The sequence below is a fragment of the Oryzias latipes genome, chromosome 6 (genome assembly GCF_002234675.1).
Source record: "Oryzias latipes chromosome 6, ASM223467v1".
Lineage (NCBI taxonomy): Eukaryota > Metazoa > Chordata > Actinopteri > Beloniformes > Adrianichthyidae > Oryzias > Oryzias latipes.
The window spans coordinates 3,113,379-3,368,290 of NC_019864.2; the positions used below are offsets into that span (position 1 = coordinate 3,113,379).

At 41.7% G+C, this 254,912-nt stretch overlaps 6 protein-coding genes across 14 annotated transcripts in view; 4 read left to right on the top strand and 2 right to left on the bottom strand.

The window, feature by feature from the left end:
* met (MET proto-oncogene, receptor tyrosine kinase) overlaps window positions 1-1,692 on the top strand; it is an 85,223-nt gene extending 83,531 nt beyond the window's left edge. The window contains exon 21 of the mRNA XM_011472878.3: window positions 408-1,692. Coding sequence (XP_011471180.1) covers window positions 408-693 — 286 coding nt within the window. The 3' untranslated portion in view covers window positions 694-1,692. The remainder of the gene's footprint in view (window positions 1-407) is intronic.
* A 13,076-nt stretch (window positions 1,693-14,768) lies between these two features.
* Window positions 14,769-39,861, top strand: capza2 (capping actin protein of muscle Z-line alpha subunit 2). The gene is made up of 10 exons (XM_004086226.4): window positions 14,769-14,889; window positions 28,645-28,708; window positions 33,241-33,292; window positions 34,184-34,247; window positions 35,945-36,151; window positions 36,333-36,412; window positions 37,380-37,458; window positions 37,736-37,807; window positions 37,887-37,949; window positions 38,829-39,861. Exons 1-10 carry the CDS (start codon window positions 14,851-14,853, stop codon window positions 38,967-38,969), a joined length of 861 nt encoding a protein of 286 aa, XP_004086274.1. The 5' UTR covers window positions 14,769-14,850; the 3' UTR covers window positions 38,970-39,861.
* Window positions 39,862-41,018: 1,157 nt separating this feature from the next.
* Window positions 41,019-86,611, top strand: st7 (suppression of tumorigenicity 7). Of its 7 annotated transcripts, none has more exons than XM_023955473.1 (16): window positions 41,019-41,166; window positions 53,312-53,347; window positions 71,267-71,349; window positions 74,584-74,743; window positions 76,131-76,185; window positions 76,908-77,023; window positions 77,097-77,172; window positions 79,399-79,553; window positions 79,626-79,723; window positions 79,820-79,949; window positions 80,593-80,665; window positions 82,364-82,466; window positions 83,328-83,478; window positions 83,553-83,645; window positions 83,828-83,970; window positions 86,209-86,611. In XM_023955473.1, the coding sequence occupies exons 2-16, from the start codon at window positions 53,326-53,328 to the stop codon at window positions 86,302-86,304; spliced, it is 1,554 nt and encodes a 517-aa protein (XP_023811241.1). In that variant the 5' UTR covers window positions 41,019-41,166; window positions 53,312-53,325; the 3' UTR covers window positions 86,305-86,611. The 7 variants fall into 7 exon arrangements, with proteins under 7 accessions (XP_023811241.1, XP_011471175.1, XP_023811242.1 ...); XM_023955474.1 differs by lacking the exon at window positions 41,019-41,166 and adding an exon at window positions 52,210-52,225; XM_011472873.3 differs by lacking the exon at window positions 53,312-53,347.
* A 997-nt stretch (window positions 86,612-87,608) lies between these two features.
* LOC101162030 (protein Wnt-2) lies at window positions 87,609-109,215 on the bottom strand. The gene is made up of 5 exons (XM_004086225.4): window positions 108,145-109,215; window positions 107,401-107,621; window positions 103,707-103,984; window positions 103,364-103,628; window positions 87,609-88,194 (listed from the first exon to the last, which is right to left on the bottom strand). The coding sequence occupies exons 1-5, from the start codon at window positions 108,225-108,227 to the stop codon at window positions 87,989-87,991; spliced, it is 1,053 nt and encodes a 350-aa protein (XP_004086273.1). The 5' UTR covers window positions 108,228-109,215; the 3' UTR covers window positions 87,609-87,988.
* A 2,396-nt stretch (window positions 109,216-111,611) lies between these two features.
* asz1 (ankyrin repeat, SAM and basic leucine zipper domain containing 1) lies at window positions 111,612-187,874 on the bottom strand. Of its 3 annotated transcripts, XM_004086224.4 has the most exons (13): window positions 187,705-187,872; window positions 186,500-186,596; window positions 186,238-186,360; window positions 163,126-163,237; window positions 142,781-142,892; window positions 142,429-142,563; window positions 140,177-140,295; window positions 134,496-134,568; window positions 134,312-134,368; window positions 133,562-133,674; window positions 125,268-125,373; window positions 124,969-125,082; window positions 111,612-111,988 (listed from the first exon to the last, which is right to left on the bottom strand). In XM_004086224.4, the coding sequence occupies exons 1-13, from the start codon at window positions 187,822-187,824 to the stop codon at window positions 111,812-111,814; spliced, it is 1,458 nt and encodes a 485-aa protein (XP_004086272.1). In that variant the 5' UTR covers window positions 187,825-187,872; the 3' UTR covers window positions 111,612-111,811. The 3 variants fall into 3 exon arrangements, 2 of the variants coding, with proteins under 2 accessions (XP_004086272.1, XP_020557225.1); XM_020701566.2 differs by lacking the exon at window positions 111,612-111,988 and having other exon boundaries at window positions 124,991-125,085; XR_002289675.2 differs by lacking the exons at window positions 111,612-111,988; window positions 124,969-125,082 and adding an exon at window positions 126,112-126,228 and having other exon boundaries at window positions 187,705-187,874.
* A 6,499-nt stretch (window positions 187,875-194,373) lies between these two features.
* cftr (cystic fibrosis transmembrane conductance regulator) lies at window positions 194,374-248,909 on the top strand. The gene is made up of 27 exons (XM_004086222.4): window positions 194,374-194,642; window positions 195,301-195,411; window positions 201,857-201,965; window positions 203,520-203,735; window positions 204,930-205,019; window positions 205,742-205,905; window positions 206,090-206,215; window positions 207,939-208,185; window positions 208,276-208,368; window positions 212,180-212,356; window positions 212,469-212,660; window positions 222,796-222,890; window positions 223,519-223,605; window positions 223,863-224,628; window positions 224,728-224,856; window positions 224,940-224,977; window positions 225,240-225,526; window positions 225,640-225,719; window positions 227,455-227,605; window positions 241,035-241,262; window positions 242,525-242,625; window positions 243,889-244,119; window positions 244,828-244,983; window positions 245,203-245,292; window positions 246,108-246,280; window positions 246,669-246,774; window positions 248,400-248,909. The coding sequence occupies exons 1-27, from the start codon at window positions 194,590-194,592 to the stop codon at window positions 248,610-248,612; spliced, it is 4,509 nt and encodes a 1,502-aa protein (XP_004086270.1). The 5' UTR covers window positions 194,374-194,589; the 3' UTR covers window positions 248,613-248,909.
* The last annotated feature ends 6,003 nt before the right edge of the window (window positions 248,910-254,912 follow it).

A 254,912-nucleotide genomic window follows, 5' to 3' on the forward strand; every position in this document is an offset into this window, starting at 1 on the left:
CAATGAGGACATGCCTTAAAATGGGAAGTTTTAAAAAATGTCTTTTAGCGGTGAAGCCCCTGGGGAAGTGAGTCCATCTATCCATGTGTTACAAAAAATCATTCTTAAAAGCCCAGTACTTTTTTCGTTTTAAATTAGTTGTGAATAATTGTTAACCAGCTTATTATATCCAGATCAAAGTTGAAAATTGTATCTTTAAAAAATTTTAGTGTGGCATATTTTTTCTTTTTTATAAACTTGGTTAAAGCAATGTAAAGCATTGGTTTCTGTTGTGATTTCATACTTAATTTAAAAGACTTAATCACAGGTTAAATCTGTTGTTTAGGTTTAGATTTGTTGTGTTTTTGTGAATGTTGTTGCCTCATAAAACTGGATTGCTGTAACATCTTTCCTCTCCTCCCTCGCAGCTACACGGTCATGGTGGAGTGCTGGCATCCAAAGCCTGAGCGGCGGCCCTCCTTCTCAGAACTGGTGTCTCGCATCTCTGCCATCTTCTCCAGCTTCAGCGGAGAGCACTACGTCCTCCTGAATACCACTTACGTCAACATTGACAAAATGACCCCCTACCCCTCCCTGCTCACCTCCACAGCTTCATCCTCCTCTTCGGCTTCCTCCCCCGAGGCCTCTACCTCCACGTCCCTGCCGCCGCACTCCCCGCTCTTCTGTCACGCAGAGCGAGGATGCTGCACCTGAGACGGTTAGAAGCCGCCGGCCATTGGGAGGCAGAGAAGAAAAGCGTTGGAAGGGGAACTCCTGACGAGCTACTGGACGTACTCACCAAACACTGGACACTGCATGCTGTGGAGACACGAAGTCTTGTTTTTGGAGTTCGGACTTGCTCTTCCTTCAATGTACATCTCATGCATTAACTTACATCAGGGGTGGAGCTTCTGGACTTCCACAATTCTGAGGCGCGGAGAGACAAACATGCTGTATTTTCCTCAAAGCATCGCAAGACAGCAAAGCGGGTTTAAAACTCTGTGCTCAAGAGCTGTCACACTTCCACAAACCATAAGGGCGGGCTGTTGATGCAACATCATGGAGAGTCGTTTCTGCCTTGAGGAAACCAGCTGAGGTGGGCTGGAGGCTGACTTCAGCGGGGGAGGGGGAGGGGGGCAAAAGCAGGATGTGCAGAAAAAAAGTTTTTGTTTGCAGATCACTGGATGATTTATTTATGTTGTTATGTGTTGACAGATTTTGATGCCCGCTTATCTGATCCACCTTTTTTTTTCTTTCCTTTTAAAAACACTTCAACTCTTTCCCTATAAAGTGATTTATTGGATTTATTTTATTGGATGCTCACAGTTTTAGAAAAGTATGCCTTCCAGCAAAAAAAAAAATAACTCACATTTTAGGTTTACATAAAAAGTTTATCTCTATATCATATATTTTGATTCCACAACTTTATTCCTGTGAGTATCAGGAATCCTGTCGTCCAATTTACATCTAAAAACACATAAAAGACAAAGAATATGTCTGAATTCCCTCCCTAACAACCGTCTAGTGCCGTGGGTTTCAAAAGTAATTGGAAACCATCCTCACTACATGTTTTTAATGGCAAAGATGACATCACCGATTTTCTGAAGAAAAAACATAAAAATATTTATGAATATATTGTGTTCTGAAGATATGAACTTGGATGATTCATAAAAAGCTAAAATAAAGGTAAAATTCAGTTGAGTTCAAATAAAATAAAATTCCCAAATCGTTCAAACACAATGCATTGTGGTCCATATTTGCCTATCTAGTGAGCATTGATGCACACTGGTTTTTCGCAGAGACTTCTGGGAAATTTCTGGCTCACTGGATTTTGAAATTGTCCATTCAGACAGCACTACAAAATGGCAAACGCACTATATAGTGCACTAAGTAGTGAGTAGTGAAGGAATTCAGACACAACTCAAATGATTTAATAAACTTCAACAAAAGAATGAGCTTTCCCATTTATTGATGCAAGTAGCAGGCATTTTTCTCCCATGTTGATAGCAATGTTCCAGTCTTCCAAAATGAAAAGGCAACTTTAGGTAGGATCCCCGTGTCATGACCTTTGACTGTTTGACCTCTTAGGAATGAGTAGATACCACAAAGTTTCTCATGGTTGCTACAGTGAGTGACAGACACAAAAGCTGGGGCAATAGAAACAGTACCCTAAATAAGAGAAAGGTAGAATTGACATTTATAAGTACATTTTTTTTTTGTCAACAGGATTCCTGTCTGCTGCAGTCAATAAATTACAAATATGTGAAAAGACGTTGGGGACACTTTAATCTGCTAAATGTGGTGACCCAAAAGAAGTTCACCCTTCCACCTGACAGTCAGAAGCTTGGTGACCTGGGAAGATGGCTGCAGCTCTTCCACACAGTTTTTTAGGGCATTTATTCATCATGTATTTTAAAAGCTCAGCAGCACAAGTCTGACCTAAAAACTTCAGAATAGAGCCCCTAGCGAGATAGTATTTGTCAGCTGCCATCTTACCTTGTCGTCTATGGAAGAGTTTGCAAGTTTGTGTTGGGATCTCTGCTCTGACTGTTAACGCATGGACACACTTTTATTATTTAGGATTTCAGATTTTGCCACATATGTATATTAATCTTCCACTGCTAAAGGGTGTCCTTTTTGGTTTACCAAAAAATAAAACATTATTACCATGTTAAGAAGTAAGGAATTGTAGAACCGGTCTTTCTGCTGAGAAATCCTCAATGGTCCACATTTTTACAGACAATCTTGTCGAATCATAGCACACAAGGGCACAGACTTTAACCACAGTGTGGAGACGGTCTTTGGGAGCTCCTTCTGGGATTGTTTTACATCGTCTTTGTGTTTAATTATGTGATTGCAGGGTGTTTCGCTTTGTGCTACAGGGCAGCTACAATGAAAAACAAAAACCAGTGACTAAAGTACGCCACTGAGTAGACATCTCACAGATAGGAACCCTGAGTGGTGTGGTGTGTGTCCTACCTGCCGCTGACCTGGATCAGGTGTGCTCCATCATTAAGACGCTTCAAGGACAAAGCTGTTTGGAAAAGAAGCAGGACACGGCCCTCGAGGCCAGAATCCCCCCTAATATACAATATGGTTGGCATTACTTCCAGTGCAACAGAGAAACTCCTGTGTTGTGTAAATAAGGAGTCACGTCATCTTTATGAAGCTGTTCCTCCCTGGGATGAGGACCACTGACTGAATGTCCCAATGAAAGACTGGGTAGTATTAGGTCGAGAAGATTCAGTTAGCTCTTTTTTGTTGTTATTTTGCAATTAAAAAAAGAAAGCCTTTCATTTCAATTCTCTGTTACAGATTTAGCTCAAATCTGAATGAATTTCTTCAGGTTTTTTTGGTTCAAATTAATTCAGAATAATGTCTATCTGGATGTGAAATTGTCTGATCTTAAGAGAAATTGGCTGCACCTGTGACTGAACTTCTCATTATTGAGAAAAGAAATCGGCCCTAATGTTATATATATATGTTTGCTTTGTGTAGCAGTTTTTGTGTTGTTTTTTAAACTTCATTTTGTCTTTTTTTAATGGCAGCTGAAGCCTGGTATGAATGTTTGCTATGACAGGAAATTTGCTGTACTATATTTTTTTAACAACGACACAACGCCTCTTGTTTAGTCCAATGGGGAAGACTGGTGATGAACTGTGGCACAAAACAAAACCACTTAGTTAACCCTCTTGGTATTGGGACAAACCACTGCCATGTTGTACATAAGGAGAGGAGGCTCTGTGTGTCTTTTATGTACTGATAAACTGTTTTCAGTGTCAGATCATTGTAAAAAAATAAAAACATAACAAATGTTAAACCCTGGAGAACCACCTCATTACACTTAAAGACTGCTGTCACTTTCATCCTGAAATTTCCCATTACTTGTGTGTTCACACATTTGTGTTTGTATGTTCATCTGTAAAAAATCTTGAAGGTACATGTTCATGTGTAATGTCAAAGCAACTTTAAAGTGTAATAAAGCTATTCCTTTAGAACCTACGCCTGATTTTTGTGCAACTCTTTATTTGTATTTTGAAATTGATACGTTTTTTTTTATATGTAATCCATTTTACATGTCAACAAAACTAAAAAAAAAATCAAATTGCATTTAATAACAAAAAATCCCTCCATTTTCTTCCCCTTATCCTGGATCAAAGCAGAGATGCCTGGACTTTCCTCTCCCAGCCACGTCCTTCTTTCTTTCTGTCACATCTCCATGAACCCCTTTCTAGCTTCTTTTTCTTTTTCCATTCACCATCATGGCGAGGTGAACTTTATTTTCCTTTGCACAGAAGTAACAGAGGAAAAACCACCATGAACATATGAGCCAGAATGCCAAAACATGATGTTAAGCACGATGAGACATCTGCCTCTTACCAGAGCCTTCAATCATGGCTTCCGCTGTGATTACTCCGTTTTTTATAGCTGCGTCATAGGTTAACTGGTGCCTCTAAATTGCCCCTATAGGTGTGTATGTGAAAGTGTGGCCCTGCAATAGCCTGCTAACTTGTTTAGGGTGTACCCCACCTTCACCCAACCCGAAGGAATTCAATGGGTTCTGAAGGTTGATGAATGAAGGGATGGAAATGTGGCTGCACTTAGAACATGCCAAAAAATGTCGCTGTACGACTAAAAGTGCATGACTTTCTTGTGTATTTCAATTTACTTCTGTAGTTCAACACAAAGCTGGCGCTTCCCACTCAGTCCATTACAGTTCAGTTGAAAGTTATGTGACTCTAAAAAAGTCTTGTAGCTAAGAAAGAAAATTAATGGTTGTCTTTGTTGTTGTGTTCGGGTTAAAAGTGACCCTTTTCCACACTAGGAAACGGGTCCCTTTTGACCCAAACACAAAATAAGGGTGAAGGGGCCAAACAAACGTTAATAGTCAAATCTATCTGTCAGCTGTAGAGTGATAGTCGGAGGTGGCGGGGCGTCAGCTTTGACAGCTGGGAGGTTAAAAAGGACAAACAAGAAACCCCAATCAAGAAAAGAGCTGGATACAAATACCTGCTCAAAGGAAGAAAAAAACAAAGGTCCAAGGTTAAAACAAAGTCCTCTGGTTGGGTTTCATTTCAATACACCTGTATTAAATTATGCTGACAGGTTATTGTAGGAAAGTAGCCAAATAAAGGAAACCTGTTCTCACATGCTACTTTTGTCAGTAATTTTCCACAATGATTCAAAAATATTTATTATGAACAAATCAAAACTTTTGGGAGCCTTCAGACATAATTAGCTAGCGTTTGAATACTGACATGTTATACCATTTAAATGAGGAAGCGGGACTAAAAAGCGTCATTTCCGGAAACCCTGTTAGGTTTGCTCTCTGTGTTCATCAATTCCCTTCTTCTTTGGGTTTCTTTAACCCAAATTTCACAATTTTTCAACACAACATTAGATCTATGTAAAGCAAAGGGTTCGCTTATTTTACACAGGCTATTTCTACAGTACAGACCAAAAGTTTGGACACACCTTCCCATTCATTCAAATGGGAAGGTGTGTCCAAACTTTTGGTCTGTACTGTATGTTTGCTCGCTTATTTATTGATTTTTCATCACTAACATGTCAGAACAATGATTTGTTTGATAAATACGTCTATTTGTTCTGGGTAAAAATAATTACTGATCAAAGTCATTAAGTATCATTTTGTGTTTATTTTAAAGTGGGATGATATGAAAACACAATATTTTCCTGATCGGATCCCATTTTTTTTCTTAAAAAACAGCAAAAGCAAAAGCAATCCTACACAGCCTATTGTACATGTATATACAGTAGTTCTGTCAAACATGTATTTTAATATCCAGATACCAGTTTCTTTAATTCCAGCTCTTCTTATCTCAGGAAAAGCGAAAGGCAGAGGGTGGAATTTTCCAGTGTAGCATGGATTAGATTAACAGTAGGTCTTATAATTACCATGCTGCTCCATATATTTAAGCACACACTGAAAAAACGATTAAACTGGCAGCTAATGCAAGCACAGAGCATGTTAGACTCCGCATTTCCCTTGTATTTGCCACAACAAGCTCGTCTTGTCTTTCATCTCCCCAGAACGTTTCAGTCAGCCACCTTCAGTGCTACTGTGTTCCATGACCCAGGTTGTCCTTGGACAGAATCCAGGCTCAGGAGGAATCTGAGCATGAACAGACTCTGTTTCAATTTATAATGAGAAGAAATTTTCTCTGAGATCTTTTACTAAATTCTTAATCACATGCACACGTGTGGGGGTTGAGCCATAGGGGTGTTGTGGGTTTTTGGGTAGTCCTGGTCTGTGGAGGGTTGTAGAGAGGACCGGCAGGTGTGTGTTCATGTCTTCATGTCTAACCTCAAAACGTGTGTGAAGCCTCAGTCACAGCACTGCGTCTACAGTAAATGGGACATGGCGTGAAGGAGCATGCACCCATAGGATGCCCACACAGACTACACCGGGTGTGCGCAAGGAGCGTGCACTTGGCATGTGAACAGCAATGACTGGCTCGTTGCAAAGCATTTGGGAGGTCAAAAAAACAGAAAAATCCATACAACACGCCTGGATCTCACCTACATCACCTTCATGTACCTTAAGTGTTCGCAGCATGCCTGTAGAAAAAGTAGAATGAACATTTTCATTCCACAGGCGCACTACGACCTTAATATTTTTTGCACATTTGACCCTTTGTCCCCTGCAGACTGCCCATTTCCACCTGTAGGGGCAGCTATGTAAACAATAAAGGGGATCAAATGGGCGGTGGGGACTGGTTCCTTCAGAGTACTAATTATAAAGGTGACAAAAACACATTAACCCAAGTTAGCAAGTCAACTACTTTGCTTTCTTCTGCTAATCAAGACTGAAGTGAACAAGAGCACCCCCCTCCTCCATTTTTGCCTGGTTGTGTCAGCTTGAGTAATTCCCACAGCATTGTGTGTGTCTCCTGCTGTAACTGATACATGCTTTAATCACAACCACACTCATGTTTAAAGAGGGCACAGGTGTGCCTGCCCATGCGGTCGCAGTACAACTGGGTGCAGGTTTGTCATCTGGTGAGTCAGGAGCTCTGGAAAGCAAGACAGAGGCTCACAGAAGAAAAGCTCCTCGCCCCAAACCACGCTGCACAGAACCACACGCCAACGAACCATCAGGAGATCAGAGGATCCTGGACCTGATCTGAAAAAATGAGAGATAAGTGGTGCACCCCTCCAGGTATGCAAGTGTGTGTTTGAAACTTGAAAGCTGCAGTGATGTCCATGGACACAGTCTTATCATCAGACCAAAGTCAGTCAGAACCACCCTGACCTCCTGCTGAGTCAACTCTCAGTTCTGTTAATGAGTCCTGGTTGGAGCTGAAACCAGGAAACAACAAATGCTGGAAAACCCACACATCCCCCTGTCTGTTAATCATCTACATCAGAACCGGCTCTCAGTCTTTCCACAGGCCTAGTTCTTGGGTTTTCAGTGCCACCTGTTGGCATTGGAGAATGTTTCTTTTAGCAAGAACATAAATCCTAGATAGAACACTGTGATCACCTCGTTATAAGACATGTGTTTGACTAAACATTTCTATCTCACATACATTGGAACACAAGCCTTTGAATACAGACCTCGTTTCTTAAAACACGCATGGAGGCAGCTCATTTAAATCAAGCCAGGAGAAATGGTGAAGAAGATCTTTTTTTTTTTAAAAGACAGCAGAGGAAAGTCAGATTTTGCTGCTTATGCTGGAAACACCAGTAAAAATAACCTATTTTAAAAGGAACAAGGTCCCTTATGACTGCATGTTTTGCAAATCTGCAAACAAGCATCAGCACACACATGTTTGAGTCCACAGGTTTATACGCGCACCTCATATAACAGAGCTGCTTTCTGAAAACTGGGACAGCTTAGACCAAATAAAACGGAAAGAAACACACAAGACAACCAAACTGGCAGCAGCAGCTCAGAACTTCACCGCTGGACCGTGAAGACCTGGTTCAGCTGTTAAATGTTAAAGGGTCATCAGAAAACATGACATCAAGGCCGTTCTGAGACCCACAGTCCTAACTTCAGTGCACATGTGAGAACATTGCATCAACCTTTAGCAGTCACGCACCGAAGAGAGAAAGCAAAACCCATCAGATAAACTCAAGATCAAAACCCAAGTCAAGAGATGTGTCTGAATTAGTCAAATGAAGCCTGAGGCCACTGTGAGCCTTCAACACATGTCCCAGTCTGACTCCAGTCCTTAATATTAAAGACCAACAAGTCGTTTAGATTACATTTAAAATGGGCAGCTAATACGTTGACAAAGACTTCTTTTCTCCAGCCATTTATTAGTTGAATTCTATAAAGCATTCAACCCATTGTTTTCCTGTTTCTCTTTCTTTATTATTGTATCTTCTGCCATTTTTTGGCGCTGAACTCCTTCTAGAATTTTTCATTTATTTTAACCATTCAACTATTAAAATGTTCAGCTCTTTAAGCTTTTTCCAGTTAGGACTTTTGGTCTTTCAAATCCTTGAACTTTTCAAGAAATTCCAGGATTTCCATTGAAATCCATGGGGAATCTTTGGTGCAGACGCTCGCTGGTTCGAGACCCGGCTCTGGCATTTTTCACAAAAACATCTTTTTTGTTGTTGTGCTGTTTTCGCTTTGTTTATGGTCAACTTTGATAATTTCTTTGTTTTAATCTATTTTTTGCCAGTGTTTACCCTTTAAGTTTCATTTTCATTCAGCAAAATAGTATTTTCTAAACAGCAGCTCCTTCTAGTTCTTTTTGCAGTGTCCTTGAGTTACCTGAAGAGGCTTGTAAATGACTTGAGTTATTATTCTCATGCAAATCATAATGGTTCCCTTACAGTCTCAACCAGAGAACATTCAGGACAAAATAGCAATCCACCGCTATCTTGCAAATGTTTTGAGCTGTGAGATATCAACCAAGAACCTCCAGAGATGACAAATCAAATCAAATCAAACTTTATTTATAAAATAGCGCTTATCATGCATTTCATGCAGCTCGAAGCGCTTTAACATTAAAGACAAAAAACACACAACATTACAGTAAAAACCCAACCCACCCTACACCCTTCCCACTCCCCTCCATTAAAGCACATGACCCACGACAATGAATGTTGACTACCAATGCAAGTTAAAATAAATAAATAAATAAATAAATAAATAAATAAATAAATAAATAAATAAATGAATAAATGAATAAATAAATAAAAAAGCAAGCAAGCAAGCAAACAAGCAAGCAAACAAGCAAGCAAGCAAACAAACAAACAAACAAACAAACAAGCAAACAAACAAGGCTTGGCTCTGCTGCGAGGAAACGGCATTTGGGAATCTCTTCATACCAGGGGCCAGCCCGGCCACGGGAGCATCGCCACAGTGCCAACCCAGACCGGGACAACACCAGGGTCCACTTCACAGCCGTGAGGCTGCAAAATTAAACCCCAGCCGCCCCAGCAAGGGCAAGAACTGCAACAACAGCCACCGGGCAAGCCGGCAACCCTGGCAGAAAAGACTCCCACAAGAAGGGAAACAGAAGGGAAACATGGAGGACAGCAAGTCAGGGAGTGAAGCTGTAAATGAAACAGTCAAAGTTGAAATCCTGTGCATGAATGCATGGGTACACGCACTAAACTATGGTAAGGGTTAGGGTTAGCTCTGGTCTGTGTATTTTGACTTTGAAACACAGTTTTTACAAGGATTAAATCTGTTTTTTTTTTTTTGTATGAGTGATTTTCTTAAATACAGATGTCCTTGTAAACATAAATGTAGCAGTGCAGCAACTTTATGAATAGATTTGATGTACAACTATCTCTATTCCTGTGTGTCTGATTCTCTTTTATTTTTAACCATTAAAAAAAATAGTTAAGTGAACATTTTCGTTCATACAAAATCTTGATACCTTAAATAGGTTTGGTATTTACATATATTTTCTTTTTTCTTTTTTTTGTTTTGTCACCTGCTTCATTTGTTTTTATTGCTTGAAATAAACCAATAAACCAAAGCTTTGGATTTTGAAGATTGCATTTTATTTTTGGGTCTCTTTTTCTTTTTTGTCAGAAAACTGTACGTAAGTCACCTAAACTTTTACGTTTACCTTATATTCCCACTCCAATTACCTTTTGATCCATTTTTAATGTGTTTCCAGTGATTCAATTAATTATGATTAAGATGTTTTTAGCCAAAATCAAAAAACCTGTGTGGGTTTTGTTTTGTTTTTTTGGACATAGTTTCCGCAGAACCTCCCTTCCCCGCACGAATCTAACATTAGCGGAGCGACCAAAATGGCGACCAATATCAGAGCTATCCAGCCGTACAGTTTAGATCCAGATTCCAGCTCAGACAAGGAAAATAAACATGAACATGGATGTATTTGTCTGACAGTGGATGCATCAGAATGGAGCAAAGCGTATTTTCTATGTTACAAATATGATCTTTTTCAAACAGCCTTTTTTCATCTGCTCCTGATTCACAACTATTTGAATAAAAAATACTGAAAAGTGTAGAGTTCTTAAAATATGTTCTCCATCATGAGAAAAATGCCACAATTGAAAAACAGCAAAAACACCACTTTCATTAGAGTTGGTCTGTAAACAGACAGCAGCCAATGTGAAGAGTGTGTGGGGAAGGTCTAAATCAATAACTTTGTTTTCTGCATGGGTGTTCTTCCTAGAACACTTTCAAAAGTCTACACACACGTAACAAACTTTCCTTTAAGTTGTGAGAAACCTGCAGGTTTGTAGATTTCCATGCATGAGTGTTGTTGCAGTGGCTGGTAGATACCTGCAAACAGGCATCACACTTTCTATTTTACAGAAATGCATGATGACGCAGAAGTCTAAGGAATTTCAAGGTCACTTCATTTCTGCTGAACTCAAAGTTTCTGTTGACTCCTCTCAGGAATCACTCCACAGTACCTCAAACAAAAATGTAACTGCTCTGAAGAAAAGCAGTCATCAGGGCTGGGAGTATCCAGGTATTCAGGGGAGAGTGATCCCAGTCAGGCGGGTGATGAAAACCCGTATCACAATCCTGGTCAGGCACCCAAGTCCCAGATGTTGAGAGGATGAGAACTGGCAGCTCATCTTCAGTCAGTAACTGTTGTGGCCTAAAACCGTTGGGTTATATTATCACGGTAGTTCATGCTGCTTAACTGAACCCCTGGGACCACATGTCTAGGCTCAGCTCAAATATTAGCTCAGATCTTAACAGGTTAAATTGAAATGACCTATACTCTGCTGTCCCATGTTTGGTTTCTCTGCATCCTCCTTATCCACCAACCATCCTCATGTCCTGCCTCCCTGCATCTATGCAACTCAGCCCTGTACCTTCACACAAACTGGGATTCCAATAGTCTAAAGCTTGTGTTTTGCTTGTCTCCTTTGAATCTTGCAGGCACAAAGAGGACTGCCCCAGACACTGTCAGCAGGAGGGCAGTCTAAGACTCCCTGGACTTTGATGAACTGCCAAGAGGAAATTTGAGAGACTGAATCACTGGTGAGGGTGTAGCTGGGATGATATACAACAACAAAAAAGAATTCTGAGGCCTTTTGTAGAAGAGCTCCTCCTTCAGCAAGGACAATGTCTCACGCTTTTTGTTGCTGGTGGCGTGGTGTGAGTCAGAGTTTCTCATGCAGACAAACTGAGTTCTCAATGCCACATTGGGTTGCCAAAGGGCACCAGTAGATGTCCTGTGTCACACCGCCTGCACATGCACTGCAAGATGTTCACTTCTGGAAAACTAAAATAAAGTGTTTAACCCTTTTTCTATGTCTAGTTATTTGTTGTTGTTCACCCCTCAAGGGTCATCGCAGTGAGTCAGCTTTCACTGATTCGCACAGGTGGTTTGGCAGAGAGTTTTATGCCCTTCCGGACATAACCCTGTACTTTATCCGGGCTAGGGACCGGCACAGGGAGACCCAGACTTGGGCCCCCTTGTGGCTACATAGTTAGGCAACAGTGTGAAGGGTCTTGTCTGAGTACCCAGACTGGATGAAGCTCATTGTGTTCCCTGGGAACTTAATCCTGGTTTCCTGTGCAACAGTCCTACACTCAGCCAAGTGAGTCCTCCAGGTTTTGCTTATGTGTAGTTATTTATTTTAGCGTATTCATATATACTGTATTCTTACATGTACCACATTGTTAACATTTTCAAATGGTTGTTGCTGTTCTGTAGCAAAAAGCAGTCTATTTATGTGTACTGCAAGTATACTACATGAGGCATTTAAAGCATACATTCATATACTATCAATTTAGTGTAAACTTTAAGTGTTCAAATTTAATCTGAAGAACATTCAGTTATTTCATACACTACCTGTACATGGTCTGTAGTGTACTTAGTTTCAGCTACTTATACTCAAGCATATTTCATAAAATAAACTTCCAGTGCACCAATTTTTCCTAAGGGGAATGTAAGTAAGAAAGCGTTATGAAATAAGAATGTAAAATGATAAAACTCTAGTTTAAGTTCCAAAAAATAATATCATAAATGTTCCAGAGCGAAACTCTGGTCTTCTGTTTTTTCCAAAATAGAATTGTTAGAACTTTGAAAAAGACAAACTTTTAGATCAACCTAATCAATACATTTATTTTTAAAATAGACAACTAGAGGAAATGTCAGTAAACTATAAACTTAGGTCTTAAAAACAGAAAGAAAACACTAAACTATTGATATCTTTTTAATGCTCAGAGCAAAAATGTTTTTTCTGTATGAATATCTGTCACGTGGTCGTAATAGCTCACTGATTTTTTGTCTCGCAAAAATATGATTCGCCTTTTGAGATCAGGCTGTTTTGATCAATGAGTTATATCACTAGAGGAGACACGCCCGCTTTAGAAGCCTGGCCGACGGTGGCGGAACGCGACGCCATCTTGGTGAGGTCGACGACGCCCACATGACAATGATTTCTATTGATTTTAGTGGTGTCTAAGTAGCTTTTATAAACTGTATATATTTTTAGATTTAAATATATTTATACATATATATAAATATATTATATTTTATGTATTTAATATATATATATAAATATATATATATATATATATATATATATATATATATATATATATATATATATATATATATATATATATATACACATCATTTGTTGTTGTTAAAGAAGAGAAACAGTCAGCCTTAAAAGCTCAAACTTTAATGAAAAGGCATTGTTGCAGGACTTCTTACAAATAAAAAAATTATTAGAAAGAATTTTTAAAATTAATTTCTAAACATTTAGAAGTTTTAGACCTCTTTGACATGTAATTTAAATTATTTAGAAAAACCCAACAATAAGTCAATAATAATAATAATAATAATAATAATAATAATAATAATAATAATAAATCAATAGTAAGTCAATACAAACAATAAATAACAATAAATAAATAGTAAGTCAATAAATAATAATAAAATAATGATTTTATTATTATTGTTATTATTATTGTTATTATTATTATTATTATTATTATTATTATTAATAATAATAATAATAATAATAATAATAATAATAATAATAATAATAATAATAATAATAATAATAATAATAATAATAATAATAATAATAATAATAATATTCAAAAGAAGTCCAAAAGTGAACAACAAATTTACCCTAAAAAAACAGTCTCTCATCAAAATCTGTTTCCACAAAATGTTTTGAACAGCCAGACTGTGTTGCTAGTTGGTACCACAGTGATCCATCTGGATTAACTCTTTTGATAGATAAGGCCCACTTTTTCCCTAAGTCTGAATCCATTGGATACTTGCAAGAAAAGTTCAGTCACTGAGTCAGAAATGTATAAATCTATATTACTATAATAGCCTAGTATGCTGTATACAGGTTTAGCAAAATAAAATGTAGATTTATATTGACAGCAAAATAAATGTACATCATCATGCAGCATGTTGATAACAGCCCTGCAGCATCATGCATGTCAACATGTGTTCTATTAATGAAGCCCCTGCAGCCTTAAAAGACAAAAAAATTAAAATACTTACCTGTGAAATGATACACCTACCTCCTTATTGGACTCATTTATCTGATTTTGGCAGTTGAAACCCGCACAATGAACTGGTATTATGCAAAAAATGTGTTCAAATGCATTCACTGCAGCAGTAACTTGACCTCACCAAGATGGCGGTGCTCTCCTCCCATGAGGAACCACGTGATGTCTCCTCTAGTGATATAACTCATTGGTTTTGATGTCTAAAACTTGACTAGTGCGCCATCTAGAGGTAAACAGAGGCAATCACAATGAAGTAAACGATCAGACCCCACGACTTGTTGATCTACAATAACTTTGATTCAAATTGTATAGAAAATTAAAAGGAAAACAAAATATAAAAAAAAAATTATTCAGGAAAAGACAAACAAAAAAATATTGTTATGATAGAACATATGGTATACATTTTTTATACGTGTTTTGATATATTTTAAGTATTTTCCAATTCAACCAAAAATACATTAAAAATGGGATGTCCTTTCAGCACTCTTTGTTTATGTATAAACATGTTGCAAGTAAGAGGATTAAATTAAAACTTCACTTTTGTTTGGTAGAAGAATTCAAAATGTTTTATAATCTGTAAAAGTATAGCCTAAATATTATTTTGGTTAGACCGGCTTTGTTTTTTAAATGCTCCAAAATGTTTGTGTTTTGGTGCATTTAAAAAAGGATTATTTATCTCAGTAGAATTTTCACAGGAGCATGAATTTTTATCAAAATTAAATCGTTTTTTAATATGTAAATGGCATAATGTCTCACTAGCTTTGAGTTCCCAAAACCAAACAAGCAGAGCAGCGGCGCTCTACGTGCACGCGCCGACAACGGTGACGCTGCGCGGTAAACTCCTGGGAACCACCCATGGGGTGACGTCACTGGGCTCTGACAAGCTGGTTGTGCCGGAAGAAAAGATGGCGGATCATGAGGAGCAGCTACCCGATGAGGAAAAGGTAATAAAGCGTTTATTTGAAGCTAAACCTGAGTGGGAAGGGCCTGGACTGGGATTTTAGGTTGCTCGGGGGTCTACCTTCCAGTCTGACCCGGAGATGAGAATGAAATGGGAAGAAAAGCTTGGCGACAGGACAGACGGTGCTGCTTCTCTTATTTTTAGCTCAACTTCCGCTCATTTGAGACTCTCTAACGCCGACTCCTTCTACGGTCCTGACTCAAAATAGGATCAGTGAACGTATTACAAATTCACCTCGACGTTAGCCCTCACACCGTTTTGGTGAGGTTGACTTGTCATTTCAGCCCAGTGTCTCGGGTTACTTGTGTTGGGAAGTTTTCAGAATGCTAGCTGTGTAAGTTTAGCATGGCTGTAGCCCGCTAACCGTTAGCCGCACTAACTAACTAACACGCCCTTTTCGCAGTTTTGACGACAACGCGTCGGGAAAACATCATTAAAACTGTTCGTAAGACTGCTAGTTTTGCAGCATACCGCGGGCATTTCCGTGTAAAGCCCGCTAAATATTTATGCAATGGTCTGCAAACGCTTGCATTTTTGTGTAATCAAATATTTAACTGTAAGTTACTGAACACCCAACAACAACTAGAACTACACTGTTAAATCTTATTTCTTAATACAACAGAAAAAAGAATGTTGTCAAATGACTTCCCTTTAGTGAGAAATTTCTGTCTTAATTCGGTTCTTCATTTCCTTAAATGTGAAACTCGCGCAAACCAACCAGAGACAGACTCATCAGGTACTTCAACTCAACTGAGCCCCCAGGAAATGTTTGCTTTGGGGGGGAGGGGGGGGGGGGGTCATTGCTTCCAGGAGTCCTTTCTAAATCCTAGTCTATTGCTAGACTGTCAGAAGTCACATTTCTGTCTCAGTAATTGGTTAGAGGAGTCTTGAAAGGAACTACCGTATTTTCCGGACTATAAGTCGCACTTTTTTTCATAGTTTGGCAAGGGGTGCGACTTATACTCCACAGCGACTTATATTAGAAATAAATTGAAATAAATACATTGTTAACCCTCCTGTTATGTTCATTTGTGAGGAACAGAGATGATGTTTCTGGGTCAATTTGATGTATGAGGTATGTTAAGTGTTAAGAGGATGTTAAGTGACTCAGAGAATCAGCAAACTTTTTTTTACAGTAAGATCTTGAAGGCTAACAACATAATATTCTATTTTCCAATGATTTCATAGATTCAGAAATGCAATAAAAGTGAAAACTGTTTCTACAAATACAGGATGAAAACAGAGTATTAGTTAGCCAATGATGCTTCATGAAAGGAATAAATAAATAAGTTTGAGAAAAAATTACTGTGAAATTATTAGATAAACAGTCTGCTATGATTGTGTCATATAAGGTTGTGAAAGTTAAAATGCGACTTATAGTCCAGTGCGACTTATCTGTGTTTTTTTCTACTTTATAATGCATTTTTGGGCTGGTGCGATTTATACTCCGGAAAATACGGTAGTGGTTTTCCTTGTAGCTAACTGCTCTGGCTGCATCTTATGCTGTTGACCAGCAGGTTTCAGGTCATGTTTGTGGTTCATCCGGATCCTCTTATGGCTCCTGCATGCTAATCTGGCAGCTTGTTCTGAAATGTATAGAAACTGTTATATAAGCCATTTGTAACTTCTTTTAGCATTTAAAAGAAGTCTTCAAAAAAGGCGGGTATGTTTGTTGTTCATCTTGTATTTTGGTAATATTTTTAAACCAATTGTAGACTCTGAAAACATGTAGATGAAGGAGTTGTCATTTTCCTCCTTTTAATGCACCAAGTTGGTTATTAGTAACATTTCTTTAAATAACAGATTTTTAAATAAAAGAATAACTTCGTTCCACAATCCAAGTTTTAAAGTTCCACTCTGATCATCTTTTGGTCAATTTTTAGATCCTGGTCTTTTAATCCTGATTATGCATGATTATTTCAAAAACCTGTGTTGTCTTCTAGGACAGTTTGTTCAGAGCGGCAAGAGTTCTTTAAAAAATTGCCTCAGAGTTGTGGGCGGGACTTTTGGTGAGGAAGTAAGCCTCCGCTGATATCCCATCATCCCTTTGTCTACACACTGTGCCACTCGCTCGTAACCCCAAGCTAACATTAGTGGTACAACAGAAGAGGCGAGCGATACCGCTGTTATCAAGTCGTTCAGTTTTGAGCCACACGGCAGCTCCGACGAGGAGAACAGAGACGCACATGGATCTATTTGTCTGCAAGTGGAGGCATCAGAATGGAGCAGAGCAGGGAGCTTGTGGCCCACCCATTTCAGTTACTGCGTCACAACTGGGAGCTTTTTCAAACTGCCCTTTTTTTCGTCTGTTTCTGATTCACCAACGTTTGAATAAAGAAATACTCAGAAATGCAGATTTAAGCTTAAATTCTTTTGTATATGTCTTTAATCGTGAGAAACATGCTACAAGAACATGTTAAAAACACTCAAAACCCTATTTTTATGGAAGTGGGTCTTTAGGTTTTTTGCTTGGAGCAGTCAACCATCTGCTCAGACACGCTCAGGCAGTTTTCTGCAGGTCATGGAAAAAAATGGAATGTAGACAAGTTTGTTTCTGATCCTGTCTGATTTATCCAAATTTAGGTACTGTTTGTAACACGATGCAGAACAAATTTTAAAAGTAACAATAGTAACAAGTACAAGGTTTTGCGTCTAGCCTGTTTTTATTCTATATTTTTTACATAACCTGCATAGTATTGTTTAGAAGTAACTGGTTTCATAGGATATATGTAGCATGCAGTGCATATGGCTAAAGAAATGATTCTTTGCATCTGGTTGTGATCTGTGGAATCAAAATAAAACTCTGTTTGTCTGGGACTGGTGGAGTAAGAAAAAGATTAGTCTCCCAGTGGCCTGCTGTCACAGTGTTTTCCCACCAAGGTCTTCTTCATCTGTGAAGACAGTTCTGTTGCAATTCACACTCTTTGTTTCTTGTGAAGGAAATTATTGCAAGAATTTATTTTGGGGGGAAAAACAAACACGCTCAAATATATTTTATGCATAATAACAACAGGAAACTGTTGGCAAATGACCAAAATACTGAATCATAATTTAATTAATGTACGATTTAACACGGTTTAATCTAGTATAATATTTCTTTAACATTTCTATCATAAACAATTTGTTTGTTTCTTATGTTCATGTCTGAAAAAATATGTGAAAGAAACATTTGCATGTCACAAGAATATATTTATATATATTCTGTGACATGTAATTCTTCTGAAATGTTGTCCTGTCTTGTTTTCTTAATATACTGTAGTTACTTTAAATACATAGGAAGCTCATTGACTGAAAATGTTATAGGAGGCTAAACCCTTAGTAAATGATTAACCTGGGGGGAAGAATTTCCTCACTGGTGCAGATGTGAAAGATCAGCGCAGACATGTCTGAGTTATTCTGCTGCCAGACAATCAACTTCCTGATTTCAGCAAAGAAACCACTCTGGTTTTACAGGAAGTGGTTTTTACTCAATCTGTTAGTTAATGTTTCTCGCACTTGCTTATTTGCATAGATAAATACCAAAAAATATTTGTCATCCATTTTATTTTATTTTTTCTATGAATGGAAAAACAGCAACCCCCCCCCCCCCCCCCCGTTAAATTTGCAGGGGGGGGGGGGGTGACAGCGGCTCAGTGCTTGTAAAAAAAAAATCTGCGCCACTCATGGTTTCCTATTATCTGTTATATGACAGAGTTTGTAACAGCCTGAAACTGTGAACTGCCGTCCCTGCAGCTGCTCCTGTCTCCTGTCACACGCGTGTGTGTGTGTGAGAAGGAAAGGGGAGGGGTAGTGGGCTCAGGCTGCGAGGTGAAACGGGGCACGCGGAGCGCTGCCTGCTGCCCAACACCAGGATCATGGCGTGCCTTTAGATGACTCAGCTCATGCTAATTATGTCATGCTTTATGAACTATTGTAGACATTTTGATGACGTGTCTTTATTTTCGAAACATGTTATTTTCCCTAGGGGGGGCTTGGCAAAAAATAATTGAGAAGCACTGACTTAAACCCATCCCCCATGTTTAACCAGTTGTCTCTCAGAAGTTAGATCTTGGTTTTCCTTTGACTTTCTTGAACTTGGTGACAAAACAGATCATGTTTCTCTGTATCAGTAACTCCATATCCCCCCCCCCCCCCTTTCTTCCTTTAGAGTCAGGTATAATTGAACATCAGCTGGCCTGCCTTTTTTATCTGGGAAATATCATTCCCCTCTGTCCCTTTCTCAGCCCAGAATGTCTCCATCCTGGTCCTTAGTCTTGTCTCCAGCTGATTGACTATTTCAGTTCATTTCTCTTTGTCCTTTAGGACGTATCCCCAACCAAGCTTTAAGTGGTCCCGAATTCAGCTGGTCGGACAACAGCCCCACCCCTACACCACACTTCCCATACAACAGCTTCACTGGCTCCTGGTCAAATGTAAAATGGGCTACAAACTCTCGCTATTCACCTTATAGCAATCCACAACCTTCATACCTGTCCGGTCACCTCCACATTGCTGTACCCTCCTGCTCTCTTCCATCCTAATCTGTCCTTCACTCAGCTGACACCTCTATTCCTGAACCACATATTTGAATTAATTAGTAGTTTTAGTTACTCCCAACTCAATTCAATTCAATTTTATCTATGTAGCCCAAATTCACAACAACAGTCCTATCAATGGGCTTCGTATCGGTAATTGCAAAAGTGAAACATGAACTCAAAAGGATCATGAATACATAGAGTTCAATGGGAAAAATACTAAATTAAACTAACAAACTGACTAAGCTATACTGGCATCCCTGCCCTTAGACCCCCCTTTGCGGTAAGGAAAAACTCCTAAAAAACTGGATTCCGGAAATAACGAAGAAACCTCAGGGGTGTCCACATGAAGGAGGGAATCCTCCCCCAGGACGGACAGGCGATTTACTAGAACTCCTCGAGAAGAATTAACTTATCTAACACTACAACTACATATTTGAAGTCCAGCAGACGAGCTTCGTCCAGCAGGAGTTGGGGGACAGTCAGGGGCGCGAGTCAAGCCGGAGACAGGATCCACAGGCAGGTGTCAGAGCAAAGACTCCTATCTTTAATGGCAGCCATTATAAAGTCCCTGTGTAGGTTGTTAATGATCATCTGATGTTTGAGCAGAGTAGCATAGAAAACATACAGGACAGTGTGCCCTAAGGACCAAGGTTAGGAAACACTGATGGAATAGTAGTAATGTGATGTTTGCTTTTACATACATTAACCAAGATCACTGTGAGTGCTACTGTTGCTGTGGGTCAATTTGATTTGGTAGACAAACTATCCTAATTTGTCTTTAGTTGGCTATAAAGCAAGACCCTCTTTAGGCTGATCTTAACAGAGCTGGCATACACAATAAAACATTGAAATCAACTAAAATTCTATTTTTTTTCAATTTCTTCTAAAAAGAAAAAGCACAAGACGGTGTTTTCAAAGCAAAAATTCTAACAGAACTAAACTGAACAATGACGGAACTGTTTTTATTCACACCCAAGATGCAAAATGAATACTTATTATAGTCTTATTTTAGAAAAACAACAAATTAATTGACATTTTAGGACAGAGAACTAATGTAATGGGTTCACTGAAACCAACACATCTTCCTTTTCATATAATAGCAGAAACCAAAAAAAAATCTGTTTAAATTGAAAAACATTTTAATGAATCCTGACTTTTTAACAGTGAATAAAGGCCCCATGTCTTCAATGAGATAACACAGATATGCAATGGGAAAACGAGACATCCATGGTGAACTGTTTTTTATTGGTGTATCAGTATCCTTTTAGCTGACAGAAGCAGACTCTCCTTCAACTCCACAGTACATTCCGGCTGCAGAGCTGGAATGAGTTTATTGTGCTGCTTGCTGAAGTTTCAACAAACTACAAGCAAATGTTACTGCAGGGTTTGGCCCATGTCCTTTTTTTTTGGCCACAGCAGGCTGCCATGTTGTTGCCAAGACATTATCCTATGTGTGAACTGCATGGGTAGGGAGGTGCCACCTTAATTATGAAAGAGGTTTTTGACTGTTCAAGATGGGTTTCTAAAAAGTTGTGTAACTTTAACACAATGGGATTCAATAAACACTCAACTTTCATCTTGTCAGTTCACAGTAGGGCTGACCTGGATGCATCAGGATTGAATCCATCAGAGGAACAGATCATTGTAGACGTTGTAGAGATAAATGCATGGAAGCAGATGGAGATGGTTTGGACACATAGAGAGGACGAACAGTGATGATGCTGGTGAAAAGATGCTGAGGTTGGAGCTACCAGGAAGAGGTCTTAGAGAACATTAAAGAGGAGGTTCAAGGATGCAGAGGAGGAGGACATGAGGGAGGTTGGTGCAGGTGAGGAAAGGGTTAGATGAAGGCACATTTTCTGTCCTGAGGACAAACGGAAAAGAAGATAAATGACCATTATAAATAAAAAAACAGAAGTTGCTAATTCAGATAATTTGAAGAAATTGATTAATTTTCCATCGCCTGGTCCTAATCCTACTATTGATCTTCTGAGAGAAATACGTTCAACTGTTTCCTTTTACTGTTTTGTTTCTTAGGAAACAGTTGAACGTATTGCTGTCTTTGACTAACCAGGGTTTGCTTCCCAGGAGGCGTGGTGAGCTTCATCCATTGTGGGTCATTAGTCAAGGCCCTCCATCATGCTTTCTCCATAGCCAGATTTAACTGTCAATTAGTTAAAATATAAAAGTGTTTGTTTTGTTTTTTTTTAGAATAAAGAAGTTCTCATCAGAACAGGAATGTAGACTCCAGACCTTTTAAAAGCCAAAGATGCCAAACATTGGAGCTTTGCATCTATAAAAATAAAATGTAGTTGGTTTCTATATGGATGTGGCTTAAACAAGTAAATATGAGTTTAAAAATAATACTTCAACTTTATATTGAAATCCATAAAATATGCATTTGTTTAATTGTCTAAATAGATTATTACTTGTTTTAAGACAATACATAGAAAAAGACAACTTTTTATTTTCAAAGGAACGAGAATAACAACCCAAATAATTGTCAGTCATTTTGAACAAAAATCCTCTGTTTTTATGTACCGGTATATATTTTTGCTTCTTTTCCCATCAATATTTTTTCTTATTTTATTCATTGAACACTTATTTTTTCATTTTTCTAATCAAGCATGTTCCCAAAATGAGGGGGGAAAATAAATAAAACAAAAATTGGTGCTTCTAAACTAAGTTTCTTCATGTTTTACTTTAGTCCAGTCACTAAAGAAGAGAAAACACTAATGTTTATTGCTAGAATTCTAGTAAAATAGACTTTGACGTTGCCCAAGAATAAAAATAAAAATCAAAACTTTTACTTTGTCTAAATAAAATTACATATTTTAAGATGCAATATTTTTAATTCCTTGGAGAGGTTTTTTCTGTAAAGGCAAATGGCAAAAAAAGACAATAATTTCCCCCCCATTTCAAATAAAAATCTTAATCGATTTTTTTCTCCCACCTTTTACTTTCTTTAACAAAAAATTACTAATGAATGAATATATTGAACAAAGACTGTTTCAACATCTTCTTTTGAAATGTGCTCAAACTCAAAGTTTAACTAAGTAAAACCTATAAAAATGTTCGTAGAACAATGCAGCGGATGTTTGGTGAACCACCGCTACCATGAGCATCTCTTAAAGAGAGACGCTCCTCACACTCAACGCAGTGTCTGTTTCAGGTGTTGAAACAACTTTGTCGTACCCCCACTTTTGGCAGCTACAAAGTATTTTTGTTATTTTAGAAAGAAAAACTATAGGTGTTATTTAAAAACTGATAGTATGTTGAGTGCAGAGAGAGAGGAAGTCTCAACATAATGAACACATCAGAAAAGATCAGTGGTTTTCACTGACTCCGATTTGTAATCAGTCTGTGCTCTCTGCTTTTGGCATTTTCACACGCTCTATGAAGTGTTTAATTTTCTATCGTAAATGAGTTGTTTCTGTTCTATAGCACAACTAAAAGCCCCCTTGTACCCCCTATGAGGAGAGGGGTGTCGGTCAGTCACCTGTAGTTTGAAGAGAAGGACAATTCTTAATTCTTTTTAAGAAAATGAAATTGCATTAAAGTAATTAATAAATAGTATGAACACATCTTTAAAATAATTTAACTGTAAATTTAAATTCAAACCTGCTGAGAAAACAAGGGCAGATTTTTAAGAGGAACATATTTACTAGGGGTGTGTATTGGCAAGAGTCTGACGATACGATGCGTATCCCGATATTTTACCGAAACATATTTTCTTTCTTTTAAAAAAAAAATAGGACTTTGAAAAGACTCTACCTGAATTTTAATGTCTTCCACTGTAATAGAATGGTCAAATTCAGTTTATTTAATGATCACAATGTTAAGCACAACAACAATATCTCATATAGAAGTTGTTTCCCAAAGCAAATTCATAGTGCTTTTATTTTGGTTACTAAAAATTTAGAAAGGGAACAGTCAACATTGTGTGATTTCCACAACAAAATATTTTTTAGTATAAGAAAAAAAAAAGAATGAATGTGCCTTAACCAATGAGTTCCTATTGGGGAAATAAAATGCTGTTTATTTTAAACATTGCTTAATTGTAGCTCCTCCAGTACTTTTAAACGGTCCAGGAGCCTGAATGGTGCTTCAAAGATAAAGTGTGGGTGGGGGCACTGATTCTTTCCAGAAACAATAAAGTGTGATGAGGAGGCAGCATGACAGAATGAAGGAAAGTTGCTTTAAGGTGACAAAGGTGCTTTGTTTACGTATCAGTCTGCTCTGACTCTGCTGAACCTTTGCAGCCACGCTTCTCACACGCGGAGGTAAACCAACGTAGATCGCCACGATGTCTGCCTTTTTTTCAGAGCGTTGTACACATCCATCTGATCCATCAGGTCGCTAAACTAGAATCTATTGCTGGGAGGTGCTGCAGAACTTTAGCCCGGATTTTAGCCGATGCTAAGCCGCTGCCGTGCTTCACTCATATTTATCTGAGCCGCTAAAAAGCACAGCAATCCACGTTTTTATATGTTACTGGCAGCAACATGGCTCAGAGTTTGTTTGGTATCCATCCCAAGTAAAAACGAAGTAGTTCATGTCTCATAACAATGAAACAAGCTGCCTCTGGCTGAGGTCTTCCTGTTCTCTTGTGTAGAGTAGAGCTGCTCAAAGAGGCTCTGTGTTCTCTGCTGCCAACTAGCGGTCAGAGGGTGAAATGGACAACAAGAGTCAGACGCTGAAGGAAGCTCAGAAATAATTAAATAATCATCGTCCTAGCAGCATTTTGAATCGATACAAGTATCGTCAAATGAACTATCGCGATATTTTGCCGAATCAACTTTTTCCTACACCCCTAAATTTTACAGAAGAAGCCCCTTTTTCCTAATTCTGCTTCCAGGTGATTCATTTTTAGGTGAAATCAACAAAAAACAGCCTGAAACATTAGAATGTTTTGGATTCTTGTCATGATGTCATTGACAGTAAAGATGCAGCGCTCTCATGAGGGGGCTTTTCTCACCCCAACACTCTGTTATGTTAGAAGCTGCTAATAAAGTTTCATTCAAAGTGAATCCATGTCTGTTATTGTATTTAGAAAATAGTTTTTTCATGAATGTCCTATGAATTAAGTTTCTTTTATTTCTCTGCCACGTCTTAAAGTGTGCTCCGTGAAAATAATAAATTCAAATTGATCTATAAAATCGATTCATCGCCCAGCCCCACTGTGAACTGACAAGATGAAAGTTGAGTGTCTATTGAATCCCATTGTGTTAAAGTTACACAACTTTTTAGATATCCAACTTGAACAGTCAAAAACCTCTTTCATAATTAAGGAGCAGTATCTTTATGATTAGGACACAGCGGTGGTATTACTTGGTTCCTGTCTTCACTCATTAGTTGGTAATTTATGCAGACTGTCGAGGGGTGTAAAAACTTCACACTTGTCTCTTACTATGGTGTTACTGTATTGCGGTATGTGATCAAAACACGAGACGGATAACGATTGCTTTCTCTACTGTCAGTGATGATAACCAACAACAAGGCTGTCTGTGTAGTTATTTTTGTCAAACATTTCTCCATGTTATCACAAAGTCAAAGTTGTTGCGTGTCAGCTACTCCAATATGATCAAAGACTTAGGTGATAAAATGGAACAATAGCTTTGGCTTTTTATGGTGTGTTATGTGTAGGGATTTGATAGCGTTTTGTCAATACTTGGAAGACATCTTTGGAAATGAAGCCACAAATTCTGTGGTAAAAGTCCTAAAAGAAGAATCAGGCCACCTGTTTGTGACCTAAAGCTGAATCATGTCTGGGTTTGGTAGACAAACATTGATCCTAAACCGGGTTGGGGCCGAGGGCCACATTCCTGTTTATTTGACATCATACCTCGCTCTGGCTTGTTCTAGTTGGCTGGACACACCCCATCCAGGTCATCATCCATGAGGATGGCAATGATTTCTGCAGACAGAGTTCAACATCCTTGTCCTAATCTAATCAAACTTGATTTATAAAGCAATTTTCATATAAAAGCACAACACAAAGTGCTTAACATTAAAACAAAACAAAATAAATTATATAAATTCAAAATCAAATTGTTTTGGGGTCCCGTCTTTCACGCAGATTCAGATATGTTGCATCTCCCCACCAATGCAGAACATCTTTTTTTAAAAATGGCATTTTCCGTTTCTCTATCCATTCTTCACGTATGCTTGATGATTATGGGTGACAAACATACTTTTTTAAATGACTATACTGGCCTTTATCTTACACATCAGGGATTGGTGACCATCTTCTAGCTGCTTCAGTCACTTTTGCAACTGGGATCTTGCTTTAGTTACGTTATGCATAAAGCATTGCACCCATCCCCCCAATTTTCAGCCTTTGTCTGCTATGTGAAAGGAAGCCTTTTCCACTCAAACAAATATTTTCTGTCCCACACTTCAGGAGTACTTATGTTCCACACACACACACACAGTGTGAGTGTATTTGCCTGTTTTTTGGGTCACAAACCTTCAGAAGATGCCCCGGCTCTCTTGTTAACTTGTGGCTTCACCTTCAAGTAGGGCTGGGCTTGACTTTATCGATTAGTTCTAATTTGTGGTGTCAGAAGATTTTTTTTTTTTATCCAGATCTTTTTTTTTAACCAGCTAACTGCTTTTGTTGGGCCTCCCTGGTCTGAAAAAGGTCAACCAGCCAATCTCTCACGAACACACATGAAAACGTCAACTAGCAAAGAGGAGTTTGTTCTGCGAGGTACACAAACAAAACGAGAAGCTCCCCCACCCCATAACTTCTGTTAAATCACCAATGTGACGAGGATGTGACAATTCTTACCAGGATCCAGATAGAACTGGAGGATAAACCTGCTGGACTTACAGGAGCAAGAAAAAATGAAATAGAAAAGGTTGATTTGGAGACAGCTTTGTTGTAAGTCACTGATGCTACGATGCTATACTAATTAGTCGTCTGTTGCCAGTATGTGACCACAGACTGGTTTGTATCCTATTATTGGACAATGTATCCTGTTTTAAGGCCCGTACACACCGGAACGAATTTCGCCCGCGATATTCGCCGACGTTGAACGCCTCGTGACTAAACAAAGGGCACCAATGTGAGTGTGCACACCGACGCGAAAAAATGCCACGCGTCAAAGCGTCACTTTTTAAAAAACGCCTCGAGTTCGTTTTTTTGGTTTGACGCGCCGCGTCGAAAACTATTCGACCAATGAGAATGGCGCTTTTGCACACGTGTCTGGAGCTTCTGAAGTTACAGTAAAACACAACTTGGGGGCGCTCAAACACAAAACTGCCTTGCTGAGCACACATACCAGCGAAGAAGATAGACGGCAAGTAGCGTCTACACTGCCGCGAAGAAATAATGACGGACATTCTAAAATATCCCCGAACGATGCACCAGTTGGAGCTACTGGTGCTTGAAATATTCATGTTTTCTTTGTATTTTTCTGACAAGCGCGTAAAAACTTGCCCTCTTCTTCTGAGTGAAAAGCGACTTTAAGAAGCGTAAAGTTGTGCAGCGCCACCGTGTGTACAGGAATATTTCTGTTTTACATTAAGCGCCATCTAATGTCAGGGAATGAAATTGCATGTTCGCTCGGCTCATCGTCAGCGAAAATCGCCTGGGTGTGAACACAAAAAACGTGGCAAAAAACGCTGGCGAATAACGCCTGGCGAATATTCGTCCCGGTGTGTACGGGCCTTTAGGCCTTTTTTTGTGTTGTGACTTAATATAAGAAATAGAAAAAGAGTGCAATTTCTGTCAGTATACCCCTTCTGGCCGTCCTTGTTTTCTTACCTTGTTTTAATTTTTAAAAATGGTTAATCTTTGTTTTCATCCGTAATGTGAAGGTTTCTGTTCGTCTTGGGTTACTTTTTATCTGTATTCTCCTGGGTCTGCTGTTTATCCTGATAAACCTATAGTTTATGGTGTATCACTCAATAGAATCGCTGTTGTCACCTCTTTTTTCTTAGCAAAACCAAAGTTCTCCATTTGAATACGTTTAATGTTAGGAGCTTTAAACACGTAATTTTTGTAATCTATCTTAATAATGGGGGTCATATACAAGTCCAGCAATATAATGTTGTGCTAGGTCTTTAATATATTTTAAATGTTTTTCTTAGCATTTTTTCATTGCTGTAATAAATCTACAGCTCTTTGGGAGCAGTTGGATACACACAGACCACTAATAAAGGCCACAGAGACACTTTCTCCCTCAGAACCACACTCCCTTCCCTGAACCACGTCCTTTTTGCACTGGGCTGACACAAGCTGAGCCTCCCTGTCAGTGTCAGGAAGACTTGTAGGTAGGGCATGCAGCATGTACTGTCCTCTTCAGCACATTTTTATCTCCATATATGGTTGTAAACGGAGTGGGCCGTCTCCTTACTATCAGCGGAACATGTGATCTGAAAACAGGAAGTTGTGTGGCTTAGAGAAGTAAAGAAGTGTACAACTGACTGCTCACTTATGCTGGAGGCCAAGACACTCACTTTGAAATATTGGACACAACCAGATCACTGCCTCTGTGGGCAGCGCTGCACAAAGAAATGTATAACACCTGACTAAAAGCATCACCTCTATGATTCAGAAAACAAACCCATAAACTTTGCCTTAGATTTGCTACAAATCCAAGTGTTAATTTCTTGTGGTCTTGAAGATGAGTCATGGCTTTTGCACTTCTGAGTTAGTTTTTATAGATTCCCAAAAATCCCTTGTGGTATAATTTTTTACATTCAATAAGTTGGTTTTATGTAGGCCTGCACAATATACCGCAAATTTATCGTTATCGCAACATTAAGCTGTGCAATATGCATACCGCAAAAGACGGCGAAAATCGCAATAAATGGTTACCTTAAATGTGCAAAAACAATTTCATGGCAGCTTGAAATATTGAACAAATGAAATAAATCCCTTTATGCCTTTAACCAATCGGAAGGACCCGTTTACGTTGTTGATCAGTCAGATGAGCCCTTTTATGTTTGATGTTTGCCTCCTACGTCGACAAGGGTCATTTGGAGTATAATTTTTAAACTGTTGCAGTGAAATGGAAATTATGTTTTTGGTTGTTTTGCTGTTTGTTTATATACCGCAATTTATATCTTTATCGCAATATTAATCACCAATATCGCATATCGCGAGTTTTCCTCATATCGGGCAGCCCCAGTTTTATGTATGAAAGTATTTTATAATTTCGTGTTTATTTATTTTGCTATATTAGTGTCTGAAACAGCACTTTTTTTTGCAGGTACGCATAGCAGCTAACTTTGTCATCCATGCTCCGCCAGGCGAGTTCAACGAAGTTTTCAATGGTGAGTTCTCCAAATACTGTACTGCATCTAAACCTGATGTCTACACTTCTATGATTCAGGGAATTCTCTGCTTGTTTAATATAGTTTGTTATTATGTACCTTAAATGCTAGTAATCAGTGTTGGGAGTAACATTGTTACTAAGTCTCAGCGACAAATGCAGCATTTCCAGTCTGGAAATGTCAACACTATTTTATTTTAATGAAACCCAAACAAATGCATGTTTATTCTCACTGTGTCACCATACAAAGACATTACCAACGTCTGTCTGGAGCCATTTAATCGTAAAGGAGCTCTTCTTCTCTAGAGCCACTGAGCCGCGGTCTTCCTGTGGCAAAGCAACACCATTAAAACAAGACAAACTGGATTTTACAGCCCAGTAAATCTCATAGAAATGAGCAGAATTATTGTTAAATATGTTGTAGAAGTTATGCTTTTGGTGACTATTTTAATCTGGAGTCATTCAAAGATCCTCCCCACTCCCGTGCTGTTAAACTTTTATAAAGCACTTCAATGATGAGAGCAGAAAAATGAATATGCTACTAAAAATATAATTTCATAAGATACTTGAAATGTTTGTTGATAATAGTAGCATTTACTTTTATTTATGTGCAAAGTTTGTTTTTTCCTCCTAATGTAAGGTTTATATCATTTATGTTTATATTTTTCGTGCTGTTTGATAATTCTGAATGAAAATGTTAAAGTTCAGGTTAAGGTGCAGTTACAGAGAATGACTTAAGTGCAGCAGCGATATGTTGCTTTCTATTTAACTAACTCTTCTTGTTGATGCTTTTTGCAGTTTAATGTTCCCCTCTATTACTGTGATTGAAACTATTTTGGATATTTAAACAAAAAATTAGGACAACCAAAAGAAGTTGATACCGTAAAACCTTTGCGTTTAGTTTATTAGAAGTTATTATTATTATTATATATAGCCTGTTGCTGTGTTGTTGTGTGATAATTCTGATATTTAAATTTTTGTACTTCAATCCTGTCTCTCCATTGTAATTAAACAATCTAATTTCATTGGTAGAACTATACCGTTTGCAGGCAGCTGAGGAAAGTCATTAAATGTTTTCACATTTTAACTGACAAAGTAACTACTTTTAAGACACAGTAACTGAGTTACTAACTCAATTACTTAATGTAATTAGTAACTAACTAATTACTGTTTAAAGTGAGACAGCACATCTGACATACATAAGATGTCCACATTTGGTAGATTTAGAAAACAATAGTGCTGCTGATCACTTCAGTTTAAATTGAGATTTGATGTTAACAGCTGACTCACAAGTAATCCATTATTTTAGCTATTTATTTAGTTATGCAACTTTGATATAATGACAACACGCTGTAAAACATCTACTTGCATAATGTGACTATAATGAGTGGAATTCAAAGTGAAAGGTGAAATGGCTCAAAAGAACACAACATCCACCAGAACATTTTAAAAGTCCATAAACCTAAACGACTTCATGAACTGAACTTACATTAAAAGAAAGGAAATAAAATAGACATTTGCACCTAAAAATGAAAATTAGTGAGCACTGTCTGTCTTTAAACTCAAAAAAATTAAAAAGGCACAATCATTTTCTGTCTGCTTCGTCTCTGCACGACCTGCAGACGATACTCTAGGGGGCAGTATTGTCCTGCCTCTTCTCTGTGCCTGTTCATAATGCACCACTACACGGTTATGGAACCAAAGGGGGGTAATGCTCAAACATCAGATGCAGAAGACATAAATAGCAAAAAACAGCTAGACTGTATTATTATTACTTTGTGCTTTATATTGAACATGTTTAATGCCAAAGATCAGAGCTGATCATGGAGGCATAAACCTGAGCTTGTTTTGGAGAAAATGGAGACAAACTCAGACATTTGATTTGACTGACTTACAGTCATTCAGTCATTTTAAATTTGGGGAATATAAAGAAGAGCAAAAGAGTCTCCATTTGACTGAATTTAGGAAATAAAATCATGTTTGAAAAGGAGGCAGGCTGAAGCTGTAGCTCCAGGGGCCTCATTTATAAAACTTTGCGTAGGATTTGCGTCAGAAGTGGCGTACGGATGAAACATAGGACGTGCGAACGCACAGAAATATTCGGATTTATTAAACCGTGCGCACGCACATCCTACGCATCTTTCCCTTTATAAATCACAACCGATTCTAAATGCAGCGCAGCTTTTTGCGGCTACATGACACGCCCACAGTTGCCCATAAATAGTCCGTGAAACGCCCACAAATTAATATTCATGGCTTGCTAAATCATGGCAAACACAGAGAGGAAATCAAAAAAACGTAACTTCACTCAATGTGAAGTAGAAGTTATCGTTGGCGAGGTGGAAAAGAGGATAAAACGTTGTTTGGAGGGCACAGTGTGGGCATTACTAATGCCAAAAAGGCACGTGAGTGGCGAACGGTGGCAGACGCCGAAAATGCTGTAGCCTCACAACCTCGGACCGTGGCCGAAATAAAAAAGAAATGGTCGGACATCAAAGTCAAGGCAAAAAAACGTCTAGCGCTGCATCGCCAGAGTGTGTCCGCCACGTGGGGTGGGGGGGTGGGGACCGGAGCTGACCCCTCTTGATGAGAAACTGGCCGCTATTATTGGGGAATCCCTATTAAGTCCCCCTTATCAGCGTCCTCCTCCGCCTCAGTCACCTGACTGAGACGGAGGGGACGCCGACGCGCCAGGGTCAGGGTGACACAGGTAAGAGAAATAATTAAAATGAATGCAGTCAAGTCACATGTATGCAGGCTACACAATTACAGATTATTAATATAGAACAATTTTATTTTAGTTGCTGGGTGTTCCAGCGGGGCCAGTGGTTACGATGCTGCAGCTGAGCAGCCGTCTGGCCCCAGCGTCTCCACGGCACGCGGCTCTCAACCCTCCAGCAGTGGGCGTGTCCTCACCGATGCAGTCCTTGAAATGCAGAGGGAAGTCAGTAGTTCAATCAGAGAGGTGGCCAAGGAGTTGGGCGAAATCAAGATCGCCCTGACTGAAATAAACTGCACGATGAGGGAATTCTTAAATAAATAATATTTTCCACACCTCTTTTTCTTTACAAGCGACGCATCACTTCCAAACGCTGGCGCACAGCAGCAGCAAATGGCTCAAATGCGTGGGGATGGGGTTCAGGGTCGGGGCCAACACAGCAATCAGCGCCAGGGGGTAGAGGCACGTTTTTAAGCTGTGCCACATTGTGTAGCACAGCACATGCCAGCACGATTTGGCACACACTGTCACTTTCACGTGTTTCTTCCATCTGCCGACGGTGTCGCCGTTTCTCATTTCACCCGTTTTTGTGCGTACGCCTGGGTCAGAGCTTGCGTGGAGGACCGCACATTTTCCCGTCAAGTTTGCTTTTTATAAATCTCAACTATTGCGTAGAGAGTGGCGTACGCCTTCTTTTGTGCGTACGCAACGTTTATAAATGAGGCCCCAGGTCTAGAAGGGATTTATCAATGTTGTTAGCATGTTATTATCACATCATTCATTACAATCATCATGAGGCTCAGACATCAACAAATAATCCCATATCTATTGAGTATTAATGTAAGAATTGAAAATTATGTCTTCATATTTATTGTTAAATAAATACTTGGACATTGTTTTAGTTTATTCCAGAATTTTACTCCATTTACTGCCTGCAAAATCTTTTTAATGTTATTCTAATTTTTAATCTGTATCCTCCAAACATTTTTAGGTGCATTGGAAGCAAGTTATGTCTTATTTTATATAGACATTGAACTGTCTTGACTACAATGACATCAGATAATTTCAGTATTTTAGATTGGAAAGCAGATGGTTGGGTTTGTGCAGGATGATAAACGCAGTGAATCGTTCTGAAAGCCTTATTTGTAGTAAATACATAGGATGGACAGTAGATTTGTGTTTCCCAAACTTCAGTACAGTTTAACAAATATAGATATCTGAGAGCAGAACAACAGATATAATGATTATTTTTCTGTTTATGATTGAAGCCCTTCTGAGCTTTAAGCTCGTGTGCTGCAGAATTGGAAAACTACTTTGTGTTTGTGTATCCATGCATGTGGATGCATGAACAAACTGACAACTCCATTTTTGACTCTTTTGGTTGTATGAAGCTGTTTATGAGCTTTGTTGCATCGATATCAATTCAGAATAATGGGTATCTGCTGTTGTGTTTTCACTGCAGTTGTTTTAAACACAACATTCTCAGACTGTTTGAGTTCACATCATCTGTGAAAACATCACTAATTGTTCTCCAGCTTTAACGTCATGTAATAAATATCAGAAAGTTGTGTTTATTTCAAGAACTATTACTTGTTTAGATTAAGTTGAATGTCCATCCATTGCAACAGTCTGTGTTCTGTTATCATCAAACCAGTTGATCAATCAAAATGAAAATATTACAATATTTAGGACTAACAATGATACCAAAAAAAACCGACTCAACCTGATGATCTTGTGATCTCTGCATTAAGATTTCCTCCTAGAATAGGCCTTTGCTCATTTGGTCTTTGTAATGCTCTTATGTTCCTCCTCAGATGTGCGATTGCTGCTCAACAATGACAATCTTCTCAGGGAGGGTGCAGCTCAGTAAGTCTAACCATGTTTTGCTCCTAAATGCTTAATGTATTTTGAATCTCTATCCAAAAGCTAGTCCTCCAAACACCAGTGTCTCAGTTTAGCACAAAGCGGCGTTGGTGAATGTTTAGGTCCTGGGTCCCGAGGCTCAAGTGGAGCTGATGGGAATCAGACAGCATTTCTAACCAGGAACCTCAGTTACTGGAGGCTCACCTGCTGTAGTTATTAGCATGTCAAGCTGTAAACGTGGATGAATGTCAAAGAAAATCAAAGCAAAGAAGCTTCAGCCAAAAGGAAAGTATGGAATGTGTGTTTTAATCTGGATTTTTAATACAATTCTTGCTCATACATGGTTCTAATTTTTTTAAACATGTCTAAATGTTACATTTTATACATATTGTTGGTCATCGCTTAAATCAAATCACTATATTTTAAATAATTGATTTGATTTGAAATGGTTTATTTCAAGCAATTAATTAGATATTATTATGTATTTATTTTTATAGCTTTCTTTGGATTTTGTCATTAACAGCAGCTATCCAAAAAAATTCAAATTTGGACACGATGACCAATCACAAGACTTTCTTTTGAAAGCCATGTGGTTTTCAATCGGCATCACTTGGTGTCCACTGTGCTTTAGCAACTGCTTGGACCGGGCCGGATCCAGGCTCACGGAGGCTCTAATGACCAGAACTGCTTTGTCTTACTGCTTTTTTCATTTGGACAAAGTTAAGAGTAATTTAAAGTATTTGGTTTATATTTAGCAATTATTCAAAGTTTAGCTCAGTGGATTTGGGTAGTAGGTTTATCTAAGTGAAAAGCTCAAACTCCAGTTTAGAAAGTGCATTAAAGCCAATTGAACCAGTGAAAACATTTGTAGTAACTTTGTGTTTCTGTCTGCAGCGCGTTTGCACAATACAACTTGGACCAGTTCACTCCTGTGAAAATCGAGGGTTATGAAGAACAGGTGAGTTCTCCTACCTTTCCAGTGTTGTTGGAGGAGTTGAGATGAAATGACTGGCTTTGAGTCTGAATGTGCTCATTTCTACCCAACTTATTGAGTTTGTCTATTTCTTTATTCATGATATATTGATTAAAGAATGATTAATACAAAGAGGGACATGGCCACCATCAAAAATGGCGATCATGTCATCGGCGGCAGATTGTCTTAACATCACAAAATGCATATTTTAGTGGGGAAAGAACTCAATCATATAAACTATCCATGGGTTGTAGGTCTACCTGTTCCTGTTTGGGCTCATGGAGTAGCTGAAGCCCATCCAGTGGCTATTGGGTTAAGACAGTGAACACCCAGTAGAGTTTACATCCAATCAAAACCAGTGAAAATGATGTTTCTCTATAAGGGAATAATTAAAAAGTCAAGAGGACCAAATTTACTATTACAATTTTAGGGAAACCCATAAACTGCAGTGACCTGTAACGTTAGAAATAGTTATGGTGTGGACTGGACATTCTTTCTGATTTATCGAAACTTAGAGACTTTTCAAATTCAAACGTAACTTAATCAAATTTGATTTTATGACCGAAATCTGGATTGGTGGGTAGATTAAGCATTCTGGAGTTAGTAAACCCACAGACTTTTTGCTATTATTTAAGGAAGACAAGACAATGTTAATGTAAGATGTTACATTTACAACAACATTTTTACATTTCTGATTTGTGGCAGTGATCCCTATACCTCAGGAGTCTGAAACTCTGAGTTCTAGGGGAATGTTGTGACCAGTGTTCCCATTGGAGAACTGCCATAAATATAAATAAATAGCCATAAATCCAAAGTGCCAAACCTAATGCAACACATTTGATTGCTTCTCTTTTTTTTCAAAAGCCAACTGAAGTGTTATACTGTATGAACTTTGAAGTGGCACAAAATTGGCTTTGACATTTGATCAAATTCTGGGTTCTGAATTTCCATTTAGACATGGAAATTCCGATCAGCTAATCAGCTGTGGGTGCAAATCAGTTTCATTGAACGAAGAGAAAATTCTAACACATTTGATTTCCTCCCCTGTTTTTTTTACTACTGCAAGAAGAAAGCAAACCTAGGAGCTGCTGGTTGTCAAATGTTCTTAGGTTTGCTAGGAAATTCTCATCATATATGTGAATTATAGTATGTGTATACTGTAATTAAAGAAATGGATGCTCTGACGGGCTAAATTACAGTGTTGTTGCCAAATAAAAGCAGAGGCCAGGTAAGGGAGTGCTGAGGCTGGAAGTGGCCCTTAGGGGCCTCAGGAAGGAATGTGACATTTTATAATGTACATTTGCTTATTTCTCAGAGCATTCTTTTTAAGCAGCACGTTAAGTTGTAAAAGTTAACATTCATCAGACTCCTTTGTAATCATGACATCAAGGGATTGCATCGATGATGCTCTGTCCTGAGCAGGAAAAATGGAAAATACAAATGTTTTATCTCTGTATTCCTCTTTGTGCTTGACAGTTACTGTGAAGTAAGATACTGAGTGGATGTGTGGCAGCATTAGTCATTGTTGCAGTATCTTGTGCAAAGATTTCATCATGTCCCTCTGTTGCTGTGCCTAAAGTTCATTAGTCTGGCACCCAGCAGACTGAGCCCGGGGCGGAGCCCAGTTCTGCTTGTTCGTCTGTCCCTGCTTTCATCTCCTCATCCACCACTCTACGCATTAGGTCTTAATCACAGAGCATGGTGACCTGGGTAACGGACGGGTGTTGGACCCCAAGAACAAGATCTCTTTCAAGTTTGACCACCTAAGAAAAGAGGCCAGCGACCCGAGACCCCACGATGTGGACAGCTCCATGGAAGGCTGGAGGAGTGCTGTGGACTCGTCTGTGAGGGCCTATGTCAAGGAGCACTACCCCAGTGGAGTGTGCACTGTACGTGCAAGCCAGCGTTTCTTTGATTAGACCACACAAACATCAATGTTAGAAATAAAGCCAGAAATGACAGTAGGCAAAACCAGAATTTGAACCACAAACCTGTTAGTGCAGCAGAATTCCAAATGTAAACAAACTGGATGGAAATCTAAATGTTCCTTTCTTTTTCCTCACTCTTCAGATTTACGGGAAAACTATCGATGGACATCAAACCATCATCGTGTGCATCGAGTGCCATCAGTTTCAACCCAAAAACTTCTGGTGTGTTTCAGATCATGGAATTTGAACAAATGTTCTCCTCTCTTTGTTCTATGTTAGCATTATTTCTTGGTTTGAAGGCATTTCTTGCACTGTGTTTTGGTGCAGTGTGACCCTCTGCAGGTGTTGCTGAGCTGCTGCTGATCAGGTTAATCTAATTGGATAATAACTGCACCAAACCGCTTTACTCCCAGGTCTTAAGGTGCTCAGAAAGTTGTTGGTGTGATGATCCTGTCAAATAACATACGACTAGGGCTGCACAATGTGAGGAAAACTCGTGATATTAGTGATCAATATGATGATGATATAACATGCAATACATGAACAAATGGCAAAACTACTAAATACATCATTTCCATTTCACTGCAACAGTTTATTTTAAATAAGAGTCGCCATAACTTAAATTATACTCTAAATGACCCTCGTCTACATAGGAGGCCAACAGCCAACATGAATGAGTCCATCCGATTGGTCAAATGCATAAATGGATTTATTTGATTGGTTAAACACTTCAAGCTGCCATAAGATTGTTTTAGAACATTTAGGGTAACCATTTATTGCAAATTTTGCCGTCTTTTGCGATATGCGTATTGCACAGCTTGACATCGCGATAACGATACATTAGCGATGTTTTTTGTTTATTTTTGTGTGTGCAGGCCTCCATACGACTATTACCAAACACTGCATTTCTCACATGAACAGCATGCTGAGAGTGAACTGAGTAATAATGCATTATTTTATATGGATGTTGTCATTCATAAACACCATTTCATTTGAATGGTCACTATTCTCCACTATTTTGTCTTTCTGTCAAAACGTTACGACTATCCGATGCTCTTCACATGTGCTGAGATTGAAGTTTCATACCATCACATTTTTAACTGTATATGGGAGGCGTACATTCCAGTGGAGATACAATTTCTTGTATTTGTAATTTCTTGTTCTGGCTAATGTCTTTGAATCTGCACAGGAATGGACGCTGGAGGTCAGAATGGAAGTTCACCATCTCCCCCTCCACCACCCAAGTGGCAGGAATCATGAAAATCCAGGTATTTTTGTTTGTTTCGTTGCTCTGTGAGGAAGGAAGACTTGTTGTTATTGCAGTGACAAACACAAGAAGCATGCATCGTAAATACCTGCCAGTACGTCTCTTTTATCAACTCGGATGCAGTGTAAGCTCAGTCTGTGGTGACTTCCTTTCACTGCTGCTCCTGTGACGCGCAGAACAAACTGACCACGAGAAGCAGAATTTAGTAAATTAGAGATGCAGCTGTTTGTCGTGTTAAATAGTTGTATTGAAGGTATTTGAAAATGTCATCTTTCCAGGTTCATTACTATGAGGATGGGAATGTTCAGCTGGTGAGCCACAAAGAGGTTCAGGAATCCATGTCGATCTCTGTAAGTACAGCAGAGAAGTTCTCCAACACTCATGTCATGTGTGTTCTGAAACAAGTTAAGCATGTTTTTCATCTGACAGAATGAAGCTTCAACCGCTAAAGAGTTTGTGAAGATCATGGAAGCTGCAGAGAACGATTATCAGGTATGGAGTCTGCTGAAGGAGATGGAACATTCTCTGACAAACAACGTCTACAATAAAGTAGCTAAAAGTTCTGCTCACGTGGAAAACACAGCAGACTGAAGATGGATTTTATCTTCAGGACATGTCCCATGCTTTTGTGTGTGAGCTTTCATCTGCCAAATCATCCAGTTCTCACAAGCTGATGATCTCATGACAGTTCCTCACCGTGCCGTCAAATCGGCCAGAAAAACCCACGGATGAACAAGCACGATTGTTCTAAAGCAGCAACGTCTTTTTTTCTGATGTCTCACCCAGGGTGAAAACAGATCTCTAGTCCTAGATTTAATTGAACTCAAATGAGGCCTTATATTAAAACGTACACTTCGTCGGCCATTAACCCTTACTTGATGGCAATCTTTATGAAGCAAACTGCACAGTGTAAAAAATCACCTTCAAACTTGGCACAATGTGGTTTGAATTTCCTCAGTTGTTTTCAATATTTCTTAAAAATCCTCACATTTATTTTGTGTAAATTGGTAGATATCTTGTCACTTGACCCTCATTTAGAGTTGGATTATGTAGTCATGGCTTCAGCAGGAACAACACATGCAGAAGGTTCCACTCTTGGGGTCAGCTTACATGCTGTTGACTTCTGTTACTATGCCAACGGAGCACAGGCCACTGTATGGTGTGATGTTAAACCCAGGAGAAAGAAGTGGTCTGAAGTGGCCACATGGAGTAGAACTTCACATAAGATAAGATCTCCACAATAAAAGTTGTAGAAAAGTTTGAGTTTCCAGCCTCTGGCAGCCGCTAGCTCTCATTTCCCTGTGTTTTATATCCATTTTTTAACCGATACTGCTGTCTTCCATCCACCTCTTTCCGTTTTTCTCCTGTCAGACCGCCATCAACGAGAATTACCAGACCATGTCGGACACTACCTTCAAAGCCTTACGCCGCCAGCTTCCTGTGACTCGCACCAAGATCGACTGGAACAAGATCCTGAGCTACAAGATCGGCAAAGAGATGCAGAATGCTTAACCAGCAGAGAAGACAACAGACAAGCCCCGCCCCCCCGAGCCCCATCCCCCCCAAACAATGTTGCATGACTGGATAGTTGTTTTGTCTTTGTACAAAAATTAGACGAAATGGGAGCAAAGAAGAGTTTGGTCTCTGAACATGATGTCGCATCACAGATTGAATGGCACAGACCCCACAATGATTGGATTCATCACAGTTACGATGATACAACTAGAGGAACATTGACAGACATAGGAAAGGGAGCAGACACTTGTATGCAAAAACACCCTGAAGAAAATACAGTATCACGTGTGCAATATTTCTTGTGTCAGTGAGACCAGACCTCGACTTTGTCCTGATGAGACACGGTTTTAATTTGACATTTTTGAAAAACAGTTATTTCACCTCCTTTTCAAACAATAATGAAAAGCTCCACATCACTCCTATTGTTCCGTAGAGACACTTACAAGGAAAAGGGGTAGACAGGTTTCATCATCACTGACAGCCACAAAACCTTCTGGTTCTTTCGTTTTGGTACTTCCCCCCCTCATCTGTCCTGGATCTGGATGTGAGATCTGCAGCTCTCAGTGCTCCTGGTGATTTGCCTTTTTTTCTTTTGGTTTGACTTGTCTGAGCTCTCACTCAGTGCAGAGTCCTGTGACCACATAACAAGCTTCATTAACAAGTCAGAAGTTGCTAAATGTGCATAATGTGCGATTTACAATAAAATCGAGAAGCATCACCATTCTCCTCCAGTGCTTATTTTTATTAAAAACAAATCCTGACTGTATTATATAACAAGTCACATTGTAATATATATACATGTATGAAACATCCTGTCAGTTTGGTGATTTATTTCCATAAAAATTGTAATTCAGTCACAGTTATGTTGCATTAAATGACAAATTTTGTATTGACTGGCTCACTCCTAATTTCTGACGGCTCCTGGAATGACGTCGGGTTGGAACTAGTATGAAAGAAGTCTGAAGGAGATGCTGATGACAGCAGCCATGCGTTTCAGAGCGTCGACAGTCGATGGTTCAGGGACGGGGAGTCTTAGGAAAAGACCAGAGGCTGGAGATGCTGAGGTTCTCTCTGGGAGTGGCGAGGATGGAGGAGATCTGGACTGAATCCATCAGAGGGCGGTAGGTGTTGTGGAGATAAATCCAGGAAAGCAGATTGAAATGGTTTTGACACGAGAGGAAGAACCGTGATGTTGGTAAAAGGATGCTGAGGTCGGAGACACCGGGAAGGAGTTTGGAGGAGGACCAAAGAGGAGGAAGATGATTCATGGTGAACCTTCAAAGAAGCAGCAGAGAGGAAAAGCCCAGTCATCTGTTGATCTATTTTCAGAGTTCCCACTGGGTTTTTATCTATAGTTATGCCGTTTTTAGCCAAAATTAAATAACCTGTTCCATTTTGAACAATATCGTTTCTGCAGAGCAGCAGGAGTTGATCAGAAATTCACCTCAGAGTTGTGGGCAGGAATGTTGACGTGTGATGTGGAGTTAGCCTGCCTCCACTTCCCATCATCCCTTTGCTTAGGGCCTCTCTCACAAGTTTACAGCCCCTCACATCTCTAACCTAACATTACAGCTGAACTAGTGAGCAATGTCACAGCCGTCCATCTCCAGATTCCAGCTCAGACCAGGAAAACAAAGACGTTCTTGGATCTATCTGTCTGACATTGAATGCATCAGAATGGAGCAGAGCAGGGAGCTTAAGGCCTGCTGTTGTAGGTTCTACAAGTTTTTAATGGTTTTTTTTGTTCTGCTCCTGATTCACAACGATATGAATAAAGAAATACTCAGAAACTCAATTTTCTTTATACATGTCCCATTAGAACAATGTCTCAAGGGGCCGTTAAAACCCCCATTTTCATTGGAGTGGGTCTTTGAACCTGCTAATAAAAAGTTTGAAGTTTTATTTGTAACGGCAAATTGATGCTTTATACTTTGGAATTGAAAATTTCTCCTGAGGTAAACACATTTTATGTACATTTTTCCAGTACACCAGAGAAGTGGGTCTCCTCGTGTCAGAGTCACGCAGGCGTGCAGGTGCAGCAGCGACACCTGCAGGCGGCCGCTTGGCTCCGTCAGCGCGTGGCTAACTGTTAGCTCCACGGCAGACACGTCCACAGTCCGGACACATGCTGAAGTTCAGCTGGAAGAAATGCCAACGAGGAACTTCATCACCTTCCCCACATAACTGACCCAAAGTAAGTTCCGCCGCGTGCGCCCCTGAATGCCCCCGCGTGCGCCGTCTCCACTTTAGCCGCGCTCTCTCTCTGTCTGTTGTTAAGTTTCATCATGCTGAGCAGTCAGTGGTCACTTCTTCATGTTAGCTGTTAGCCACCTCTTAGCCAGGTAGGGGCACGCGGACTGCAGAACTAGGACTAGAGGTCGTGGAGGAAACCGGGATCCGGCGGATCCGCGTGGTTCCGCTCCATCCTGACGGTTTCTGTCACTGCTGGACTCATTGAGCTGTTCAGCTGTGATGTTTGCTTTGTTCCTCTCACTTCTATCTCTGGTTCCCACCAGGACTCAAACAAAACACCAAAACAGTTCTGATCAGAAGACACGCGAGTAACAGTTTAAAGTAGATACAACTTATTTAAAAAAAAGAAGAAGAAGAATGAAACATTTGGAAGTAAAGGTGTGATCTCGATGCTGCTTTATGGGTGACGGAGAGCCTTGTGTGTTTATGTGAAGTGCCCCGGACGGCGGCAGGAGTGTCATGATGGGGCTCCTCAGTGTGAGGATGGATGACCCACGTGCCTTCATCCTCCTGCACGTTGGAGCTGAGGACAGAGATGAGGCACAGCTGCTGCTCTTCCTGTCTCGTCTCCACCAGTGAAGTGGAAAACCTTTGAATCTGCTGATGTCCAGTCTTCAGTCAGAAATATTCAATCCTCCATGACAACTGCTTGGACTTTGGATGGGATTGGCTCTGACAGCAAGCCCCCCTCTGATGAAAATGATGTTTTTAACATGTTCTTGTGGCATTTTCCTGATGATGGAGGCCATATTTACTAAGAAAATTACAGTTAAAAGTGCATTTCGGAGTTTTTATTTGATTCAAATTGTGGTAAATCAGGAGCAGACAAAAAAAAAAAAAGCTCCTTTTGGAAAAATCTCATAGAGGGGACGCCGCTTGTAGACGACTAGATTCATGTGGGTCTTTGTTTTCCTCGTCTGAGCTGGATCAAACTCCAATATTGCTCGCCATTTTTTTGCTTCAGTAACGTCGGGGGGGGGGGGGGGGGGCAGGAGCTCCCGGGAATGGACGACAGGAAATGGGAGCCGGCCTACTCAGCGGTAAAGGTCCCGCCCACAACTCAGAGGTGAATTTCTGATGAACTCCTGCCCGCTCTGCAGAAACTATGTTGTTGTAAACGACACCGTTTTTTGGCCAAAAACAGCATCATCATAATCAAAAGTCGTTCAGCAGAAGAAACTCTCCTTTAGTGGTTGATTGCAGCTCAACAGCACGTCACTGTGGTATCATTCTAGTGCAGCTTCACTTCCTCTTCTCTGTCAACTGCTGTTTCTGCCGAGTTCCCCTTTACTGCCCCTACGGTTGTTCTGGTGGGCTTTCCCCAGGAAACCATGTCTCTGAACTTGAACCTCTTGGCTCCTCTGAGGCAGACGTTCCTTCATTAGAAGAGCATCAGACTGGATGATTTCGGCCTCGGCCTCTGCGTTTATATTCATTTTAGTTAAATGTCAGCAGAAAGTCTTGGCCTAAACTGTTCCAGTGCTAAAGTAGAGGCTTCCTCCCGTAACCTGGACACCAGAATCCTAAAATACTTGACATAAAAACAGGAAATACAAGATTCTTCTGATAGCGACCACCAACACCTTCCAAACAGGACGACAGAGAGCTGTTTTTGGTCCATATGCTGGAAATTTAGACCAATAAGATGATCTGATCTATAAAACCCTACAAACTGTGACTCAGGACTCTAGAACCGCATGTTTTTTGTTTTGTAATATACAAGTCATACCAAATGATTTTAACAATTTTAATGTTCAAAATAATTGTATATCTTTGTTTTATTGCCTGATGCTCCTTTTATTTAGCTGCAAATGAACCTGCTATACCTTCTTGTTGTCTCCATTGATCAAATAAAAAAAGCGTGACAATGAAAGAAAAGAACGTCATTGAAATTTCAGCCTAGTTCTCCTCATTGAGCTGCAATTTAATGAAAGAAAGATTTCTTGTTTTTTTGTTGAGGAAAAAAAACTTGAGGTTTCGACACATGGATTTTTTCAGGCTTCAACATATTAACAGTGTTGCTATCCTATGACCCCCCCCCCCTTCCATTGGCGTGTTCTCCCTACCATGACAAAGGTGGATAAAGGTGGAAAGATTTCATGTAATCCATGGACACCAGTGAAGATCACAAATCATTGAAGAAAAAAGGTTCAGAGCACTGTCTAGTGGGTCTAGATGACCCAACTCCCAATGTCACAGTGCCTAGGATAGCACAGGGGTTACTAATACATTTTCATGTCCAGAAGAGTTTCTTTCTTATCTCTGACCCCTAATTTGCACGTGTCTGTCTGCTGTGCGTCTCTGTTGTGTGAAGAGTTCGTCTTGTGACCGTCGCTTTGTCTACATTGACTCCGTTGCGTCTGCGGTTAGGTTTTTGTTTTTTAAAACCCGGACCTGTTTCCGGTTCCCCGGCTTTTTGTCACAAAATTGACGTGCAAACAGAGGGACGGACGTGGAACGCAGACATGACGGCGGCCATGGAAACAATCTCATTGATTAATGAACGTTTGCAATGCAGACCGACTACAAGTGTAGTCGTCCTGTTGAAAGGCGAGTGCGAGCACCGTTAACCAACCGGAGAACAACGAAGAGAGGTCAACAAAAAAAAAAGCTTCACAATGCAAAATTTCTTATAAACAAAACTCTCCAACATTCAGTAGAGCAAATACAGCGGGGGAAAATAAGTATTGAACACGTCAACATTTCTCTCAAAAAAAACATATTTCTAATCGAGCTATTGACATGAAATTTTCACCAGATGTCGGCATCAACACAAGTAATTCACACATAGAAAGAAATCCAAACATTTATGTCCATAAATGAAGTTATGTGTAATAAAGTGAAATGGCACAGGGAATAAGTATTGAACACGCTTACTGAAATTTATTTAATACTTAGTGCAAAAACCTTTGTTGGTGATTCCAGCCTCAAGACGCCTCCTGTATGGAGAAACCAGTGGAATACATTGCTCAGGTGGGATTTTGGCCCATTCATCCACACAAACTGCCTTCAAATCTTCAAGGTTCCGGGGGTCTCCTCTGTGAACCCGGATCTTCAGTTCTTTCCAAAGATTTTCAATTGGATTCAAGTCTGGTGATTGACTGGGCCATTCTAGCAGCTTTATTTTCTTTTTCTTCAACCAGTTGAGTGTCACCTTGGTGTGTGCTTGGGATGGTTGTCTTGCTGAAAGATCCACCCTCTTTTCATCTTCAGCAGCCTGGCAGATGACAGCAGATTCTGATCAAGAATGTCTCCATACTTTTCTCCAGTCATTATTCCTTCAATGATATGAAGTCTACCAGTACCACAGCTGAAAAACAGCCCCACGCCATGATGCTCCCACCTCCAAACTTGACTGTTGGTATGGTGTTTTGGGGGTGATGTGCGGTGCCATTTTTCCTCCAAACATGTTGTGTCTTATGACATCCGAAGAGTTCAATTTGGGTCTCATCTGACCAGAGTATCTTCTCCCAGAATGTCATGGGTTTATCCAAATGTTGTGTCACAAACTCCAAACGAGCTTCAACATGCTTCTTCTTCAAAAATGGAGTCTTGCGTGGTGTGCATGCATGGAGGCCATGGCGGTTGAGTGCATTACTTATTGTTTTCTTTGAAACAACGGTACCTGCTGATTCCAGGTCTTTCTGAAGCTCTCCACGAGTGGTCCTGGGCTGTTGGAGAACCCTTCTGATGATTGTTCTGACTCCTCTGTCTGAAATCTTGCGAGGAGCACCTGGCCGTGGCAGGTTTATGGTAATGCCGTGTTCTTTCCACTTCCGGATGATGGGCCCAATGGTACTCACTGGAACTTTCAGAAGTTTAGAAATGTGCCTGTAACCAATGCCTTCAGTGTGTTTTGCAACAATAAGGTTGCGTAGGTCTTTGGACAGCTCTTTGCTTTTACCCATCATGCAATGCTTCTTGTCTAAAACCTTGCTGGTGAGAGACCTTATTAAAAGGCATCAATCAGGGCTATACCAGCTGATATTACTTTGCACTGATGGGGGGCAGGTTAACCTTCTGAATACTGACAAACTCCAGCTGCTTTCTTGGCTTGCCAAACCTTTTTACCCCTCCTTTTCTTCATGTGTTCAATACTTATTCCCTGGGCCATTTCACTTTATTACACATAACTTCATTTATGGACATAAATGTTTGGATTTCACCCTGCGACAGACTGGCGACCAGTCCAGGGCATCCCTTGCCTACGCCCAAGTGGCCGGGATAGGCTCCGGCAACCCCGTGACCCCGAAAGGGAATAAACGGTCAAGAAGATGAATGTTTGGATTTCTTTCTATGTGTGCATTACTTGGGTTGATGCCGACATCTGGTGAAAATTTCATGTCAATAGCTCGATTAGAAATATGTTTTTTGAGAGAAATGTTGACGTGTTCAATACTTATTTTCCCCGCTGTATTTTCAAAGTCCATTTTTTGGGGGGAAATTGTAGAGCAGTAGAAAAGTGATGAATATCATGGGCCTGGCTGACGGCTGTGACACATGGAGCTGGTGTGGACATTTGTCACGGAGCCTCATCAGAACGCTCAGGAACCTTCATGCAGAACCTGTTCAGCGTGTTAAGAGCACGATTTCAGCTACAAATGTTTGCCCTGCCCCAGTCTGCAACAAAAGTTGGTGGACATGCTTTGTTTTCAGCGTTTGACCGCCTCCCACGTGGCCCTGTGATATTTTAATGATCTCTCATCACAGCAGAATTGAAATGCTGTCTGGTTTGATGATGGACGTCCGGGTTGCTGGGAAGGCTCCTACTGTAAGCCAGGAGGAGTGGAGCTATGAATCCAGGTTGAGTCCGAATGAGAAATCTCCTGTTTTTTCAGTAAACAGAAAGGAGGATCAATCATTTTGTTGCATGGCCTTTGCATGTTTGCACACACAAAGCCGTCTGCACGTCACTGCTGACACCCTGAGGCTGCAGCTTGATGCAGGTGCTTGTTCTCCACCCTCACTGCTCCTCACTCTGCTTTGCATACAAACACAGTTTGATGAATGTCATTTCCAGTGTCCTCTATTTAAATGACCTGAAGTTTGCACATTTAAATCTATGCAAATGAAGCTGACAAGACCAGCAACGATGGGCGCAGGCTTCCCGAGCAAGCGTCCCACCCAACGGGTTTGATCCTCTAACCTCAGCATTTTTATGCGCCTCTGGGTCAGTTCACCTTCCAAACGCCTTTACATCCCTGCAATACTAGCTCTGCAATACTACCTTAAAGCTCACGTTGGAAGACTGAGAGGAGAATCCAGATCTGAGTCTTCAGTCCGTTCCGGTTATGTGAAGAACCTGAATCAACTTCTGGATTCTGGAATGTTCTAAGTGACCCATTTCCCCCGTTTAGGTTTTTCAATTGCATATTTATACCAATCAATGTTGCACAAAGTGCTTAAAGTCCGACTCTGATGAAGACACAACTCAGAGGTGAGTTTGTAATGAACTCCTGCTGCTCTGCAGAAACTAGGTCCTGGAAAACTACACAGTTTTTTTGGATTTTGACTAAAACTTAATCATAATAAATAAAAGAACCGATGGGATTCTACAGCTGCTATATGGTTAGTTCATTAGTTAGATAGGTAGTAGTTAGGTAGTAGTTAGTTGTTACTGTTATATGATAATAAAGAATACTGCGTTTTAATTGTATTCATTTGCGACGGGCCGCCGGGGGATTTTGTGTTGGGGGGGGGTTTAACCGTGACACCGCGCCCCCTGCTGGTTCATCACCGCAGTGATCAAAAATCCCACACCGTCACCGCTCTAAGTGGAACTTTAAAAGAAGCCGTCCTAAAATCTAAATCCTGTTCACACAAAAATGACCTAAATAATAGAAAAACAAACAGATCAACTCAAGTGTCTAGAACAATAATGATAGTAACCCTGGAAGACAGTGTCGCTCCACATCAATGGGTCTGTTCAGTCTTTTTAATGTTTCAAATGTTTATGTTGACAGTTTGAGTTAAAGTAAGGGTTAATGGATGACGAAGTGTGCCTTATCAGAAATTCAGCGAAGGTCGTTAATTCTGATAATGGACACTTCTAAGGCCATTAACCCGCTTATACCAAGGTCACTTGCAGAAGAAATAAATATTCAACCAGTTTTTACTCGTTTATTCTTGTTATTTTTGGATTTTTTTTCCACAAAAAGCAGACAATTAGTTACGTGGAGCAGGGCCTGTCACGGTAATGGTAAATGGTAAATGGCGTATACTTATATAGCGCTTTCTACCTTCTTACGAAGGCCCAAAGCGCTTTACAGTCACAGTCCCATTCACCCATGCACACACACATTCACACACACATTCACACACTGATGGCGGCTCCGCTGCCGAACACTGGTGCCAACCTCCCACCAGAGGCAAGGTGGGGTTCAGTGTCTTGCCCAAGGACACTTCGACACATGGGAGTGCAAGGCGGGATTCGAACCTGCAATCTTACGATCATGGGTCGACCGCCCTACCGCTGCACCACGGCCGCCCCGACCTCCAATCGCGACTGCAGGGGAGGCAAAATAAATGCTGATGGTCACGATGTGTTTAATGAAGTGTCAGTTCAGTGAGAAAGTTAACCTCTTACCGCTTGTTTTTGTCCAGATGATGAAGCTAAAGGTTGTTTTAAAGAAGCCGGTACAGTGATACAAAACATTTAAGCTAGGTGACCGGAACTTCTTTTCAGGCGTGTCTCATCACTTTACAATCCACACCCAGTAGCCAATCAGAATCGAGTATTCACCCGGACAAGGCCTGCACAATATACCGCAAATTTATCGTTATCGCAATATCAAGCTGTGCAATATGCATATCGCAAAAGACAGCAAATTTGCAATAAATGGTTACCTTAAATGTGGCCAAACAATCTTATGGCAGCTTGAAGTGTTTAATGGATTGAAAGAATCCCTTTCTGCATTTGACCAATCAGATGGATTGGTCACGTTGGTTCACGTTGTTAACTAATCGGATGGCGCCCTATTATGTTGTATGTTCGCCTCCTATGTCAACAAGGGTCATTTGTAGTATAATTTTTAAGCTGTTGTAATGGAATGGGAATAATATTTTTGGTTGTTTTCTAATTGTTTATATACCGCAAATTATATCGTTATCGCTATATTAATCACTGATATCGCATATCGTGAGTTTTCTTCATATCGTGCAGCCCTAACCCGGACCATGGTATGATTTCTGTTGTGCACACTTCGTCGGCCATTAACCCCTTACCTAATTAAACTTCTGTCCTTAAACTCCTACATGAACCTTTCAGGTGTTAACCCTTGATGCACTTTAGTGATTTTATTATCTATGATTTACACAAGGTGGGGCTGCGCAACTTTACGCTTCTTAAAGTCGCTTTTCACTCAGAAGAAGAGAGCAAGTGTTCATGCGCTTGTCAGAATCAATCAAAGAAAACATGAATATTTCCAGCACCAGTAGCTCCAGCTCCAGTTCCAACGATGAAGAAATTATTGTTCTGTAGAATGATGAAACGCCGGAAAAGACGTCGATTTTGGCTACATCCCATAGTTACGAGAAGAGAAGAACATGGGGAGTTTTATTGACTGGTACAAGAGCTGAAAATGCATCATGAGCGTTTTCGGGGATATTTTAGAATGTCTGTCATTATTTTTTCGCGGCAGTGTAGACGCTACTTGCCGTCTATCTTCTTCGCTGGTATGTGTGCTCAGAAAGGCAGTTTTGTGTTTGAGCGTCCCCAAGTGTTGTTTTACTGTAACTTCAGAAGCTCCAGCCACGTGTGCAAAAGCGCCATTTTCATTGGTCGTATAGTTTTCGACGCGACGCGTCAAACCAAAAAAACGAACCCGAGGCGTTTTTTAAAAAGTGACGCTTTGACGCGTGGCGTTTTTTCGCGACGGTGTGCACACTCACATTGGTGCCCTTTGTTTAATCACGAGGCGTTAAACGTCGGCGAATATCGCGGGCGAAATACATCCCGGTGTGTACGGGCCTTTTGTGTGAATCTGTTTTCCTCATTCGACCCCTTCCTTGCTTCCTTCCTTGCTTCCTTCCTTGATCCTTCCTTGCTTCCTTCCTTCCTTCCTTGCTTCCTTCCTCCTTTTCTTCCTTCCTTCCTCACTTGCTTGCTTCTTTGCTTGCTCTCCTTCCTCGCTTGCTTCCTTCCTTGCTTCCTTCCTCCCTTGATTGCTTCCTTCCTCCCTTGTTTACTTTCTTGCTTGCGTCCTTCCTTCCTTGCTTCCCTCCTCGCTTGCTACCTTCCTTGCTTGCTTCCTTCCTTGCTTTCTTCGTTCCTTCCTTGCTTTCTTCCGTCCTTCCTCCCTTGCTTTCTTCCTCGTTTGCTTCCTTCCTCCCTTGTTTCCTTCCATCTTTGCTTCCTTCCTTGCTTCCTTCCTTCCTTGCTTCCTTCCTTCCTTCCTTGCTTGCTTCCTTTCTTGCTTCCTTCCTTCCTTGCTTTCTCCCTTCCTTCCTTGCTTGCTTCCTTTCTTGCTTCCTTCCTCCGTTGTTTCCTTCTTTGCTTAATTCCTTCCTTGCTTGCTTCCTTTCCTCCTCACTTGCTTCCTTCCTTGCTTTCTTCCTTTCTTGCTTCCTTCCTTGCTTTCTTCCTTTCTTGCTTCCTTCCTTTCTTGCTTGCTTGCTTCCTTCCTTCCTCCCTTGCTTTCTTCCTTCCTTCCTTGCTTCCTTTCTTCCTTGCTTGCTTCCTTCCTTGCTTCCTTCCTTCCTCCCTTCCTAGCGTGCCTCCTTGCTTCCTTCCTTCCTCCCTTCCTTGCGTGCTTCCTTGCTTTCTTCCTTGCTTCCTACCTTCCTTTCTACCTTGCTTGCTTCTTTGCTCGCTCCCTTCCCTTCTACCTTGCTTGCTTACTTGCTTCCTCCCTTCCTTGCTTCCTTGCTTCCTTGCTTCCTTCCTTCCTTCCTCCCTTGCTTTCTTCCTTCCTTGCTCCCTTCCTTCCTTCCTCCCTTGCTTCCTTCCTCGCTTCCTTCCTTCTCCCCTTGCTTGCTTCCTTGCTTGCTTCCTTGCTTGCTTCCTTCCTCGCTTGCTTGCTTCCTTGCTTGCTTCCTTGCTTGCTTCCTCCCTTCCTTCCTTACTTTCTTGCTTGCTTGGTTGCTTCCTTCCTCCTTGGCTTATTTCATTCCTTCCTTGCTTTCTTCCTTGCTTCCTTGCTTGATTCTTTCCTTTCTTGCTTCCTTCCTTGCTTTCTTCCTTGCTTCCTTCCTTCCTCCCTTCCTTGCGTGCCTCCTTGCTTCCTTCCTTCCTCCCTTCCTTGCGTGCTTCCTTGCTTCCTTCCTTGCTTCCTACCTTCCTTTCTACCTTGCTTGCTTCTTTGCTCGCTCCCTTCTCTTCTATCTTGCTTGCTTACTTGCTTCCTCCCTTTCTTGCTTCCTTGCTTCCTTCCTTCCTTCTTCCCTTGCTTTCTTCCTTCCATGCCTCTTTCCTTCCTTCCTCCCTTGCTTCCTTCCTCGCTTCCTTCCTTCTCCCCTTGCTTGCTTACTTGCTTCCTTCCTTCCTTCCTCGCTTGCTTGCTTCCTTGCTTGCTTCCTGCCTTGCTTCCCTCCTCCCTTGCTTGCTTCCTTCCTCATCTTGCTTCCTTCTTTGCTTCCCTCCTCGTTTCCTTCCTTCTTCCCTTGCTGCTTCCTCCCTTGCTTCCTTCCTTCCTTTCTTGCTTGATTCCTTCCTTGCTTCCTCCCTTCCTTTCTACCTTGCTTGCTTCCTTGCTTGCTTGATTCCTTTCTTGCTTCCTTCCTCCCTTGTTTCCTTCCTTCCTTCCTCCCTCCCTGGTGGAGCAGTTAGCTGCAGTTACTTTATAGCTGGTTTATACCCCCCACCCCACCCAATTAAACCCATTACTAATTAGAGTCAGTCATGAATGCATCAGTTCCCTTTTTTTTATCTTTGCTGTGACCCGACCTGGATTCGAACCCCCAACCTCCCCGTGTCAGTCATAGCGTGAGGACCACTGGGCTGGTAGAACGCCGTCTGCTGTTGTTCATCATTTGAAATCCGGCTCAGAGGTTCAGTCAGTAAAATGCTTTGGGTTTGATGATAAATTGGTGGAATAAAGGAGGGTTTGATGCAGACGATCAGGAATCTTTGGAAGCAGAATTCTTTTGTAATAATCTTCTTTTTTTTCACCTCCGCATTTGACCTAAAATCTCTATTAAACGATCAATGATAAACTGTCCTCCTCCTGATATTCTTACTTACCAAAAGATGGCTGCTCTGCTCTCCTGCTTATTTTCAGTTGCTTAGCAACCAGGAGGAGATGCCTTCTCAAGGTGGTACATTTTGATGGCATGGGGGTGGGGTGGGGTGAGCTTTGTTTTTAGTGAAGCAGTAACTAACTGATGGGATGGTTGGAAGGCTGGTTTAGTTTATTCATCTGATCCTCACTAACTCACCCACTGAGAGAGAACTGGAGCCTTTGAACATGATGGGACTTTGACCAAAGTCAGCTTCTTTGTAAATGATAAACACAACATTAACTTTTATAGGAACACATATTTAGACATGTATTTTTAACAGGGCTGCACGATATGAGGAAAACTCACGATATGCAATATTAGTGATCAATATTGCGATGACGATATAATTTTCGATATATGAGCAAATGGCAGAAATACCAAAAACATCATTTCACTGCAACCCGAGACTACATAGAGGCTTCTGACATAAAAGAGCTGCATCTGATTGGTCAAATGCATCAAGGGATTTATTTGATTTGTTAAATACTTCAAGTTGCCATAAGATTGTATCAGCACCTGTAAAGGAACCATTTTTAAAGCTAATTTTCGCCATATTTCGTGATATGCGTATTGCACAGCCTGCAAAATTGAAACAAGCAATTTATTGTGGAGGCCTCATTTTTAACATGAGCAAATTTGTACTTATAATTGTCTGTTTTATGCAAACGATGGAGTAAAGTACTCACTTCTCTGAGCAGAAAAACATAAAGCCTGAACAGAACTGGAGCCTTGATTACACTGATGTTTACATGCTTTTCAGACAAGAACGCGTCTGGAATCAGGTATGATGTGCTGCTTCCAACTTCCTCTTCTTCTTTTTACCTGACATTGATTTTACTAAATGAACCTTTAAAACTAAACTATGATTTTTACTAAATGAACCTTTAAAACTAAACTATGATTTTTACTAAATGAACCTTTAAAACTAAACTATGATTTTTACCAAATGAACCTTTATTACCAGATTACACGATTTAAAGTAAATGCACCTTTAAAATGAGACTTCCTGTGGGATTGAATCAGGTTTTTTAACATCAGATGTATGGCATGGGGTTAATATTTTTAGCTCGGTGTAGTCAGATATCGGTGGGGGGGGCTCAGGACTGAAGGCAGACGACGTGCAGAAATACCTCCATAACCCCCCCTCCCCCCTCTCATATTCTTTCTTTCAGAACTGATAGATTTCTCCTCTTTTTCTTGTTGTCGATTTACTTGTGTTTCCTCCTTTTATTAGTCCTCCTTTGTTGTCCCTCAGCCCCCCATCCAGCAGCAGCTGTCACTGTTTTTACCCCCCCCCCCAGCCACACACTCTCATAAAGGAATTCTGACATCACACACTGCTTGTGTCGCTATTGTCTTATAACGCTGCAGTTTTGTTTTTGGCCCTCCCACCCCTTCTACCGTGTCCTCTCTGTTGGAATAGAACCACCCCCCCCCCCCCCCCGCCCGCTCGCTCTATTCATCTGTAAATTCTACAGTGGAATGAGAAGGAAAGGGGGCGGGGGGCGGTGCGAGGAGAGCGGACTGATGCTAGCCCATGCCTCATGTTCCTGTCTGGCTGTGCTGTGAAGGATGCTCGCTCGGTTCTTTGGATCTCCGGACGTCATAAATCCAACAGTTCCTTTGAATGCCCCCCCCCACCCCCCCCATGTAACGGCTGGACCGGCTGAACGCTGGCGGGCTGAGAGGAGAGCCTTACATTAGCCACCGATAGCGGAGCCCGGGCATCTGGTGGTCTGGAGGCTGCATTGTGTTGCTTTGATGACTCCCGCTGTGTAGCTGCCTGCTCATCAACACCCCCCCCCCCCTCTCTCTCTGTCTACCCCCCCCCTCTCTTTCCTCCTTCTCCTACTCTCTCTCCATCACAGCTCCTGGCCCAGCCATGTTCGGCACAGAGTCCTCATGTAAGTATCACCTCCATCCTCCCGTCTCCTCTGAAAATGCGCATGATTCGGTCCGTCTGAACGGATGTGGATGCTTTCCCTCAGAGGCAGCAGCTGAAGGAAAGGTTTCCTCTTTCCCTCCTCCTTCATTTTTGGCCTCCATGGTTGCTGGTGGTAAAGTGGAGAAATCTGGGATCTACCATTTTAGCACAGAGAGTCAGCACTCCAAGCTAGCCGGGCTTTCTGCTCGCCTTGCATTTTCTCATTCACTGCTTCCGTGTGCTTGGCGTGTGTTCATATGTCAACCTCGTCTGCTGGTTTGTGTTTTAGAAATCTTGGTGTTTGGGTCCCGTCTGGTGTGCAAGCGTTGTGCATGTTCTTGTTTTAGGTGAGTGAGCGTGTCAGAAGATGGATGCTTTTGTCAGGATTTCAGATTCCAGGATCTCCTCTTTCTGCTCTTTCTGGCTTTGGCGGATTGCTGTGATCGCAGCTGATGTTTCTGAAGCGGCTGCAGCCTCTCAAGCTTTTCTCTACTAAAAGGGTTCCTCTAAACGTCCTGACTACAGTGTTTGCTTAAAGAAAGGATGTGCTAAGCTTATAGATTCTGTCAGTCTGCAGAAACGTTTGTTTTCTTTCATCAAATGGAAGCTCTGGTCCGAGAAAACAGCGTCGTCTTAATTTTGTTCTGTTCATCTTTCCAGCAGTTAAGAGTTTAGACTATAGAGTTGTGGAAGGAAAGTATTATTAAAGCTTTTATTGGGGATGTCCATCCTGATGCTTTGACGGTGTGTCTAAACTCCAGGACACACTTACCGGGCTCTTGGTCATTTCAAAAGTTACAACCAAAAGTTGCGGCGTGGCTTTTTTTTTTCCAGTTATGACGGTCTTCGCCTGTGGAACAGCCTCCCTGGACGTGCAAGGGCTGCAGAGACTGTTCATGGTTTTAAAGGAAGGCTCAAGAGTTTTTTTTAAACTGGCTTCCAGCTGAAATTGACAGTAATTCTATATTTGTGTTATTCTTTTTTGAACTTCTTTGTTTTACTTTATTTATCCTTTTAAACCCTGATTTATATCTGTCCATGAAGGTTTATTTATATTTATTCCTCACTTTGGTGTATTCGACTTCTTTTCCATTAGTTTTAGCTCCAGTGTTTTCCTCTGAGTGATCCTCCTCATCCTCCTCATCAGTGATGAAGCCTAATCAGTGAACGGGCTCGTTGCATTGGGTTCTGTCGGCTCTCTAAGTGGGGACGGGGTCTCTGGTGTGGACTGGCCTCCAAAATATTGTTTACCGCGTCTGCATCACGCCAGCTTTCTGCTTTGATCTTATTCCTATATGCTTCATTATGTTGGCTTCTGCAGGAAGTAGTTGTTTCTTCTGGACTTTCACATAATTCATGTTGCTGAAGCAGCAGCTGTTTCTAGAGATCGACTAATATGTTCTTTTGTTTTGTTTTGTTTTGTTTTTCAGGACCAATGACAACAATTAGTAGTCAAGATGGCCAAGAACATGTTGGCGTCAAAATTTAGAATAATTTAAACACCAAAAATTAACTTTGTCTATTTAAAAAAGCAAAGAAATAGTGCAAAGAAGTGTAGGGACTAACAGGCTCAGCAGCATTTATTTTTTAAAGTAAATAAAAAGTTTGCTCAACATAAATTAAAGGGCATATATGATGCTAAATGAATTGTTTTGAGCTTTCAAGTGCATTACAATATTCATTCCTAAAAAAAAAACTCCAAAAAGGTATTTTGACCATTTCTGAGTTTTCCTCTAAAAACCTGCTCTCTGAGCACCAGCCCCTCCCAATCCACCAAAACAAGCCGGTTCTCACATTGTGACCTAGATAAGTGAAGAACCGCCCCTTCCAGGAAGACTCTGCCCTGACAGCATCGCCCCCAGGCTAACACACACACACACATACTTTTTTCACGGAGCAAGCTAATTCGGGTAAACTAGGCATTATATGCCCAAGTTTTTTAATATGATTTCAAAATATGCTACATCGTTTGGTTTAGCAGGCAGTTAAAGGGTTAGGCAGCAGAGATCGTGGTGAAACAGAACAGTTGTTCTGCGTGTTCTTGAATAAAGCGACACCCTCTTGGGGTTGTAAATTGCAGAAACCTCTCTGCAGCTAGTTTATACAGCTGATTTGTCTAGTTGGTTTCTGCAGCCGGTTTCTGCAGCTCTGTAGCTAGTTTTCTTCAGCTGCTTTCTGTAGCCGGTTTCCGCAGCCGGTGTCTGCAGCCAGTTTCTGTGGGTGGTTTGTTGCAGGTGGTGTCTACAGGTGGTGTCTACAGGTGGTGTCTGCAGGTGGTGTCTGCAGCCGGTTTCTGCAACCGGTTTCTGCAGAGGGTGTCTGCAGGTGGTGTCTGGGTTAGGGGTGTCAATAAATAGGGTGTAAATCACCCTATTTATCTAATCTAGTTGGTGCTTCAGTTTTGACAGAACTCATTTTCTTCTGTTAGTCTTCTTCTCATTTTTTAGACTGAAAACTTAAAACTTTTTTCTGTAAAATTAGAACTTAATGTTTTGTGTCATTTTAGCAAGTCTTAATCAAACCCTATATTTGTTCTCTTCTGGTTGGGCTGGAGCTGCACTTTGTCCCCCTGTCCCTCCCTGCTCTCTGGCTCTGGGGGCCCCCGTGGCGGTCTTGCTGGCTCTGGCCAGGGTGGTGGATGCAATTACACGTCGGGCGGTTGTTCTCTATCTGCTACGGTGTGGGTGTTGGGGGGGGTCCTGGCTGCCGCTGATGCTGCGGCGGGGGTCTTGGTGTGGGGATGACTGGGTACTCTCTCTCCTGCCTTTTACATTCCATCATCAGAACAGAAACACTCACCTGAGCACAGGTGCTATCTCACCTTTGCACTAATAGTTTGCGTGACTGAATGAAATGATTCACATGTGTTGGTCTGAAGGCATAAGTATGCGTGTGTGAACATGAGTTGTTTTGTGTACATGTTGACATGTTTGTATGTGAACATTTTTGGAGCCAACAGGTATGTTTGTAACATTTGAGTGTGTGTCTGGACAGGCCCCGCCCCTTCTAGATTTGTATTGCATCTGGACTTTACCAAAATCCAGCAACTTGTTGCTTTATGCTGCCTCATGGTTTCACCCCCTCCCCCCCAACATCCCTCTCTCTTTTTCCCCTCTTTCCTTTTCCGTCCGGTCCAACACAAAAGATTTTCAAATACGATTAAAATAAATAAAGTTTGGCCTCAATTACAAAAGGGGTTTATTCAGACATACCTCTGGTTTGTCTGAAGATTAATAACCCCTCTTGTTAAAGTAAAATATGTCCAACCCAAGAGGCCTTCAGCTCTCATCTGTCTGCCCAGCTGTTGGACAGGACAAGTTAGAAACAATACTGTTATTCTTGATCTCTGTTCTTCAGTTTATTTATTTTTTTCTAACCTCTAACTTTGGATTTCTTTTGTTGCTTTTATAGGACTGCTTTTGAAAATTCCTTTTAAAAAGTATTTTTGAAAAAAGTTTATTCTTAATCACTTTGATGGAGTTTTTCTTCATAATATGAGGCTTCAAATGAAAGGTTACCATCTTTTCTAGTGATGTAATTGGTGACGCTGAGATGGAACCTACATTAGTCACACCTAAGTTATTCACATTATGTAATGTTTTGCAGATAGTCTACGTGAAATGTGCAGATTTCTTTAAATAGATACAATCTGTTCAGCCTTGACAGGCCTATGAAGAGTTATTAGTGAAACATGAATTATTGTTGAATCATGAAATCACTCATAGAAGTCATCTAATGAACTAAAGGAAGCTAAAAGATCTAATAATAGCAAAGCAAATCAACTCTGCTGTACTAGTGGGATGACTATTGGTGACTAGTGTGATGGTCCAAGACTACTTTAGAAATGTAAAGAACAAAACTTTTTAGTGTATAGGTAATTCAAACAATTGCTGCTAAATGTAACTATAAAGAGACATAGTGAAGTATTATTGTGTGCTGATCAAAGGTCCGGGTCAATGCAGAGAGTTGTGTAAGAAAGTAATTGACATAGAACTGAAGCCAAGACAATCATGATGATTAAAGATAGAACCTTCATATTGGATTGGTGCTGAGCCAGTTTAACCTCTTCACTTTTTGCATCCATCCATCCATCCATCCATCCATCCATCCATCCATCCATCCATCCATCCATCCATCCATCCATCCATCCATTCAATTTTCTAAACCGATTTTTTTTCCCTTTCGGGGTCACGGGGCTGTTGGAGACTAACCTAGCCACTCGTGGGCGATATCCTGGACAAGGGACATCCTGGACAGTCTGACACAGGGCCACAAACAACACACTCACATACACACCTGGGAACAATTTTAACCAATTAACCTATGAAGCATGTTGTTGGACGGTGGGAGGAGAAAACCCACGCGTGACATGAAAACTGAACACAGAAGGTTCCCCCATTGGTGGTTCTGTTTCAGGTACCCCTTAAACAGGGGTCTTCTTGCTGTTAGGCAAGAGGCAACCACTGTGCCACCCTGCACCCCTTCACTCCTTACGTTGCTCATTTGTAACATATCACTTAATCCAGGACCGATCTTATTGATTGATTGATTGATTGATTGATTGATTGATTGATTGATTGATTGATTGATTGATTGATTGTCTGTCCAACAGCTGAGCAAACAGATGAGAGCTGAAGGCCTCTTGTGTTGGACATATTTTACTGTTACAATAGGGGTTATGAATCTTTTGACACACTAGGTGTTTATTTGAATTAACCCCTTTTGTAATTTATACTAAACTTTATTAATCTGAATTATATTTGTAAACAGTTTTTTGTGTGTGTTTTTTGTTGGACCAGGCGTAAAAGAAAATGAGGGAAGAGGAGAGAGGCATGTTAGAGAGGGGGGGTAGTAGGAGGCTGATTATAGGGGGGAGGGGAGGGGGTAAAACTATAAAGCATCATAAAGCAACAAGTTGCTGGATTTTTATAATCTAAACTTTGGTAAAGTTCAGATGCAATACAAATCTAGAAGGGGCGGGGCCTGTCCACACACACACTCAAATGTTGTAAACATACCTGTTGGCTCCAAAAATGTTACAAACATGTCAACATGTACACAATACAACTCATGTTCACACATGCATACTTATTTTTTTTTTTTTTTTTAACTTGTCCTGTCCAACTGCTGGGCAGGCAGATGAGAGCTGAGAGCCTCTTGTGTTGGACATATTTTATTTTAACAAGAGGGGTTATTAATCTTCATACAAACCAAAGGTATGTCTGAATAAACCCCTTTTGTAATCGAGGCCAAACTTTATTAATTTCAATCATGTTTGAAAATCTTTGGTGTTGGACCGGACAGAAAATGAAAGAAGGGAAGAAGAGAGAGGGATGTTAGAGGGGGGGGGGGGTAAGAGGGTGATAATAGGAGGGGAGGGGGGATTAGACCATGAAGCAGCATAAAGCAACAAGTTTACTGGTTGTTTATCGTTACGGTAGGGTTCAAATGTAGTACAAAAAGGGCGGGGCCTTATAAACACACCTGCTAGTTGTAAAAAAGAGGGAGGAATCTGTTGAGGGAGGGGTGACAACTGAATGTGATTGTCCTATGTTTTCTGTTTTAACTCATTTTCATATTTTATGACTATTTTATTTGCCTTTATGGACAGCGCTTTGTGTTGTCAACTGGTATAAAAGGCCCTATACAAATAAATGTTTGAGATTGAGTTAGTGGGAAGTCCCCCCCCCCTACCACTTGAAAGCTGTCTACACAAAATCTGTCAGACCTTTGGAATGTTGGATATGAGACCACCTTATTTTTACTAAAAGCATCTGGTTGGTCAGTTTATAACTTGAATAACTTGTAGTAATGAAAAAATATCATGAAATAAAGAGGATTATCAAGAACGTGTTAGAAACGGTATCAGAACTAGAATGGTAATTTTGACAGATAGAATAACTGATTAGAAGCATTTTATGTCTCTATCAAACCATGTGTTTGGGAGCCACTCAGTCCAGTTCTCATATACAGGCAGTGGTTCTGCTTTGACCAAAAAGCCAAAATTACCATGAATGCATCAGTGTTTGTGTGTAAATTAAGCATTATTTAAATAATTATTTTGACAATGGCCTCCAAAAATCCTCTTTTAGAACAGAAAAATATTCGGTTTGAAGCTGTTGGCATAGAGCCTTCTATTGGAGCTGAAGAACATCATGAGTTGTTCACCGGTCATTCCATGGGTTTTGTCTGGTGGCAGCAGCCAACAGTCTCTGTTGCTGTGGTAACACCAGCAAATCTGCAGCACAGTTGGGTTTCTGTGGTAACTGCTGCTAATTTCTGCTATTTCTGTCTTTTGGAGCCAAAGGAACAAGACTTGGGGTTTTCTGGGAGCATAAAAGTGACAGGTTTATTTTTTTGAATATCTTTCTTTTCCAGAAATGTCAAAAATGAAGGTTATCTAACTTGTTGGTCACACAAATAATAGATGAACAATTGAGCTGGTAATAATGTTTGTTGTTGAGCCATTATTGTTAAAAAAAATCTAAATAATCTCTGATGATGGGATTAGGGTTGTCATTCTGAGATTAGCAGTAGTTTTATTGTTGCTGACATGTACGTCAACAAACAGCAGCAATCCAGTGAGGAAACAGAATCAGGTATTGTCCTATTGTCAATAATATTTAGACTACTGGTGCACATTGAGGAAAAATTAAGAACATTTGACAAATTTAAACGTCTGATGTAATATCCAAGGCAAAAATTGTTACATTTTTCTAATGAAATGTAAGAAATTTGACTTAGTTTCAAAAAACTCCTCTGACTCAACTCGACTGATGGTTTTCTTCTTCTTTTTTTCACAACTAAACCACCAGTGAAGCGATAATCAGACATTACATGTTAACCTTCTTCACCATGGCATCCAACCAATGCTGGTAGACTGCATTACTGAGGGTGTGTGTGTGTGTGTGTGTGTGGGGGGGGGGGGGGGTCATATTCCTTGGTTCCACTCTTAATCTGAAGGGTTCTGGGCTCTCATGAGACATAAATAGCATTAAGCATGTGTATAGAACAGCGGCTTTAAGAGCCTTTCTGCTTTCTGCTGTGATTTATTGTGTTAGCAGGGTTGAACTCTTTACTGTGGTTCATAGAAGTGGCCTCAGAGTTGCATACATGTTGTCGTTCACTGTTCAAGCTGGGAGAAAGTAAGTCAACACCAAATTTCTCTCACACAGGATGTGGTACGGCTTTGGTAGATTTTCACAGTAAGATACACAAAAGTGAGACCCAGGCCTGCAGGAATTTAGAACGGGAGAGCATTCAGGTCAGGATAGATGCTCCAAAACATGACAACAAACAGAAATCACCCATCAGGGGGGTATTCCAGAAAGCAGGTTATGCTAGTTACCACAGTAAGTTTGAGGCTGAGGAAGTTGATAACCTCAGCTTTCGGTTCCAGAAATGGAGGTATGTTTCAGGGTAGGTCAAGTTGCCATAGCAACTCATGCTCTGAACATAACCTGGTCTGGAGCAGGTTTAGTTTAAGGTTAGTTTGTTTTCAGAGAGGTGAAGCAGCATGGCATGTCCATTTGAAGATGATTTAGTGGATGAAGAAGCTCAGATAATACTTTTTCCACCATGAGAGGGTGATAAGACCACATATGGATGTTGGAAAGATACAATTTTTTACTTTGATCTAACGTAATTAATTGATTCAGTTAAGATACACAATTTTTTTGAGTTTAGTCAACCTAAAAATAACACATAGTTATCAGACAGTTATTTTCCTTTCATTCAAATTAATTCAATTAAGTAGGTGTAACTTTGGTGCTTCTGTTAGATCAGCACTGCAAGGAATTGTGGGATACCATTCCATTCCCTTCGCCTGTCTGGACGAATTTGGGTTTAAGTGTGGGTTTTTGACCAAACGTGTTTAGTTGTTTAGCTGTTTTACTGTGTTTCACTGTGTTTGTCTAGTTATTTGTCCTGTTATGTTTAATTCTTTCTGCACCATGAGTGAGAGGGAGGGAGAGGATGATGAGTTTATTTAGCGTCACTACTGCAATAGTAAGGTATAAGAACTGATGTTACAATCAGAGTCATGATAATTAAATGCAGGGTATATATTGTAAATCTAGACTGTAAAATTTTATTTTCATTTTATAAAAATGAGTATATCTGCAGCCTCTAACTTAGACATGTGGGAATTCAAGAAGTACAATAAATTAAGATGGAAAAACATTTAATGGAATTGGAGTAATATTACATTTAGTTAGATAAATATGTAAATATGAGTTGTATAAACAACTATTGAGTTGGATAGATATAGGAAATTAGGTTGTATATATTTAACTCTATTACTTGTCCCCAATTGAATCAATTCATTTAAGTTTTCTAAGTTGTGTGTGTTTATATATACATCACGATGTAATTGGAAATAAGATCAGAAACTCGTGCGTTTACTTTGTCTGTTTTTCTACTACAAGCAGAAACTCTTTCTTTTGATGATGCAGCCGTATTACTTTTTGATGGGTTAATAATCTTCATACGCCGTCATTAAAATCTCAGACTCAGTCTCACTGAAGTATAGCGCTCTCTAATGTTCTCCACGCGTTTCCATGGTGACTCCGGAAATCTGCGATCCATTGAGAATGCCTTTATGTACCTGCCGTGCACGTGCATTAACCCAGGGTTAACAAGTCTAGGGTAATTACGCCAACTCATATCCAGTCTTTTGGAACCGACATACCCAGAGTAAGCAAGTTCAGGTGGATTTCAGCCAGAGTTCAGGGTTAAAGTCAGGCTAGTTTAAACATGCTTTCTGGAATGAACCCCTGGTCTGGAGCAGAAGTTAAGTTTCTGCAAAATACTTGGACCAACAAGATCCATTATCTTCTGAACAAAATGCTCAAAAATGTGCAGAAAAACTCCAAATTCTGCAACTTCATGTGTTCTCCAGGATTTATTTATATGACATTCCTGTGACACAACAGTGCATCTTGGTGATGTAGGCCAGTTGTTTCTAAGTTTTTGCTAATTGTATTCAGCTATGAATGTAAAACTAAGTTATTGTTTGAGTCTGTTTAGTCACTGCCTTGGTTAGAAAAAAGGACTTGTGGTAGATAAGTAGAGCTGTTTGTAGTAATGACCTGAGTTAGGATAAAATCCACTTGTTTTTTTAGCAGGTTGTGTGTGAGGTAGGTGGTACTTGGAAAAAGGCAACAGAAATGTTTAATTTATGTAAGGTTTAGGCAGAGGGCTGCAACCTTTACCACTTAGGGTGTATTCAGACTGGGGAAAACCGTTTGTTCTGGTTAATTTGGTCCAGTTTGTGTCCTGAACCTTGTGTTAGGTTTGTATTCAGACTGCCATTAAGCTGCCTTTCCTGATTTAAACCAAAGCTAGTGAACAAAACTACGTAAATAAAAATCTCTCCCCTCATTGGTCAGGAATTCTGAGGGCAGTGCAAAGCAACTAGAGGCAGAAATTATAATTATTAGAAGTCCTGCGCTTTTAGTTCATTCAAACTTTACAGGCAGGATGACAGCTAAGAATTTACACCGAGAAGTGTTTATGATGTGTAGATTGTCAGGAAAGCAGTGAGAAGCAATTTGTATCACGTTGAAAATAGTTTTAATGAGACTGAATTGATCCAATCACATTTCAATGTGTTATGGCATTATTTTAAAAGAATTCTGTTAAGGAACTACAAGGTTGCTTTTAGGATGACGTCACAGCAGCACGCCGTGTAGAGAGAGACAGAAAAAGCACGTGAGAAGCCTTTTCAGCTGTCCTAATATAAACGTTCTAGAGATTATGTATTACTTTCAGAGTAGTGAGTGGCAGTTATTGACATGTTTTCATCCATCTCTGAATACTCCGTACCCCAAGATTACTTTGCTTTTGAAAAACTTTCCTGACAATTTTTCTTGAAACGTTTTACTTTCTGATGATTCCGTTTTTATAGTGTAGCAGACCAAATGTGTCCCGTCTGAACACACCCTTATGGAGTCATTCAGTCATTTTTACTGAGCACAACCTGAAGGAAGCCACAAAGTCTAATCTATCCTTTAGAAAAACAAGACACTTCTTTGTATTTAGTTATTGTAGCTATTATAACTTTCAATTTACTAAAGAAAACACATACACAAATAGAGAAAATAGTAGGGCTACACGATATGAGGAAAACTCGCGATTTGCAAAATTATTGATCAATATTGCGATGACGATATAACTTGCGATAAATGAACAAATAGCAATACAACCAAAAACATTATTTCCATTTAAATGCAACGGTTTCATTTAAATAAAAGTCAACATAACTTAACTTATACTCCAAATTTCCCTGGTCTGCATAGGAGGCCAACATCTAACAAAAAAGGGGTCCATCTAATTTGTCAACAATGTGAAAGGGTCAATCTGATTGGTCAAAAGCATAAATGGATTTATTTAAGATCGCTTTAGCACATTTAAGGTTACCATTTATTGCAAATTTCTCCGTCTTTTGCCATATGCATATTGCACAGCTTGATATCGCCATAACGGTAAATTTGTTGTGCAGGTCTAGAAAATAGCCTTGTTTTCTAAATATGAAATGGTTTATAACTTTCGTTCATATGACTTCCTTTCAAAATAAGACACCCTGTACCTTGTAGGATCATCTTAATGGAGCAAGTGTAATGTCAGCAGTGATTAAATAAACAACTCAATTTAGTTTATTTTTGTTTGTGTACCTCACCCATAAATTCATAAATCTAACAAACAAAAATGTAACTGTTTCAAAAATAGACCTTATAATCCGGCGAACCTTATGTATGAATTCTGGATGTCCTCTCTCACTTCAAACCATTTTTCTGCTGTACACAACAGTCAAAAAATCTGTCAAAAGGTCTTTCAATGACTGTGGCCAATTATGAAGCAGCAGTGCTTGATGGATTGTTGGAGCATTATGGGTACTGTAGTCGGGATCCTGCCAGGTGAATACGTATGAAGAAAGAATGACTTGAGTGTTTTGTTTTGCGTGATGCACCGTACAGTCTGAAAAAAAGGTTACTTTTTCAAACATTTTCTTTTTCTTTAACCAGAGAGCCACATGGAGCCTCAGGTTGAAAACCCTTGGTTTGAGCTAGTCTCTGTAGGATTTAGAAGTTATGGATTTGCCACCAAACCTTTTTACAACCGCTGTTGCGTTTTGACTTCCACAGCAGCTGAAGCATTGTTTCAAACATTGTTGACCTAAAGGTTTCACCTCTGCGGTTCATAATAGTTTTTCACGTCTACATTTAAAAAGTCTCTTTGTTATGCTCAGCACTGGAGCTCATGTGAGCTTTCTACAGTATCAGCACCGGACAAAGCAGCTCCTTAAGGCTGCTTTACACACACTCATCCTGGATATTGAAGTCAACAGTTGTAATTGAATTGGTCCGTTTGAGGAAATTGTTTGATTTGTCATCATGAAAGCTGCAGTTAACCTCGTCAGCCTTTTCATTTGTGGGCCTTTCTGTGCCATCACACTCGTTTGTCACGACGGAGCAAACAAAATGCATCTAATGCTGCTGTTCCCATCCCTGCAGTAAATCTATGAAAAATTCAGATCAGGATTTTATCACCTGAAAACATTTTTGCTGCACTTTTTATTGACAGTCATTCCATCTATTTTACTTAAATGTTATGTTAGATTTGTAGCTTTTTTTGTATGTGATTTTTTATTTACTTATTGTTTGTTTTTGATGAAGCCAGATTTTTGGGCCCAGATTTGCTGTGGGGACCCCTGAAAGGCGAACAGCATTTGTGTGTGTAGAAGTAGAAGGAGCTTGATCTCAGCTTCTGGAGTTTAGCGGATTGTCTGTTTGAGTTTTTGTTGTTGTTGTTTTTTTTTGTTCAAACTGAAAAAAGCTGTTGAGGCTTGACTGGAATTTGTGATGAAATGAATCAAACGTAATGTGGCTTTCTTTGATCAGAACCGGTTCTAAATGCTGCTGCTCAGCAGTTAAACAGAGTAGTGTAGAGTAATTTCATGAAAATGAGAGCTGTCAGCTGTTCAGAAGTCTTTCACAGCTCTATTGTGATCTATGAAAGACTTGGTGTCATAGAATTCGGCGGGGTAGGATTGATTTGAGACGTATTTTGCACAAATGCAATGGAAACCCTTTTTTAGACTTAAATGAGTCACATGACCAACAACCGCATGGCAAAGCGCTTCCTGGTAGGAACTGGCTGCCTTGGGCTCTGCACAGCGGGCGCCACAAGAGGCCACAGCATCACACGGCTCATCAGAAGTTGAGCGTGTCATGTGGAATTGTTGGATCCACAGCTCCCCTTAAAATCACCAACCACCATTTCCCCAAAACCCCCACGTGTGAGGGGCTCACCACTCCATGGCCTGGAGTGTCTCCTCTGATAGATGATGATGAGCTAGCGGCGTGGCAGAAATTTGAATGTATCTGCTGTCACTCAAAGGATTGTTCACATCCGTCGCCATGTTTCTGAATGACTCATCGTGTGAGTTGGTTTGTGTTTATACGCATTTATGAATAATGGAAACTGTGTAATTGCAAGATTGTGTTTTTTCAACATTTCTAGAATTTTGATCAAGTTTTGTACTCATGTGTGGTGGAAAAGCAGCTAGCGGTCCCTGAACTCACCTCAGCTTTCACTGCTGTAGCTAAGTCTTTCTAAAAAGGAATTTCATTATTTATTTAAACTAAAACTGTTGGACTGGAATGTTTTATACTAAACCAAAATTATTTGTTGCTTTAATCTGTATAACCTTTGACTAAGATAAGTGATAAGATAAGATAGGACTTTATTGATCCCCGGGGGGAAATTAGGTTGTCACAGCAGCCAAAAACAAGAAGGAAAAAAAATAGCAGTTGGAAAGTACGAAAAACAAAGTAGCAATGAGTAAGAATAAAAATAATACAAGGTGGAGGTAAAAGTACAGTATAAATAACGGATTAAATAAGGCAATAAATAGCAGCAGCGGTTTCATCAGTCCTAGACCGTGTTATTGTATAGTCTGATTGCTGTTGGGATGAAGGACCTCCGGTAACGCTCTTTTTTGCACTGTGGGTGCAGCAGTCTCTGGCTGAATGAGCTCCTCATAGTCCCCACCGTCGCATACAGGGGGTGGGAGGGGTTCTTCCGGATGCTGGACAGCTTGGTCAGCATCCTCCTCTCACCTACAGACTCTACTGAGTCCAGGGGACAGCCCAGGACAGAGCTAGCTCTCTTGACCAGCTTGTCCAGTTTCTTCTTGTCCCTTTCACTAATGCCTCCACACCAGCAGACCACAGAATAGAAAGTTGCTGATGCAACGACAGTCTCATAGAAGGTCCTGAGTAGTGGCCTGCACACACCAAAGGACCTCAGTCTCCTCAGGAGGTGGAGGCGACTTTGGCCCTTCTTGTGCAGGACCTTTGTGTTGTCTGACCAGTCCAGTTTATTGTTGATGTGAACACCAAGATATTTGTACACATCCACCCTCTTGATGTCCAGTCCCTGAATGACTACGGGGGCAGGCTGAGAAGCCTTTTTCCGGAAGTCGACCACCATCTCTTTCGTTTTGGTGGCATTGATGTGAAGGTGATTGAGTTCACACGAGTCCACAAAGTCCTTGATCACCTTCTTGTATTCCAGATCGTTTCCCTCTGACACGCGTCCAACAATGGCTGTGTCATTGGAGAACTTCTGGATATGGCAGCTGTTTGAGTCATGGTGGAAGTCAGATGTGTAGAGGGTGAAGAGAAAAGGAGAGAGCACTGTCCCTTATGGTGCCCCCGTGCTGCAGACCACCTGGGCAGACACACAGTCCTGGAGCCTCACGTACTGTGGTCTGTTGGTGAGGTAGTCAACAATCCACGAGGTCAGCTGGTTGTCAACCCCCGCACCTTCCAGCTTTCCCCTCAGCAGTGATGGTTGAATGGTATTGAAGGCGCTGGAGAAGTCGAAGAACATGATTCTGAAAGGTTCCAGGTTCCTCGAGGTGTAGCAGAGTTCTGTGCATCAAGTAGATGACAGCGTCATCCGCTCCGATGCCAGGTTGACATGCAAACAGCAGGGGGTCAAGCACTGGCCTCACTAGGGGCTGGAGGTGATTCAGGATCAGTCTCTCTAGGGTCTAGAGCAGGGGTCGGGAACCTATGGCTCTCGAGCCATATATGGCTCTTTTGATGGTCACATGTGGCTCGCAGACAAATCTTTAATTATAGTTTTTTTTATTTTATTAGTCCAGTCCTTCTCGGGCGCGATGCGATGCCAGAGGCGCGCAGTAGTAGCGGTGCTTAGATAGAGAAATCTGCGCCAGCGCTATCAGTTACTATTATCTATTATTTCACAGAGTTTGTACCAGCTGGAAACCTGTGAATTGACGTGCCTAAAACTGCGCGCTCCCGTCTCTGAGAAAGAGCGCGCAGATGCGGGGACGGGATGTGTGAGGGAGAAAGCAGAGGGTGGGGCTGAGGTGTTGTGGGGACAGGCAGCAGGTGAATCGCGCAGGGATTGTAAAAACGTAAAACCCGCTTCCCGTCACTCACTGCAGCGTGTGAGTGTGTGTTTGGCTCCCCGTCTGCATGTGAGCAGTCTTTGTCACATCTACAGAACATTCAGACCTAAGATCACGTTTAAAGTCTCAACGCCTGAACGAAGCAGAAACTCACCATGGATCAACCAACCAGACTAGACCATCAGCAAAACTACCACGAGAAATACTCATCATTTATTAGCAACAGAATAACAATGTTATTAAAAATAATCCACAGACTTATTGTACTTTAAAAATGTTGAAATTAAATCAAATGCACACATTCATTTGTATATTTAGTTTTAAACAAATTGTCGCGGACTGAGTTGGATGGCTGTTGGGCCGCGTTAAAAGTTCTGGAGTTCATTGAACGCATCTGATTGGCTCTCAGTTCTGTCGCTCAGCCTGTTGTTAGGTAGTTTGGACCAATGGGGTTCAGCTATGGGCCGAATAAGGGAAATGGGAGGGCTGGAGCGGGAGCAGGGGAATATAAAGTTGGGAGAAGCGCTCTCTCTCGTCTCGGCGGGAGAGATTCAGGAGTTGCTGAATTAATTGTACGGCGTTTGTTGCGGTCTGCAGTAATCGGAATAAAGAACTTTAAAAGAGGTTAAGTCTCCGTGCCTCAGTGTGGGGAAGGGACACTGCATTATTGTATGGCTCTTTCGAAATTACATTTCAAAATATGTGGCATTTATGGCTCTCTTGGCCAAAAAGGTTCCCGACCCCTGGTCTAGAGGGACTAGGGGCTGCACGGTGGCGCAGTGGTTTGCGCTCTTGCCTCACAGCAAGAAGGCCCCTGGTTCAGGTCATTGCTGGGGGACCTGAACCAGATGGGGGACCTTTCTGTGTGGAGTTAGCATGTTCTCTCCATGTATGCCCGGGTTTTCTATGGGGACTCCGGCTTCCTCCCACCGTCCATAAACATGCTTCATAGCTTAATTGGTCAATTGTCAATTGGTGTGAGTGTGAGTGTGCTTGGGTGTGTGAAACCTTGCGACAGACTGGCGACCTATCCAGGTTGTCCCCTGCCTTCACCCATAAGTGGCCGGGATAGGCTCCAGCAGCCCCGTGACCCCAAAAGGGACAAACAGAAGAAGATGAATGAACCTTTGACTATCATTCAATTTTTGTATGTGTGTAGGTTTTAAAAACCAACAGTGGTGACTACTGAAGCCTTCAGTCAGCCCATAGTAGTGTTCTCTCATCCTTAACGGCTAACAGCAGCTTTCAGGCCGGTTTTACTACGAGCCTTTCTGAAAGAGCCTTTCTGTTGCAACAAGAGCCTCCACTTCACTGGGTTGAATTGATGCCCAGCTGCACTTAGTTAATGTGCGAGTCAGAGTGAGTGAAGGAGGCAGGGGCTCATCTGATTGGTGTCTTTTGTTCCCCCACATTCAGCATGTTGATGGTCAGAATAAGACACAGGTCATTCACAAAGCTGTTGTGACTGGGGACTCTTTGCTTTTACTGCATTCCCTCCATGTCTGAAATCAAGCTTGATGTGGTGATTCTGTCGACTATTTCTCTTATTGCATCAGAGATTCTTTGCTTCACCTTTTCTAAGATTTCCTTAGAGCAGGCCTATCCAGTCTTTGAGGCCCGCCTAACATTGATGGAGCACACCTAGTTTGGGTAATCCGCAGAGATATCTGTAAAACAAGGATTTAGACGCCGCTTTCCTACAGGATGGGCTACTGGTTTATGTTGTTATGGGTCTTAATGCACTATATAGCGCATTCGCCATTTTGAAGGAGTGCCCAAATCTACAATTCCAAAATCCACCTCCCTGGAAAATTCCCAGAAGTCTCGCCAAAAATCTAGTGTGCTCAATAGATTTGCAAATATAGACCACAATGCATTGCATTTGAACAATTTGTTATTTGAAAAAAGTATTTAAATTAATTCCTACATTTAAATTACCCCAGTTGTTCATCATCATACCACAGTGGATTCATAGTCTTTATAAAATGTTCATATTTATCAGGTTTTCATTTGGCCAAATGGTTAATGTTAAATTTGGCGTTCAAAAAACCACTCCCACATGTAAGGAGCTCGCTGCTCCATGGCCTGAACAAGACGCAGACGTCTCCTTTGATAGATGATGATGAGCCCTCGTGGCGTGGCAGAAATGTGAATGTATCTGCTGTAAATCAAGGACTTGCTCACAACCGTCGCCATGTTTCTGAATGACTTACCGCATGAGTTGGTTTGTGTTTACTCACATAATTATGATTTAATGGCCACGGTGTACTTGAGAAATTGCGTCTTTTTGCCATATCTAGAATTTTGAGAACGTTCTGTGAATATGTCTACTGGAAACACAGCTTAGGATTTTGCTTTACTTGAATACAAATAAAGAATGATAAGTTGGAGCTAGTCAGGATGCTGTTTACAGACCCAGAGAAGCAATATGAATGAATAGTTTCACCATTACAGTTTGGCGTTTCGGTTTATACTTCATTGTCTATGTGGGACATACATTACATTTCACTTGTGTTAGTAGTGTTGATCAGCCCTATATGAAGCTTACAACAAACCAACTAAATCTGTAGTCACAACGGGTGGATGTGGGCTGTCTGCTGGGGAAAAATGGTCATGAACACTTATGCAACATGCAAAGGCAGTTAGGGTGAAATAGGTGACACAGTTATGTTGTACCCATGTTTCATTTTTTTAACCCCCCCTCCCAAACACTGGGCAAGGAGCGTTTGGTGCTGTTTACATCATAAATGTGTGCTCCTTGAGTGTATTTTGTGTGGACATCCTATGCATGTAGCATTTGTACATGGTCAGTAAGGAGCCAGTACGCCCACCGTAAAACCACCACTGTTATAGCTTTCATTATTCTTTGAAATACTTCACGATGGCCCCTTACACACATATCAATGGTACATTCTATGACCCTCTATGTACCCCGCAGAACCCCCACAGGTCAATCCCCTGTGGCAGTGCATGAGACCAAGGCTAGAAATGATGGAGAAGAACTCCAGTGATCTAAACTGGAATCTCCACCACAATCAGCCGGAATAAAAGTTGACTCACCTGCTCAAAAAGCAGCAAACCAGGACTGATATTTACACTTTATTGCAAATTCTTTAGAATAATAATACTGTTGTTGGTGTCATGTGGTCGGACTTTGTGGCACAATTTGTCTGCTAATTCACTTCCAGGCCTAAAAATGACACCTCTAGTGCGAACGAATGAAGTTAATTACGACTGTGTCCTGATGTTAGCTTAACATTCAGAGATCAGAAATGTGGATCACAAAGGATGCTGGGAAAACCTCTCATCTGCTTCACATATGGTGCTCTGGTGTAACAAATGTCTTCACTGTTTTTGTGATGTTTACACAAACTGGTTGTGAACCAACCACCTGATAAATGAATTTTATATGAAAAAATTCTGAGATTTCCTTGTTTTTTTTTTTGGTTTCTGCAGTAAGCATGTTTCTCAACACCTTGACGCCCAAGTTCTACGTGGCTCTAACAGGCACCTCGTCCCTCATATCAGGACTAATATTGGTGAGATTTCTTGTTTTATTCCTACCATGATCCATTGTGTTGCTTTCTGTTTAATTATGGGTGATATAGATCAGTGTTTTTCAACCGGTGAGTCGTGGCAGACTAGTGTGCCGTGGGAGATGGTCAGGTGTACAGTGGGAAATGACCCATTCACTGATCTAAAAACATTTTCCATCTCCAGGATATCAGCTCTGTGTTCATCAAAACACTGAGTAGTTAGGAATATGAAAGATCATAAAATATTTTTTTCTTTGTGTTTATTTGATTCTATCAAAGACATTTTGATAAGAATGACGGTACCGCGATTTAGGCAAGGCAAGGCAAGTTTATTTGTATAGCACAATTCGTACACAAAGTAATTCAAGGTGCTTCACAAAACAGAAAAATGCATTAAAATCACAATACATCATAGAAATAATCAACGTAAAATTTACTTTAAAAGAAAAGAAAAAAAAAAAATATTGAAAATTGATTTAAAAATAAAGGAAGGAAAGGAAAGAAAAGTGCAGATAGGACCTTTCAGTCATATACACAGCTAAACAGAAATATTTTAAGTCTAGATTTGAACATGAACACAGAAGAGGCCTGTCTTACGACTTCAGGGAGGCTGTTCCAGATTTTAGCTGCAGAATATTGAAACGCTGATTCCCCTTGTTTAGTTCTGACTCTGGGAATCAACAGGAGGCCGGTCCCTGAGGTCCTCAGAGTACGAGATGGTTCATATGGCACTAACATGTCAGAGATGTACTTTGGTGCCATGGAGAGACTTGTACACAAGCAGAGCTGCTTTGAAGTCTATTCTTTGAGGTACAGGGAGCCAGATTTAGCTGCAGCTTCAGCTGTTTTCTGAAAAGTCCCGCCCCTTTAACTGTCTCCACCAATCATTCTTGAAGGCTTAATCACACGTCATCAGTCTGACCAATCAGAAGTGGTTAAAGTCTTCACTTCCTTTTTCTGATTTAGCTCCTAAAGTCTCTCAGTTCCAACAAAAATACCAGCTAAAGCTCGTCTTTAGCGGTGGAGCTTTCCACAGAATCCGGTGTCAGACCGTGGAACAAGTGAACAAAACAATGAAGCTCAGAGAAGAGAGTCTGTCTGCCAACGGCTGCAGTTTTAGCACTGGATCTCCCATTTAGCATTGTGTTAAAGTGACAACGTTTCAGCGTACAATGAGTCTTCGTTGTTAAACGTCTTTCAACCACAATGAAAACCCATTAAACAGTTTTTCAATCTTCTTGATGAAGTCAGAGGTCAACAGTTTAGTTCTCCTTCAAGGTTTGTGTTCATTAACAGCCAAACATCCCAGAGTTTGGTCCAAGTCATCTTTCTAACTGAAACACTTTACTAATAACGTCTGGATTATATTATATGTTAAACATCATTTAAGAAACAGGATTAAGTTGCCAACAGACACATTTAAACTAAATTGAAACAACGTAATTATCTAAAAAGAAATAAAACATTTTTGTTAAAGTTTTCAAAGACATCTTTGATTAAGACAAAAGAAAAACTAATAAAACTTCAATATGTTCACTTTTTGTGTAGCTAGAGAAAACATCTATATAATGTTGTGTAAAATTTATCAAACATATTGTGATTATATAATTTTTCAAAAATTACAGTTGCCTTTGCACCAACATAAAAAATATATTAAAATAAATAAATCACCATTCAGAAAGAATATATATATTTTTTTGTGAGGTTACAAAAAATTGCATTTTAATAAACTGAAGGGAAAAAACAACTACCAGGGTAAAATGTCAAATAATTTAGTAGTAAATTATTACTGAAAACTGACTTAACTTTTATTACATCTTTTAAAAAAAACAGCTGCAACTTCCAGCTTTTTGTGCCACAATTATCACAAAAATGCACATGAGATTGTAGAGGTGAATCAATAAAGACAAGGATAAAGTGTACCTTGGCTCAAAAAAGGTTGAAAAACACTGAAATAGATGATTTCTGATTCCATTCAGATAATGACAGTGGAGTGGAGGCTTCCCCTCCACTCCAGGTCCTCTATAGCAGAAGAATCTGGTGCATCAGAGTTTGGCCCGTCATCTGAAATAGCCACTTTCTTAATTAACTCAATTTCTCTCCTGCAGTCTTTACGCTGCGTAGGCAGCTTGGAAGTTGTGTTTAGCTGAGCTCACATTGTCAGTAAAGTGGAAACCATGTGGTTTTAAGATGTTTTCTATAGTAACCAGGGTCACAAACGTTTGTAGTTTTTTGTTTCTATTCATGGCAAAGTGGAATGATATCAGATATTTTCCCACTGATGGGTTATGATCTATATAATCTTCTTCCCCAGCCTAAGGGGTCTGCACTCTGACCTGTCACCCAGATCACCAGTAGCTTTAGTAGTTTTTAGTTTTTAGCAGCGGCTTTCTTCTGCCACAGTGCGGGGCAGCTGCTGTTTCTGAATGATGCCATGAACCCACACATAGGCGTGCACTGCTCATCGATGCTTTTCTACAATTCTGTAAAATCAATAAACCTGATCTCTCATCATCTGCATCCTCCATGATGAGGTTGGGAAAAGCTTTTAACGGAAGCTCCTCCCACACGTATCGGGAACTTCAGGTTAACACCCTATTGGATAGACCTCAAGCAGCAACTTTGACGCTTGTTAAATCAAAGACGGTGGAGGTGAATTTGACGCTGGCACAAGTGCCAACTGTTTGAAAATTGATCATGGCGGAGAAAATAACTGGTTAGTGCTTTGAATTCTATGACACCCAGTCTTTCATATATCAGAATAGAGTTGTAAAAGAAAAATTTGATTTGCACCACTTTGACATTTAGCATCATGCCTCTTCCTACTGGCGTACAGGCACTAGTATCAGGTAGTGACAGTCCAGTGTGAACATAGCATCATACAATCAATGGTTTGAGAGGAAGTTCTGCATCCAAACCCCCATCTCATTATCTCCCTTTTAGGGTTCTAGATAGTCAATGTTCCTTCTTCTAAGCTTCATTCACACAGATCGTCTTGTGTTGCGACAAAAAAGAGTAGGTTGTGTGACATGTTTGATGAAAATGAAGCATTTTCTCTGTCAAACAGTTTCTGTTTCTCATTTGTCTTCGAGTGAAAGATGCTGGAAGAGCAGCTCATTCATGAAATCATGTTCCTTTTTCCTGACTGGACCTGCATGGACTCTGTGTCACCCTTTTTTCTAAAACTGATCTTAACCTTCCAGTGATTGATGGCGTTGTCTCCTGTGTCCTGCTCAGATCTTTGAGTGGTGGTATTTCAGGAAGTATGGGACCTCGTTCATAGAGCAGGTTTCTGTGAGCCACCTGCGCCCCCTGCTGGGGGGAGTGGACAGCAGCTCCCCCACCAACCCCAACACAAGCAACGGCGAGGCCGACTCCAACCGGCAAAGTGTGTCCGGTAAGAGCCAAAGCCTTTCCTCCAGATTCAATGTGGCTCCACGAGACTCAAACTGTGGCGGTTCATCCCAATGACACCCATCCATCGTCTGCTCTGTGCAGCTTCACGCATAGAACCTCTCCAGAGGGCCACGGGTTCTGTTGAAGCCCTGTAACCCAATTCTGTGTTTTTCACCAAATATTTGGATGAGTTACTGTCCAGATCTACTACCCGCTAGCCAGGGTAATGATGAGGACAGACACTAAAACAAGGATTTACACAGCTTATCAAGCACAGATTATGGATACTAAGAACTACAACCCTTAAGACCCTAAAAGTTCTCTAGACTCTCCAGTAATCAAGAACAGACAGAAGCTGAAAAAGTTCATGCTGTCTGATACTGAGTGACTTTGGTGAACAGAATCTGAACTTTCAGGAATAACAGAAGTCCATTTATTTTCTTCAAAAGGGATGAAGTAACGTATAATGATATCTATATATGTGGGACATTTTACTTCGGCAACAGTGGAAACTGTTGCATACAGTTGAATTATGAATGTTATGTCCTGTGAGACTCATTCATTTGTGTTTTTACTTCAATCGCATTCAGCAAATCCTCACTTTGAATTGAATTGGTTTAATTTATCCATTTCATGTTGATAAAATGAAAAGTAAACAAATATAAATACAGAAGTGACTGATAGTATTCAAAATTCAAAATAGGGTTTTGGATGAAGTTCAACCACTAATCAAATCCAAGCCCTTTTATATTTTAATGTAAACTTACATTTCTATAAACAGCATTTTTACAGAGTAAAAACAAAATACTGAAAACAATCAATTCTAATAAGAAATGTTTAGAATGAGAACATGTCAGTATGTCCCTTTTACATATTTAATATATGACCATTCAAAGTTTCTTTCAATTTTTTATAGATTGACTATTTTTACTGTCTTCCCTGCAGTTATTAAATTATCATATCTGAGGAGATACTGTGAGGTTTAGCATTTGTTCTCACAGCTGCTTTCATAAACATATTTGACTCTCAGACTAGATTGATTATCTCTTAAATGGAAGTTTTTGGATGCTCTCTGCTAATTGTTTTTTTCATTTGGAACATAATTTGAATTATTGCTCTCCCAAATTTTATAATTCGTCATTAACACTTCATCAAATTCATGAATCTAACTTGTTTTTTTCCCACTTTGTTGTACGTTTTTCACACATAAAACAGCTTTTCTGTCCGTTTTTTCTGTAAGAATTCCAATTGTATTAAAGAAGGATTCCTCTCTGTTCAGTGTGAGTCTGTGTCTTTGTGAAATGATTTCTCAGAACCAAACCAGCTCAGTGTTGACTTTGTCCTCCTCTTTACTCATCAGTGCTGTGCTTTCTGTGTCTCTGCTGCAGAATGTAAAGTTTGGAGAAATCCACTGAACCTTTTCCGTGGAGCAGAATACAATCGGTGAGTAACCACAGCAGGGACACCGGAACGGCTTGGTCTGCTTCTTCTCCTTTCAGTCAGTATTTTCCCATGCTGGGTCATCCTTCCTTATTATCTAAAGTAAATGGACGACAGCCTCAGCTTCACGTTTCTGTGAGGTCCATCCATTGACTGTACTGGACTGAGCAAGGGGGATGTCACCCACAGAAAATGGTTTACTCCAACCAAATGAAGTCAGTTCATGAGAATCCGCCATGTTGGATCCAGACATTGTCCGTAAGCAGTGATTGGTCCAAATCGGTCTGAGGGAAAGTTTTATTGCAACCACTCTCACCAATCAGGAGTCAGCTTGTTGGAAGTCCACACCCCTACCACTGGAAGTCTGTCAATCAAACGTTTGGAACTTTGAACATGAGACCATGTACTTTTATTGAGGCATCTGATTGGTCAGTTTATAACTTGAATAACTTGCAATAAAGAAAATAAAATCATGAAAAAATGAGGATTATCAAAAAGATGTAAAAAAAAAGAAAAGAGCCAGAATAATTATTCTGACCTATAGAATGACTGAGTGACAGCTTTTTATTTTATGTAGAAGTCTATGGCTCTTGGCTTTTTGGGACGAGCAGGTACTTCCTGTTTGGACCACCTGGGGAGGGGTCACTCAGTCCAGTTCTCCTATTCAGTCAACGGTTCCTGGTTCCTGGACGTGATGCTTTCTTCTGCGGCTCATTTCCATCCAGGTATACATGGGTGACTGGAAGGGAGCCGCTAACGTACTACGACATGAACTTATCAGCACAAGACCACCAGACCTTCTTCACATGCGACTCGGACCACTTGCGGCCGGCAGACGCCAGTAAGGAGCTGTTTGTAACCCGTGACATCCTGGAGTTTGTGGCTGCTGTTGAAGCTGCATTGTGTTGTTGCAGTCATGCAGAAGGCCTGGAGGGAAAGGAACCCGCAGGCTCGCATCTCTGCAGCGCACGAAGCTCTGGAGCTGGAAGAGTGAGTCTGATTTCCTTCACTTCTCGTTACTCCACTCCATAAATGTGTGGTTTTTTTTACATTTTCTTGTAGCATTTTTCTGATGAAGGAGGACATATATAAATAAAATTAAGATTACAGTTGCATTTCTGATTATTCTGTATTTAAATCAGTGTGAATCAGGAGCAGATGAAAAAATGCTGCTTGAAAAAGAGCAAATTTGTTACGCTGAGAGTGAAAGGGGAAGGGCGGGCTTGCTCCACACTAACTGTCCACCCACAGCACAGAGGTGAATTTCTAATAAACTACTGCCGCTCTGCAGAAACTATGTCCTAGAAAACAACACAATGAGTTTTGCATAATCATAAATAAAAGACCATTAGAAACACTTTGAAAGTAGATCAAGAGATGATCAGAGTAGGACTTTAATGCTGTCATGAAGACAGAAGTTCAGCAAAGCTCAAAACAGCATCAAAGGATGGTTTCAGGAGACAGTCCTATTTATTGATGTGCAGATATCTGCTTCCTCAGGAGGAAACCTTAACAGACAGACATGGTTCCATTCAGTCAGTGAAGCGTCTCGTGGTTCTAAGTTTCTGTCTCTTCTCCTGCCAGCAGGCGACAGAAGGCCGAACACTGCAAAACAACACCATCTCAATTCTAGAAAAACAGTATTTGTTTTAGTAGAAATCGACTAGAAATAAGTCAAATTATCTGCCAGTGCAGCTAGTGAACTTTACTTGACAAGATGTCTTGATTTTAGAAACAATGTCCAGGCCTTAGTAAATAGGTTCAATCTTTAAGGAAGGCAAAAACACACAAACAAACTAAAAGCTAGGCTATAGGAGCTTGATTAAAATGTGTTGTCTACTAAAATAAAGAAAAAAAAAATCTTGAAATAAGCTCGTGCTGGTTTGCACCTTCCATCCGTGAAACCAGGGTTCAAATCCGGGCTGCTCCCTATTCCCTTCTCTGCTTCTGTGCCGGTCCCAAGCCCGGAAAAATTGAGAGGGTTGCGTCAGGAAGGGCATCCGGCGTAAAACATTGCCACGCTAACCATGCGACTCATCCTCAAAAGAGAGGTTGATTCGCTGTGGCGACCCATGATGGGAAAAGCCGAAAGAGAAAGAAGAATACTAAAAAGAATAAAAACAAATTCACTTGTTGATTTTTTTATTCAACTAACAAATTTACCAAAAGGCACTTGGAATACGACTTTCTTCAACAACACAATTAGAATACTCATCTAGAGAACAGACATGCACATTAAACTGCAAAAACAGTTTCTGTTCCAACAAATTCTTTACTTTAATGCTCTTTTATGTGGTGGAATTGTGTCCTGAAGGATCTCTGTCCGGATGACAGACAGTAGGGTGGCCACGCATTTTGGATGGCTCAGATGTAGTGTGTAATAATATGCTATTATTGTGTGAGGGCGGCTTGAGCCTATAAAACAGGCAGTGGTGCAGGAAAGCTTTGCTCTGAGGCCAGCAGGATGTGGTGTGAGGGCAGATCAGATCAATGAGTGACAGCAGCAGCTTTTCTGCTCAGGTCTGGCCGTCACAACTGTCCTAACCACAGACCCTCTTCCTCTCTGAACTTCTGCGGCGTTGAACTGTGATGTTTATCACACTTCCAGCTCTCTGATAAAATCTCCTGAGAGTCTGCACATTCTGTCTGTCTGATGTGAGATGTTGTTTGTGCTACATCTGACATTTCTCAATACACAACATGATTTCACCATAACACTAACATTAAATGGTCCATTATTTAATGCTTGGAAGAGAATGAAAAGCTTCTGTTTACCTGCTTTATAAAACGATTGGATGACATCATTTCATTCTTACTTTCTGACAATGAAGTATATTAAAAAGTACTGTACAATGGTCCCCAACCCCCCGCCATGGAGTGGTACGGTCCCTGGAAGTATCAGCTGACATTAAACCGGTCTGTGGCCTGCAGAAAGGGCATTCCTCAGCTGGAAGTGGCCCCATCTGACATGTTTAAGAAATGTGAGTTTGTGACAGAATTTGTGGGGCTTTCATTCAAAATGAGGAATCCGACTCATCCAAACACTTCTGTGGCAGCTTTTCCCGCCGAGAGGATCTGCTCTGCTGTCACTTGTTGCTCTGATCTCAAACCAAAGCTGGGATTGTTGGTTTTCTGGCTGGAAGGACCCATGTTTGCCACAGAGATTTCATGCTGTTCACAGAAATGTTCATAAACGGAGAGTATTTGTTCCTGCAGCTGTGCAACCGCGTACATCCTTCTGGCAGAGGAAGAGGCCACCACCATCATGGAGGCCGAGCGGCTCTTTAAACAGGCGCTAAAAGCAGGGGAAGGCTGCTATCGGCGCAGCCAGCAGCTGCAGCACCACGGCACACAGTATGAGGCCCAGCACAGTGAGTGCAGCATCCACCCCACACACACATTCCCTCCCCACAACGGCTATTCTCACGTCATTTCTTTACCAGGAAGAGACACCAACGTGTTGGTGTATATCAAAAGAAGACTGGCCATGTGCTCCAGAAAACTTGGCCGGACACGAGAAGCAGTAAAAATGATGAGAGATGTAAGTTCAGAGCAGAGAACCTGATCTCTGATTCTAACGTTCTCCTCCAGTCATTTCTCTGTGTTTCCTCCTGCCTGGTTTTACATGTAACAACAGTTGTGTGTTTTCCAGTTAATGAAGGAGTTCCCTCTCCTTAGTATGTTCAACATCCATGAGAACCTGCTGGAGTCGCTGCTGGAGCTCCAGAACTACGCCGACGTCCAGGCTGTTCTGGCCAAGTATGACGGTGAGGGACTCGGATTCCAGAACTGGATCCATGAGACCTGCTGTTCTTGACTGTCGGCATGTCTTTGAAAAAAACAGGGGAAGAACAGCCATAACTGCTATTTCCTTTAACCCTTTAACGCCAGAAAGGTTGCAGGCGACGCCTACATAATAATGCATGCCCTTTGACCTACAGTAAATCTTTAGCTGTTTGCATGATCAACGTAAATCAACTGATTCTAACAGAAAAAAACAGCTTTGCACCGACATGAAACACATTACTTTAAAAAAAAAAAAACGTATGTAAGCTTTGCAGTTAGTTCCAGCCTGCTGTAAGTCTACACACTTATGCACAAAATATATCGTATGAGTTATAAAGCAAGAATTATGCACACACACAACTCCAGTGAGTCTATTTTCTCTCCACAGAAGCTCCACCAGAACAGCTTTTTAGCAGCTTCTGCAGGACATTTCAGTGATGTTCAGTCAGCAGCTGTCCCACCTCTAAAACCGTCATATCTCTGTATGCAGGAGGTCAAATGTTCAACAGACAAAGACAGAAAACCTCTACTTTTGTCAGAATCTGAAAGACTAAATCCCTAAAGACTGACCCCCCCCCCCTCACTAACCTGCTACTCACCTGCCTCTTCTTGTGTCCTCCACAGATATCAGCTTACCCAAATCTGCAACAATATGTTACACAGCAGCTCTGCTCAAAGCCAGGGCCGTGTCAGACAAGTGAGTATCAGCCTCCTGGAACTTTTGGGGGGAGGGGGGGGATGTTGCCCCAGGAGGCAAACATGAGCATCTTTAAGTTCTTTGGTTCCCGTTCGAATCAAAAGTTGTAAAATAAAACACTTTTCAAAAGGTCTTTCTAGAACTTTAAAAAAAGACCTCTGAATGAGTTCTGGGATAAGTCCGACTGCAGCTAGAACCCGAAAGATGCTCCAGGAACGCAGACAGAGCTGCACCTGCGTGGGGGCAGCAGCAGACGTCCAGAGAAGAGCTTCGGGGGGGGCCTTCCCGTCACTCAAACATCTGCATGCTCTGAAACAGCCTCAGCTGTGCATTTGTGCTTCATTGATAAAAATGACATCTCTGATGGTAAACATGAACAGCAATGCAGCTTCCTGTCTGCAGATGTTTGAGGAAGGCTGAGCTTTCTCTGAACGCTGCGTGTTCTCAGGAGAGTCTCTGAGAAAGTTCAGAGCTCAACATTACAGACTGGAACTAACCATCAGAGGACGTTCACAGGAAGTAGCCTGTTGGGCAGAAACACAAAATGCCCCAAACCCCAGGCTGTGGACCAGTACCGGTCCAAAGGACAGTTGGTACCGGGACACAGAGAGAAAACACACACCCTACATTTCTTCCATTTTATTCATAATCTGATCTTAAAGCAAGTTTTATTTTGAAAAATTCTCTCCAACACATCCAGCCTATTCTTGACAAATGACAAGTCGCTGGATGTCATGAAATGGGCGGCACCCACAATGAGCAAAAGGCGGAGCCTCAGATATCCAGTCGTTTTGTCCTGGGTTGGAAAATGACCAACATTTAAGAAAAATTTGTTCTTTAGTGTGCCAAAGGTTATACATTATTATATACATGGATATAGTTTACTATACAAAGCTAAAGAACAGCAGCATAGAGCTCCTTTAGGGGAATGTCTACATCACATTTGAATGGTTCCTACATGAAATCTAGTGTACAAATAAAGTTTAAAGCAGCTGCAGATATTTTACAGAGGGTGAAGATAACCTTTACCCTCAAAGTTGGAGGAAACTGGAAGCTTAAAAACAATCAGACGTCCACTTCAGGCCGGTCTGTAAAATGTTGTCTGGCGTTGAAGCGGCCTCTGGCCTGGAGAAGGCTGGACACCTCTTCAAGGACTCTCTTTGGACATGGGCTGCTTTTCCGCTGATGTAGTTGTGTTCTTGTACCTGAAGCAGCTTCAGGAATCTGAGCTGCTTTCCTCTTTAGCTGTAGATGCAGGTCAGCTTGTCCCTTGACTCACTGGTGTAACAGCGTCACACAGGCTCCTAGAGATCCAATGCAGTCAAGACAAATACATGTTCAACACAAATGAGAAGCATTGAGTGCGTGACTCCCCCACCCCCCTGCAGAAAGGTTTAATGTTGTAACCCTTGTGCTATCCTAGGCACTTTAACATTGGGTGTTGGGTCATCTAGACCCACTACACAGTGCTCTGAACCTTTTTTCTTCAATGATTTGTGATCTTCACTGGTGTCCATGGATTACATGAAATCTTTCCACCTTTATCCACCTTTGTCATGGTAGGGAGAACACATCAATGGAAGGGGGGGGGGTCATCTAAGATAGCACAAGGGTTAAAACAGAACAGTCTATGGTTCTTCTCCTGAGTCCAAACGGTTCTGATCCATGTGGGGTTTCTGCATGTCTGTGTTTGAGAAGGTTCTCACCAGAAGCGGCGTCCAGGAGGGGGCTGAGCACAGCAGAAATGAACGCAGTCGAAGCCATCCACAGGGCGGTGGAGTTCAACCCGCACGTTCCCAAAGTGAGTCTCTGCAGGACTTTGATGGACAGCGCCTCACGCCGGTCATGACCACAGACACTGCCGCTCTATTCACACTACATACCATTGACTGTATCTGAGAACTGGACCAAGTGAGTGTGAGGTCACCTTTAGGATAAGCCCCAACCAAATGAAGTCAGTTCAGATGCCATTTTTCCATAATACAGATGCCGCCATGGCGTATACTCCTGTAGCCCTTTCCTACCTTCCTGGAAGGCCCAAAGCGCTTTACAGTCACAGTCCCGTTCACACATTCACATTCATAACATCAGTAAACTGTGACTCAACGTTTCAATGACAACCACTCTCACCAATCAGGAGTGAGCTTGTTGGAAGTCCACACCCCTACCACTTGAAAGCGGGCTACACAAAATCTGTCAATCAAACATTCGGAACGTTTGACGTGAGATCGCATACTTTTATGGAGGCATCTTATTGGCTGTCTATAACTTAAAGAGCTTAAACTAAAAGAATATATAAAAATGAAGGTTATCAAGAACATGTTAGAAAAAGGAATCACATCAAGAATGGTTTTGACTGAATACCAGCTGTTTATTTCTCTATAGAAGTCTATGGGATCTTGGTTTCTTGGTGCCAGCAGGTACTTCCTGTTTGGAATGGCAGGGGGGAGGAGTCACTCAGTCCATTCTCATGTACAGTCAATGGCTGATGCATGTTGGTGTAGTGTTGAACCTCCAGCTGCAGGGAAACTAGAACAGATGTCCTGCAGGACAGTCTCACCATACTGGGATGTGGTTCAAGAGGAAGATCTATGCAGGCAGGATGATGATGACGATGATGTTTGGAGCCAGCTCTTCATCATAGCTCTCTGCTCCTCCTCAGTACCTGCTGGAGATGAAGAGCTTGATTCTTCCTCCAGAACACATCCTGAAAAGAGGCGACAGCGAAGCCATCGCCTACGCCTTCTTCCACCTGCAGCACTGGAAAAGGGTGGAGGGGGCGCTCAACTTGCTCCACTGCACCTGGGAGGGCAGTAAGTAGCCTTGGACAAACGCTCGTGCACGCACACTGGCAGCATGCAGCAACAGCTTGTTTCTGTGTGCTTAGCTTTCAGGATGATTCCATATCCTCTGGAGAAGGGTCACCTGTTCTACCCCTACCCCATCTGCACAGAGACCGCAGACAGAGAGCTGTTACCCAGTAAGAGGCACCACACTCCTGCGCAGACGCATGCAGCTGCAGCAGACAGTAAAGTCCGACGGGCCTCAGTGTTTCCACTGAGTGTCTGCAAGCACAGATTTCTAAAGACTAGATATGTTGTGCCGCACGCTGGCCGTTGTGAAGTAACATTCCACTGTTTGTATGCCTGTGCCGCGTGGAAGCAGTGTTTCATGAGGTGTCGGTGTATCCCAAGAAGGAGCTGCCCTTCTTCATCCTCTTCACCGCCGGCCTCTGCTCCTTCACCGCCATGCTGGCTCTGCTCACACACCAGTTCCCTGAGCTGATGGGGGTGTTTGCTAAAGCTGTGAGTACTGTCCTGCACACAAACACTTCTGCTCCTCCTCTTTGGCTTTCTTGGGTCTCCTGAGAATCCGTCTGTGGACGGTTTGATCAGTGATTCTTCTCTGGACCATGTTCTGCACGGATCTTCTTGGAGCTACTGTTAGAGTCCCACTCCAATCATCTTTTGATCTATTTTCAAAGTTTTCCGAGTGGTCTTTTAAATAAGATTATGCCAGTTTTAGGCAAAATTTGAAAAACCTGTTTATTAGGGCTGGGTTGATCAAATCCATTAATGGACCTGAATGGATCCAAGCTTAATAAATCAATAATTGATCCATAAAAGTAGAGATTGATCTTTTACGCCTTTCCTTTTCCGGGGATCTAATGCATAACAGCAGCAAAGCCAAAGTCTGCTAGCTTGATGTTAAATTATAATGGTATTTCCCATAGGATGGCTAACGCTAATTCTCGTTCAACCTAAACATACACTGCTGACTACCGTAAACGAACAGCTTTATATCATCACTGGCATTAGTTTTCCAAGCTCTTTTTAGGAAACATATTCTTTAAAGTAACCATTTGTGGTCTAAAGCACCATTTTTTGCTGAATCTTCTGGAATGAAGTGTAATGCTATAACACCAGCTCCACCTAGTGGCCAAACGGAAACGCCCTCCAGGAGGGGGAGAACAGAATGATCTGCACATTGTTGTTGGAGCTTCTACTTTTTACAATTTTACAGTATGTGAACTGTATCAGATAATGGAAATACCTTTAAAAAAAATATAGATTGTTGTTGTATTTATACACAAATATGTATAAATGTGTACACTGTGTAAATTTAAAATCGACCTGAATCGATTCAGGAATTATTGGTGACACCCAGCCCTAGCTTGTGTCGTTTTCTAGGACATAGTTTCTGCAGAGCAGCAGAAGTTCATTAGGAATTCTCCTCTTGAGTTGTTGGTGTGACTGTTGGCGAGCAGTAACCCCGCCCCCTTCATTTCATGTTGCTAAAAGTTTGGAGCAGGGAGCTTGTGGCCCGCCCAGCTCCAGTCCTCCCTCACTCACTCGTGAACAAGACTCCCGGTCTCTGTATTCTCTGTACCGGTCTGTTGTGGTGAAGAGAGATCTGAGCCAGAAAGAAAAGCTCTCAATTTACCGGTCGATCTTCATTCCAACACTCACCTATGGTCATGAGCTCTGGGTCATGACTGAAAGAACGAGGTCCCGGATTCAAGCGGCTGAAATGAGTTTCCTCCGTAGGGTGGCTGGGCGCTCCCTCAGAGATAGGGTGAGAAGCTCGGTCACCCGTGGGGAGCTCGGAGTAGAACCGCTTCTCCTCCGCATCCAGAGGACCCAGTTGAGGTGGCTCGGGCATCTAGTCCGGATGCCTCCTGGATGCCTCCCTGGAGGGGTGTTGCGGGCCTGTCCCACTGGGCGGAGGCCCCGGGGAAGACCCAGGACACGCTGGAGAGACTACGTCTCTCGGCTGGCCTGGGAACCCCTCGGGGTCCCCCCAGAGGAGCTGGAGGAAGTGGCCGGGGAGAGGGAAGTCTGGGCATCTCTGCTCAGTCTGCTGCCCCCGCGACCCGGCCCCAAATGAATAGAAGATGGATGGATGATGGATGGAAATTAGCTCTTTTTTCATCTGCTACTGATTCACAACGATTTGAATGAAGAAATTCTCAGAAATGCAATTTTAATCTTAATTCTCTGTATTAATGTCCTCCATCGTCAGAAAAATGTGACAAAAACATGTTAAAAACACGATTTTCATCAGCGTGGGTCTTTAATGCCAATTGCAGCTGGTAGCCACTGGAGGGCGCTGGTCCTCCCAGTTTTATTTCCAAAACTGCTGCTGTCAGGTGTTTTCATCACAATGTTGGAGGTCTTTTTGGGGCTTTAATGTGTTTTACTCATGATGCTCTAATGATTGTGCTGAACGTTTAAGAAACCAACACAACTCAATAAAAGTTTTTGGGGAAAAGTTACAAAGTAAACACATTTTCCTTCAGAGCTTTGGAGCAGCAAAGTCTGAATGTCATGAAACACAGACTTTTAGATTAAATAATCCGAATCCAGCATAAGATTTGACTTTGTTTTGCGTGAAACCAAAACACCTTGGGGGTGTCATGTGACTCTCAGACAGGCATGGAGGGGGCAGGTGGACCTCGAACACACCCCATGGCGCTGTCATCAGCTGTGGCGGTGCGGCTGGAGGTGCTTCCTCTCTGACGCCTCTCTGTGTGGTCTTTGCAGTTCCTCAGCACGCTCTTCGCTCCTCTGAACTTTATCATGGAGAAAGTGGAGAGCATCCTGCCGTCCAGCCTGTGGCACCAACTCACTCGCATCTGACCCCAAACGAGCGGATCGGACTCTGATCCTGGACCAGCACCAAAAGCAGAGCTCCATGTGGACACAGTCAGAACTGAACTGGACTGTTGCACCTTTGTGCCAAGAACACGGAGATCAGCTGACGGGAGGAGACGCTCACACACAGAACTGCTTTAGACTTTATTTGATATGTTTGCATTTTGGGGTTTTCAATCTGTTCAAGCTGTTCTTTTGTTGTACAAAACAAGTGATCAATTGCCATAAATAAAAACCAGAAAAAAGAAAAAAAAACACTAAAGCAAAAACAATAAAGAACTTTTTTTGTGAATTGCTGCAAGTCGGCTTCTTCCCGCTGCTTTCATTCACATCATGACAGCGACGGCGTGGAAGAAACCGAGTTTCCTCGCATTCTCAGAATCACTGAAACCTTTAGCTTCGGTTACAACGACTGACTGTAGATGAGAGCTGGACTGAGGGGGATGTCATCCTTTTATTTCAGCTCCAACCCAATAAAGTCAATTCATTCGCCGTTTTTTTCGCAATACAAACGCCGCCATGTTGGATCAAGCCGACAGTAAGCAGTGACGTTTCTATGGCAACCACTCTGCAATCAGGAGTAAGCTTGATGGAAGGCCACACCCCCTTCCACCTGAAAGCGTGCCAAAGAGAATCTGTCAAACGTTTGACATGCGATCCCCTGCTTTCATGGAGGTACTTGATTGGTCAGTTTATAACTTTTCACTACAGAAAAATATCGTCAAAAGATTTTAGGAAAAAAAACTAATCAGATCACAAGTGGTTATTTTGACCAATAGAATGACAGAGTAACAGCTGTTTATTTTTCTATAGAAGTCTGAGGGATTCTGGCTTGTTGGAACCAGCAGGTACTTCCTGTTTGGAACGCCAGGGGGGAGGAGTCACTCAGTCCAGGTCTTGGTGAATGGACACTGCACTAGGCGGAGGCGGAGCAGGAACAGAAGTATCAACGCACAAACCCTGATTGAAATGAAAAGCATGATGCTGAGGATTTCTGAAAGGCTTGTGAAGCTGAAGTGAGGTGCATTCTGGGAAAGGTCTTTTGAATCACCACTGGGGGAATCCCAGCTAGCGTCTCCTCTGAGAAGCTGCTGTTCCATCACAGATGGACAGGGAGACTTTTTATTCCCAGCAGCTCAGTCCTGCTGGTGTCCTGAATGTTCTGTAGAGCAGCTGGTCACATTCTAGACGCCGCCTGTAGCAGCTCACAGTCAGACTGATGAACAAACACAGGAACCAATGGAAAACAAAGGCTGAGTCAGCGTTACCTTTTGGAGCGGATTCGTCTGGAGATGTAGGCGAGCGAGAAGATCAATCGGTACCACAGATGATCAGAGGGGGGCGGCGGTAATGCGCTGCATGTGGGGAGCCTGAACACGCAGCACAGAGCAGGACGTCCTGTTCAGACTGTTGAAGTCTGACCAAAGAACATGCTGAGGCTGAAGATGCGCCTCCATGCTGCTCCCACAGTCTGGGATGGTGAAGGGGCGGGGCTTTTCTCAACTGCTGGTTGAAGGAATCTGTGGGGTTTTGTAAAGTTGACTGTCATCAATCTTCTGGGGGCATTTATGGGGTTGGTCAAGGTTTCTTGAAGGAGTCCCTCTGACTGGATGACAGCTGTCGCCCGGCGAGGAGGAGCGGTGAGGGGACTGCGGCCGCCGCGGTCAGGTCATGTCTGGCTCTTGCAGGTGTGCACATCTACCTGCTGGTGGCAGTCGCGGCAGTGGACGGCGCAGCACCAGTGAAACTTGCACTCGCACTTGGTGGTGCGGCTGACGCGCGCCGTGTCGTGGCCTCTGCCGCAGCACATGACCTCGCAGCCGTCCATGCCGCGGGACGTCCGGTCGCAGAGCCGCCCGGCCGTCCCCGCTGACCCTGCAAAGCGGCACAGTGTCAGCACCTTTCTCTACCAACCCCCCCACTGTGGTTCCCTCAACCTGTAAGGAGTTCAATCGTTCCACACATGCAAAGCAGCAACCCAATTCTGCTGCCTTCAGGAGACGGACGTCACGCCTCTGAAGCATAGACGCATCTGGGAGGCGGGGCTTCATTCTGGACTCTGACCAGTAAAATAGTTTCCCAGCAGCCAATGGGAGCTGAGAGAAGCAGTCCAGCCAGGACTAAAGATGAGCTGCTGGAGGATGAGTAAGATGATGAAGGAGAGATGACAGATGGATGAGAGGAGCCATCAGCTCCACTTCATCAGCTGCTCATTTTCTAGCAGACATCAATCGATGCGCACACACACACACACTCTGCTGAAGGTTGTCTCTAACAGCACATGAACTATGTCAGATATGAAGAGACCAGACGTCACCTTGACAGCTTCATGGATGTCTGCTGGAGATGCTGATCAAATGTGGTCACTTTTTTTATGTTTCTTTAGAAAAGTGTTCCTGTTTTTTTACTGAGAGCACTCAGAATCTGATGTTTGCATATTTTACTAAATGTACAAGAATAAAATAAATCCTCCTTGATGGTGTAAAAGTAAAGGTTGAAGTCTGTTATAATTGGAAAGCTTTTTTGCAGTGCACTATGTTACCAAAGGTGTTGGTTTACCCATCCAAATGACCTAATCAAACAGCTGACCTCACATCCTAAACCAGAACTGACACTGATGAGGGAGAAAAACCCTCTGCAGGTAATGACGCATTCAGAAGGGAGTTCTGGCAGACATCTACATCTTTAAAAAAAAACGCTCCTTTGGCTTGAAGATGATCACACAACGATTCTGCCGCTGCTTTTGTTGGAGTTCTGCCGTCTCTGCTGAACATTGCATGAGGTCTGGACGACGCATGCAAACCGCTCATGACCCTTGTGCTATCCTAGGCACTTTACCATTGGGAGTTGGGTCATCTAGACCCACTAGACAGGGCTCTGAACCTTTTTTCTTCAATGATTTGTGATCTTCACTGGTGTCCATGGATTACATGAAACCTTTTCACCTTTATCCACCTTTGTCATGGTAGGGAGAACACGACAATGTAAGGGTAGGGTCATCTAAGATGGCACAAGGGGTAAAAGGTTCCTCCTGGCTCCCTCCTCGCCCATGACAGGAGCTCACTACAAATTCAGAATGGGAAATTTATAGAGGAGGCCTGCAGATCACTGAGCTTTAGATACATTTAGATATTTTCTAACATTGAAGGTATTAACCACAAAAATGGAAGCAGAACTCACCTAGAGGTTGGAGAAGCTCACCTCCAACATCTGATGAGATGTGCGTACCGTGATGCTGTTAGCGGTCATTTTTAGACCTGCAGCTCCCATTTGTAAACCATCAACTGCATATGAGAACTGGAGTGAGTGTGACGTCATCTATACTGACTTACTTCCAACTCCAACCAAATGAAGTCAATTTAGTTGCCATTTTTATGTGACACGGATGCTTCCATATTGGAGCCAGACGACCTAATGCAAGCAGGGATTGGTCTGACTCAACGTTTCTATGGCAACCATTCTCCAATCAGGAGTGAGCTTGTTGGAATTCCACAGCCCTACCACTAGACATCGGGCTACACAAAAGCTGTCAATCAAATTTGTGGAACACACAGAAATAAGGCCACCTACTTTCATTGAGGCTCGTGATTGGTCGGTTTATGACTTGAATAACTTGAACCACAGAAAAACTATCATGAAAAAAATTAGAATATCAAGGAGATGTTAGAAAAACATATTAGATCAGGAATGGTTCTTCCGACCAATAGATTGACAGAGTAACATCTGTTTATTTCTCTATAGAAGATTTTGGCTTCTTGGAAGCAGCAGTACTTCCTGTTTGGAACGCCAGGGGGGAGGAGTCACTCAGTCCCGGTCTCATTTATAGTCAGTGGTGTGAAGGCTGTGAACAGCTGGGTGACCTGATGAACCTCATGAAACAGACCCCCCCCTCCTGTCATAAACATTCCTCCTATACATTTAAAGTGATACCATAGCAACTCTCAGCACCATGACAACAGTGAGACAGGTGAGAATCTACCTCTACCAGGAGTTTTCTTTCAGATCAGACGACAACAGCCTGAAGACATGAAGGTGTGTTGGAAGTAAATGAGGAACTAAGATCCTCATTTAAAGCTGATCCCTTCATCACTTCATAGAATATCAAGGATGAGTACAGACTGCTGCAGCTGCATTGGGAAACATCTTTACCAGCTCAAAACGCTGGTACATATACTTTTAACTGCATCTTAGCTGCTGCAAAGTAACTCTGGAGGCTTTTTTTTTTCAATATCAAATATTACTACTCTATTGTAATTACACAAGAAATCAGTAGACCAGCAGGATTCTTTGTGAAATATTCTTTTTCTGTTTAAAGCAGGGGCCTCCACCCTGAGGCTCTGCAGCAATGGGTTTTTTTTTACTCCTCGATTTTGGGTCTTTAGTTGGGAAAAAAAGTTTATCATTTTAACAAGTAACATATTTTTCGGACTCTGAGACAAATGAAGGGAAACGAAGCAGAGTCACATTTGATTTAAATTACCAGACAGTATCCAGTATACAGACTGTATGGCTCTATGAGGCTTCTATGGTAGCCGTAATGCTCCAACAAGCCATCCAGCAGTGCTGCATCGTAGTTGATCCAAGTTGTGCCGAAACAATCAGAGGCATTTTTGCTGATGCATGACTAGATTTCATATATAAGATGTGCTGGATTAAAAAGTGAACTGGCGCTTCTGGGTGAACATGGCTGGCTAGAGGTTGTGTCTGTGCTGAGCTCCCCCTACCACCAAGGTTATTAAGCAGCAAAACGGAATACTGTCAAAATTACAACGGAGAATACATGCTTATTCTTTTTTTTTTAATACTTCAAGCGCATAACTTTAAACATTGAACGACGGACAATGTCGAAACAAACTAAAATTCAACCAAAGCAAGTGACGGCCGCCATGACTGCTAGCGCTAGCCAAACAGACGAGCTAGCAGGCGACCAGGTTTCAGCAGATACTTTGGCTCTCATCCGCAAAGTGACCCGAAGCTTTACAGAAATAATGGAGCAGAAATTCTCCAAGCTCTCAGAGACGTTGGAGAAAATCTCCTCTACGCTGGAAAGTAATACTACTTGCATTGCTGCGGCAGAACAGAGGGTTCCTGATGTGGAGGACACGGCAGCCGAGTTACCCGGGAGGCTAGCCGATGCAGAAAAGAAAATCTAGGCAATGGAGATTGCTTTGGATGATGTGGAGAACAGGAGCAGACGGGAAAACCTGTACTATCAACCTGAAGGAAGGTACGGAGGGTAAAATCCCCATTCGAAAAGTGGTTAACCTCACTACTCAGCTTGGATAAGAGCCCCAATGCTGAACCCCGTATTATCCCTTGTCCTATCTTAGATGACCCCACCCTTCCATTGACGTGTTCTCCCTACCATAACAAAGGTGGATAAAGGTGGAAAGATTTCATGTAATCCATGGACACCAGTGAAGATCACAAATCATTGAAGCAAAAAGGTTCAGAGCACTGTCTAGTGGGTCTAGATGACCCAACTCCCGATGCTAAAGTGCCTAGGATAGCACAAGGGTTACCCAGACATTGGCGCCTAAATCCAACTCTCCTTAACAATCCTTTGCTTGTTAGATATTTAGAAGACCAGTGGAAGCTTTACATCTCCAAAAATGACTTACCAGAGGTCAGTGCCTCCACTCTATGGGAAGCAGGTTATCCATTTCTGAGAGGCTCTATCATTTCTTATACTACAGCAAAAAAGAAAAAAACCTTGGCCTAACAGTTAGAACTTGAACAACTCATTGCTTCTCTAGAGAGGGATTTCAAACAGGCCCATGCCATCGCGGTGCTAGAAAAACTAGATGCTGCTAGATCAGCTTTGGACCAACTACTAACTCAGAATGCACAAACGGCAATAGTTTATACAAAACCCAGACTATTTGATTCAGGTAATAAGCCAGGACGCCTTCTTGCCCGACTGGCACAAGGGAAAAACAGATCCTATGTGATATCTTCCCTCAAAGACAAAAAAAACAAAAAACAATCTGCACTTTGAAACCAAACAAATAAGTAAAATTTTATAAGAATATTTTCAAGAACTGTATTCCTCCGAATATCTGCCACCCCCCGTGAAGACTTTCTTGACCACATTAATCTTCCAACAGTATCTGAACAAAACAGATCAGACATTTGCAGACCTATAAAAAGTCAAGAGGTCATAGAAGCAATTAAATCTTTACAGGCTGGAAAGGCTCCTGGCCCAGACGGGTTTGGGCCTGATTTTTATTTAAAAAAAATGGCCAAACATATTGCACAACCATTGTTAAATATGTATTTGGAATCCTTTGGGCTGGATTCGGTTCCACAAACGGTGAATCTTGCCCACATTACCCTATTTCTGAAAGACAACAGACCTCCAGATTTATGTACCTTCTATTGACCGATTAGTCTGCTTGGTGTTGACCGTAAAATTTTATCCAAAATCTTGGCAAGGAGATCGGAAAGAGTTCTGCCATCATTGGTGAAGTCTGACCAGACAGGATTTACATTGGGCAGATACTCCCACTCAAATGTGCATTTAAATGTTTTGCAAATTTCACAAAACATTGACTACAGCGCTCTAGCAATTTCACTAGATGCTGAGAAGGCGTTCAACCGGGTGAAATGGGAGTATCTATTCAATGTTTTGGACAGGTTTGGTTTGGATTCTGAATTTTGTAGGTGGGTGAAACTACTATACAGGGCACCAGCTGCAAGGATACTGGTAAACGGTTCAGCCTCTGATATGTTTTTCCTGGCCAGAGGAACATTTCAGGGCTGTCAGCTCTCCCCTTTATTATTTGCGCTTGCTTTGGAACCATTAGCGGAAGCCATAAGAACCAATCCTAAGATTTATGGGGTCAAATTAGGAGTTACCGAGTAAAAAATCTCCCTATATGCCGATGACGTGTTATTATTTATTACTAACCCAGAGGCATCTATCCCAGTGTTAACTTCAATTATTGGTAAATTTGGTCAATTCTCCAGGTACAAAATGAATTTTGACAAATGTGAAACATTGCCCTTGGGGGATTGAAAACAGTGGGTTCCTCTTGTGGATTTTCCATTTAGGCGGTCAAGTGCTGGCTTTTCCTATTTGGGTATCAAAGTTACTGCTAATACTGCTGAGCTGAACAAGTTAAATTTTGGTCCAGTCCTGGCTTCGGTGAAAAGGGACCTTAATAGGTGGTTTGACCTCCCATTGTCATGGCTAGGTAGAATAAGTTTGTAAAAAATGAATATCCCTCCTAGGGTACTGTTTGCTATGCAAATGCTACCTCTCAAAATTAATAGGAAAACATTTTCAAAACTGGAGAATTGTTTGTCTAAGTTTATCTGGCATGGGAAGAAATCTTGACTGCAAATTAGGACTCTTCAACTGCCATATGACAGGGGGGGGTCAGGCCCTTCCTCATTTTGTATTTTATTACTGGGCTTGTCATGCGTGAATAGTGTCGGGTGGCTGCACTCCTTTTTACGTCAGAGTGAGTGACCTGTGGACAGTTGGTGTTGTGACCCGTTGTCACCTCTCAGTCTCTTATTCACGGATGTGGTTGGACTCCCAGTAGAGGTTAAAAACAATAAAATAATGCTGACTACAATTAAGGTTTGACATGACATTATGACTTTCTGTGGGCGAAGAAAGTTTTCTAGTGCAATGCAACCTCTAATTAAAAATAAAGCTTTACCACCAGGTGTAGGCTTTAGTATATATGACCAATGGTACACTAATGGCTTAAGATTTGTTAGTGACTTTTTTGAAAAAGATGATTTTATGTCTTTTGGACAAATTCAAAGTAAATATAATATCCCACAGAAACACTTTTTTGGTTTTCTCTAAGTGAGACATTTTGTAAAATCATCTCTCACCTTTCCAGCAGATCAACCTATATTGAATTCCCTTGAAAACGTTCTTCTTAACTTTAATGACGATGCCACAACCAAAAGGAAATTTATTTCACTTTTTTATGGACATCTAATGCTGCTTAAAGCCCCTCTCAACTGCAGGGACCAGGACTCTATGGAGCCGGGGTTTGGGAGTGGAGCTCAGTAGTAAAACATGGTCTAAAGCTTTTGTATTTGCCAAGACAGACTCAGAGAAAATCAATATAGAATTCTGCACAGACTTCAATCTACTCCAAAGCTCCTGCATAGACCTAATCCTCAATGTTCCCCTCTTTGTATAATATGTAAAACTGGTTTAGGAACATACTATCACTGCATCTAGCAATGTCCTTTGATCACTAGATTCTGGAAAATATTGTAATAGAACTCAGCTGTAGTTTTCACAAAACAATCCCTCTGAGCCCAGCATTATTTTTTCTTTGCTTGTCTTAGGAGAGGCTGCCTCTGTCTGGTCAGGAGATTTTTTTGTCAAGTAAGCTTTTACACCTGGCAAGACGATGCCTACTGCTGCAGTGGATTCAGGGACAACCTCCTGTCACACAGTGGTACAGAGAGGCATTCAAAGTTCTTCCTATGGAGCGCCTCAGTGCCCTTTTAAAGGGCAACTCTGATGCTTTCTATAAGCTATGAATCACCTTCCTGGTGATCTAGTCAACAGCTAGTCTTTAAAAAAGGAGGTCCAAACCTTGTCCTGTTATTGAGCAAATGATAATCTGTTTCTCCATGACATAATCTATGTAATGTACTGGATGTATGGAACTAGCTGATGTGTTTGCATCCGTGCTGTGACTTTGTTGTGCTGGAAATTTGGTGTTTGTTCTTTTTTTTGTGTGTTGCTGTTTGTTTATGTCAAAATAACAATAAAAAATGTTAAAAGAAAAAGTGAACTAACTATTTTTGAAAATAATCGAAAGATTTTAAGTGCACCGTAAACTTTCAATAAGGTATGATACAGTTAATTTTGTAATAGCTCCAATTTAGTTTTAGTTAGTTAGGTTTAACAATGAATGGCTAAGAACTGTTAAAAGTTATAAACTATTTCATATTTAGAAAAAAAATTATTTTCTTTTTATGTTTATGTTTTAGTCAAGTCAAAAACACAATGACTCATTTGATTGTATCATAATAGTAACAACATTAATACAGTACAGTGCTGCACTTTCTAAAGGATGAAGTGAGACTTTGTGGATCCAGCTGGAGTGTGCTCAGGGAGAATTTGACCTCTTTAAGTGTTGAAGGTTGCAGACTTCTGGTTTTTAGGAACAGCTAGAGACGGTTCCTAAGAGCTTTGTGGAATCACAAAAAGGAAGTTCATGCTAGAATCTGCCGATGCTACAACAAACACAAACTTAGAGGCTGTAGAAGTGATTTACAGACAGACAAGACTCAAGGATGAAGCACCAAAAACTAAAAAAAATGTTAACAGCCACATTACCCTCTTTGACAATAGATGCATCCACTGCTGCAGACATGAATACATGAATACAGACATGAATATGAACATTTCTGTCAGAATTGCTTCTTTTCTGTATAATGAAAAATGGGAACTTTTTAAAAAGTAAACCACAAAGAACAAAACCTGTCCAGATCCATTAAGTTTACTGAATAAACTAAAAAAAAAACTCTACTGTTTACAAAGAGGACTGGACAATGCTTAAAACCGCAAAGCAAAACAATTATCTGCTAAACTTCAGAGATTCCTCGCAGACAAAGCCAAGAGTATTTCTGGGCATCAGGTTTTAGGTTCAGAAAAAAACCATCTCTGATTTTGTTGAGGGGTTGGTCGGTTGAGATTCTGCACAGCTCCCGTGGTGACAGTCTCCATTCCCTCTGGACTCCACCCCCAGCCCCACCTCGCTCTGGAAGCCAGTCCGCTTCCCGGCGCAGCTCAGGTAACACGGCCAGGATTCTCCTTCTGCTTATAAAATCAGCAGAAGGGGCCGCCGGGAGATGAGTTTAGCACCTGAGCCTGGCCTGGGCTGAGGGAAATTGATTTCACGCTCACAGGAGCAGTCTTCTCGTCTCCCTTCAGGCGAGTTTGTTTCCGACAGTATGTGAGAATGGATGGAGTTCGGCTCTGCAGAATGATTGAAGGCCAGTTTGCATGTCTTTGAGGGAGCTTCCTCCCCGAGTGATGAGAGAACGACTAGAAGTATGTGTTTCAGTCTTGATTGCATGTCACGGCTGTGCTGAAATGAAGGAGAAGATGTGCAGAGCGTGTCATGACTGACGGTTTGCATGTGTGTGTCTCTGGCAACACCGCTCTTTGGTTAAAAACCTCCATGCATGAAGTTTCCAGAGCAACGCTGTGTGTGTCACAATAACCGATGGGTCTCCAGTTCAACCTGCTGCACATGGCATTCATCAAACTTTCTGAGGAAGGTTTCTTCAGACCTGAAGCACTGCTAGAATAACTCTTTAGTTAAAAGTTCAATTAAAAACTCACTTGAGGAATGCATCTCCTTTGACACTAAGAACATATCGACAAAGGCCATTCCTCAACCCAAGCATGAAGTTCAAGTGTTCCACCACACTTTTACATTGGAGTCAAGCGGACAATCAAACCTTTTTTAAGTATTTCAAGGAACAGAAACACACCGTTAAAATACACTTCTTACAGAAGTCTGAGACAAGGCGCTCCACTCTTCCACATGTGCTACATGCAGTTCTGCAGGTCACTGGGGAGTACAATCATCCAGTCTCTGTTTCAGTTGGTCCTAGAAATGCTCCATAGGGTTCAGGTCAGGGGTCATTGCCGGCCAAACCACATTCCCACTTCCTGACGTTGAGTTCAGACAATTCTGGCGTGTGGTGGAGCGTTATCATCCATGAACAGAAAGTTGGGGGCATGCTGGTGGAATTGGGGGATGATGTTGGGTATATGATGTCTCTGAAGTAAGAACGTGCCTTAATGGGACCATCTACAATAACTAAATTGTTTTTGTTGTGACTGATGATGCCAGCCCGGACTGTTGCAACTCCTCCATCAAAGGTTGACCACGTTGACCTCAGCATCTCGCCTTCAACATTGCTAACGACCATCATTTCTGTGCAAGGTGACCCGACTCATCAGTGAACTGGACAGTAGACCGTTGCTGCATTGTCTAGGTCACATGGTCTTGTGCTCCCTGCAAACGTTCACGGCGGTGTCTTGGTGTCTGGGGAGTCACCTGCAACAACTGACTGTCTATTACCAAACCGGAGGCGCTACAGCCAGGTGGCGCTGTACGGATGTAATGCGACGTCATGAGTTCCTGGCTATTTGAACTTGGAACAACTTACTGGCAAAATCAGCTTTGTCTACCCTCACAACGTTGACGTTGATGCAACATTGAAAAATAATTTTTCTTTTAGAAGTTTTTTGTTTTGGCCCCAATATTTCAGACACACTGTTCACAGTGTGACCATGAGGTATGTCTGTCACCACAATATTATTACTGAAGCAAACACTCTATACGGCATCCAATGAAATGTTCCACTATATCCCTAACTTATTGTGAGGTGTACATGAGTTTCAAAACACTTTGGCTCTACAGGGTTCAGAAACATCACAGGTCCTCCCATTTGCACTTACACCTAACTTCCTGCACCAGCAGGTTACGCAAAGATGAAACTGAGGTGGATCTCAACCTCTAAAGATGAAGAGGTTCAATAACCAGCTGGTTCCAGAGAAGGACTTCGACCCTGGAGAGGCTCCAAATATATGGAGAACATTTAGCAACACCAGGTGAATGAAAACGAGTGGAACCTCCAGGGCTCTCATGCTTCTATGCCGAGCAACCATTTTAAGCAACCCCGTTATTGCAGCTTCTCATTAGCGGAGCACACCTACTCCAGGTGATTAGAGCAGGTAAGACAGGGACTTCTGGAAAACGAGCAGGTTGGCGGTTCTCAAGGACTGGATTTGGACCATTGACTGCATTGACTGTATAAGAAAAGTGGACTTAGTGGATGTGACACCACCTGTAGAAAAAATGACGTCTTCTAGTTCCAACTAAATGAAATAAACTCAGTTGCAATATTTTTACAATCCAAAGATCCAAAGGCACGATGTTGGAACCAGAAGACGTCAATGAGTAGGCATTGGTGTGAGGTGGTGGGCTGAGTCATCATATCTATGGGAACCACTCTCACCGAACTTGTTGGAAGTCAGGCTCAAGAGAATCTTTCAATCAAACATTTTGAACTCTGACGGTGGGGGCCAGCAGGCACCACATATTAATATTGAGCCATCTGATAGGTCGGTTAATAACTTGAATAACTCGAGATACAAAACTTATCATGAACGAAAACCAAATGAAGTCAATTTAGTTGCCATTTTTATGTGATACGGATGCCTCCATGTTGGACGACCTAATGCCAGCAGTGATTGGTCTGAGTCAAGTCAACGTTTCTATGGCAACCATTCACCAATCAGGAGTGAGCTAGTTGGAATTCCACAGCCCTACCACTAGACATCAGGCTACACAAAAGCTGTCAATCAAACATATGGAACATTTGATATGAGGCCACCTACTTTCATTGAGGCTCGTGATTGGTCAGTTTATGAGTTGAATAACTTGAACTAAATGAAAAACATAATGAAAAAAATTTGAATATCAAGGAGATGTTAGAAAAACATATCAAATCAAGAATGCTTATTCTGACCAATAGATTGACTGAGTAACATCTCTTTATTTCTCTATAGAGGTCTATGGGAGTTTGGCTTCTTGGAGCCAGCAGTACTTCCTGTTTGGAATGCCAGGGGGGAGGAGTCACTCAGTCCAGATCTCATATACAGTGGAGCAAAAAAAGCATTTACCGGTAGTCAGCCTCCAATTGTTCAAGGCTTTCCAGTTAAAGCCTTGAACCAAATAATCTGAAGTTTTTCCTCATTTTGTCTGTCATAGTTGAGGTATCATGGCGAGGCTTCGTAAACGAAGATTATGAAGAGGGCTGTCCACGTCTTCTACAAGCTCGCTCGTGGCTGAGCAATCCAATATGGGAAAGGCAGATCCTGCAGCAGAGGCTGCAGGTGAAAGTCTGTTCTGGATTCGGTGCAGTCGTGAGGCCGGCTATTCTCATTTGCCGTTTGTCTTTTAGCCTAGTCCGTCGCTTGTCTTCAAAAGAGGAGACAGCGTCTTTGATGTACTGGCGCCAAGTGTCACGGTCTTTTGCCAAAGTAGACCACTGACGATGGTTGATGTTACAAGCACCAAGGGATTTCTTAAGAGAGTCTTTGTATCTCTTTTTTGGTGCCCCTCTATCTCGCTGGCCTGATGCAAGTTCGCCATACAGAGTGATCCTTGGCAGTCGGTGGTCCTCCATCCTGTGTACATGCCCAGCCCACCGCAGTTGCGACTTAAGAAGCATGGCCTCTATGCTTTGGATGTCTGCCCTCTCGAGGACTTCAACATTGGTGACAAAGTCACTCCAATGGATGCCAAGAATGGTGCGTAGACAGCGCTGGTGGAAACGTTCGAGGACTCGCAGATGGTGCTGGTAAGTGACCCAAGAATCAGAGCCGGAAAGAAGGGTGGTCACCACAACTGCCCTGTATACACTGATCTTGGTGGGTTTTTTCAGGTGCTTGTTGTTCCACACCCGACTGTGGAGTCTGCCAAAGGCACTATTCGCCTTGGCGAGCCTGTTGTCTAACTCTTTGTCGATCCTGGCATCTGAGGTAATTGTGCACCCCAAGTAGGTGAACTGCTGGACAGCTTTTAGTTCTGTCTCTCCAATATAGACATGGGGAGGCTGGTACACTTCCCGAGGTACTGGCTGGTGGAGGACCTCTGTCTTCTTTAGACTAACTTCAAGTCCGAAGAGCTTGGCAGCATCTGCAAAGCAGGAAGTTAGTCGCTGAAGTGCTCTCTGGGTGTGAGCTAGGAGAGCTGCGTCATCAGCAAAGAGGAGGTCACTGATCATTTGCTCACGGGTCTTGGTGTGAGCCTTCAGTCGTCTCAGGTTGAACAAGCTGCCATCGAGGCGGTAGCGAATGTACACGGCATCCTCGTCATCAGGGCCATCAGTGGCTTGCTTTAGCATCATGCTAAAGAAGATCGTAAAAAGAGTGGGTGCCAGGACACAGCCCTGTTTTACGCCGTTGATGATGGGGAAAGTGTCTGAAAGGTCGCTATTGAGCCTGATCTGGCCGCTCTGGTCTTCGTGCAGCTGAACAACCATGTTGAGGAATTTGGGTGGGCAGCCGAGACGTTCCATGATCTGCCACAGGCCTTTTCGGCTCACAGTGTCAAACGCGTTGGTCAGGTCGACAAAGGTTACATAGAGTGCCTTGTTCTGCTCACGACACTTTTCTTGAAGCTGTCGGAGGACAAACACCATGTCAGTTGTGCTCCTGTTGCTTCTGAAGCCACATTGGGATTCTGGAAGATGGTCTTTGGCAATGGTGGGCACAAGTCTGTTGAGTAGGATTCTTGCGAGGATTTTCCCTGCGATGGAGAGTAGGGTAATCCCTCTGTAGTTTGAGCAATCAGACTTTACTCCCTTGTTCTTGTAGAGGAGGATGATGACTGCATCACGGAGATCTTGCGGTAATTTTCCCTGCTCCCAGCAGCAGATAAACAGTTCATGGAGTTTGGAGTGTAACGCTGGGCCACCATAGTTGAGGTATACCTATAATGGAAATTACAGGGCTCTCATCTTTTTAAGTGGGAGAACTTGAACAATCGGTGGCTGACTGAACACTTTTTGCCCCACTGTACAGTCATTCTGGTTTCAAACCAACAACACGTCGTTCACCTCAACCTCAGCCTGTTCAATTCCTCTCTAATAGAGAAAGTCATTTAGCTAAAATAACTTTATTAAATTTACAGACTAAAAACTTCTTACTGAAGCATTACATGATATTAGATTTTTTTCTCTTCAATAAACATATGAAATGCTGGTCTTTATAATAGATAGCAGTGAAGGTGTGATGATTCTGTAACCAGGATAAAAAGATTAGGATACATTTAACTAGGTTTGGGATTTCTTGCTGTTTTAACCCACATTTTTAAGAATCAATAGACTTATAGACTTAATCCATCACATTGAAGTTTAACATGTATTGCGACGCTCTAATCCAAGGGTGTCAGTCAGACTCTAGGCCTCGAGGGCCAAACTCTTGCTGGATTTTCAGAAATCCTGCCTTATCTGCTGTTGATTAACTGGATCGTGTGTCTTTAAAAGACATGCAGGACACCGGCCCTTCAGACCTGGAGTTTGACACCTGTGCTCTAATCGGAGGCTTTTACTGCATTCATACCTTCCTCCTTTATGTCCTTTTTGGCCAAAACCTCCTCTAAAAAAACAGAAAAGTTATCAATGAAGTCAGAGTTTTGTTTTTTCTTCAGCCCTGCATGTCACCAACCTCTTTCCTTGAGTTACTCGATCTGGTGCAAAACAATTATTTCGACTGAAAACCAGAACATCAGAGAACCGAATCCCACACGGTCATGAACATAGAAGGGGAAAAAACTATTCAGGATCAGAAAAATCTGGCTCTTCCCAGCCAGGGGTCGTGTAAAATCCACTGATATCAGCCTCTGGTGGGCGTCTCTCGCCATCAATAATCTCCATTTGTATGATTTAAAGTCCCCACATCAGCATAATTTCCCCACAAACTCTTCAGAGTGGGTAAATCACCTTCCTCCTGAAGAATGTGCCTCTCCGCTGCACAAAGAAGCCCTCGGGCGTTTGCCGTTTCATGGTGTATTGCAAGTGCAGCTGATTTATCACAGAAAGAGGTTCTCTGAAGTTTCAGCCCACAGAAGAGTGTCCTGAACTGGCAGACCCCCTATCAGCGTGGATCCTCTGCCTCACAGGCCTTCAGTCATGTCACACACACTCATGTCTGTCCCTCCAACGCCTTTTCCAATGCAAGCATGTTTCTCCCACAGGTTCAGGGTTAGTTCCTGTTTCCTCCACTGATTCCTCTCATCATTTCCGTATGGAAAACTCACTGGCTTGTCCAAAGTGTGGTCGACTGATACATTTAGAACGGAGGACAGGTCGCCTCTGACAACGAGACAAGTGAAATGAAAGCCACTCCACGGAGCATCAGCAGTCCACAAGCCCGTTTCCTGTGGCTACGGCTGCTTCGCCCGTTGAACATTGGGAGGCGCTGTCACGACCTCCAGATTCTGCAGACAGTTGTACCTTCAGCAGACAGAAATATTGTTGAGACGAAGCTGCATGATCAGAAAAGCCAACCCATCATTTCAGCTTCACGTCTTCTCCATTGAATGTTTCATTATGCTGTGCGTGTGTGTGTGTGGGGGGGGGTGCATTCTGTGTGTTTTACACAATTTTAACGTAAAAGTCTTTGTTCTTACATTTGGTTTTTAAGTACAAATGTTTTAATTAGGTAAAGCACACTGTGGTGATGCTGTGTGTGTGAAAAGGGCTTTCTAAATCAAGTTTGATCTGATCAGCCAGTGTTCTGCTGAGCGTCTCATCGTCTCTGCAGGCTTCAAACGGAACATCCGGAGATCTGCTTGTGTCTCACTTTGAGACCTCGTGAACTCTGGTCGGAGTGTAGCAGCTCGAGAAAAGCTGCACAGACTCAGGATCCCTGTTTGCTGCAGGACTCAGGACACATTTCACTGCACGGGACAGGAAGAAAAGGACAGAGGTTGTCAGGATCCTCCAGAACCACCGCATCCAACTACCTCAGCAGAACCAGACTGAAGCAGGCCGGCTTAAAGCAAACCAGGCTAATGTAAACAAGGATAAAAAAGGAAAAGAAAAAAGGGGCTTAAATAAACCAGTTAAGAAAAACTAGGCCAAAACAACGATGCTAAAGCAAACCAGGTGTGTGGAAACCAGTTAAAGAAACCAGGCTAATGGAAACTAGGTTTGGGTAAACCATCAAAAGGAAACAGGCCAAAGCAGACCAGTTCAGGTAAAACTGGCTAAAGGAAATCAGACTGAAGCACCGCCACAGTAAGATAAGGTATGAAAGGACTTTCAAACTAAAAGCCCCATGAGAGCTCATGAAATGCTGCCATACTTTGGTCCAAAGCCAACGGAGAACCTTCAGCAGGAAAGCTACATCATCCTTCAACGCACAAACAAACTGGACTTGGGACTCAAACTGGAAAACCCTTGAGGTCATAAGCCTGTAGGGGATTTGTGGTTCTATGTGGTGACGTCTGACCCACACGCCTGCGTTTACCTGACTCCTGATCCCGTATGCAGTAGTCTGGAGAGTCCTCTAGGTAGACCAGGTCGTTCTTGCTGGCGTGCCTGAACTGCGTGTGTGCAGCGGTGAACCCACTTCCATACTGGTTCACTGTGACTTGCACGGCGCTGTTGTAGCGCCGGCGCAGGTGGTCACCAGTGAGTCTGAAGTCAGCCAAAGCCAGCCAGCAGGTGCGGACGCTGCACGACCCGCTAACACCGTGACACTTGCACTCCAGAGTCATGAACCGCTTCACTGCCTGAGACAGAAGATCAAAAACAGAGGGAGGGGTAAACTAACACAGTGATGAGCAAATGCATCCAAATCCAGCTCCCACCTTTCTGCCAGCTCTGTTGTTGTGAAGGTTCATGAGCGCTCGGGCGTCTCTCTCCTTCCTGTCTTTGGCGTCTACGAAGGTTTGGCTGAAGCGAACGGCATGCTCCACATGGTCGCTGCAGCCCCCCCAGTCGAATGAGCCCTTCTCGTCCCAGGATGAGCCCTTCTTCGTGGGATCACAGGAACAGGAGTCCAGCTCGCCTTGGCTGCAGGCGCGCGCCAGCGTGTAAACCACTCCGGCTGAGGAGATGGCATAGAGGAAGGCAACCTCCCGGCTGCCTGGATAGACAGGAGGAAGGTTATTATGGCTGAGAGTCAGAAATGATGCATAATAACAACATTTATGAATGAAGTAAAGAGTCTAACCACACTGAAAGCATACTCAGAGTTTAGGGTTAAAGACCCACTCCAATGAAAACAGTGTTTTTGCTGTTTCCAACACAATGCTGTGTCATTTTTCACATGATGGAGGACCTATATAAAATTTAAGCCTAAAATTGCATTTCTGAGTATTTCTTTATTCAAATCATTATGAATCAGAGGCAGAAATAAAGAATGGCGTTTGAAAGAACGACTGTAGATGTGACATGGAAGCTACAACAGAGGCCTTAAGCTTCCCGCTCGGCTCCATGCTGATGGTTCCACTGTCAGATTTTGGATATTGGTCGCCATTTTTGCTGCACCACTATTATCAGGTTGGGGGCGTGAGGGGCTGTAAGCTAGCAGGAGAGTGAGTAAACAGAGAGCTCTCTGCAATGGGGAGGGGAAGGGATCATGGGAAATGAGGGGAGGGTTACTTTGTGCCAGCCGTCCCACCCACAACACACATCACATCAACCAAGGCCTTCATCCCCCCAAGTGCAGATTTCTCTCCAATGATGTGGAATTTCTGGCCTGTTTAAGAGCAACAAGTGTCAGAAATTAATGTAAAGATGCAGATTAGTTTGGTTTTAGATCTAGATTAGTTTGGTGATGAACTACCGCTGCTCCACAGACATTTCTTCTCACATTTTGTTTTAGAAAACAACAGAGATGTTTGATTTTGGATAAAAACGGCATCATTGGAATTAAAAGAACAACTGGAAACCCTTAGAAAATGGATCTAAGATGATCAGAGTGTGACTTTAAGGATGTGTCCAGCATTGTAAACTGTCTCTAAACACACTTCTGTGGATAAAAAGATTTCCTTCAAAGCAGATCAAAATTTAAAACTCAGCATTAATTAACGGTATGAACACATTTCCCAGCATGCCCCATGTCACCGCGCTGTCTTTACACAAACCTGGAAGAAAGTTGATCTTTGTCAGATGTTTTTGAAAATAATCTAGCGGTTTTGGATCTTATTTTATTGCAAATTATTTGTGTACATTTGGTAAACAGCATTTCCATTTTTGTATTACAGCTTTCGTTCACTGTGACTAGATTATATTCTATTAAAGAATATATTCTTCCATTTCAACGTTTATTCAAGCAGTTTTCCTCGTCTTTCCTGCTTAGAACTTTATCATTACGCTGAAACCCCCCCTCGTAGTTTGAACCTTAACTCAGCGCCCCGAGGAGAGTTTGAGTTTAGAGCAACAGAGGAGGCTTTCTGAGATGATCCTCACCATCAGAGGATGAAATGACTTCCCATCGGTTTAAGGGATTCCCCGGACCCTTTAAAGCTCATCATCCTGGAAGAGAGCACACCTGCACACTGTCAGGTGAACAAAGCTGATATTTTATCCACACCTGACTGTCCTACAGTGAAAGACGGTCTTCTGGAGAGACAAAATGGCTCATCTCTTCATTGAGACTTTCAGGTGGACTGTAACTTCTGTTCTGTCAAAGTTTTGTAAAGAAGTGAACTGAGCTGCAGAAAAACCCGACAGCAGACAAAAGCAGCAGAACGTCGGCTCAGGAGCAGCTTCCTATTTTTACAGAAAAATGTGAGCCACAACTGGCTGCTGCTAAACGAGAAGATTTTCTTCATTCTAATGCTCAAACTACAACACTTCTGACTATTCTCATACCAATATTCCCAAGGCAGGCAACAAAATATTAAAAAAAATGAAAATGATAGAAATTACAGACCCACTCCCATCATCTTTTGATCCATTTTCATAGCGTTCTTAGTGGTCTTTTATTTAGGATGATTCTGTTTTTAGCCAAAATACAACAAACCTGTGTCGTTTTCTAGGACATAGTTCCTGCAGAGCGGCAGGCGTTAATCAGAAGTTCACCTGAGTTGTGGGCGGGACGCGGTGGAGCAAACCTGCCCATTCCTTTTATCACAGTGTAACAAAAATGGCAGCATCATAGGAGATATCCAGCCGTCCAGTTTAGATCCAGATTCCAGCTCAGACCAGGAAAACAAAGACGTTCATGGATCCGTTTGTCTGACAGAGGATGATCAGAATGGAGCACAGCAGGAAGCTTAAGGCCTGTCCAGTCTATTTTCTATGTCACAAATATGATCTTTTTACAAACTACATTTTTTGTCTGCACCTGATTAATGACTATCTGAATAAAGAAATAACCAGAAATGCAATTTTGAGCTTCAAAATGTTAAAAACACCGTTTCCTTTGGAGGGGGTCTGTAAGGATTTCTCAGGCAATAGAGCAGAAAAAATCTTGATTAGTCAAATGAACGACTCATGACGGTGTGTTTGGGTGACGGCAGATAATCTGAGAGAACATGATGCCAGGAGGGAACAACTCCTGTGTAATTGTTTGAAATTAGCCCGCCGCCACCGCCAACAAGGAGCTTGTGATGTGCCGTGATAATGGTATGTGACACGGTCAAGGCCCGGCTGGGAGGTCCGAATACCACACGGCTGATTAGAGGCCCCAACATGAAACAGACTAAGTTGAAGGATCTTCCTCACGGGTTAAATCTCAGGGCATGGGAGAGAAACCCCCAGCCTGCCAGCCCTGAAGATCCTCAGTCTCTATAAAAAAAAAAATCATTTGAAAACACTGGAAACTTAAGGAGCAGACAAGAACTTAGCAGCTGAGGTCTTCACTCGTTAAAATAATTGATGGCGATACATTTGTCACATTTACCAAAAGTGGTGACAAGCTGTTCAAGACATGAGAGCAACCGTTCCGGCTTCACAGGTCTTCTCTGCTCACCTCCATCTGCATGAAGAGGCCATCATTCTCTGATCTACGGGAGTCTTCTCCAATAAATCACCATCCAGGATAAACACTGCTGATGACCAGACATGACTCTTTAGGCTGCTGGGATTACTTTTGCTGGAAAAAAATATCTAAATGTCTGCCATCTTTCATTTCAATGAGCTGACTGGAGAGTAATGAGTCAGCTGAGCCCGCAGAAAAACTCTGTTGAGTCAAGTCAATAAATAAATGGAAGCGGGCTCCAGTCCTCCTCAGACTGCAGTCAACAGAAGGTGGACAACGAACGACCAACGAAAAGGTGAGCAACACAGCTGCCTGTGAGAAACCCTCGTCTGCAGCGGCGAGTGATGAATGCACGCTTGTAAAGTGAGAAGACGTGTGGAATGTGATCCAAGCTCAGAGCAGAAGAAAAAACATTACTGCCAGGGAAGTTACTCAACACCTGCAAAACTAACCAGCTCTACGCATTCAAATCTTGGTTCAGGTAGGAGCCATTAGTTGGCGTAAACTGAGGTTTGACCTCTGGACTGGCTCTGGATGGGACGCCTCACGTTCCTCTACCTCTCTGCACTGACCTCGCAGTGGCAGACGGCCAAACAAGCTGTAGTCTCGGGCCGTTGTGTTGCAGTTCCAGCGGTGGCTGCGGAACTGATGCTGGCACTCAAAGATCCAGTCCTTCATCCCGCCGCCGATGGCCTGCATCACCTTGGGGTGCTGGCGACAGAGTTGGCGCTGCTTGTTCACCAGTCCAGGGATGTTGTCGCACATCACCTGGGAGCCCAGAGTGCCCATGTACCTGCAGGGGGGGAGGAGGAAGGGACGCAAAGCTGAAAACTGGAAGACATTTTCACATTTGCCTAGACATGCCGGAGGAGGAGGCTCACACCTTAAAGACGCTAAACACTCCACTTAATCTACCAATAAAAGGGAGTGTGTGAGGAGGGGAAAGAAGGCAGATAACTCTGACATTTGTGAGTTTATTTGGGGGGGTAAAATAACCTTTCTGTAGGAGAGGATTGTGGGACCTTTGAGGGCCTTTAGAAAAATTAAAAACTGAAGAGAAACAAACAACGAGATATTAAAATGCATCTCATGACTGGACAACATATACCTTATATTATATTCAGGCTCCAGCAAACTGCAGTTATGAAAGTTGGGGGGGGGGCTACTTAAGGTGTAGCCAGTTACAGTTTCATGAAGACTAAATGACAGAGAAAGATGAACATCTAGAATGTTGTGAAAAAGAAAGAAATCAGAAAAAAGATTCATGGTTTGTTTTTGTTTTTTTCGATGCGTAAAACCAAAGCGGACTCACTCACCACCAGGATGCGTCGACTTTGGCCGTCAGCCAGTAGATTGCTACAGATAAATAAAAACATATTCCACTGTTCACAAAGTTCATATTAAGCGAAGTTTGGTCCTTTAGGGGTCTGGATGGAGCATTTCCGCGCGTGGAACCACACGATCAACCATGAGAAGAAGGAGAAGCTGCAGAGTCCAGCAGCGCGCGCGTCTGGTGGTAATGGTGGGGGCATGAGAGGATGTGCTCTCAGGTTCAGACCGCTCTGCTCTGCTCTGCGTGGAGGGGTGGGCAGAGCGCCGGCTCAGGAATGAGATGTCTCAGGGTATCTGTTCAGGCTGGTTTGACACCAGACAACTTTGGCCTCGATCCAGTCTGGAACTCTGAGATGAGGTCCAGGAGAACGGGCGCGCGCGCGCGGGGACAAGAGCGCAGGCCTCGTGAGGAGTCCAGTGAGGAGCCCAGGTGGGAAAAAGCATTTTCCATTCAAGCTTTTGTCCACCTTTAGCCCGCCTGAGCTCTTTGCGCTGCTCTTGGGAAGCAGACCTTCCGGTTTCTGGGGCAGTGGCTGGCTGACTCAAAGGCGCACGCGGTCCATCACAGACATGGCGCGCAGGTGTCAAATATTGCAAAAGCCTGACGCACAGGTATTTTTACAGGCTTGTACACAATGGCAGCCCCAGTCATGACTCCAGATGATGGGTCCAAACTGAAGAACTGCGCGGGCTTTCTCAAAGTTGGTCCCCTGCCGTTGGATTATCTCCGACAGTCTTTTCTTAGAGGGGGGGGACCTCTGTCACGCTGCATTTACCCCACCTTTGATCCATCCCTGGATCTGGAGGTCTGGAGACTCTGGCACTGACCAGATTAATGGTCAAATTGGATTTTTCTCGTGATCTCCGTGGAAAAATAAAACAAGAGCAGACTAAAAAAAAAAGAAAAAAACAGACTTTTCCTAAAAGTAAACCGAAAAGAACCAAGATGAGTGGCTTCAATGACACGATCAAGTTTATTCCCCGCAAAGATGCAAACAAATGAGATTAAAGTCTCTTCCCTTCCTATGCTCCCTTTGGATTCTTTGGATGTGGAAAAACAACAGTGGTGAACTTTAGGAAACTAACATTTGAATGGATTTGACATTCATTCTAGTTTACTTGTTTGTTTGGACACAGATTTCATTTATACTTGATGATCTGGAAGAAATCCAAGAATCTGGAAAACTTCCCTGTTCAGTAGCAGGAATTTCTGTCTGAGTCTCACTGCTGGAAGTTTGGGATGATGATCTGGATCCATTTTAGGTCAGAGCATGGCCGGCCCTCCCCATACGCGAATTACGCAGCCGCGTAGGGCCCCCGTCATCGCCAGGGCCCCGAAGTGGCGAAAAAAATGAAATAAAGAAAGACCCAAATCTGGCAACCCATTTCATAGAATTTCCGTACCAACGTGCGCCCTGAATCTTGTGCAAAAGAAACTTGCCTGCACTTTTGTGATCCCCCCTTCAACACACCTGAACCAATCTGGCAACCCAAATAAGGGCGTCACGCCCCTCTTAGCAACGATTGGTCAACATCATTCCATCTGAACCATACACAGCGTGCATTGACGAGCGCATTTTGTTTCAATAAAGTTGCGAAAAAGAAAAAAAACGAGCACATTTTATCACACTGATCAAAACGACAAGAGAACTTCATGCCAGAGAGACTTTATCCATCAGGAGCTGAAAAAAGATTAAGAACTTCAACATCAATCTTAAGGTAAGTTTGGAGGATGTTGGAGCCATATTATCCTGCCTTTCTGTGCAGATGCGCAATTTACGTAAATACTAATCGATCCGAGGTGAAGATTGCACATAAACGACCCCGTTTGTCGTCATTTCCAATGGAAAACTGGAAAATAATTCTGATATCCAAGTTTCCAAGATCATGAGGTCGGACATGACCTTCCAAAACGGCTAATAGCAAAGAAAAGTAAATAATGATGATGGTACGGTGGCTGAAAAATGTTTTAACTCATAATCGTATTGTTTAATTGTTTTGCTAACACATATAGTGCGTTCTGCATTTTCCGGTTTATGTCATTAAAAAACTGCTGTTTATTATAGCAGGTAAGGTAGTCTGACTTTTTCAACATTGAATGTGTCTTAAAATCTTGCATTGGCATAAAATATGGAGAATCAAAACTGCCAAATACAAATAGGAAATAAATGTTCTCATTTATAAATGATAAACAAAATAAATGTACTTATTTTAAAATCATGAACGTAAAATAATAGATAAAGACGTGTATAAATGCTTGTATTTCCATTTATACTCAAATTAGTGTTCACATTTATTATTTATAAATAGGTACATTAATTTCTCATTTGTATTTTGCAGTTTTGATTCTACATAATGATGTTTTGCACAGTTCCGTCTCAGCCGACAGTTTCTTCTGCTCTCATAACGTATTGGAGGAGGTGCAGCGTCCACATCCCAAGATGTTCTTGTCATCACTAAGGATGGACTCTCAGGTAATTTTATAGCATGTAAAGTAGCTTGAAAAACAGTGTCTGCATAACCCCTTATATTTATAAACAGCAGCTGAAGAGAATGGAGTCCCAAGTTCTTCATAATTAAATTAATAAATATCACCTCATGCAAATAATCAAACAATAAATCTCTCATAAATGTATAAAAAGATCATGAAATTGTGAAAAACTGGCTTTTTATTGGCTTTATCAGTGATTATTCTATAATAATATTTCTTGTTTTTTAGCTGCAGAAGAAACTTCTGTCACCACATCTACTGTTGAAAGGGAAACATTTGACTGTTTTACTTTTCACTGTTTTCTTTTGTTGAAGTTCTGTATCTTATGTTCCAGAGGCTCCAAGAGAGACTATGGAAGAGGAGCCTACTGGATCCAAAATTCCACCAACCTCCAGTCCAGTTGGTCCAGCTGAATGACCAACCACACTCTCTGATCCAGTAAGAATGGATTTGGTGCAGAGAGGTCCTTTTCAGACTGAGAAAGACTATGACTTTCCAAACTCCCCCTCATTGAGCTGTTGTTTTCTTTATGTTGGATTTTTTTATCGTCATTTGATTTTCTGTTAAGTTGCTGTTTTAAATAAGTTGGAGTTTTGTGAATGTCATTTGTTGAGTGCCTAATGTTACATTAAAAAATATATATCTATATGCATTTGTCATTCATATTTATTTCTTTGCATTTAAAATTTGTTGTGCACCACTAAATGTGCATCCAACATGCAGGCAATATACTGTATTCAATTCTTCGGCAGCAACAATAATTCACAAATGTATTAATGGAGATATTTCATTTATATTACAACAACAGTTGCGTTTTGTTGGTGCTGCAGATCAGTTAGAGGGCCCACAAATAAAATTTCGCTTAGGGCCCCCAGAAGACCAGGGCCGGCCCTGGGTCAGAGAATAAGATTGATCAAAATTAGCAACAAACAAGACGAGCAGAAACCACAGAAGAAGAAACTTAACCAAAAGCGTTTTATTATAAACACACAACATCAAAATCCTCTTTTAAAACCTAAAAATATCAGTTCTGCTCTGAAAACCTGGAAACAAAAATCTGCAACAAAATGAAATTTTCCTTAAAAAATAAAATGTTCAAACAGAAACAGCCTAGCTGAAGTAAAGCAAACATCTACCAACAGGAAACGTCTGCTTCGCGATCAGAGGATTTTGGAGAACAGGTGGAGCTGAACTTTGCCCCTTGCAGCTTTGTAGAACAGCAGCAGCGAGGCGGCAGCGAGCACGCTCACAACAACCCTGGTCAGTAGAGACTTCTTCCAGCCTTTGGGGGAACGAGGAGGAGGAGGAACCCAACAGCAATCCCTGGTTTCATCCATCTGTGGAGAGCAGAAGAGGGACAAGAACCTTCAGAACAGGAAAATGTGAGAAGCTATGACTGTGAGGATTAGAAAAACGTCTGACACCAACACTTTGGTTTGACCAGCAAACCTGAATCATCAGCACTTCCTGTGCCAAATCCTGAAGGCTTCACACGGAGGTCACGTCTCATAGCCAAGTGACTTCCTAAGACTCCAGTGACTATCATATTCAGCAGAGTCCAGTCTGCTTCTGGGAAATCAAAATGTCTTCCTTTTTGTTCTTAGGGCTCCTTGATTTCTACATTAAAAAGGCTTTCATCTCCGTTCCCCATGAATTCTTACGTCAATCCAATCTTCAGGTAAAATGAATGAAAAACAAAATCCCACTGTTCTATGTATCAAAACAGAGATCATGATTTTAATCACTGCACACGTTAATATTAAGTTATATAAATGCCCAGCAAAGATTTCAAATTTGAGAGATTTTCATATCTTCTATTTTGTTTCTTACTGGGTTACAAAAAACGCAAAATGAAGTGATAACAGCCTCAAGAACCGAAGCACCAACAGCTTTTTATTGGAGGTGGGAACATTTCTTTTAGTTTGCCCAAAAGCTGTGGAGCTTTATAGGGAGGAACAGCAGCTTTCGTTTGGACTCCATGACAGGGTTGGAACCACTTAGAGGTTCATTTTTGTGCAACGGGTGTGAAGGAGACCCCATTCTCCTGGACAAACCAGTTCATTTTTATGGTGAAATAGTTTAGTAGAATGGTTAACACATGTTCTCCTTTTAAGTGGATTTTGAAGACCCACTCTAATGAAAATGTGTTTTTGGTGTTTTTAAAATGTTCTTCAGACATTTTTCTGATCAAAGAAAATCATCCAATCATTGTAAATCAGCAGCAGACAAAAATGCAGTTTGGAAAAGAGCTAATTTGTGACAGAAAATAGTCTGGGTGGGCCACAAGCTTCCTGCTCTGCTCTATTCCGATGCATCCAAACAAACAGATCCATAAACGTCTTTGTTTTCCTGGTCTGAGCTGGAATCTGGATCTAAACTGGACGGATGGATGGCTGCAATACTGCTCACCGTTTTTGTTGCAATGCTAATGTTAGTTAGGGCTGTAAGCTAGTGGGAGAGAATGGGAAAAGATGGGTGACAGGAAGTGGGGATGGGGTTGGCCTACGCCAGGGTTCGGCAACCCATGGCTCCGGAGCCACATGTGGCTCTTTCATCCATCTCTTGTGGCTCCCTGTGACTTTGGAAAATAATGAGTATTTTATAATAATTAAATTGTATTTTAGTTTGTTCATTTTTCATGCCATTTCAAAGGCGCTGCTGGCTCCGCACGAAGCGAGTGCCACGTAAAAAACAGCTTCGTAATGAGCTTGTATTTATCGGGCGAGACCTGCAGAGCTGATAGCAGGAGGAGACACGCGGGGCGGCTTCAATAAACACTCCGATCTTCTGCCGGGAACTTGCCGGGGCAGAGACCAACTCGCTGATGACAGACAGAGTTCGCGCCAGTGTTGCCAGATAGAGTCACAGTTTTCCAGCCCAAAAGTCATCTGAAAACCGCCAGACCCAGCCAAAAACCGCCCAACACTGCTTTTGTTGATGTTTTTTTTCCTACTGGACTGATAAAATAAAAGATTTTTTTAAATAAAAGATATTTCTGACCAATAATAAAATGTGTACAATATTGAATATTTCTTCAGCGGAGCGCCTTCTTTCATTCATTTGCTTAACCCGCTCTATCCCTGCTATAACCTGCGTCCGGCTCTTTCATCCTTGTGCGGCGCTGGAGCGCCCCGACTATCGCGTCAACCTATGATGACCGTATTTTGCGCTCTCTGTGTAGGACACACTGAGGAGCACGGGGGAAACCAACTCTCAGCTACAGAGGATGTGAACAGGTGAACAGGTAGAGAGGAAAAGCAGGTAGAGAGGCGGAGGAGGGGCTTTGGCTTCAAACTCTGTCAGAGAGATGCAAACACGGGCGTCAGATTCAGACGCAGCTTTCCCTGCAGGAGTTGAAGCAGACACTTTCTCTGGGATGATTTTATGAACTCACACATGGAAACATGATTACCAAGTAGAACTCTTCAAAATAATAAACCTGATCTCTCCACATTCTCAGTTTCTACCATGCATTGATAAACACATCGCTCCATGCAGCGATCAGACCAGAACCAGTAACTCCTCCCAACGTGGCTGCGGTATCATCCTTTAAAGAACAAAATGTGCATTTGCAGCGACATATGCTTCAGACGATGTTCGATTGGCCAATCTACATGTCGATCAAGTCCCGTACTTCTCAGTGAGGATTTTGATTGGCTGGTGGATTTTAAATAAGTACTTTTTTTTTAAAATCTTTTCTGGACCGCGATCTACACTCATGTCATTGAAGATCGACCGGTAGATCGCGATCGACGTAATGAGCACCTTTGAATAATATATACATGCATAATATATATCTTCCACTTTCGGCTTCTCCCATCAGGGGTCGCCACAGCGAACGAGTCGCATGGTAAATTTGGCAATGTTTTACGCCGGATGCCCTTCCTGACGCAACCTTCTCAAACCGGGCTTGGAACCGGCAGAGGTAGAGAAGGGAACAGGGAGCATGCATAATATATATAATGATGTCAAAACGGGTTGTGGCTCCGGGTGCTTTCTTTTTTATTAGAGGCGGTCCCAAATGGCTCTTTGAGTAAAAAAGGTTGCCGACCCCTGGCCTACGCCAATGGTCTCACCCCCAACTCTGAGGTAAAATTATTTCTGCAGAAATCATGTCCTAGACAAGGACACAGACTATTTCTATTTGTCTAAAAACTAGGGGTGTTGGGAAAAAAATTCGCTGATGTATCGCTATAGTTCATTTGGGGATATTAGTCTCGATTCAAAATGCTTTTATGATATTTGTTTAAATATTTCTGGGCGTCCTTCAGCGTCTGACTCTTGTTTTCCACTTAAGCCCGACTAGTTAGCAGCAGAGAACACAGAGCCTCTTTGAGCAGCTCTACACCACACAAAACAACAAGATCTCAGCAAAAAGCTGCTTGATTTGCTGTCATGAGACATGAACTAGTTTTTACTTGGGACGATGAACCCAAACTCTGTGCCGTGTTGCTGCCAGCATCACATAAAAACACCTTTGTAGCTCAGATGAGAATGAATGATGCAGTGCAGCAGCTCAGCAGCTCATGCACGGAGCACCAGGACAAATGCTGTCTGCAAAGCGGGTCAAAGTTCTGCAGAACCTCCCAGCAACAGATTCTAGTTTGGTGACCTGATGGATCAGAGGGATGTGTCCACCGCTCTGAAAAAGGTCAACATGGTGGCGATGAGCGGGGAGATCCGTGTTTCCCTCCACGTCTGCAGAGCAGACTGATGTAAACAGAGCATCTTAGCCACATCAAAGCTCTTCATCCTGTCAGGCTGCCTCATCATCATCACTTTATTGTTCCTGGAGAGAATCAGTGTTTCTTTCCTTCATTATTGAAGCACCATTCAGGCTCCTGAACCCTTTAAAGTACTGGAGAAGCTACAATAAGCAATGTTGAAAATAAACCACATTCTACTTCCTCAATCATACTTTTACAACCTTAGTGGTTAAGGCACATTCTTTCTATTATTTTTTATACTGAAAAATTATTTTGTTGTGGAAATCAGACAATGTTATATAATGTTTATATATTTTTAGTTACCAAAATACTGAATTTAACTGGGCAAAAGCAACTTGTATATGAGATACAGTAGCAGAGCTTAACATGGTGATCCTCATATAAAATGAATTTTACCGCTTTATTACAATTAAAGGCGTACTAATATTTAGGTAGAGTTTTCTCTAAGTCATACACTTAAAAAAGAAAAAGTGTTTTGGAACAATATCGCGATATGTATTGTATTGTGGGGCGCGTATCGGTCTACGTATCATATCACCAGACTCTTGCCACTGGGAACACTTTAACAAGAGATGATCGGAGTGGGACTTTAAATGAATTCTGTGGATTTTATTTTAAACAAAAGTTCAAATTGCTTAAAAATATCATAGAAACATTTCAGAAATCTGAACAATAAATCTTTATATTTGTTGTTATTTTGATAACAAATTTTAAATGATTGTTTATGGTTTGTGTCCGTTTATCTATACCAGGGGTCGGCAACCCAACATGTTTAAAGAGCCAAATTGGACAAAAAAAAAATATGTCTGGAGCTGCAAAATATTAAAAGCCCTATATAAGCCTTATAATGAAGGCAACACGTGCGATATGTATCTATATTAGCTATATTAGGCTACTATCAAAATGACTACGTTGCTACAAATACATAGAGCATTATTAACGATTAAATGTTTATTTTCCCTGCAGTGCATTCTGTGGAGAACGACGGGTCACGTGACTGCTCTGTTGTGCAAATTTAACTTCATTACAATATCAATGAATTATGTTTCATTGCTTTGATAAAATTAAAGAAATGTAATAAAGAAATCCGATTTTTGATGTCATTTTTATTTTGAGGAGTCGAACACAAAACAATAAAATAAAACGTGCGTGCCCCATGACAGCTTGCGCTCGCATGACAGAACAGCTTCAAGCATTTGCGGTGCCTGGAGACTTTCATTCAGCTCCTTTAGGTGGCTTGTCACAGTCATATGCACCAAGTGCAGCTTTTCGAGCCATTCAGCATCTTCCAGTTGCGGGTAATTCAGTACTTTGCTTTTTAGGAATGTTTTCACGTGTTCGAAACAGACGACAAAGTGACGCAAAACGTCACCCCTGGACAGCCATCGGACTTTGTTGTGTAGCAGGAGATCAGAATATTCACTTTCAACTTCATCAAGCAATGCACGGAACTGACGGTGGTTCGATTTACATCAGCCACCTGCCTGGCGGTCCGCTAAAAGTAAAAATAAATAAAATGCCCTGCTGGTAGAAACGTATGTCGCAGGCTCTTCGTTGACAGAAATGTTGAAATTGTAGTGGCGCTCATGTGCATTTTAGGTCTGTTATCAGCAGGGGTTTGTGGGATGCGGTCTCCTGATCTAATTAGGGCTCAGCATGAGCGTTTCTGTTGCCCACGTTTCTTTTCATATGGCAGTTTTGTTGTTCCACCTTAGTTTATTCTTCCTGTTATGTTGTTTCTTTATGTTGCACCATGAGTGTGGGAGGGGGAGAGGTTGATGACCTCTGTGCAATGTTCAATGTGGTTTATATTCAAAATAAATGGGCTTGATATGTCGGAAAGAGGCTGCGCTCTCAGCTTCTCTTGTTGCCAACGCCTCTGTGAGAATGCTCGGTGTCGTGCGGTGTGTGGGACACGGACAGTGTTCTAGCACAGCCAGTTGATGGACAGTTCAACATTTTTGACAGCTTGGCTCCCGATTCGTCCGCTGCAAGTGACGTACTTGTAACTTGGCGTTACAAAGTATTTGCTAAACATTCTCACAGCATTGGAAAACGTTAAGAATGTTTGTGTCTTGTTTTTCCTCCTACAGAAACCATATTAAAGCAAAAAATATATTTCTCTCCCCCATCTTTTTACATTTTCAAAATTTTGTGAAAGTGCTCTAAAGAGCCACTAGGGCAGCGCTAAAGAGCCGCATGCGGCTCCTCAGCCGCGGGTTGCCGACCCCCGGTGTATACATACAAAATGTAAAAACAAAACAAAACAAAACACTATGAACAATGGTAGTCAGTCAGACAAAAAAATATCTACCAGTAGTTACATCTGCTCCATCAACAAGATGAAAACAGAATTATAGTAAATAAACACTAATTCTTTTCAAAATCTGAACTCCTTCCTGGACCGATCCAAGTAGCCAGTCTAGTTTGATTTAGCTTAGAAAATAGACAATAACTAAAATGTCAATGTTTTAGAAAAGAAACATTAGTATTTTCATGTTTTACTTGTTTTTGGGATTAATTTGGATTTTCTTTGAAGCATTTGATATGATGCTGCTGCTGCTTTTACCTCACACTGATCCTCTGTAAGAACATTTGATTTATCCAAGGGAATGTTTTTCAAACTCATTGCTCAGGTAAACCTGTGACGGCCGCCCCTGCAAAGCCAGATCTATACTAAATTAAAGGCAAGCTTGAATTTTAGTCTCCATGTGAGCCCACTTTCTGCAGAACCCTGCTCGAGTCTGCAGAGTAATGCTGAGGAACCAGGAGAAGTTCACACCTGCAGAATCTTTCCCAGCGGTCGGTAAACGCTGATGATGCACGGTGAGAACACGTGTGAATGGATGTCAAAACACGTAATTTCTACATTTGCTGTCTCCATGAGGCCCTTCTTTCTGTTTTGCCACCATCAGTTAATGAGTATAAAGTTGTTCCTTAGTGGGCCAGGAAGGGGAGACGTTCTCCTTTTGCAAAAACAAATTAACTGTAAAAAAATACACGTCCAAGATTCCATATTAAAAAAGAAGATTGAACACCTTTGACCAAAGTATGGCCAACGTTTTTCCGAGGAACCTGATGTATAGTTGAGCTTTTATATTTATGGTCATTTTAATATTTCCACTGCAGCAAATTCTAAAGAATGTGAGAACTTTCCTCCCATGGCAATACACCGACTCTGAAAAATGTCCATGCAATACCGTAAATTCCGGACTATAAGCCGCTACTTTAGTCCTGCGCTTACAGCCCTGCGGCTTATTCAGTGACGTGGCGCGGCTAATTAGTGGATTTATTTGGCGGCCGCCTTGAATGTACTTTTGATCTCGGAGCTGGGGTTGAATGCGTAATCCAACTCCAAGCAGCAAGCCAATTATTTATCTAAACACCTCCAAGCAGCCAAACAGCATGGACCTCACTTCAGGTCTTAGACACTTCAGTCATGATTCAACAAAAAGAAACTCGCATGCCCGGCCGCATCCCAGAATCCTTTGGTGCCATTAGACCCAACGTGCACGTGATCGCCACTACAACATGATGCAGCTTTTAAGTTAAAAGCAATCGTTAAAAGCAGCGTGAAAAAAATCCACCATCACCGACGGTTTTGGAAAAGCCAGTAAGCTGCGCGACGGAGAGAACAGCGCATGCTCAGGAGTGAATTTACCTCAGAGTCATAGTGACACTAGCCCATCTATTAACAGCTCCTTAATATACGAGATGATCTTCTAAACATGCTTTTATTATTGTTATGGTTATTATGAAGTGCCAGTTTGCTCATTTTATTTTTAATCTGTGTGGTCAGTGCTCTTTTGTGGCAGAACGAAGCCGCAAATACAATTAGGTGAAGACTAACATGCACTAACAACATTTTGCCTGGATAAACATGAATCGATGTGGGAAAAGCTGCAATCTGCAGCTTGGCTGCACGTAAACATGTGGGAATAACATCAGCCTTTATTTTGTCGGGACACGACTGGAAACACATATCCACGTGATTGTTTGAACAGTTTTTAAGGACTGAGTGGAATTTTGCTTTGAAAAGCTCATACCGCCCCACAGCCTCCGTGTGAGCTGGAAACATGTTCTCCTGCTGTTCGTTCACATAGAGCTGCGGGACAGATGGCAGTCTAAAGGCTCCCACACGTAAAAACACATCCTCTCTCAGCCCTCATCCACAAAACGTGCAGTATTAAGTCTGATTGCTCTGCACAGACACGATTCGCTCCGTCCACCAGCAGCCGCGCGCAGCGACCGGGCGCCGCGCAGAGGCGCGTGCTTTTCAGTCGCCGCTGCTTCATTTTACTGGTGTGTTTTTTTAACCAGCCCCGTTACCACCATAATGCTGCCGTGACACAAGCGGAAGGAGAGCTGCTCTCCCGTTCGCCCCTCCATCCACTGCTGCTCATTCTTTAAATACTGACAACAGTGTGGCGACCCGGGGGTTAGCCCCGCCTTAAGCCCCTAAGACTCATGGGAAATGGGGAATTGCGGATGTAAATTTCCTCATCATAACTGAGGGATGTAATGTTGATTATATGGTTACTGTTTGTAATTTTATGTATGATACCTAGATTGTCAATAAGTAAAAAAAAAAACTAAACACACTCAAAAAGAAAAAAAAAGCATAACTGAGGAACTTGTGAACAGGAGTGAGGTGCATGCTGTTTGTTAGATCTGGGTATCTTCAAATACATGAGCTGACGCTATGCTGACTCCTCCCACAGTGAGGTTTAAAGCGGCATTCAGTCTGGGAGTCAGGACATGCTTTGATATGCTGGCCGCGTTGCTTATTGCATGCGGCTTGTACACTGATGCGGCTTATGCATGTAGGAAGGAAGCTCAACACGTGAAAATGAGTGGGTGCGGCTTGTAATCGGGTGCGCTCTATAACCCGGAATTTACGGTAAATCTCTACAGAGTGTCTCTGGAGATCTTTAGATGGGTCTGGACAACCCTCGTTACAGTCCAAGACTACCTGAAGGACCGATCTTTCTTCAAAAAAGGATAAAAGGATCCATGAATGGTGGTCAAAATATCCTTCCAGAAGCACTTTTGCTCTGTCACTGACTCACCAGAATGAAAATGTTAAATAAATACCCCGGCTTTCTGTTACTACAGACTCGGGAATCTATTGCTACACATCTGCAAAGGTGCGAGAATGTCTTAACCTTCAAGTCTCAAGCAAGTCCCCTGTCATTGTGGAGAGAATCCAGCAAGTCAACTGATTGTTCAGGTCAGACATGAAATGACCAACCAAAGTTTCCACACTTGAATCAACGTTAGAGAGCAGGAAGTTAGATTTCAAAAGAATCAATACCTAATGAAGCACGAAGAAACGCTACTTGACTCCTGAAGTGTTCGAAAAATTTATTACATCTGTTCGCTCCTACTCTCCGCCTGTCTTGTCGGCCCCCTGTGATCTACTTGTTGAAAGTTTTAACAGTAAATTAAAATCCAGTCTCGGCTCAGTTGCTCCACTAACATCTAAAAAGATAAGAATCAAAGCCACACCCCCTTGGAGAACTGAGGAAATTAAACAATTGAAGAGACGTTGTAGATCTGCTGAAAGACTTTGGAGAAAACACAAACTTGAAATAAACTATCAACTTTACCAGAACCAACTAAAACTATATAATCAAACAGTAAAACAGACCAGAAATTCCTACTTTGCGAACATCATCTCTGTAAATAAAAATAACCCCAGAGTCCTCCTGACCACAATTGAGTCCTTGATCAACTCAAATGCGAACAAAAACACAATGCCAGCCTCCGCCTCATTGTGTGAGGACTTTGCAGACCACTTCAGGAGCAAGATTGATTCTGTCAGATCTGACATCATAAAAGGACAGAAAAGCCTTTTTATTGGGAATGATGGCTTGATCTTATCTGAGGAAGCACTGGACAGTTTTGGCCTGGTTGAAGCTGCAACACTTGGTCGAGTTTTCTCCCAAGTTAATCCAACAACCTGTTTTTTGGACCCCATCCCTACATCACTTTTTAAATCCTTTTACGGGTCTTTTGAGAGTGAGATTTTAAATATCATGAACGCCTCTCTACAGACGGGTATTTTGCCTGCTGCCTTTAAAATGGCAGGGGTGAAACAGTTACTCAAGAAAACTAATTTAGACCCTTCAGTTTTTAATAACTACAGACCTGTGTCCAATTTGCCATTTTTAAGTAAGGTTTTAGAAAAACTTGTTTTTATTCAGCTGAATGAGTTTCTCTCTCAAAACAACATTTTTGAGATAAACCAGTCTGGTTTTAGAACAAACCACAGCACAGAGACAGCCTTGTTAAAAATCGTTAATGATGTCAGATGTGCCTTGGATTCAGGTCAGATCTCAGTACTAGTTCTACTAGATCTAAGTGCAGCTTTTGATACTGTTGATCACCTGATCCTTATAAACAGACTTAAAAGTCTTGGCCTTTCAGGGACTGTTCTCAAGTGGTTCGAATCGTGTCTCATGGAGAGAGTAAGCATGGACACACACTTTTCTGGGGTCAATTAATTGTGGTGTGCCTCAAGGTTCCATCCTTGGCCCCTTGCTTTTTAACATTTACATGCTTCCTCTGGGGAATGTCATCAGAAGCCACAACATCAGTTTTCATAGCTATGCTGATGATACCCAGCTGTACATAGCTATGTCTCCTGATGACACAAGACCAATAGAATTACTTTTTAACTGTATTTTAGATGTAAAATTATGGATGGCAAATAATTTTCTGCAGCTCAACCAGGACAAAACGGAAATTTTAGTTATCGGTCCTGAAGCCAAGAGAGAGAAACCGTTTCTGAAGCTACAGGAACTTTCATTAAGTCATTTAGACACAATCAGAAACCTGGGTGTTATTTTCGACTCTAAGCTGATTTTTATCCCCCATATAAAACAGGTGGTTAAAACTGGTTTTTATCATCTCAAGAATCTGGCTAGGGTCCCCCGCTACTCTCTCTTGCGAATACGGAGATGCTAATGCATGCTTTTATCATGAGTAAAGTTGATTATTGTAACGTCGTGCTTGCTGGTCTTCCAAAAACCAATATTAAGAACCTTCAGCTTCTCCAGAACTCTGCTGCACGAGTTCTTACAAAGACCAGGAGGCGGGCTCACATCACCCCAATTTTAAAATCCCTGCATTGGCTCCCCATATGCTTCAGGATTGATTTTAAGATACTTTTAACCGTTTTTAAATGTCTTAACGGTCTTGGGCCTTGTTATTTATCAGATCTTTTAGTAAAGTATGAACCCTCGCGGACCCTGAGATCCTCTGGCACTGGTCTGTTAACCATTCTGACTGTAAAAAAAACAAAACCTATGGAGAAGCTGCATTTCAGCACTATGGTCCCCGTTTATGGAACAGTCTGCCAGAGGAACTGAGAGCCGCAGAGAGCATTAATGCTTTTAAGAAAAGGCTCAAGACCCATCTTTTTAACCTGGCTTTTAGCTAATGCTTTACTGCTTTTATGTATCTATTCAGTTATTTATTTATATGTACTTTTTATTTTATTTATTTATTCAGCCATTTTATCTTGTTTTATGAACTCAAACCTGATTTTTAACGCATTATTTTAATTAACCTTATTTTAATGTTTTATTTTTTTTTATAAATATGTTTACTTTTTTATTCTCATTTTTATTCAATTTTATTTTCAGTGCTTCATCAGTTGGAACCTCTCCCTCTGGGTCGGCTGCTGTTCAGCCACTGCGGCTCAAGATGGGGACCTGCATCACTGCTTAGCTGTGGTGGAGCGGTCCCCGCCTGTGATGCTGCATTTGGCTGTCTATGCGGCTGTTCACGGAGGGGGAGGTTCCAATTATTAGCGTTTCCAGCATCCTGTTTTTGTGCTCAGCCTACTTCTCATTGTCCATTGCCATCAGTTAGGGGGTGGGAGGTGTGAAAGGAGTGGGGGGCTAGGTACGGGGAGGGGGGCCCTATTTATTTATTTTTAAATCGTCAATGCTTGTTTTTATACTTTGTTGTGTTTTAATGTAAAGCACTTTGTGTTATATTTTTATATGAAAAGTGCTTTATAAATAAAGTTTGATTTGATTTGATTTATGCCAAATATCTAAATGCGTGTGTGTGTGTGTGAGGGGCATTCATGGGGAGGTGATCATTCCCTCAAATGTAAACTTACTGACATGACAAACATTGAGTTCTTACAGACGTCCTCCCATCCAGACGGTCTCATACGTTCGAGGTTCCATCCAAATGTCAGCAGGAAGACGTCGTCCACCTTTCCTTCAGTGTGACCTCACATGACAGGGTCAGGTGAGGTCACCGCTTTGCTTCTTTGACCTCCTGAAGGTTTTCACGCTGTAGCTTATTTACCGCAGTAGTTAAAGCTGATGTTGAGATCACTACGGTTCATCTCTCTCACTATATTTTTTATATAAAACTTATTTCATACTTTCTTTAAATATTTATCTAGCGTCTTTCATTCAGGTTTTAACAATGTGCTTTACATTAAGGCAAATAAAATAGTCATAAAATGAGTTAAAACAGAAAGCATAGGACAATCACATTCAGTTGTCACCCCTCCCTCAACAGATTCCTCCCTCCACCCACCCAGTTCCCCCAACATCACCCTGAACAGAAACATAAGTACTGCAGCTCAAAGAAACAGTCTGGCTCGGTACGGAGCAGAACCGGTATCATGGAGATCCAGTCATTCCAAGGCCCAGCCCCACCACAGGGGTCACTGCCACAGCGTCCGCCCAACACAGCAGCTCAGAGCCCACTCTACGGCTATTAGACCACAGAGCGGGACCCATGCCAGCCCCATGAGAAGGAGCACTGCAGCAACAGCACCCCCTACAGGTGAAGCCGGTAGTGCCCCAAAACAATGGATCCCCAAGAGGAAACACTGGAGTATGAAACATCAACATTTAAATAATTATATATATAAAAAATAATCAAATCAATAAAAAAGCATTAGAAATGACTAAAACATAATCTTAAATATCATGAATATAATAAAAATAAAAAGGGTATTATATTCTTCAAAAGTCCTTATATACCTGTAAGTAAAAAATGTATTAGATAGGTAAAATGAATGAATTAATAGATAAAAAATAAAACACTAAAAGAATTAAGCATTTACCAAAGTCATGTAAAAGCCAGATTAGAAAGGTGGGTCTTGAGGCTCTTCTTTAAAACCTCTACAGTCTCTGCAGCCCTGAGGTTCTCCGGCAGGCCGTTCCACAGGCGAGAACCCTAATGGTGGAACCAGGCCTCACTGTGTGTTTTGGTCCTCACCTTAGGAACGGTGAGACTTTTTTCCAATGGTCCTCACCTTAAATCGGTTAAATAAGAAGGCCCAAGACCATAAAAACATTTATAAACCATTAAGAGAACTTTAAAATCAATCCTGAAACACACAGGGACCCAATGCAGAGATTAAATGATCATGTTCTAAGCCAGGGGTCGCCCCTAATGAAAAATCCCCTCTGAGACTGCCGAAGCGCTACTGGCGGCCGTTAAATACAAGCATATATTAGCCGCATCATTGGATAAGCCGCAGGGTCGAAAGTTTGTGACAAAAGTAGCGGCTTATAGTCCAGAAAATACGGTAGGTGTGTGCACTTACTGACCTTGCACAGCAGACTATGAAGACAGGAGACTTCCTTTTCCAGGTCTTTAATCTGGAGGACCAACTGCCTGCATGTGGACTGGGCTTCCTTCCCCGAGTCCAGAGAGAAGACCAGCTACTTGGAGACCAGAGAAACAAAGACCTTTATTTACTCGTGTTCTGTCAAAATGAGAACGTCAGGTGAAGCAGAATTTAAATAGTTTTAAAAGCTTTTATGACAAAGAGTTTGTTTCTAAAAGCTGTAATCATGATGGCAAATGTAAAACTGAGCAGTGAGGGAATCATTTCAGATCCACGTGCCTGAGAGGTCTGACGAGGAAAGCGGCTGACGACATCGTGAATCACTTCTATCAGGTAACAGCACTGATGATTCACGCTAATGAGGAAGTTCTGCAGATCTTCACACCTAAAAAATTAAAACAAAACAAAACCGACAGCTCTGTGAAACAAACAAATGTGTTGTCTGTTTAGTTAGATCAGGTTCTACAACTGCTGTTCAGAGGATCACTTCAAAACAGGGACTTGTTAAACTGCTGAAATATGTTCAAAGACTAATCATATTAAAATCGTTTTCATTTCAAAGAGGCTAAAAAAATATCTGTAATTTAAAAGTAGCTTATAGAAGTGACCAAAATACATCAAGAAAAAGGTGCCAGTAGTGAGGAATGCTCCCTTCAAAGAGTAAATCCATCCTTTTTCACTGGAAAGTTAGCTTCAGCATTGACATTCTTTTTAACTACAGTAACTCTTTAAAACGCAGTTAATGTAATTCCAGCAGATTCTGCGCTTAAGCCTTGCATAACGCAGCAAAGCCGATATGAAAAGCCGCTTTTCTCTCATCTGATTAACTTTGATGGCATCTTAGGTGTTCAGAAGAAGCCTCAGCTGCTTTGAGTGCATAGGGCAGGGGTCACCAACACGGTGCCCACGGGCACCAGGTCGCCCCCAGTGGCCACATAAGTCGCCCACAGGCCTGTTCCAAAAATAGAACAACTCACCAGTGAGCTGAGTCTAAAGTTTACTTTTATTATGTTGCTATTCTTTTTATATCCCACTTGCATTTGTATAGATCTTGTGTATATGTTCATTATACAGTGTTCCCCGCTTATTATATATATAATATAATATTTGTGGTTTCACACACTGCCTGAGGTGCTGTGTTTCTAAGGGCGGGGGGGGGAGATGAGGAGCACGTCATCCTGTCAGCTTCCAACAGTTGGTTCCAATGGTTCCTGAATCGCTATGACCGCAGTTTGTGTCCCTGCACGGAGAAATGGCATCAGCTGACTCAGAAAAGAAGATATCCTGATACGATGAAGATGATAATCGCGGACAAAAACTATCATCAGGATGAATGAAATCGGCCTCTTCTGGAAAAAGTGACGTTCAAAACATGCTGCTGCTGGACTGACGCACCGTGCCGACACTTAAATCACACTGCAGGACCTCTCGGATGAAACACGGACTCCTGGTTTTAAGAATAAAACTCTTTATGTTGAGCAATAAAATGTTTTTGACATATGTTTTACAAAGCATCAGAAATGTTTCAGAATGTTTTCAGAAGGGGTTTTTTTTGTCTTCAGGCTCAGTGTAAAGCTGCAGACTTCCCAAAATGTCTGCATTACCACTGCATCATTCAACAGCAGGCCTTATGTGCAGAAGTGATCGGCTTTGGGCACGTGATGACTCCCGTTGAGAAAATCATCTGTGGATTCACAGAAAAAAAACGTTCAGCACTTTCCTTTTGTGCAGTCGGTGCTTCTGCATCTGAAATTTGACAAAGTTGTAGAAAAGTACTGTGAAGTCATAAACAGACCTTGGCTAAAACTATCAAAAAATAGATATCAGACGTCAGTGGAAACATGGCAGTGCCGTGGCAAAGTTGAATTACAATATTGAAGAAATGTTCAATATAAAGGTGTGTTCATGACATGTAGCAGTTATAATTTTGTTAAAAACCCTGCAAGTTTGGTCATTAGTTCAAAATGTGATTTAAAAATATGTAAGTTGATTTTTCTTTAACATTACATTATTGATAAACATGGTGCAACATAGTGAAAATGGACATTTTTTTCCAATGACTGAGATTACTAATGTGCTGAATTTTGACATGTTTCCCACCTTGTTGTTGTTGATAATTATTGTGAGAAATCAGTAAAGTAATGAATCTTTTCATATATACGAGTATCATTAATCATTTTTAATAAATAACTAAAGGCAAACTGAGCAAATTTGTTATTTCAGGAGAGTATCAAACTGGTAGCCCTTTGTATCACTCAGTACCCATTAAGTGGCTCTCAGTTTCAAAAGGGTTGGTGACCCCTGGCATAGGGTCTAAGAGGACAACACCAAAAATAATGGAACAGCTGTTAGATCTAAAAGGTAGGTTAGTAACTGCAGGAATGGGTGAAAAAGAAGCAGACCCAAAAATCTGTAGCATCTGAGATTGGACCAAAAATAAATAAATGACACTCTGCAGCAGTGAGAACATTGGAAGCAGATGAGCACAAAAACCCAGAACATCAGTGATAAGACAAAAGAGAAATAACTGGAACAAGAGATCAGGATGAGGGAAGAAAAAGAAGAACACCTAAAAGATCTGTACAATACAAAAGAGCCAGCAGTCAGTGACAGCAGAAATGACCTACAGTCAGGAGCATAAATATTTGGACAGAGACACATTCTTTCTAATTTAGTTTCTGTACATTACCACAGTGAATTTGACATAAAACAACTCAGATGCCATTGAAGTGCAGACTTTCAGCTTTTATTCCATGGGTTGAACAAAAATATTGCATAAAAATGTGAAAAACGAAAGAATTTTTTAAATACAATCCCTTCATGTCATGGGCTCGTAAATAATTGGACAAATGAAATAACTGAAAACAAAATGTTCATCAATAAACACTAGTGTCCCAGTGCCACTAGCAGCCATGCACGCCCAGACCATCACACTGCCTCCACCGTGTTTTACTGATGATGTAGTGTGCTTTGGATCATGAGCTTCTCCACGCCTTCTCCAGACTTTTTTCTTGCCATCATTATAGTAGAGGTTGATTTTGGTTTCATCTGTCCAAAGAATGTTTTTCCAGAACTGTGCTGGCTTTTTTAGATGCTTTTAGCAAAGTCCAATCTAGACTTCCTATTCTTGAGGCTTATGAGTGGATTGCATCTTGCAGTGTATCCTCTGCATCTACTTCCATGCAGTCTTCTTTTTATGGTAGACTTGGATATTGATACGCCTACCTCCTGGAGAGTGTTGTTCACTTGGTTGGCTGTTGTAAACGGGTTCCTCTTCACCATGGAAATGATTCTGCGATCATCCACCACTGTTGTCTTCCGTGGACGTCCAGGTCTTTTTATGTTGCTGAGTTCACCTTTCTTTCTTTCTCCTAATACTGTAGCAATTTCTGGCATGTTTTTTCTGTTTTTTCAGCTGAATGATGCCTCCTTTCACCTGCATGGAGAGCTCCTTTGACCCCATGTTGTCTTTTCACAGCAAAATCTTCAAAATGCAAGCACGAGTCCTCTAATCAACTCCAGGTCTTTTATCTGCTTCACTCATAATGACATAAGGGAATTGCCCACACCTGTCAATGCAATAGCATGGAAGTCAATTTTCCAATTACTTACGAGCCCATGAAATGAAGGGATTGTGTTTAAAAAAGGCTAGTTTTTCACATTTTTATGCAATCTTTTTGTTCAACCCATGGAATAAAAGCTGAAAGTCTGCACTTCAATGGCATCTGAGTTGTTTTATTTAAAATTCACTGTGGTAATGTACAGAAACTAAATTAGAAAGAATGTGTCTCTGTCCAAATATTTATGGTTGACTGTATACATTCATAGATACGCTTTGGTCTCATGCACCCATATGGGGGGGGGGGATTGACTCGTACGGGTGCCAAGAGTTATTGGGTTGCTCTGGCCCTTGGAGGGTCGTAGAGAGGAATGGCTGCATCTTAAAAGAAGTGCGGGTGTGTCTTGTAGTTTGCTTGAGCTTCATACAGTCGCGTGTCTCATACAGCCGGAAAACGTTAGAATGTTTTGGATTCGTGCCATGATGTCATTGACAGTAAAGATGCAGCGCTATCATGAGGGGGCTTTTCTTACCCCAACACTCTGTAATGTTAGAAGCTGCTAATAAAGTTTCATTCAAAATGAATCCATGTCTGTTATTGTATTTAGAAAATAGTTATTTAATGAATTTCCTATGAATTAAGTTTCTTTTATTTCTCTGCCACGTCTTAAAGTGTGCTCCGTGAAAATATTGTCTAACTTTAAACCAGTTTGTGGTTCGAAAACCGTTCTCACACGCAACAGCTAGTTAGCATAGCATGATAGCATCGTAGAATAATAGCATGAGTGTGTAACAACACGGCTGTGTACAGATCAACACTTTTTATTAATCTCTCTTTTGCTGCAGTAAGTCCAGCAGGTTTATCCTCCAGTTCTGTCTTGATCTTGGTAAAAAACGCCACATGTCCCGCTGCCCCATCAGCCTAAACTAGGCGCTGTAGACAAGTGAACAGAAGTTACAGGGGTGGGGGGTGCTTTACGTGTCGCGTGGGCTTGTAAATATTGCTCAATAAGCTTGTTTTTTTCTCTCCCTTAGAGAAGAAGCTCCTCTTTTTTCGCTGCTGTCTTCATGTTTTCATGCTTGTTGTGAGAGAAACCAGAATTTCCTCTGAACAACCAAAGTCCAAGAAAGCAAAGAGATGGGAAAATAAAATCTCAATTTTTCCAAAAATAATTTCTTGCCCAGCCCTAAGTATAGCCCATTTTAGCTACTACAATTGGCAGGCTGTAAGCTAGTGGGAGAGCATGCAAACAAAGTGATGATGGGACATCTGGGCAAGCTTACATAGCGCCAAAAGTCCAGCCCACAGCTTAGAAACAAATTTCTAATGTATTACTGCTGCTCTGCAGAAACTATGTTCTAGAAAATCACATGCCGTATTTTCACGGCTATAAGGTGCACTTAAAAGTCTAAAATTTTCTCCATACTTATGAAGCGGGGTTTCCTAATGTGTAGGGCGTAAAAGAAGGGTGGAAAGAAGTATAGGCCAGTTAGAGGGTCACCACAACGGTAAGAGTGAAGCTGCCATGTAGCTGGCAGAAATAGGAAACTGCTTGTGCCCCGCACATCACAATCCCTGACCACAACCCCTGAACCAGGGGTCGGCAACCCATGGCTCCGGAGCCACATGTGGCTCTTTCATCCATCTCTTGTGGCTCCCTGTGACTTTGGAAAATAATGAGTATTTTATAATAATTAAATTGTATTTTAGTTTGTTCATTTTTCATGCCATTTCAAAGGCGCTGCTGGCTCCGCACGAAGCGAGTGCCACGTAAGAAACAGCTTCGTAATGAGCTCGTATTTATCGGGCGAGACCTGCAGAGCTGATAGCAGGAGGAGACACGCGGGGCGGCTTCAATAAACACTCCGATCTTCTGCCGGGAACTTGCCGGGGCAGAGACCAACTCGCTGATGACAGACTGAGAGTTCGCGCCAGTGTTGCCAGATAGAGTCACAGTTTTCCAGCCCAAAAGTCATCTGAAAACCGCCAGACCCAGCCAAAAACCGCCCAACACTGCTTTTGTTGATGTTTTTTTTCCTACTGGACTGATAAAATAAAAGATTTTTTTAAATAAAAGATATTTCTGACCAATAATAAAATGTGTACAATATTGAATATTTCTTCAGCGGAGCGCCTTCTTTCATTCATTTGCTTAACCCGCTCTATCCCCTCTATAACCTGCGTCCGGCTCTTTCATCCTTGTGCGGCGCTGGAGCGCCCCGACTATCGTATTTTGCGCTCTCTGTGTAGGACACACTGAGGAGCACGGGGGAAACCAACTCTCAGCTACAGAGGATGTGAACAGGTGAACAGGTAGAGAGGAAAAGCAGGTAGAGAGGCGGAGGAGGGGCTTTGGCTTCAAACTCTGTCAGAGAGATGCAAACACGGGCGTCAGATTCAGACGCAGCTTTCCCTGCAGGAGTTGAAGCAGAGACTTTCTCTGGGATGATTTTATGAACTCACACATGGAAACATGATTACCAAGTAGAACTCTTCAAAATAATAAACCTGATCTCTCCACATTCTCAGTTTCTACCATGCATTGATAAACACATCGCTCCATGCAGCGATCAGACCAGAACCAGTAACTCCTCCCAACGTGGCCGCGGTATCATCCTTTAAAGAACATAATGTGCATTTGCAGCGACGTATGCTTCAGATTGGCCAATCTACATGTCAATCAAGTCCCGTCCTTCTCAGTGAGGATTTTGATTGGCTGGTGGAATTTAAAGAAGTACTTTTTTTTTAAAATCTTTTCTGGACCGCGAACTACACTCATGTCATTGAAGATCGACTTTTCGATCGATAGCGATCGACGTAATGAGCACCTTTGAATAATATATACATGCATAATATATATAATGATGTCAAAACGGGTTGTGGCTCCGGGTGCTTTCTTTTTTATTAGGGGCGGTCCCAAATGGCTCTTTGAGTAAAAAAGGTTGCCGACCCCTGCCCTAAGGGGTTCAATCCCTAACCTTATCCCTAAAAAGGGGATAAGGTGAAAAAAAGGGGGGCTAAGTCCCAGGTCCCCACAATGTTGTTCACAAAATGACTGAAGCCCTTTTTAAACTGCACCTATCAGCTATGCGGATTGATGGATTTTTAGATGCTGTTTTATGACTGAAAAAAGAAATCTAAACTAACTTAGATTTGCTCCTGGTGCATTTTTTAAACACACACTGAGTATTTGTGTGTGTGCTTAAGCAGTCTCTTCGCTAGCACGTGTGTAAGAAGGAGGAAAACAGAGCTCCGGCAACAAGCGCACCGCGTGAAGATCAAAAAGCTGAGTGCAAGTGAGTGTGAGCGCGCATTCAGTTTGTGCTACCCAGTTAGGGAGAACAGTAAAAAAAAAAAAAGAAAAAAAAGGTTTCCTCTAAAATGACAGTCTGGTTCTTTTATTAATCCACTCTGGAGGCTCTGAGGGTCCGAATGGAGCGTGAATGTGCTGCGCCTTAACACCCGTTGCGCCTTTTGTATGTGTCAAAGACTGAAAATCCCGCATAACTGAGAACCATGCCCTATAACCTGGTGCCTCCCATGGTCGTGAAAATACGGTAGGAACAAAATAAAAATAGCAAAATTGAACTTTATAGGTTATACATTAATGTAGTTCTTGAAAAAAATATTTGATTAATCCTAGTGACAGTTCACGGGCAATTTTTCCCAGGTTTGACATGACCGATCCTGACCCTATCGTAAAAAAAAAAAAAAAAAAAAAAAAAAAAATCGATTTTGTTTAATCCGTAAAAGTCATGAAATGAGCCAGAAACCCCGCTAGCATTGAGCTAGCTTGCATGGCTAGCACAGGAAAACATTGTTTACAATGAATGGCCCTGGCATAAACATCTCTTTTCACTAGCAGCTACTGGTGGAGCTCATCTGACAGTGCTGGCGTCCTCCGGTTACTACACCTCCCTTTGCCTGCTATTAGTTTATCTAGGAGCAGAGAAAGATGATGGGAAAACTGTTGAGGCACAATTGTCGCTACATTTAAGCTCTCAAAAGATTGTGTAAAATCATAGACTATTTCAATCTCCTCCACACTCCCACAGCAGCTGCAGTGAAAAACCAAAACTCTCAACAGTTCCACATGTAATTTTTGGTAAACACCCACTCTGACAAAAAAATTCTGTTTTAGGTTTTTTATTTTTATACTTTTGGGTTGGGGGTGGGTGGGGCATGACTTAAAAGTGAATTTCTGACCAACTCCTGTCACTCTGCAGAAACTACATTCTAAAAAGTGACAACTTTTTTTTTCTAACTAAAAACACCACGATCACAATTAAAAGACTGCTGGCGATGCTTTTACAATAGATTAAAAGATGATCGGACTAGGACTTTAAAACTAGTTGTAAGAATCTAGAATTTGATGTTTAGCTGGTCACATATATTGAAGTCCCACTCCATTCATCTTTTTATTTATTGTTAAAGTGTTCCCTGTGGTCTTTTAATTCTGATTTTGTTGTTCTTAGCCAAAATAATAAAAACACTTGTTTCTTTCTAGGACAAAGTTTCTGCAGAGTGGCAGAAGTTCATTAGAATTTCACCTTTGAATTGTGGGTGAGGTTGTTAGCGGATCCACCCATTCCCCACTTCAAGTCATCCATGCTCTCTCGCTAGCTCACAGCCCCTTAAAACCCCAACCTAACATAACTGGCAGAACTAAAATAGTGAGCAGTATTGGAGCTATTCATCAGTACATTTTTGATCCAGATTCCAGCTCAGACGAGTAAAAAAAAAAGACGTTCATGGATCTATTTGTCTGTAAGTGGATGCATCCGAATGTAGCAGAGCAGGGCGCTTGTGGCCTCGCCAGTGTACTTTCTAAATAGCAAATAAGCTCTTTTTCAAACAGCATTTTTTTGTCTGCTCCTGATTCACCATTTAAACAAAGAAATACTCCAAAATGCAATTTTAATTTTCTTTATATACATGTCCTCCATCACTCAAAACAAAACATGTTAAAAACAGCATTTTCATGAGAATGCGTGTTTTAATAAAGCATCTTACCCATTGTAAACCACACGCAACTGGCACAGGGTGTTGAGGTCTATTTTATCCAAGTGGATCTGCTGCACAACATTCAGCACCTTTTCCTGATCCTCTGGGTCTGTGATACCAATCTTAAAAATGGAAACAAAATAGAAATGATGCTTACTTTAACTGTTGTGAGGAACCATTTTGTGGACTGTAATAGTAAGCCTAGTAGGGGTCTAGTATAACGATGAATAACATAAATTGCTGAATCAATTTGTATTTCTATGATCCAAATCGATCTGAGGCAAGGTGTTAATCGAATCTACCTATACCATTATTAAACTATATTAAAATGAAATAAATTGATAATATCAGTATTGGAAAATACCATTTGTATTGTCCCTAATGGATATTAGGTTTATTTCACTATAATGTAAAAACGACCAACACACATGATTGCAGCAAAAACTGATCAGCCAATCATTCCAGTCCAATGTGCGGAAACACTTTGAATTTAGCAAAGACGTGATTAATTTACACTTAAATATCTTGAAAGAAATGAAAGAAATCTGGAAAACTTCACCTGCACTGTTCGTTACCAAGTATTTATCTTTAAGTCACACTGGTTGAAGTTTTGGCAAAAGATGTCCTGGATTCATTTTAAGTCAGTGAATAGGACAGTTCAAAATAAACCAATACTAACTATAAATTGAATCATCAACCACAAATTATTATTATTAAATTATTACAATGCAGGTAATAGAAATGAGGGTTGTTTTTTACCTTCTCAAGGTCTTCCCTCTTCATGGTCAACAGGCAGCTCCATGTGATATCATTTTCCTGCGCTCCAGAAAAAAAACAAGAAAACCAAAAAGAAATTAAAAATGACTCAATTGCAGCTGCAGCTGTAGAAGATGAGTCTGCAAAGGGTGAAAGTCAGTGTGTCAGTGTGAAAGCGAGTACTTACAGTCATGACTTCAGTGAGGTGGCTCAAATTAAGGCCATGTAGAAGAAGCTCTAGATCATTAAGTCTAGTTACGCTGAGCAGAACAGAAAGAACAACACGAGTTTTAGAAAAAAAAAGTAATAACTAATTTGAGATGTGTTATATTACAAAACACAAGCCATTTTAGGCTTAAACTGGGAAAAACGATGAGACATTACCTAAATAGGTCTTACCTGCATCAGGAAGCAATCTGTCTATTTGCATCAATCTAATCTGCATTAATCTAAATCATGATTTGGGATTATAAATGGGTAAAACAAGATACTTAATGGTCAGAAAAGCACCATAACAAGAACAAAACTCAAAGTGAATGAATTGTTGGATCTTCAATTGAAAACAAAGTTACTGGTTTTGGTTTAAATGTGTTTCATAGACAACTAATCCTAGGAAGGGCAATTTGTGTCAACCTACTGCTGCTTGTGATTGGTGAACTGTTGTGAGGTAACCTTCCTATCTGAATAGTTAAAGTTATTTATCTAAAGAGTAATTTATGTATAATATTAGCATCACATAAATTGACCTGATATTTCTGTAATGATGTATCTTTATACATGAAACACAGTTGAACCTGTGCAGATAGTGTGCAGCAGGATATAACAATATGACAGTTGTCATAAATCAAAGGTCTTTTTAGGATCTTCAAGTTCAATTAGTACTAAGCAGGAAAAGGAGATAACACGATTGAAATGTAATCTCAAGTGAAGAGCAGCACCAAAAACCAGAGTGGAATCCAAGAATATAGTCCGCTTGAACAAATGAGTATACCAGTACAGTTCTTATAGAAGAGTGAAGATAAAGTACAGGTAAAGCATGTGTCACGTAATGGTAGAGCTCACTAGAAAATGTAAAAAAAAAAAAATTTAAAATTATGTACAAATAGAAATTACTTTTAGAGCACAAAAGAATCATAAAAAAGTCTAGAGAAATCCCATGAAGTGTGTGATTTAAGTCTTTTTGCGACAATTTCAGGCCAAGATTAAATTAAAAATGCAGCTATAAATGGTATCAAGCAGTGATTTTCAGTGTCACTGTGACTGAATGCAATATTTCTGACTGATAATAGCCTAGCAGCGTCTGCATGGATACACTTGTGAATGAAGTATATTATCACACATCAACAACACCACAGCCTTCAAACCCAACATGGGGTAAACCTAGAACCATCAAGCATCACTGCAGTTGGTATTCAAATATTACACTGACAGCAGAGAACAATGTATGGAATCTTAGGCGAAGAATTTATTGAGGTTTACTCTGAATTAGTGATAAGTATGATATGTAGGTATAAATAAATGATGTGGACAAGCTTCATTCTATTGACAAAGCTTTTTTTGTTGGATCATAATTTTTATTTTAGAAACATGAATAACCCCAATTCAAAAACAACAAATGTCCACGAATATATTTTTGTGGCTTGTTATGGATGCTTAATTTTATTTTGGTTTTCCAAACATCATTATTACTTATTAATGAATCACATAATATTGGTGGCCTCTGACTACAATAATCCACTATTTTAATGTAAAAAAAATGTTTTAAATAATTTGCCAAAAAGGAAAACCTGTTTATCCCAAAAGTCTAGATTAATTGGTTGCTGTGATTTTTCTGGTTCTGTTCTTGTGCAAAGATCCTTGCATCCCAGCAGAGGTGTGCCACCACACAATTTACACTTTACAAAAGAGTGTTGTGATGTCAATTACTGGTTCTGTTCTGTTCAGGCTGTTCAGATTTTATACGGTTTTATTGTTTTGACATTACGACCCCTATGGTGGCTCACAATGTCCTTATTGCACCATGTGATGGCAGCATACCCTGCCACACCCACAAACAACATGGCGGTAACCTCCCTTCAGCATTGCACACTTTCTTTTTAATATTATTTCAGATTCTCTATTCTTGAATAAATGCACACATTTCTTTGAGTTAAAATATACATTCATTATCTATTTTCAATAATTTCTAGCACATGTAAACTTGTTTAGTTTACTTATTTTGGTTTGTTTAATTAATGTCACCTGTTTTTGAGTTGCCAGTACTGAGGGTGCTACTGGTCGCTACGGGTGTGGCTGAGGTTCTGCTCCTGCAGCTGTGCTGTGAGGACTGGCAAAGGAGGAGCTCAAGTCTTCACAGCCTTTAAATACTCCAGCCAGGCAATTAGGAAGGCACCATCTACTGAAGCCTCCAGGGGAGAAACTAATGGACTTATTTAATGTTTATTTGCTTTGCATCTGTTGGTCATTTATTTTGTTCCACTTTTGATGATTTTCTCTTCCACTAAGAGACCAAGTTTTGTGTTTAGTCTTGTCTTTATAGTCTTTGTTAAATGTTTGTCTATTCATGTTAGTTCCCCCCCATGTTTCTCAAGTGGTCTGATCAGCCACTATATATGTTCCCCTGTTGTGTCTTTGGTTAGGTCAGTTTGTTTCTGTTACTTGGTCTGTTCAGTTGGTTAAGTTAAAGTTATTGCCTGAGTTAATTATGTTTCTGTTGACCTCTTTTACGGGCCCAGTTTGTTCATCTTTTTACATTTTTTGAGAAAAATTAAAAATGTCATTTTTGATAAACTTCTGTTGTCCTCATTGGCCGCTCGATCCATCACACACCATCAGGGCTTACCAAGCCTTAATACTGCTGTGGTTTGGTAGATGCTTGCAGTGCATGTATATATCCCATGCTATATGTGTTGTGCCATTACACATCATCTACGGCAATTCCTAACTAGAGATGTCTTTAGCCAGATACACAAGAGCCTGATATCCCATAATATATGCATTTTACCCATTAATTGTACAAAAAAACTGTACAGAGTGAGTGTGACATCACCTATATAAAATGGCTTACTGAGGCTACGTTCACACTGCAGGCTGAAACGACCCAATTCCGAATTTTTTGCCCCTAAGTGGCCCAATTCCGATCTTTTCATGACAGTCTGAATGACACAGATCAGATCTTTTCAATTGCGACCCAGGCCCCGTGGGTTTGCCGTCCTGAATCCGAATTGTAGCCGTTCTTTTCAATTGCGACCACCGTCTGACCGGCCAGGCGACTTGATTCCGAACTGTACGTCATCTACACGCAACAAACGTCATCATTTTGCGTTGAAGTAGGCGGGAACGAGAACGTAAACATCAACCATGGTGGACGATGCTGCTGAGATCAGTTAGTGGAAGGGAAGCGAGATCCCCGATTGGATTAATATTTGGGCTGATCGCTCTTTTCAGGCCAAACTCCAGGGCTCTTATTGCAACTGGGCGGTTTTTGAAAAATTTTCCAGATAAATGGCAGAGCGTGGTGTTGAACCTTTACAGCTATAACTTTTTTTTCTTTCTCCCCTTCCGACCGTCACCGTGCTCAGAAGCGCAGGGGACCCGAGGCGATCCTCCTCCTCCTCCCTGTTCTGATCCTTAGATTCTCCGGAATGGGTTAATAAAGAGTCCATAGCATTTATTTTGGGGGAAACCTTCTTTTATTACCGTCCTCCGTAACACACAACATGAATGCGCGCCCACACTGCCCCCCCCCCCCCCCCCTATTCTCTATCGCGGCACGCGCTTGCACACACACACGGGGCGCGCGGGCCCAACACATACACATTCCTCTTCCACAACAGTGGGTACAGACGATCCCGACTCCATTGCCTTCTTAAAATGAGAAGATTGTAATTGTGCTGCTCCTTCGTGAAAATAAATTTAATATTACAAAAAGAGCTCCGCTTTTGACAACACTGTTGTTGACATCTGCTCCGCAAACAAGTGACGTCGTTCACCGTTGAGTATTCTTCTGGCTTCTGCGCATGCGGGTCTCGTTTGGGTCGTGTCACGGTCACACTGGAGATCACAAAAGTTCGGATTTACTTGGAAATGTGAACGGTCTAGCAAACAAATCCGATTTTTTCAAAAAATCCGAATTGAGCATTAAGCCCTGCAGTGTGAACGTAGCCTTAGCTTCAACATAGTTAAGTCAGTTTAAGTTGGCATTTCTCCGTTATAGAGACACTGCAATTTGAAGCCGGATGTCATTAAGGTCTTTGGCCGAGTCGGTCTGAATCAACATTTCTGTGGCAACTACTGTTGCCAAGAGGGGGCGAGCTTGTTGGAAGTCCACACCCCTCCCACTGACAGCGGGCTTGAGAGAATCTGTCAATCCAATCTTTTAAACGTTTGAGGTAGGGGCCGGAGGATACCATGTGCTTTTACTGAGGCATCTGATTGGTCAGTCTGTAACTTCAATAACTTGCACTATAGAAATAATATTATGGAAAAAATAGGGTGAGCAAGAAGAATGGTTATTCTGAGAATAGAAAGACTGAGTAACAGCTGTTTATTTCTCTATAAAAGTGTAGCGGATTTTGGTGTATGGGAGATCATGCACAGGTACTTCCTGTTTGGAACACAATGGGGTTGGGGTTATTCCGTCCAGTTCTCTTATATAGTCAATAGTTAACTTGTTTCTTTCCTTTAGGAAACACAAGTTATACCTTTTCATTTTTGTGAAGCGTTGGGTCAGTGAGCAATCAAACTCCTGATGCACTATGAGGCCACTAAGAAACCAGTGGCATGCTGTGAATAGTTTTTTTTTTTTTAAACAAGGGCTCTTATGTGCCATACTAAACTTTAAAATCCATAAGGCATTTTATTCAATATCTCCAATAGCTACACATTCTAATTAATTAAAAATATCAAATTATCTTCTAAATTAACCCATGTTTATTGACCATCTAAACAAGCAAACCTTTTAAAACATTAATTGGAAAGCTGGTGTTGCACTGAGCATCTGACTGAGTCACATGAGGTGGAACTGAGCAGCTGACCGTGCTGCGTCAGGTATTTAATGGCGGCGCATGCACTTCATTTAGGAAAAGCACCAGCGAGTGACACGCCTCGTTAGCCAGTGTGTAAAGCATGCTTGCTTACCTGTGTGCAATCGAGTAGTCCTAATTCATCTGTTGAAGAGGCAGCCGGTAAGAAGTTACTTTATCTAAGTGTTAGAATATCGCAGTCGCTTGTTTCTTTGTTTGTTCAGTGTGTTGTGGGAACGAAGTGTACGCTTCGGAAGTGTTTGTGTGTACTTCATGTACCAGTCGGAACTTTCATTCTTAAGGACTTTGATGTTTATCCTATGGGTGTGGATTGTAAATTTTGTAAATTTATAGTGGGAAGTTTAATTATAAATGTGATTATTTGCTAAATAATGTGATTTCAAAGCAATTCTTAAATGTTTCTTTGTTTCTTTGTTTCAATTCTTAAATAGGAACGTAATTAAATTAGTTAACGTAAATGAGTGAGGTTGCTAATTAAGTGAGGCACTTCTAATTACATAAATGATTTGTTGTTAATGTGTACATGGAATCTGAATTTTTAAATGTTTATATCTATTATTGTGTGTGTTTAAGGTTTTTACCTATTTACTGCTGATTGATCAAATGGAAATTAAATAAAGATTGAAAAAATGATCTCAAGTGGCAGTCTGATTAAATCAATCTTCAATATTGGATGTTCAGCCCTTTTCAAGTGTGGGAAAAGCACACCAAAAAATTAGGAAACACTTGACAGCTGGATATCCTTTCAAAACACAATCCAACTGAACCACATCAATTAACATGCTTGTGAGGAAAAGGGCTACAAACCTGAGGCTTGTCTTACCTTTCTTTGGTTGGTGGGGTTTCACAGTTGGTTTTAAAAAACCTTGACAGGCTCTCCTCTGTGGAACCAAAGGCCCCAACATTATCGATTTGAGATGATGAATTTAAGATTTTTGCTATCTGTGAAGAGACATGCCAACATATCTTTAGCATCATCTGAGCTTGTGGCTTTCTATGAATAAAGGAGGTCAGAAAATATGACAATGCTTCAAGCTAATACTAGACTGTAAGTAATTAATTTGTACAACAATTTAAAATATGGTTTTAATCCTCAAGTACTCCCAAAGAAAAGTACCACATAAAGCTACCAAATAATGTGAGACAAATTACTTTACACTTAACATTTTATACAGTGACTTCCTTTTCTGCTTCTTGTTTATGACATCAGATCATAGTATGAAGGAAGAAAGCAGCAATTGTAAAAACTGCAGGTCTAGCTTATATTCTAAAAAAGAACAGCCACTGCTTCTGTGCTGTTCTTATCAGTGTTGCCAGATAGTGTCACAGTTTTCCAGCAAAAAAAGTCTTCTGAAAACCGCCAAACCCAGCAAAAAAATACACGGGATCAAGAGAGACAAGAATATGCAGCTGTTGTTTATTTTTCCCCTACTGGACTGATTAAACACCCGATCCAGTGATTTTGATTTTTCAAAGTAAAAGATTGTTCAAAATAAAAGATTGTTCAGACTAATAATAAAATGAGTAAAGTATTGAATATTTCTTCAGCGGACCGGCCTTCCATTCGCTTCAAACTCTGTCAGAGAGATGGAAACACGGGCGTCAGATTAAGACGCAGCTTTCACTGCGGGAGTTGAAGCAGACTTTCTCTGGGATGATCTTATGAACTCAAACATGGAAACATGATTACCATACAGAACTCTTTTAAATAATAACCCTGATCTCTCCACATTCTCCATGTCTACCAAACATTGACATACAGACACCGCTCCATGTAGAGATCACATGATAACATTAGCTGGTAGCCCCTCCCACACATGGCCGCGCTGTCAAGCTTTAAAGAACAAAATTTCTAAGAGGCGAGGCGGGGCGGGGCAGCACACCTCCAACAACAGGTTAGATGACAGAGCCTAGTCCATTAAGCGTCTCTGCCTGGTGCGTTCACGGAGCTCCAGGACATAAAGCTCCAACAGCCTAACTTGGTCCGCTGTTATATATTCATGAGGGAAAAAAACAGCTGAACCGACCCTTAAAACCGCCCAAACTATTTATCCGCCCGAAGTCATTTTTACCCGCAAATTTGGAACCAAAACCGCCCAATCTGTCAACACTGGTTCTTATCTGCTGTCAATGAACCTACTAAGTAATTTCTGAGTTCACTTGCAGATTTTATCATGCAAAAAGTCAGCAGCAGTCAGAAGCTGCGTTTCCATGGACTATCATATTCCTCAAATTGTATTTTTGATACTAAATTCCCCAAATGGAAAAAAGACTATTTCAAAAAACTCGCATTTATTGAAAAAACGTTTTTGTGCTTGGAGGTGGTTTTTGAGGCAAATCAGAATTGACATATTTTGCAAAACTGAAATTGAAACTTTTTTCAATTTAAATGAGTCATATGACCACAGGTAGCCAGTTTGTAGATAGCGATGGCAAAGCACTTCTTAGTAGGAACTGACTGCCGTGGACACTGCACAGCGGGCGCCACCAGAGGTCCCACAGAATCACACAGCTCATCAAAAGTTGAACGTGTCATGGAGGATCGCTGAATCCATAGCTCCTCTGTAAAAACACCTACCATCATTTCCCAAAATGGCTTCATCCGTAGCCGCTAGTGGCGTGGCAAAAATGTGAACGTATCTGCTGTCAATCAAAGTATTGACCGTCGCCATTTTTCTGAATGACTGATTCTGGTTTCTCTTTATTTTATTTATTTATTTATTTTCCACTAGTGTTTGTCTTTGTGTATTTTATTGTGCGGGGCTAATTGAATGTATTTTATTGCATTTGTTTTTGTTTTTATGTACAGCACCTTGAGCTGTCTTCTCGTCATGAAAGGTGCAATATATATAAAATTAATTTGAATTTGATTGAGTGGGTTTGTGCTTATCCGCATAATTATGATTTAATGGAAACTGGCAACACCAGCAGTTCACTCCCCTTTATGCAAATCAAACGGTGAATAAAAAAAATAAAAAAAAGAGAAGGTAATTTTTTTTATATTCTCTTTATACCAACACTGCAATCACTTAAAATATCGTCTTAGTATGGTGAGGCTGGGAATTTTTTAGGTACCTGTGGGTGCTTGAAGAATTCAGCCAGGTCAACTGGGCTCTTGCCGCTCTTGGTTTTTATGGTTTTGTCTACCCCCAGCTGGAGAAGCTTTAGCACTGCCTTTTCTCTTCCATACTTGACTGCTACAGCCAACGCCTGACAAATGGTACCAGCATCATATAAAAAGACCAAAGAGAGACCTGTTAACGTAGATTCCAACATTACAACTAAAGAAAAAGCGGAACCTAACATGCTTAAAGATCTATCTATCTATTTATATATCGATATTTACATGTATACAATACAAAATGAAAATAAACACAAAAGTTTAAAATAGACAGATCATACACACTCTGTAAAGGAAAGAACCTACTGTATATCCACTGCTGTCCTGGACATCGAGTTTTGCACCATGGGCCACCAGCAAGTTAATGACTTTACTGTAGCCCTCCCTGGCAGCAAGCATCAAAGAGGTCATCTGAGACCTGTGAAGTACAACAAACCAGAGATAAGAGATGAGAAAAGGAGTGAAACTTAGAAAAAAAATAGAAATAAAAACTGAAGTCGACTCTTAAGGAATTGTGAAAATCTGAGTATAGAAGGTAGGGCTGTCAACGATTAGTCGATGACGACGTCGGTTTAATGAACATGCATCCAGCTGGTGTTGGACACACCGGATCAGTGTCAGACATGCAAGTAGCGACAGGGAAAAGATTATTTTTCTTTTGTATACTTATGGTTTATTAGCACTTTTTTGCCATCTACAATAGGGAAAGGCTTGGTGCGCAAAGTCAAAGTGGTGGAAATCCCGCTAATCTTGCTCCAGGCATTTTGTTTTTTCAGAGGGCTCTGTTCCTATTCATGTCCGTCTTGGAGTCATACAAATCCCAACGAACACCATCCACAACTATTAATGTCTTCTTTGTGATCAAGTTTTTTTTTTTTTTTAACTTGTCCTGTCCAACAGCTAGGCAGGCAGATGAGAGCTGAGGGCCTCTTGTGTTGGACATATTTTACTTTAACAAGAGGGGTTATTAATCTTCAGACAAACCAAAGGCATGACTGAATAAACCCCTTTTGTAATTGAGGCCAAACTTTATTAATTTCATTTTGTAAGTCTTTGGTGTTGGACCGGACGGAAAATGAAAGAAGGGAAGAAGAGAGAGGGATGTTAGAGAGGGGGGGGTGATAGTGAGAGGGGGGGGTAAGACCATGAAGCAGCATAGAGCAGACAAGTTTACTGGTTGTTTATCATTACGGTACGGTTCAAATGTAGTACAAAAAGGGCGGGGCCTGGGTGGGGCGGGCTGGGGCGCTGCGTGGTCCTCTGGGCTTGGGTGTGGGGGTGCGTGGTGGGGGGGTGGGGTGGTGGTCTGGCTTGGCTTGGGGGGGTGGTCCCTTTGCCAGTGCTGGGGGGGGTTGGCGGGGGCCCTGCTCGGGTGGGGGGGGGCCAGCGGCGCCGGATGGGCTGCCCATCTGCACCTGGGGCTGGGATCGGCCCTTCCCTGGCTCTGGGACGGGACGGGACAACCCTCTCGGGGCCCCCGGTCGCTCTGGGTGTCAACCGCTTCGGCTGCGGGGTCTGGGGTGGGGTGGGGTGGGGGGCTTGTCGGCCCTGTCCTGTGGGGGGGCGTTCTGGGGGGGAGGGGGGGCCCATTATTAGTACGGGTCGGGGGGGCTAGCGGGTCGGGGTCTCCGCTGAGGCAATCAGTGGTTGCCTCGGCCGGTTGGCCTCCTCGGTCCCGTCGAGGCCTGACCAGAGCTCTTCTAGGGCCGGCGTCTGGGGGTGGGGGCCTGGGCTTGCTCCGGGGGGGGGCGACGCTTTCTGGCTCCTCTCTCTCTGTGTGGGGTGGGTGGTGCCGGGCCTGGGGTGTCGGCGCCTCCGGGGGTGGGCCCCTGGGCTGGGTGGCCCTGGCCCCTTTGCTGGGGGTGGGCTGGGGGACGGCTGTTTGACCACCGGGGGACAGTCTACCAGCTGTCCCCAACTTACCCCCTTCCTTATATAACCTCATATTAGGGTGAGGGGGTGGGGGATCTAGCCTGCGATGCGCCTTGGGGGGGGGCTACTTGGGAGTGGCCCCCCTCCTATGGTTGCCGTATGGAGTGGGCCCCCCCTCTTTCGGTTTTATTTGCACCTTAGACATGTAGGGTCCTTGGTAGGGGGGGTGCTTGGACATCACTGCCAGCAAGCAGCAGATGTCCTCCTGGCACCCTACCCGCCAATTTTAACCGCACCTTAGACATTTAGGGCCCCTTGGTGTGGAGGGTGAGGGGACATCACTGTGAGTAATCAGGAGATGTCCCCTTAGTGCCCTACTCGCCAATTTTAACTGCACCCCCCTTAGTACACACACCCCTCCCCCTTCAATATATACATTCAAACATAAACACACACACATGCACACAAACACCCTCTCAAACACCCATACACGCACACACATTTTACAAGGAAGGTGGGACCTGGGTCCATCTGTCCCCTACCCCTTCCCTGGTGGGGGGTGCGGGCCCCTTGGCGATGGCGGCCGTGTCCCTTGGGTGCCGGCTCCCTGGGCCCGGCGGTGCTCTCTCCGCGCGGTGGGGGGGTTCATATTACACCTGAGCCGGGGGTGTTCGTGTCCCTGGGGGGTGGGTCCTGGTCCTTGCCCCTGGGCGCTGGGCCCCGCCAAACTTCCAACATGGCCGAGCCTGGTCGGGCCATATTTATAACATCCCTTGTGGGCCGCCCTTTTTTCCCCGGGGTTCCCCCCTCCTGGGCGGGGGCGGCGGGCCCCTGCCTTGCTCCTACCTGGACCAACCGTGGGCCGGGTGGGTGGCTGCCTGGAGTGCGGAGCGGGTCTCCCTTGGGGGGTCCTGGCTCGTACCTGGGGTCGGGGCGGGGGGATGCCCGGAACTCCTGGGTGGTGGTGGGGTGCTCGTCTGGGGCTGAGGGCGTCCCTCTCCGGTGGGGCCCTGCGTTGGGCTCTTCCGGCGCGGCGGGGGGCTGCTTTCCTGGCTGGGCTGGGGCGGCGCTCTCTTTCCCTCTGCGCCTCCCTGCTCTCTGGCTCTGGGGGCCTCGCGGCGGTCCTGCTGGCCCTGGCCTGGGTGGCGGTCTTGGTCGCCCGGGGGGCGGTTGTTCCCTGCCTGTTCCCGTGTGGCGTTGGGGGAATTCCGGCTGCCGCTGCTGCTGCGGCGGGGGTATGGGTGTGGGGGTGGCTGGGCGCTCCTCCTCCTTCTTTTCACATTCCACCATCCATTTTAGAAGAACATAAACACTCACCTGAGCACAGGTGTTAGCTCACCTTTGCACTAATAGTTTGCATGATTGAATGAATGAAAGATTTCACACTAGTTGGTTTAAAGGCATAGGTATGCGTTCGTGAACACTATCTGTTTTGTGTGCATGTTGACATGTGGACATTTTTGCGGCTAGCAGGTGTGTTGATAATATTTGAGTGTGTGTGAACAGGCCCCGCCCTTTTTGTACTACATTTGAACCGTACCGTAACGATAAACAACCAGTAAACCTGTCTGCTCTATGCTGCTTCATGGTCTTACCCCCCTTCCCCTCCTATTATCACCCTCCTACCCCCCCCTCTCTCTAACGTCCCTCTCTCTACTAGTGTGAAATCTTTCATTCATTCAATCATGCAAACTATTAGTGCAAAGGTGAGCTAACACCTGTGCTCAGGTGAGTGTTTATGTTCTTCTAAAATGGATGGTGGAATGTGAAAAGAAGGAGGAGGAGCGCCCAGCCACCCCCACACCCAGACCCCTGCCGCAGCAGCAGCGGCAGCCGGAATCCCCCCAACGCCACACGGGAACAGGCAGGGAACAACCGCCCCCCGGGCGACCAAGACCGCCACCCAGGCCAGGGCCAGCAGGACCGCCGCGAGGCCCCCAGAGCCAAAGAGCAGGGAGGCGTGGAGGGAAAGAGAGCGCCGCCCCAGCCCAGCCAGGAAAGCAGCCCCCCCCGCCGCGCCGGGAGAGCCCAACGCAGGGCCCCAACGGAGAAGCACGCCCACAGCCCCAGACGAACATCCCACCACCCAGGAGTTCCGGGCATCCCCCCCGCCCCAACCCCAGGTACGAGCCAGGACCCCCCAAGGGAGACCCGCTCCGCACTCCAGGCAGCCACCCACCCGGCCCGCGGTTGGTCCAGGGAGGAGCAAGGCAGGGGCCCGCCGCCCCCGCCCAGGAGGGGGGAACCCCGGGGAAAAAAGGGGGCCCACAATGGGTGTTGTAAATATGGCCCAACCAGGCTCAGCCACTGTTGGAAGTTTGGCGGGGCCCAGCGCTCAGGGGCAAGGACCAGGACCCACCCCCCAGGGACACGAACACCCCCGGCTCAGGTGTAATGTGAACCCCCCCACCATGCGGAGAGAGCACCGCCGGGCCCAGGAAGCCGGCACCCAGGGGACATGGCCGCCGTCACCAAGGGGCCCGCACCCCCCACCAGGGAAGGGGTAGGGGACAGATGGACCCAGGTCCCACCTTCCTTGCAAAATGTGTGTGCGTGTATGTGTGTTTGACAGGGTGTGTGTGTGCATGTGTGTGTGTTTATGTTGGAATGTATAAATTGAAGGGGGAGGGGCGTGTGTACTAAGGGGGGTGCAGTTAAAATTGGCGAGTAGGGTACTAAGGGGACATCTCCTGATTACTCACAGTGATGTCCCCTCACCCTCCCCACCAAGGGGCCCTAAATGTCTAAGGTGCGGTTAAAATTGGCGGGTAGGGTGCTAAGAGGACATCTGCTGCTTGCTGGCAGTGATGTCCAAGCACCCCCCCTACCAAGGACCCTACATGTCTAAAGTGCAAATAAAACCGAAAGAGGGGGGGCCCACTCCATACGGCAACCATCGGAGGGGGGCCACTGCCAAGTAGCCCCCCCCCCAAGGCGCATCGCAGGCTAGACCCCCCACCCCCTCACCCTAATATGAGGTTATATGAGGAAGAGGGTAAGGACAGCTGGTAGACTGTCCCCCCGTGGTCAAACAGCTGGCCCCCAGCCCCAGCCCCCCCCCCAGCAAAGGGGCCAGGCCCACCCAGCCCAGGGGCCCCACCCCCGAAGGCGCCGACACCCCAGGCCCGGCACCACCCACCCCACACAGAGAGAGGGGAGCCAGAAAGAGTCATTTTTTCCAACCTGATATGATCAAACAGCAGATTTCTGTGTTGATTTATGTTTATATTTTTCTTCTTTTTCAAATTTATTAAAATAGTTTTTTTGGCAATACAAAGAGTTATGAAAATGAAAGATGCTAATCCTTCTTCTATACGATGGCACTCATGTCACCAAGCACACAAAGTGACGGTGAAGCTGTGATTGAAACCTTAAGCCAGACTGATAAATCGGCACATACCTGCTGCCAGAGAGCCTGGACAGGTGTGCAGAACCACACTGCATGCATGTAACTGTCAGGTAGATTACTATCACAGTGCTCACAAATGTTTGAGTTACTGAGACCCATCTTGAACAGCCTCTGTCCAGTGTAGTAAATTCTGTGAAGAGTTTTGAGATGGATTAGCTGCAAATTTGGACTTTTTGTCAGTTTAAAGGTGTTTAGACAGAGTTCTGACCAGAAGCTTTCATCTGTGCTGATGCTCAAATCTGCATCCCATTATGTTGTTGGAAGGGCAATATTGTTATCTAAATTACATAAAAGTTTGTATATTTTGGAGAGAGTTCTATTCATTGAAAAATTAATCAGAGTGGTAACTACATCTGGTAGCTTTAAATCGTCGTCTTTATATTTATACTTTTTAGTCATACTTGATTTAAGTTGCTGATATTCCAAGAAGTTATTTATTCCATGTTTGTCTTGAAGTTCCTGGGGAGTTATGAATCTTCTATCAATAATTACGTGCTCTAGTTGTTTTATGCCCCTTGCTTGCCAAGCTGGGAAGTGAATCATTTTTTTGTTTATAAGGATGTCCGGGTTGTTCCAGATGGGTGTCATTTTGCACGGTTGAATTGATGATTTTGATATTTTGAGAAATTCCCACCAGGCTGTTAAAGTGGCGTTTATATTAATAGTTTTGAAACAATCCTGTTTTTTAACTGTTTGGCTAATAAATGGTAGCTGTGACAGGTTGATCTTTCCACATAACGCCTGTTCCAAGTCTAACCATGAGTTGGTTTCTGGATTATTTTTTAACCATTTTAAGATGTATTGTAATCTATTTGCAAGAAAGTATTTGTGGAAATTAAGTAATTCTAATCCTCCACAGCTTTTTGCAGATTTTAAAGTTTTTAGACTAATTCTTGCAGGTTTATTGTTCCATAGAAAGCTTGATATGGATGAGTCTAAAGGCCTGTTCACACCGGGACGAATTTCGCCGGCGATTTTCGCCGACGTTGAACGCCTCGTGACTAAACAAAGGGCACCAATGAGAGTGTGCACACCGACGCGAAAAAACGCCACGCGCCAAAGCGTCAAAAAAAAAACCCGCCTCGGGTTCGTTTTTTTTTATTCGACCAATGAGAATGGCGCTTTTGCACACGTGTCTGGAGCTTCTGAAGTTACAGTAAAACACAACTTGGGGGCGCTCAAACACAAAACTGCCTTGCTGAGCACACATACCAGCGAAGAAGATAGACGCCAAGTAGCGTCTACGCTGCCGCAAAGAAATAATGACGGACATTCTAAAATATCCCCTTACCAAGTACCAGTTGGAGCTACTGATGCTTGAAATATTCATGTTTTCTTTGTATTATTCTGACAAGCGCGTAAATACTTGCTCTCTTCTTCTGAGTGAAAAGCGACTTTAAGAATCGTAAAGTTGCGCAACACCACCTTGTGTACAGGAGTATTTCTGTTTACATTAAGCGCCATCTAATGTCAGGGAATGAAATTGCATGTTCGCTCGGCTCACCGTCAGCGAAAATCGCCTGGGTGTGAACACAAAAAACGTGGCGAAAAACGCTGGCAAATAACGCCTGGCGAATATTCGTCCCGGTGTGTACGGGCCTTAATGTTTTGAACCATTTTAATGGCGGTTGTGTGGGAATCATTGAGAAGAGATAATTAACCTTGGGTAAGATTTTCATTTTAACCATGGCTACCTTGCCCATAAGGGACAGAGGCAGGTTGGTCCAGCGTGTTAGATCGTCCTGTATGCTTTTCAGTAATGGGGTGTGGTTTAGCTGCACCAGTTCTGATAGTTTGGGGGAAAAGTAGATACCCAGATATTTGATATTTCCTGTTTTAACTGGAATTGTGAGTCTTTTTTCCATATTCCTGTTGAGTGGTAATAAAACAGACTTATTCCAATTAATGGAATAGTCTGATATGAAGGAGAATTCATTTATGATCATTGCTGTTTCATTTACAGAATGTAAATTCCTTAAAAACAGTAATATGTCATCCGCATAAAGACTAATTTTATGATGGCTGTGTTTGGATTTTATTCCTATAATGCTCTCATTCTGTCTTATTGCTGCAGCTAAAGGCTCAATGAATATAGCAAAAAGAGAAGGAGAGAGTGGGCAACCCTGTCTGGTTCCTCTTCCAAGAAAAAACCTGTTTGAAGACTATTTATTAGTTCTAACTGATGCATTGGGTTGTAATATAATATTTTGATCCAATTGATGAATGCTTCTCCAAAACCAAACTTATGGAGGGCAGCAATAAGGAACTTCCAATTTACTCTGTCAAAAGCTTTTTTCAGTATTTTGTTTTTTCAGAGGGCTCTGTTCCTATTCATGTCCGTCTTGGAGTCATACAAATCCCACCGAACACCATCCACAACTATTAATGTCTTCTTTGTGATGAAGTTTACAACGGTTGGTATTTCCATGTTTTGAAGCGGGCACCACCAACACGTCACCACCGAATCAGAGTCCCTGATTGGACACAGTTCTGCATTGCTGCGATTTAACGTGAAAAAGTTCAACTGGTTGAACTGTCGATCAATGAACGGCCGATTTATATGTAGAGCTTGCGACCAGACTTAAAAACTTAAATAGTGACGTACAATCATGGGTGTTCCAAATGCGGAAGCCCAAAATTCTGATCTGCGCCATTGACTGTCGACTGGGGAGAAGCCGTTGCACACAAGAAGCGGCTGCAACACTTACAAATAGCATCTTTAACGTGTTTCTGGAAGGAATGAGATCTCCGTCAGTGGTTGAAGAGGAGGGATTTTCAGACATGATTGGGATTCTGCAGCCTGGCAACCATCTTAGTCCATTATGCAAACTAATGGAATACAAAATTACTGAAGAATATTTTACTGTTCATGCAATACAGTAAAATCCGTGTTCATTAAAATATGTTTTGCCTACTATTTCAATGAGAAGTTTAGACAACGATTTAGTGCAGGGATCAGGAATCCTATAGTTTCCAAACAAATTATGTTTTATAGTTGTTGACTACGTTAATCAACTTGAAATAATTGTTAGTGACAGCCCTAATTAAAGAATGTGTTATGTGAAGAAACTTGAGCTGATATGACAACAGAAAAATAATGAAGATACAAACTGTCAAAATGAGAGAAAAAGGAAAAATTCTGGGGATTTGATATAAGAGAAGTGAGCTGAGAAACACCAGAGGGCAGCAGTCACCACACTGTGGCATGCATCATTTCATTTAAAAGATTATGTTGGAAAGTGAATATCACATACCCTCAAAACAGGTCATGCTCTCACTGAAACATGTCTCATTTAAATATTAAACAATTAAAAGAGAAGCAGAAAACTAGGATCCAATGTGACATTAGTGATTCCATATGGTGGTCATGTTAATAATAAATATGTGAAGTATCAGAACAGTGTGGTTTAACCCTTGTGCTATCCTAATAATAATAATATTATCCTGAAGATAATATTAAAACAGCCAGTATCTCACCTAAAGACTTCAAATGTACATGTCCATGAATTATCATGTGAATGTGTGCTACTTTAGCAATAAATAATGTAAAAGTTCTTTTGAGCAGGCTGTACTTTTGATGTAGCATTATATTGTATGTTTCTAGTGTTGTAACTGCCTGTATGACATTCGGTATGATGCAGTGATTATTTTAGTGAGTATCTGCAGGAAAGGATCTGTCTATACCTACTTTAGTCTTAAGACTAAATTAAAAATCTTTTCATCAGTACGTTGAGCTCAAACCAAAAATTCTGTATTTACAACATACCATGAATAAACTAAAATGAGATATGTAGTCCTAATATGCATGAATGTAGATTATTTCTTAAATAACCACCAATTTCCACCTACTACTATACTGAAATATTCCAGTATAAAAAATAAAAAGCTGTGGTCAGTTTATACATTATATTTTGTAATATTTTAGGTGAATAAAAAAGAATACATTTTTTAAATAAACCTGACAATTTGAGATTTGTGTTTGGTAGATGATGTCTTGGTTGTGACAGAGCTCATGTCCACCTGTAGTCTGCTCTGATGTGAATCCCTCAACTGAACTCTCTTTACCAATGTAGCACTGTTTATAAGCTCTGTTACACCAAAGAAAGTCTTTCAAAAAAGTCCTTTATTTTTGTATAAACATTGGTGGTAGATATGGTAGGAGTTTACATTAGGCTTTCTAAAAATGAATCTGTTCTCTTTGGTTCTAATTTTAATGGCTAGTTAAAAGACTGAACAAGAGACACTACTTACAACAAAATTGGGGACGTTGTAATTTACTTAACTGATGTTCCTATTTGGTCTGAATTTTAGAAAAATATGTAAAAATTCCCTTTCAATTCAATTGAGTTTTACTTATGTAACCCAATATTACAATAGTTGTCTGAACAGGCTTCACCAATTTTACAAAACAAAAAGATCAATTATAAAATACAATTGCTGATTACTAAACAGACTAAGCTAAACTGGGCATCTCTGCCCTTAGATAAGGGGTTCTCAATGTTTTTGTAGCGGAGGGCCAAATTACAAAAATCGACACTAGACTGGGGGCCAATTTTGGTGGAAAAAAATTGTATAAACAGAAAAAGTTGTTTTTAATAACTTCAATGATCAAATGTACAATTAATCAGGTCTTTCAGATGTTTTCCCAGTTGCAGTTGGAGGTTGCTGCCCGCAGATCTTCCACTTTTTTAGTATTTGTATCATTTGACCGACTTATTTCTTCAAACTTTCCTGTTTTGCTCCGGACAAACCATGGCAGCCACTTTAAGCATACATTGTTTTTACAAACTCCCCATCACTTAAAGGCTTGCTACGCCGGGCCATTTCCAAAGCCACAACATAGCTAGCCTCTGTCACAGCTTCACTGGATTTAACTAATATTTGTAAACAAATTCAAATTCAAATTAATTTTATTTATATAGTACCTTTCATGTAAAATAAAAAAACAGCGCAAGGTGCTGTGCATAAAAAACAAGAATGCAGAAGACACCAATCCCCATTCATGCAATAAAATAATTAAATAAGCCCCACACAATAAATTACACAAAAACAAACAAGTAAAAGCGAAATGACTAAAGAAAAAAGCTAACGAAGAGAGAACCCAGAAGGCGCCGTCTGCCCTGTCCCCCTGTTGGCCGGGGTGACGGCATAGACCCAAACACCCCAGCTAAGGGTGCGAAAACACTCGTAAACAGTCTAACTTGGCTAAAAGACATTAAACAAATAAATACATGTTAAAAAAAGATTAAAAAGTGTTGGACCCAGGATGGAGCCTAGGGGCACCCCACGTGTCAGTTTGTGCCTTCTAGATGAAAAGTCATTTAAATTAACAATAAAATCTCTGTGGGTTAAGATTTAAACCAATTAAAAGCTGTTCCACTAATTCCAACCATGTCGTGGAGTCTATTTAAAAGGATAGAGTGGTCAACTAAACGTTATCTGCTGTGCAGCATAGCCTCGTTGTTGTTGTTGGAGCTTATTGTTGCGCTCCTCGCCGGTGTCACATAATTTGTAACATAGTGACGATTTATATTAAATCCTTTGAGCATTGCACTTAACTGCTAGCAAATACGGCACATGACTTTATCCAGCCCATGAGGTACGACAAAGTAAGCATTTGTCCACTTAGCTTGAAAGCGCCTTTTCACTTTGCCAACACAACGTTTTTCCTCAAAGATACCTGCTCTGGCTCTCTTTTATTGAGGGCCACAAAAAATCTTCCCGCAGGCCGCCATTGGCCACCGGGTAACTCTTTGAGAACCTCTGCCTTAGATCCTCCTTCTCGGTAAGGAAAAACTCCTTTAAAAAAAAAAAACGGATTCCAGGGGGAAAAAAAGAAGAACCATTTGTATAAGTTTGTTATTCATTACCAGAAAAATTAAACAAAATTATAGTCCCAAATAAACATTGCTCGTCTCAATAGCTGGAATTTCCCCCATTTGCAGCAAAGACTGCCTGAAAGCAACGTCTCATCACTTGAAATGCTCCTCGCTAGCCTCATGATGTGGTTCTGAGGCATTCCACTCTTCCAGCCATGCTATTGACCATTATTTCAATGAACAGAATGGTAGACCATTGCTGCATTGTCCAGGTCACCTGGTCCTGTGCCCACTCCCAACGTTCATGGCTATGTGTTGTCACATGTAACAGTCATCTGGCGTTAAAGTCAAGAGGGGGAGTTGGTAGTAAATGGTTTGTCTGCAAACCTTAGTACCCCAACATCTCATAAATAATACGCACAATTTATTGTACAGCTGTGTGGTGTTTTCAGAACCATGTCAGAGTGCAGAGGTCCTTAGATACAGGTAATGGTTGTGGTCTGTCTCTGGTGGGATTCCACTTCTGGGTCTGTCCCAAACTTAGCCAGTAGTTCTGTGTCTTGATGCAAATCTGCTGATGACACTTTGGGACTTAATTCACCAGCAACATCTGGCTGCCTACTACCATCCCGAAGGCCAGGTGGCACTGCTCGTCTGTTAAGCAATGTCATGTGTTCATGGCTGTTGGAATGATAACTTGGAATGACTTACTGACAAAATCAGCTTCTAATTCCCTGAGAATCTTGAACGGTTTATTTTATATATTTTTGGCCTCATTAAGTCAGACACACTGTAGACAGTGAGACCATAATGTAGGCAACATAAAATAAGGCCTGTCTATCACCTTAGAACATTTGCCTTCCCATCCTGAAAATCTGTTAAGTAAAACAAACAAACTATACGGTCCCTGACAAGTCTTGTCGCTTATCCATTTTGTAGAAACAAAAGCGTATAACCTCACTTTTAATTAATCCATTGGTTTCAGAAATGTCTCATATGAAAGCTAAAACCCTCCCAAATTATGTTCAATATACTAAAATAAAATTGCTTCACTGAAGAAAGATTGATCATTTAATGAACACAGAAAGGTCACATTTTGGCAAGACAAAAGTTTTGTTGCGTCGTCATATGATGCACCCAATCCTAGATTACAGCCTCACCTGTGATCAATTACTGATCAATCAATTAGTCGGTGTGTATAAAAAGAACCCCAGCACACCAGGCCTTCACATCAACTGCAACTTGACCTCTGACAACATGCCTAAGATTCACCCTGAGACCAAAGCGTTGATTATCAAGAGGCTGCAGACCAGATCCACTGCTGAGGTGGATGACACCTTCAATGTGTCTCAGCGTCAAGTACAAAGAAGAAGAAAAAGATTTGAAGAGACTGGAGATGTTTTTGACAATCCCAGGTCCGGCAGACCCCGCAAGACAACTGCTCGGGAGGACCGTTTGTTGGTTGGAAAATCCAAGGCCAGCCCCTTTTCCACTGCAGCAGAGCTCCACCAGGCCTGGTCACCTTGAGTTCCTGTGTCAACCAGAACAGTTTGTAGAATTCTGTCTCAAAATGGCCTCCATGGTCGAATCAGTGCCCAGAAACCAGCACTAAACAAAAGGCAATTGAAAAAACGTGTGGCATTTGCCAAGGCCCACAGCCTGCTAAAAGGATGGACGCTGGAAAAGTGGCAGAAGGTGGATTTCTCAGATGAGTCTTCAGTTGAATTACATCACAGCCGCCGCAAGTATTGCAGGAGACCAACTGGAGCCCGCATGGACCCAAGATTCACCCAGAAAACAGTTAAGTTTGGTGGCGGGAAAATCATGGTCTGGGGTTACATCCAGTATGGGGGTGTGCGAAACATTTGCAGGGTGGAAGGCAATATCAATAGCCTAAAATATCAAGAAGTATTCGCTACCTCTTACATTCCCAACCATAAAAGGGGTCAAATTCTGCAGCAGGATGGTGCTCCATCGCATACTTCCATCTCTACATCAAAGTTCCTCAAGGCGAAGAAGATCACGGTGCTCCAGGACTGGCCAGCTCAGTCACCAGACATGAACATCATTGAGCATGTCTAGGGTAGAATGGAAGATGAAACCAAAGAATCTTGATGAACTCTGGGAGGCATGTAAGACTGCTTTCTTTGCTATTCCTGATGACTTCATCTATAAATTGTATGAATCATTGTCAAACCGCATGGATGCTGTCCTTCAAGCTCATGGAAGTTATACAAGATATAAATATGGATCTCACAGTAGCACTACTTAATTCACTGATGTTATGCAACATATTTTTGTTTTTGAAGTAAATTAGTTGTTAAATTTTCACATCACTCTCTGTAGGCAACAAAACTTGTCTTGCCAAAATGTGACCTGTGTTCATTAAATGATCAATCTTTCTTCAGTGAAGCAATTTTATTTTAGTATATTGAACATAATTTGGGAGGGTTTTAGCTTTCATATGAGACAATTCTAAAACCAATGGATTCATTAAAAGTGAGGTTATACACTTTTGTTTCTACAAAATGGATAAGTGACAAGACTTTTGTCAGGGACTGTACGGCATCAACAGAGTTGTTGACAATATCCCTAACTTTTTGTGAATAGTTTTAGATCCATCAGGAATATACACAGGAATTTACAACTGTTGTTGTTACCATTTTATTTTATTCTTTATGTCAGAAAAGTAAATGAATATGTCACCTTCCAAGACAAGATCGAATGTTATTCTATAAAATGGAGTAGGAGAAATGAAAGCATAAAACATGGACATAAAAGGTGGAAGGCAAACAGATTATGAAAGTATACAAAAATGATATAACTCATGTCATAAAATCTGGTTTTAGATAAAATGTTAAATGAATAAAAGAAAGGGATCAACAGAATCATTTCACCATAAAAAAGAGGGAAGTTAATGTTGTCCTCCAGGAGTGGCTGCTTTAAGAACAGATTAAAATGTCTTAACATTTCCTTATGAGCTGCTGTTGTCCCTCTTTTTTTTTTTTTTTACATATTTAGCACTATAGAAGTTCAAATTAGTAATAAATTAGGTCGCACTAAAAGCGTCCTGAGACAGGGGTCATGTTTGTAAAAGAGGTGTGAGTTTGAACTGTGCGTCAATGGTTTTTAAGCCTCTGCACTAAAAAAAGTGCACATTTCCACTTAACAAATTCCAAGAAATCACTAGTTAATGTTCAATGTACACTCAAACAACAAAACAAAGGCTCTGACATGTCTGACAACCATCTTTCCTAACATCCTTCCCTGTGGATCAGTCACTATCTGTTAAACCCCAGAGAATCAGATAAAAGGGGTCATTTTTCTTTCAACTTGTCGTGTGTTGTTGTATCTTCCCCATGCTAGATTTGTTGAGATGGCATCAAGGTCACTCACATTCTGTTTTAGCTAGTGTTGTGTGCTCCCTGTCCTTCAGACTGTGAGTTCTGTTTAGTCAAAGGATTGATGGACCAACAGCTCAATGTACAAACTGTTCTCTACCTAAAAAATGAGGCACTACAAATCCTATGAGCTACTGAGTTTTACAACACCTACATTATCACAGAAGAGTAAAAATATGAAAAACGATGAAGTTTCAATTTACAATTCAATTAAGCGTGAAATGGATGAGCTCCAGCAGCCAAACCAGCGGTGAAGTCTAAGACTTGGTAGCTTGCTTGGAAGCAATCCTTCTCTTCCTAAAATAATTTTCACATTTGAGCAGTCACTTCTTTAAGAAAGCAGACAAAGAGACGGACATCTATTAAGAACCTTCATATAAAATGTGAGAATAATTAATTAAACTGATATACACAACTCACAACGGGTTAGGGATATGGAGAAAAAAACAAGAACGTTCTTTAAACAAATCCTTTTCACTTTAGCATCAATTTCAACATTCTGAGGGTATAAAAAGTTGATTTTGCTAGCACATCATTCCAGGTTTAAACAGCCATGAACAAACACCGTCGTTTAACAGACGACCAGCACCTACTGGCCACAGGTGTTGCTGGTGAAGTTGGTGAGTCTCAAAGTGTCATCAGTTTGTGACAGACCCAGGAGTGGAGCCCCACCAGAGACAGACCACGACCAGTACCTAAGCACCTCTGGACTCTGACATGGTTTAATGTGGTCGTCAGCATTGCTGGAGAGGATGAGGTGAGGTCAGGTTTCAGCATGGTACCCAAGGTTCGCCTTGTTGGAGGAGGTCCAACTGTCTAGACAGGCATCACCAGTCAACACAAAACTGATTAGGTTATTGTAGATGTTCGGTTACTGGAGGGTCTTCTCTCAGAGACATCATTGAACCAATCATCATCCCCAATTCCACCAGCACACCACCAACTTTCTGTTCATAGATGATAACACTCCACCACCTGGTGCCAGAATTGCCGCAACTCAACCTCAGGAAGTGGGACTGCCTCATATGGTAAGGCTATCTTTATTATTGTCTCAATTTTGCTAAACGAAAATGGTGTTTCTTCTCAATCATTATTATTAATATCAGAGGGAAGTTTAACTTATTTACTTACAATTCAGACCAAAAATGAAATATGCACATGGTAAATATCAATATGCCTACCTTTTTGTGAGAAGTGTAATTGATGGTCTAATTATAAATCCGGAAAAATAATTGTAATGTATTAGTCATAAAAAATAATGTATTCTAATTATGCTTATTTTACCGTACTGTTATAAATTGTATGTAATGTTATGAAGGAAAAATTGAAATTAATGTGCAGTGGTATTTCTGGATTTCCCCTCATAAACTTAATGAGCTTTGCTGAGTGCAGAACTTGAAGTGCAGAAAGACAAGAAAAGGACACGTGGACGCAACGCATCCACATCTTGTGCCTGCATTTCTGAACTTAGAGAAATGACAGAATTTTTGTTTACAGTGAAGCAGTGGGCGTGCAGCTGGTGTTAATCAGTGGTTTGATATTCGGACGTAAGAGGGGCTGAGAGGGAAACAAGATTTTATCCGCTAAACCCACATTGACCTCACTTTCTGCTGATCCTTTGGATTTGGGGGGCAGTGCCCACTCTTTTCACTACCTTAGCCTTTCTTACATTTCTTCACATATTTTGTCTGAGAAAAAACTTTCAAGTCTGTTCATATGTTCTATAAGGGTTTTATGGGGATTTCATGAAGGTACCCAGGCACTGAAGGAGCTGCATGGGGTTCGGGGCAGACTGTGGAATCTTCCTTTGCTATCTAGTTCTCATGCTTACTTCATCCATCAATATAATTTAGAACCCAGCATAAGGAGTAAACTAATGTGTTTCCATAAAAAGCCTTTTTTGTACAATTTTAAACAATTTACAGTCTTGATAAATGTTGAAGCAACAAAATGTTCCTGAAAAACCACTAACCCTTAGCTGTGTCCATCCACAGACGACTGTGTGAACCTGAGCAATGGCCTGGCAGCAAGCCAAGCATGGTTAGCTGATCAGATTATCAGACAGGTTTATATGCTGTGGACAACTCTGAAGGGACATTCTGCTTTCATGCAAGGGTTTTAAGTGCTGCCCACAATAGTTAAAACCTGTGTTAAATAAATCACGTCTGAAAAATGTACCTTATTTAAACAGTGTTGGATGTATTTATGAAGACAACTACAATTCAACGTCAAACAAAGCCAATTTACACACAGGGTTTGTCACACCACACAACGTGAGTGACCCGCCATGTTCACACCACATTTATGTAACTACTAAGTCAATGTGATTGTTGTAAAAATCTTAACAACTGAATGCTTTTATGGACAGTAAGAGCATGTCCACTGAAGATAAGGTCAATTCATTCATAAAACTGTGACAAATGTATAACTTTTTACTGCTTTTTAAATGTTAACCAAGTTCATAGATTAAACCCTCTCCTACCATAAAACTGGTCTGGTAATTGAATCTCTTCTTCTTTGTCTCTAATTTTGCTCTTCAGATACATTAAGGAATTCTTTCCCTTGAAGGCTTTCTGTCTGCTCGATCAGTTTTATTTAAAATAATGAAGTTGTAGTGGCAGTAAATTAAACCAAGTTTCTATTGTTAATGCTTCCTACAATAGTTCTGGGTCCTAATGGCCTCTAACTGAGAGTGACCACATGAACATACCCAAGAGTCCTACACCCTGTAACTGTGCCTGGAAAGTCTCACATCCAGAACATATTCCAAACAAGGAGTAATTCTGAACAAGATAATATTCTGAAAAAAATGTTTTAATGTGTTGTTTTTAATGGAAATTCTGAATAATTTACATTAATAGAACCCATCAACCTTAAAGTGAATTATATTCATGTCCCTCAAGTCTCATCCTAACAAAGAAGATAAAGGACCATCTCAATTGGGCAATACGTTTTTACCTTGGCTTTTCATATCAAAGCGACTCATTTTGAACTAGTCTGATCCTGAATTTACACTGGTCTGTCTGTGGTATCTGTGTGTGGCGTGGGAGTCCCCATACGCTCTCCTTCCACACAAAGTTCTTGTAAAATTATTTTTTTAATCATATATAACGTTATGATTTTGGACTACCAAAATTAAACTTGCCAGTGTTAACCGCGGTGTTAACATCCATTATTGCATGGGTACATCACCTAAAAAATAAAATTTTATAACGTTTTATTTTGAAAGCACATTGAAAGTAAAAAGGAAGTGTTTACTTTTAAAACCCAGACCTGTTTCCGGTTCTCCAGGTTTTTGCCAGAACATTGATGGGTCAACAGACTAGATCACATGTCTCAAGCTCAAGGCGGGGGGGCCAAATGTGGCCCGTCATGTCATTTTATGTGGCCGGCAAGAGCATAAAAGTTTTAATTTCTTAAAATAAAAATGAGTGTGTATTTATTCATATTTAGGGGGGATTGGACTTGAACTATCGGATTGGGCAACTAAACATTAGGACTTAAACACTGTCCATATAACCTAACCTGACAGAATCAAATGTAAAAGAATTTTGCTAGAGTAACAAGCAAACATATGTTTTCTATACAGCTGTAATTGTTACTTTAAAAAGTTGTAATAAATAAATGAATGAGTAATTTAACATTAAGGAGTAGTTTTGTTTATTTTTCATTACATTTAGTTACATGTATAAGTTATATCTGGCCCTTTGAGGACAGCCGACATGTTGATGTGGCCCTCAGTGAAAATGAGTTTGACACCCCTGGACTAGATAAAGAACTCCTGCATAAAGCTGGCGTTGCAGAAAAACGGATGTCATGTCAGACGGATGTATGACTGAGGCAATGTAAACATTCTGATTTATTAATGAAGGTTCTGTTATTTTTGTGTCGATGCAACCCATCGGAGACAGAACGCAAACTACCGGTGTAAACCAGCCTCAAGTGAAAAGAGCATTTCCACGGAAGTGTCCCGTTCAGGATGCGAGCTCCTTCAAAAACAAGAGTGATGCCCCCGAGGCTTAATAAGTGAATAAGTGCAACAATGCATTATAACAACTATTCGATTCGAATTGATATTTGTGGTTTACAATTCAATTCATAGTGGATTTTAGTTCATTTTGAACAATCAGATTCAATCCGATTCACTGACCTAAAATGGATCCAGAACGTCTTTATCCCAAACTTCAACCAGTGCGACTCAGAGGGAAAAAAAACTGCTACTAAACAGTACAGCTGAAGTTTTCCAGATTCTATGGATTTCTTCAAGATAATCAAGTATAAATGAAATACTGTATCTTAGATCTGGGTGAAATTGCCAAAAAATAAAATCTCAGATTTTTTCATTCAAAATGTGATTTTCGATTTTAATTGATTTTTTTCTACCTGCTTTTACTTTCTTTAACAAACATTACAAATGATGGAATATATTGAAAAAAAACTACCGATAATTCATTTTAACGTCTCCTTTGGAAATTAGCAAAGTTCAACTAAATACAAGCTGATGTTTTGTAAGCTACCGCTAGCTTGAGCATCTCATAAAGAGAAATACTAGAACGCACTCAGCAGAGCAGTTCTGGTAGCAACAGCCTTGAAACGCATTTTGCTGCATTTGGTTTGATGCTCAAAGTTTGAAGTCACAACCCCAGAGACCAAAATCTCATTTCTGACTCACCAGCCAAGTTGGCTGGTAGATAAAAAATAACCTACCAACCAAATTATTCTATAAATCTTTTGTAATATTGGGCTACATAAATAAATTTGTAATGAAGTGGTGTTGTCACGCCATCTATGAACCGTTTTCTTTTCAATCACAAATGAGTAGTTTCTGCTTTCCTCCTGAAAAACGCCCCCATGAGAAGAGGGGGGGTTTCAGTCCTCAATCAACTGGAAAGTCAAGTTCAAATTCACCCTAAAAACTTGATCATGTTTTGGATTTTTGTAATTGACAGTAAAGATGCAGCGCTATCACGAAGGGGGGCTTTTTTCAGCTCAACGCCGGCTCTGTAATTCTACAAAGACAATGCTAATAAAGTTTCCTGTTATTATATTTATAGAACAAGGTTTTTATAAATGTTCTATGAATTCATTTTGTTGCATGTATCTGCCGTGTCTTAAAGTGCGCTCCGTGAAAATTTAGTCCGACTTTAAACAGGTCCGTGATCACATGTAGGCGACACATGGCACAGCTTGTTAGCATTTAGCATCAGTGTGTAACGACACCAAGGTCTCCAAGTCAACACTTTTTATGTAACTTGGTGTTGGTGCTGTAAGTCCAACAGGTTTATCCTCCAGTTCTTACTGGATCTGTTAAAAATCCTCACATTTTCTGCTGCTTCATCAGCTTAAACAAAAAGCTACACGGGTCAACTAGCAGAGCTTACGGGGGTGGGGGGTGCTTCTCGCAGCGGGTGCACTATTAGGTTTTTTCTTTTACTCGCGGAAGAAGCTCCTCTTATCTTGCTGCTGTTTTCACATCTGCGCTTTTCGAGAGACCGGCGGACGGACTTTACTCTGAAAAACGACAGCACAAGCGCGCAGAGAGCTGGGGAAATAAAATCTTGAGGGGTGGTTGATGTATTGTTGTTGCCACTATTACTCCCTAAATATAAATGTAAAACTGAAATGGTCTTTCTGTTCTATGAAATGTCAGTTTATACTACCAGATGTTCCCAAACACACATAGCATGCTGTTTACATTGTGCAAATTATTTTTATAATAAGCAATAAAAAATAAATAAAATATCACTTAAAACAATAATACACATTCATATCTAACAAATACCAAAGCCAAATATTTAGAAAAAAGAAAAGCTTTTAGCCAAATGTGTTAAAGAAATAGTCTTCGCCACCCTTTCAGCTTTGTTTGTCTGTCTGTCTGGTGCCCGTCTGTACATGCACATGCCATAACAGGACATTCCAAACAAAACATAACAAATATACACACATGGTGTGGAGAACTGTGCTGCATAACGCTACCACATGGCAGCTCCGCATAATGAGAACCATCAAAGGGAATTTGATCCAACACCTGCTTTTTTCTTTGCTGTATTGTGTCTGAAGTGTTTTTTTTACCTACGTCAAAACATATAAATGTATGGAGTGTGTTAAGTCCATGAATATGTTTAATCAGACACATGCATGGTTACTCACCTATCCACCACATTGGGGTCAGCGTTTCTGGACAGGAGAAGCTCCACACAACGTGTGATTTTATCTTCACTGGCAGATGCAGTACAACTAGCCATGAGGACTGACCACTGATCTGTGCATGAGAGTAGAGGTCAGTCTTACTTACACATTTATGTTGGCAGGCATTGCAGAAGAAATTTAGGAAATATACGGACAATGTAAACATGTAAACTTATTAAACCACACCTTACAGGACAAAACGTGTTGACTGTTTTTCTCTCACACACATACAAATGGACACACACAGGAGGAAGCCTCCACATCTGTATGTAAGTTTCTGTGTCTCTGTGGCTATGTATGTTTGGTTCTATACCTGTGTAAAAATGTGTGTGTTTATGTTATGCGTGTGTGGGTGTACACTAGACAGCACTGTTTATGTCTACGGGGAGCTGGAGTAAATAAATCAGGGGCCTGAAAGGACAGGACAGAAGCATGGTGACCGTTTTCGATCATTCATGCATTCCTGCCCTCAGCCTCACTGCATGGACAATTGCCATCAGGATGTGACCACACGTCATCCTCCCGTTTAATCGTTTCCTTCACCTGCCTCCAGCGTCAGATGCCACGGCCATGTGAAATCAGTCACAAACTGTTTCTCTAAGCATTCTTAACTGAGACTTAATTAACATCAGATTTCAGGACTATGAGTAGCACTTAGGATCTTTGTTTTTTGATTTGAAGTAGGCAATAAAAAAGCTTAAAGAGTCCTGATCATTTTCCATTTTATCTTCAGATCACCCGGTGCAAAAGCAGAGTGATTAATTTCATTAATACACCCTCACTGGCAATATTTGACGGCTCAATCCAGCAAGTTTTTAAAATCCAATTGGTCAAAAAACTTTGTCAGTCAGAGATTATAAAAGTTGTCCCACTTAAAAAGCTGAGTTTGGTCACCAAAGTTCAATCATATAGTTCAACTGAGAGACAGAAAAACACAATGCTTGATTTTTTGTATTTGTATAATGAAGATGAAAATAAGTATATATATTTCTTACAAACATATAAGACCTTTTTTTTCTTTAAAAAGCTCTTTTATGGTTACCTGTACTAATGTCTCCTGTTTGAACTGGTTGTGAATATACACCTGTCCACACCCTTAAACAGTCAGACTGCAACGTCTCCACCATGACCAAGGCCAAAGAGCGGTCAAAGGACACCAGGGACACGATTTTACAGTAGACCTAAAACAAGACTGGAATAAACCAATCTAAAATCAATAAACAGCTTTGAGAAAAAAGATCACATTTGGAGCAATTATTAAAGAATTGAGGAAATATAAGATCACTGATTATCTCCCTCCACCTGGGGCTCCATGACTTCCTTCATCGATGAGAACATTGAGGATTAAACGTTTGTGGAAATGTCTGCCAACTACCTTTGTCCCACTGTATATAGACCAGTGTTTCTCAACAGGTTCTAGACTAAATCTTTACACTGGTTGCACCGGTGCACCTAACTTAGTTGCACCAGAATAAAAGTTTGGTGCACCCACCTTCTTGCCCACATTGCCTTTAACTCAGCTCTTTTACTTGGTCAATTTCCTTTTTATTTGCTGTTAGTATGAGCATTCGGACTTCAAAATGATTAACTTACAAACTCGTAAACAAACAATCCTTTATTTAAAACAATAATATAAATTACATGAAAAAATTGGTGTTTAAAGACCCATTCCAATGACATTCGTGCTTTTGGTGTTTTTAACATGTTCTTGTAGCATTTTTCTTTTATGGCATATTAAAGAATTTAAGAATAAAACAGCATTTCTTAGTATTTCTTTGTTCAAATCTGAGCAGATAAAAACACGGCATCTGAAAAAGATCAAATCCTGACCTCCTGCATCACTGTGTGGCACGGCAGCTGCTCTGCGGCACAGAGAAAAGCTGACTAAAGCCGCACAGAGGACTGTGGGCTGCAGCCTGCAGACCACCACTGACATCTACGAGACCAGATGCAGGAAAACGAGCCACCCCCATCCTGAAAGACCCCACTCACCCCTCACACCCTCTGTTCTCGCTGCTCCCCTCAGGCGGGAGGCTGCGGAGCATAAAGAGCAGGACCACAGTCTGACTGCTTAACTCTGGAAGATCATTTTTTTTAGGCGCACCATTAAAAAAAATAATCAAAATTTAAATCAACAATTAATCTGATTTATTAAACTGGTTATCTGCTTATCAAAAGTTAAGCTAAAAAAATAACCTAAAATATTCTTTAAAATTCTTCTTTAAAAAATACCAAATTGGTTGCACTCTAGACCGCTGCTCAAAAGCGGTCCTAAGGACCCCTGGTACGTTGATCCACTGTCATAATTCTTTTTTTCTTTGTGAAAGTTACTGGACTGCATATGGTGTGTGATTTGAACCATGATTAACACATTCATCTTTGCTAATAATTTACTTTTTCCGTGAGTCCTATGTTCAAACTGCAAGGGCTTCCTCCTGCGCAAGGGATGGACAGTCCATTAAATCTTATGGGGGATTTTTTTTTGTGTGTGTCTGATTTTTAATTAACTGTTGCCATGTTTCACTTCTTGTAATGTTTACAGATAATGTGAATTAAATACACACAAACACGAGCATAAAAGACAACAGCGTAACCAAAACAGTCCAAAAAGAATCCGTGCAGACACTGACGTCACGAGATATTTGCAGGAGGAAGCCCTCGATCTGCACTCTGATCCGCTTGCCTGGTGGCGGGACAATCAGGCTCGATTCCCTCTTCTGTCAAAAGGGGCAAGAAAATATTTGTATGCGCTACGAGCACTCCATCGGAGCGCGTACTCAGTGTGGCTAGAAACATCGTTAAGGTCCTCGCTGAAACCTGGTTAACATGTTGGAGTTCCTGTCACGTAACATGAAGACGGACAAATTAAAGCAGCAACAGCGTGACTCATTTGAGCGGCACTTATTCACTTTTTGCTCTATTTTGCACTTTAAAAATGGTTGTTAATGTTTACCTGTATAGTTAGCTAATTACCGTAATTTCCGGACTACAAGCCGCTACTTTTTTCCTGCGCTTACAGCCCTGCGGCTTATTCAGTGACGCGGCTAATTTATGGATTTAATTAGCGGCCGCCATGTACGTACTTTCGAACTCAGTGAATAGTTTGAATTCTTTATCTAACACCAAGCACAAGGCATTTATATTCAACACACCTCTAAGCAGCCAAACAGCATGGACTTGACTTCAGGTCTTAGACACTTCAGTCATGGTTCAACAAAATGAAACACGCATGCCCGGCCACATCCCAGAATCCTTTGGTGCCATTAGACCCAACGTGCACCAGATCGCCGCTACAATACGATGAAGCTTTCAAGTTAAAAGCAATCGTTAAAAGCAGCGTAAAAAAGTCCACCGTCACCAACGGGTTTGGAAAAGCCGGTTTTCTGCGTGACGGAGAGAACAGCGCATGGAGTGAATGTACACTCCATTTACGGTTTCTAAGGAAACCGTAAAAGCGGAATTTTGCTTTGAAAAACTCACAGCCTCCGTGTGAGCTGGAGACATCTTCTCCTGCTGATTGAGCTGCGGGGCCGATGGCAGTCTGATGGCTCCCACACGTAACAACGCACCCGCCCCTCATACACAAAACGTACAGTATTAAGTCCAATTGCTTTGCACAGAAACGATTTGCTCCATCCACCGGCGCAACGGGGACGAAGTGCTCCTCCTTGAAGCCGCCCTGGCCAGAGGTGTCGGAGTAGATAGGAAGGGGAGACAAGGAGCGCGCGGGGCGGGAGCGGAGCGCAGAGGCGTCCGCGGAGTGCAGAGGCTTCTGAATTCTGACGCACGCGCCGCACTGAGGCGCGCGCTTTTCAGTCGCCGCTGCTGTATTTTACCGGTGTGTTTTTTAACCAGCCCTGTTACTCCCATAACGCTGCCGCGACACAATTGGAAGGAGAGCTGTACCCGTTCACCCCTCCATGCACTGCTGATACTTGCTCATTCTTAAACACGTACAACAGAATGGCGAGCCGGGCATTGGCCCCGCCTTTAGCCCCTAAGACTCATGGGAAATGTGGAATCGCGGATGTAAATTTCCTCATCATAACTGAGGGATGTAATGTTGATTATATGGTTACTGTTTGTAATTTTATGTATGATACCTAGATTGTCAATAAGTAAAAAAAAATGAAATAAAAACACCATAACTGAGGAACTTGTGAACAGAATAGAGGTCCATGCTGTTTGACAGATGTCGATACACTCAAATACATGAGCCAGAGGCAAAGCTGGCACCACCCACAATGTGCTAATTAATTGCACTCACTCTGGGATACTGGCCGTGATCTGTCAGGATGACAATATCGCCTAACACATGCGCGGCTTGTACTCTGACGCGGCTTGTGTATGTATAAAACTAAAAAAAAAATGTATATGTATGTATAAAACTAAAACACTTGAAAATGGGTGGGTGCGGCTTGTAATCGGGTGCGCTTTGTAGTCCGGAATTTACGGTAGTTAGTTGTTGTTACCGTTTGTTTGTTATTAAATATACTGTGTTCTAATTATTAAATTTCATTCTATTCATTTCCAATACAAGCTGCGTGCGTTCTTGAGTGTGCGACCCGGCCACTCGCCAGACGTTTTTATGTTGGGGGGGCAAGAGTCCCGACACCGCGACTCTTGCTGCTTCATCACCGCGGTGATGTAAAATCCCACAGCCTCACAGGTCTACCCCAGAGCGGGTTAATAATAATAATAAAGTAAAATAATAAAGAATCAATCACCGTTCTTCTGGGGGAAACCTTTTTTTATTACTGTTCTCCTTCACTTCGCAACACCGAGCATAAACACGCACCCCCAACACTTTTGTGCTACACGCGCTCTTCCTTCCTCCTGCACACGCAGGGCGCCGACACACTGGTTTCAGCACATGCACAGTCATTCTACAACACCTTACTGTTATTAGCTAATAAAGAATACTGTGTTGTAATTATTAATTTCCATTGTATTCGTCTGCGACGCGGCCCCCGGGGAATTTTGTGTTCAGCTGGGGGTAACCCACACCGTCACAGCTCTAGTTATAATACAACTAACTCATTTGAAATGAAGTCAATTGACTCAGCTCATCAGTTACGTAAAAACCTAATAATACTTGAAAGCTATCAACATTGAGTTGAGTTGGAACACAAACAATGACTACGTATTTTTGAACTATTGCATAATAAAGAAGAACAAAATATCATAACGGAATAGATAACAATAATAGACTGAATATGCACATTTCACTACTGTAACACATTAGTGCTTATTTAACTTCATTAAACATAAGAGGAATCTATTAATATTGACACAACATATGAACAATTAAGATAACCCTTCCATAAAGAACATACCAACAAGTCGAATATAGTCTTTATATCACTTCAAATTAGTGATGAAAGATAATGACTAAACAACCGATACTGATTCCCGATATTGCCTCTTGTAGCCGATACCATACTCTGATATTTTTTTTAAATACTTAAAAATAAAAAATATAATAAAAAAGCATTCCACCAAAATGCTTTTTCATTTCCTTCCTCAACACAGCTTATTCTGTCACTTAATTAAAATTAAAATGAAAATGAAAATGGTATTTGACATTTCATTTTCAAGACGTTCTCTGGTAAATGTGTAGCATAATTCATTTAGAAATGTCTAATTTGACATTCAAAATGGATTAATAGAAATGCTTTTTAATTTTCAAAATGAAGCTGCTTTTTTTGACTCAAAATTAAAAAGAAAAAGCAATACTTCAAAATGCTTTTTCATTTCCTTCCTCAACCCAGCTTTTTCTGTCACTTAATTAAAATGATAATGAAAATGGTATTTGACATTTCATTTTCAAAAAGGTTCCTGGTAAATGTGTAGCATAATTCATTTAGAAATGTCTAATTTGACAATTAAAATGGATTAACAGAAATGCTTCTTAATTTTCAAAATGTAGCTGCATTTTTTGACTCAAAATTAAAAAGAAAAAACAATATTTCAAAATGCTTTTTCATTTTATACCTAAAACCGCTTATTCTGTGTCATAATTCAAACGAAAATGCAAAGAGGGAATTGCATTTGCATTTTCACATCCACCCCGCGCACCTTGTCACAATATTCATTTCAAAAAAGCATTAGCAGAGGGGAGGCGGGGCGATGACGTCACTGCTTTCTCCGTGTGTCCGGCTGCTGACTGACGCACACACACGCACCAGGAGCAGACTGTGTTAGCGGCAGAGACGAGGGTTTTGTGATGGTTGTGAACTTCTGATGAGTTTCCACAGCTTCTCAGGACTACATAGCTGCATGTCCGCCTTCTGCGGTCCTCCTGACGCACCGCGGACAAGCTTTTGTTCTTCGGACCGCCAGCTGCCTTCGCATAGCGGAGCGCGAAGCTCCCGATGATCGCTGAAGGCGGAAATGCTGCTACGATCTGAGAAACCATTATATGAATTTGTGTTTCCAGTGGTGTCCAGAACAAAATAAAGACTGATATAATTCCCAGATATTTACACATTTATCTGCAGCTTTGCGGTGAATTTGCTGTTTGATTTATTAAGATCCAGGAATCCAGGTTTGAGCAGGCCAGGTCCAACGGTTTGTGAACAGGACCCGGTTTTAGGTGTTCTTAATGTGAAAAATGCAGCAGAATGTTCCTTTAGCTCCCTTGCGAATCAGAAGCTGTAAATCGTAAGCCAACTTTAGCGTCGTCTGACCGCACGGATTTAAAAACCTATGATCGAGCAGAGCAGGCCGTAAAATATTAGCATAACTGTTATAAAAGCACATTATGAAGATAGTCTCCTGCAGCTTCGCGCTGAGTGAGTGTTTTTGGTCCAACCAGCAACGTTTAGCATTGAGAAATCGGCTGTCTGTTGATGGAGCTCCAGCTGTCATCAAACAGTAAATTCACCGCGAAGCTGCAGATAAATGTGTAAATATGTGGGAATCAGTCTTTATTTTGTTCTGGACACCACTGGAAACACAAATTCATATGATGGTTTCTCAGATCGCAGCAGCATTTCCGCCTTCAGCGATCATCGGAGCTTTGCGCTGCGCTATGCGAAGGCAGCTGGCGGTCCGAAGAAAAAACCTTGTCCGCGGTGGGTCAGGAGGAGGACCGCAGAAGGCGGACATGCTGCTATGTAGTCCTGAGAAGCTGTGGAAACTCATCAGAAGTTCACAACCATCACAAAACCCTCGTCTCTGCCGCTAACACAGTCTGCTCCTGGTGCGTGTGTGTGCGTCAGTCAGCAGCCGGACACACAGAGAAAGCAGTGACGTCATCGCCCCGCCTCCCCTCTGCTAATGCTTTTTCGAAATGAATATTGTGACAAGGTGCGCAGGTTGGATGTGAAAATGCAAATGCAATCCCCTCTTTGCATTTTCGTTTGAATTATGACACAGAATAAGCGGTTTTAAGTATAAAATGATAAAGCATTTTGAAATATTGTTTTTTCTTTTTAATTTTGAGTCAAAAAATGCAGCTACATTTTGAAAATTAAAAAGCATTTCTGTTAATCCATTTTAATTGTCAAATTAGACATTTCTAAATGAATTTTGGTACACATTTACCATGGACCTTTTTGAAAATGAAATGTCAAATACCATTTTCATTATCATTTTAATTAAGTGACAGAAAAAGCTGGGTTGAGGAAGGAAATGAAAAAGCATTTTGAAGTATTGCTTTTTCTTTTTAATTTTGAGTCAAAAAAAGCAGCTTCATTTTGAAAATTAAAAAGCATTTCTATTAATCCATTTTGAATGTCAAATTAGACATTTCTAAATGAATTATGCTACACATTTACCAGAGAACGTCTTGAAAATGAAATGTCAAATACCTTTTTCATTTTAATTGTAATTTTAATTAAGTGACAGAATAAGCTGTGTTGAGGAAGGAAATGAAAAAGCATTTTGGTGGATTGCTTTTTCATTATATTTTTGAGTCAAAAAATGCAGCTTCATTTTGAAAATGAAAAAGCATTTCTGGTTTTGACTTTGCTTTTTATTTATGCTACATAATCGCTTCCATATAAAACAGGGTAAAACACAATAAAACACTGAATACAGAGAAAATTCAGAAAAAGCTATTTTAAAAAATAGGTAGAAAGTAGGGGCAGATCTGAGGCTGGGAGGAAGGGAGTTCCAGAGGGATGGAGCCACCACTGCAAAAGCTCTGTCACCATTAGTTTTTAACCGGGTTGTCTTAACAACCAGCAAACCCTGGTCACATGACCTCAGGGACCTGCTGGGTGTGTACGGCTGCAAAAGGTCTTTTAAGTAGACCGGCGCTTGGCGATTGAGAGCTGTGTATGTTAAAACCAGGATTTTAAAATGCACTCTGTAGCGGATAGGGAGCCAGTGCAGCTGGATTAACAACAGGGTGACGTGTGAAAACTTAAAAAAATTAGTTAAAAGCCTTGCAGCAGCGTTCTGGACAACTTGGAGCCGTTGTAAAGATTTTTTGCTTAAGCATATCAAGATGGAGTTGCAATAATTAAGACAAGATGAAATAAAAGCGTGGATGAGCATCTCTAACTCAGAACGTGACACAATTGGACTCAGTTTTGCAATGTTTTTAAGATGATAAAAACAAGAATGTACAAGTGACCCGACATGTGAGTCAAGGGATAAAACCGGGTCTAGAGTCACCAGGAGGTTCCTGACAGATGGCTTGATAAAGAAAGCAAGAGGACCAGGCCACTGGACTATCTGGGGCAACTGTCTGGAACACAGACTAGAACCTCAATTTTAGCTTCCTTTAGTTGGAGAAAATTATCATTCATCCAACTCTTGACTGAATCCAGACACCTGCGTAAAATCTGTATTTTAAAAACATCCTGCAGTTTAAAAGACACAAAAAGCTGAATATCATCAGCATAAAAATGATGAGAAATATTGTTAAAAAAACTTAAAATGTGCTGCAAAGGCAATAGATATAAAATGAACAATAAAGGTCCCAAAACTGAGCCTTGTGGGACACTAGAAATGAGGGATGTAGAAGAGGACTCAAACTTAAATACAACAGAGAAAGATGTAACCGTCAGATAAGAGGAGAACCAGTTTAAAGCAGAACCAGATACCCCAACCCAATTTTTTAGCCTGTTCAGGAGTACACAGTGGTCGACAGTGTCAAACACTGCAGTTAAGTCCAGTAGCAGTAGCACAGAGCATTTTCCTGCATCAGGATGTCATTATTGACTTTGAGTAGGGCTGTTTAAGTGGAGTGAGTTCTGCGAAAACTTGAAACTGATGCCATGACTGTCGAGAGCGGTTGTAAGTTGGTTAGCAGCAACTTTTTCTAAAATTTTGGACATGAATGGGAGATTAGAAATGGGTCTAAAACTGTTCAAGAGGGAGGAGTCAATGGTAGTGCAGGGCGCTGACAGCTATTTCCATGCAAGCCCCACAGTTGTTTTTTTTTCTTTTTCCAGAATGAGTGCTAATGCTAGCAATGACGGCACCTTCATATTCTTTTTACACATCGCAGTGGGGAATTTTTAAACAGCTTGTGAGATTTGTAGTGTTAAGGCTCAACCTTTTTTCCCTCTTTGTGACACTTCTGTCGAACACATTTTGCAAAGAGTGAGTGAGTCGTTGATCTCAGACACGGCAAAATAAGCGCAAATGGGTGAATTCTACGCCATGTTGCAGACAGAGCTCTCTAGCGCAGGCGCTCAGAGATGACGTCACGTGCATGCTACAGAAGCTTGCAGGATGGGCGGTGGGAGCAGACACCTTGCTGGCACAACAAAATACAGAGTTGTGAGTGAGGAAGAGACGACAGTTTAAGCTTTTAGTTATCAGTCCATTTTATCGGAAAATCTTTTTCTTATCGGAATTATCTGCATGACGTGTCACTGTCTACTATCGGCCGAAAATTATCGGTAACCGATTATATTGTAGAACCTCACTTCAAATTCCTAAATTTGCAGCTCTGGAACAATTCCGCCATGGCACGGTGTCTTCTACGTTGCTGTCAGTAGCAAACGCCAATAAACTCACATAGTGCCCTCTAACGCAGGGGTTGGGAACCCATGGCTCGCAAGCCATATCTGGCACTTTTGATGGCCACATCAGGCTCGCAGACAAATCTTTAATTATATTATCTTTAATTATATTAAAAAAATGTTTCATTTGACCAGTCCTCCTTGGGCGCGATGCGATGCCAGGGGGGCGGGCAGTAGTAGCGATGCATGGAGAAAAAATATCTGTGCCACTATTATCTGTTCTATCACAGAGTTTGAAACAGCCTTAAACTGTGAATTGCCATCCCGGCAGCTGCGCGCTCCCGTCTTTAAGCAGGAAAAGGGGAGGGGTAGTGGGTGCAGGCAGCAAGGTGAGACGCACACTGATCAGAACACGCTGCCCATCACATACCACACTGCAGCATGAGTATTGCTGTACTGACAATGTTTGGCTCCACGTCTGCATGTGAGCAATCTTTCTCACATCTGAAGAACATTCAGACCTACGATCATGTTTAACGGATGAAAGTCTCAACGGCTGCATGAAGCTTAAACTCATCACTTATCAACCAGACAAGAGCATCAGCAAAACCACCACGCAGCACCAGAAGTCACATTTTAAGAAATACTCATCATTTAATAGCAACAGCATAATGTAGCGTCCCTTTCCCACACTGAGGCACGGAGACTTAACCTCTTTTAAGGTTCTTTATTCTGGTTACTGCAGACCATAAACAACGCCGTACAACTAACTCAGCAACTCCTCAATCTCTCCCGCCGACAGCGCTCCCCCCAACTTTATATTCTCCTGTACCAGCCCACCCATTTCCTTATTTGGACCATAGCTGAACCCCATTGGTCGAAACTCCCCAACGAGAGGCTGAGCGACAGAACTGAGGGCCAACCAGCATCTCTGCTTGATGCGTTCAATGAACTCCAGAACTTAAAACGCGACCCAACAGCCACCAAGTTAAACTGAGATGTTATTAAAACGAATCCACAGACTTATTGTACTTTAAAAGTATTGAAATTACATAAAATGCTCACATTCACTTGTATTTTTGGTTTTAGTTTGAAACATATTGTATGGCTGTCACGAAATTACATTTAAAAATATGTGGTGTTTATGGTTCTCTTGGCCAAAAAGGTTCCCGACCCCTGCTCTAACGCTCGTTTCCATTTGTTTAAAAACACAACAAAATCCCATGCAGGTTAACACCTAAGTGAAATTCACATTTTCAGCCAACTTATGCAAAAAGCATAACTTATACTCTGAAAAACATTGTAACAGATACAAAAAATAATGGTACAAATTAATCTAGTCATTACATTAAAAAAAAGGATTATAAAGATTTTTCTAAAAACAAACTTAAGGAAGCCTTAACAAAAGTGCATAGGTTTTCAAGTTCAAAACATAAAATCCATACAATGATGACTGTGACCAGACAGCAGACACCAAGCAAACGGAGCAAATCTAAACAAGTTGCGGCCCATTTATGAAGCCTACGTACCCCAATGAAGCAGTCAAAGCTCAAAAGATGATTGGTGTGGGACTTTAACACATTTATGTCAATAGCATAAAATAAAAGCTGGATTTTATAACTTTTGTCTCATTAATTTTTTTTTTCTGAAATCCAAATGTCTGCAGAATACAACAAAAAAATGGACTACCCCAACAATACTTTGGGAGGATTGTATATGTGTGAGCTTTTCTGAATCTGATTCTTAAACACCTCCACTGTTTGGGGTTCCACAGTGCTCTGTGCTAGGCCCTCTACAACTTCCTCTGGTTTCCACTAATGGAAACACTGAGTTTCTTTTCACCTTTATGCTGACGATTTATGATGATCAGCTTTATTTAACAATTTTAAAAAGGTTTCCTGTCATTTCATTTTTTCCAATTTCTTAACTGCCATGTTCATCAACCTTTAGATGGCCAGGGAGTTCCTGTGACTATTCCACTGTAGATCTGGGTCCTCTAGTTCTACAGCCTAAACACTCTGGGTCATATCTGGTGATGTTAAACTCCAGCTTCTTTTATTTGAGGCAGCTGGTGAAAGAGCAGCAGTTTTTTTAATCAAAATGGCACAGTAAACCATGGTTTCCAAGATGGGTTACTGCAGGGCTCCAGACTAACTTTTTTCACTAGGAGCACAGTGGCCCCCAACTGAAAATTTTAGGGGCACAACCAGAAAATTTAGGGGCGCATACCGTAAATCAACATGCTAACCAAATCTACTAATTTCCACTGTATTACGAATAAATACTTTAATAATAGATGCCGAAATTACAATGTGCTGTTCCAAATTCAGTGTCACATTTTATTCTGCACTTTTGAAAATGCAACAAAAAGGTAAACTGACAGCACCATCGCTGTCATGACAGTACAAATAGTAAAAAAAAAATACCATACATTTATAATTAAAAAAAAGTTTTTAGTAACTAAGTGATTACCGTAGTAACCTTTCGGTCATTTCACAGTTTCAAACAATACTTAAATGTTTGTAAACATTTGGGGATGGAAATTCATGTTGGCGACACCAAATAGGTGCAGCCAAGATGCACAATAATTTGAGATCACGCAGATGGACGCAACGCTGCACAGATCACCTGGTGTGAGACATATTTTTGTTTTTGCTCTAACATCACCTTTCAATCAAAACCAAAAAACATCAACAGAAAGGGGCGGAAGCAAGACCCCAACCTGAGCGAATGCAGCTGGAAATTTAGTACTGAACTGACTGAAAGCTGCCCTACAGACTACAAAACAATGCATTATGGGACATGTGTCCTGATGGGTTTTTGTAGTTCATTGATCAATTAAAATAATTTAAAATACCAACTTATTAAAAAAAGGTTGCATACATTACAAAACATTAAAGTAATTATAAAAGATGTAATATCACAGATCATACTTAGGGGGAGAGGCATATTAAAACTAAATTGAATGTTAATGACAACTCCTAATTCCTGTTCGCCTTCATGCCCCCCCCCCAGGGCGCTGGTTCATCTTAAACACGTCTATTGTTGCATTTTCCCCGTTTTAAATCGTGTTGTCGCTCACACGTGTTTAATGTTAGAGCCCCGTTAGCTGTCACGCATGTAGGTGTGGCACATTTATGCTCCTCAGCTGACCCAACTCCCGCGGGAGCGATGTGCTGCCGTAGTAACAGCCGTGCATGATGAGAACCGTGGTTTGCTTCGCGAGTTTGAGACCTCTGCTGTACACTCTGGCACTGGTACACTAGCCGCAGGTCGGAAGAACGAATCAATAGTTCTCTTCCTCATAGCTCAGACGCACATATCAGGTTGTGCTGATAATCGTCTCCGTTTCCTTCCCACAGATGTTTACGCGCACTCGATTATCTCTGGGCTCCGCCCCTCCACATATTTTAGCCACTTACAGTGACTTTCCCTATTCTTCTCACACGCATTGGCCGCCTCAGGCATCACTCAATGACACGCGATTGTGCGCTCGCGTGTGCTCCAGTCCAGTGTCATGAGTATTTGCGCAAGTGTGTGTCTGTCTGCGTGCGTGTGCGCTCGCTTCTCATTGATGATTTCATTGCTCATTTCATAGATCATTGACGTGCCCCTTCCACGTTTAATGTATAAAAAATACGGAGGGTGGGGGAGGCAAATTTACTGGTCGCACATGTGCGACTGGATGTAAAATTCAGTCGCACACTCTCAAATTTTGGTCGCAAAATGCGACCAAATGGTCGCAGTCTGGAGCCCTGGGTTACTGTAACTATTTATTTAAGAGTCAGCAAGTTGTCCCTTTCACGTCTCTAAATAGTCCCGAATGCTGCTTCTCGTTTTCTGAGTGTGTAAGATGAGCTACATCAACCCAATCCTGGCTCCCTTTCAATGGATGCCCATTGAAACAGGTGACCAGTCTGTCATGCAGGGCCACACACTCACATGTCTACATGTACACCTAAGGGCAATTTGAATGAACTTTTTATACTTACATAAAATTTTGCTAAGAACATTTTTGAAACGGTGTTGTTTATTTTACTGATATAGTATTATTTTTATTAATCATATGCATGACTTTTATAAGTTACACAATCTGCATATATTTTGGATAAATGATCTGCATTTGTAATGTTGATTTCTAAAAGTTATTTTTTCCATAATTAAGTAATTCATCTTTGTCATGTGCTTTATTGTTACTTCAAGATTCTTAATTTTGTCTGATAAAAGTTATGAACCGGATAATGATAAATCCTGTAATAAAATGGTTACGGTATAACAGGGGTGGGATTATATGAGTTCGCTTCCTTCTACTCCCTTTGAAGCAATATTTATTAATATGTCTAATTATCCTAAGTTTGATTTGTCATTGTATGAATGGATAACTGATGATTGTATTGTTATTGTGTATTATTCTTATTTGATTGCTTGACATAAACCATTTCAAACCAAATAAAAAAATTTAGACTCCCCTATCGCCCTATGAAGCATGTTTTTGGACTGTAGAAACTGGAGTGCCCAGAGAAAGCCAACAAACCTCACCAGGGCTCCAGACTAACTTTTTTCACTACGAGCACTGTGGCCCCTAACTGAAAATTTTAGGGGCACAACCAAAAAATTTAGGGGCGCATACTGTAAATCAACATGCTAACCCAATCTACTCATTTCCACTGTATTACTAATAAATACTTTAATAATAGATGCAGAAATTACAATGTGCTGTTTCTAATTCAGTGTCACATTTTATTCTGCACTTTTGAAGATGCAACAACAAGGTAAACTGACAAAAGCATCGCTGTCATGACAGAACAAATAGTAAAGAAAACGGATGGAAATTTATCTTTGTGACACCAAATAGGTGCAGCCAAGATGCACAATAAGCGTGTTTGAGATCACCCAGGTGAACTCAACGCTGTGCAGATCACCTGGTGTGTGACATATTTTTGTTTTTGCTCCAACATCAACTGTCAATCAAAACAAAAATATTGCGAGAAAGGGGCGGAGCAAGGGGCAAACCTACCCGAAAACAGCTGGAAATTTAGTACTGAACTGACTGAAAGCTGCCCTACAGACTACAAAACAATGCATTATGGGACATGTGTCCTGATGGTTTTTGTAGTTGAGTGATTAATTACAATAATTTAAAATACCAATTCATTAAAAAAGGCTACATACATCACAAAACATTAAAATAATCATAAAATATATAATAACACAGATCACACTAAGGGGGAAAGGAATATTAAAACTAAATTGAATGTTAAGGACAACTCCAACTTCCTGTTCTCTTTTAGTCTTGCTGCCCCCCCCCCCGGTCTCCCCAACGATCCAGGCGAGGTGCTGGTTCATCTCAAACACGTCTATCGTTGCATTTTCCCCACGTATTTTAAGTGTGTCTAAAACTAATGTTTTTGCTCGAGCGTGTTTAAAGTTCAAGCCCCGTTAGCTGTCACGCATGTAGGTGTGGGACATTTATTCTCCTCAGCTGACCCGACTCCCGCGGGAGCGGTGAGCTGCCGTAAGGACATAACCGTTTGATGCGCCGCCGTAACCGTAACCAAAACCTAAACCTTCCTCCGGGTCTGTGCGGCCCAGAGAAAAGTTCAGCACGGACTGCATGTATTTAGAAAATTACGAGCGAATAAATACGTTCTAAAGGGAAAGTGAAGAACTCCTTAATGTGGTCCGGGGAGGGGGCGGTCAGGTTTCCTGCTTTAAAGCCCGGTCATTGTCACGCCCCCAAGAGTCATATACCCCACTGTGATTGGTTGGTTTGTCAGCTCCGCTCACGACAATGTAAAAGTGTCATTCATACAAACTGGCGGGCTGCAGTAACATTAAACCTTCATATTAAGGCGGGGGCCGCAAAATATCATCTTGGGGGCCACAAATAGCCTGCGGGCCGCGAGTTTGAGACCCCTGCTGTACACTCTGGCACTGGTACACTAGCCGCAGGTCGGAAGAACAAATCAATAGTTCGCTTACCCATAGCTCAGACGCACATATCAGGTTGTGATGATATTTGTCTCCGTTTCCTTCCCACAGATGTTTACGCGCGCTCGATTATCTCTAGGCCCCTCCCCCTACACGCATTTTAGCCACTCACAGTGGCTTTCTCTATTCTTCTCACACGCAGTGGCCCCCTCACAGACGGGTATCACGCGAGTGTACGTGCTTGCGTTTCATGAGTATGTGCGCGAGTGTGTGTGTCTGCCTGCGTGCGTGTGCGCTCGCGTCTCATTGATTATTTCATTGATCATTGACGTGCCCCTTCCACGTTTAATGTATAAAATACGGAGGGTGGGGGGGGCAAATTTACTGGTCGCACATGTGCGACTGGATGTAAAATTCAGTCGCACACTCTCAAATTTTGGTCGCAAAATGCGACCAATTGGTCGCAGTCTGGAGCCCTGCTCACACAGAAAGGTCCCAGCTGATATTCAAATCAGGGACTTCTTAATGTAAGGCAAAAGTGCTAACCACCCCCCTTAGTACACACACCCCTCCCCCTTCAATATATACATTCCAACATAAACACACACACACCCTGTCAAACACACATACACGCACACACATTTTGCAAGGAAGGTGGGACCTGGGTCCATCTGTCCCCTACCCCTTCCCTGGTGGGGGGTGTGGGCCCCTTGGCCCCTTCCCTTGGGTGCCGGCTTCCTGGGCCCGGCGGTGCTCTCTCCGCACGGTGGGGGGGTTCACCTTACACCCGAGCCGTGGGTGTTCGTGTCCCTGGGGGGTGGGTCCTGGTCCTTGCCCCTGAGCGCTGGGCCCCGCCAAACTTCCAACATGGCCGAGCCTGGTCGGGCCATATTTACAACACCCACTGTGGGCCCCCTTTTTTCCCCGGGGTTCCCCCCTCCTGGGCGGGGGCGGCGGGCCCCTGCCTTGCTCCTCCCTGGACCAACCGTGGGTGGCTGCCTGGAGTGCGGAGCGGGTCTCCCTTGGGGGGTCCTGGCTCGTACCTGGGGTTGGGGCGGGGGGATGCCCGGAACTCCTGGGTGGTGGGGTGCTCGTCTGGGGCTGTGGGCGTGCCTCTCCGTTGGGGCCCTGCGTTGGGCTCTCCGGGCACGGCGGGGGGGGCTGCTTTCCTGGCTGGGCTGGGGCGGCGCTCTCTTTCCCTCCACGCCTCCCTGCTCTTTGGCTCTGGGGGCCTCGCGGCGGTCCTGCTGGCCCTGGCCTGGGTGGCGGTCTTGGTCGCCCGGGGGGCGGTTGTTCCCTGCCTGTTCCCGTGTGGCGTTGGGGGGATTCCGGCTGCCGCTGCTGCTGCGGCAGGGGTCTGGGTGTGGGGGTGGCTGGGCGATCCTCCTCCTTTTCACATTCCACCATCCATTTTAGAAGAACATAAACACTCACCTGAGCACAGGTGTTAGCTCACCTTTGCACTAATAGTTTGCATGATTGAATGAATGAAAGATTTCACACTAGTTCGTTTAAAGGAATAGGTAATGCGTTTGTGAACACTTTCTATTTTGTGTACATGTTGACATGTGGACATTTTTGCAGCTAGCAGGTGTGTTGATAACATTTGAGTGTGTGTGGACAGGCCCCGCCCTTTTTGTACTACATTTGAACCGTACCGTAATGATAAACAACCAGTAAACCTGTCTGCTCTATGCTGCTTCATGGTCTTACCCCCCCCCCCCCTCACTATCACCCCCCCTCTCTAACATCCCTCTCTCTTCTTCCCTTTTTTCCTTTTCCGTCCGGTCCAACACCAAAGATTTACAAACATGGTTGAAATTAATAAAGTTTGGCCTCAATTACAAAAGGGGTTTATTCAGTCATGCCTTTGGTTTGTCTGAAGATGAATAACCCCTCTTGTTAAAGTAAAATATGTCCAACACAAGAGGCCCTCAGCTCTCATCTGCCTGCCTAGCTGTTGGACAGGACAAGTAAAAAAAAAAAATTTAAAAAAAAAGTGCTAACCACTGCCATGCAACCCTTAAGTAACATTTTGTGCTAAATTGATAAAACTGATATTTCACCTTAACTACCAAAAACAATTCAAAGGCCTTCATTGTAAAAGAAAACAGGAAGAAGCAAGTTCCTTTGCCTTTTTTTTGTCCCACTAAATTTTCTACTTATTCAGCCAAACTGAAACATCTCCAACAGATGTCTTCAATTGCTTTGCTTTTGATCAAGGTGCAATGTGCATGACTTTAAAACAATTCTAAGGATAAGCAGGTTTCTCTTTGGCGTCATAATCATTAAGTAATATCAGATGAATTAAAACGGTGCATGGGTCTGATCGGTCTCTCTGTGTCTGGCTCTGTAAAGTGAAGAAACACAAAAGATCTGACAGAAGATTCCTGTACTATTTTATCAAAGCTTTTTAAAGTTACACATATTTCATCATTCTAAAAAAAACTATTCTATGGAATAAATCCCCTTTTAAAGTTTAACACTGACAGAAAAACGTCAACTTCTTACCTAAAGTTAATATTAACTAAAGTTGGTAATGGTTTAACTTAAGTTGCAGCAAAAGCAGCAATTCTAAAATTTGGAGGATTAGTCTGGGGACTAGGGTTACTTTACTTACTTTGAGTGTTAATATTATTTACCAGCCTGTCTAAAAGTAGACAATAATAAAAAATTGAGCCATTCCATCTGCGGCTTAACTTTGTTGTGAATGACTTAACTTGGGAAGCATTCATTCCAAAAGCCACACAGCTGAAACTTGATTTGATTTTTAGCATTGTAACGTGCTGAAATCCAAGTTTTTCCAATTCTAGCTATTGTAAATAATATCAAAGACAGCATTAAGTTAATCAGTTATGTTTCAAAAAAACATTCAACTCACTCACAGACAACATTAGGATATGAAGGCCAGGGGCAGTTTTGGAAAAAAAAGACAGTTTCCTCTAGTTGCTATTTTTAATGAAACTGTCTTCTACATTCGGAGCCATGTTCCTGTAAACCTCCTGAGAAACTTTACATCCAAGAACACTAAAACCCACTTTCTTTAGGGTGTATTAAGACTGAGAAAATCCTTTCTTCCGGACCAAGTCAGCTTAATTTGTTCCAGATCGAGTCCCAAACCTTACCTTTGGTCTGCATTCAAACTAGCATCAAGCAGACCATTCTATTCCGGACCAAAGCTTGTAAACTAAGCCATATGACTGAAGATCTCACCAGCCATTGACCAGGAACTACGAGGGAGGGTCAAAACAACAAGAGAAAGACAGACGTGCTGCACTTTACAATTCTTATTGGGACTCTTAACTTATTAAAACTTTATATTTAAATTACCAGTTTTGAACGTCAAGAACAACACATTTTATTTGTTTTTTTTGGTATGGCAGAGGCATGCTGCAAGGCGGCTACTACAGGGAGACGTGCCGTGTGAGCTTCAACTAAGAGGATGCTAGCAACTGCAGTGATGAGGAGACGTCGGGCATGAAGGAACGCTAATAAGTGTTTGACATCTAGATTGTCAGGAAAACCGGGATAAGTGATTTGTATCACGTTAAAATATGTTTTATGAGTCGGAATTCATACGACCACATTTGCTGTGTCTCATCATTGTAGTGTAATGGCATTGTTTTAGCGCCAGGCACCTGCTACATAAAGACACACGGAAAAGCATGTATGAAGCATTTTAAGTGGTGTTAAAATAAACTTTCTAACAAATAAACAGTTGGCCCCTTTTTTCTGTTTGATAACAGAAACATAATTTCTTTACATTTGTCCACTGCTCATCTGTTGGTACATTCCTACTCTGTTTACATTACATGACCACCAGCTATGGTGGCCATTTTGGTCCAGTTGTTCCGCTGCAAGGATGGATTGTATTCAGACTGAGGAATCTCAGAGCGAATCGAAGCTCAGTCCGTCTGGAAACGGACCGAGACCAGCTCCAAAGATGGGTCAGACAGCGGCTCTTGGTCCCGCACCAGGGTCCGCTTAGGTGTATTCAGACTGAAAATTTGTTTCAGATTATCAGGTAAAAAAAACAAATGCGTCCAGTCTGAGAACCCCCTAGAGGTGTTCAACAAGAAAAGTGGAGCTGCTTATTTAATCACGATATCAGCCCGTGCAGTACACAATACACAACAACGGCATACATGTTAAAACAATCTCATGGCAGCTTGAAGTGTTTAAACAATCCAATACAGTCTTTTACGCATTTGACTGGATCGGATGGTGCCCTTATGTTAGATGCCTGCTTGTTTTTCCATTTCTTCAAGCATCGCAAGTGAGGTCATTGCAAATATTTTTTACTAATATCAAACATCACAAGTTTTCCTCATGGCACAGCCCTACTCATTCCTGAGCACTTTTTAAAAGTTTATTTCTGTCATTAGAATTCTTTAGTTAAATGCTCGCAGTTTTCTTAAAATTGTGATCTTTGTTGAGCACCATGTTCAAAAACTGAGATGCTAAGAGGATAAGCATATCAAATGTTCACCTGGGGCGGCAGTAGTGCAGCCGTAGGGCGGTCGACCTCTGATCGGAAGATTGCAGGTTCGATTCCCGCCTTGCCATGAGTTGAAGTGTCCTTGGGCAAGACAGTAAAACCCCATCTTGCCCACTGAACCCCACCTTGCCTCTGGTGGAAGTTTGGCACCAGTGTTCGGCAGCGCAGTGTGTGAATGTCTGTGAATGGGCCGGGGACTGTAAAGCACTTTGGACCTCTAGAGAAGGTCGAAAAGCGCTATACAAGTATAAACCATTTACCTCGTGCTGTTTGTCACTGGTGTCAGAACAATGACTGTGGGCACTTCCCATGAAACGTTTACCTTGAGTTAATATAACAAGTAGGTTATATTTGTTTTAGTTAAATATGTTGCTCTAATGTTATATATTTACAACAAACACTGTCTAAAAGAAAAACTCAAGTTCACCAAGTGTTATGCAAGAGCCCCTGACCCCCAACACACCTAAAATGATCTAGTTTAGATTTGGCACGTTTCTTCCAGTAACCATTAGGCGTCCTTGGTGTTTTGATGGGATTTGTCTGTCAGGCTGCTGGAGGTGGGTTAGCTGAACCTGTGCTGGTTGTGGCATTCACCCAGTCAAATTCATGACTGTGTGTGCTGTGCTGCATAAAAAGAGTTTTACAACACTTTCCATCAGGTAGTTCAGGAAGTGTGCTGTTGGCAGTAAACGACAGCAGAATCTATTTGAGTTTCTAAAGAACATTAGTACTTGATGCAAAGATGCTCAAAGATGCTTCCTACCCCTTTAACATCAGAGATGTCACTGGCGACACCAAAGTAACACAGGTTCTTTGATATACCGTCACTTTCATTTAGTGTGAAAACAGATTAACAGTGTTTGTGGGTTGTCACCCCCGGACCATACAAAGCAACCCAACATGTAAAAAGTTAACAGGTTCTAAGCCTCTGACCTCCAGTTCACAGGAGCCATAAGCCTGTATGTTCTTTATTTTTGCCTGATTCAGGTCATTAACAAACTCTGCAGACAAATCTTACGGTCATGAAAGGCAGGTGTGTTTATCAGGGCTGGGTTTCCCCAGCAATATCCAATATCAATTTGATTCGGCCCACTCGATTCAACTTGATTAGATTTAATTTTGAATTTACATTTAGACATTATATTGACATATATTTGTGTAGAAATTCAATAACAATCTATATGGTAAATGGCGTATACTTGTATAGCGCTTTCTACCTTCCTCGAAGGCCCAAAGCACTTTACAGTCGCAATCCCATTCACACACACACCTAACGCCTCAAACGGAGAAGCTTCAACAAAATTGTTCAGAAACCTGCATTTCAGTTTGGCCAATAGGTGAATCTCACGCTATGGAATTACACTTTTTTTCCAGAAGATTTGAGCAAAAAAACTGCGCTTTAGACCACAAATGCTTAGTTTAAAAAAAAAAACTTTTCTTTCAGAGAGTTTGGAAAATTCATGCCTGTGATTATTTAAAGCTGTTTGTTTAGTCAGCAATGTATGTTTAGGTTGAACGAGCGTTGGCCGTCCTATGGGAATTTCCATTATACGCTAGCATCTAGCTAGGAGACTTTGGCTTTACTGCTGTTATTGTTATAATTACACTGTAGATGTATCAGAGTATGTTAGTAATGTTCCATGAATCTTCCCATTATATTTTGGAAACTGTCAAGCAGTTTTTCAGTTGCTCACCATGATTTGTTTCAAACCTTGATCTAGCCAAATCTCACAAAATCTCACGAGTGTAACTTTAGGTCCCCAGAAAAGAAAGGCATAAAAGATAAATCTTTACTTTTATGGGTCAATGATTGTTCTATTAAGCTTAGATCGACTCAGATTGGTTTATTGATTTTATTAACCAAGCCTTTGTGCTTAAGCAAGAAAGGTAGAAAGCATACAGATTAGTGGGTTCTAAGAACTGGGCTTTAAAAGCCCTGATCTGGATTATGGTCAGATACAAGTAGTTGGAGCAGGAGGAGGTGGATGTATGATGCAAAACAAACTTAAAGGATCAGTAGGCTGTTCTAATGCCACACTCTACTAAGCAATAGAGACAATTTACATTTTGGACAGAATCAGACAAAGTAAGAGAATTGCAATTGTATTCTTTAGCTAAATTCACACCGAATGCGATTCATGCGGCAGACGCGTAGCTTTCAATGGTAAGTCAATGTACAGACACAAGCAAACATCCTGCGGTGCGCTTTGAGCATTGGGCAAAGCAGATTGGTCTGTCACACCGCATATAGAGTTAAAAATTCTAAACTGGCAAGGTCGACGTGTCAACCAATCAGGGACAAATACAGAAACCGTTTAGTTGCAGTGATTGCCTCAATGGGTTATGTAACAAAATATTAAGTTATGGGTACCATCATTTATGCCCAGCCCTATTTCATTAGTTTGTTTTTTTAAATAATTCGGTTAATCAACAACTCCGAAGTAATGGCTGATTTTGATTATTTTCAATAAATTTTAATTTTTTGTTACTTGTGAACTTTTTAAGTCATTTCAGTGAGCATTGTGGACTTTCTTTAACTGAGGGGTAACAACAATCTTGTCCATCACTGTAAATTTGACACATGAATCGTGTTTGGTGTGAACACAGCATAACAGTTCACTTTGCACCAACAATTCCCCCAAGGCTGAATGTTGTGCTAAATGTTTCTCAACCGTCTAAACTGCAGCTACACCCAGATTCCTGAAACCACATCCAACTGACCTTTGGTGAAATTCGCATTGGCCCCTCTGTCCAACAGCTGTTTGGCCAAGTCGTGATTTGCCATATTGACAGCAAACATAAGTGGACTCCATCCAAACTCAAGCTTGGTGTCTACATCCATACCTGCCCACCACAAAAGCAATGCAAACAAGCGGTTTAGTTATAAGGCAATGAAAAGTAAAGAAACACATGAGGATTGAAGCTGTTCTATAGAACCATTTACCTGCTGATGCAAAAAAAATAAAATGTAGTTCATACTTGCCATTGTCCAGTAACCTGATAACTTCATCCGTTTGTCCTTTACTGATAGCTCTTTTCATCATCCACACATCTTCACACTTAAATGTAGAGTCGTGGTCCTGAGGAAAAAAAAACAACAGTAGCCTTACACTTCAGGGATTTCTAAAATCAGGATTCAATAATAAGGAGAAAGATCTTCAAGAGAAAGATCCAAAAATTCAGGTGTGAGTAGCCTGCACAATATATCGCACATTTATTGTTATCGCGATATCAAGCTGTGCTGTGCGCGAATCGCAAAAAACGACGAAAATTGCAATAAATGATTACCTTAAATGTATTAAAACAATCTTATGGCAGCTTGAAGTATTTAACGAATAAAATAAATCCATGTATAAATTTGGGTATTTAGATATACGCCTTCAAGTTGTTGACTGATCGGAGAGAGCTCTTTTATGTTATGTTCACCTCCTATGTAGACTAGGGTCGACTCTTATTTAAATTAAACTGCTGCAGTGAACTGGAAATGATGTTGGTTGTTTTGCTATTTATTCATGTATCGAAAGTCATATTGTCATCGCAATATTGATCATTAATATCGCACAATGCGAGTTTTCGTCATATTGTGCAGCCCTAATGTAATTAGGGGCATGATTGGAGCTGTTCAGCTGTCCAGTTTAGATCCAGATTCCAGTTCAGACCAGGAAAACAAAGACATTCATGGATATTTGTCTGACAGAGGAAGCATCAGAATGGAGCAGAGCAGGGAGCTTGAGGCCCAAAGACTGTGGCACACGACACTGCTTCAAACTTTTTTTTCGTCTGCTCCTAATTTACAACGATTTTAACAAATAAATACTCCAAAAAAAACGCTGTTTTAAGTCTAATTTCCTTTGTATACGTCCTCCATCAACAGAAACTGCTACAAGAAGAAGAACATGATGTTAAAAACACGATTTTTTCCCAGACAATGGGTCTCTATCCGATGCTTATGACAAATATCAAGACTCAGATTAGAATATTTCCAATCTGTGGTCCAAAAAGCGCTAAGAACATGTAGCTCTAAGTTATTTGGATGTGAACCGAGTTATAAAACTACATCGACTTGATCATTTCGGCAGTCAGTGTGACTCAGCAGGCGGGAGCGCTGCTAGCTAACTCGGCTAGCTGTCGCGTGCTATCAATTACTTCGAACAACAAGTTAAAAGGAAATTCAAAAGATGGACTGACTTTTTCCCCAGACTCTTTGGGGAGATAAGTTGTCTCCACGCCGCAGCTGATGTCGCTTTCATCATTACTTCCTTCACTTTCTGCTCCTGCCGGGAAAGCGTATTCCGTGAAGTCCGCCATGACCTGAATCTGACTGCACGGTGCCGCTCAGCAGAAAGTACCCGGATGTGGCGAGGAAGTAGGCGGAGCTTCGCCTCAATCCACAAACCACGAAGTTTAAAGTTTATTTTTATTTTGACATGTTCTTGTGGCATTTTCTCATGATGGAGGACTTATATAGAGGGAAAAAGCTCGAAATTTCATTTCTAAGTATTTCAAATCGTTGAGAATCAGGAGCAGATGGAAAAATACAAAATTGATTGTTTTTGTGACTCGGAAAATATGCTGGGCGGGCTACAAGCTACCTGTTCCGCTCCATTCTGATGCATCAATTTTGTAGATGAATAGATCCATGTCTGTCTTTGTTTTCCTCGTCCAAGCTTCTGATTGGAAACTGTGTGGCTGGATAGATCAGATGTTGCTCTCCATTTTGGTTGCACTGGTAATGTTAGGTTGGGGTTGTGAGGGGCTGTAAGCTACCAAGAGACAATGAAAACAAAGGGTTGATGGGAAATGAAGAATGGGGCACTCTGTGCCAACAGTCCCTTCCACCTGTCAAAGGTGAATTTCAAATAAAATCGTGCCTCTCTGCAGAAACTGTCCTAAAAACGAAATTCATTCATTCATCTTCTTAACCGTTTATTCCCTTTCGGGGTCACGGGGTTGCCGGAGCCTATCCCGGCCACTTGGGCGTAGGCAAGGGATGTCCTGGACTGGTCGCCAGTCTGTCGCAGGGTGGAATATCCTCAATCACACATCCACTCACTCTCACACCTATGGACAATTTAGAGTTGCCAATCAACCTATGTAGCATGTTTTTGGATGGTGGGAGGAAGCCGGAGATCCTGGAAAAAACCCACGCATGCACGGGGAGAACATGCAAACTCCACACAGAAAGGTCCCCCATTGATGTTGTGTCTTTCATGTCCCCCAGCCAGGACTTGAACCGGAGGCCTTCTTGCTGTGAGGCAAGAGTGCTAACCACTGCACCACCGTGCAGCCCCTAAAAATGACATTTTTTTTAATTTTGTCTAAAAATAGCGTCATCAAAATTAAAAGACCACTGTAAACACTTATACAATATCAAAAGATGATCAAAGTGGGACTTTAATTCATTTAAGAACTTTTTTAATGATTCCTTATTTCATCTTTTTGTCTGTGATTATATTCTATAATATTTAATTAAGATTATTATCATACTATAGTTCTGCGCAAATTTCAAAACAGTCTGTTGAATGTTTATCAGGGGTGTAATGATTAATTAATTAATTAATCAATTTCTATTCCTGCAATCAAATCAGATCGATCTGAGGCAAGTTGTTAATTGAATCGAATCAAATGGGCCGAAAACAATGAAAACGCTTTAAAATGAGATAAATCGATAATCAGTTTTGGAAGATATGGTGTGTTTATTTCACTATAACGTCAAATTGATCAAGGTCATCACAGTGGACAACATACATGTGATGTCAGCAAAAGGTGATCAGTCCATCATTCCAGTCTAATGTGTGGACAGACTTTGAATAAAGTCATGTGACCATCCAGTGTCTAGAATGTCTAAGAATGTTCCCTTTGGATTCTTTGGATGTGGAAAAACAACAGTGGTGAACTTTAGGAAACTAATGTGTGAATGGATTTGACATTCATTCTAGTTTACTTGTTTGTTTGGACACAGATTTCATTTATACTTGATGATCTGGAAGAAATAAAAGGAATCTGGAAAACTTCCCTGTTCAGTAGCAGGAATTTCTCTCTGAGTCACGCTGTTTGGAGTTTTGGATAAAGATGATCTGGATCCATTCTAGGTCAAAGAATCGGATTAATCAAAATGAACCAAAATCGATTATGAGTCATATCATCAAACACAAATTATGGTATGAATAGAAACATTGTTAAAATGAATGGTTACACCCCTAATGTTCACATCAAGTAACTCTTGTTTACACGTTTGTCTGTGGCTAAAACAGAACTTTATGTCCTTCAAAGCTCTTGCAACACCCAATTCTATACAAACAAGTGTTTTTTTAGAGCAGGTATTCTTTTCATTCAATTCTTGCTCTGTTTTACCAGAAATGGACGGACCTAAAAAACACAAAGAAAGATATCCTTCCCTAAAAAATGTATTATTTTTTGTGAATTTAAGTTAAATGTATGTTTTTTTTATTACGTAAAGGATATATTATTTTGCAATATCTTCGATAACCTTTGGATAAACTCAAAACCTGCAATCTAATCTGTGAAGACTTCATGAAGGGACTCTGTGCCCTTCTTCCTGGTCCATCTGGCACGCATCGGCTCTGCTCATAGCCGACTAGAAATGTATTTTAGGAATTCAGACATTGCTCAAGTTGGCATGCAGAAATCAATTTCCGAGTCACTGCAGGAGGCTGAAGTTGAGAGAAAGCAAGGAGCAGAGAAAATGAAAAAGGTTCTGTCTGTTTGTGAAGAGACCTAAAACTTCTCTCACTTCATCTGTAGCCTTCTTGGAGTTTGAGTCATTAAGATGTACATCCTTTATTTTAATGATTATAATTACCTTTTTTGAGCATCATGTAAAAGTATTTCATGCATCAGTACGTTTGGTTGATTGACGATACAATTTTACTTGTACTTACTTAATCTGAAGAGATTCAGGTGTTAAAAATTCCTTTATCCCACAAATAGTGCGTGTGACTGAGACAGAACTCACATTTTCAGAGTTGAAAGGCTTCAGAAACCTAATGTGCTGATTTTGCAATCATATGATCAAAACTGATCCCACATTTTCAAGACAAACAGATTTTCCTAAAAAGCTTTTTTTGTGTAAGAAAAGGTGCTGAAGTTATGAGGTGACAGAAAAGATTTTGTCCTGATCTCCTCTTCCTGTAGAGATGGCTCCGCCCACTGCAGGACTGTAAAGTTTGTCTTTGACCGCGGCTTTAAATAAGGAGGAGGAGAGAAACGGCCTACAGTTGAATTCCAATCAGAAGGTTTACAATCGACACCAGGTTTTCACTGAAATTCGAATGAGCTGTTAATTTATTGGAAAATTAAAAAAAACTTTGCTATAATGTTGGATGGTCCCCAAAGATCTTAAAAAAAAACAAAAAAACGTGCTTAATATAGTTGTACAGCTGAAAGAATGCTGAAGATATGGTAGCTTAAAGCTGTAAACGAATTAAATTTCTTTCCCATTCACTAGAACAGTAAAACCTGCTGCAATTTTTTTTAAGTTGCACAAAACAAAAAGAAGTGTTGAAGGAATTGGGTCCACTATAGAGTAGTGGATCAGGTCATGGTCTTGCTCTCCTCCCCTTTGCTTCTTTTGAACAGTCACAAATCTGGGTGTTAAATTGATGCAGCAATGAAGCTCCACCTCCAAAGAAACGCCGTGACCAGGTTCTGCTTTTTTTCAGATACAACGTCTGGCTGGGATCAAGTCTTTTATATCAAAAACGACCCTTGAAATTGTCCCTCATGCCTTCGTGTTGTCCAGACTAAATTATTGCAGCTTTTTGTTCGCTGGCTTACCCAAGGCTTCAATAGCCAGCCTGCAGCTGCTCCACAACGCAGCAGCCAGATTTACTTGTGGGGCGAAGAAGTTTGACCACATTACACCAATCTTGGTCTCTTTGAACTGGCTGCCAGTGCAATACTTGCTTTTTATTAAAATTCTGGTCCTTAGCTTGAAGTCCCTGGTAGGTACGGCACCTTTTTACCTCTCCAGTCTGCCTTTAAAACATCCACCCCTAAAGTCCTTATGTTCCACTGACCAGTTTGAGTTCATGGTTCCCAGAACCAAAGGGACGTTTCGGGGGTACCGTGCTCCTAAACTATGGAATCAGTTGACACCAGCAATAAAAGAGGTCACGCCCCTGGAGAGTTTTAAAAAAGAATTGTTCCGCTATTTCAGCCTAGCCCTGTTATTCTGCTGGTTTGAATCTTTTTTAAACTGGTTTATGCTTTTTATTCTTTTATGTTTTATGACTGGACAGTATTTTTTCTCTGTGTGTACAGCACTTTGGGCCCCCCCTGGTGGTGGAAGGTGCTTTATGAATAAATAAATGAGGATGATGAACGGTTTGATGATTGGGGGAGGGAAACAAGCTAATGCATAGGGAAGATCTGAATAGATAAGAAAAGGTACAACAGCTTCAGACATACCTTTGGTTTGTCTGAAGATGAATAACCCCTCTTGTTAAAATAAAATATGTCCAACACAAGAGGCCCTCAGCTCTCATCTGTTTGCCTAGCTGTTGGACAGGACAAGTTAAGAAAAAAAAAAAAAAAAAAGAAAAGGTACAACAGAATAAGAAGACCTGGTAAGAATCAGAAGAGGAAGAACAAAGACTGAAAACAGGCTTTTGGTTCCTTTATTTCCTAAAAATGACTTTTGGAAAGAGAGAGGAAAAGTGTCCAGGAGAGGGCGCTATTTCCTCTTGTCAAGATAATCAACACTCAAGTCTCCCAGTAACAAAGAAAGCAGAATTAACCTTCTATTTCTTCAGCTCGCTTTATTTTAAAAAAAGAACATTCAAAACAAAGTTTAAAACAATCTAGTGCATCTGTTTTATCAGACTCAAATGACTCATTTAACGTAAAAATGTTAAATTTTCCGTGCGATTCAGTAGACTGGTTTGAGAAGCAGAGTGGTGAACATTGGAGATGCTGCAATTCTACTGAACCGAATGTTACACCATTAAACTGAATCATGGGGAAGATTGAATTGTTGCATCCCAACTGCGTACCAGTTTGTATAATGAGAAGGATTTGTTATTTATTTTTTATTACATCACACCAGACATATTATGAGCCAACTGAAAGCTTTTTCTTCATTGTTACTCTCTCATCAGCACATTTTTATAGAAGAGTCATTTCCACATTTTTTGTATTTTTTTTGTAAAATGAAAATCACACATCAAACCAAAACAAAACCCCAAAATTGAGATTTGCAGCGAACTGTGAAGGTGAATCGCTGCATCTCTGGTTCACATAAGAGTTTGTTTAAGTTACTGATGGCCAGAAAGACGTTGAACAAGGTTAAGGTCAGGGTCCTCTCATGGCGTCTGTCAGGTCTAGCCGAAAAGCTTTGTGTTGCCTTTTTACTACTAGAGGGAGTTTTTGTGATGCCAATGAAGGTTGTAAAGTTTCATTTAAACACTGACTGAAAATGAAAGGAATGCTGGACTCCTTTAGGTTTTAGACATAGACCTGATCAGTCCAGATCTACCCCAAAACACACACACATCTAACTCCAGATTGAGATGTCGGTTTAGTACCTCCTTTGTTTTGAAGTAACACAGAAACCAAATCCTCTCCAGTATGTCTAGTATTTTGTATAATATATTTTCTTTGAATCAGTATTAGCGTTTCTGTGTGATGCAGAAAGCTACAGTTGTGATTTCTGGATTGTTCTCTGGCTCTGATGCTGCAGAGGAAACGCCGTCCTCCATGCACTCCAGGCTCAGAAAAGATCTGCAACAACTTGCTTTTGACACTGGATCTCTGTTCCTCTGAGGAATGTTTTGAGGTTTTAGTCCTCCCTCCCCTGAAACTGTGTGCAACCTTAAACTGATAACATGTTTCACTTTATCAGTACGTTTAGATGTGCCGGAACTGTTTCTGCTATTTTGTGATTCACTGAAAGGCAGCTGAGCAGAGTAAAACCAGGAGTGGACAGTGAGAGGCAACTCAAGAGAGTCTCTGAGAGACTTGAACTACTGACTCAGAGGGGTCTCACTCCCAACATGTCACGTTCTCAAATGCGTGCAAAGATGTGGACTTTAGGAGGCGATTGTCATTCACTGACCGGTTTGACTCAGCAAAGATTCTCACTCTCTCTGTCAGATTTCTGCTCCCTGCTTTTATTTTGAAGGGAAGCAGTCCTTCAAATGTCCAGACCAGATTTCAAACTTTAAATTGTAATGAAGCTTGTTTACAAAAACTACCAAGTACTAACATTTTTTTGCTGTATGGTCTTGGATGTGGAAAGACTGAAGGAGACCCTGAACATCTCCAGTGACTCTGCTGTCTGTTGTCCAGTGTTTTTATGGTGGTTTTGTCTCCACTAAAACCCCCCACCAAACTCACACACACACACACCCACACACACACCCACACACACACACACACACACACACACACACACCCACACACACACACACACACACACACACACACACACACACACACATTCTGGTTATCATCTTGTATTCCTTTTCAGTGGCTGCTTCAGGGACAATACTGATGATTTCAAATATACATGTTTTAAATGACTGTTAGACTGAAATGAGCTTATAGTATATTTCCTAAAGTTCTGACTTGACAATTGATGTTTTTTTCTTGAAAGATTTACCCTGGATTTATATATATAATACAAAATAAGGGTTTTAAATATGTAAATTCAAAAGTTAAACTTAAAAGTGAGGAAAATAATCTTTGGTCGTGAGTTTTTGTCTTGATCTTGTCATTTGTGTGGAGCTGTTGCCTTTAAAGCCACATGAGAGACAATGAAGGACCTCCGGATGCTTTGAGAAAGTGGGATGGACGTTTTGTCCTCTATATCTCTCTGTCACTCTGGCTAAACGACAGGCAGGGCGAGCCAACAGGAGGCTGACCTGCAGGGAGAGCGCACGTTCGCGCTGAGAAGAGGAGACAGCCGTGCGTTTTTGCGCACGTTTTTAGCGCAGACAAACAGTGAAAGATCTAGGAGGAGAGGTGTCTGTCGGACCAGTGCCGTGCCGTGAACAGATGTGAGCGTTGAGCAGAGACCCTCAGGTGCGGAGAACGCAAACTGGCGCAGTTAGGATGCAGAAATCACCGGTGGAAGATGCCAACTTTGTCTCCAGATTCCTGTTTTGGTGAGACATGTTTAGTCAGTATGTGTGTCTGTGTGAGCGCGCGCCCGCCAGTGCTTTGGGTTGTGTGAGGATGGCATGATGCGCATTTTGCTGCTGATATAAGGGAGCGTTGGCGATCATTTGGAGACAAGAGAATCCAGACTAACTTTAGCTTAAAAAGTTTAACCTATGCTCTGTGTTTTGAACCGTCAGCAGACTCTCTGGTTCAGTCATGTGATTTATTACTGCAATACAGGTGGATCTGAGAGTGAAATGCGCACGTTATTAAAGAAATTCCCCACATGTAATTTTACACTCCTTTTTTTAAAAGCAGACTCAGGCATCGGCGATTCATTATTAATATAATGTAAAATGTGTTTAAATGTGCTCCTTCAGACCTGAGACACTCGCTGCTTTGACGCGTTGAGCCCCCTAACCCCCTAACTGAGGGGTTCGTGCGCTCTTCTTGCGCCCCCAGAGTGCACGGAGCACAAGGAGCATTTTCGAAGCTTCTCGACCAAAACCCTCTCACACTTCGTGTCTGGAAGTTTTATTTTTCCTTGTCAAGTTATCCTTTCACAACATTAGGAATCATTCGAATCCTAACGGAGACCTCGAAGTCCCAGAGTTCCGAAAGCGCGTGTGTGAGCTGCCCGTCTAATGTGTGGCTTTTGTACAGGTGGATCACTCCACTGCTGAGGAGGGGCCTCAACAAAAAGTTGGAGCTGACAGATGTGTACAAGGCTCCATCGTTTGATCTGGCAGACACGCTGTCAGAGAGACTTGAAAGGTTTGTAAGCAGAGAGGTCGTTGGTTGGCCCAGGATGACTTAACTCTGCTCATGGAAATCTACTTCTAGAGTTAGAAGTCATCTTATTGCAAAGTCAACACTAAAATCTCCATGATTATAAATAATCTAAGATGGGTTGTTTTGGATCAAACTCTGACACTTTGGCTTTAGTTATTTTAACGCAGTTAAAAAAAATCGCAGATGAAGAACTAATAGATTTTGCTCAAATAAAACCAATACAACACAAAAGTAACCTTAAAAATATATCTCAACATGAATAACCCAAAGATTTGGGTAGAAGAAATAACCCAAGTGTTTTAAGAGTGTGTTAATACATTCAATTTAGTTTCATTTATATAGGCCAAAATTACATCACAGTTGTCTCAACGGGCTTCACTAATTGTACAAAAAATTTAAAAAGTTATAAAATACAACAGCTGATGGCTAAACTAAACTAAACAGACTAAACTGAATTGTGTTGATGTGTATTCATTAAAAGATTAATGAATTTTGTTGTTACATGAACATTACAGTCTGTTTATGTGGCACATAATTCAGCATTCTGGCTGCTTTGGCAATGTTTTCGATTCAGACATGATGTATTTCTTCCATCTTTTTATAAATTATATTAATTTACAATTTTCTAAATACCTCTGTATAAATCAAATTTAGATTAGGGGATTGAGTCTTACTATCAATCAAGAGCAGAAAGTAGATCAGTGAAGTTGTTTCCTGACAGGACAAGTTCAAATTCCTGTTTAAGTCAGGGTCATCAGAGCTTACAGTATGGAGGCATCCTTTGAGTCCCACTTCCATCATCTTCTGATTTTTAAATGTTCCCAGTGCAATTTTAATCATGATTATGCTGTTTTTAGCCAAAATAATGTAAACAAGTTTCGCTTTCTAGGACATATTTTCTGCAGAGCAGCAGAAGTTAATTAGAAATTCGCCTCTGAGTTGTGGGCGGCACCGTTGGCGTGGAGCAACCACAATCCCCTCCCCGTTGCAGGGCAAAGCAGGGAGCTTATGGCCCACCCAACATATTTTCTACATCACATAGAAGCTCTTTTTCAAACAGCTTTTTTTTGTCGGCTCCTGATTTACAAAGATTTGAATAAAAAATAATCAGAAATGCAATTCTGAACCAAAATTTTCTTTATCTATTTTAAAGTCCCACTTTCTGTCACACACCTAGGTGTGTGACATTTGTTCTCCGCATTTGACCCATCCCCTGGGGGAGCGTTGAGCTGCAGACGAGCCGCGCTCGGGAGGCAGCAGCATTAAGGGTCTTGCCCAAGGGCCCTCACTGGGTGATGTTGTTGATAGCTCGCCATTGATATGGTAATTGCCCCCAGTACCATTGTTTATTCCCCTCCGGGAATTGAACCCTGGATTCCTACCTTACCAACTGAGCTACCCAGCCGCTAGCCATGTCCTCCATCATGAGAAAAATGTTAAAAACACCAAAGAAAAAACCATTTTCTTCAGAGTTGGTGTATAATAGTCAGTGAAGGACTTGATGAAATCCAAAAGTTTAATAGAGAGAAACCAGATTTTCTACAAGTTTGAATCCTGAGTTTCACCAACTTTACCTCCAGATAAAACAGACGTTGATTTCCATCTTCACTACAACTTCTACTTTTAGTCAGAAGGAGGATTTTGGACCACAGAGTCCGGTCCTTCTTCTCTTCAGTGTAGGGAGAACACTTTATTCAAAATCTTCCACAGGAAGTGCAGTCAACTCGTCTTTCCCCATCTTTCGTCTGCCGCTCCGACTTTGGTTTTCATCCTTGTGACCCACCGACCCACATTTCTGTGGTATAGTAGCTTTGCTCAGGACTTCTATTGTCCTGGATGCTTGTGAACCACTATCAAGTTTCCAAAACTCTGATCCAAAACCTATTGCACAGCCCGTCCGTTTGGCAGCAACTGCTCCGGGATTTTCTCTTTAAGGAAGCTGTCAGGGAGGGTCAGGTTAGCAACACTTTCCATGATGTCTGCAGAGTGTTGTCAGTCTGACTGAGGGATTGTGGTTTTACTACACAGCAACATTATCACAAACATGAAAGAATAATAAAAAAAACTTTACTTTTTGGTCTTTTTATCAACAGTCACTTAAACTGGATTTTCTTACTCCTTTACATACAGTCTGGAATATTTGCAGACTTTCACTTCCTGAACGAACAACAAACATTTTCTGTATTTGTATCTGATAATGCAGCAAGTGAACTGATGGTAATACATACATAACATGATTATTATTGGAGATATTAAAACAAATCTCTCTGATTTTATATAATACTTTTCCCATGTTAGTCCAAACTTTGAGCTCAGTTTGACTTTGACTCTTTTGGGTTTTTGTCATAGAATAATCTTTCACAGAGAGGGTATTCCCTGTCTGTCCTCCTCTCCCTCCACAGATATGTGTCATTGCAGCACATAAGACTCCTGAACCCTGACCTGACATTTCAAGTAATGTATGTTTCAGCTTCACAGGTCTCATTGGCTGAGATTGGACAAGAATCGCAGTGTGTTTAGTAATAGAGCATAGCATGGATCAGGTATTTATTCAGAGGTGCGTCTCCGAACATGCTACCCAAGTGAGAGCAGTGGAACTCGATCAATAAGGCTCATCTTTAAAAATGATTTGCAAATATTGATATTTTTCTCAGAATTAAAAGAAATTGAATAAATGGAATCCCTGTTTAGTTTTTTTTTGTCATGTTTAGGTCACAAAACAAAGTAATTAGAAGTACACATAGCTGAGAACGAATACTGTTTTGCTTATGAAGAACTTCAAGTAGGATTTGTTGTGCAGTAAAGTAAGAGCACAGTTTTTACAAAACAGAATGATTTGCAGTAGAAGTGTGTAAATGAGCTTCCCAAGGGTCTGTGATAACGTCCTATATCAGGTTTGTCGGCGTAAACGCTGCAGATCTGTGCTCTGCTGCATCCATGTTTATGCTTGCTGTAAGGCATTTGCCCTTTCCGTGTGTTTACAGTAGCAGATCATGCAGTGGCTTCACTTCATAGTCAATTTCAAATATGGGCTGGTATTTAAAATGAAGTGCCAACAAACAGACTGTTTCTGGGTGATGACAGCAGAAAACCTCTATTTATTGTCTATTTATTGAAATTGTTATACAGTATCACCCAATTACCTAAGAATTTTGTTTTTACATTTTTTTTGTTTACAAAAAAGGAGTGCTATTTTAACCTTTTTTTCCCCCAGAAAATAATGATAAAGTTATTTTGATCGTGTTAAATCTACAGAGACGCATTCAGCCCCTTTCAGCAATGTGACTGGAGAAGCTGAGTGCATCCATGTGCCTGCATTCAACAAATTTGAACCCTTAAGTCGTAACCCTTGTGCTATCCTAGGCACTTTAACATTGGGAGTTGGGTCATCTAGACCCACTAGACAGTGCTCTGAACCTTTTTTCTTCAGTGATTTGTGATCTTCACTGGTGTCCATGGATTACATGAAATCTTTCCACCTTTATCCACCTTTGTCATGGTAGGGAGAACACCTCAATGTAAGGGGGGGGTCATCTAAGATGGCACAAGGGTTAATATGAGTTAAGTGGGCTTTATTTTTCTTTTAAAACCCCTTTGTTTATGCCTAAAAGATTTCAAATCTTATTCTCCTTTTATTTTAAAAATAAACTGTGTGGGACCCCTGATAAAAGCATCTCATTAGGGGGGGTTCATTTTTTCCATGTTTGTATTTTGAGGTGATTTGTTGTTTGTGACACATCATGGAAAACTAAACTAAACTAAACTCAACCTGAATTCTTTTCGTTTGCTCTCTGTAGATTTCCTGTAAAAGAAACAAATGCGATCATGTTTGGTCTACGATGAAAGTTTCTGCTGTTCTGTTCTGTTCAGCTGTCATGGATGCATAGAAATTGTATTTTGCTCAACTGTGGTGAATTGTAAAAATAAGAAGACTGATATAGAGATGTGCTTGTTGATGAAAAAATATTAGGATAAACATAAACTGAGCTGGAATCTTCAGCGGTTTTTCTTTGGAATTTAGGAGAGATCAGCATTTTTTAAGGCTTTTGTTACTCTGTTAAGGTCAGTAGTGGCTTTCCAAGAGTTCGGTCTCATAGTAGCTCCTCTGGTTGTTTCTGCTGTAATATATTTGCTCACACTGAAAAAGAAGTAGCCTAAAGGCCCGTACACACCGGGACGAATATTCGCCAGGCGTTATTCGCCAGCGTTTTTCGCCACGTTTTTTGTGTTCACACCCAGGCGATTTTCGCTGACGATGAGTGGAATGAACATGCAATTTCATTCCCTGACATTAGATGGCGCTTAATGTAAAACAGAAATACTCCTGTACACAAGGTGGCGCTGCGCAACTTTACGCTTCTTAAAGTCGCTTTTCACTCAGAAGAAGAGAGCAAGTATTTACACGCTTGTCAGAATCAAACAAAGAAAACATGAATATTTCAAGCACCAGTAGCTCCAACTGGTACTTGGTTCGGGGATATTTTAGAATGTCCGTCATTATTGCTTCGCGGTTGTGTAGACGCTACTTGGCGTCTATCTTCTTCGCTGGTATGTGTGCTCAGCAAGGCAGTTTTGTGTTTGAGCGCCCCCAAGTTGTGTTTTACTGTAACTTCAGAAGCTCCAGACACGTGAGCAAAAGCGCCATTCTCATTGGTCGAGTAGATTTCGACGCGACGCGTCGAAAAAAAAAAACGAACCCGAGGCGTTTTTTTTTTTTGACGCTTTAACGCCTGGCGTTTTTTCGCGTCGGTGTGCACACTCTCGTTGGTGCCCTTTGTTTAGTCACGAGGCGTTAAACGTCGGCGAAAATCGCCGGCGAAATTCGTCCCGGTGTGAACATGGGAAAAGAACACCAATCACAAGGAAGTATACCAAAATGATCTGTCCATGCAGCAGCAAACTTTAACTTAATAATGAATCTTATTAGATAAAACATTCCAGAAACAAGGGGTTTGACACAAGCACTCAAAAGGAAAAACTGAGCTATATGCCACTTTTGGATAGAATTACTTCAAATTGAACATTATCCATGACAGTAGTAAGAGATTTTTTTTTGCTTGTTCTTAACACATGGTTTGTGTTTTTTGAGTTTTATGTATGATTGTAGTTCAAACAGAGATAAAAAAGTGTAATTAGCGGAAATGACTCATTTTAAAATAAAATGTGAACTAAATGTGACTAAGTTCTTAGTTGGACCATCTCAATAAACCCTCATAAAATCTAAAACCGGCACTTGTTCTTTGAACAGAAATCTGGATGGGAATAATGACAATGAATGCCAGTCTAACTTGTCAACATTTATTTTGATAATTTTTGAGTTTTAAATCAAGTTTTTCTATTGTCAGGAGTATGTAGCAAAATGATTTTAACTTATTTTTATTATGATTTCCTAACTTCTTGATCCTAGCTGTTAACGAGAATTCTCAACTATTTGAGAAAAGCTTAGAGCAAAGAAAAAGTTCAAACAACGTTTAACCTGGTAAAATACCTTGAATGTCTAAAAACAAAGGTTTTAAATTCTTGCTGTTTATGGCTGTTAAGAACATTTTTCACTTTGTTACAAAACCGGAACATTAGTCCCATCTTTCCCCTTCATCTGTTTGTCTTGACTTTTCCCAACAACTGCAGAGAGATGGATCCCACTTTGCTTTTTCCATCCTTTCAGCCTTTTCTCACTTTGAATGGAGCAGACAAACCAGTTAATGTTCATGGGTGGTAAAAAGTTAACCTTTAAAAGATTCCCAGTGCTCACCAGCTGATAAATGACTGGTTGATTTTGGCCTCATTTGGCCTCAGTAGCTGAGCAGAGATTCTGAGAATGTGAACTTTACCTTCTCCTGACGCATGACCCTGTCGGCCGCTCTGTCAGCATCAGCTTAGTCCAATTCAATGACCTCTACCAAAAACCCTTTACATACCCGTGTGCTGCTTCACCTCACAGCCTGCGCTGTAGCTTAACAAGAAATACGCAAAGTGCACAGCTTTTAGGGAAAATAAAGATAAAATGATACATACAAATTGTATTTATAGAACAGATTAGTGAACAGATATTTATTTTATTATTAGTCGCTCATTATGGCGAGGACAATGACATGGGTGGTACTGTTTCACGTGCCTCCCCTGACTGCACGGTTCCTAGTAAAAAAAGGATTTTGATGAAGAAGAAAAACCACCGAACCGATCCCAAACCCGTCCAAATTATGTCAACCTGCCCAAAGGAATTTTTGCCCACAAATAGAAACCAAAACTGTCCAATTGGGCAGGAAACCACCCAATCTGGCAACACTGCTCCTGAACTTAGATTGTTGCCAAAGTAGTAGCATGCAAATGGCATGTAGAGTCCATCTTGGTTGACATGTGGATGATAGATGTGCTATTCTCTGCCTGAATGCTGCTAAAGTGTGCTGTAACTCTTGACACCCTGCAGAGAATGGGACAGAGAGGTGGTGTCATCCAAGAGGCCCAGGCTGCTGAAAGCACTGGCTCGCTGTTTCTTCCTGCCCTTCGCCTTCTTTGGTATCCTTCTCTACCTCGGGGTGAGTGTCAGAAAGATTCTGAAGTCTGATTAAACACAGTTGGGATGTCTTTATTAAATAGAATGGTTATAATCCAAGATAAAGGGATTAGTCTTCATCTAAATGAAACAATCTCAGGGCATCATACAAAACTTTCTATGAGAATGTGTGACCCTGCATTAGAATGGGGACCTGTCCAGGTATACTCCAATTTCACCCCACAGTCGCTGGGATGGGCTCCATTGATGAGGACAATTGATCAGCAGCAAAACAGAGCAAAATGGACACTGCTGCTTACATTAATCTGTGAATCTGAGGATATATTCAGACGGCACAATTGGTTTGCTTAAACTCAACCACAGTTCCTTTCCTCCGACAATCCAGAACAAATTTTCAGTCTGAATACACTCAAGTGGATCCTGGTCCTGGACCAAGAACCGCTCTCTGACCCATATTTGGAGGTGGTCTTGGTTCGTTTCCAATCGGACTGAGCTTCAGTTCGCTCTGAGATTCTTCTGTCTGAATACAATCCTTTCTCAGAACAACTGAACCAAAAAAGCCACCTTCGGTGAGCATTATGGGTTGTAAACAGAGTAGTTAAGCTGTGGGTATACGTGAAGCCATAACAAGACACAGCAACTCATTGAAATGTAGCCGGATAAATGCTGGCTCATTAGAATAATTTTTACCTACCTTTAACTAAAATTGCTTCTCACAGTTTTCCCAACAATCTATATGTCATAAACACTTATCAGTGTACCCTCTTAGCCGTCTTCTTGCCAACAATCGGCCTGCAGCATGCCTCCACTTTCCCAAAGTAAAAGGTGTTGTACCTGACAAGGTGTTGTACAGACATTCAGAATTGGTCTGCGAAATATAAAGTTTGAATCAGTCATCCTTTCTGCCTTTCATTGTTTTGCCCCACCCTCGTAATTCATGGCCAATGATTGAGTAGATCCTCAGTCATGTGCTTTTGTTTACAAACCTTGGTTCGAAACTGAAATGTCCGCTTCACGGAAGTCTGAGTACAGACCAAGAGCAAGGTTCACGACTCAATCTGGACCAAATTAAGCAGACAGGGTCCAGACCGATGGACTTTTCCTGTCTGTGCACATGTATAAGGGGAAGGGGATTAACAAAATCATGTTTTCTTAAGGTAAATTACTTCCAGTGAACTGTTCTTTCTCCAAAAACCTGGTTGACAAGTTCTATTGAGCATCCTATAGAGCAGCCACTGGATGGAAAAGGTACAGAGAAGTTGACATTGAATTAACATTGAAATAGAAGCTTTCATTCCAAACACTGAATTGCTAAAACACAATTGGTAATTTTTTTTCTTGTAAATCAATTAAGTCAAAAGAAAGTCAGTCAGTGCTGAGCCAAAGAAACAGATGCTGGTAAAACCAATAAAAACAAAACCTGAAGACGAAAAACATTTGTGATTGTGTTAATAATAGTGGGATTCATTTAAATGATCAGAAATTGACTACAATGAAAACATACTCAGCTTTGGCAGCAGAAATGCAGAAGAATGTTGAGGAGGAGAGGAGCGTGACAATCTACCTGACTTTGCAGGAAGCTTCAAAGACTGTGCAGCCTCAGCTTTCTGGACGCATTATTGCTTCCTTCGATCCATTCCATTCTCCAGAGCGACAGCAGGGATACTACCTGGCCCTGGGACTGGGCCTTCTCCTCACTGCTCGTTTCATTCTCCTGCAGCCCGCCATTTTCGGCCTTCATCACCTTGGCATGCAGATTCGCATTGCTCTTTTTAGTCTTATTTACAAGAAGGTAAGAACAGTACATGTTTGACAACAACATTTGATTTTCTTCTTTTAGAAATGTGCATGGATTTTTATTCAAATATTTGAGTAAAACCCCAAAAAGTTGATAGTTTACTGTAGTATTTTGATCTCAAATGTTTTTTAGTTAGCTGAAAATCCAATACTATTGATATTAAATCTTTGAAATGGCATTTTGTCATTTGTGTGAAAGACACAACACAACTTACTGTGTGTAAAGAGTTGTGGTAGATGACGATAACATGATCTATTTAACATTATTTGACAAAATGAGCCAAAAAAGGAAAACAGGGGTTTTAAACTACTGTCAAAGATTTTCATGAGTGGAAAGTCCACACCCCTACCACTTGAAAGCAGGCTACACCAAATCTGGCCAACAAATTGAATGTCCGAGTTGGGAGCCAGATTAAATACTTTCAATTTGGAAATAACCTCATCTACCTTCTTATCAAACTGTTTCACTTTGTTTTACTTTAAAAATTACACACTTTATACACTTTTCTCAGACAGACATGAACATTTTCACACTTTTTGTCAAGGTTCAAACCTTCATTGAAAAATAAGTCCAGCATTAAAGAATGAAAACAAAAAGCTGATCGCAAAGCTTTAAGCAAATGTAAAAAGCGGAAAGCATTTTGCACAAGAGACACGGCACAGAGGAGGTTGATTTATAAGGTCAACAGTCAATCAGGATGCTGAACCCAAAACAGCAAGACCATGAAAGCTGAAACATGACAAAGTGGGATCACTTCAAATTTGTATTTCATTAACCTTCTGTGACTGATGAAGGCAGCTGTACCTCGGAGATGAAACAGTCATCTCTAATTCATAGGGTTGATGGCTTGATAATTACCACAGTCTCAGTTCAAGTGTCTTTGGACAAGGCACTAAATTGTATTTGCCATTCATTCTAAAACCGATTTATAATTTAGCCTTTTCTGACACTTAAAGCCACAATGGAATGTGTTTGCTGAGATGTGTTTTGGTCATGTGATAGACTCGCTAGATGAATGGATTTCCCTCTGTTTTACATTGGATGTCCTTGGCCTAAATCCTTTCACGCTACACCTTTCCTAAAATCTTCTTGCATGACCCAAGTGTCGCACAAGTTGTCTGACTTTTCAAAGTCCAGTTTACTTTCACATTTGTGCCTTTGTTGATCCCTGACATTTCAACGTTCCAGACCCTGAAGCTCTCCAGCAAAGTCTTGGACAAGATCACCACAGGCCAGCTCGTCAGTCTGATGTCTGCCCACCTCAACAAGCTGGATGAGGTAAGAGTCAAGACATTCCTATGAGAAGAAAAGTTTACTTGATCCGCTAGAAAACCCCAAAAGCTGAGTTTGAAATCTGTGAAGCACATGCAGAATCAGAATAACCATTAATAATTATACGCTTTGGCTGTTTCCCATGAAAGTCAAATTTTAAAATTCTTCTCAGTGTCCATGCTACCACCAGAGCCTTCTCCTCTGTAATGAAGACAATACCAGATATACATGACTGAGTTTTATTACCTAAACAAAGGTTACGTCATTTGTTGTGACAGTGTTGAGAAAACCGTATCCATGCAAAGTAAGTGTAGGAAGTGAAGACCTGTGTGGATTGTCAGCTGTTTTGCCTAAAGTCTCACTGAGGTGTTGAATGTAGAAACACTTTGTGCCTGCTTTGGGACAATTATCACCTGACTTACATCTGGCTTGTATAATATGAATAACTGGTTTGGTGTAGTTTTGCTGTTTGGAGATCAAAGAGATGCAGGAGTTGGCCGTTCTTTATTTAACGTTCTTGTGTGACGATTTCAGTGTAGCATGCAACTTTCACATCCCCCTTTCACTTTGCAGTATATCCCACAGAGTCACATCAAAGACGTGTGGTAACGCAACACTTTTTGTTTAAGATTAAGGCGATGTCATGAAGGACAGGACTTAGAAAAGTGACCCTGTCTTCTGCAAAATGCAATGCAAACAAATACAACATGTGTTGGTGTGCGTTCCAGAGTCTGGGTCTTGCACACTTTGTGTGGATCACGCCCCTGCAGTGTATGCTGTGTGCGGGTCTGGTTTGGGAGCTGATTGAGGTGAACTCCCTCTGGGGTTTATTGGCCATGATCTTACTGGGAATTTTCCAAGCCTGGCTCTCGATGACAATGACGCCTCCTCGGTAAGAACTCATGGCTCATTGTAACTATACTGGACATCAGTACCAACAGTACAATTTTGAGTCTGCCCCTTGTCTTCTAAATAGTAATAGCTTTGAATAACTTCTTATTTAATATCAGTCTTAAATACAAGGGGGTGGTTATTTGAAATCTCTGAACTGCTGCCTTCTTGTCTCCTGTGAACAGCGCAAAGAGAGCTGCATTCACCAGTCGTCGGCTGGCTCTCACCTCAGAAATCATGGAAAACATCCATTCTGTCAAAGCCTATGGCTGGGAAGAGGTGATGGAGACAATAATTAAGAACATTAGGAAGTAAGTTACACCTACACACTCAGCATTAACACATACAAATCCGGTTTTACTTTGAGTGTTTTCCTGTTTCTATCGATTTTACATTACACTTTCAATAAGTATTACCATTCATTTCAGATCAATTTCGTATTTTTTTGGCAAAGAAAAAGTAAAAATTTTATTCCCTGAGCTCATTAACTTATTGTTTGACAGAAACTAAATAAACTTCAACTGAATCTAAGAGCTTAGATTACAGCAACAGTAATGTGTTTTACTGTGGCGAGTCCTGCATTTATTTCCCGGGCTTTCAGGGCTGTAAATTTTTATCCTTCTTATATCAACACACGAAAAATGTTTCAGAGAGATAACACTACTGCTCAACATTATGAAAAAAAGCATACAATTTTAGTCACACCTGCCCTTGTTGGCTGTCTGGAGATGAAAAATGGGCAATCCTGTACGGGGCACACAGGCCTCAAAACATCAAGGTCGTAGACCCCCATAGAGTGAAAATGTTCATGAACATTTTTTCCTACTGGCATACTGCAGGTGACAGGTCGTAGTGACCACTTCTACAACATGTAAGGTTAAGTTATGAAGAAGCAGGTGAGACGCGGGCACGTCATGCAGATTTTTTTTGTCAGTTCCCCCTAAATACTATGCATTGAACAAGGAGCCCCTGAGTGCTCTTTATGATAAGTTTGCGCTTCGTGCTTGCAGCCTGACTGTTAGCAATGAGGAAATTAGACAATCAGAGCGTAGTTTGTGTGGACATTCTTCCGGCCCTTAGGTCCACTTACAAAGCTACGGTATCACCCTAAGGTCACTTACTACACGCACGACAATTGTGCATTCCACCTTCATGACGTCCCTTCAGGTGGTCATACAAGTCGCAAGGGAACAGCAAGACACCTGCTTCCCTTAGGATTCGGCTGCTCCTGTCTAAGACCCGCTACCCAAAAACAACCCAAAAACTTGCTGCACTCGTATGGGTCAACCTCCATGTAGGTGCATGTGACTAAGGCTTTAATCAATGTAGTACAACAGACTCAGGACAGATTTGATCAACATGTACAATTCATTACTACAGTAACACAGAAAGAATCAGAGACCAAGCACTGCAGCTTCGCTTTTGTAAAAACAAAAATCTAAAGTAAAAGAAAAGAATGAAAAAAAACAAATAATGAAACACTCCTCAGCCTTGCACTGAGGAGGCTCAAAAACAATGTTAAAAAAGGCTAGTGTTGCACTCACTATCATGCATCTGCTCTACTGCTCCTTCCATCCTCCTTTTCTTTTCTTAGTAACACATGGATGGCTTGGATCCAGTATATCTGTGTGCTTCTCTTCCATCCTCCGGCCCTTTTCTGCTGACATTTGAAGCAGCTGTTGATTGCCGTATTTGTTTTTGTGTTTCTTTTTTATGTGAGTTTTAATGGGCAGAAACAGGGCTGAAAAGCAGCAACAGACTGATAGATTTTTGCTCTCAAGTGTGATGGGTCCTCCTTTGTTGCCAAGAGTTCTTCTTCTCCAATCCAAGGAAATGTTTACCACGCTCAAGAAAAGACCTTTTAGCTGTTCTTAGTGTCAAAACAAACCAAACCAGACACAAATGTGAAAATGATCATCATTCTTTGCCCATTGGAATGAAATCCACGGGATATAGTACCTCCATGTGATAGAACATTTCAAAGGCTGTGTAAAGAATCAGTTAACCAAATACCTCTTTGTTCTGCCTTCTTAGAGATGAGATGACTTTAACGAGGAAAATTGGATCCATACGGTACTTTTATAGCGCCTCATACTTCTTCTCCGCCATTGTGGTGATCATGGCGGCCATTGTGCCCCAGGCGCTTACCCACGGCATAATCCTACGTCGAATCTTCACCACAGCCTCTTACTGCATAGTTCTGCGAATGACGCTGACGCGCCAGCTGCCGGGTTCTATCCAGATGTGGTATGACACTCTGGCCCTGATTGAGAAAATAGAGGTAGGTGGACTGTGATCAGTCACTGGTTACTTCTACAGGTGAAAAGTTCACCCGTAAACCTTTGCTAACCAATTGTTCTCCTCCCCCCAGGACTTTTTGTTAAAGGAAGAATACAGAGTTCTGGACTACAGCCTGACTACCGTCGGGCTTGAGATGGTCAATGTGTCTGCGTCCTGGGATGAGGTTTGTTTTTGTTTCTAATCTGCTGGTGTGATTAGAGCAGCCAATTACAAGCATGAAGATGCTTAAAGCTGACAAAAGAAATCAAAAAAGTACAAGTTTAAACTGTGTTCTTGTTTGGTACCTTTCCCTTTGATGTTAGAAAGCATCGTCTTTGCCATTGCTCTGACTGTCTTAAGGCCCGTACACACCGGGACGAATATTCGCCAGGCGTTATTCGCCAGCGTTTTTCGCCACGTCTTTTGTGTTCACACCCAGGCGATTTTCACTGACGGTGAGCCGAGCGAACATGCAATTTCATTCCCTGACATTAAATGGCGCTTAATGTAAACAGAAATACTCCTGTACACAAGGTGGCGCTGCGCAACTTTACGCTTCTTAAAGTCGCTTTTCACTCAGAAGAAGAGAGCAAATATTTACGCGCTTGTCAGAATCAAACAAAGAAAACATGAATATTTCAAGCACCAGTAGCTCCAACTGGTACTTGGTAAGGGGATATTTTAGAATGTCCGTCATTATTTCTTCGCGGCAGTGTAGACGCTACTTGGCGTCTATCTTCTTCGCTGGTATGTGTGCTCAGCAAGGAAGTTTTGACACGTGTGCAAAAGCGCCATTCTTATTGGTCGAATAGATTTCGACGCGAGGCGTCAAAAAAAAAAAACCAAACCGGAGGCGTTTTTTTTTTTTGACGCTTTAACGCGTGGCGTTTTTTCGCCTCGGTGTGCACGCTTTCATTGGTGCCCTTTGTTTAGTCACGAGGCGTTAAACGAAATTCGTCCCGGTGTGAACGGGCCTTTATGCTGCATTCTAAACTATGTGTGGCACGTTCAAAAGCGCACTGAATTCTGGTTCTCAAACATGCTTTTAGCATAAGATGTCCACACAGGTCTGTCGCCACCAGGTTCTAGCGCATGTCCACCACCAACCCGTTGAAAGAGGCTTGGTGCGAAATCTGGTGATTCAGGCTTTTTCTTTCCCAGCTTTAATCCAACAAATGAAAGACTTGGTGTCATAGAATTCCGGCTGCAACCATGCATTTCACCTCCATAATCAATATTAAAATTGTTTTAACCTTTAAAAAAAGGCACTACCCACACGTCACTATCAGATCCAAATCCCTGATGAATCAAAGTGCAACTGTTTTTTTTATTTGATTTTGATTTAAAAGGGTTTATTTCAAGCAATAAAAGCAAGAATAATGCACAAAACAACACAATCAGCTTTTTTTATATTCATACAAAGATGTATTTAAAAAAATTTATTCAAACATTTTATTTTGGCAGAACTTATGTCACATTTTTGTGTGCCAAGTGTTAAACCTTCCAGGATAGTTAAACAGTTCGGTCAGTATCTGTTAGCCTTTTAGTGTAACAGGAAGCACGAGTGTCAGTTTTTATCGCAATTCCTGTAATATATGAAATGTGTGATATACACGTATAAGGAAAGTTCTCAATATCCTTAAATCCACTATGAATTACAAATACAGAAGTTAAATTCTCACAGCATGACCTTATCTGTGAGCAGAGATTGTAAACTTAGTTTGACAGGTGTGATTCATTGACCACCCGACACCGTGAGAAAACAAGCGAGCGGCTGTGGTTTTCCCTCACTTTGCATATTTAATTATCCTAGAGCTGTCACCACTTTGCTTTTGCTGGGAACACTCTGACTCTCCCTTTGAGATTCAGAGATCATCACCTAATTCCCCGATTCTCCTGTTGCCTTCGTCTCTTCCTGGAATGTGCCATTCAGCCATGAATAGTGGGGGGTGGGCTGTTTTCTTTCTTTCTTGCTGGAAGCATGTACGTCATCTCGTTAGAAGAAGAATCACCCAGACAGACCAGCACAAGTCAGAGCCCATCTCGCTATTAGAGGAACGCGGAACCATAAAACATCACAAAGGTTAATAATTAAGTCAGATCCATGCAGAGTTCCCCTTTTCTAAATCGGCTGTGTCATGCTTTAATCTGAGCAGTGATGAATGAGTTGAATCAAGGCCATTGTGGGACTCTGGGGGGGGGGGGGGGGGGGTCCTCTTGTCTGTGGACAGTCTCTTGTTTCTCACAGTGTGTGAAAGCAGAGCATGAAGCCCACACTTACCCAAACCACAACCGAGAAAGCAGCTTTTGACCAAAGCTGTTCTAGGTTTACCAGAAATGTTTACTCATCTAGTTTATCAACACTTCTGTAAGTCTTGGTGTCAATTTAAAGTCCATTCAATCCATTCAGAACATCTGACTAACTGATGGATGAAACATGTTTCAGAGTTTTTTGATGTTTAAACACCTCAGAGTGAGCCCGCCTCCACTTTCCATCACCATTCTGTTTACACTCTCTCCAGTTAGCTCACAGTCCCTAAAACCCCTTAGCAGTGCAACAAAAAAGTGACCAATACTTGATCTATCCAGCCGTACAGTTTAGATCCAGATTCCAGCTCAGACGAGGAAAACAAAGACGTTCATGGATCTATTTGTCTGCAAGTGGATGCATCAGAATGCAGCAGAGCAGGAAGCTTAAGTTCCCCTGATTGTACAGTAGCTTCTATGTCACAACTACAAGCTTTTTCAAAAAGCATTTTTTGTCTGATCAAGATTCACAACAATTTGAACAACATTAGATATGTGTCTTCCAACATCAGAAAAATGCCACAAGAACAAATTAAAAAAAACAAAAACCCAATTTTCATTGGAGTGGGTCTTAAAATACTGCTGTGACTGATGGAATGGATGTTGATTTTTTGGATTTGACCAGTTGACCCATTCTTTCTCTGAACTCCACACGTAAGGGAAAGAATTTTCTGGGAGTTTTCTGGTCATCACAGAATCCTGAGACATAGCAGATAGAAAAACCCTACACTCCTCTAAATTCACTGCAGTTAATTTCAAATCTTGTCCGTTTGAGGTTTCACAAACGAAGTGACACATAATTAGGTCTGATCGCCTGCCTGATAAGCAAATGAATCATAGGAGAAGACGCTGCACAGGTGAAACAAGCTCTGCATGTGTTGCTTTCCACTTTAACTTCATCCATCCATTTTCTTAATCCGCTGCATCCCCTTCAGGGTCACAGACCGCCTAACCCGGCTACTGTTGGGCGAAGACCAGGATGCCAGCCTGTCAAAGGGCCACACAATCACACACCTATACACACACAGTCCCACCCCATTAGAGTAATCAGTCAACCTGTGAAGCATGTCTTTGGACTGGTGGAGGAAGCCGGAGTGCTCAGAGAAAACCTATGCATGCACAAGGAGAACATGCAAACGCCACATAGAAAGGTCCCAGGCTGCACCACTGTGCAGGATCCACTTTAACTTGTGTCTGTAATTCCACATGGCTGAATTCCATCAGACAGCAGGTTCACTCATGGTTTGCATTAGTCCTTTGTTTCCATCCATCTATATTGCAATAGTCGGTTTTCATTCAACACTAATGAGCAGAATGCGTACATCCCCCAGAATGATGGACTGATATGAAAACAGACTTTCCTCAAGCTTTTCCTCTGTCCCTCATTTCAGTCGTTATCAGGCTGTTTACTCAACTAAATAATTCAAGGCAAATGCCAGAGTCAAAGTTTGAAGATGGTCAGAACCTGACACTTAAAACGAGTCAGAAAAATTTTAATCTTCAAAGAAAATCTGTAAAGGTTTTAAAGAAAAAGAAAACTTTAAAAATACAGTTTTGCTAAAAATAAAATATTGGGAATGATGGTTTCCTTTTGCCAAACGTTTTTTTAATGTGTATTCTTCCAGTATTTGATTTAATTCCACTGTCTTAGTCAAGTCAAAGTTTGTTTTTTTTATTTTTTACTGCAGGGCATAGTTAAGCTGTTTGAGAAGATACAGCAGGAGAATAAAGCAAATGGGCATCTGAACGGGGATGGAGGACTATTTTTCACCAACTTGTACGTCACTCCTGTCCTTAAAAACATCAGCTTGCATTTGGAGGAAGGCAAGATGCTTGCAGTTGCTGGGTCGACTGGGTCTGGGAAGGTATGTCAAGAGTTTGTTTCACGTTGAGAGGTTTGTAAAACAACCGGAAAGCTGACTGAGTGATGAAGGACAGAAGGGTGTGTGTGATCAGTTTTTGTATCTTTTTGCTCAGAGTTCACTGCTCATGATGATCCTGGGAGAGTTGGTGCCGACGGAGGGTAAAATCAGACACAGTGGCCGGATTTCCTACTCACCGCAGACTGCTTGGATTATGCCAGGAACCATCCGTGACAACATCCTGTTCGGCCTGACCTATGACGAGTACCGGTATAACTCCATCATTAAGGCCTGCCAGCTGGAGGAGGTATTTCCACTCCAATCTATGCCTTTGTTTTGTCATTCAGTCATTTCAGATGCTTTAGTGTCTGCTTTTGAGGAAAAGTCGATGGTCTAGTGTTGGTGAGCAGCAGATAGTTCATGTAGGTTATTAAAGACCTTCCTTTGCAGTTATCTGAAAATCTGCTCTGCCACTTTGAGGTTGAGAGCGCACACATTCACACATCTTCTTTGGCTCTGTTACACTCACAGAGGCTCAGTGTTGAACCATAGCTCCTCCGCACAATAATATCTCTACTGCTGCTGCCATGGAAATTGCTCTGGGATGCAACATGAGTCGCTTTGGCTCCCAACGATGAGCGATATCGCATCCAACGTTAGAAAGCAAGCTATCAAAGGGAATGGAGGGATTCTCTGTTAGTGATTTGTGGGAGTCATGAACGAGCTGTTCAATACTCAAGAGTCACTTTACTGACTTATGAATATTGATTCATTGTCCCCACTGACTCATTACAGTTTTTCTCAGTCGCTTTAGTACAATTCTCAGATCAGAATTGAAGTTTGCAAATACATGTGTGCATTTCTCAAAACAATGTGTACAAACAGCAAAACACTATGGAGTTCTTGCAAAAGCCTGTAACTTGCTCAAAATCTTTAGTTCATCTCTCCAAACTAAGTCTTTATGTCATTGAACATGTCAGTGCCATCAGAATGTCAAGTCCTTGTGTCATTGTCTACGAACAAGACAGTCAAATGACTTTGTCATGTTGTCAATATAACTGTACTTTAGAGGGAGGTTCTGATGTAAACTATGGCTAAAGTTTGGATGACAATTATTGTAAAATGGAAGTTACACCTTTTTTGTTTGATTGCAAGAGACTGGACAAGATTCACATTAACACTTTTATTGTTCATATTGTAATTTGTTGACAGACAATGTCATACCAACATAGAAAAAACCCACTGCAAACGGTAGCACAAAGGAAAAAAAAAGATAGGACAATATTCTTCCAGTATGTTAGGCCACAAATTCTCATCCACATCACAGTGAATATCCTCTCTTGCAATGCAGCGAAAATTGTTTGTCACATTATGACAACTTGGTCAACCATTTTGCAGTTAATGACTTATACGATGAACTAATGACTAGGAGTTTTGAGGAGTAAGACTATTGCACAGTGAACTATATAATACATTTTGATCAACATGACATAAACAATTGATAATGTAGCAAAGAACAGAGAATTGTACATAATCATTTGCATGGATGTTCCAAAGCAATTGCAACTTGTTCAAAGAAGTGAGAAACTGCTTATATGATGTGCACAAGTGACATCATGATGTGAAGATTGAGCAAATAGTTTGGGGAATTTCATTCTGATCTGAGAATTGTACTAAAGCGACTGAGAAAAACTGTAATAGACTTGTCCCTGTTAGCAAACTAACGGCACTTGTAGAAAAATCCTCACTGTACCATTGTGTATATATATATATATATATATATATATATATATATATATATATATATATATATATATATATATATATATATATATATATATAAAACAAAAAAAACGCCATTCTCACCCTCCGCGGGTGGTTTCTCCTCCAAGCTCGGGTCCTCTACCAGAGGCCTGGGAGCTTGAGGGTCCTGCAGTATCTTAGCTGTTCCTAGCACTGCGCTTTTCTGGACTGAGAGGTCTGGGGTCCTTCCAGGTATCTGTTGTAGCCACTCCTCCAGCTTGGGGGTTACTGCCCCGAGTGCTCCAATTACCACAGTCACCACTGTCACCTTCACTTTCCAGGCTTTCTCCAGTTCTTCTCTGAGTCCCTGGTATTTCTCCAGTTTCTCATGTTCCTTCTTCCTGATGTTCCCATCGCTTGGCACTGCCACATCCATCACAACGGCTTTCCTCTGTTCTTTATCCACCACTACAATGTCTGGTTGGTTCGCCATTACCATCCTATCAGTCTGGATCTGGAAGTCCCACAAGATCATTGCCCTCTCATTCTCTACCACTTTCGGAGGTGTTTCCCATTTTGACTTTGGAGTTTCCAGTTCATATTCTGCACACATGTTCCTGTATATTATTCCAGCCACTTGATTGTGGTGCTCCATGTATGCTTTCCCTGCCAACATCTTCCACCCTGCAGTTGTGTGCTGGATTGTTTTAGGCGCCTCTTTGCACAGCCTACACCTTGTGTCTTGTCTGGTGTGGTAGATCTACATCTTGGGTCTTGTCTGGTGTGGTAGATCTACACCTTGGGTCTTCTGAGCCTCTATGGCTCTGGTGCTCAGGGCTTGTTCCTGAGCTGCCAGGATGAGTGCTTCAGTGCTATCCTGTAGGCCATTTCTAGCCATTGGTAGGACTTCTTGATATCAGCCACTTCAGTTATGGTCCAGTGGTACATCCCATGCAGGGGTTTGTCCTCCCATGAGGATCTGTCCTCCAGCACTGTATCCTCTGCTCTCCACTGCCTGAGACATTCACTGAGCACGCTGTCAGTTGGGGCCTTGAGCTTGATGTATTCATGGATCTTGGATGTTTCATCCTGGATAGTGGCTTCCACGCTCACTAGTCCTCGGCCTCCTTCCTTGGGTCTAGCATACAGTCTATGTGTGTATATGTGTGTATATATATAAACACACAGACAGACAGACAGACAGACAGGCAGGCAGGCAGGCAGGCAGGCAGGCAGGCAGGCAGGCAGGCAGGCAGGCAGGCAGGCAGGCAGACAGACAGACAGACAGACAGACAGACAGACAGACAGACAGACAGACAGACAGACAGACAGACAGACAGACAGACAGACAGACAGACAGACAGACAGATAGATAGATAGATAGATAGATAGATAGATAGATAGATAGATAGATAGATAGATAGATAGATAGATAGATAGATAGATAGATAGATAGATAGATAGATAGATAGATAGATAGATAGATAGATAGAAGAAGTTCCGGTCAAATAGCATTAACGTTCTATTTCACTGCTCTGGCTTCTTTAAAACAAACTTTAGCTTCATCATCTGGACAAAAACAAGCGGTAAGAGGTGAACCTTTTCTCTGATCTGATGCTTTATTTAAACCCATCGTGACAATCAACATATATATGACTCAGAAAACTTGATTCACTTTGGTGAGTGACTCATTTAAACTCGAGTAAGTTGAAACAATCAAGTTTACTATCACAGTCCAGAGTTTAAAATGAAACCTGTTAAAGTCTGAGTAGAGCTCATCAGGATTTTAGTGTAGGAAGGCTTCTGCTGATCACTTATTATAGATCATTTTGTCACACATATGAATTCTCATAGAGTTTAACCCTAATATGAACAAAATGTCCTCTATGTTCCAAAGTCACTAAAGAGAGCAGCACACACAGTCCTGGAAATCTTTGAACTGGACAGCTAGTGTATAACTATACGCACATCTGATATGTGGTAAATAGAAACTTCATGTCTTGAGAAACCTGCTAGAACCAGGTCATTTCTAACTATAACAAAAAAAAAAAAACCTGAGCTGCGTCACAGTAAAAAAAGGATAGAAAATCAATCAAATTAGGAAATCTCTTTAGAATTCATGACCAGGATATATGTGCCACAGTAGACAGAATAGCAGTAATATATGCAGTACTGCTAATGCACAACACAACCAGACAAACAATTTGATTTAAAACATTTAAACATGCATTTTCATTTACATCAACTTCTTGAGTCAATCAATATTTTTTTAACATTTTTAGAAATGCAAAGATAAACTCAGTGTAAAGCACATGTAAAACATAGATATAGTTATCCAGAAAGACACAAAAATACATTTTAAGGTTTTTTAAAGACTGGCATGACAGACTTTTATTGGAATTTATTGTTGAAATTGTTTCTTCCCTTTTTCTGTCTAATGAATGTGTAAAATTAAATGTCTCGCCCTCAGTGATGAAGGTTTTCACAAAAACAATCAGGTGTTTTCACACAAACAAAGCTGTGATGCTATACTGGTATTTCCAATGTAAAGACAGCGTCTCCACTTTTACTTTGAGGACAGATGTAAGGCGAGTGATTTGAACGCAAAACTAAAAACAGGAGTCCCGTAATTCCATTCTGCCATATCTGAAAATCCACAACGTGGTGTTGGGCTGCTAGTCAGGGGCTGTTGGGCTCTCTGAAGGTGGGGTGTGTAAGGTGGGGGTATGTGAAGAATTTTGGAGGCAACAGGTATGTTTGTAACACTTGAGTACGTGTGTGGACAGGCCCCGCCCCTTTTGATTAACATTTACACCAGACAGTAATGAAGATAGTCCTCCAGCATCTAGTTGCGTATTAATTTGTACACCCCCACCACCACCTCTGTAATCATCTTGAGATTTCCTTAACTCCCCTTTTCCCCCTGTCTTCTGTGGCCTTACCCCCTGTCTCTAACATCCCTTCCTTCTTAAAGGATAAAGGATGAAATCAATATAAATAAAGTTTAGCCTAAATTACAAAAAAGGTTTATACAAATACATGCCTTGTGTGTCAGAGGATCCAGAACCCCCTGAAGTATCGGTAAAATATGTACAACACAAGGGGCCTTCAGCTCCTATCTGTGTGCTCAGCTGTTGGACAGGACAAGGAAGAAGAAAGAAAAAAGGACATTTTTCTAGAAATTATTATTTCATATCAGAGATCAAGTATCAAGTTCATACTGGAATACATCAGCTGACACATATCTGTGAAAGAAAATCTGGATTTGAGAGAATCTTGTTCCATCTGTGACTTAAAGAAGTTAAAGAAGTTTTGTGTTAAAACATCCCTTTGGTGATGAGCGTTGTGTTTTTTGCTGATTTCATTCTGCCTCCTGCTTTTGACACTTAGCTGTTAACTTGTTTCCGTTTGCACTCCATTTGGAGCAGCAGGAGCTGCAGATGAAAAGGTAGGAAGTTTTCCTCTTGATGTTCCTCAGCACAGTCTCTGTGTGGACTACGATCACCTCTTCTTATGACATGATGTGTCCTTGTTTTTGTCTTCTTGCAGTGTCCGTCGTGTGTTTTTTGTTTGGTGCTTTTTTCTATTCAGACCAGTGTCAATTTTTTTTGTTATCACATGTCACACTTTGCCTTTTGGGTTAAATTACCTTTGGGTTTCTGTGATATTTTTTATTTATTTATTTTTTTAGAAAAAATCAGTCTATTGCCCAAAATGATAGTTTTCTAATTAGAAAAACATTTTAGAAGGACTGCACATTTAGCAGATGATTAAATGTGTTATTTCCCTTTTTGGTGTTTATCAGGGTTAGTGTTAAAGTCAATAACCCAAAGGTTTTATTTAAACCTTAAATCCTTTTTTACATTGATGTTGTCTCAAAGCAACAAACGAGGACAATGCTAAAGAAACCGAATCATGCCCAAGAGGGTTTGGAACTTTTCAAAGTAGATGTTAAAACATGGTCAAATCCAGTTCAACCCATTGACTGTATATGAGAAATGGACTGAGTGACTCCTCCCCCCTGGCGTTCCAAACAGGAAGAAGCCAAAATCCCATAGAAGTCTATAGAAAAATAAACAGCTGTTACTTGGTCATTCTATTGGTCAGAACAACCCTTCTTACTCTGATACATTTCTTAACATGTTCTTGATAATCCTATTTTTTTCATGATAATTTTTATGCAGCACAAGTTATTAAAATTATAAACTGACCAATCAGTTGCCTCAAAAAGTATGTGGTCTCAGTTCTAAACGTTTGATTGACAGATTCTCCTAAACTCGCTTTCAAGTAGTAGGGGTGTGGCCTTTCAATAAGCTCACTTCTGATTCGCAGTTAGTGGTTGCCATAGAAACATTGACTCAGACCAATTCGGACCAATCACTGCCTACTGGCTCCAACATGGTGGCGGTGTATGAATGGCGACTGAATTGACTTAATTTCATAGGAGCCACTTACTCCGTCTGATTCCCATTTACAGTCAATAATTTGACTCAAATCCTTTCAAATGATCATAATTACAATTTGTTTAAAGATTAATGTAAGTGGCAAACACATTAAATAGAAGAATTTTAAATTTAATGTACCAAGCTAAACATTTATTTTAACATCTCCTGAAAGGAAGTAACCTTAAACTCATGTGACCAAATGACAAATGAGGACAAAGACGATTGTTCCCAGAATATCTATCTTCAATTCAAACCAAACTTTATTTATAAATCGTGCTTCTTATGTATTGCGCAGCTAGAGGTGCTTTACATTTAAAGGGCCTATCTTATGCTACTTTTAAGGATTTTTTTAGAGTAAACTATATCCATATATCTTCTTCTTTCTCTTTCGGCTTTTCCCATCAGGGGTCGCCACAGCGAATCATCCTTTTCCACCTCACCCTATCATGAACATCTTCTACCCTAACGTTAGCCAACTTCATGTCCTCTGTTAAGACATCCATGTATCTCCTCTTTGGCCGTCCTCTTGCCCTCCTGCCAGGCAGCTCCATCTCCAACATCCTTCTACCAATATATCCACTATCCCTCCTCTGAACATGTCCAAACCATCTCAGTCTGGCTTCTCTGACTTTGTCGCTAACACAGGCAACATGAGCCGTCCCTCTGATGTACTCGTTCCTTATCCTGTCTAACCTGGTCACTCCTAAGGAGAACCTCAACATCTTCATCTCCGCTACCTCCATCTCAGCCTCTTGTCTCTGTCTCACTGCTACCGTCTCTAACCCATAGAGCAGAGCTGGTCTCACCACTGTCTTGTACACCTTTCCTTTGAGTCTTGCTGGCACTCTTCTGTCACACAACACTCCTGACACTTTCCTCCAACCGCTCCAACCTGCCTGCACTCGCCTCTTCACCTCTTTTCCACAATCCCCATCACACTGAACTGTTGACCCCAAGTACTTAAACTCCTGCACCTTCTTCACCTCAGTCCCCTGTAACCTAACACTTCTACCTTGATCCCTCTCGTTCAGACACATGTATTCTGTCTTACTACGACTGACCTTCATGCCTCTTCTTTCCAGAGCAAACCTCCACCTCTCTAGCTGTTCCTCCACCTGCTCTCTACTCTCACTGCAAATTACAATGTCATCCGCAAACATCATTGTCCAGGGAGATTCCTGTCTTACCTCGTCTGTCAGCCTGTCCATCAGCATAGCAAACAAAAAAGGACTCAAAGCTGATCCTTGGTGTAGTCCCACCTCCACCTTGAACTCCTCTGTCTGACCTACAGCACATCTCACCACCGTCATACTTCTCTCATACATGTCCTGAACTACTCTGACATACTTCTCTGCCACTCCAGACGACCTCATACAGTACCACAGCTCCTCCCTCGGCACCCTGTCATACGCCTTCTCTAAATCTACGAACACACAATGCAGCTCCTTCTGACCTTCTCTGTACTTTTCCATCAACATTCTCAAAGCAAAAATGGCATCAGTGGTGCTCTTACGGGGCATGAAACCATACTGCTGCTCACAAATCTCCACCTTCTTCCTAAGCCTGGCTTCCACTACTCTTTCCCACAGCTTCATTGTGTGGCTCATCAACTTTATTCCTCTATAGTTGCTGCAGTTCTGCGTGTCACCCTTGTTCTTAAAGATCGGGACCAGAACGCTTCTCCTCCATTCCTCAGGCATCTTCTCACTCTCTAGAATCCTATTGAACAACCTTGTTAGAAATTCCACTGCTGTCTCTCCTAGGCACTTCCATACCTCCACAGGTACGTCATCAGGACCAACGGCCTTTCCGCTCTTCATCCTTTTCAGAGCCTTCCTAACCTCATCCTTTCCAATCTCTGCTACTTCCTGCTCCACAACAACCACATCTTCCTCCCTTCTTTCCCTGTCATTTTCCTCGTTCATCAGCTCCTCAAAATACTCCTTCCATCTTTTCTGTACACTCTCCTGGGTTGTTAACACCTTTCCATCTCTGTCCTTAATCACCCTTATCTGTTGCACGTCCTTCCCATCTCTGTCTTTCTGTCTGGCTAGCCTGAACAAGTCCTTATCTCCTTCCTTTGTGTCTAACCTGTCATATAGCTCATCGTAAGCTTTCTGTTTGGCCTTTGCCACCTCTCTCTTCACTCTACGCTGCGCTTCCTTGTACTCCTGTCTACCTTCCTCAGTCCTTTCTACATCCCACTTCCTTTTAGCCAACCTCTTCCTCTGGACGCATTCCTGTACTTCCTCATTCCACCACCAAGTCTCTTTACCGTCTTTCCTCTTTCCAGATGACACACCTAGCACCTTCCTACCTGTTTCCCTGATAATCTCTGCTGTAGTTTCCCAGTCATCTGGAAGCTCATCCTGACCACCCAGAGCCTGTCTCAACTTCTGCCTAAATTCCTCACAAGTTTCTTCATTCTGTAGCTTCCACCACTTGGTCTTCTTTTCTGTTTTCCCTCTCTTCTTCTTCCTGACCTCCAGAGTCATCTTACACACCACCATGCGGTGCTGTCTGGCTACACTCTCTCCTACCACCACTTTGCAGTCATTAACCTCTCTCAAATGACCTCGTCTACATAGGATGTAGTCCACCTGAGTACTCCTACCTCCACTTCTGTATGTCACTCTATGTTCCTCTCTCTTCTGGAAGTAAGTGTTGACTACAGCCATTTCCATCCTCTTCGCAAAGTCCACCACCATCTGTCCCTCCAGATTCCTTTCCTTCACACCAAACCTGCCCATCACCTCCTCATCACCTCTGTTGCCCTCACCAACATGCCCATTAAAGTCTGCTCCAATAACAACTCTCTCTCCTCTGGGGATACTCTCTATGACCTCATCCAACTCACTCCAGAATCTCTCCTTCACTTCTAATTCACAGCCAACCTGTGGCGCATACCCACTGACTACATTCACCATCACCCCTTCAATTTCTAACTTTAGGCTCATCATCCTGTCTGAGACTCTTTTCACCTCTAGAACACTGTTTACAAACTCCCCCTTCAGAATCACTCCTACCCCGTTTCTCTTCCTATCAACACCATGATAGAACAGTTTGTATCCTCCTCCAATACTACGTGCCTTGCTGCCCTTCCACCTTGTCTCCTGCACACACAGTACATCTACCTTCCTTCTCTCCATCATGTCTGCCAGCTCTCTGCCTTTCCCTGTCATTGTGCCAACGTTAAGAGTCCCTATTCTCAAACCTATGTTCCTGCCTTTTCCCTTCTCTCTCTGGCCACGGACCCTTCTGCCTCCCCTCTTTCTTCCACCAACAGTAGTCAAATTTCCACCGACACCCTGTAGGTTAACAGCATCGGTGGCGGTCGTTGTTAACCCGGGCCTCGACCGATCCGGTATGTCTAAATCTTTCTCGTGGATGATTCGCATGGTTATTTTGGCAATTTTTACGCCGGATGCCCTTCCTGACGCAACCCTCTCTATTTATCCGGGCTTGGGACCGGCACAGAAGTTACTGGCTTGCAACCCCTGTGGCTAGATTGCAACCCCTGTGGCTAGATCCATATATGTGATAATATATTACCTTTGGCACACTTAGGAACTATTTTTGTAAATGAAATTATTGGTTATTTTCACAGCTCATTTTCTGAAGTAACACAGCTCATTCTTAGAGTCACTGCCGTCCGCTCCATGTGGGTGCCGCCCATTTAATGACGTCAATCTAGAGTCGTCTTCTGCGTTTCACCCACAAAAACAAGCAACATCTAAAGTTTTGCAAAGATTGATGTCCATGTTGTGCACATCAAATGAAAGCATTTAGCCGATCATCGCTAGCTCAGTGGAGAACGTGAGTGTGTGTGTTAGCCAGGGGGCGGGGCTGGCAGCACAGACTCTTCCTGGAAGGGGCTGTTCTTCCTTTGTGACGTCACAATGTGAGGACCCGCTCATTTTCGTGGGTTGGGAGGGGCTGGTGCTAAAATCTTTGCAACACACTCCAGAGCAGAGTATTCTTGTTTCTGTGATAAGGAACTATCAAATGCTGTATTTGTTTGTGTTTCATTCTCATTTATAGTTTTTTTTTCTTTCTCCTTTGAGAAACTTTATTGTTGTTGATCCATTTAAACTCAAGTCAGGATTGAGCCTCTTTGGACATACAAGCAAAGGCTTTTCAATGCTTTACTTTCTTAGTTTGATCTCTAGCAAATTTCAAAATTCGGTTTCAATAAATTCCCCTTTTTACTTTTACGGGGGAATCATGCTGATAAACGTGTTTTTCTCTCTTAAGGACTTTGCGTCACTGCCTGAAAAAGACAAGACAGCTCTTGGTGAAGGAGGATCGACGCTCAGCGGCGGTCAGAGGGCACGCATCTGCTTGGCCAGGTACTGACTGCACAGCTGTGCATCAGTCTGGGCACAGACCTTTGTTTTCACCAAATGTGGGCACGAATGAAGTAAAAAAAAAAGTTAAAAAGTCCAATAACATTATTTTAAAGTAACATGTGAAGGATTCAAACGGTTTGGGAATTACTAAAAGTTTATTTAATATTTTAGGAATATTAATTTTTAATCATTTTAAATTACAAAGGTACATTTATAATCCAGCTGCTTTGATTATCAGTGGAAATCCAGAGGGAAAAAGGAATTTTTCGCTGTTATCAAAATAGTCTGTCCCTTCACAGAGGATGGTTTGCTTTCTGTTTTGATTGTGTGTGAAAAAACTCCTTAAAATGTTTTACTGTTTATGCAGAAACAAATCATCAGACATGTTCTCATTTTCCTGTGAACGATTTATTAGTGTTATGTTGTAGCAGTGATTTGTGGCCTCTGATTGTTTCTACCCTCACTGGAAAGGGTCAGCTGGAATGATTTACTGTATTTCCTCACCTTTCCTTTGCTTCATGTTTAGGAACAGCTGTGCTCATTGTTTTCTCTTTACTTCAACTCTTATTTTTAATGTTTTTCCTTTGTGTTCTTCTCTGACTGGCTGCATTGGCACTCTGTCTTCCAGGAGTGTGTATAAAGATGCAGCCCTTTACCTGCTGGATGCTCCTTTCACCCACCTGGACATTGCAACAGAGAAAGAGGTCTTTGATAAGTACGTATGCCGACAGAAACTCTTTCAAGCAGCAGTGGGGTGGGAGGGATGCTAAAGTTCAAGGTTAAGGTTTTCTCTTGTTGTTTCATGTTTATTAGCTGTGGTGAGCAGTCGGTCTGTAAGAATTACACTCTGATGAAATGATGTCTGGTGTCATGAGACACCTTATTCTGCATTCCAATATGTGCTTTTCAACAGAAACCGTTTGTATATTTTGCTAAAGATCCATTTGAGCATGCCTCATCCTCTTTCCACAGATGTGTCTGTAAGCTGATGGGCTCCAAGACCCGTGTTGTGGTCACCAGCAAGCTAGAGCACCTCAAGCGTTCAGACAAAATCCTCATGCTGCACAACGGAGAGTGTTACTTTTATGGTACATTTTCAGAGCTGCAGGCACAACGCCCCGACTTCAGCTCCCTCCTGCTTGGTCTTGAAGCTTATGACAACATTGTCGCGGAGCGACGCTCTTCCATTCTCACAGAAACTCTTCGCAGGGTCTCGGTTGACGAAACCGCTGGCTTCCGAGGCCCGGAAGCACTTCGCCAGTCGTTCCAGCACGCGCCACCTCAGGGTCACAACGGGGTTGATGGATACCCTGAAAAACGCAAACAGTCTCTCATCCTTAACCCCATTGCAGCTGCTCGCAAAATCTCCTTTATAGGGAACTCCCAGCAGACAGGCACACTCCAGCCGTCACTCATGGAGGAGGGTGGCAATGAACTTTCCGACAGAAGATTCTCTGTGGTGCCGGAGGATGATCAAGTGGAGGAAGCACTTCCAAGGAGTAACCTGTACCACCACGGGCTGCAGCACCTCGGTGGACAGCGGCGCCAGTCCGTCCTGGCTTTCATTACTAACGCTCAGGGCCAAGACCGCAGAGAGAGGATGCAGTCATCGTTCAGAAAAAAGCTGTCTGTCACACCACAGTACGACCTGGCAACAGAGCTGGACATCTATGCACGGCGCCTGTCCAAGGACAGCGTTTTTGAGATCACAGAAGAGGTGGAGGAAGAAGACATGGAGGTGTGCCCAATACACAGGCTTTTTTTCATGTGTTATCAAATGCAAACAAATGTTCTTCAGTCAACATCTGGGTACAAGTGTCTCTTCTGTTTTCCACAGCAATGCTTTGCAGATGAGCGTGAGAATGTCTTTGTGACTACCTCGTGGAGCACTTACCTCCGCTATGTTTCCACCAACAAAACCCTGATATATGTCCTTATTTTCATTGCTATTGTTTTTGCCATTGAGGTAAGATTCAAACCCTTTTCAAGTCCATGCTTTTAAAGTTGTGAGCATAATATGAACATCTCTGTCCTTGTCTCCACTGATAGGTTGCTGGTTCAGTCATTGGTATTTTTCTCATAACAGAGTGAGTGTCAGTGTTCCTCAAAACTGAAATAAAACTCTTCATTGTCAAACAGAAATCTAGTTTTCAGAGTCTGAGATATTTGTTTTGGAGTGTTTGTTGGAGTTTTTTGGAAATGTTTTCCTTTTCACATTATGTTTAATTATGAACCTTATCAATGGTAGGTTTCTAGAATTAAGTGGATGTTTTGAACCTTAAGACAAAATGTGATCATTTTTCCGTTGAAGCATAGCGTGACTTTCTGTCTTCTGCTCTGTTTTATCAGTAAAGTCTGGAGAGATGGTGCCAACCCAAACTCACCCAACTACATCGATGATCAGCCCATCAATTCCTCGTCCCCCCCGGTCCATCTGGCAGTTATTGTGACTCCGACCAGCGCCTATTACATTATTTACATCTTTGTGGCCCATTCAGACAGCATACTGGCCCTCGGAGTCTTCAGGGGCCTTCCTTTGGTGCACTCACTGCTCACCGTTTCCGAACGACTTCATGAGCAGATGCTGAGCGCTGTGCTGCGCGCCCCCATGTCCGTGCTCAATTCCATTAAAACAGGTGCCCTTTTCTTTGTTTTGATGTCATATTTACCACTTTTGAGTAACCACACTGACTTCCATTCTCACTGAAGTGGGGTGTAAGGCTAACTTGGATATGTCTGTGTGTTTTAGCTCGCATAATGAACAGATTTACCAAGGACATGGCCATTATTGAAGACATGCTGCCTCCTATGCTGTTTGACCTCATACAGGTATTGTACAATAAAAATGTAACCAAAAATTTCAATGCAGGCAAAATCCTATCTTTGTAGGTTCAAATGAAGATCAAAAAAAGGGTTTTGGTGCTGGTTGGTGCAGTCACCTCTTGCTTGTTCTTTGTTTCTTAAAACTATCCAGTGCAGTTAAATTCATCTGCAGTCAAAATGCTCTTATTTTGTTCAGAAATATGGCGGATGCAGGATGGGGACTTGAACATGACCCTTGGTCTTTAATTGCATTTCATTCTTAAAGGCTGGAACTTGAGACTTGACTCCAAACCATTGACTGTACATGAGAACTGGACTGAGTGAGTGGGACGTCACCCATAGAAAAGGATTTACTTCCGTCTCCAACCAAATGAAGTCATTTTTTTCTTTTTTTAAAATACTGATGTCGACATGCTGGAACCAGACACCATCAGTAAACAGTGATTGGTCCAAATCAGACTAAGTCATTGTTTCTATGGCAACCACTCTCACCAATAAGGAGTGAGCTTTACAGAAGTTCACACCCCTACCTCTTGAAAGCGGGCTTCACAAAATCTGCCAATCAAACGTTTTAAATGTTGAATGTGAGACCAGCTGTTTTTATTGAGGCTCCTGATTTCTCAGTTTATAACTTAAAAAACTTGTAACAAAGAAAAAGTATCATGGAGAAAATAAGAATCATCAAGAACATAGTAAAAAATGTAGCAGGGCCAAAATTATTATTCTGACCAGCAGATTGACTAAATAACAGCTGTTTATTTCTCTATAGAAGTCAATGGGATTTTGGCTTCTAAGAACCAGCAGGTACTTCCTGCTTGGAGCAACAAGGGGGAGCAGTCACTCAGTCTCTTTCTCATAGAGAGTCAATGATCTAGACTAGCTCTGTGACTTGTGAACAGAGTAGTCAACCCCTGATTGGAGGATTGCAGGTTTGGCTCCCGCCCATGAATCAAAATTTCCTTGGGCAAGACACTGAGCCCCACAATGCTCCTGGTGGTGGTTACACGTTGGCGCCAGTGTTCAGTAGTTGAGCCGCCATCAGTGTGTGTGAATGGGACTGTAACTGAAAAGTACTTTGGGCCTTTGAGCAAGGTAGAATAGAACTTTACAAGTGCACACCATTTATTTCATTTGATTCCATTTCAATTCAAATACAGATTGGGGAGTTGATTTGAACTTGCAGGTACTGTAGGTCTTGTAAGCATCTTTGAAAAAGGGGGTAAGTGAAAAACCTGCAAGCATTTTTCTTCATTCAACACCTTCCACCACCGTTCAAGGAGGCCCAAAGTGCTGTACATAAAGTTACATCAACAAATAATATGACGATAAAACAAAGAAAAGGATCAAAACAATTAAACAAGAGTTAAAAGCATAATAAAAGGTCACCTAGGCAGATAATGAGGCACGTAAGTGGAGGAACAGTTTCTTTAAAACTGTCCAAGAGGGTAGCTTCTATAATAGCCTACAACAACCTAAATAACATTCCTTCCTTCATTTTTTGGATGCCTATGTATTCTTTTATTCTATCCATAAAATGCAAATGCAAAGAAACTATTTTTGTGTCTCATTGCTGGGTACTGACAGCCACATGATGTCTAGTGCAGAGTGGACTAAATTATGCTTTCTGATGGAACAAGTACTTTGTTTGAACCACATTTATTTGGTCATCTTTTATTTTGTCGTATATGTGGTTTTGAATTGTAACTTATGCTCTCCTATCACACTCTTTCTCTCACCTTAGTTAACACTACTGGTCATCGGATGCATCTTCACCGTGTCCATCATGCGACCTTACATCTTCATAGCTGCCATTCCCCTGGCTGTCATATTTGTTGTCCTGAGGAAGTACTATCTACGAACAGGACAGCAGCTCAAACAGCTGGAGGCTGAAGGTAAATAAAGGTCCTTTGTCTTAAAAAGTGTCTCTAAACTGCTGCTGCTGATGATGTGTCAGTACCAACCCCCCGTCTTCTGTCTCCAAAATTAACACAAAACAAGTGTCAAATAATCCAGTTCCTCAACAGATTGCTGGTGTCAGAAGGGAGAAAATTCCTACTGACTCCCATGTTGGAAGTGGGGTTTATTAAGAAACATATACCATCTTTTCCGCAGTATAAGTCGCAGCAGCCTAAAATACATAATAAAGAAGAAAAAATCTTATCGCCACATCACCAGTCAAACAATGCAAAACATTGTGACTTATACTCCAAAAATATCATATACAGTCGGATGCTTTTATTTTTAACTAGTCAATCATTTTACTGCTCAAATGTGGTATTATTTGGGTCAAGCAGGGCCACACTCTGGTGCAGAGGTTAGCACTCTCACCTCACAGAGTGAAAGCCCTGGTTTGTGTGGAGTTTGCACGTTATCTCTGTGCAAGCGTGGATTTTCTCCTGGGACTCCAGTTTCCTCCCACAGTCCAAAAACCTTCTTCATAGGTTAACTGGTTACTCTAGAGTAGGGGTGGGCAACCATTTTGACTCGTGGGCCACAAAGGCTTTTTAAATTTGTCAGAAAGGCTGGATCAGGAGCAGATCTGTGTCGTGTTTTGATAATCCACCATGAAAAATTTCATGGAGTCTGGACAAAAATAGGAATCAATTTTGATTAAAATTTTTTAGATACACATTAAACAGAACATTTTAGAGCTATTATTTTAAAACTGTTTTTTTTTTCATTTTCCCACCAATTGCACCAATGATGTTCTTCATTAAAAACACGAACTTTGAGAAATGCTGCGTTCGTGTGCTTTTGGAATGATTGGAAACATGACTGCCCCACTTGAAAAACATACATAAACATTAGAAAAACTCTTCCAACACCACATGAATACAGAATGTATTTCTGCACCTAAAACACGTATTTGTCGTCAATATATTTGTAGAGCACCATCTATGGGGGTACACCATCATCACAGAGAAAATAAAACATTAATAAGCATAATCAATGTTTTATTCCAGTTTGGTGGGCCAGATTAAACAGTTTAACGGGCCGCATGTTGCCCCCGGGCCATGGTTTGCCCACCCCTGCTCTAAAGCGGCTCTAGCTGTTCATGTCTTAGTGTGTGTGGGAGTGATTGTCTTGGGCACACATACACAACATTTCTTTTGGACTGGATGGAAGATAGAAGAGACAGAGAGTGATGGATGTTAGAGATGGAGGACAGGGGTCCAAAAAAGGGAAAAACGGAGCTCAAGAAGCTGGAGAATGATTAAAGAATAGGAGAGGGTACAGTTCCGAAAAAACGCATGCCTTTTTGATTGGCAGGTGTGTGGATCCTGGTGGACAAAAAGAGCTGAAAACGCTACTTTGTCCCACTATTTTTGGAATGTTCCAGAAGTGGGCAGAGCAAACTGCCCATCCCACTTCAGGGTTTGTTTTTGCCAGGGAGAATCCAATGGGTGACGTCAGACATTTTCTGGCTGACCATTAGCTGCGAGCAGGCGCCGAAAAAAAGCCCCTGAGGTCCAGCTGGTTGTTGTTTGTATTTCACTGCTAAAGTCTTGAACTTTAGCCTCCTCTACTTTCAGTAGAGTCAGTTGCTTTTTCAGGGATCCTTGACGGAAAAATGAGCATCAGTGCTGCTGTTAAAGACCCACTTTGAGAACAATCAAATCCATCGTTCAGACGTGGTGAAATGACGAAGAGGGTTGAGTGAAAGTGATGCCATGATGAGAGTGTAACTGGTGGAGTTTTCCGCTCTGCGTTGTGTTCAGGCGAATGAGAGACCACACTTGGATGCCGAGTCAAACTCTTTTAATCTGTACCTGGTTAACAGAAAATACAAATTCAGAATGCTGTCTGGAGTTTCTTCTGTGTGATTTTTTTCCCCCTCAGCCACGGCTCCCAGCAGTCTCAGTGCTCATGCTTATTAGCACCTCCCCCCACAGCATGTAAAGTAATACAAAAAGAACACGATAAAAAGAGAAAACTGCACCGTACCTGGTTAACAGAAAATACAAATTCAGAATGCTGTCTGGAGTTTCTTCTGTGTGATTTTTTTCCCCCTTAAACAATTGAAAAATGAACAAAAAAGAAAGAAGGAAAAGTTAATTTAAACATCAAAGAAAAATGGCGCGAACCTCAACTAGTTCACGCGAAGCAGTGCAGATCTGCTGATATAGAGCAGCCAAAAATAAATAAAACAACACAAATTACGTAAAATTGACACCACACGATTCCCAACTTTGTGAGTTATGAGTGTAACACACTAATGAACAATTTACAAAGAAATAAAACTAATAAGGGTGGACACTCGGCGATTCACGTCTTACCTCAGCCACGGCTCCCAGCAGTCTAAGTGCGCATGTTCATTAGCACCTGCTAGCGTGCTCGTGGTGAGTTCAAGTACCCTCAGACAGATGAAATACTCTGGTGCAAATGTATGAAAACGGCAGTTTACCATGGATTTGGTGGAATTACACTAATAAACTTAACACTCGTTACATTCACCCCTCCTAGAATTCCACCAAATATTCACAACACATCGGCAGAGAACCAGGTTCGTGCAAAGAAACAGAGACCAATTTCGCAAGAATCAAATTCTTGAATCAGTTTAGAGAAACTATCTGATTTAACAGATTAAAAGAAGTAAACAGGTTGATCAAGTCTGTTAACCCTTTTAGAATACAGAGATGCAGCCTACATCCCTAATTACACTGGTCAAAATAAATTAATAACCAAATGTCATAATACACAAACATCAACAGCAGATGAAAAGAAAAAGACCCAACTAAACTGTAAGTCACACCCACACAGGTTCCTGCATCATGACTTCTATAAATCTGGTCACAGGTTTAACTACGCGACCCGTTCTAGAAACAAAGTACCCTGGAACATGGGCTGAACTCACTGGTGGTACAGATCTATAGTCACTGTTGGATTCTTCGTGTCCTGAGTCAAGTAAGGGACTAGTGTCAGTCAGAGGACTGGTCACATCAGCTCTTGGTGAGTCACCGTCAGCACCGGCAACGACTGGTGGGAGATCAGGGGTAACATCCTCTTCAAGGTCCCCCAAAACACTGTGGGAACCAGACGCATCTGATCCCAGACTAGTTTTCACTGAACCACCGATGATGCTGTTGTCACACCCAGACGAAACCCAAGTAGCGGTCCGCTCTTCCGGAGAATCATGTAGGAGGCTATTCAGGTCACTCAGATCCACGCTTTCTGTGTCACACCCCTCCGAAGTTGCTCCAACACCAAGATGTTGTGACTCAACAACAGGAAGGAAGCTTACATCAAGCAGCAGATTCCTGTGGACAACTTTGCAGCGTCCGTTCGAATCCTGTATTTTGTAGACATGAATTTGTGGTTGACAGGCCACAACAGTGTAGACTGTAGGTTCCCATTTGTCAGCCAGTTTCTTCTTGCCACGTTCACCTCTATTGGCTAGGAGCACTCTGTCGCCAATCTGGAGGGCAACACCCTTGATTTTTTTGTTGTACCCCTTTGCCTGATGTTTTTGCTGATGCACGGCGTGCTGCTGTGCCACTTTTGCAGCCTCTACAAGGTTTGTGAGAAGTGTGGCTGAATAGGTGGTGAAATCAGTCACATCAGAGTCATGAAGAACTGACCGGAACACTATATCAACAGGAAGACGGGGAACACGACCAAACATTAGATAAAAAGGGGCAAACCCTGTAGTCTCATGGACAGTGGCATTATAAGCAAACGTCAATGTCTGGATTTGCTGAGCCCACTCCTGCTTTGTTCTTAAAGGGAGTGCTCTGATCATGTTGCCTAATGTGCGGTTGAAACGCTCTGTTCCTCCGTTGCCCATAGGGTGGTAGGCAGTGGTGTGAGACTTAGCCACACCTGACAGACGCAGGAGTTCAGACAACAGTTCGCTTTCAAAATTGGCCCCCTGGTCAGAATGGATGCGCTCAGGGAAGCCATAAATGCAAAACACATTATCCCAGAGCTTTTTGGCAACTTGTTTCGCTGACTGGTTGCGACAAGGAAAAGCATGGGCCATCTTCGTGAAGTGATCGGTTACAACTAACACTTCCACAGAACGCTTGTTCTTGTCCTCCGCTGACCAAAAGTCAATACAGACTAACTCCATTGGAGCAGTGGTCCTTATGCTCTCTAGCGGAGCACGCGCGGCTGGTTCTGGAGTCTTGGCAAGAACACAACGTGGGCAACACCGGACATATTCAGAGACGTCTCGTTCCATATATGGCCAAAAGAACCGCTGCCTAGAAAGATGGAGAGTCCTAGCCTGGCCCTGATGACCAGCTAAATCATGGACACCTTCCAAGGCCTTCTTCCTGAGATCAGTGGGTAGGACAAACTGGAGCCTCTTCATCTTGGTTGCTGGATCTTTAGTTTCCCTATACAGAAGTCCATCTCTGACCACGAGTCTCTCCCAGGATTTCAACAGAGTTAGTTGGCTGGGATTAAATCCAGACCTTTCACGTCTCGAGGGGCGCACTTTGCGGATGAGAAATGGCAGCAGCTTTGAGACTGTGACATCCCGTCGTTGACTGTCCTCCATTTCACTCAAGGTGAAAGACGGCAGAGGCTCAGGATCGGTGTGCTGCAGTGATTGCACATGTTGAAGGAGACAAACAGCTTGAGTTTCTGCACCTCTTTGCCAGTGATCATGGTGCTGGAAAACTGCCTTAACCTCCGGAGAATGAACTGAGTTTGGGGTGGGAACGATGGTGGTGTGCAAGAGCTGAACTTCCTGGTTATGTTGGAGACCGAGTCTGAAAGCATCTTGCACCATGTTAACCTCAGCCCCATCAGCTTCCTGGATCAATCTGCTGTATGGTTCCTTCAAGAGTCTGTCACTGACGGGTGAGGCAAAAGGTTCACGGCTTAAAGCATCAGCCACAACATTTTTAGGACCTGGGATGTATTTCAGGTCAAAGTCGTAGGCTGAAAGCTTCGCCACCCACCGTTGTTCGTAAGCATCCAACTTTGGTTTGGTGAGCACGTGGACCAAAGGATTGTTATCGGTCCATACTGTGAATTTGTGCCCCTTAAGCCAGTGACTGAATTTCTCTGTGATGCTCCACTTCAGGGCCATGAACTCGAGTCTGTGAGCAGGGTATCGTTGTTGCGATTTGCTTAAGGTTTTACTAGCAAATGCAACTGGACGGGCTTTATCTTCACCAACAGGGAGCTGAGATAAAACTGCACCAAGGCCGTCTAAGGATGCATCAACAGAGAGAATAAAGGGCCTGTTGAAATCTGGGTGGGCCATCACAGCACAGTTCAAGAGAGCACTCTTTAGCTTCTCAAAAGCCTCATCACAAGCTGGAGTCCAGTCCGCTTCAGTCAATTTCCTGAATGTCCCGACTCCTCTTCTCATTTGAGGGTGTTTGCTCTTCCGCTTCTGTCCAGCCGTGAGAGCGAACAGAGGTTTTGCAATAGCTGAACACCGAGGGATGAAACTCTGATAAAAAAACACCATCCCCAAGAAGGACTTCAGTTTTTTTACGGAGGGGGTAGAACCATCAACATCCATCAGAGACTCTTTGGGCATGTTGGAGATCATAGCCACTCTGGAAGGATCCACAGATACTCCCTCTTGGTCAATAAAATGTCCCAAGAATTTGACAGATCTGCGCAGAAGATGGCATTTCTTTGGACTCAGCTTGAGATGGTTATCCCTCAGCTTCTGGAAAACAACATGCAGTCTTTGAAGAGCTTCTTCCTCAGTTGAAGCAAAAACTAGCAGATCATCCAAATAACAGAGTAGACTGGTAAAGTTGAGGTCTCCAAAGATATTCAACATCATGCGCATGAATGATGCAGGGCTATTACAGAGTCCTTGGGGCATTCTGTTGTACTCGTATAGCCCAACAGGGGTAGTGAAAGCGGTGTAGTGCTTGTCTTCTTCACACATGGGGACGTTATAAAACCCTGATGTCAAGTCCATTGTGCTGAAAAACGTATTGCCGCCTAGAGCTGCTAGACAGTCAGCCTGGTGAGGGAGCGGGTGTGCATCCTTTAGTGTCCGTGCGTTCAGCCATCTGAAATCCGTACAGATACGTAAGTTTCCATCCTTCTTCCAGACCATAACCAGAGGAGATGCATATTCGCTAACTGATTTGCGGATGATTCCCTTCTCTTCCATATCTGTCAGAACCTGACGTAGCTTTTGGTAATGAGCTGGAGGCACCCTGCGATATGGCATGCGAAAGGGTCGTTCGTCTGTCAGGTGGATGCGATGAACAAAACCCTGTGCCTCACCACAATCCAGGGGATGACGTGAGAAGATGTCTTCATACTGCTCTATCAGTTCCACGAGTTTCTCCTTTGAGCGAGAGCTAGCCTGACAGGAGTCGATGTCAAGCTCCCTCAATCCCAGTTCATTCAGCTTGGCTTTAAGGTCATTTTGTGAGACAGATGGTCTAGGTTGGGATTCTGAATCTCGAACCTCACTGGTGCAATGATTCTGGCTCAGGCTGAAATCCTCAATGGCAACACATGTCGAGACATCAGCAACTTTGGAATTTCGTCTGAGAATGACCGGTCTGGTAAGAGGGTTGGTAATCTTCAAAGGAACCCATCTGTCCCCATACATGGAGGTGACGAGACGTCCCACCAACATGTTCCTGGGTCTGGCTCTAGAAGAGCAGGGCTCTACCAGGATGGTGCTGCCTGGTGAAACAGGAGAGAAGGTTGGGAGTTTCCCCCACACCAAATGTTCCTTTTGTGGAAGAAGAGTAACTGCACGAGGCAACCTTACTGTTCCAATGAGGGAAGGAGCGTCCGCCCCCCTCCATCTCACTGAACAGGACATCATGTCAAGGAAATGTTCATATTCAGGAAGAGAGTGTTTGCAGTCGTTGGAAACATGTTTCCAAAACCCACTGTCATTCTTAAGAACACTCATCAACTTCTTCAGAACGTTTGAACCAATAATGAGGTCATCTCTCTGGCCAGGAACAACCAAGACAGGAACAATGCACCTCATCCCATAGATAGTGAGCGTAAAGTCATATATACACCTTGGATGAGTCTGCTTACCGCCACAACCGACCAGAAGAACTTGCTCTGCCGACTTTGGATCTCCAATCTTTGCTCCTGCCTCCAACAGTTTGTGTACTGCTCCTTCACTCACTGTGCAAGCCATAGACCCTGAATCAATCATGCCTCTCAGTTCAACATTGTCAACCTGAACCTGGGCATAGAATAACTCGCTAAAGGCTGGAACCTCTGTTGTCTTTTGAACTACAACTTGGTATCCCTCTGGAGCGATGGAGCATGCGTTGACATAGACAAGCTCAAGATCTGTTTCAGCAATGAGGGTTTTTGGTTCATCACTCACACTGCCCCTCTCCGAGCGTGAGTGTCCTAGTTTCCCGAAGGCTGGGTCTGGTTAGCACAGGTCTGAGTACGGTTCTGTAAAGGCAGTTGGTTCCGTCTTGGGCAGTTCTTTTTCCAGTGTCCAGGAGAGAAGCATGCCAGACAAAGATTGTTTCTTCTACAGTGTGAAAGAGTCGAGTGAGCCGCATCACCGCATATTTTGCAGGATCTTGGAAAGCGATCAGGGGCTGCATGCTGACCTGAACCTGATGATGCTGGAGTGTGGTGAGCGACCAAACAGTCCAATAACCGTGTCAGAGAGCGTACACCCTCCAAATGCAAAGATTGGTTCAAGACAGGGGTAGAAGCATTCATTGTTGGGTCAGAAGAAAACTGTGGTGTGGGTGGGGCAGATGACGGCAGCAAAGGGACTGACTGCTGCAGAGCCTGCATGCTTGACAGTTGAGCACTGGAAGTTATGTTTGCTTTTTCTGTTGGCCCACATGCATGTTCACCAGCAGCTGCAGATTGGGGGTAACTAGTCACAACCCTTGGCGAGGTGGAGAACTGGCGGTTTCTAGCCCGACTCTCCCGCTGGAACATGGTGATGCGCTCCTGAACCTCACTAGTTGTCCATTCTTCTGCAGATTTAAAACTCAGCCTGTTTGCAAGGACTGGGTCTGGGCAATACTTAATGAACATCATAGACACCTCCCTGCCTGGGTCCACCACACTTCTACCTTGTCTCCGCAGGCATTCATCAGCAACGTCGATGGCCTTGTTCAGCCTGATCCAGTAGTCCATCACACTTTCGGTGGGGAGTGGCTTGGTGTCATAAAAGTCAGTCATGGGCATAGCAGAGTAGGCTAGCTCACCAAAGTGCTGCTTTAATAAGTCGAATATAACAGCAGGTGTTTGAGAGTCGTCAGTCAATGGAAGATTACGTAAAGTCACTGTCACTACATCTCTAGCTTTTCCCAACAACTTAGTTAAAACTTCAGTTTTCTGTTGTTGAACTGGAAATTCTTTCTTAGACAGAAAAAGCTCTACCATCTGAACCCACTCATAAACTGAGCATTTGTCACTCCCATCACCTCTGTATATTGGTGGTTCCTTAACATCAGACTGCATTACAAGTTTGACACCAGACAGGTTCAGCTCAGGATGACTTGGAGCTGTTTGAAAACTGCTGTGGGACTGTGAAGGAGAACTCCCAACATTGTTCTGAATCTGAGCAGCAATAGACTGACCAATCTGATTAGCCAGGTCAGATATTAAAATGCTGAGCTCAGCTCTGTCTGTGTCTTGTGAGTTTGTAACATGTAAGGGGGGGTTTACACGAGTAGAGCTCAACCTCGGCGTTCTTAACGCTCCTACCTGGGGAGTCTCAGTAACATCTTTAAACCATCCCCTCCCAAAACCCACATTCGAATTAACCGCCCCATCAGAAACACATTCATCAACGTCTGGATTATGTGTCGTAAACATGGCGAGAAACCAAAATAAAACAGGACTGAAAAAATATCAGACACTACAGAATTCGAAAAAAAAATGCTCAACTCGACCTAATTAAATCACTAAGTCCAAAATATTAACACTCCAAACCAAACAAACTTGAAAAGCAGTGATGAGATGATCTTCCCGGTGATCGAGATGACGTCGATGCTTCTGGAATCCATCCGGGTCACGGCACCAATGTAACTGGTGGAGTTTTCCGCTCTGCGTTGTGTTCAGGCGAATGAGAGACCACACTTGGATGCCGAGTCAAACTCTTTTAATCTGTACCTGGTTAACAGAAAATACAAATTCAGAATGCTGTCTGGAGTTTCTTCTGTGTGATTTTTTTCCCCCTCAGCCACGGCTCCCAGCAGTCTCAGTGCTCATGCTTATTAGCACCTCCCCCCACAGCATGTAAAGTAATACAAAAAGAACACGATAAAAAGAGAAAACTGCACCGTACCTGGTTAACAGAAAATACAAATTCAGAATGCTGTCTGGAGTTTCTTCTGTGTGATTTTTTTCCCCCTTAAACAATTGAAAAATGAACAAAAAAGAAAGAAGGAAAAGTTAATTTAAACATCAAAGAAAAATGGCGCGAACCTCAACTAGTTCACGCGAAGCAGTGCAGATCTGCTGATATAGAGCAGCCAAAAATAAATAAAACAACACAAATTACGTAAAATTGACACCACACGATTCCCAACTTTGTGAGTTATGAGTGTAACACACTAATGAACAATTTACAAAGAAATAAAACTAATAAGGGTGGACACTCGGCGATTCACGTCTTACCTCAGCCACGGCTCCCAGCAGTCTAAGTGCGCATGTTCATTAGCACCTGCTAGCGTGCTCGTGGTGAGTTCAAGTACCCTCAGACAGATGAAATACTCTGGTGCAAATGTATGAAAACGGCAGTTTACCATGGATTTGGTGGAATTACACTAATAAACTTAACACTCGTTACAAGAGCATCAACAAAGAAAACACAGGAAGAGAAATGCAGAAGCCAAACACCTCAGTCTGCAGGAGTGCTCCGTGACCTCTGGCAGAAAGGCCAAATGCCACGCTAAATAATGAAAATATGGCAATGGAAGAATGAAGGAGAGGATGTAGCTGCAGAGGGAGGGAATGGTTAGGGGAAGCAAGGCAAGTTTGATGTTGAATGTCCACAATCTGGATTACGTCAGACTTTTTGCCTTCAGCCCAAAACACTGCTTTGACTTAAACACATGAATACAAAACGTTTACAACCTAAATATTAACAGTTTTTTTTTTAGGTTTTAGTTTAGCAGAAAATTACGTTTTAAAGCAGCATAACAAACAGGTCACTGGACCGGGTGTCAATATGTTGGATGTCCCCTGCTTTTTCCTCTTTCATTCAGTGTTTTTGATGCATACTTTGGTGATGACAACGAGATCTTTCCCGATCTGCAGAGAGGATGAGAGGCTAGACAGGCGAGCTGAGCTGGGATTTCCTGCAGCCCCATCCTGGTGTCATTCTTTCTGGTGTTTGATGCAACATGTCAGGCAAATCTAATGAAAACTGCACATTTTACTCAGGGCTGTTACCAAAAACTACCGAGCCCGTGTCCTGACATTAAAAAATAAGATACCGTATTTTCCGTACTATAAGTCGCACCGGAGTATAAGTCGCACCAGCCCAAAAATGCATTATAAAGTAGAAAAAAAACACAGATAAGTCGCACTGGACTATAAGTCGCATTTTGACGGGAAATGTATTTGACAAAATCTGGGACCAAGATATAATAACTTTCACAACCTCATATGACACAATCATAGCAGACTGTTTATCTCATAATTTCACAGTAATTCTTTCTCAAACCTAATTATTTATTCTTCTCATGAAGCATCATTGGCCAACTAATACTCTGTTTTCATCCTGTATTTGTAGAAACAGTTTTCACTTTTATTGCATTTCTGAATCTATGAAATCATTGGAAAATAGAATATTATGATGTTAGCCTTCAAGATCTTACTGTAAAAAAAAGTTTGCTGATTCTCTGAGTCACTTAACATCCTCTTAACACTTAATATACCTCATACATCAAATTGATCCAGGAACATCATCTCTGTTCCTCACAAATGAACATAACAGGAGGGTTAACAATGTATTTATTTCAATTTAGTTCTAATATAAGTCGCTGCGGAGTATAAGTCGCACCCCTTGCCAAACTATGAAAAAAAGGGCGACTTATAGTCCGGAAAATACGGTATATCTCGTTCCTACAGATTCCCACGAAATAATATACCGTTCCCACAAGATAATATTCCGTTTCCTTGAAATAATTAATTTGTGCAAACGAATTAATTAATTCGTGCGAAATTATTTACGTCATAAGTCATTCATGAACACGGATATGCTGTCCGTCCTGTCGCAAAAGCCACTTTCAGCGGTAACTTCCGTGTCACTGTGAGCTCTGTTGCGGAGCTAGGAGATATGTCCGGTAAAATCGTATGGCAAAGCAGCAAGTATAGCCATCATAAATTTAGTGATATTTTTCTTATATTCATTGGGATAATAATAAATTGATCATTCTTGTTTTTCTTTTTCCTTTTCTTGAACGAATGTGGGTCACAGAGACACGGAAGTTACAGCTAAAAGCGGCTTTTGCGGCCGGACGGAGAGCATATCCGTGTTTATTAATGACTTATAACGTGAATAATTATCCCGTTCGCACGAATTAATTATTTCGAGGGAACGAAATAGTATTTCAAGGGAACGGAATATTATTTCGTGCGAACAAGATATTAATTTGTGGGAACGAGATATATTTTATTATTTGATGTCAGGACACGGGCTCCGTAAATAACACATTTCTGCCTAAACTATAAGTGGATTTCAGGTGTAAAAGTACTGAACCAAGTGGACTAGAAGAAATGTATTCAAGTTTTCATTAAAAAAATAAATAAAGTTGATAAAATAAGTTATTGAGCTGAAAGTTGGAACTCATTATCATGCTGTAGAGTAAATGTAGACACTTTGCTGATTAGTTTGCTAAAGTCCCACTTCGATCATCTTTAAATATTTTCACAGCGTTCCCAGTGATTATGGTGTTTTTAGCCCAAATAAACCTGTGTACTTTTTTAGGAAAGGACCCCAACCTAAAATTAGCTGTGCAGCAAAAATGGCGAGCAATAATGTCACTATCCGGCCGTACAGTTTGATCTGAGATTCCAGTTTGGACAAGGAAAACAAAGACGTTCATGGATTTATTTGTCTACACGTGGATGTATTGGAAGAGGGCGGAGCTAAAAGCATGTAGCCTGTCCAATTTAACTCATGTGTCACAAGCACAATCTTTATCAAATACATTTTTTTTGTCTACTCCTGATTCACAGTGATTTCAGAAATACTCAGAAATGCACATTTCTTTACAGTATATGTCCCCCATTATGAGAAAAATGCCACAGGAACATGTTAAAAACACCATTTTCAGTGGAAAGGGTCTTTAAGTTTTTGTAACTTAAATGAAAAGTAGTGGAAAACAAAGGATTTATATGTAATATCATTGTTAAATGGAGTAATGTATTTGAAGAATTGCTTGTGAGATATTCAAGCATTTTAACTCAACATTATGCTGCAAAAAAGAAAAACAGCGATACATCAAAATCCAAAAGTTAAACAGCATTTTTTGAAGGTTGTTTTCAACCTCTAACAGTAAGAATCCTCTAAAACCGATGGAAAGGAGTGTGTGTGTGTGTGTGTGTGTGTGTGTGTGTGTGTGTGTGTGTGTGTGTGTGTGGAGGGAGGGAGGGGGTTATCTTTGTCAACCTGGTCTCTAAGATTTTTATGACTTTTAGGATTTATTAAGGTTCCATAGAACTGTGTTGTTGTTGTTGTTTTGCTATAAAGCATGGAAGAGGTATTTGAAATTGGACATGTATTCCAGGTAGGTAGCAGTGGATGCCGTTTGTTTTTTTCAAAGAGAAACAGGCAGTTTTGTTCGTTTACAAAGGAAAAGTTCCCTGAATATTTTCATTATAAAGCTGGCTTCATTTGAAACTGTTGTGTTGGATCAAAAATAAGCACAAATAATTTTTCTGGAGCTGCAGTCATGTCATACGAACAACATTTTTTAATTTTCCACTCAGTTTTGGCTTGTTTCATGTTGTTGATGTGTGTGGTCAATGAGATATCTGCAGGTTCCAAATGGGTTGACTTCAAACAAAAAACAAAAAAAACGTCACAACAAAAACCTGCTTTGTCTTTGTCTTCACACGGTTAATGTTCTGTGGTGGGCCCACAGAACATTAACCGGGGCTTCACCTCAGCGTGTCAAACACGCTGAGGTGAAGTATCATGTCGACCAAGTCCACAGTTGTTCCAGGAGGTTGACACATCCCCCCCCCTTCCCATTAGTGTTTCATGTGAGCCCTTTCTGTGAAAATAGACAGTCAAACTGCGGAAAGACGTTTACCTTTAACAACAGACAGAGGGGGTTGGACCATTCCAGAAGCAGCTTCAAAATAATGTGTGACTAATTTACTCCTCGTGTTTTATTCTAACCTGGACTTCTTTGTTTCCTCCTGCAGCTCGTACTCCCATCTTCTCTCACCTTGTACTCTCACTAAAGGGTTTATGGACAATTCGGGCATTTGGCCGACAGACTTACTTTGAGACGCTCTTCCACAAGGCTCTTAACACCCACACAGCCACCTGGTTCCATTACCTGTCTGCCCTGAGATGGTTCCTCTTCCGTTGTGACGTGCTTTTTGTCCTGTTCTTCACTGCTGCCGCCTTCATCGCTGTTGGAACCAACCGTGAGTCAGAGGAAGACACGTGCATGTTAGTGCAGAGCTGCTTTTCTTTGCTTTAGAATCCTTTGGAATTAAATTAATTGCGTGAACGGTTGAAGAGTTACGGTAGTCGAAAGGATGTAAACAATGGAGCTAAAACTCTGCTGTTAAAGGGTTAAATGTCTTTGCTATATTCCTTATCTAGTGTATAAAAATGTATCAAAGATAGAGTTAGGGGACAAAGAAATCATTTTATAAAGACTAAAAGTTTTAAAAAGTATGTTGTCTTCTTTTATTAACATTTTAAAAACTGTAAAGTTATAGTACTTTGTACTAGAGATCCTACATTTCAATTGAAGTTTACTACATAATTTGTGTATGGCAAAACAACATAAAAAATAAAAAAATAAAAAAATTAAAAATTAATAAAAATAAATAAATAAAAAATTAGGAAAACTATTTTTTAAATTTGCTAACAAGTAACAATGAAGAAACCCCTTTAAGGTTTTTCTTTAAAAAAATTATTAAAAAACTGTAAAAATGTAGGTAAAAAACTGTACCCTCTCCTAAAAATGTATTATTAAAACAATAAATAACGACTCCTTCTTAAATTTAGCACAATATGAATTTAAAACTTTAGGCTTAAACAGTAGGAATACAAGGAATCTCTTTCCCCGTGATTCGGTTCAATGGTGAGACATGCGGTTTGGTTTTAACCCTTGTGCTGTCTTAGATGACCCCCCCTACCCTTCCATTGAGGTGTTCTCCCTACCATGACAAAGGTGGATAAAGGTGGAAAGATTTCATGTAATCCATGGACACCAGTGAAGATCACAAATCATTGAAGAAATAAGGTTCAGAGCACTGTCTAGTGGGTCTAGATGACCCAACTCCCAACGTTAAAGTGCCTAAGATAGCACAAGGGTTAAACTGAGAACTGTGGCATTCTCACATTGTACACAGGCTGACATGTAAAGAATGGGAAGTCTCGCTTTGTAAGTTGAAGCCTCAATATGGTTTATCTCAGAGGAATGATGACTGGAGCTTTAAGGGACCCAATGGCAGATTAAGGTTTTTTTTAAATGTTCAGGAACCAGCAGCCTCTCAGAACACATGCTGTTCCTTCAGACTTTGTTTAGGTTGAGTGCAGCTCTAATGGTCTGTTCACAGATAATTACCTGCTAATGAAGCCAGTAGCAGAACACCTGTGTGCAGCTGTGACATCATCACAGAGGCTCACTTTGATTGGATCGTTCTAACGTGATATTTGTGTGTTCACAATGCAGAAGACCGGCCAGGGGAGATTGGAATCATTGTGGCTCTGGCCATGCTTATTTTGGGGACTTTCCAATGGGCAATCATCACCAGCATTAATGTGGACGGACTGGTAAGGGCATTTCTGAAAACATAGTGGTGTTTTGGATCGTCAACATAATGTCGATATGATAAAAAAAAGAGCAACAATCAAAAAGAAGAGCATGTGCTATTGAAATCGTTACTGCATGTTCCTTCTGAAGTCAGACACCAATTAAAAATGGCCGACAGAGAAACCAAATCTGAAAGGGTCACAAGCCTGAAGCCGAGGAGGAGGGTCTAAGGGCAGGGATGCAGTTTAGCAATCAGCTATAGGATTTTAAGACTGATTTAAAGTTAAAGTCCCATTATCTGTCACACACCTAGGTGTGTGATATTTGTTCTCCACATTTGACCCCTCCCCTGGGGGAGTGGTGAGCTGCAGACACAGCCGCGCTCGGTAACCATTGGGTGGGTTAACCCCCCCAATCCGACCCCTTAATGTTGAGTGTCAAGCAGGGGGGCATTGGGTCCCATTTTTAGAGTGTTTGGTATGACTCAGCCTGGATTTAAACACCCGACCTTCCAGTCACAGGGTGGACACTCTACCACAAGGCCACTGAGCCGGTATTTGATGTTTTTGTACAATTACTGCTGTGAGGCCCGTTGAGACAACTGTGTTGTGATATAGGGATCTATCAATACAATTGAATTGAAGTCATTTCAGTATCTGAAGCTACTTAAAGACGAGGTTCTGTATTTAAAAGATGGTAGATCTTCAAGGTCATAATTCGATGACCAGACATTATGGCGTTAACATTTTCCTCATAAATTGTGGCAAGATGATCAACCCTGTGAAGCCCACTACATTAAAGGTGTTATGAGCGGCCCAAGCTGGTGAAAAAGAAAACAGTCGACCTTCTACTGCAGCTTCTGGACAAATTCATTTATTTGGTCACATAGGAACGAGGGAAAGTCTCCTGAGGCCATTTTCAAAACCTTATATAGACAGGAACACTCGCGGGTTTTGTGGTCTGCCCAGGGTAGTTTTTGTGTCGGAATTAAGCTCATTTTCAAAACCGTCTGGTTTAAAACGATTTACATTAAGAAAAACTCAGAAATTTTATTTTAAGCTTAATTTTCTTCATCTATGTTCTTTGACATCAGAAAAATGCAACAAGAACATGTTAAAAACCACAAAAACACAATCTTCACCTGAGTGGTTCTTAAAACCATCCATTACAGATGGTCCAATCTTAAATTCCAAGACTGTATCAATAAAGTAGATGGAGGTTTTGTGTTTTGTGAGAATTGGTCTCATAGATGCATCGATCTAACGAAATCTTCCTTCCTTCAGATGCGTTCAGTGGATCGAGTGTTCAAATTCATTGACCTGCCGTCAGAGGAGATGCCAGTGGGGAATTCTGGGGGGATGCAAGGTTCTGATCTCATCATTGACAACCCTCACGCCCAGATCTACTGGCCCAACCGCGGCCAAATGGACGTCAAGGGTCTTACTGTCAAATACACGGAGACGGGACATCCCGTCCTCAGTAACATCTCCTTCTCGGTAGAGGGAGGCCAGAGTGTAAGTGTGTGTGAAGCTGCATGGCGTGAGGATCATGCAAACATTTGTTTGATTAAAAAAAAAACAAAAAAAAAACTCAGTTGATTAAGTTGCTGAATTTAGGTCTTGAAACGAGCAGCAGACAAACTACTAGAAGAAAGTGTGAATAACATTATGGGATGGCCCTTGGTTGTCCATAAATATGACACCAAGTATAAGCCTTTGTTGCTCTGCAAATAATGCATGTGTAAATATGCGAGTGTTTGCAAAGACGCTGATGAGATGACAGTGTTGTTGTTTATTTACAAAATGTTCACCGTAGCACCAAAAAATATATCCTGGTTTTAAATCACATAGTAACAGCATGTTCCACAAATGTCCAAAGACAATCTGCTGAGGTAAAAGAAAAAAAAAGATGATCCCAACACAAATACAGTTAGATTTCTTTTTCCAAGCTGTTCACCATCTTTCTTAGACCATGGATGAGGTTTGGACACCAGTTTAAACATGAGCAAGACTCTCCTCCCTTTAGCCTCCCTCAGCTGGATGCTGAAGGAATGATAAAGCTCTGAGAGTGCCTAAACTCCTTTGATATGCAGAATCTTTTTGTGTAGAAACTGTCTGTGCACGCAGCAGTTTGCAGACAAGGACAGGCATGTTAGATAAGAGATTTCTGGAGTTCACAGGAGTTTCTCTGTTTCTGTGTTGTGCGTGTTCTTGTGGGAACAGGTGGGTTTGCTGGGTCGGACTGGCTCAGGAAAGAGTACCCTGCTGTCCGCTTTGCTGCGTCTCGCCTGCACTGAGGGGGAAATGTCCATTGATGGCGTTTCGTCGAGCTCCGTCTCCATTCAGACGTGGAGAAAAGCCTTCGGAGTGGTGCCTCAGGTACACAGGAAGGAGCCGGACACACATCGTGACTAATGAGGAAAAACAAAGATTTTTTTTAAAACAGCTGGATATTTAACTGGAAGAAAATTGTCATAAACTGTTTACAAATATTCTGGTTCTTTTTCAAAGAAAAAATATGTTTTCAACCCACACTGTCAGATGAATCTGCCAGTATCCTTTTTTGACGTTTTGCTTTTGTTTCTATCTGTAAAAAAGAGAATTTTCATTCTGACTGGAACTTTCCGGATGAATCTGGACCCATACGGACGCTACAGCGATGACGATCTGTGGAGGGTGGCTGAAGAGGTAAAGATTCCCTTTGCCAAGATTATGACTGCATCTATAATTGATAAACAAACTTGCTCTGGATGACGACAGCAGGAGCTAACATACCTTGATACTTTGGACTTTGAGTAGATTGGTTCCCTGTCTATTTCATGCAGGGACAACATGGCATAAATAATATCCATGTGGTTTTTTTTCTGTAAATGGGGAGAAAGTAAAGGTAGGAACTGTGTTTAATGGAGTTAATGTACGCAGCTGCCATTTGACAGTGTCACTGAAGTTTTAGAAGTTCTCATGGTTACATCTACCACATGAAAAAAGACACCAGAGCCAACTAAAGGCTGAAGATTCCTGCAGTCTAAAGAGGTTTTTCATTTAGGCTTAGAAAGAAAACTGGTTTTCTTTCCTGAGTGTACTGTGTCATGATGACATTGGTCACACTTACACATCTTTCTGTGCTCAAGTTGTTTGGGGTCAAAGGGTTGCTGGAGCCTATCCCAGCTACTGTTGGATGAAGGCAGAGTACACGCTGATCAAGTCACCAGTCTGTTACAGGGTCACACAACCACGCTCATGTGCACACCTGGGGAAATTTAGTGATGCCAATGAACCCATGAAGCATGTTTTAGGGCTGGGAGAGAAACTTGGAGAAAAGCCACACATGTACGAGGAAAACATGGAAACTGTAAACAAAAGGACCCAGCAGGGATTTGAACCAGGAACAATAAAGATGATATGTGACCCTGTGCTGTAACTGCCTGTGTGGAAGCAGCATGTGTGGGTGCTACATTGACATGGGTTCATCACTGGGGTGAAAGGTCCTCTTTCTCTTTCAGGTTGGTTTAAAGTCGGTCATCGAGCAGTTTCCTGATAAACTGGATTTCCATCTGGTAGATGGAGGCAGCGTGCTGAGCAACGGCCACAAACAGCTGATCTGTCTTGCCCGCTCCATCCTCAGCCGGGCCCGCATCCTTCTGCTTGACGAGCCGTCTGCTTACCTTGACCCCATGTCAGTATCAGTAAAGTCTTTGGATCTGGTTTAACTTTAAGTTCTAGCAAACAAAACAAACAAAACTTTGGACAAAAACTGTTTTGAGGCCAAGAAAGTTCATTTAGGCCTCTTCGAATGGAGACCAGGATGTGTTGGAGTTTCAGTGCAGATCACTAAACATAAGTTTACACTCACATGTACAGCCTGGTTGCATGTTTTGGTTTCAAACATATTTAATAAAATACAAAGATGACCCTGCAGATTCCAGTGCACCTGGTGACAATCTAGTCCTTCCAGGAACTTGGAGCTCTTTGTTTGTGAAGTGTGTGAGCAGAGATGTTAAATGATTCTTCTAATGTCTGATGTGTCCGTGGCCTTCCGTATTGATGTGTGTGTATGTGAACAGAACTCTGGTGATCCTGAGGAAGACCCTAAAGCAGTCCTTCTCCAACTGCACCGTCATCCTGTCGGAGCACAGAGTGGAGCCTCTGCTGGAGTGTCAGTCGTTCCTTGTGAGTCTCTGACAGATGATCTCCACGCTTCTTTTCAGAGACGTGATTATTATTTCTCTTTTTTTAATAGAGACTTAGGATGATCGTGCTTCTTTTTTTAGAGATACGGGATATTCACGCTGCTTTTTTTAGATGATAGATAGATAGATAGATAGATAGATAGGTAGATAGGTAGATAGGTAGGTAGGTAGGTAGGTAGGTAGGTAGGTAGGTAGGTAGGTAGGTAGGTAGGTAGGTAGGTAGGTAGGTAGGTAGGTAGGTAGGTAGGTAGGTAGGTAGGTAGGTAGGTAGGTAGGTAGGTAGGTAGGTAGGTAGGTAGGTAGGTAGGTAGGTAGGTAGGTAGGTAGGTAGGTAGGTAGGTAGGTAGGTAGATAGATAGATAGATAGATAGATAGATAGATAGATAGATAGATAGATAGATAGATAGATAGATAGATAGATAGATAGATAGATAGATAGATAGATAGATAGATAGATAGATAGATAGATAGATAGATAGATAGATAGATAGATAGATAGATAGATAGATAGATAGATAGATAGATAGATAGATAGATAGATGGGGAAATTTCATATATCTGTGGCAGCAAAAAAACGACATTCAGAAATAATCTAATAATAATAAAATATATACAAAAAATAGGTGGTCAACTGCAAATGCCTGATTCCTTATGCAACCCGCCGTTGTCGATTTTTTTTTTATTGTAAATTGTACAAATTGTAGAAACAGCAACAACTGCAACAAAATAACAATTTATAGAGATCTAGAGTGATCGCTTCTCTGCTTTTAGTAAAGATTAAGGATTATCGCTCCACTTTTTAGTGTAGAACTGCAGGATGATCACTCTGTTTCATTTCATAGCAATACAGGATGATAACTTCATGTGATACAGATCTAGGATGATCACTCTGCTTTATTTTATAGAAATGAAAGATGATTACTCTGCTTCTTTTTTTAGTAATCTAAAATGATCATTCCACTTCTTATTAGAGATGCAGGATGATCACTTTTTTATTTTTATAGAAATGCGGGATGATTAATCTGCTTAATTTTAGAGATCTAGGATCAGCTTTATCTTAGGGATATGATAACTCAGGTTCTTTTGTATAAAGTTTCAGGATAATCAATGTGCTTCTTTGCGTAGAGATGAAGGATGATCACTTTTCTTCTTTTTATGTTGATCTAGGATGATCACTCTGCTTCTTTATAGTGATGCAGAAAATCCATGAGCCACATTTTAAATATCTGTGATTATAGAACGAGAATCAACATGAACCACCCCCATGTTTTAGGTGTAGACATGTGTTTGTTTGGGATGGGGGCCGAGCTGCCGGTAGGGGATTACCCAGGACTTGAAGTGACATGGATCCATGAGAGTCAACAGATTTGATCAAAACAAGAAATGCTCTGTCAAACTCAATTGCTGCATGTTTCCTATGCTTAATGGGCAAATAAGAAAGCCATGTAGACAATCTCTAAGCATCAATAACAACAAATTGATTCACTGAATCAGTTATTATTGCATTATTCTTAGCCACAGCTGGCAAGTTAATAAAAGCAAATGGTTGACACAAGTGTATCCTTTCCTGAGGTAAACAGCTTCTCATGCCTCCCTCCTCTGCAGATGGTCGAGAATGGTGCCTTGAAAAACTATGAGTCCATTCAGAAACTCATGAGTGAGGTGGCCCACCTGAGACAGGCTATAAGCCCTGCAGACCAGCACCGTTTCCCAATGCTCCACCGTCTCAACTCCACCAAGAGGCCCCTGCCACAGACCACCAAGATCTCCTCACTGCCAGAGGAAGCTGAGGATGAAGTTCAGGACACCCGACTCTGAGAAGCCAGCTGGAAACACATCCATAGACGAGCAACAGGGCTTTGAACCTTTTTATAATTTGGGATTATTTTTAAAGCACTAGTTGTTAAAAAGGACAAATGTGAGCAACAGGTGTTGCTTTTGTTCAGCTGTAGATTTCTTTTTGAATGGAATCACATGAGCCTAAACAAACACAGAAGTGATGACAGTGCATTTTTGTGTAAAATGACTTATCAATGTTTGCCTTCAGATTATATCAGGTGTGTACAGAAAGAAGTTGAAGGCTGTAAATAAAAGTGAAACGTTTGCAAAACTTCAGTTGGTGCTCACAGATTTCTGTGAATGTCAGGTACATAAAGCACATCTGAGCTCAACCATCTGAAGTTCTGTGGATTTAGACGACTTGCTGTTGAAACACTTCACTTACTTTTTGCAAACTGACAGTGGATTCATTTTTTTCTCATACTTGCTCCTTTTTTAGTTATTTTTATAAGAGAGGTTTGGTTGGTTTTGAGTCCACAAAATGGTAAGACAGAAAGTGAACATGAGCGCTGGAGCGTGAGTGGGACGTTACCCATAGAAAATGGTTTAGTTCTGCCATCTTTTTGTGATACGGATGTTGGAACCAGACAGCGTCAGTCATTGTGTCCATGGAACCACTCTCACCAATCAGGAGTGACCTTGTTGGAAGGCCACACCCCTACCACTTGAAATCAGTGGCGGACCGTGTATTACACACCTGGGCCTTCAGTCGTGCTCCGTCTGAATCACTCAACCCCTCATGAACCATTTTACGATGCAGAAACGAGCTTTACATTGCAGATTGAAAATTGCTGTAGCCACAATAAATGCCTCTAAATAAACTGATAAACAAAACAGTAAACAAATATCATTATGCAACTACAGCCAGCAAAAAACATTGAAAAGAACCAGATACATTTGGAATATTATGTATTATGATATTTATCATTTCACTCATCAAAAAATCTGATTATTTGAAGACAAAATCCATCCTCCTCTCTTTCCTCAAAAACAATTCGATCACCCTGTCATGTAGATTATTGTCTTCAGTTCCATCCAGAGGTCCTTTTCTATTCCATCAAGGTCAGTGCCGATAGTCCAGTCTGTCCAGATGTGTTTCTGCGTAGGTTTGAATTCGCTTTAGAGCCAAAATTGTCCACTCAACAGACGCAGTGGACACGGGGACGGTCAGCGCCAAACACACAAATCTGTACACATCTTCATGATCTCACTCTGATTTTTCTGATGAAGGAAGTCAAGATCAGTGGGAGATTTTCCTGCTAAATCCTCCATGACATCCAATCAGAAGGTCTGAATATTGTGACGTTGTCTAAGCCTGCTGGAAGGCCCTGCAGACACCAACTCAAAATCTGATTGGTTGAAGTAAATGAATGACCAACATTGATTTTGCATTAGGAGGCCTTCACAACTCATGGTGAAGGCCCTTAACCTGCCTGGCAACAAAGGACAGCTGAAATGTGATGGGTTACATGCTTTAATGTGAAAATACACGTCTGTCTGGAAGCAGCGTAACCATCAGAAAAACAATAAAAGGGAATGGACAGACCATTTGGAATGATTTAATAGGTATTCATGGACAAAATATAATTAACACATGATTCAGATATTTTCTTGAAGGTCCTGACAACCCACCACTGCTTGAAAGTGGGTTATATGAAATCTGTGCTTTAGCATTTTGAATTATCTTTTTTTTTGGTCTACTGAAGGTAATGCTAAGCCACGGTGGTTTGCTAAAAAGATAACCTTTAGATTCTCTTCTTCATCAGCCTTTGTCGGCTTTTCCTCTTTCAGTACACATTACTCAGAGTGGAGCCTGTTGACAGACGTCCTCATTGCTCAAAAATAGTTGATTCAATGCAGAACTCTCACCAAACTGTCAAACGTAAAGCAAATTTTAGATGTGCTGGTGAACTTGAACACATCAGTTAGGAATTTCCTTTGTCTTTTAAAACAGGGCAGTCAGTTTGATGTACTTTACAGGAATTCTGCGTGTTTTTTGTTCTTTTAATATCCCCTGTCCTTAAATAATGAATGAAGCTGAAACCTGAACCATCATTCAGCATTCCACTGGAGAGTGTGAACAACACAGCTGTGTACCCATTCAACAAACAATTCTCCTTCTAAAACAAAGAAAATAGCATTTCTTCTCTATTTTGCCATCAGACATAAAGTAGAATATTATGAATACATTTTTTTTCAAATGTTGCCTTTAAATATTTCAGTATTTGCTTTTAAGAGTTTAAATACTTCTTATCCCTAAAGTTACCTCCAGGTTCAGACTATATGTATGAATCGTTCTATAGAACGGGTGTAAGAATTCATTTTAAATTCAAATGTCGATGCATATTCATATTAACATTGGTTCACTCTGAACAATCCAATTTACTGACTTAAAATGGATCCAGGACATCTTTAGCCAAAACTTCAACCAGTGTGACTGAGAGAAATTCCTGGTACTGAACAGTGCCGGTGAAGTATTCCAGATTCTAACTAATGCCTTTAGGATGATTGAATGAATCTGAGCAAAGCATCATCAACAGAAAATGACAAAACTCAGAACAAAAGTTTGTCATCTGGTTTGAACTCCATCCATGATGGTGGAGAACAGGCTCATGTACAAACGCTGCAGAGTTAAAACCCAATTTGTTAATTGATTCAGTCAACATGTTTACTGAAATGATTAAATTGTGCATCTTAAATCAGAGACACCAACCTGGCACTTTAGGGCCCCCCACTTCTCTTGGGCGTCCTCCCCCTGGGTGGGGATGAGTTACCCCTGCCTTGATCTCTCCTGTTACCTCCCGTGGAGTGGGTGGGCGGTTACCTAGAGTGTGGGGCAAGTCTCCCTTGTGGTCCCTGATTCGTGCCCAGGAGGAAGGGAAAGACAGGACTTAAATACATTCAGAACAATCGAGACACAGGTGAAAAAAAAACACTCAGGACAGATGGGGACCAAAAGTTAAACTCGACACAACAATAAAACAGGAAGTGAACACAAGACACGAAGAAACAAAAGAAAACCAGAAAACAAAGAGTAAAGAAACTAAAACCGTGACACTGTTCTTCTGGTTGGGCTGGAGGTTGCACTCTTTGTCCCCCTATGCCTCCCTGCTCTCTGGCATTGGGGGCCCCTGTGGTGATCCTGCTGGTCCTGGTCTGGGTGGCTGACGTGATTGCTTGGCGGGCAGATTCCCTCTTTCTGCTATCCTGCATGACTGTCGGGGGTCCTTGCTACCACCATCTTCGGTGGGGGTCTTGGTGTGGGGATCACTCGAGCACAGGTGCTATCTGACCTTCGCACAAATAGTATTTGTGACAGAATAAAAAGCCTTACATGTGTTGGTTTGTGTGCACGTTTTTGTGTGAAACGTTTGGAGCCTACAGGTATGTTGGTAACATTTGAGTGTGTGTGTGTGGACAGGCCCCGCCCCCTTTAGGCCAATATTTACACCCGACAGTAATGATGATAAACTTGCAACTTTTTGCTTTGTGTTTCTACTCCCCCTCTTATTAAAATGTCTGTAGTTTAAATGATGCAGGTCAGAATGGCGATGTTTAGATAGTGAACGACCCTGGGAGTATTTTGGGCAGGCAACTCTATCAGTGCGTTTACCTGGTTACTCCTCCCTGCGGGCGGTTCAGTCTAATCAACTCACCTGTTCAGCGTCTTACTTTAGTCCAGGTGCGGTCCAATCCTCTTCTTCCATTTCCGCAAGCTTTGCGTTCGTCACCTGTTCTCCATGCTCGCTGTTCTCCTCCTCGCTTTCCCAGCGTCATTTGTCTTCCCCCCCGTTCTTCTTCGGGCTCGTTGGTCCACCTTCTTCTGATGTGGGGGCGTTTGTCTCCCCGCGTCTGCCCCTCCTTTTGCGGCTGTTCAGCAGGCGATGTCGTGGCTCCCGGCGAGTCTCTTGGCGCCGCTGCGGTCGCTTCTCCGGCATGCGTCCGCGGGTTGAGCGTCCTGCCGTGTTCGGGTTGTCAGCGGCGCTCGATCAGGAGATGTCTGGGCCTCCTTGAATGCCATGATCACCGGAATCTCTATATTGAGCGTGCCATGCGGTCCTTCTCCTGTGTTTTGTCTGTGTTGAGGCCCTTCCTGATTCTTCTGCTCAACCCCGTCATCTGTGACATCACGCCCCTAAAGCCCTGGGAATTGCAGTTCCTTTCTTAAAAGTAATTATGTGCACCTAGTTCGGTTTCTGCTGTGTGGCTCTGCGTCGTCCGGGTATCGTTTCGGGGATTGTGGGGTCTTTTCCCATGTTTCTCATTTTGATTCACTGGTCCAGAAACAGCGATCATCGTGTCGTCACCACCACATGCGTCTTGTTCTGCTCCACCCTTTCTCCTTTGGGGCCAGCTGGTGTGTGGACAGTCACCCCGCTCTGTGTTCCCCAGAGAGTCCAGCCCGAGCCTTCGGGGAACTAACATCAGCCCCATTGTGAATGAGTCAGCTTTGTACGCGGCCTCGTCTTCTCAACCTAACCGTTATTTTCTCTCTCTGGTTGTTTCAGGGGTTTCTGGCTGGTTTGTGGGGGCTATGTGATTTCATATCAGCCTCTAAGGGTGGCCTCTCGGAAGTATTCAGTTTTGACGCGACTTATATTAGACCTGTCGGCTCCTCGCAGTTCATCCATTCTGGGCATCAGCAGCCTAATTCCTCATGTGCCTTTCTGTTTCATTTGTTTGTTTTTGCCTTCGGCTGACCATGGCATCTCCATGATTAATTCCACTGGATGCAATGCATGGCTGGGGAAGGTGGATATCGCTGATGTTCTTACTGTTATGCCTCTCCATCCCTCCCAGTGGCGTCTTCTTGGCGTTAGGTGGCGCTCAAAGTGTTGTTTATCAGTTTACCTTTCAGCTGTCGTAACAGTCTCATGTTTTTAACTATATTTGTCAGAAGCCCTGTGCTGGACTTTATGTAATCCTATGGGCTCCCCTTCATTCTACACCTTTTTGATGATTTCTCGGTGGTCAATTTTCCTCCTTTATCCCCTGTCTTTTGCATCTCTTTTTTGAATCTGGGTTTTCCGTTTTATCTGAGTAAGATGTATGGTTCTTCACCTGTCTGGATTTATTTTCTGCCATGGATCTCTGGTTCATTGATGCAGGCCTCTCTTCCCACTATGAAATTCCTCCCATTCCTGCCACGCATAGTTTTTTCAATCTTTGGATGTATAAAAAGGGATTTTTGTCCCTGTTGGGCCACCTGAATTTTGCTATATGCATTATTCCCCACGGTCATCCGTTCATCTTGTTTTCTCGTTCTAGGTAGTTCAGTCCCGGATCTCTGTGTTCCTGTTGTTCTGGATGTTTCACTGTCTTGCGTTTCTGGTCTCTCCTTCTTGATGCTTGGTGTGGCGATGACTGATTCAGGTCTTCGGTCTCCCTCCACTCGTTTTCTAAAGCGGTTTTGGGGGGAATTTTATGAAGAGTGGTTTATGAATGTCCGGCCACCAGAAATTTAGGATGTTGAACCCAAATCCACAGCTCTAATGGTCCATTAACAGATCATGGTGTTCTGAGAGAATTCAGTCATGGAGATTATTACAAAGGTTGTTTCAAGAAGTGCGATGATAAATAGTTTTGTGCGTCATCGGTTGACATGGTTTAGTGTTTAAATAACTTTAAACTACGAGCAAATTTTAAGCCTGGCCGTAGAAACAATTTCACTGACGATCTCTAGCTTCAATTCTAAGAGTTAACTTTTGTGTCCGCAAGCCAATCCTCAGTCTGCCCTGATTTTAAGCAGATGACACTCGACTACAAGCATCTTCATTTTGAGACTTGTATGTTGACTAGTATGTCAATGGAACTCGAATTGGATGTTACTTAAGCTCGTATTAGTATGCGGATGGAAGTATAGAACCTATGGCCGTCAAGCTCATAGCTTAGTACTTCTTATGAAAGCGGCAAATTAGTTACTTAAAGTTACTTAAAGTTACTTAAACTCGTATCATGGTATGGCGGTGAAAGCGTCAGATTTTGGATGTTAAGCTTCGTGTCGTCTTGAAGGTTTGGTTCATGGCGGTTTCAATTTATAGTTCCCTAGAGGGTCTTTGCAGATATCAGCTCCACGTTCAATGTGCCTGTTTTTTGGCTCTTTTTCCCTTCTATCTAGATAGTGTGTTCCCCTCATGGCGCTGTACTCGAACGGGAGTGGCCCAACGGTCAATGGTGCCGGGTCACACATAGCAGATCCACTAGATCAGGGGCCTCAAACTCAATTTACCTGGGGGCCACTGAAGGTAGGGTCTAGCTGAGGGAGGGCCACAACTTCAA

Excerpts from the sequence above, each read along its gene's own strand:
- capza2 (XM_004086226.4), top strand. The coding sequence starts at position 14,851 with ATGGCGGATCATGAGGAGCAGCTACCCGATGAGGAAAAG. Across the intron at positions 36,152-36,332 it reads ACCCCAGTGGAGTGTGCACT|ATTTACGGGAAAACTATCGA; the intron begins GTACGTGCAAGC and ends CTCACTCTTCAG. Across the intron at positions 36,413-37,379 it reads TTTCAACCCAAAAACTTCTG|GAATGGACGCTGGAGGTCAG; the intron begins GTGTGTTTCAGA and ends GAATCTGCACAG.
- st7 (XM_023955473.1), top strand. The coding sequence starts at position 53,326 with ATGTTCGGCACAGAGTCCTCAT. Across the intron at positions 77,173-79,398 it reads GAAGCTCTGGAGCTGGAAGA|CTGTGCAACCGCGTACATCC; the intron begins GTGAGTCTGATT and ends TTGTTCCTGCAG. Across the intron at positions 83,646-83,827 it reads AGACAGAGAGCTGTTACCCA|CAGTGTTTCATGAGGTGTCG; the intron begins GTAAGAGGCACC and ends GCCGCGTGGAAG.
- LOC101162030 (XM_004086225.4), bottom strand. The coding sequence starts at position 108,227 with ATGAACTTTGTGAACAGTGGAATATGTTTTTATTTATCTGTAGCAATC. Across the intron at positions 107,622-108,144 it reads AAAGTCGACGCATCCTGGTG|GTACATGGGCACTCTGGGCT; the intron begins GTGAGTGAGTCC and ends CCCCCCCTGCAG. Across the intron at positions 88,195-103,363 it reads CATACGGGATCAGGAGTCAG|GGTCAGCGGGGACGGCCGGG; the intron begins GTAAACGCAGGC and ends GCCGCTTTGCAG.
- asz1 (XM_004086224.4), bottom strand. The coding sequence starts at position 187,824 with ATGGCGGACTTCACGGAATACGCTTTCCCGGCAGGAGCAGAAAGTGAA. Across the intron at positions 142,893-163,125 it reads GACCCCAATGTGGTGGATAG|GTCTCAGATGACCTCTTTGA; the intron begins GTGAGTAACCAT and ends TGTACTTCACAG. Across the intron at positions 133,675-134,311 it reads AGAGGGAAGACCTTGAGAAG|ATTGGTATCACAGACCCAGA; the intron begins GTAAAAAACAAC and ends TCCATTTTTAAG.
- cftr (XM_004086222.4), top strand. The coding sequence starts at position 194,590 with ATGCAGAAATCACCGGTGGAAGATGCCAACTTTGTCTCCAGATTCCTG. Across the intron at positions 206,216-207,938 it reads ATAATTAAGAACATTAGGAA|AGATGAGATGACTTTAACGA; the intron begins GTAAGTTACACC and ends CTGCCTTCTTAG. Across the intron at positions 224,978-225,239 it reads GGTATTTTTCTCATAACAGA|TAAAGTCTGGAGAGATGGTG; the intron begins GTGAGTGTCAGT and ends CTGTTTTATCAG.